At 39.2% G+C, this 256915-nt stretch overlaps 1 protein-coding gene and 2 long non-coding RNA genes across 9 annotated transcripts; all 3 read right to left on the bottom strand.

The window, feature by feature from the left end:
- Positions 1–50172: 50172 nt before the first annotated feature.
- On the bottom strand, positions 50173–169522 carry LOC146327035 (glutamate receptor 3). Of its 7 annotated transcripts, none has more exons than XM_084719417.1 (16): positions 169295–169522; positions 168668–168826; positions 132597–132836; positions 104533–104720; positions 88937–88990; positions 86659–86820; positions 85245–85412; positions 84739–84843; positions 81799–81903; positions 78954–79160; positions 75322–75695; positions 73376–73574; positions 61940–62187; positions 61052–61166; positions 54620–54867; positions 50173–51987 (listed from the first exon to the last, which is right to left on the bottom strand). In XM_084719417.1, the coding sequence occupies exons 1-15, from the start codon at positions 169371–169373 to the stop codon at positions 54622–54624; spliced, it is 2649 nt and encodes an 882-aa protein (XP_084575543.1). In that variant the 5' UTR covers positions 169374–169522; the 3' UTR covers positions 50173–51987; positions 54620–54621. The 7 variants fall into 7 exon arrangements, 6 of the variants coding, with proteins under 6 accessions (XP_084575543.1, XP_084575542.1, XP_084575545.1 ...); XM_084719416.1 differs by lacking the exon at positions 61052–61166 and adding an exon at positions 56301–56415; XR_014770623.1 differs by lacking the exon at positions 50173–51987 and adding an exon at positions 56301–56415 and having other exon boundaries at positions 54729–54867.
- Positions 169523–174886: 5364 nt separating this feature from the next.
- Positions 174887–179632, bottom strand: LOC146327034 (uncharacterized). The gene is made up of 3 exons (XR_014770580.1): positions 179396–179632; positions 178778–178874; positions 174887–175618 (listed from the first exon to the last, which is right to left on the bottom strand). It is a non-coding gene; the product is annotated as an uncharacterized LOC146327034 (long non-coding RNA).
- A 1802-nt stretch (positions 179633–181434) lies between these two features.
- LOC146327033 (uncharacterized) lies at positions 181435–222548 on the bottom strand. The gene is made up of 2 exons (XR_014770579.1): positions 222306–222548; positions 181435–181837 (listed from the first exon to the last, which is right to left on the bottom strand). It is a non-coding gene; the product is annotated as an uncharacterized LOC146327033 (long non-coding RNA).
- Positions 222549–256915: the final 34367 nt, after the last annotated feature.

Genomic DNA, 256915 nt, shown 5'->3' with positions numbered 1-256915 from the left:
ATGAAACGCTTGGAATGTAGAATATAGAACCTCTTGGATGACTTCTTGTTAGCATCCTTAGAAAGTGGGGAGGTTCTGAATACCACAGAGAGGGTTCTGGGTAGAACCATTACACCACAGAAGGTATCTCCGTAGAACCTTTTATAGTGGGTTCTGGGTAAAACCTTTCACAGATGTCTCTAGGTATAAGCCTTTAATGCTTGGTTCCACGTAGAGCCCTGTGTGAGGGATCCTTCATAAAAGGTTCCACTGGGAACCAAAAAGTGTTCTCCTATGCGGACAAGCCGAAGAACCCTATATGGTTCTAGGTGGCACCTTTATTTTTTAGAGTGACGCTGCTGGAAGACGATGTCGGCTTGGTCTGAACTACAGAGCTGCTGTCTGTAAATTTCTCCTCGTCGTTGATGAAACAGCACAAATTAAAATCGACTTTCAATATCACCATCATAAGGAATCACATATGAGCCACAGTGATTCATGGCTAATAGAATAATACCATTACATATTACAGTAAATTGTTTTAGACCTCTCCACCCCACACATTACCTTCTCTGGAGTCATTGTTTCTGCACATCGAATTGCAGAGGTGTAACCTTGGCTAATTGATATGCTGTGGCATTTGATTTCCTACCTATAAATCTCCTGTAAATTGGACCACGTCTCCCATTTCCCTGAACAATGATTAATTCACTCTCATTGTGGGTGTCTGTCTTAAGAGTCCTTATCAAGATGGGAGAGCTCTGTCTCTTTCTCTGTCTGCCTTTCTCTTTGCACGGTGCTGCTTTTGTGCCCTGTCCTCGCTGTCTCTCTGCCTCCATCTATTTGCTGAGTGTTGTTGTGTGGAACTCTTTGGGCAAACTTAATTGATTTTTCTTTATTCCACACAGAATTGGTGCAGTTAAGTGGCCTTTTTAGCATGCAAGGGGTTTTTTGTGTGTTTTCTCATGGCAACCACGTTCAGGGGAATCAGTAAACAATAACATTTTAGAGCTGCACTTTTTCATTTACTGTTTTTGTCCTTATATTATTTTGGGGACATTTGGTCTTTAATGAATAGGAACAGAGTGCTTATATGGTATGCATCTTAACCATGAGGCCACTTGATTACTGTCTAAATGAAAGTAATAATACTACATTTTAAAACAACACTCAATCATATGTGAATTGAAAGTTAAATTATTCATTATACAATGTTGAATAACAGTATCATCTATACAAAGGATATATAGCAGCTCAGGTGAATCAAATATTAACTTAAGCTTTAACAGTGCATCATATTTTATAAATGGAAAATATGCTTTCATATGTTAAGAAAAGTAGCTAAAGTTAAAGTTAAACAAATGTAGGGGATAAAAACTGCAGTATTTACCTCTAGCAGAGATGAAGTAAAAGTACAAAAGCAGCTGCTGCCATTGTGGTCCATGGGTGTGATGACAGGTGCACAATGTCCAACTATGTTCACCAGCTGGTCGCCAACTTTGTCTAGCTGCTGTTTGGTGGTGGGGTTTACTTTAAAGGTTAATGTACTGTGGGGTTTTAAAGCTTTTTCAATAAAAACAGTTGCCTACTCAAAACAATAAAGTGTGAGCCCTAAAATCAAAACAATGAGCTAAAAGATGTTAAAGTGCTCTGCAGCACTAGCTGCTGAATGGCTGAATACGCTCATAACTTTTGACCCACTCTTAAAATAAAATTAGTGCAACAATTAGTGCAAGGAACTGTGCTTTTGGAAATGCACTTAGTCTCATCGGTAGCAAAGAAAAGGCGCTTCCTCTCTAAATTGTTAAAGATTTCAGGATCTCAAGGTGGAAACTCAGATATTTATCACTAGATAGTCTACAGATAATCAATGGCGGTTTAAATTGACACTGCATACGTTTAACGTTTGAACTTTCCTTTAGTTCTTGAAGTTTGTGCTCACTTTCATAAAAGTTCCTGTCCCTAACAGCATTTTTTCCTTTGCCAAGGTTTCACAGTTTGAGGCAGTTTATTAAACAGTGATGTTTTGCTGTAAAAGCTGTAATTTTTTTTTGCCTTGCCTCGAGCTCAGCGGTACTCCTCTGTGAGTAACCTTGTCGGTTACACTGCAGCACCATCAGAGAGACATGATTCTGTAATTGTATTTATTAATGAAAAGCAGAGGACCTGAGAGACATTCAACACACTCACATGATACAGAGTGAAGAGATGAAGACACCCCAGGGGAATACAACCGTGCCATTGATCAAATACATAATGGATATCAAAGAATTCACAGTAACACATCACTGTTCACTTAAGACTGCTTAAGCGATGATTAAGCATTAACTGATTAGTATTAACGTGTTTTAAATGTTATTAAAATGCATTATTCATGCTCAGCTATTAATTATAGTGTATGTTTACAAGGGAACCACAGAATAAACAACATATTAATCAGCATTACACATATTTAAATATTATTATTATTATATTTAATTTAAAGTCATGAAAACAGATTCTACTAATAAACTTGCGTAATGTTAGTTAACACTGTTGTGAATGCATCATTAAAGCTGTGCTAATAAATATTTTTGTGTTGACAATAATTTGTCAGGGGTCTCTTTTACAGTGAGGAATTCACTGAAAATTGTCAGTCAGTTCTTGATTTCTTTGCACAAAAGCTCATTTTGGTGTCTTTCAGCTAATTTGTTTTACTGCCTGCAACTATACTGTTTTAATTCAGTCTCACTGCTCTAATTAACCTCATTTTCAGCCACTACAGAAATGTTTTCAGTGAAAAAGCTCTAAAATCCTGCTGGATGCTTCCTGCTCAGAAATGAACAGACAAAGTTAGTGACGAGGTGGTGAACATAATGAAGCATTTAGCAGTAAGACCCTGAAAAACACAATGTAGAAAACAGGACTGAAATACAACATTTTTGTTTGGTTCATGAATTAATGTGAGGAAAGTTACATCAGGTCTGCCTGGAGCAATCATGATTTTATCATAGCATCCATGGAAGCGATGAGGAGACTGGAGTTTCCATCTCCCAATTAGCACATTAACTCTTTTTCAGAAAAGACAAAAAAGAAAAACACTTCAAGCAGGCATTCAGTAAAATCTATTTTGCAAAATCAAGGAATTCCTTTTTGAATTTTACCATTTCTATCAACCTTTTCTAATGCAATAGAGTGTGTGCACAGTAACTGTGGAGAAAAATATGTCAACGGAAACATAGCTCATGAATGCTAATGATGTGTCATAGGCAACTGTGTGTTAACATGATCACCACTTTTACCGATTTTATTAGGTGATAATTTGTCAGTGTTGCATTGACAGCTTGTTGTACTGTCCCCAAGTGGCCTAAAATTAGTTATTGCTGCATTAAAGCATTTAAACCTGCAATAGATGAGTTAACACTCTGGGCAATGGAAACAAGCTCTTTTTTCTGCTGACATATTATCACCTTATAAAGTTATTATATTAAACATTATTATTTGTTTATACTTTATTTGAAAGGGACAAATACACAAACTGAAAACAGCCATCCAATGCACATATCACAGCGTTTATAGCAAATGCTGATTTGCAGTCCGCCTTGCTGAATTAAACTGTTAGCTATTTAAACATCCAGGAGATATGGAGCAACTTTAGCACTTACTTGGAGTCATGCAACATCAATATTCTTTTTTTAGTTCAATGTTTTTTCTCCACCGTTGCCCGAGGGAAAAAAAAAAAAAAACCTCTCTTTAGCAGCTAAATGCTCCACTCTGTTTACCAGCTAGTTGCTGACTTTGTCTATCTGCTGTTTGATGCTGGGGGCTGATGGAAAAAATGCAATGTTAGTTATGAAACCCCTTCACATCTGGACATATGATTCATGGTTGATACATAAATATTGATTATAGCCATTTTAAATGTTAATCAGCAGTGTGAAGTGTGAGTGAAGTATGCTGAATACTAATGCTTCAGGTTGGTTAACAAAAATGTAGAGAAATAAAATAAATCTCCAGATTCATTGAATCATTATATATAGAGGGAGTTTCTCTGGCTCTCTCTATTGTGTTTAAATTTAGAAAATGACAGTGTAAAGTATGTCACCGGAAAGAATTCAGAAGATATGAATCAGAATACTTTGAGCCATTATCCCACTCAGTCTTTTCATGCTTTGCTGCCAGCTCCATCATCTGAGGAATGTTTACACTGAGGGGTTTTTAGGCATCAAATTGCTCAGTAACCCAGAGCAGGTATGGTGATAGAGAGATAATTTAGACTATCTTCTTGTAGACACTTGTATATCTTGGATGTGCTATGAAGCTCAGGCCAATAAAGAAGTGAAATATGAGTGAGATGCATGTTTATATGAGCCTTTATATGTGCCAGGATGATGGTTTACGGCCTCGCTGTTCCCTTGGATGTTTTCCACGCTGCTTGTTCCTGAGGCTCATGTGAAGCTGCCACCTCAGAGAACCTCTGCCAGCTTCAATAAACAGTCACTCCCCATATCAAAACCCCTAAGCCAGACCAACAGTATGATCAAGAGGCACACCTGAGGTGAACTCAGAGGTAATCTACCCTTCAGTCTCTTTCTCTCTGTGCCACTTTCTTTGTTTATTTCTCTCCGTCTTTTGTGTTTTACGTGCTTATATTTTCTCCTGGTTTGGAATGGGAACAGTTTTATTTTGCAGTGTCACCTCCTTGATTCGACTTCACTGATATCATGTCTCGACAATCTAACACTCTCATATGCCAGGGTTTTCCATTTCCTACCCAGGACCCTGTGACCTCAGTCCATTTCATATATCGCCAACCATGCACTTTGTCACACACCTTTTTTTCCCTCCATCTCCTTCAATTTCACTTTTATTCTCAACTAAGAGAGCCCTGCTTCCCAGCACTGCCATTGCTGGGAAGAAAAATATCTGTTTGCTCGGGTCAGTGTTCATATTTTTCTTCCTTATGGGGTGAATTCACCTGTACTCCACAAGATGAATGGCTCGAGCAATCTCACTGGGAAATGGCTGTAGTTAAACAATACAGCTCCCCCCCCCCACACACGTCCTCTAAACAGCTGAATGGACAGGCTCAAAAAATGTGAATGGGAGGTGTGAAAAGGCCAACCACCGAAAGTAATTGCTGTTGTGTTCACCAGAGAGAAAGAAAACAACTTACAAAGAAGTTGTTTGCAGCACACACCATGAGAGCAACATATCACTTTTCCCAAGCAGAAGTGGCACAAGTTCAGTCACCTGAAATGAACTTACTCATTTAAAGCACGAATTCACTATTATTTTCAGTCTCTTTTCCGACAAACACTAAACACAGAGAGAGACCAGCATTAATGCTGCTGCACCGGCTGCCGTCACACATTGATGGCTTTAAAAGGCAGCAAGAGACAACAGTTTGAAAAATGTGTAGTCTGATACCCAGACATCATGTACTGTGGTGTCAGTGAACTACCCACAGCAGCAGGCTCAGCTCTGCAAACCTGGCTCACCTGTGATGGTTTATACCAAAGCCTAACAGAGGGAGGAGGCTGGGAAAACATCCAACATCAGTGAGTCCAACTTTTCCTGGTCATTCTTAAGCCGTGCGTCTTTCACAGGAACTTTACCCAGGGACTAGGAACCTTTAGAGGAACTTGGTGTGTTTCCACTGCAGGGACCAGGGTGTAAATTGAGTTCTGAGGATATTAGTCTATCCCCCAAAAAGTCCAGGGGTTGTACTTTCCAAAAACAGCACTGAACGTTTCTGATTGGTCCAGGCTTTATTGAGTGTTTATGTTGAGGGCAACATCAGGCGGGAACTGGAAACAACGTCATCACTGTTGTACAGTCGTGTGCAAAAAATGATGTGTTAAAACAGCTGTCGCCTTTTCATACGTGAGCGAAATAATTTGCTTAATTACCCTGGTCTTAAGACCGCAGTGGAAATGATAACAACAGGCAGAGGGAAACTCAGAGTAAACTAGAACCATAAAGGGCTCTTCAGCTTGTCCTAAAAGAACAAGGTTCCTCTTAAAACCTTTTATAAAAGTTCCACTTGGAACACTTTCAGAGAGTTCTACTTTGAAGGTTTCATCCAAAAACCCTTAAGTTCTACAGAGAATGCTTCTCTACTTTAATAGTTCCACACAGCACCTTCTCTGGGGGTTCTATCCAGAACATTTACACCTTCTAAGGGGTGCTGACAAGGAGTGCTATCGAAAACCATTTTGTATTCCATAGGTTCTATCAAGAACCCACCCAGGGGGTTCTACCGAGAAACTTTTTTTTACATCCCAAGGGTTTTATCTAGACTCTGGGGGTTCTACACAGAAATATTTTGTGTTCCAAGGGTTTTAACAAGAGCACACCAGGGGTTCTACTGAAAACCCTTATTTCTAAGAGTGTAGTGTTTTGGGTGGGGAAGATATCCTGTAAGTGCCTACACCCGTATAATAAATTCACAGGTTCTCAATGAGTGTTAAAATGATATTTTCAACGTAGAAATCTCTCTGTTTTCCACACTATTTTAAAATGCAGCACTGAATGATAAGTGACTGATTTATGTGAATGTGGTTATGAGCCACATTCACATAAAAGAACTTTTTCATTTTGTTTTACAACTTATTTTTATAGTTTTCAATGTTATTGCTCTCAGTTATCATAACAACTTGATAGAGAAATATGAGGAAGGGATGACTGTGCCAGACATAGCTTTACAAGTGAGCGTGCAGGGCAATCACATAAGGATGTGGCAGGTTTTAAACAGATTTACTGTTTAACCATGAACAGCTACTGCCTGGTTCAAATTTGACCTACTGCGCCTATTTGTGCACATGCAGTTTTACAATTTAGTGAACAGTTACAGGTGACATTTTGAGTGCATGCTAGTCTCGTCTATACAAGATAATATGCTTGTTTTTCCTACCCAATTCCACCTATACTGGTGACACCACAACCTTGTTTGAAAGCAACACTCTGGTTAAAACAAGACAGTTTGTTTGCTTTGTTCTGATTCAGGAATTAATTTTATACAATTGCCGCATTTGCCTCTTGGTTCATTTGTTTTAAAACCAGTATAAAAGTTGTACAAAAATACTAGAACTATCACATATTCACCTAAAAATGGTTCTTTCTTTTGTGATTATTGTGGAGAACCAGCAGTGTGCATTGCTAAATGTTTTCATGGCGTTTATGTGGTTAATATACCAATATTTAAATGAACAAAATATCCAGTTCTAGCAAGCATCTACACTGCAACTAGAAAACAATGTCCAGACACATCTTATTAGAAGTCGTGTCACCTCAAGAGTTTACTGTTGGAGATGGCTCATGATGGATGGTCACCACACACTTGATTAAATAGCTGCACCAATGTCAACGAGTGTCCCCTCTGGCAATGCATGAGCCAGTTCATTCAGATGCTAGGGTTGTTTGCATGCTTACTACAAACGAACTGCTCTGTTGTTCGAATGGAGGCAAAGTGAGACCATCCTGTCTATGTGATTTTAGCCTGCATCATATGTTTTGTATGATTGCACTGCAAAGCAAACCAACTATGAGAGGTAAAATGCTCTAAATATTGAAGCAACTGGTCCAAACAAGCTAGGTGTGAGTATTTGAGACAGTACTTTTTTGAACATATAACTTCACTTTATAACATCTGATATCTTTGGTGATCCTCTAACCTTTCATGACACTACAGGAAGAGTCAGAGGATCACTAAAGTTATGAGGATTCATCATGAAGGGGACATAAATCTCTGTATCAAGTTTCATAGAAATCCATCCAACAATTGTGATATTTCACACAGAACCACAAATGTCCACCTGCTGGTTGTGCAAGAAGAAGAATCATTGGATCATCAGTATCAGTTGGATTCATCTTCTGGGGACCATTAATGTTTGTACTACATCCATCAAACAGCTGTAGATATAGTTCAGTCTGGACCAGGGCGGTGGACCGACCACACCACACTGCTACAGTGACTAAAAACAGAAATTTCTTTTTATGGAAAAATACCTAGTTATTACATAAATATTGAGCTACAGTTTACAACCACTAAGCTCAAAACCAGATCTACAATATCCCTCTATGTCGTTTGTATGTTTGGGCATATAAACAACACTGGGAGAGATTGCAGAAGAAACTGAAAATTGCAGTGTCTGGGAAGGAAGAAAAGAGTCTGGGGCTCAACAGGCAGCCAGTGAATGGATGATTTACAGTCAGTAATAAGAAGCAAGGTGCATGCTATCATTATGACAACACAACATTGTGGCCAGAAGGAGGTTAAAGGCCCAGAAATAAAGCTGGTAATCAAGACATGGGAAAACAACCTTTATTAACAGGTTTTTAGTCATTATTGTGAAGTCATCCAATCAATAAAATACCTCGTCTAAAAGAGGAACATCTCTAAAGCAGAGGCTACTTCACTGCTTGTGTATAGCATGGCCCTAATGTCATGATTTATGTTGCCATGAAAGTACAAAATGGTTCGACAATAACCTTTGACTTTAGTATTATAGGGTCCTGTGTGGCATTTTGTTGAGAGAATAGAGAGACTGATCAACAAGCACCTCTGCAGATGGCTGTTTTTCTCTCCAGCCCTCACTTTGAACATGCTATAACATAAGAACTGGCCAGTTACAACTGCCTTTGACTTTTGTAGCTGAAGTTCAAAATTGTGAGCACAGAGCCACTTAGCGCTGTCGGGCGCTGTCTAACCCGAACCCTAACCCCCATCTACTGCATGGGAGAAAGTCCTGTATCTTTCCCATAGAAAGGCTTGTGCAACTGGCTGCACACTGCTCTTTATCACAGAGGGAGAGCCAGACATACATTTTTCCAAACCAGCCAGTTATTTTGCAACCTTGAGGTTTTTTTTCTATGAGCTCTTAGCCACTTTATAATAAATTAATGTTCGGAAAATTTATAGATAAAACAGAAATCTCACCTTTGTCTGTAAGTACACTTTTGAGTGCAGTGCCATAAGGATGATTTATAGAGCTAAAACTGTAGCCTATGCAGGTGTTCTGCACCGTAGTAAGCATTTATACGTTCACCGGTGTGTCTGCATCTCTTTGCTATTACACCAATAAAATGCTGGTTTCTTCATGCACTTCAAACAATGGCAACCGAAACTGAGTGGATCAAGGTGGGGCTGGTGCTAAAAAAAACAGTGAACAACAATTACTTTTACTGAAATCACTCTATGGCAGAAAACAGAGAAGATATCGGAAGAGATGACCATTGAAGCCATTAAGGCAGAAGGAGGGAGGGTCTTTCCTGGCCACTGACGGATGGATGAGGAAATGAACCAATGGCCACAACGTGTAGCTACATTTCTTGGGAAGTGCACGCCTGCTTATGATGTAGATTCAACACTAAAGTATAACTCCAGCCTTTTCACGTCATTCGAGTCCCCCATCAGACATAGGGGGCAGTAATAAGTGATTAACCGCAGGGGTGTGTGTGGATGTTTAATTTTTGCTTAGAACATAATGGTTGCAAAACAACCAGTAAATTATTTTTTATGTCTTTGATTCATCGGCTTTGTTGCTACCAGTGCAAGTCTCTATTTTGCAAGACCAATGATGCCTGCTCTTGCTCTCTCTCAAACAAATGCATACAAACCAAAGCAAGTTCCTTGGTGTCACTATTTTGCAGCATAAGATGCAAGCCAGACCAAGATGTTGAAGCCGGGTACGCAAAATAAACCAAGGGCTAGGACAAGGACAGCGTTTGATTGACAAATTCTGCCCGGTTTCTGTAATATTTTGGGCTGACTGTAGAGAGAGTCTGATGGCCGGCTTAAGTGATTGGCCACCACAGAGTGACATCGGGTTGCATTTCTCCAAAAGTCTGTTTCAAGTTTTCTGCATGATACAGTGTTTTTTTTCCAGCATCCCCAGGAGACCCTATCACCACAGCCTAAACACATTACCTCAATTCAAAATGAACTGAGGGGCATTTTTATTGTGCCTTAAAACAAACATGGACGAGCCTCACAAAGGTGAGATTATGCTTCAACTGAAGTATTTTCAGACACTATGTTTTGGTTTGACAAGAGAAAATGCTTCAGTGATTAGGATTTAGTTATATCTGGTTGATATCCCCGTCTCTGATAAAGAGCAGTGCAGATCAACTTCCACTAGCTTTTCAGTGGAAATCATGGGGTAAAGGGCCACCATGATTTTTAGACTACAGCTACACTACCACTCTGATGTGTCCTTATTCCAAATTTGTCTTCATGTTTGAGAAAGATTGGATCTGATTTTTTGAGGTTAGGCACACGCCTCAGTTGTATCTGGTTTAAAACTGAGATACAATTCTGATCACTGAAATTCAACAAGAATCTAACAACTACAATCTAAAACTCTGTGCGGTTGCTTCTACATTCCTCTTTACTGGCAATGACTGGTGCAAACAGGTATTCTATTAAATTTGACCTAGCAAAGACAGTGGTTATTTATAGATGACTGTATCACAGGATGTATTTCCAGCTAAATTAACAATCCAATAAAACTGAAAAAAGGAAACCTTTGATTCGGATTTATTACAGTTGCCATGGAACATAAAGCCTGAGGTTCTCAATGATGTAGTTTTCAAACTCTCAAGATTTAATGCTGCCAAGCCCTGAAAGCCTGTTAGTGAACCACAATGACCATAATTCATTGCACCTATATGACACAGTGCATCTGTGCATCAGAGCATCAGTGGCTCCTCTGATTTGCAGTGTGTCTGAGGCAGAAAGGAGAGTTGATTTGATATGTGGCCTCGATGTTCAGGTGGAAGTACAGCAGTCACACTGTGTTGCAATGTCATTAGTTCATATAAGTGGGCATCAGCAGAAATTATGTCATGCAGTCTTTGCACTTTCTCGGTTCCCTTTTGTTTGATCAAACCGTGTCTTACAGACCTCTTCTCTTGTTATATCGTCGGGCAAGTAAAAAATACTTTTAGCTGAATCATGAAACATTGCAGTCAAGTTATAGTAGAAGAAACAACAGGACAAGAAACAAATCCTGCAGAAAGCCTATGCCAGCTCATGTCATCCTCTTGATGCTGATCACCACCTACATGCAAAGTTCCAGACTCTTCCCCTTAGGTATGATGTTAAACCCTTAATTTAAAAGACTGTGCATAAGACTGTCATTGCACCATCATAACTATATGACACCTGTCTTTATGAGTGGTTATGAATGTAAATAAGTGTTATGTCATTTTAATTCAAAGTTGACACTGAAAACAATGTCAACTTAGCATTAAAACAACATTATTGACCAAATGACACCGAATGACAACAGTCATAAACATTTATAAAAACTCCATCATGTTTATGACATGGTTATGCAATGTAATGAAAGCCATATGCACACCCCTTCAAATTAAGTGTTACCAAACAAAAGCACTCCTTCATTCCAGCAGCTGTTACCTTGTTAAATAGATAAACATTCACACTTTACTTTATTCTTCACTGCAATGCACTTTACCCTGGATTACAACTCACTGTCATGTGTATTTGACTATGTCATTTTTTTGCCTTTGATATTGTCTTTTTGTGTTATCCATTGCTGTGTTGCTGTCAGTCAGTGCCAGACAGTTGCCTTCTGGAATAATACTACAATTTGAACTTGAACTTGGGCTTGGCGATATAGCTGAAAAAATTATTATAAGGAAAAACTTTAATTAGGAGACCTTGTAATGGTGATATTTATATGCAGGGGCAAAATCCAAGGAAGAAGATGATGAGGAGGAGAACATGGACGTGGTTGTGAGAAAAGAGACCAACTTGTGAAGCAAAATTCGCAAAGAGAGCTTAAGGCAATGTTACGTACTTCTAGTATGCTAACTATGTAAAATAGCATTCATTAACATACATTTGTGCATTTTTATTGGTTGGTTAGGACATGTAGGTTGTAGCAGCAATCAGATTGTGAGATGTTTATCTTAAATTTCCAACACTGTCAGAATTTTGTCCCAGGCTATCTTTGTAATTCAAACTTTTTATTTAGTCTTTCATTTTTTAAACAATTTAATACAGTCTATACATCACATTAACATAGACACAAAAGATCTCTATACAAGAGAAAAAGAGGGCATGAAACACTTAACCCTCTGTTTCTTTCTTTATGTACATTAAAGAATTTCACCAGACTCAATAGAATTTAGTTTAATTATTAGTCTTTGCTATCAATGAAAGAGGTCGTCATCAACTTTAACCATTCATCAAAAACAGGCTTTGTCTGACTCTTCTGATGGCGAAGAAAAATCCTTGAAGAACCAACAAATCCTGCCAAATTTTTGTTTGCTATCTTTGGACTATTAGAAGGGCTGTCTTTGAACCTCTCTCACAGAGCGACGCAGGACCACTGTTATGAAGTCACAGCCAAAGATATCGCCATGTTTCTCTCACGTTGGTCATCTTTTGTCTGGGACAGCCCAAATAGTACAGTATATACCCAGCTTTAAATGATTGGCTGCTTCCATGTCACTTGTAGCAGACTCCATTAAGGGATATGGCGGCTATGAGCCAAGGTGTGCTCATATGTGCTTTTTATGATGGTTATTACCTTTAATGAACCTTCTATCAAACAATTTTCTTATTGCTACTAATGAAGCCTCTTTTGCCTGTACATATCTGTATTGTTTGTGCGGGGCTATAATATAATCACATCATTTAAGGGTCAGGTTTGATGTAATTCTGTTCACATTAGATGGAGAAAGTATAGGATATATTCACAAAAAGTCACTATAAATCCCCAGCCAGTGCCTCCAAAAACCCTGTTAGAAAGTGAGATGGCTATTTTTTCATTCAAATTAAATGTTGGCACTGTGAGCTTGACTTTCATTTTCAAGTCAGTATATTTATTTGTTCAAATGCAGGAAAGTGTTTAAAAGAGTGGAAGTTTCTGCTCTGAATATCTGAGCTTGACCTTGAAAAGTGCCTCAAACCCCAGCTGTCAGTTTGTGTTAAGACTTTTCTGCTGATGATCTCAGCTCCTTCACGCCCTCTATCTCCTTCCCTCCATCTCATTATCTCTCCAAATATCATAACTTATTCAGAGGCCCTTAAAAGGCAGACTATACCCTGACACAGCAATATCCACCAGGAGTCCGCCGGTTCATTAAAAAACCTCATCAAATATGCACAACACAAACACACAGACACACGCACGCAGAAATACACACAGAAGCTAATTCAGCTTTCTGAGAAGCGTTGCCCTGTGGTGCTAACAAGTTTCTCTTAGTGCTTATATCTTATCAGGGTGCAAGATGACAACAGTGTCCCATCTGAAAGGCCTTTTGTCTGAACAAAATTTAATGTGGAATTGGAAAGAGTCCACAACCTGTGAGCAACCTGTGAAAATGTTTTCATTATGTCATCAGCTGTCACATACCCTGATAATTTCCCCTTCTGGCAACCAGCGTTTAAATTACCCGCACCTGGTTGCCATGTTGGTTGCATGTTTTTGATGAAAATCACTTGCCAAGAAGGAATGCTTTTCAATAGTCTCTCGGTAGAATGGCTCAGGGCTTTATTAGGGACCATACGCCTGTCTGACAACACACTCCTGATGTTGTGTTAAATCCCATATGCAGCTGTGTGTTATTCAGAGCGTCTTAAGGTATGTGTGTGTGCTGTTGGGTAAACGGCCCTCTTCAGCTTTATTACCTGGCCATGAATCATGAGCCTTCATTACAGCCTGCTCATTGTGCTCTGAAGGTTAAGCAAACCAATTAGAGTTCCCCACACGCCGTTGGGGTTCTCGGCAACAACCGCATCCCCACGTCTTGCATTTTAAACAGGCAGGCGAGGGCCGGGATTAAAGACAGAGAGGAAGTGAGAGCGAGGAGTGGCGATGTTTGGGAGGCTGGTGAAGGGTTCACGGTTGGCAGTACACTCTTAGAAATAAGGGTTCCAAAATGGTTCTTCCTGCCCAGAACGATTTGAATCTGAGGAACCTTTTCTGACCAAAGGGTTTTTTTTGTGAGATTATTTTATCATAAGAACCGTTTTTGGAAGAAAGAGTTCTTCAAATATTATTGAAAGTATCAGCATTAAAAGAGGTGTTCTTAACTGAAACAACTAAAATTATAGCTGACTGCTTTCGATCTGTTGATGATGATTCTTTGTCGAACCCTCAGACAAGACAAGAGGGTTATAGGTGAAACACTGTCCTGCCATTGGTCACTTGCTTCAAACGGCATTGCGGCGGCCTCTATCTATATTTTTTAAGTCCGTGGCTGCATCCTGCACACTCAAAACAGCAAATTAGTACCTGGAACGCTAATGGTACGAACATGCACAAGCTAACAGCTGTTACCTTTTCTTTTACAGTTATATTGTCATTTTAATGCCCAAGCTCACCTCCCGACTTACTTTAATTGTTCCACCAAAACAAGTTCCCCCTCGGCACTATTTTGCAGCAGCACTGTCACTGCATCCTGGGCTTAGCTCCGCCCAAGACGTTTGTAATTGGTTTAAAAAAAGGGCAAACAAGGCATGGCATGTTTTCCTTTATAGCAGAATGTGTATGTGTGGAGCCAGACCTTTCTCCACGGTTGAGTACTGTGGACAGACGTCTGGCTATGTGAGATTAGCCACCTTGGAAAGTGGAGAGGTTCTGGATAGAAACCACAGAAAGGCTTCTTTGTGGACCTGCTTGAAGGGTTCTCTGTAGAACCTTTCTCAGGGGGTTGTGGATGGAACCTTTCACAGATTATTTTAGGCATAACCCTTTAGGTTGGGCTATGAGTGCTGTGGGAACAAGTCAAAGAGCCCTATGTGGTTCTAGTTAGTTCCTTTATTTCTCAGAATGTGAGAGAGGGTTTAGAAACTATGCGGAGGAAAAGCAGAGGCAACAGACTATGAGAGAAAGCCAAAGAGAGAAGAGAAATAAAGAAGGCCTATTAAAAGAAATGACACCGTCATGGTTCACTGAGTGCCTGCACTGGGCGGCAGTACCCCTGTGCTTAATGCTCTCTGGCTGTCAACGCCACAGTCAGCAGCACTGGCTGGCTGCTCCCAGGGGGAAGCTGTGTTGGTCTATGCTCTCGATTAACTCTGCCGCTTATTAGAATAGATACTGGGGAAAGGACTCACCCAACCAAAGAGCAGATCCGATAGAGTGCAGACGTGGCACACTGTAATCATAATGTGAAGTGTAATTTTGAGAGTTCCTCCGCAAGACAGATCTGAGGTTTAGATGCAGCCGCAGCGCCATGAGATTCTTTGATTACGCCCACGTTTGAACTCCTCGTACATCGGTTCTGACTGATACACAGAGGCCTTTTTAATTGTCATCACATTCATTTTCCTTGGATGAATGAGCAGTTAGACTTGTCTGTCAGGAGGATGTAAAAGCCTGTGTGTGTGCTTCTGCATCCGAGAAGAATTTGGCACCATGTGTTGCGGCTGTGAAAGCTCGAGTCTCTCTCATACTCTGGCAAGCACCCAGGGGATTCAGGTACACTGAAAGAACTGTCAAAGGAAGTTTTGAGAAACAGCTGAAATTATAGCTTTCATCCACACGCAAAGCGGATATAAAGGTGCCTGAAATTGGTTCTTTTCAAACCGGTACAAAGAAAGGTCACTGCGTTGGCGAATTGTGATGAGGGGTAGTGTTTAATAGTATGTGGCTGTTTTTTTTCCCTCTCGTCTTCAAGGATGCAGAATTTACATGACCGCTGACCTTCTCCTAAGTTCGTAGGTATTTTAAATAAGCCGGAACTAAACTCTGCTTTTGTGTAAGTCCACAAGAGAAGACAGAGGGACAGAACAAGGCAAAGAGAGCGGAGTGATCTCATCCAGGAGATATAAACATGTGAGGCGAAGGCTGGGAAAGGCTGACGCTGGCGCAGTAAGTTGCCATATTAGCATTTCAGAGGGAATAGTAGAAGAATCAGCTAGGAAACAAAAAGGCTGGATCAGCACTGACTGACAGAACCAAGGACTAATGTTCAGTGGAAAAAAAAAACTCCTTCTTCTCCTCTTTCTCCTTCTGCTTTTCCTTCCAGCTGCACTCAGCCAGAACACCAGCTAAAGATGAATGACTGTCAGCCTTTCATTGTGTCTGCTCCTTTTTAGCTGGACTCATTGTGGGTACAAAGACTTCATATTTCCACACATTCACCGCTATCATTGTTGTTGTTGTAAGAAAATGATGTTTTCTCCTTTTTTTTTTTTTGGTCCATGGTGGTCAGGACTAATCATCATTTGAAAAGTACAGTTACTGCAGCGCTGTATTTATTTTATATTACTTAATATTTCTGCTCCACCACATTTCAAAAGAAAATATTGTACTTCTTGTTCCACTTAATTTATGTATCAGCTCCAGTTCTTAATTATTTTGGACATGAAGATTTTACACACAAACATGGTAATCTGTCAAAATATGGTGCATTTTTAAAAACTAAACTAACTAACTAAACTTATTTTATTTGCTCTACCATGCCCACCTACAACATTAAAATATTTCCTCCATGTTAAAGGGATCATTGGGATTATTTGAAGTAGGTTTGTATGATGTATTGGACGACCCTAGTTTGGAGAACCAGCACGAGTGTTCGACGAGGAATGTACAGCTGTGGACATGGTCAGCAGTAAAATGTATTTCACTATAAAAATGTCTACCTCATTAAATCTGTATCAGTTAAAGTGTTTGGTATATTTAGAACGTTTTCACCACTTTACTTTTCTGTAAGACAGTTTTTTTTTCTGATGGAAAAAGCCAAAAATCGCTCTCTCCAACCAACCAAACTCCAGAGAAATCAGTCATTTTACCTCACAGAACAATGGAGTCGCTGGTTTGGTTCAAGCGTTACATTGAATTCACAGATGTCACACAATAACACAAACTAACAGAAGATAACAGAACAGAGGGAAACCAGCAACTCCTGTGTTCGGCAACATAAAATTACTGTTTTTGCCGAGCTAGTCTGGTCGCTTTGCAAAGAGCTGTATTTGTCTTATATCATGGCAGTTTCCTGTTTGAAAAAGTTGTCTAATGGCAAACTAAAGCAGTGAAAATATTCTAAATATGGTGTATACTTAATGGACCAATGTGTAAAATTTAGTAGCATAGCAATGAGCTTGGAGATTGCAAACACCTTGTCTCACTTTCACCTTCTAAGCATGTGGGAGAACCAACAGTGGCTGCATAACCCGTGTTTCACCTCGTGTTTGGTTTTTCCAGTCTGGGCTACTATAGAAACATAGCTGTGCAACTCCATCCATACATATAAACACCTCATTCTACAGTAATGAAAAGATTCTTATTTTCAAGGTATTATACACAAATAAAAAAAACCAAACAAATCAGAAACAGCGCACCTGTCAGCTGATAGTGTTCTTTTCAGGTGAACCTTCTTTGTACTGTAAGTTACTAAAATAATAATCAAATAATCAAATAATCCAAAACTATTCCTTTAATGCATCAGTGATAATAATCTAATAATATAATTCATAATAATATAACACTAAGAGGGGTTGATCCTCATGTGTTCTTTTTCTTTTGGTGCTTTAAGTAAATTTTGCTATGAGGACTTCTGCACATGCAATTTTGAATTATACTTGAATTTTACTTGTTACAGCCTATTTTTACACTGTGATATTACAACTTTCACATATGTAAAAGATCAAAATATTTTTTTTTCCACCACTCCCAGCTCTAAAATGTAAATCTTTGCTCCAGAAAGGTCTGTGTTTAAAAATGCTGCTCTCATTTTTATGGTATAATGTTGCCATATAACTGTTTTGATGTATTTTTTATTTATGGCAGCCAGAATTATTCTTTGCACACCAAAAAGTCATTTGAGAGAAAGAATGTACAGCTGTATACTGTCAGTGTTTACAACTCCGTGCAGTTTATACTCAGTGTGCATATTTGCAGATGTATCACAGGCTGAACACGCTGTTCTGTTCCCTGGCATGTGTAATATGGCTCTAGGAGCTGCTGCCCTGGCGGTTAGACAGTCCAGTCGTCCCCTCCTTCTGTCAGATTTTCTCGAAGCAGAGCGGGGCACGGGGGTCCCGGCTGCTGCCCTGTCAGCTTGACCTGCTTTAAAATGCCACCATCATCAGAGGAAAAAGAGCCTTGAAACGCTGGTTAGTGCTGAGCTCCGGCTTCCCATTCACCAACCTCTGAAAAGCCCCACTCACGGCAACCTGATAACAGCTCCAGGTGTCTGGATGGCGTCCAAATAGCTGCCTATAGTCTTCACTCATAGAACGGCCCAGTCCTAGCATCCATGTTTTCGCCGTCTCCCTCCTCTCCTCTTTCATTTGCATACCGTCTTTCAGACGTTTTCCCTACACCTGTTCCCGAATTCTTTGTTAAAGCCTTCTTTAAAGGACGATTCTGCATTGATAAACTGAGTCACTTCAGTCCGTATAGTCTTCACTTCAGTGCCTTTCAGTAGCAGTTAAACTGTACGCCGAGATGGGATTCATATTTACTGCAGTCAGCAACTTTATTATGGCTTAGATTGCTTTGGTACCTGCTGTTTCCGTATGATTTTTTTTGTAATGTCACATCTCTCGGGATAGTTTGTAGAAGGCAAGGTACAACCATTAAAGTTCTTTTTTTTTTGCAATTTTATGGCCTTTGTACATTATTCATGTGCTACACCGTGGGTCATTCTGGGTAAATTACTTTGGGGCATCCCTGTTCTCATATTAAAACTGCAGGATGTGTAGATTTCTCTTATTTTTGCTCAATGTTTTGTTGCCACTGTGAGATTTTGGCTTTGATGACCGGTCCTTGAGGCAAAGGGTCTTGGGGCAGAAGTAATTCTTACAACTATTTTCCCCGCCTTCTATTCCCACACCGCGGTCGTGTAAGTGGTCAGACACTAACTCCTTCCACATCCCGCTGGAAAACAGCAGTCACCAAAGTTCACTCGCGGAATTAAAACTTGCTCTCGTCTCTCCAGCACCCCAGAGTACAATGCAAATGCTCAGAAGTTCTCCCTCCACTGAAGTTATGTGACTGGAATGTGAGAGCGAGTTTGACCCAGTTTCTCTATTATCACAAAATGTTGAACATGCAAAAATGGGAAGATGAGCCTTAAAATGAGAAGACCCAGTATATCCTTGAGGCATATGGCTGGAATGAAATCTACCCAGCCCAGGCAATCTGTTTGCCAGGGAAGGAGACATTCAAGCCTTTTTGATATATTCATGTTGCACTCGTCCACCCAGCACCTGCCTTCATCTCATCCCTGCCTTCACTTGCTTCTTGGCTTCCTGTGTGGAGGATGGCTCCTGTCCCACGGGCCCTCTGGCACTCCAGGTAATGGAATCATGAGGCAAGTATCAGTTAGACATAGAGGATGTGAGCGTCTCCTCTCAGTGTGACTAAAGAGTCTGATGAGACGTGTCCTCGGCTTCCTGTCAAATCATAACCCCCACAGTGTCATCATCCCTGACCAGAAGGACACCTTCAGCTGCAGGATGAGCTGATAAGGTAATGTCATTACCTATATGATAATGTCCGCACAGAAATAACACTTTTTTTCTTTTTACAAATTTAAAGCAGCTGCCAGCTTTTTAATGTGAGACTATCAGCTCTCGCTGCCTGCAATACAATTAGGACAGATTTAATAGTGCAATTAAAATACTGTCAAGGTTTATCTGTTGTGTTTGCATTTGAATTCTGTTATTGGCAGCCAAAAAGGCAGCCAGTGCTTATTTGGGGTAAAATCTGTTGCACAGCTGGGCAAAACTGGTCTTGATCAAATCAAATGTTGGTCAGAACTTAGTGATCCAGTGATTAAGCCAAGTCAGATCTGTCGGTCTTTGGATTTCTCCACGTATTGAAGCAGTGTACATGGGACCAACAGCACAAGAGCGAAAGTGTGAGAAATGGATTATGATGTGTTTGTCAAACATAAAGCTGTAAATGTTGGCATGTGTGCCTAACTAGCTTACTGCAGTAGCCTAACTGAGTGCTACTTTCAAGAACAAGAGAATTTCAATAGCTAACTACATTTTGTGTTTACAGGCAGTAGTGGAAAGAGGAGCCTACTGAAAATCTGTAATCATATACAAGTACTGTAACACTACCGGGAGAATACTTAAAGACAAGTAAAAGTACTGGTTTTAAAAATAAAAGTACAAAGTTTTCTCAAAAGCTTTTCAGAGAATTAGTTACTTTTTGCCTTACTTTTGATGTTCACAGGGACAGTCAAAATCAAAAATACATATTTTCCCTCTGGCGTGTAGTGCTATTAATTAATCTAGATTTTTTTTGTTTGAGTTGCACAGTTTTGAAAATATTGGCCGTATGATGTCTGCCTTCTCTCCAATATAACGGCACTAAATGTCACTTGGCTTGTAGCGTTCAAAGCTTCAAAAACATACATTTGAAAAATTCAAATCCAATGTCTTTTCAAAAAAATCATGATCTGGTTACTCAAGATAATCCACACACCTTATTTTGAGTACTTTCATGTCTGCAGCTGAATCTACTGGAACTACTTTTTCTACTAGGACACCCAAAAAATCTCGATGGATACAGGCCAGAGGAAAAATATGTTTTTGATTTTGGGGTGAACTGTCACTTTAATACATTGTCAATAGTAGGCATACAATCAAAAGGGGGTTCTGTTTCTCCAAATGAAAGTAAACATAGTGCATTGACTGTGTAGGCCAGTATTTCCTTTGTACCTGGAAGCTGGTCCTGGATGCTGCTGCTGAGTGTGATGTTAGCAGCCCTGTCCTGCCTCTTCATTGGATTTGGGAAAGTTTAATCTACAGCAAATCCAGCAAAAATTGATATTTAAGATAAAATAATGTTCACAATCACATAAAAGCCTTTTCTATTTCAGCATTAAAAGTAAAGCGAAAAAAAAAAAACACCTCTGATTTCTAAACACCCAAATAAATGTTTCTTGTCATTACATTACAAGAACAATCTGCACTGTAATCCAGGAACAATGCTGCCTTTGTTATGTCTGTCCTCTATATGGATCATCGAATGGTGAGGATTAGGGCTGGGTATTGGTACTCAATACTTTTAAAGTACTGACTGAAGTCACTTAACATGCACCATATGACCAGCCGCAATGCAGCGGGGGCAGTGTGTTTTCCACATTATCATCTGTATTTCAGCACAATATGAAGCCATCACCCTTAAGCCAAGTGGGGATAGTGTTTACCACAATTTACCACAGCTACCAGTGAGAAATGAGAAGCCTCCTTTTGTCTAACTCTGTCTTAACTAGAGGACCCATTGTTACAAACATTACTAAGAATTTCAAGTGGCAAATCTGTCTGTTATCACTGTGAACTGCATACATGTTGTGTGAGAAGCTTGACAAGTGAAACTTGACATGTGTGGCAGCAGTATCTGAGGGGGATGGTCCAGCGAATAGCTAGATAACTCATTCAATTCAATACAGAAAATATTATGTGCCAAACAATTATTCAAAGTGACAAAGATATGACAAGTTCTACCTGAGAAGTGAGATTTACTCTGGTGGAATTTCCAGTTATTAGCTGAAAATCCAACATTTATGCTGAAGTAATGGATGGAGCTTAAGTTGTCAGGAGGAGATGGAAAGTCAATGCAGGCTAATAAAGATGTGCAAAAAAAATCTAAAAATAACAAATCTCTGCCTTCAGTGCATGCACACACACACACACACACACACACACACACACACTCTAACATTTTGCTTCCTGTGACGCCAGCTGTAGGTTTCAGCATGTATTTCTGCTTCTGTTTATTCCGTCATCCCTCTCACTTATCTGATGCCTTTCACTGCAGATGGTGCAACAAACAAACTGCAACCATTTGAGTCATGTTTCATAAAGGAACGCCAATTATTGAAAACATATTCTTTCACCCATTTTCTATGAATGACTTAAATTAAAGCGTTTTAGAGCCTAATTCACTCGGCATCATAGAAATTTCTGTCTCAGGGTCCAATTTGTGACAGGGAGTGCCGATGGAAGCTTAAGGCTTCCTTGCCGCAGTAGGAGGGTGGTATCATGATTAATTTAGGCTTGTTTTGTCAGCGCAGGAAGCCACAAAAAAGCTCATTACAATCAGCTGGGTTTTGTCACAGTCCGGGCTCCCTCTAATCTCCCATAGAGAAGCAGAGCGATACAGCCTCTTTGAATATGCATTGATGATGATTGCATGATTTATGCATGAGCATCATGGCACCTTAAGACTATCCCGCCCAATAGAAGTCCTTGAAATCCAGAAATTAGAGCTTTTGTCGTTGTTCTGAAAATGTTTGTTTAGGCACTCGACTGCATCACTCACAGGGCTGCACTTGAATGTGTCGGAACGTGAATGAATAAGTGTTTAACGTGGAAGTATAAGATAACAGTGGCTTGTTTGTTTGGATATTTACCAAATGCTTGTACAAAGCCATTAGGAAACATGTTGTAAGCTGTCATGTTGGGTTCAGACGACATTCAGTATTCAGTTTGTTGCATGTCTCTGTTTGACTTTGGGCTTTCACCGACATTACCTGCAATTAGGACGTCGTAATTGCCTGACTTGCCAGCAATGGATTTGCATTAGGGCAGTGATTGATGGTTATATGAGAGTCACAGAAGTGATGTGTGCATTGACCTTCCAGTGAGCTCATCTCATGAGGGCGTTGACCCTTTGATAAACACAGACATGGCCTCCCAGACAGACTCAGTGTGTGTGTGGCTGCTGCAGCGTACCCCAGAGTTTTCCTGTTAGCACTGATAGATGATGATGCACTCATGTGTTTACTCCTCCCGCCAAGTTTTCTGCACTTTTGCTGCCTTCAAAAGGTGAATGAAGTGTTCTTTTATTTAAATTAGTATCTGGATTATTATTAATGATGCATAATCTTTACTATACACTTTTATATTATATTATCAATAAATATTTTCAATCTTTAACAGTGTAGCATATTTTTTAAACTGATGACTCTTGTATGTTTTGCATCAAAAACCTTCTGCACAGAGTTAGTAGCATAGCTGTCAGATAAATGTAGTGGAGTAGGCATGTAAAGTTGCATGAGATTAAAGTATCAAGTGTACTACAAGTACATGAAAACTGGTCTTAGGCACACTACTGGGTTTATGGGAGCCAGAGCTATTTTTAAATCTTCTGAGGAAAGATCAAGTGATGTCTCAGATCTTCATAGGGAAACTGCAAGTCATGATTTAAAAAGACAGTTCACCACCAAAATCAGTGGTGGACAAAATACTCAACCCCAGTACTTGAGTCAAAGTATAGACACTCCTGGTCAAATATTACTCAACTACAAGTGAAAAAGTAAAAGGACTGGTGTAACTGCTTTTAAAAATACTTAAGTATTCAAAGTACATGTTTTTAAAAATACTTAAGTACTCAAAAGTACAAATTACAAAGTACATTTTCTAATATCAATACATGCTGTATTGTTTTCATGATGCAATTACAGAAGCTTGTAACTTTCTGAAACCATCTAATGATGCCTACACAAAACCTATAAAACACCTATAAAAACTTCAGCATAGAAATACTATCAAAAACTAAAAGGACAGTAATTGTCATTTTCTGATGTAACTGTATTAAAATCACCACATAAAATTAGATTGAAGATAACTGTAAGGAGTTCTCCAAGTCTGTTAAATAACTGAGATTTCTTTCTGTCTTCAGAGGCAGTATGTACATGAATTATGTTGTATTTTTCACCCTGATAAAAACAATCTAACTTTAAAAGCTACCTGGAATTATTTCTCTTAACATCTAGCGATTTAATTTCGTCTTTGTCCTGCCATCGCCATTACTGAGTTTTGTTTGAATGAAAAAGGGGGAAAACTTGCTTGCTCTTGTTACAGAGCACGTCTGGATGACTTATTTCTGCTTTTACATCAGTCCCAGCTGAGAGCAGGTACTGTGATTGGTTTCCTTCTGTGAAGAACACAGCTTGTGGACAATTGCATTTTAGAAAAGAAAAAACATCAACAGGTGACGTCAAAGCTCTGCTTCGCCCAAAAGTAACAAGTAACAACAACCTTCCTAGAAATGTAGTGGAGTCAAAAGTACAATATTTGTCTTTGAAATGTAGTGGAGTGAAAGTTTAAAAAAAAAAACAAAAAAAAAAAACTTTACTTTACACAGCTCAGTTAATGTTGATGTTTGCATATCGCACTGTCATGATCATGAGCCTCTCATCCATGAGCAGATGCATACTTCCTTCTACACAGCGATATGGTTGTGCTGGTGTAGAAGAAAGAAAATAGTTCCTATATGAAACTGCTTACAACAAAGTCTGTGGATTATCTTGAATAATTGAATAATTGTGTGGCTACACAGCCCACTTTTCACTGTTGTATTAATTTTTAATCGGACGTAAATAAATTGTCTCAAGTCAAGAGCTGGTCAGGAACTCAAGATCTGCAACTTAAAGCTGCACTAATTAATATTTGTACATTAACCACAGATCAAATAATTATATGTTGTGTGAAAGGGTCACTTGTAGTGATGAACCAGCAGAGAATTATGACTGCAATTCCCCACGGCTTTTTTTTTTTTTTTTTTTTTATCAACGCATTCTTCAGGCTTTCCTGCAACCTTTTAGTTTTGGTTCACTCTTACTACTCATCAATCCACATCAGCCTAAAGTTGGTTTACTGTTTTTAAGATTTAACAACTTTACATTACTTTCCACCAATCCACAGATAATCAAAGCTAGCTGGTAAACAAAGTGGAGCATTTAGGTGCTGAAGAGTCAGATATTTCCCTCAGGAGTTGTTTGAGTCCAAAACAGATAGTGAATATTGGACTTACATTCATCAGATGACCAAAAACACGATTCCAAATGATATTGCTTTGTGTCTGCTGGATCTAGAATTGCTTGCTAACACATGCATATTGAAAGTCCAGTGTCATATTTCAAGTTTCAAGCTTCTCACTTGCTGGTGAGAGCGTTCACGTCTTTGTTTCTGTCCACTCTCTGTGGATGAATAAACAAGCAGACTCAGGTGGACAGATACATAAATCACTGACAGGTTACTGAAGTTTGACTATTGCGATTGACAGCTCACTCCCAACGCAGGATGAATGATGCAGGGAGGCTTTCCTAACACCCTCCAGAAAATTCTGCCTCTCAGGTAGTGTTCCCCTCCAGCCGAAGTGGCTGCATCGCTCCGTTAGCCGATTAGCAGCAACACTGAAAAGTACAAACCAAAATCGAGCCTTTGATGTCCGTTTGCATAGCAACTCTCCCTCTCGCCTCTCACCACAGACTGGTATTTCCCTTCCCGCCCATTTATCCCCTCCCACTCTCACTTTGCTCTCCAACTTTTCTTCTCTCCTCACTCTCTCATCTCCCTCTGCTGAGCCAGATCTCTTCCATATTCCTTTTGCTCGGGACCGCGGGCTGAGACAGACTTATTTAACAAGGCCTGGCAGGCTGGGCGGTGGATGTGGCAGCTGTGGAAGAGGGGTTGATGTGGCCCTCTCTACCACAGGAGAGTGAATCCCAGGGAGGGAGTCTCCAGATGGGCTCGGTTTGAAGCAGTTCACCCCTGGTTCCCCTAGATGAGCTCCATACGGGATAACACCGCATATCTGAATACTAAATGCAGATTGAGTGTAATTAATTACCTGACTGCATTTAGGTCTGTATTTACATACTGCACCTGATACTTTCTCCTCTGCAGACTGTGCAGCGCTTAAACTACCTTTCTTGTCTACAGTAAAGTGGATGGCATGGTATATTTTTTACATATATTTTTAAGGAATAGTTTGGATTATTTGATGTGGAGTTGTATGATGGTCAGTGTATTAACTACAGTAGATGCTGGTTGGCAGCAGGGGCAGTTCCAGACTTTTTTGGGGTGGGTACTGACTTATGCAGGAGTGGCTTGAATTGTGCATGCACATGAATGCATAAATGTTTTCATACGTTTCTGTCTTTTAAATTCGTATGTATTTTATTTCATTTCATACATTTACAATAGTATTGCACTTCCATACCTTATTCTTTAAGTTCTCTAAACTAAATTGCACCTCTATTGTACCTCTTTCTTCAGGCTATGAGCCTCCTAAATTCATCCTCAGCATTCCACCACAAATAATGTTTAATTTTTTGTATTTTCACCCATGGAGTTTGGTTGGTTTGGAGACATAAATATTTGGTTTATATTCCCATCAGAAAAGGCTGCCTGATGGCAAAGTAAAGTGATGAACATATTCAAATTTCTTTTGTTGCTGACACTGTCCACAGCAGTTCATTGCTTCACTTCCGTTCTGGTACTCCTCTTTGTTTCTCCAAACCAGGGGCGTAGCTAACACACTGACTATTGATTAGTGCCACATCAAGCAATCTAAACTATCCCTTCAAGGCACAGAAGAAACTGACCTCTGTCATCACGCACTCACAATGTGTGACAGATGCTTTGGTCTCTTCCTGCTTCAATGCTCCTCTCTTCTCTGACTTGTACTTGCTGCTGGTATTCTCCCTGCGTGCCTCTGTGCTGACACTGCTTTCTTCTGCATCCCATTGATTCAGGAGCCCTGAGTGATAGATGGGTTTAATAAAGCAAGGTGCAGTCCCCCCAAATAAATGAGCAAACGCAGGATTTATTACCAACATCTGCATTTTAAGGGGAGTAAACAGGGCCTAAGCTGGGAAACACAGTTTCATGATACTCCCACAATCCAAAGTCTGAGCCAGAAACACTCGAGTGCGTGCACACTGCTGTGCACATAGACACAAATACATGCCTATTACACACACACGGATGAACACACTTCCAATCACTGCCTTTTCCCGTTCCCTGTCCTTCATTCTCTCTGTCATTTAAATCTCACATCTTTTGCCATTCATCTTTCTCCTTCAATAAAGGGAGACCTTGGTTTGCCGAAGCTCTTTTTGGCACCTCCCGTCTTCTTACTCACATCCTTCAGTCTATTCTATTTTTTTCTTTTGTCTCTTATTCTGACAGACGTTCCCTCCGTTTGAAGCTACTGAGCGGTTTCTCTTTGAACCAAAGTGCTCATCACTAGTTTGTCATCATATATAATGGTCTTTTTGTCATAAACAGCAGCACATTTTATTTGCCCTCTCCTTTTTTTTACCATGGCAGTGCTACAGGCTGCTTAGTGGGGGTGATTTATCCATGCGCGGTGCCAGTGGAGCTAAATCTCTACTCCCCTTGGCACTGAAACAGTAGTGTGCATGGTTTAATTTCAGCTCTGAAAGACTGTCGTGCAGCAGTGATAACACGGGCCTGTTTGCCAGTGATTGGACTAATTAATAGGCTCATAGATGATTCGCTGCTGTCTTACCCAGTCACAGTGGAGGAGGGCGAAAAAAAGGAGAGAGAAGAAAGGAGAGGGCAAAAATAAAGCAGCTTGACCTGTGAACTTCAGAGCTGCATTAGAGACGGCAGGTTCGCTCATTAACTTTCATTTGCACGAAAAAGAGCTATAAAATGCCAGAAAATTGTGCTCACAGGTGACTGCAAATTTTCCAAGCATATTTGTTTATTAATGACAGCATTTTGACAACTCAGTGGATAATTACAAACACATTTAGCAGCTCCTCCACCACAGCACTCACACACTTCTTCATTTCCCTCTGTGTACTCCCTGCTGCCGCTTGCAAATGTGATACCCTGAAATGTTTATACACGACTTTGTCCCTCCCTCTGCCTCCTTTTCTGTCTCACTGCAGATGACCCACTAAAGCTTTACACAATGAGTGCTACTCTGATAGCCATCCCTCTGTGTAATTACACACTGAGCTGTGATTAAATGAAAAAAATGGTGTGTTTGCCACACATGCATTAGTCAACTATATGTTTCAAGATGGGGAGTGCTATTTTGTGCACAGACCCGACTCCTGACAATGATGAATGGCTCTGAATAGACCCATGAATGTGCACTGTCAGTGTGCACCCATGACTGCGACCCGCAACATGGATGGATGGATGACACCACAATCATTGACTGGATTTAAACCAATGAGCCAGACTTCATTTTGGGAGGAAATCAACAGTCATGCAGAGGGGTGCGCAGTGAAAGGCCTGCTGTTCAAAGTCGGCAAAGCCAGGGAGCTGATTGTCGATTTTAAGGAAAAAGAGGCAAAGACGCTCAGCCCTGTCTACATCAGTGCAGCTGAGGTGGAGCAGGTGAACAGTTTTTAGGTTCTTGGGAATCAACATCACAGAGAACCTGTCATGGACAACACACATCTCCACCCTGGTACAGAAAGCACAGAAGCAGCTTTATTTCTTAAGGAAACCTAAAAATGCCATGTTCTTGTTAACTTCTACAGGAGAGCAATAGAAAGCATCCTGACTGGAAACATCACAACCTTGCATGGGATGTGCACAGCCCAGGACAGGAAGACTCTGCACTGGGTAATAAAATGATCATGTGCAAAGGGGAACCCCAGGCCTGCAAAAGATCATTTTTAACCCAAAGCAAGACATTTCCTAAGCCCAATCAAGTGTACAAGGTGCACACTGAAGAACAAACACATACAAATCAGGAGTTTCATAAATCTAAGGTTTCCATCTAGAGAATAAACACCACCCAGAATATCATTGGTACCATCTGCTGAGCATCAGTGATACTGAGGAGGTAAGATACCTGCACAGAGCCCAAAAGATATTTCAAGACACTACCCACGCTAAGCTCAGCCTGCTCACCCTGCTGCCATCTGGAAAGAGATACAGAAGTATTCACTGTAGTAGCCGTACTGTATATAATTCTGATTTTATTTTTTGCGAGTGGCAAAAAGGAAACTAAAATTTAGTCTCAAGGTATCAAGATAATTAATTATCACAGGTTTGCACAATGAAATGGGACTTGCAGTTCCTCCATGGTACACAGGATAGAAAAATAAAACAAAATAAAATAAAATGAAGCAATATTACAGTTATTTAGGTATATGAATATAAACATATACACCCAGGAAATAATTCTGTAGTGCATTTTTTTAAATTTGCATCAGGTTGAATATAAACTGCAGCAACAAGATGGTGATGATAATATGGTTGATATAAAAAAGTTCAACATCATGAAGACACTGTCCATCAACTTTAACTGTTTTTGAGCACCAAGCATTATCAATGTAAACACAGAGTCCTCCTCCCCTCATCTGGCTGGAGTCTCGCATGTTGCATCCTGTCAGCTCAGAACTCGTCCGATCCAAGATGTTGTGATGGAGCAGGTCTCTGTAAGATGTGGGCACAACAGTCTCTGGTTTCCCATAGTTTGGGCAGCCTGAGTCCCATTTTGTCTGCTTCATTTTCTTAGCCGGACATTAGCCAGGAGCAGCATTAAGTCCAAGCTAGGTTAGCATGGCTCCTGTCCCTGCTCTCCTCCTTCCCTCCTGGGGTTTTCCATGGCGGTGCATGTGGCAGATCTATGTTGAAATATCCCATGTGCATTTGCTGATCATCTCAGGGTCCATCGCTCTTTCATCCAAACCTCATGCTTCCTTATTCAATGCCTACAAGTGTATTTCTGTTATAGCTGATATGTATTTAGACAATAAAGCTGAAAAAAATAAAGATTAAAAAGAGAAGTAGCAAAGTTTAAGGGAGCCATAATATAGCATCTCACTATACAACTCTGTGTCTCTGCTTTGAAGGACTACATCTTATAACAGTTGGACACAGAAAAATCTTAAATCTTGAATGTAAATGTCAGTATACATTGTATGCATGTGCACACACAACCTTTTACAAACTCAACAGACTTGCACTTGTTTGTCTGCTCTCATATGTGAAGCTTTGTTCATCAAGCGCATAATAAAAAAAAAACAAATGTTTTCACTTCAAAGGATTAGTGTTTAAACAAAGCCAGCAGTGGGTGACACTATTTTAACACATACAGCAGTGAGACATCTTCAAATGTGTGTGTGATTAACTCAGTTTATCCAGTGTAAAGGCACTGCACAGGGCCAATGTGCAGCAGTCCAAGTGCACATGTATTCAATTTAACCTCAATCAGATTATTTTGTGTTTTTTAACAGGATTGTGCTCACCTGACACACTGCACTAATTTAAGGAGGTCTTGGCCCATATCTCCACATGTAGAGCCACTGGACTGTTAATGAAGCTGGTCATAAATCATTACTCACTCTGCTGCCTCGCTCGTGTTTTACTGCTATCTGCTATTATGGAGAGCCATCAATGTTTTAAATGCAATCCTCTTCATTCCTGTCAGATCCAGAAACCTTCTCTTTGTTCACAACCTCCATAAATGTCTGTCTAAACTTGAATCATTTCGGTTTTTATGTGGGTGGATCATAATGTTTTTTTGAGAAGGCGAAAAAAAAAAAATCAAATATGGAGAATAGGAGGCTCTACACTTCAGAAACAGTACTTCATAGCCTCTATCAGATGTGCACCACAGTACAGAAATATGATTAGCATGTCATGTGTTTGAGTAAACCCCCACACACCACATACGTTTACATAAAAGCCTGGACAATAACCTTACAGTAGTAGTTTGTAGGTAGGTTTAGACTGTAAGTTAAATAGTGGATAGAGCTACTGGGTCTATAAAATGAAGCTAATGTGGAAATGCCTAAAACCTGCAATATTTCTAATGGCCAGTAGGGTTCAGCTCCAAGTCCAGTTTTAAGTTGTCCATCGATCCATTGTCTGTAACTGATTATTCCCGAGGGGTCACAGGGGGCTGGAGTCTATCCCAGCTGACACTGGGCGAGAGGCGGGGTTCACCCTGGACAAGTCGCCAGTTCATTGCAGGGCTGACACATAGAGAGAGACACTCACACTCACATTCACACTTACGGCCAATTTAGAGTCACCAATTAAAACTGCATGTCTTTGGACTGTGGGAGGAAGGAGAACATGGAGAGAACCCACGCAGACACGGGGAGAACATGCAAACTCCACACAGAAACTCCTGCTCCAGCCAGCTGGGGGATTCGAACTCAGGAGGTTCTTGCTGTGAGGTGGCAGAGCTAACCACTGCACCACCATACGGCCCAGTTTTAAGTTGTCTTATGGCAAAATGATCCAACTTCTCACTTCACGTATGACCTCAGGAAACAGATTCCTAATGAGTTTATGGTCTCAGTCGCTACTTCCACTTCTTCAAAGCAGCATGATGTCCATTTGCATGAGTAAAATAGACAATAAAGCAGGGTATACTTTAGGGCGGAGCTACTGTGTGACTGACAGATCATTCTCCGATCAGATCAAACTGTAAAATTAGACAGTGCTGACTAAATATAGATCAATTTTCCATTACTGCATTGCTTATTTCTCACCTCAGATGTTTTCAGAAACACATTTTAGTGGACTGTTCACCTGTAATATTAGAAAGATTGCTGACATTTTGTGTCTGGTTTCCATCAGAGGCTCACGAAACTGTCAACTATGCAGTATTGATCAAATATGGATTAATATTCTGTTAATATGTTGGCTATTTCTCTTGTAAAATATTTGTAGAAACATATTTATGTGTGTTGTTTAGCTGTGGTATCAGAAACTTGGCCTCTTTAGCTTCCAAATTTTTCTGGTTGCGCTCAACACAATACAAGTAGCCACTGTAGCTTTTAGCCACATATAGGGTTTGTATCGCCACATAGAGTCATTATATTCTCTTTTTCTCTGCAGTGGTTCATCCAGTTGTCGGCTAGTATCTCTCTGATGTCATAAACATACAAACATAGTAATTCTGGAAAATGTCTTGAATAGCAACAAAGCTATGGCAAATTCCTCCAAACAACTGAGCACACTGCTGCAGTAAACGAACACAGGCCTCCCACATATCACACAAGCACAGCTCTTATCCTATCATGTCTGAATAAAGCTATAAGGAACATTTACATAATTCTTACTTATATCTGAATAACTTGGAAAATGCCGTTCACAACTGCAAAGTTGTGGAATGTCACTTTGAAATTTGTTTTGAAATTTTCTATGGTACAAAGAATATAGCACAAGAGTCAAGTTCTGTTTCATCAGCATTACAGTTCCCCTCAAAGAGCTGGTTGTAAAACTATAAATGTATCGACTTGACGTCATATTACATAATTGTCTGAGCATTTGATTATTATTGATTTTTTTTGTAATAACCTGGTGTGCAACTATTATACAGTTTATTTAAAAATGAAGTATACAAATTAGTAGAGGACAAAGAAGACATTTTGGCTTGGCTTGTCTCCATTGAGCACTTACATGTATTAGCTTTCTCATCTCTCTTTTAATTACCTTCCCTCTTTGTCAACTTTTCTTTTCTTGGACATTCTGGTTTTCTGCTGCTGTTAATGTTACTAGCAACACCAGCTTGGCGAGAGTGTCACTGCTGGAAATGGGTATATAATATCAAAATGCTATTTTTCGTATAATGACATCTGGTGGCAAGAAGCCTTCAGTGAGCGATAACAAAATCAAGATGCCTTCTGAGACATTTAGTTGATGGATACTGTAACTCCACAATGGAGCACAGAAATGTATCGCACAAATTATGTTCATTGCATGCTCTCGTGGAGCAGATTTGGCCCACGGGTCTTGAGTTTGACACGTGTTTGTAGAAATATTGAGATTTTGTCTATCACATTATTAGGCTGTTCACATTTTATGTAAAAGCAGGTGTAGTTGAGTTTTATACGTCTTTATACGTCACAAGGTCTCAGTCCATTTCCTGGGATCACAAAGCACATGTGTAACGAGACCACTGAAGAACTTGCCGTGTGTCTGCACTAACCAGTTGAGCCTAAACTGGGTCCAAAGCACCACCATGAGAAGGAGAGTGCAGTCAGCCCCAACCGAACACTCAGCCCTTCCAGTGAGGTGAACGCTACCTTAACTACAAAATATTGCTTCTCTGCATGGACCTCTGGGGTCAAAATCATTATGTATTCCTGAGCTACTGGTTCAGGGCTGCTTGGGGGAGTCCGAGAGCACGGCAGCGTGTTAGCAAGCTGTTAGAGTGCGGCTGTAAATGATTCATATCATACAGGCAGGCACGTTCATGCTAGTGCTGATTTTAAAGCAGCAGCTGAATGATGTCCTCTAACTCAAGGTCTGGGGTCCCTGAGCGGATATTACGCCCCAGGTTAGTCCTATTAATGAGGAAGAGGTGATTTCCCCCCCTCTCTGTAATGTTGTTCACATATGTTTCAGGAGACTTTAGATGAAATGTGGCATTGGAGGGCCATTAGTCCAGGCGTAGCAGAGTCACTGCAAAGCTGATGGTAATCTGCTTGGGGACAATCTGTGCTGGAACCATTCCCCAAGTGGGAACGTGTCAATCTATGAGCAGTGAAATGAACACCTCTCATACTTTATACTCCTCTCCTTCTCTCTTCTCCAGGGGCTCATTCTCTCATCTTCCCCTAATCTCAATCTCTCCTTCTTTCTCCCACCTCCTTTCCCTCCCTGAGCTTGTATTTTACCTCAGTCAATCCGTAAGAAGATGAAGTGGCAGGATAAGGTCGTGGCATCTGTAAAGGCTCTCATTGGGGCTTAATGAATACCATTAATTCAATCGAGGGACTTGTTTGGATGGCCATGGCCTTTGTCCAGTCATGATTAAGCGATGCTATCAGTTATCAATCGTAATGAGCTTTTGTGGCCGTGGGAGACGGGCGCCGGCTGGTGAAATAATAACATCTTGGTCTGATGATAGCGGGTAAGGCCAGACACCTATCTCATCCCGACCTAATGATATGATGACGTGTGGGAGGTAGTATGGGCATACATATCTCATAGTTCAGTAGTGGTCAGATGGAAACATCAGCACACTGATGCCTTTTGTATTGAGCCACTGCAGGGGTTATGATACTTCATCTGACAGTCTGTCTTATTGATATATGTGACTTATTTCCTTAAGACGGCTGTAATCAATGATTTTATATCATGGATCAAACAACTATGTGCATGAAAAAGGAATTGCTTGTAATGACAAACCCACTCACCCAACTCTGTAGACCCTAAGCTCTACAGAGCATTAACATCTCTTAGCTCGATATTTTGGTTTTACGGCCCACAATTTGTTTGGTTCACTGTCACCGGTCTCATCATGGTTGCTTTTATATGCAGCAGGCTGCTTTCAGAAACCCCCCCCCCCAAAAAAAACTCTAAAATCCCATGAAAAGCTAAGTGCTCAGCAACTGGCTGACAACTAACTATTTTTTTTTGCAAACTTAGGAGCTAATGTTGTCTAAGTATGAATGGTCTATGGTCTTTGCCCACTTTTGGATTAGCCCTGAGTTAGCTGAGTCAGGCACTGCCAAGACGGTGACAACCAGAGCCACCACAGTGTGAGCTTTGCAACAAAATGTTGAGTGTTAAATGATTGTTGTTCCAACATTTACATGAATACTTAATTTTTTTTTTTATTCTGAGTTTGTTAATATTTACTATGCACACAAGAGTGATATAAATCTTCCTGTCTAACTCTCAGCAAGAAAGCAAATCAGTATATTTCCCAAAATGTCAAAATATTTATATATAACAATATATTGGTGTGAAGCATGTCCTAAATACATGTGTAAATATAATCTTAGCTTTTTAACAGCTGTTTTAATAGCAAGTTAGACTTGTAAAAAATATACTACCATGTATATGTAACATCTTTTGATCTGCAAATCACCACATCTTGCCTGGGTGTTTGCCGGCCATTTCTGTAAGTGTGGGTTTTTTGTCCTGTCAGCACTCATGTCCCTGTCCACACACACTCATTGAGGATGCAGCATCTGTATGGTCTTTGCCCTCCAGATTTAAATAATTCACACAAAGCACAGTCTCCATTCAGTTTTTATGAGCCCCCAGTGGCAGTTCAAGGCAGTTTCAGCCTGTTTATATCACAATCTCCCTTCTGTGCCCTCATCCCAGTTTTTCTTAATTTTGCATTTGGTTGCAGCCTGTGAAGCCTGTAACCTCTTTGTTCTCTCCTGGTTTTTAATAACAAGCCCTAGCACTATTATACGGATTCTGTAGCCTTTACAAAGAACTACTGTCTTTGTAAACACTCAACACCACTATGATTCATGGCACAGGTTATATAAGTGCACATATGACTTTTAAGATAAACCCAAGGGCAAATTCCCGAATGGCTTAGAAGCCTACCAACAAACAAAAACAAACAACCCATCATGCACAGGCACCAGCAATGGGAAGAGCCTATTGTACAGGACGGCTGAGCAGAGCTGCACCAGGCCCGGAGTGATGCACTATTCTCATCTCTCTCATAATGTTATTAAAAGTTTGAGCCTGGAGGCCATGAAGGTTTAGCAGAGGATTATTATTTCAAGCTCCCTGCAAAATAAATCAATCCTTTATCAAAGTCCGCAGTCCCCATGAACTGCGTAATCAAATTGAACAGTGTTCTAGGCTAGTATCCCGTTACTGTTCTATTAAATTGAGCTATTGCTGAGGGAGATGGCTCAAATATAGCCTTCCACATAAGACATGGGTGTTATGCGCAGACAATTGAAAAATTCCATATATTTGGCACTGTAAAACATTTTTCCTAAAGGATTCTTTCTTTGAAGTTTTTTTTCCTCTCTCTTTAGTACCTTCTGATTTCAGAAAATATCTTGTGTTAAGGAACAAGAAATAGATTGTAACTCTGAGTCCATAGCATGTGAGGACATGCTCTGACATTTTGGAGGGCAGGTGCTCAAATGAAAATAAGGCACTCATTATTACAGAATTTTCAATTCCAGTTTAGCACTGTTCAGAATCAACAAATCCTTAACACAAAATTGAAAGGGGCAGCTCTCTGAATAAATAAAATAAGAAACCAACCAATCTGCTCTCCAAACCACAACATAAAGGCCTATGTTCATTTGCAACAATCTCCACACAGTGGCCATTTTCCTCTGACATCACACTCAGGGTGGGAAGCTCAAAGGTTTCACTGCTGTGTTAAAGGTTGCAAGACATATAATTGTTAAGAATTGGACAAATCATTATCATTTCACCACTACCTGATTAATTAGCAACTGAAAAAGACAATGGACAGTGATGATCAGAAGGGATATTGGGCCATATATTAAACAAAAACAACATATTTGATAACCCATTAGCTACTGTTACACAACAGCTAACATTAGCATTCAACCCCTTCCTAGCTAACAGTACCAACTGATACTGTTACACTATATGAAAGGAAAGGTGTAAATTAATTCTGAAATATCAACACACATCTTGGACCCATTTATTTAAACCTGGAAGAAAAACATTCTGGATGTAATCAAGTTTGTAGCGCAATGCTAACTGTCTTGCCCACTTATGTCAGCATCTATACATTTACTTAGGCTAATGCTAAGTCAGGAAAACACACTGAACATAGTCAACCTTGTAGGCTAAAGTTAACTGTCTGGCTGTCTCTTTACCTGACCTCAAAAATGTTCTGATTAAATCAATAGCATCATGTGACATTAATCTCACTAGAACACAAATGTTTGTGTAGCGTTTATACAGATTATGTGAAAGTGTTTAAAGCATGATAAAGAAAAATGCAAACTCAGCCTGTTATTTTGTTCTAACCTACATACATACTGGTAACCCAATTTTGGCTGTTTAGTTTATATACTTGGACAAGACAGCAAGACAATTAGCATTACACTGCAAATTTCATTACATGCACTGTATTTACTTTTAGACTTAAATAAATGCATCCAAGATGTGTGTTGATATTTCAGATTTAATTTTTACGACTATAATATCATGTAACACTATCAAACAGTAGCATACTATTAGCTAAGATGCTAACATTATCTGTTGTGTGACTAATGGGTAATCAAATATGTTGTTTTAACTTGAAATATGACCTGACATTCCTCCAGATTTTGACTAGCCATTCTCCTTTTAGTTGCTGGTTAATCAGGAAGTGGTGAAATGATAATGATTTCTGATGAAACAATAAAAACGGTAACACAATTCAATTAAATAATGATGTTAGAGAAAAAAGAAAAAGATAGATCATAAGAAATATGATTCATTAAGAAAAATAAGATTAATATATTCAAAAAATGGCTACATACTTTTACTTGAGTAACATATTCAATGCAGAACTCATAACAGAAGTTTTACTGTGTGGTGTTAGTATTTTTACCTCAGTAAATACTTCTTCCACCACTGCTCAGAGCCACCCTGAACTCAGCTCTGCTCTCTTTCCTTCTATCTCTCATAAGGTTAGCTGTAGTGGTCGCTATGCATTTTCAATATGCAGACATTTTACTTTATGTAGCAGCTAAATCCTCATTTCTTCAAAACTCTTTACACTTTGCATTAGGTAACCAAGAATGCCTCTCTGACATTTAGAGTGAATATATTGGGCAGACCCGTTCCCATTGTTATATCACATATTCCTGTAATGCAATTTCTGAACAAGAATATCTCTCCCGCTGCTCCAGCTCTCTCTCTCAGGCTTGGTACGCCTGTCCGCGCCCTGTGATTGGACGAGGCCTTCCTGCAGGCTCGGCGCTTCTATTCAGCCCGTCCCTGTTGAATAGCGCCCGTCAAGCGGCGGAGCGGATGAAGTGTTTTTGCTGTTATGGTCAATGAAGGAAATGACAGTGAATTTGAAAATATGCTGATGACTCCACTTGAAACAGCAATTCCTCTGAATTTAGAGGAGGCCGCGTTTCCATCACAGCCACCAACCATCACCTCCCCGCCACCCCCATGGCTTCTTCACACAGCTTCACATGTTGGCGGGGATTTCACCTTGGAGATGATGTGAAATTATATTGTCCAGGGTGATGGATACAATGTGTGTGAGACCACACAACAACCATGTTTTTTTTTAGGATTTTTCCTTTGTTCCAGTCAGTCATCAGCACAATGTGGGAATACTTAAACATTTTGATGTAAACATTTTATAGAACAACAACATCTGTAATGTTCCTGTGTCAGCAACATAAACTAGACTGAACCAATTCTGAGACTGAGAGAAAATCAAGTCATGCACGTTTTGCGGCAGACACGCTGTTACCCTGACCTTACATGCCTCTCTGAGGTTTGAAACTGTGAAGCTTGTATTTAGGGTTAAGAGCCACTTAACACCTTTCACTTGCTAAAAAATGGGAGAATAAAACAGCACCTAATTAATTACCAATTCAAAACCAAAGGCATTTCAGCATTGAGCAATATCTGCATTCATGCAGAGGCTTGAATGTGCCAGTAAAAGCTCTAGTGGCATCCTTACAATGCTAGTATATTTGTATAATGTAAAACTTTTAAAACACACATATGTAGAAATTCTTTGTAGTACAGGCAGTACTGGATATGACTACAAACAAATTGCATGAGAAAATCTTTCGACTGTTCTAGTCTCATAAATATGTCATATCAAAAGTCTAAGAAATCTGAGTGGGAGAATGTTCAAAAATACTGAAATCTGTAATGCCACAATTTTATATAAAGAATCCATACAAATATCTGAATTTCCAGCCTTATATTTTATATATCTGCTGTATCACCTTGTGATATAAACATGTTCAACACGATTTTCCCACGAATTAAGAAACAAAATGTGAAGTAATTATAGGTTGTTTCAATACAGTAATCATTCATACTGAAATATCAGTAACAATATAACTGTTATTCTCACCGCAACTTTTTCAGATTTAGCAAAGATTTCCCTTTCAGAGATGTGCAGGTCACTATGCGGAGGCGGCCATGTCAGATTTTGCAATCACAGGCTGGCTGCTGCCTGCAGTGCACTGATAATCCATCAGGAGGCAGAAGACACATCTCTCATTAAATGCAACTAGTTTTTCAGGAAGATACCGATCATGTTGATGTTGAAAAGGTCTCAGAAACTCATGTATCAGGTATGATACATATGGCATTACAGATGCATAAGTGGGTCAAAATGACTTAGTGGTTTTATTTTCTTACAGTATCTTTGTAATTAAAAGTTTTTTATCATTTCATATTCCAGGAATTTTATTTCTATTCTAGGCATGCTGTTATAAGTGTTATGTAAATAATGATGTTTTATATATATCTGATGTTAATCAGTACCAACATTTATGTGGATTAGTGCTTAACTGTGTTGCCTTGTATACGAGTATACAGTATTAAAATAGTGATGTTGGTTTAAATTGTTGTTTTAGGAAGCAAAAAACAAAGAAAGAAAACTCGTAATTTCAAGGCAACTGGCTTTTTAAGTCAAGTCTCAAACTCTTATGTTTTGAAATGAATTAAAAACAAATTTTGCTGACCTATAATCTTTTAAGTTTCTTCTTAGATAAACTTGACTTTGAGTTTTAGAAACCAGCTTTTGAAATCACATTTTGGTGCTTGAAAATTAAATTAAGTTGCAATTAAAAATGTTTTCTTGTTTATTTTTTTTATTAGTATTAGAATTTGAGTTTGAATAGAAGCTAAAAAAAAATGTGAAAACAGTTGCCTTGAAGTAATTATTTTACAGTGAAGTGGTACCAGGATTAAGGAACACCTTTGAACCAACAATTGAAGCTCTTTAAACATTTTATATATTATAAACTTTTTACAAGTAATAAAAAAAATGTCAGGTCTTCTGTTGTGATTCGTGTGAAGGTCACCATTTTTTTTTCTCATTAAATGCCTGAAGTAAAAATGCATTTTTGGTAGGATCATATTTAGATGTTGAAAACTTTACCTTTTTGTGATTTCTTAACTTTTTTCTCTCTTTTAGAACATATTGAGGACACAAAATCTGTTGACTTCATGTTGCAGTCTGTGTGAGGTTGGCCCACACTTTTGCCAGGACTATTATAATATATCCTTTTTTCATGTGTGTGCTTGTATTGAGATTCATAAGCAGCTGCTTCACATGCAAAACACAGATGCCATTTGCACTTTACATCTCATCCACTGTAACCTAGTGTGTCATTAAAAGGGAGCATAGAAATGCAATTTAAATTGAAGCTTTGATTTCACTTTTTGATGATTGCTCGAAGGTGTTTTGAGGTACAGCCACGCTACATACCTGGACAACAAGAAAGAGACGCTCCGCTTTTAAAGCTCTAATTAGGTTCTCGAGGAGCGACTGTGACAGGAACATCACTTCCTGTTCAAAGACATGGACTCTGCTGTTCATCTACTATACACGTTTTTCTTTTTTTCTACAGTAATGAGCTGGTCACATCCCTTTCTCTTTGTCTCATGCAGGTTTTGTTTGTTACATTCTCACCTTCAGATGGTACAGCTTATTTATTTGCCCAAGGGCTTGTCAAATTTCAATAGCACTGCCATTATCTTGTAACTGCTGTCAATTATGAATAGAAATATCAAACAACCAGAATATTATACCACAACCTCTTCCTCTCACACTAACTCACTGGTTTTCTCATCTGATGCTTCAGTGACTGAATGAAATTACTTCTCTCACTCTGTTCATTTGTGTTATTTGAGTAATGTCTGGGCCTGTACCTGGCTCAACTTTGCTGCAGGAATTGTAGTTGAAGCCAGGTATTGTAAAACAATCATGGGACTTCATGCGCTGTCAGATGCTGACAGAACCTTTTTGATACACTGAGCCCCTAATGGACTGACAACTCCTCCAACACTGAGGAGGAGAGTTACGAAGAGTCCGTATTAACTACTTCTAAGTGTGTGAAAATGTGCTTTGATCTCCTGTCATGTTGATGTTTGTAGACTAAAATACTGTATCAATACTTTTTCCTGCAAGAGTCAAAATTAAGGGTTTGCGGAATACACTGAGGATGAAAGAAAATGCAATGATTTATGAAAATATAATTTAATTTTATGTAATCTAATTTAAAGATTAAAAAAAGGTAGGTCATCAATAGCCTTGGGGTGCTCAATATTCATTCATTCATTCAGCTCTCGTGTGTATGCTAAATATGAGGCTAGCTTAGCTTAGCATGAAGACAGGGGGAAAAAAGCTAACCAGATCTTTCCAAAATTCAAGATACTAGCATCCCTAAGAAGCCTCTAAACCAGCATATTAATCAGTGAACATGAGAGGTGTAATTAGTCAGTGTTATTTTTAACTTTTGAGATGGTCAAGCTAGTCATTTCCCCCTGGTTTCGGTCTTTGTGCTAGGCTAAATTATCTGCATCTCCATTTCCATTCAAATGGTGCATTCCATTTGATAAGATAAGTTGGAATTTTTGAGTTGCCATCAGAAACCCCCTCAAATCAGATTTCCATTTCGGGAAGTCGGAAGAACCCCTCAAAAAATTCAAGAGGGCTGCTCCACTCATCAACAGTAAATGAAAGCAGTTTATTAACACTTCTGTCTTTTGTGTCTCATTAAATCAGTCATACACACAGTACAGTCCAAATTCTATCTGTGGACATATTCCTATGGTGTTTGTCATTTCAAAATGCCATATAATGCATTGTTACCAACTGGTTTTGCTAGTAGAAAAGAAAGGTTTTCCTGGAAGGTAAAACAGAACATCCACAGTCAAGAGAATGGAATCAATCTTCTCATTTGAATCGTCTTTTATACAAATTATTATTCTCCTTTTTTAGTGTGTTTAGGAACTGCAATGTCAGTAATGATGTGATGGGCCTTGTAGCTATTACTATGTCTACACTTGTCACATCATTAGTGATATTATATACAGAATAACTGTGAAACGCTAAGAACAACAGTCAGCTCAGGATAGAAAACTGACAGGTGAATTGTGGAAATGTAAAATTAGAAAACTTTATTTCTCTTGTCAGTTTAAGCTGTATTGTGTTTAAAGATACGGTTCAACAAGGTGGTCTGACCCATCTGACGCTCCTCTTGTGCTTATTTTATGTACTATGTTGCTTTGCTAGTGTCTTTGATGAACCACCCAACAGCTACATCTCACTGGCGCTGTTACTAACTGCTAGCTTTGGGTAAAATCACGCTGTCATTTTCATTTTGTCTCAAACCTAACATTAGTGAAAGTGCTGTTATTAATGTAATATAAAGACATAAAACATGCACTTTAGATGAACGAGATGTATAATCTTTGAAATTTACATAATGACAAGAGCCATTAAATTGTATGTATGTCACGCAGGATTTTCTATGTGTAGGTTATTGTAAACAAACATTGCGATTGGTTCTGTTAAAGGGAAAAACAGGAGGTCTTGGAGAGAATAACATGAATGCTGCATTTCATCAAAGCAAAATTTTATTTGTGTGTGATTATTACATTCTTTGACATGTTTTTAAATATTATGAATTATTTGACCGACAAATCTCTTTAACTGCTCTAATCTGCTTTAACTCTCAGCGAGAAAGCGACTAAGCAAATCTTCCAAAATGTCAAACTATTCCTTCAAGGTGGAGATCATCTTAGTTTGATTGTAAGTCAATCTGCGACAAACATCCAAGCTTCGAGATGCTTTTGTGAAACATGGCCTGGATCAGTCTCAGATATTACTGTATATGACTCACACAGATGAGTCAACAAATTATGTACCGACCTTTCTATGGGCTGATCTGTGTATTTATAAAAAATGTGAGAACGTTATCATTCCCCACAGTTTAGTAAAAATCCATTACATAGTGCCCCCCTGCAGGACAAACAGTGTGATTTAGAAAACACTGCAGTTGAGAAACAACATGCAGCTGAACTTTCATCAAAAGCCAATCAGTGGTTTCTGGAGGGATGGACCACAGCTGACTCATATTCCCTTTTGTTATTGTGGGGAGCAATTACAACATCATAGAAAAACTGTTATGATGTTTGGACTACACATTAGACTGTAAAAACCCAGAGCTGAAGACCAGTGACCCAAACAAACAGTTACCAAAGCAATTTCCTTTTGTGAGAAATAAAACAACTTGCTGCATGGTGGCAGCTGATGACTGATGATCACTTCACTTCATAAATGCACACCGAGCTGTGCAATAGATTCGGGTCAACATGAATTCTGCTTCAAAAGGAGATAGTTTTGCAGTCAGCCGTATGCTGAATCTATTACTGTATAAAAACCTGCTTCCCTGAGCCATAATGGAGAAGTGCGATGTCCAGATGTGAAGTCACACTGAGCTACTTGTCAGTTCTAATGGGGCGTATTAATGAAGCTCCGCAGGACTTCAAACCCTGCTACTTTTTGTTCATTTCTTTCTGATCCAAGTCCTTTCAGTCACGTCCTCTGTCCTCCACATGTTTAGTGAAAGTACAAACCTACATACAAGAACAATCAAAGCTGCCATAAATCAGTTCGGTGCACTCAACAGCGCAGTTGCACTTTTGCTGGTACCCGGGACTTGATTTGACTTCCAGAGCAGCTGTATTCATCAAAGCACTGATTCAGCAAGATGCAGGGAATGCCCACAGGGATGTCGGTCCATGCTGACTTGTTATGCAGTACCTGCTGATTTTCCATCCAGGTTGTGAACATCTTCTTTCATCTCATCCCAAAGGTGCTCTATTTGTTTAAGATCTGGGAACCACTGGAGCAAATTTAATGAAGAATCCACCGTAAGTATGCTGTAACTCTTGTAATTTAAAGCAAAAGTTCAACATTTTGGGAAATGTGCTTATTTGCTCTCCGGCAGAGAGTTTGATGACAACATTGATACCAGTCTTATATCCATCGATTCAACATAAAGCTACAGCTGATTAACTGAGCTCACAAAGACTGGAAACAGAGAGCAACGCCAGTCTGGCCCTGTAGGTACAAAAACTGAGGTGTAAAATAATGACATTTGGTTGCTGGCAACTGCAGATTGCTAAGACATGGTCGTGTCTAGAAGAGAACCCTAGATTTGCTAAACTCTTGCATATGCGCACTTTATTCAGCACAGTTGCACTTAGTGTAACTTTTTTTTTCTGATTTGATTGACTTTTTTAAATTACGCATTCGATTTCAGTCGCAGTTTAGTTAGGTTTAGGCACAAAAACTACTTTGGTATACCGGTTTAGGAAATGATCATGATTTGTGGTTAAATATACACTTTCACAGCGTTAGAAAGATTTTCTGGCAATCACAAGGACTTGTTGTCACAGCAATAATGTGCAGTGAGAAGGTCATTTTTAGAAAATAACCCCCTTCAGCGTGATTCAAGTCCTGCCACACCACACTGTACACCGTCCTTTACTTCACAAATTTATACACCTATTCCAGATCCAGATGCATACAGATGCATCTACATGGAACTGCATTATTGTATGTATACTGTATATACTGCACCTATTGCTAAATGAGTTCACAGCACAGTTGTAATGGCCTTTACTCAGCCATGTTTAATCATCGGGTTTTACTGTCTGTCCCTAAGAATCTAAATGTTCTTCTTACACTCAGTGTTTTGTACCAGTACTACCAAGAGAAATCATCATTGTAGAGGAAGAGTTATCAATTTCTCCACAGAGCCTCAACAATCAATAATGTAATGCAGCCGCAAGATATTTTGGATTTTGAGCAAGAGGCTCAACATCTTCTATAAAGCCTCCCTGAGCACAGTTTTCACTTTTTTTGAATGGAAATGAGAGAAATGTAAGAAATCATGACCTGAGGTATGACGAGGCAGGTTGAAGAGAAATAATCCACTGAAACATTTGTGACATTTATTTATTTTATTTATTTAAGAAGGATCCCCATTATTGAGGAGACAATGTGCTTTGTGACGTGGGACCTTATTTTAGCTGAACTATCTGTCTGACAAACTGAAGCCAAGTCCAAATGCAAAACAATTTAATCACACGTTATGTTCAACAGAGGTTGAAGTTTCATCGGCATGTAGCAGCAGAAAGCAGTATTTGTTGGCCAAGGTGCCATTTTATGCTCTGAGCTGCACGTTTTCAGCTCGAGTGACCCTTGCCATTCTCATCTGACCTCTCTCTCTCTCTGAGGTGTCAGGGCTGTAGTTGGCTGTATGTGTTTTCTACATTGCTGTATTCATTCTCTATTAACTCTAGACCCTCGATCTGTGGCGCACCAAACCCCCGTGAGGACAGCTGTCTCTGCAGATGCCAGAACTGGCACGTCTATTGCGGGTGATCACACTGCGTTCAAAGTCGAATCATGAGTCTTGCCCATTCAGGTTTAGTCAAACAGTAACAGGATCTCCTTTCTGCTATCTGCATGCTGTCTGTGAGTCACACTTGCATTACTCACCGTCTGGAGAAGAGGGATTTTGCATAAATGGGAGACATGCCTACATAAAATGGCAAATGTGTGTTTTTTCCGTCACAGTTATGATGTTAAAGAATGAGTTCTGGGCCACGGTTTGTGTGCTTCTCTTATTCGGAGCAGCTGAGTGCTAATGGTGTTTCTGTGCTAATGTTTGTTTTCTTCATATCTCATTGTTTCAGACGTGCCCTTAAGGCTTCACATATGAACCCCATGTGTCATCTTTCTGCATCTCTGTTGTCTTAGCAGTCATTAAAATGTGCTTTAAAGAGCAGAATCAACAGAAAAACAGTTTTTAAAAATGTTCAGAAAAGCTGATGAGGAGAAATATGGCAGAATGTGAAGCACTGAGCAATCTAAAAATACTGTTAACACTTTATAATAAACATCATTAATAAATGGTAAATAAATTAGTTAATTAAAGATTTTTTTATATTGTTAACAAACAATATTAAGTATTTGTTAATGATTACCAAATGATTTGCTATTATACAGTTGCAACTGATTATTATAATACTTTACGCACTTACAAAGATAACTTAATAGTAGTTTTGCTTCCTAAACTACTTCATGTAGCACAGCAGCAGCACAGCTTGTGTTTTTGAGTAAGTTAAGTGTCTAAGTTATTTATTCATAACTAACATAATTTTCATAAGTCAGCCTTGTTTCTATTATAGATGGAGGACAATTTACTTACTTGTAACTGCCAAAAGCTCCTGTTTTCCCTCTAAATCTCATCCTTTTTGAGGACATCCAAGGTGCCACTTACCAACCTTTTCTAATTTGTCTCTTGTCTCCTCTGCTTTGATGAAGGGAAATAGAAACATCTTCAATATCAGTTGATTTTGACCAAAGAAAATAGTTTGGTGGCAATGCAAGTGCACCAAACTTTGCTCAAATAGAACCAGGGCGAGTGTTTTTATAAACAAGCAACATGTTGCTCTTCTTATTTGCTCACTGGCTTGTTTGCATCTCTTCCAGTTAGGAAGGGGTGTAGGAAGGTGGTTTAGGCAACAAAATCAGCCTAAACCAACCCAACCCTAGTAATTTTTGTGGCTGTATCTTGAAAGTCTATCTGAACTTTGCACATGCAAAATGGACACTTGTGGGATACTTGCGGCGTCATGGTTTGAAGCAAAGGGCCACTGACCAAGCCGCTGAATTTGACAAGCTGGGAGTGAAAACATGGTAACTACAAATTTTAATGCAATATGTATGACCCAGTATTCAAAAATGAGCACTGCAGTCCAGTACTGGGCGACTGAGGCTCGGTGGACAGAGTGGGTCGTCCATTAAGTGGAAGATGGGCAGTTCAATCCCCAGCTCCCTCGAGTCTGCATGTCGAAGTGTCCTTGGGTGAAGACATAGCCCTCGGCTTGAGAATGTTTGTGAATGAGATCAGGGCACAGGGCAGAGGCACCTTGCATGGCAGCGTCTACAATTAGTATAAATGAGCGTGCGAATGTAGTACATGTAGTGTTAAAGCGCTTTGAGTAGTTGGAAGACTAGAAAGGTGCTATACAAATGCAGATCCATTTATCAGGTCAAAATAGCGAGCTCCGACCATGGTCATTTTAGGATTTAGCACACTAAATATATGAAATATTTCTCCATTAATTAACTATCAGTTTATTAATGATGGTTACTAGAAGGTGTTACAGATACTCTATTTATGACGATGCCTTTGAACTATGTTTTGATATTACAGGGAACATGTTTGGGAAGCTGATCAATGTCAATTGAGCTTGAATGTCAAGTGCAGGTCCCTTCAGGTGCACTTGAAGATAGCTGAAGAGCTAAAGTGGAGAAAAGAGGAAAATGGAGCAACTGAGTTGGAATCTGATTTATTCATTGTGTCCTTGGAGAGAGAGATAGGGTGAAACACTGCAGTACGCTGCAAAGTGAGGGAGCTACTGAACCAGAAAGCTTTTTTTTTTTTTTCTGTGGCTGTAATCAAAGTATCCTCCCAGTGACACGTCCTCCTTCTGCCTTTTGAGTTTTCTCTCTTTCTTTCTCACGCACGCACTCTTTCTCTTCTTCTCCTCTCATGCACGCACACAAAGTCTTACCCCCTCAGTGACAAAGCCCATGTTAGATCAGATTAACTTTCACAGCCACAGGCCTGAAGAGACAGCGAGCACAAGAGGCCGGCCTGCAGTCGAACAGTTCGACACATGCAAGAAGTGTGCGAGGACACAGTGGGGGGATGATTAGTTGTCCTCTGGTGGAAGGAAATGTGCTCCCCTGCTCCTGCGACTAGATTAACAGCTCCTTCTCCCTGTGTCACTCTCTGAATGAAAGGCCTCATCCTAATTGCTTGTTTGCCTCTTGTTTTTCTCACATTCTTGCAGGACTAACACCGCCACCGTGTCGCCCCCTCTGATAGGTGAGCAAACTAATTCCAGGGAATAGTCTCATGAGCATCATGTACTGCAGTGCAGTGCCATCCTCGCACACCACTCCCCCACGTTGTCTTGTGTTCCTGTTTGAAAGCAGTCCAGGCATAACAAAGAAAAAAAAACACAAAAGGAGAAGCAGCGAAGCAAAGGAAGAACAAAAAAGCAATATCCTTTCATGCTTTGTCAGAAATGGGCTGTTTGGATTGTACAGTAGCATTTTATACAGCCCGAGTCTGCTCTACAGGACTGGTGCAGGGAATAAACCTGAATCATGGTGTTTGCATCCAAAAAATGAAAGGAAAAAAAAAAAAAAAAATCACTGGTCTTTTGCCATGTTTGTTGGATTTGTTATTTGAGCTGTGGCAGGCTGGATCTCTGGAAGCAGGAATTCATTTTACCACACAATGCAGACCCAGAGACCAGTAAAATGCCACAGACTGTCTGGGCAATCTATTGTGCTGATTTACTGTATACTGGAGAATTTACACTGTGGGAATAAGTGGGGTTTAAATGATTAACTGTCCCTTTGCTGTATTTACTCAAGTAAATCCTGATGAAAATGTCCTCCCCAAAATATAGTTTTAAAGCTTAAAACTTGGGCTGGAATTATATGTGGCACAGCATTCATGTGCAATGTGTTTTGTAAGCAGTTGGTGGTTGTAATAATACATTATTGATTGCGTCACAAAGCATCTTATGAAGAGAGAGAGAGAGGGAAAGATCACATGGCAGATGAAGCCATCAATGGAGCCCTCAATCAGACGATGCAAGGCAGGAGAGCGAGAGTGAGGCAGATGGTGCTCACTATTGATCCAAAACATGCACACACATTTCCACTGACTAACGGCTCAATATGGGACCGTTACAGGAAAAACTCCTCTCTTTGTATACTTGTCTGCAGGGGGGCTGCTCAGGCTACTGACACCTTACACACTGGAGATGTACATTATCTGTATCTGTTCAGCCAACAAAATGATCTGTGTCTGTATCTGTATTCGGATAAAAGACCAGACGTAGGCGCGGTTTATAGCCCACCAGAAGTCACGTTCTATCAGGCAAATGTCTTATACCTAATATTCATTGGCAATGCCATTGTTGTGCCTACAAAACATCAAAATTATGAAATATATTTCCACATCCTCATACTGTACTTTTCATCTCTCTTTTCTAGTTAGTTAGTCTTTTTAGCGATGTGTCTGAAGCCCACCACCACGTTCCCTTACGGAGGGAACTAACCGTTAGACAAAAGTTTGGCAGCTGACCTCTCCTAAGCTCCGGCCTTTTTTGATCTGTGCTCCAATAACAGTTGAGGAAACTCGGCTCCCAGCGGATTCTCAGTCAAATTTCAAATTTCTCTTTATCTGTTCACAAATATTTTTTTTTCATAGGGTGGTGAAGTCATGACCTACACTGACTCTGATTGCCTAGCACTCCTTCCTGTATTTAGATATGCTATGTGCTAGGCTAGTCTACGTTGAAAAGAAAAACAAATTTTGAAGATGTATTGAAGATACTGCTGGTGGACATATATATAAAGACATATCTTAAGTTAGCTAATATTAGCAAAATGCTGGCTAGGTTAGGTTAGGTAGCAAACAATTGATGTATGTCAGGTAGCTGAGTAGCTTGCATTTTGCTAACATTAGCTACAAGCTGAAAACTAATTAACTAATGATTGATTTAGATTTGCTAGCTACTTGGCTAACTTAGCTTAGCATTTTGCTATCATTAGCTAATTTAAGATGTGACTTAATGTCCCCAAGCAACATCTTCTAACCAACTTCAAAATCTGTTTATCTTTCCAACATAGACGAGCCTAACACATAGTGTATCCAGGTACAGGAAACAAAGGAGAAAATTGACCAAGGTACAAATCTTGTTTATTGGAGCACAAAGCAAAAAAACTTAAGATTGCCTTAGGCCACAAAGAAACAATGACCCCACAAAATGCCACGTAAACATAAGGTTAAAAAGATGCTTTGTTTTGTTTTAATATTTATTTTAATTTTTTTCTAAAAAAGAATATGCTAAAATGGCACCAGAATACTTCATACACGAGTGCTTCTGGGGGTCGGACCACTATCTCAGACTCTTCCATGATCTTAAACAAGTAAACAAACTGCATGGCATGGTGTCACAAATGGTAAAATATTAAATGAAGCTATCCCAGCCATGCTGAAAAAAAGGAGGATGCAGGAGGATACTTAAAGACAATAATCACTCCAGCCACAGCCTCTCACCCTGCTGCTGTCTGGTAAGAGATACATTAGCATCCACTGTCGTACTATCAGACAACGACTTCTTTCCTGAGGCTCATCATCAGCACATCACCATAAATAAACGTTTATCTTTACAAATTAATATTTATTCAAATTTGAAAAAGAGTTATAATGCTTATATTTGCCTTCAGCCCAAACATGACTAAATCTGCCTCTGTCCCCTGTAACCAGGAGATATTAGAAAATCAGATCTATTTATCAAGTCTTAAGATTATGCTTTGCATTATACATGAATTTCTACAAGTAATGATTTACAATTGTCTAAAATTATTCTTACATTGGAGGGAATAATCTTCTAGATGCAGCCTTTTTTAGCTGTGCCTGTTTCCATCACATTATTCGTACTTTCCTGAATAACATATTTGGGCACATCCCAACACACACTACCACACACTAGAATTTAAGTATGCAGCATGTTTAACCTGAGCCCAGATGTCTCCTATAATCCCTGCAGGCCACTAAATCATCCAAAGTGTTTTATTAAAAGTAGACAGGTTCAAACAGTTGTTGTGAAATGACAAGAACAAAGACACGGGACCCTTTCTGTACATTTTATTTACAAAATGTATTAAAATTCTCTGTACAGCGCCTCACTAATGAGGTTCAGCAAATTATGCATGCATCTCTTGCTCTTTTGTACCCACTACTATGCCTGGCAATTTTTGTTTTTTGCAGAAGGTGAGGCGTACAAAAAAGAAAAAGGTGAAACCGATTTACAAAGTAAGAACCAGGGCTGGATTTCTAACGATAACCTAAGGTCGGTTTGTGAGTAGCAGAGCTCGTCAAGCATCACTGATTTCACATGCAATTTCTTAGAAAAAAAAAACCCAAAAGGAAAAAACGGGAGGCCAATCTCATAGTGTAATATAAATAATTCTCATTTATCTAAATGTACACATCTTTCACAACTCGTTCTTTAATTTTCTTCACATTATTGGTTTCTTTTCTTTTTTTTAATATATATATATATATATAAAACTATCTGCCCATAGTTTCAGGTGATTAGATAATTATCTTCCTAAATCCTATGGAGTCACAGTCTTTTTGAAAGAAAATAAAATTATTACAGCAATATGGAAATGTGCTAAGCTTCAGGACTCTCCCTGGTATAACCTTGTATAAATCTATTTTCCGTTTGTATTCATATATTTTCATTTACTAAGTGAAGTCACCAAACACTGTAATGCTCATTAAAGGAAATCAAATTAAAAGCAAACCACAGCTTGTTGTAAAATGTGCAATTGTAAAAGAAAATGGTAAGGTAATCCAAAATACTACAGTTTAAAAGCCATTACTGTTATCCTTTAATTGGATTGCAGTTAATCTACAATTGAATTACCCTTTTTGTTTGGTTTTACTTTCATGTACAGAAGACTCTAGACTTCAGGGAAAGACTGTTTGGAGCGACGAAACCTTAGCGAGTCAGTGCTCCTTTGATATTTTACAAACTGTAAATCACAAACAGATTTTTTTTGTTTTTTACTCAAGCATGAATACTTTGCTTTACACACCCTTTTGTCATACAAAACACACTCTTGGCAGTATTGGAAGTGCGAATTATGACCTGGTTCTGTGGTGCGTAAGAGCCAAACCAGATCATTATCTCATCTTCGTGAGTCCCTTCAAAACGTTCAGAAGACAGTGGCAGCAGCACCAGAGTTTAGAGTACAAACAACACACTCGTAATTGTTTTTGGGCTGAATGGCATTTTGCTCCGATAGGATCAATCTGTCTTTTAAAACAAGTACATGGTCACTACAAGTGACTTACAGCAGTATAAAAGCTATTGTCTAATAACCAGTGTCTTACAGTGCACTGAATAGATCTAATAAAATTATTTGAACACATATAACCAGTGAAAATCTGGCAGCAGAAGGATGAAGAGTAATCTGATCATATTGATTACAAGAAACCAATTAGACACTTGTCATATAAGATAAGATTCGTCCTCTTTCTGGCACTTCAAAATGTGCTTAGGGTTGCAAATGATGGCTTTAGTTCTCTCATTCATCGTAGCATGTCAAATGTATTATATATGTCTATATATCTGTCTATATATAGAGATATATACATGCTTTAATCACTGCACCATTCTTCTGTTTTGTATGAGTTTCAAGCAAAAAGCAATATCATTGTGAATGAGTTGCATTGATTGGACTCAGAGTTCCTTAAGGCACTGAGAGGAGGGAACTGCATCGGCTCTTCCCATGACCAGTCCACTCGTGTCATCATTGCAGATTATCGTGCCGTGTCCGCCCGAGAGGATTTGGCTTGGAGCTCAATCCCCGTGATCCCATCCTTTCATAGATGTTTAGTCACAGTTGTAAGGGATAATGGAAATGTTTCCTAAACCTGTGTCAACATACAGAGTAGAGGCAAATACAAGCAAAGTTTAGGTTTATATGATTGTCAGAAAAAATTTACATGTGTATGACTGTACGTGTGTATAACTCGCACAGGGTGAAAATCTGTGACTGTGAATTATACGTTATCTTAAAACGCTGTTGCCTTTAGTCTTTTTTTAAAGCCCCTGAAACCTTGGTTTTGCATCCTGCATTTTTTTCTCATTAACACCAAATATTTGTGCATAAATTGAGCATTATTTGACTCTTCCTAAGTCCTGCCTCTTTTTGTTCTGTGCCAATAACAGTTGAGCAAGCGTAGTGGCCGCCAAAAACCTTGGTTAACTTTCTCCTTTCCCGTTTCCTGTAGTGCCTATGTGGTAGGCTCATCTGGATGCTGACAACAAAATCATATTTTGGAAATGGTTAATATATGTTGTTGAGGAACCTGTAAAAGCGCCATATCGTCATATCTTAAGTTAGCTAAAGTTAACATTATTTTTGCTAACTTTAGCTATCATACATAATTAGCTGGCTACCAAATGATGCACATTAGCTACCTATTTAGCTAGCATTTTGCTACAAAGGAAAACACTAGCTAAATAGCTACGTATAGCTATAAAGCTATAGCTAGGAAACAGCAAAGGAGAAAGTTGACCTTGGTTCCAAGGGGAGAAAAACGTATTATTATTATTATTATTATTATTATTATTATTATTATTATTATTATTATTATTATATTATAGTGTTACCAGTGAGATGGGCTCAGACAAAAAACAAATACACAAGTAATCAAAACTTATCTACTGTGGCAGAAAATACTGTATGGTTTGTTCATGTAGGCTTCATCACTCAACGTAAGATGTTGATTGAAAAAATATGTTTTCAGGGCCTTTAAATTACAACTGTATGTCGATCTGTTGTACAGCTGTACTTCTGTAAACAGACATTTCACACTTTGTGGTTAACGAGAAGCAACACACATGCAATCAATCCAATCAAATACAAAACTAACAATTCATTTAACAGCATATTTAACAGGGCACGCTCCCCTCGGGTTAGTTCACTGCTGTGGAACTGCTGCACAGAGTTATTTTGGGAATTCCCTCTTATCTTTAGTGGTGTTAAAAGTCAAGTGTGTGAGATTTAGGGGCATCTATAGGCAGAATATGGCAGAGATGGAATATAATTTTCATTCAAATTAATTCATATTTTAATTAGTGTAGAATCACCTGATAAGAACAGTGTTTTCGTTTCATATCTGCAAACCACAGAAAAACCAAACACTGGCTCTAGATACGACCATTCACATTTGTTTTGTGGCCACCGTAGATTCTCCTACACACTTGCGTGAGGCAGGGTATTTGCAATTTGCAAGTTCACCACTTTTGATGCCACTAAGTTCTACACTCAAACATGGCCGTTAAAGAAATCAGAAAATAATAATAAAACGGCCGAACAACAACATTAGATGATGCATGGTGAAATGTTACGTTGACAGCAGCAGTACAGCAATTACTTTTAACATGAGGCAAATAAAGAAACCTTTAGAAAATCAAATATAAGTGACAGAAACACATTCTACCTGTTGATAATCCTGATATATCAGGCAGAGGTGCTGACAGAAAGCAGGACAGTGCTGTTGCGCTGCTGCTGCTGCTGGTCTACTGTTTGACAGAGCGCTCCCGTGCTTTCAATTCAAGTGCTCATGCAGAACAATTGTACTGCTGTGATAAGACCTTTCCAGTTTGTGGATCATATAGATAAATATACTGTTGCTTGTCTGTCTAAAATATTCGTAGTATTGTGATTTGTCCGCATGTTATGCAAATCAACTTAATTCCATAATCAGTGATTGCCTCAGCCCGATTCTAACGTTATGAAAACACAACAATTCTTATTTTTTAGATAGACAATACATATTCTTGTCTGCCATATTCTGTTGATAAAACGCTGTTATCTCACATACTGTTAAATTCTATCATTTCTAATGCTACTGAAACGGCAGCTGAAATCTGAGGACTGTGTAACATAGCTGCAACAGTTACCGGATTATTAATTGAGTATTAAAATAATCGTCAGCTATTTTGATAAATGATTAATCATTTAACAGTCAACCGACCAATGAACTACTAACAGTTTAATCGCTAATGAAAATAATTCTTAGTTGCAGCTCTACTGTGTAAATATAACAATAAAATTCTACTGGCTAAATAACTTTAGAGGCAAGTGAAATATGTTTTCTCTTTGTAATTTGGGAGAACTCACCCTTTAAAGATGAGATTATAATCACAGAATTTTACACAAGTTAAATTCTTATACAGTTCAGTTGTAAGATATTACACAAACCGAGGCTGTGTGCGCTACGATGATGTGCGTGTAGATTTCATGCAGCCTGGGGCTCTATCCATGCAGCTATATGTTACAAAGCACAAACAACATCTCAGAGTTTTGTATTTGAGTGGGCTTGGTGTGTTCTGCTGCAGCCAACATGACAACCATAAGCAACCTCACAAGCAGCAGCTATGTACGGCAATACATACAAATGAATTATTTACTCTCACTGATATGACAGGAAGCTAAATGATTCATCTTCCACGGCGCTCGAGGGGCCGTGCGGACAGTAAGGCGAGGCGACGTACCTCTAGATCTTAACGCTCTCGGTTCCGTATACGTTGTAGCCTTCTCTGTATGTGGCAAAGTTCTGGGTGTTGGTCGGGGGAGCCGGCTTAAAATTCTGGGCATTCTTGGCCAATTTCAGCCGTTTGGTTTCTTGTCGTGATTTATAACAGAACTCTATCAGAGCCACCATCATGGCCAGCCCCAGCCCTCCAACCAGAATATAGAAGACACCAGCCACATTGCTTAGGCTGAGAGCACTTGTCTTGTCCTGGGGGAAAGTGAATAACATAGTTAAGAGTTTTGCAGTGGAGCAAGGGCAGCAGAACAAAAAAAAGCAGCCTGCATCCTTCAAACTGATCCTCACACATTGCCTCGACTTAAAAACTGCTTTAGTAAATCATCATACTCTATCTTACTGGCGCTACATGTGGCAGATTATGGACTAACTGCTACAAGCAACCAAAAATTGAAGATGTAATGAGGTGCTTAGGCTAGAATTTCGACTGAACTGATTCTCCTATGGCCGTCGCAAAGTTATAAGAAACTTCAGACTGCCATAGTCAAACCATTCTCCACTGAGGAGAAAGAAGCCAACTCTTTTTAATGCTCTATCTGCTGGTGAATGTAGAGCTTTCCCTTCCCTGCATTTACATCTATGTAAAATGGCTTCTGCTCTTGACCATGTTAGGAAGCTGGTCAGTATCGCATAGGTCGATTAGCTCTGAAAGTCCCTGTCTTAGCGACATGTACGTATAACTCTCATGGCAACATTGTCATACAGTACAGTCAAATTCATAGTAGATGAATGATAGCTCCATTAAAGTTTAAAAAAACACTAAGGATCAAACCATTTTGCTGCTGCTTACCTACCAAACATATTCATTAAAAATTTGTTCATTAGAGTTTTACTATTTGCAGTTTAACCCTATGAGCATAAAGCTAATCTAGCAACCCTAACCTGTAATCTGAGGCTTTGACTGTATCTCAGAGGGTTAAATAGTGGGTTTATTACATTCTTCGACTTCTTGTAATGTGTGCAAACAGAGCCTCTAACCTCAACTCCGAGCAGCCACAAGATTTAGAGGACACCCTACGGCGTTCTCGCTGCTTAGAGGAGTTGAATTCGAGTAACTCATCACAATAAGAGGCTTTGCTTGTTCATCACACCACAGGAGGCCCAAGAATCTAATAGACACATCTCAATGCAAACTAGTAACAACACAAATAAATCAAATTTTCATTAACAGTTTGGTAAATAGGAACAGCAGCATAATGGTCAAAAGTATCATGAATGTCAAGAGTGAAAATGAGCAAAAATAGCATTTATCAACAACTGTTAACTGCTGTGATTCAATTGAAAGTGTATCTGAAAGGCACTTTAAGCAATCTCCCCACCGTATTATCATTACAGTTTTCACAAAAAGAGAGAGAGTTTCTACATTTTAAATTGCATCAAAAAGTGTCTCATTTCTATTGCATAAAAAAAAAAGAAAAAAATGAATCTGGGGAAGCAGTGCCTTGTGTTAAAAGCCACATGTTTTAACACAGCTTGTGGCAGAAAAAGTGAAAGAAAAAAAGAAAAATTATGTGTAGCAAATAAACAAAATGTATACTATAGATGTTAGAGAAGTCTTGTCTTGCATATGAACAGTACGTCAAAATGCAATTTGGAATCAGTACAAAAGACCTGCAGCGACTGACCTTACTTCCAGAGTCCTTGGTTCCACATTCACCCTTATCGTACCACCATTTGTTTTTCAGCTTGTCTAAGATGCCTTGTTCACTGAGTTTCAATACTGCAAGGTTTACAGGAGTTCTTCACGTGGGAAATAACATAAATAACATTATATTATGTTATTTTATGTTATTCAACTTTTAAACTACTACATACTTTACAAAGCGATAAAGCAGGGCTCCTGGCTATGTCAACATCACAGAGAGCAGGCATTCTACCTATTACCTTTATAACCCCTAGTCTAAAGCCAGGACCTACCCATATCGCTTTGAGTAATCGGCATACGCTGTTAACAGGGTGACGAGCAGGTACCAAAGTACGATCTGCAAGTCTGTGAGGATTAAAAATGATCGGGGTACTTTGATTTTGGGGGTCACAGGGGCTGTCTGACCAGCGCTTCACAAGTTCAATCAAACAGGAGCTTCATCTTAACAGACAGAAAAATCTACCTTTCCATTTCCACAATATCAGCTTTAATCCTGCGATGGCTAAGACTACTAATACTACTGTCACCAGCATGACAACAATCAATTCTGGAGGTATTACATCCAATTTCATATCCAAGCAACTATGCCCAAAAGTGAGAGCTTAATTAATTCTTGCGTGGTCTATCCCGACATATCGCTAAGACAACCTTATCTCCCAATTACGCCAGATTAGTGTCAGATGAAGTGTGTCCCAACCAAACTGCACAGAGCTGCAGCACTAAGCTCAAAGGTATCAGTGGAATAATTCCTCTCATATTTGCCTGTAGCAGCAAAATCTAATGTCTGACACAGCTTTTTCCTGCCATCAGCAGAGGGATGTGACTAATTACATTTACTGAGGTACTGTACTGAAGTATAAATTCAAGGTACTTGTCCTTTACTTGAGTACATTTTATGCAACTTTATACTTTTACTCTACTACATCTCATGTCAAATAGTGTATTTTTTACTCTACTACATTTGTCTGATAGCATTAGTTACTAGTTACTTTTGCATACCCTTCCAGTCCAGTGAAAACCACGTGCGCCTATTTCCAAATTTTGTGATTGTTATTTTGAAACTGTCTTATAAACTGAAGTATTTAATGGTCTTTTATGGGGCTCCTACCTCTTAAGATAAATAAACTATTTAACTCCTCTCTTGAGTAGCTGGAAAATCCATTTAAACATAGACAGCGCACGCAGTGTGGTTGCACTGGAGCCCATGGGACCCACAGAAAGAGGGGCTCTCCAAAAATGTGTTGGGTGAGGAACGGGCCAATGCGAGTGATTACCACCTCAGAAGTGCATCTGTGTTCAAAGATGACTCACATGAAATAAATAATAAAAAGGCAAATCCATCTCCCTGTAGTTTTCATTTTTGGGTTCTGGTGGCTTTCTCTTCTTCTACTTTTCCCAATACAACAGCTTAAGGAACTAATCTAGTTGTAAAATCAATCAAAAATCAAACCCATTGCCGGTAAATACAGGCTTAATTGTGTGTGTGTGTTTGTGACCAGTAACTAGTGAAACCAGTGAAAGTGAAAAGTGAGTGAGTACTTCCATATTTAATAAATTACGTCAGTAACAACTCAAGTAAATACTGCTGCCAATAGTTGTACTTTTACTTAAGTAAGGTTATGAATTCAGGATTGATACTATTTCCACAGTGTGGTATTAGTGCTTAAGTAAATGATTTGTTTGCTGTTTGATATCTATTTACTGGCATATCTATATACTAGGAGTTAGATCATGATGTCAAAATACTGTCTGTAAATATAAATGATCATAATATTCTATTGCACTGAATGACTTCAGGAAAAAACAGCTGTAAAGCTGGATAAATATCACATTTTGTAGTCATAATATAACATTTGTGGTTCAGCTCAATTTCTCTGTGTAAAAGAGCAAAACAGTACATCAATAAATGAGCTGACCTGACTACTCCCTGGGAACAATGTCCCCAAAGGGGATCCATGCAATGCATAATGCACTGAGAGAAGATTACACCACTGTATATCCCTCATAGCCAATCTGGAGAAACGGACTGTGAAGACCAGACCATTGTCTTGGCTCGGAGAGACATTGATTAACAATGCAATTACCCTGTAACATGCTCTGTGTCTGAAACTCAATCAAGGCTGCACTGTGTTGTGCCTGAGGGCAGGAAAGAGCTGTGTTAACTGTGTGTGTCAGTGTGCAGCTGTGTGCATGACTATGTGCAGCTCCCGATGTCTGTTGGAACACGGAGCGGTGAGCAGGACGGGGCCAAGCGCTGCACTGTTTGGAGCAGAGCAGGAGCGGGCCGCTTTATTCCAGCTAATCGGACCTTTCCACTGAGTCACGGTGAGCCGACACAAGCCAGGAAACACACAGACAGGACTGTACATACCTGCGCGTGATAAAAGATCGATGACAGCACAAGAGACAGATGCAGTCAAATGGCTCTCAGTTGCACAGGCAGGCCTCCTGAGCTCAGTGATTATAAAACATAGCAATGTTAGCAATGCAAACACTGAAAAAAGGTGACTTTTGAATACAGAATCCGCTTCAGACAGTAACCACAGTGATTTTAGTAAGATATGTTTTGATCTATGCCTCATGCAGCCTCTTGTGCTGATGCTATCTTAAAAATGGCTGCAGCTTAAAGGAGAAACATGTAATACCCTGACGTTCGAAAATGAGTACAGCAATCCAAATCGCCAGTTGAAACCATAGATGGTATATTAAATAGATTATGGTTGGAGCGTGTTGTATGTTTATAACTCTGTTAATTGTCTGTCAATGTAAAGCTAAGCCTTATATCCCGAAAACAAAAGCCCACTGCTCTGAAAATACACACTCTGGACTCTGGAGCGACTTCCTGCCAGAGTTCATTAACATATTGCTCAATTTAATTTAGAAACATCTACCCCTTCTAAAAGTTTATTATTGAAGTCTAACAACTCATTAACTTACACTTACTTATTTCGTGAACATTCAGTATTAATTTGAAATATAATAAATGAGAAATAGGCGTTTCTGCTCTGAATGCCAATTTCAAAGGAGAATGTTATTGTCGGAGAAGCCAGTATACCAACTTAGCATGTTTCCTTAATCTCTTATGACACATGGTCATTTTATGATTTAATGCAGTAAATATATTACATATTTCTCCTTTAACTGTTCATTGTAGTCTTGGCCAATCCATGACAAATGGTATTAGGAGTGTTGTGACACAATCTGCAGTTCTTGGGACCTTGCCGCTTGTCTGTGATCTAGCCAATTACGTGACCCATATCATCACATGTGCGCTGACAGCGTCATTTGTCATAAAATTGACCTGCATTGTGCAGAATATAATGCTACTGCCTTATACGTAATCTAGAGAGAAGAGTACAATGCTTCATGGCACATAATCTACAAAACATTACTCTAAGATGTCATGGTTGAGTAGGGTTTCACACTTTGCACCATTAGCTTCCATAATGGAAAAATCATTCATCATTTAACCACAGAAAAAGAGGGAGAGATCTGATGGTCAAAGGGGTCACAGCTGGGTTATTAATGAGCTGGAGGGGGGTAGGAGCTGCATGTAGTGGAATCAAACCACAGGTAGTTTATCACATGACTCATTAAAAACTCTTTTGTTTAATTAGAATTCTCACGTTCGCCTGCAATGCTTAGTCCCCTCAAGACGCCGCTGTTCCCCTTGCTTTCCAGTCGGCCTCAGCTAAGCAGCCATTTTGAGGCTTTAAGTAGAATTTATCACATTGGCTTTAAAGCTCATGGGTCCTGGGCCAGTGTCACGGATGTGAAGCAGCTGTGCGGTGAAGGACTGCAAAGCCATGTACTTTACAGGATTAGCAAACTTCACCTTCAGGAGGGAAGGCTGGAGGTTTACGGCCTTTTCAATCTAAAATATTCTATCACTGGCAAACTTGAAGGCTTCCTCTTCAATTACATGTGCCTGACTTCATCAACTTCTTTACCTCAAACTATCAAAGATACCTAGACAAAAATCCTAAGATCTGATGCTAGGTGATCTGCCCTACACATGTGTAAGGGAGAATAAATAAAGCTCACCCTTTCACAACTGCAGAGCAGCCACATAGACCGAATAGACAAATCATCACTTCATACTTTGTCAAACAGAGAGAAAGCTTAAAACAAAAAAGTTTAGGAAAATCATACTTTCAAAGCAGCTACCTTCATTAGATTTTGGAGTTTTGAATCAAACTCTAAAATAAACTAAGTTTTTCTGACCTACAGTCTTTTGGTGAGATAATTAACTTTGCTTCTTTAGATAAACTTGAATCTTTGAGTTTTAGAAACCCCCAAAAATATTTCTAGTATTTCAAAAAATGTTCACAGGGGGTTTTAAAGTTCAGAGATTCAAGTTAATCTAACAAAGACAAGCAAATTATCTCATTTGAACATTAATAGTTGGTGAAAACTTTTGTTTCGAGTTGGGTTCAAAACTAAAAAATCTATTGAAGTAAGCTACCTTGAAATTTTGAGTTTTTTCAACTTTTTCATCTACAGCCTCAATAATGACAATTAGTATTTTTCTGTCAGATAAGCAAGGGCTCCTTAGTTGGATCTGAGCTGCGAAAGTGCCTGGTCAGACTGACAGTTAATCTGGTAATCTGCCGTGGGGCAGCAGCAGGTTGGTTAGGATGGACAGTTGGTTTGTTTACGGTTGGGTTGTCGTAACAGCCTTGCCGATTACTCTGCACTATGGTACCCGATTGTGGTGACATCGAGGCTGACCTTGGAGTCACCTCCCCCGCTGCCGCACTCTCCCTTGTCGTACCACCATTTGTTTTTCAATTTGTCCAAGAGGCCTTGCTCATTCAGTTTTAAAACTGCCAGGTTAACAGCATTTCTTGAAACGATAAAACATAACTTGTAAGAAAATGCACAGGTCCGTGAGAAATCTAATGCAAAGTAATAATTGTACTAAGCATCATAATGATAAATGGTAGTGAGACTACCACTGTCAAAGCAGGGGCTTATGCACAGAGTACTATCTGTTAATCAGAATGGTCTAGGAAAGGACAAATTGTTTAAGAATTTAAGGAATATGGAGAGATAAGAAAGGCTCATAATAAGGTAAAGACAGTGTTAAATCTTGGAAAAGGTGGCATGAAGGGTTACGTAGTTTAGAAACTGAAGTGTGCGGGATGGGGACACTTGTCATTGAGAAGAAAAGTAACAACAACAAACATCATGCAATTAACATTCGTCACAAGTGACAGCGCAGCTTTTAAAGGCTAAATTGAAAAACCATTGAACTGTTAAATTAAAAGTGACAACACAACAGTCAGGTAGGACAGCACACGGGACAGAAGGAGAGATCGAAGGAGAGAGAAAAGCAATAGTAAGAGAGACATAAATATGAAATGATTGTTAGCTTTAGCGTATTATCTGGATTTGATTCCTCTACTGGAAATTAGCAACTCTTATCACATATATAAAAATACTGTAAAGCATTGATTATCACTGTTGTATCCAAGTGCATTAAAAGGCATACCACCGTTACCTCTGTGTCCACAAAAAAAACAAGAAGAAGAAGAGAAGACAATGACAACAGGGGGACATCAGGGTAGGTGGAATACTATAACAACATGGAGAATATTGTTATATTATTCCACCCACCTTAATGCTGAGCCTTTGGGCGTCGCCACGCCATAGCCTTTCGAGTCGAGGTTCCCGCCCACTTTCATGGTGTCGCATGGCTTCCGCTGCTCGATGTACTCGTTCATGGTGGACTCGAGGAGAAAGGCGAACTTGCCCTTTGACTTTCGTACCCGGGCTACGCCATCGGGTGTGGTCTTAACAAACACTGAGGGCTCAGCGGATTTCATGTATGACCACATCTTCTCATACACTGCTATTTTGGATCGCTGTGCAGAGAAGAAGAGGAGAAAAAGAAGTTGTTCAGAATTCCCGAAAAAAATCACACGCATTTAATGGATTTTGTAGGATTTTTGTGCTTAATGATCGCTTCATTTAAACTGGCATCGCGAAGTATTCAAAGACATCTCGGAAAGTGGTGGTGTGATATCTTCAAATACTTCCAGAAAATATAGCTGGTGGACTTATACAAGATCATGAAGCACAAGAATTTACAAAATCCATTTCTCTTCATTAGTATAAACATACTTTTCAAATATTGTGTAGCAACTTGAGGCTTAAATCCACTGAGTGTGAATGACAGTCACACATCTCCTGTGCAGTGCATAAATGTCATGTAAATTGGGTTTTAGTAGAAATACTGGCATTTGTAGATTTGGTTATGAAAAAATATCCTCAATAATTAAACTTTTGTTAACAGTGCTTGCAAAAGTTTTCGACCAATTTCTGTTAGTGAATCTGAACCTTGGTTTATAGACTTAATTTTAACTTGTAGCAATATTACAGTCATTCATTTCAACAACACTGCCCTTAATGTAACATCTCCACTGTGACTCAGAGGTAATGTGCATGAGAAGCAAGAGAAGTGAACAAGAAAGCGGGTTACAGAGACACAAGGCAACCCATCACAAAGTGACACAGATGAGCATTTTCCCAGCGCCTGGGGTCAGGCTTAGTGAGCCTGTAAAATCTGTGGGAGTTGAGCGCTATCTATAATAAGCATCAATTAAATTATTCAATGCCGCTGGATTTATTTTGGCATAGGCATTTCACACTTTGAACAGATCCTGGTCCAAGCAGTGATGAGCCAGTTCCCGAGTGGCACTGTGTGCGCTGCAGACTGGATCCCACATAAAGAAAAAAAAGACTTCTTTTTGGTGAAGGCCAGAGAAAGACGAAGGGGTTGGATGGTGTTCAAGAGCCGTCTGAATCCAAAGATCTACTGTCAACCAGAGGGTTTGTGAATGGAATATGGACAAGCTGTTGATATACCAGCATCTGTTAGAGATACTTCCCTCTGGTGTTTTCTACCTCACAAAGCCACAATTCATCAGTTTAGCAATGTTGAAAAGTGAAATGCTTGGCCAATTAATTCATTAGATGACTGACAGAAAAATAATCAGCAACAATTTTCATAGTCATTTATCAAGAATCTACACCCACAGTAGCTTTGTGAGACAGAGCAGTGCTCGGAGCTAAATGCTAATATCAGCATGCTAACATGCTCACAAAGACAAAGCATGATGATGTTCAGCAGGTATAGCAGCCGACTCTTTCCAGACTGAGTACTGCCAGTGAACACAGGCAGTTTGTCAACAGTGAAAGTGCCACAGTACCAAGGTGGTCTTCTTTCTGGGTGTGGCTCCTGGTACCACAGGGCTGAGTCACGGCTTACTGAGCAAACAGCAGTTAGCTGGTAGCTAAGTTACTTTAGCAACAAGTAAAACTATTTTTCCATCAGGAAATTTAGAAGATGACCTTGGTACTGTATTCCCCCGTCAGTCTCAAAGGCTGTCTTTGTCCCAGTGCCCAGTTGTGTTCACTGGGAGGCTACAGCTATGGTTAGCTACCTCAGCATAAAGTAAGTTGCTACAGCCGCATGTCCATCAACTCTGTGATTAAATCACTGAGAGTTGAAGCTGAACAGGACAGAACAGAAAGGAGAAATAGTTTCTCGATAAAATATGATCCATTTAAGGTGTGTTTTTGTACAGTGAGGCCTGTGCCCCAGAATCATTCCAGTCCTTTCTGGTGAATGGATGTATACTCATCCATGCTCTGCTGCATCATAAGAAAGAAAGAGTTTCATGGATGCAAATATAGCGTATGCAACAGAGTGCATGATGAGTTATCAATATCTTAAAATAATTTTCCAGGAAAAGACAAATTCTGAAATACTGTTAAAAAAAATACCAGAGAATATCTACAAAACAATTGCTGGGCCAGATACTGGTGTATAAGTGACGCATGGGCAATGTGATAAACACTTAAAGTTCAATTTTGATTTCATGGGAATTTTAAAGTACACTTAGATAACTGCTCAAGGTTACTGAGCTCTGTGGCTTTGCATGTCCAAACATACTAATCAGCACATAGACTCATCACTGTCCTGAACTGGGTTGCTAAAAGCCCCCTTAACAGGAGCACATCCATCTCTAATGCACTTCTATTAATAAACAAAAACATTAACCTTGACCTAGTGACAGTACTTTATTGCCTTTATGTAATCATATACAATTTGTTTGTAGGCATCTGCCACAGAGCATCAGGCCAATGGAGAGGATGAGATGAGACAGCAACATAACACAAATTAAAAAGTCTGCATGATGAATGTTCTCAGATGAAACAGCCTTGAAGTTGGGGCGACGGCCACTCTTTTTTTAATGCAAACACAATGGATGAGGGGCGCGGGGAGTTCGAAGTGATGTTTTTGTTGACAGTCTTTTTAAATGTGTTCAATTTGCATGTGTCAGACATCATGGAAAGGACACTAGTTTGGAGGACAATTTCCCCAAAGACCCGGGGCTCATCTGCTCTGCAGTGGGAAAGCTCCAGACGCCTCCTCAAATGAAGAGAAAAGAATGGATCTGGGCATTGATTACTGACGACAGAGTGTGCTGCCTCAGTGCTTTATGAAGTCAATTCATCAATATCAGAGCGGAGACGGAGTGCGACCAAAACCTAAATAGGCCGATTCCACTGCAACTAAAGCCACCAGTGAGACGCTAAAGGCAGATTCTGATAGAGAGAGAAAAACAAGATACAGTGAGAGAGCCCAGCAGGGAAAGAAGATATTTGATTATTGACTGCTGGCACACAATATGCAAACTCAAAGCAACACACACACACAGTACACACACACGAACACACAAGAATGCATTGAAAGTCTACCCTCATCTCCTTTAAAATGTAATCATTCACATTCCGGTCTACGGTGGTCATTTAAAATTCAATTAGGCAATAATGACTGAAAAAGTCCATCATCGATGAACAGACAATTTGTTGAGCAATTATATACTGCCATAAATACAGCTTTATACACGTGGCTCTCCTTCACACCATATAATGGCCCTGTTAGAACATACTGCTGTATGCTAAATGAGCTTCCAGACAATTAACAAGGAGTAGCTACATTTGATAGCTATTGTATAAAGTACAAAGAAACACGAGTCTGTGTTGGGTAACTTGCAAACTGCACAGTCCTCCTCCTTTTTAATGTATTTAAATTATACTAAAGCAATCATAATGTTGCTGTATTCATAATGATGTACGTAAATAGTCAATCTCAGCCAACCCTCCTACCTAAGCGACACAGTTACATCATCTGTGTAGGTGTTCCTCCTGCAAATCTGTCTGAAGCAGTGAGTCTCCTGCTGTCTTGAAATAGTCATAAAGACAAACCGAGGTCTGTTCTTCCAGCCTGGGGACCTAACATGACGAATAAAGAGAACAGGACATGCCTTCAGCCAGACAAGGTCAGAGGGACGCCAGTGGAAAAACTGGTTCTTGCTAATTATTCTTCTGGGGAGAAGTCTTCGATTCACCACGTCCAAATCGCAGGCACATACGAACACACAGCCAGTCAGGCACACTAATACATGCACATACAAATGAAGGTTTCCTTAGAGCGAGAGGGGGTCTGCAATTAGGTACAAGCATCTGCCAGTTAATTCTAGATTTCTGAAAAGTGGACAAAATTAGGGTTGGGTAACGTCTTGGATGACGACATTAAAGAGCAGCTTTTGTCATTGCAAAGGAAAGTTTGAACAGAGAGACAGTCGACGGTTTAAAGTATACTTACACCAAAAAACAATAAATGAAGCTTTTAACCTGGCCTGCAGTGCTATTTATTTAGATATTTTTTGTATGAGTTGTAGAGATTTGGGGATATTGGCCAAAGAAATGTCTGTCTTCTCTGCAATGTAATGGCACTCAGCTTGTGGTGCTCCAAGCACCAAAAAACAAACAAAAAAAGAAATAAACATATAAACAAACAAAAAAAAATTTAAAAAACAAAAAACAATCATTACCCAGTTACTCAAGATAATCCACAGATTTTGTGGTGAGCAGTTTCATGTAGGAACTATTTTCTCTCTGCACTAAAATCTACCAGAACTACAGGGTGTCCACAAAGTCTCTTTACAATTTTAAAAAAATGATTACAAAAGCAATTGATGAGATATGTTAATCAGATTTGATCTATGTATTCTACTATGGTTATCAAAGTTTTTAATCACATTCATGCTTCACACATGAAGCAAAAGATCACTGATGCCATTGCCACCATTGATGAGGCGATGCTACAGCGAACACGGCTTGAAATCGAGTACCGTCTTGATGTGCTTCGTGCAACTAATGGTGCCCATATAGAGGTGTATTAAATAAGGCAAAAAAACTCAATATCTACTTTCATTTTGTAATAATTTCAACAGATTTGTCTATTCATTTGCTTTTGTAATAAATTTGTTGAATTGCAAAGAGACTTTATGGACACCCTGTACTTTCCTTTCTACTACAAAGAAAACAGTATCTACAAACACTACAGAGCAGGGAAAGATATGTAGTTTTGATTTTGGGACAAACTTAGCTTCAAACTTCAGCAATTCTTTTGCAGAAATACGATCATATTTGCTAACCTGAGGAAAGGCTGCTGTCATCATCATCAGTCGTCTCCACGTCACAGATATAAATGGTGATTAATTATGACACGTCACATCTAGTGTTTTATGGCTTTGCTCGCCATCACCAGGGTCAGGGACGTCCACAACCTGCCAGCTGATGTGTTTGGCATTGGGTCACACAAGCAGTCAAGCATCTTCCCCCGTGTTCAAGTGTGTCCCATGCACCGTCAGATGCTTCCTCCCTTTACACACAGTTGTTTTTAAACATCCGGCTTGGTGTTGGAATTCTTTCTAGTAAAATACAGCCACACTTTAAACTGTTTAGCTCAACATTTTAATCATCTTTAAGGTAGCTACTAGCTAATGGAAGGCTGCTGCCAGAGCCATGTAGCGCAAGCGTTCCTTGTAATATCAACTAGCAGTTGGTGATGTGTATGTAACGTCCGCACCACAGAGCAACTATTTTGGTTTTACTGGTTGTATAGGAACCAGTGCCACATTGGCTCTGTGTTTCAGTACCCAAACCTAGCCAACATAAAGTACTTTTTTATGGATGGTGGAGAAACAGGCATGCAATATTTTCTGGTATCCTTTTTTAAAACCTGCGCTTGGGGGCAGCAGAAACAAGCTATAGACAGAACACATATTATCAGCTTTTTTTTTTCTTGATGGAACTACAATTCAACTATCACACCTCAATATCACAATGTATTTCCAAGTGAAACAGGATAAGCGGGTGGGATATGACGTTGGGAGGAGTTTGATTTTAATGTTGAAAACTGGGTATGTCTTAACTTGACTTACCATGCTGTTGCTAGCAAGTTAACAGATGAATCTTAGCTCTGGATGTCATGACATTATTGGTTAAAATTGGTTGGTTCAAGCCTTCATAAGCACATCATATTTGTTTTACAGGAAAAAACATGACTGGAGTTTGATATAAGAATACAAAATAATTTATTTTTCTGTATTTTTGGCATAAATAGGTACACAATATGACTGGGACATGATCTAATTGGATTAAAAAGGCATTTTTCATCTTATCTTGACTTTAAATTTATCTGGCCAACTAAGTCCAATATTTACTCTTTCCAACTGTCATTTTCCCTAACAGAACTTAAACACTAATTCTTAAGTGCTAATAAATTACTCGTATGGTAACATCAGTTCTGTGCTGCACAATGAGAGTGGAGATTTACATGCTAAGTTATTCACACACAATAAAAAGGAGCCTGCTTCATTTATGGTTAAACAAAAGTACTGTTGTTGATGTTGCTGCTGCCTGAGAGAAAAAAAATGTCTTGTCCACCATTTTTCTAATACTGCCACCTATTTATGTTTGTGAGGTGCAAATCTGTCATGTCAAAAATGCTAAAATGAATTCACAAGGTCCTTCAGTCATGGTATTATTATTATTATTATTGTTATCATTAGTGTCTACAGTACAGTTAAAAAAGTCATGGAAAGGTTGAATGCAACTTGTTATTTTTCAGTTCAAATAATTTTGTTGGAAGGCCACAGTCGGCCCGCAGGCCCTATATTGCCTACCATCACCTTAGAAGATAACTCTCCACTCTTTTTGACTAAATGCCACCCCTAAAGCATCACTTCACAGTGCAGAGATAAAATGGTTGTTGGACAGAATAATTAAAGCCTTTAAAGTTGCTTGTGATGCACTGAAATGGGCAGGAAAAAAAGGTGCTTTTCTGTATTTTCAAAAATCATTAGTAAATCTAGAAATGGGAGATTTTGTTGTCCCAGAAGTCTAGGACAATGTCATTAAAATGTCTGAGAAGGGACAAGTGATTAAAGTCCAAAGTCAGAGAAATTGCCCTCTCCATTCTAAACAACCACTTAATCTGTATTGATTCTGAGTTATGCAGCATTTCCAGACCTCTGTCCACTGCCCTCCGAACTGCAGCCTGTTTTTTATTCTTCCTTTGGCGTCGCAGACTGCTTTCATTATGGCCTCTCCCACATACGCTTCACCGCTCGTGTATCTAAATGCCATCTCCAAACACCCACCACTACATTTCCTTCTACTTTACTTTCCTTCCATTTTGTTTGTGGACATCACCACTTTCCCCCAATATCCTGTGTGCCAGGACTACCTGTATCTCAAGTATGCAGAAATGAAAGTTGAGGCTCTGGGGGTGCACTTTGTCATTGAAGTGCCACACGCTACGCCCTGAATACCAATCGCTCGTCTTTGATGCTTGTTGCTGGACTCCAATAGCTCCTCTCGCGCCTGCTGTTGCCGCTCATCTAAAGTTCGACGAGGCCCTCTGAGGACAGCACGTTCCCTCAGAGGTTACGCCTATCTCACACTATTCTATCATCACTTTTGTCAGCTTTCCCTTTTATGCAAACAGGCTCTAATCTTTATAGGAGCCTCCGCTTCACTCAGCACTGTACTGAACCACAGAGTGACAAGAGCTCGGGGAATTGTGTTACAATGCATATGATTGCAGGGCAACCTTAGGATTTCTTGTACAAATCTGCTCTTCAGGCAGCTCCGGCCTAATGCAGGTCTGCTCTGCATAAAAAAAGACACTTATTAAACATTGTGTTGGACCATGAAGAAGCTATAGTGTCTGCTCCACAGTAGCTGAGACGTGAAATTGATTTTCATGCTTAGTAAAATGCATTGCTGACTGCACTCAAGCTGTTGTAGCCATCTCATGCACACCTTCAGATCAGTAAGATGCATGATGTTTGCTCTTGAGGCTTTGGGTAATGTATAATCTTTTGAGGGGGAACAGTACAACAATGCTGTGGTCTCATTTCTCTGTGCAATTATCATTCTTTCATTGTTACGCTGTTAAATGAGGTGCATGATGGGACAGCAGTGTGGTTGTCTTTGATGGTCTCACCCCGGTCTTTACACGTAATTAAACAGCCACATCAGCCCATTTTATCATCTCAGCCATTATTACCATCCAGCTTCTCCTTCAATGTACATCTCAAAATGTAACAGAGCCAAGCCTTTGCATGGAATAAAACCTCATCAAGAGGATAAACATGGCCTCGCTGGTGCAACTCATCATTTTCTAATCATCCAAAACACAAATATTCGACTGACTGCATGAAAAGATCCGTGACAGGAATTAAAATGATGAAACAAATCTCAGCGGTGCAGTGGCACATGACAGCTGCTATGCTGAGGACGAGCAGCACAAAGCTTGAAGCTATCCCGCATTGTCTCAAGGTAAAGCAACAGACAGGCTGGAGACAGAGGAGAGGAGAGGGTGCCCAAACAAGCAGGGGTAGTCTGGGGAAGAGGAGCCAAGCGCGGGTAGAGTTGCAATGCCAAGCGCCTGGAGCCATTCAGACTTCCACTGGGCACGTCAATGGGCTCCCAGGCCAGCTGTCCTAGTTGGTTGCGAGCGGCAGAATCGGGGGCTTTCAAGGGGGGGGATCTACTCTAGCACCTCTCGCTTTGAAAATTCCTCTGCAGCTTCCCCGCATTCCCACTGCCAAATGAAGACACGCGGTGATGTGAATACTGCCACTGTCAGGTAATGAGCTGTGTGTCCAAACTGTCAATTTTTCAGGAGCTGAGGAAGCAGTCTTGGAGGAAAATCTTAAACCACAGAAGACGAAGAGATAATTTCACTCATGAAACACATGAAGGTTCTGCAGCCGTGCATCTTATTCGTTGCTTTCTGCTTGGAAAGGGAGCAAAAGAGAGGATTTTACAAATGTACAACATTACTAAATTTGCTCTGCTTGTCAGGCAGCTTTGTGAAAATGAACCAGGTGAAATCATCAAAAATTAAAGGCCGGTGGTGGCAGAGATGATGACATATGTCTTGTTTGAAACATTGGACTTGATTTAAAATTTCCAGCTGGTTGATGCCGTATGGGTCTAATTAAGCCCGAATGTATTTCCTGAAAAACAGATCTGAAATAGAACTTTAACTCCTATTAATCAGTGTGTGTTTTTCCTTGTCAGCCCTCCACAGCTTTAATTAAAAGTCCCTTGGAATAGCGGTTCACACATGTCATTTCCTATTTGAAGACTCTGGGATGTAACTAGGACACTCATTATACAGAAAAGTTGAAAACTGCGACTCCCCGACCACCTCGCAGATTGTTCCACCACCAGACCTGCGGTGACTCCATTGTCGGTAATCTGTAATTGGCATCCATCACGTGTGTGACAACAACGTAAACTGCGTATACACTTACAGCAGCACCTCAGATGGAAGGAAAGGTGATGACAGGCTTTTTATTGAGGTGTTGAATGGAGAATAAAGCGCTGCTGTTGTGTGTGTTATGTGCCATGTTTCCAATGATAAATTATCTTGGTTGCACTTTATATTACAGTACACTAACAAGATGTGACAAGCTGTACTTGTTAATATGTTCTTTATTAGTCAGTAAATAAACACAGCTATAGCCTAATTAGACACCATACATCTAACATTATACTAATATAATGTAACAAGCCATACTTTGCATTAAACAAAAACTAGAAATGCTACGTTTGACTATAATTAGACGGTATCAGATCCTTGATTAGGCCTATATTACACTTAAGTGAAGGGTAATTAGGGACACATTACAACAGAACTGTACTGTAAACTAAAATCACCTATTTATCCTCAATGAAATAAATATTCCTCTACCTCTATAATTTCGGCCTTTACTTGGTAGATCTGGTTCACGTTGTTTTTAACTGGAGATGCAGCAGTAATGTGTCCCAAATCATCCTCTAATAAAGTCTGATAAAGGTGTAAGAGTGGGAAATAATAAACTTTAGTTTACAGTGTAGCTCAGTTGTAATGTGTCCCTAATTACCCTCTAATGAAGTCTAATAAGGATCTTACAGTGGAATATAAACACACTTTGGTTTACAGTACAGATCTGTTCTGTTAAAGTGCAACCTTTATCTACTCTGTACCAGAGTGTACAGTCTTAAAACTAAACTCTTTCAAATATTTAACTCTGCTATCTTGTCCTTCTTTGTGTGAAAAAACATGGATTTGATTTTGCATTTTGTTGTTCAGAGCAATTCAACCCAGGGGTAATACAAATGAATTGCTCTTTCTGCCAACAGGCTGCAGCTGTGAAACATATGAATTGTTTCTCTCCTGCTGATGAGTAATGAGGGAGCGTAAGATAAAAGACTGTCATATTGCCTTTTCGTCATCACAGCCAGAGTGCTGTTTCATTAATTCTTTTTCAACTTATTGCTCTGCAAATGCAAAGGATTGGGCTGCGGATGTAGCCCCGCCACAAGCTAAAGCATCTATGGATTTCACAGCAGAAGGTTGAAAAGATACGTATTAAGATCTGCAGCGCTGTTTAACTCCTGCTTGGTGAGCATGTGGCTGCCTTTCAGAGACTAATATACTTTCGCTTCAGATTTTAGTTAATTTATGTCTTAATTGCCTGGCTAGTCCCTCATGCCGACAGACATATTGCTTATTCCATCTGAACCGTCTTTCAGACTGCTCTGTTTGACCTACAGGGCTCTTCTTCATCAGGTCCAATTTGCCAGCCATGGCCGGCTAGCTAATTATATTTCATGAGCTGACCCTTCTGAGTTTGAGCCTGATGCGGGCACTTTGATTAGCCTCCTGTTTTTATCACCTCTGAGTCTTCCACGTTGTTATCACACTTTCTGCTGACAGCCCCAGTGCCTCAAGGTTGCACGCTGCAGTACTGCCGCATAAATTTCACGTTCATGTCATAAGAGTTCAAGAACTGCTTCTCTGTCAACATGCCTCATTTGGAGCAATCTCGCACAGGTCAGGAGTGCTGTATTAGAGGTACAATAGAAAAGCTGCAAGGAGGAGTTTATCAAGGACATTACACAGAGTAGTTTTTATGATACAATAAGCCTGAGAGTGTAAAAATATTTAGGCCTTTGTGTGTTTTTTCCCATTTTTAGCTGAAAGCAAACTGCACAGAAAAAAAGGGTTAGTCAAGTTTCTTTGTAAGACTGAGGGTTCCATGCTTCCTTCTTTTCCATGCTTTTGATGGGTTCTTGATAAAACCTTTGGGATATGAAAAAGGTTCTTTTAGAACCCCTTTGGTGAGTTCTCGATAAAACACTTGGAAAATAAAAATAAAACCCTCTGTTTGGGTTCTAGATAACCCCCCTGGAATATAAAAATGTTTTCAGTAGAACCCCTTGGTGGGTTCCAAGGTAAAACCCCTGGAATATTAAAAAGGTGCTCGGTTGAACCCTGTGAGTGGGTTCTTATAAGCATCCTCAGAAAGTGGAAAAGTTCCGAATAGAACCCCCAGAGAGGCTTCTGGGTTGAACCATTACACAATTCTCTGTAGAACCTCTTACAGCTAGTTCTGGGTGAAACCTCTCACAGATGGTTCTAAGTTCCAGACGGTTCCTAAAAGAGGAAGGACGAGTTCTTCAGGGATTGTTGAAATCCTTGAAGAACTCTTTCGACAAGGGTTCTTTAACACATAATATAAAAGGGTTTTCGGTTTTCTAATGGGGACAAGCCAGAGAACCCTTTATGGTTCTTGTTAGCACCTTTATTTCTAAAAGTGTTGTTAGCAAGAACAGTTTCCGGATCGTACTCACCCTAAAAAACTCCTTTGTGGAGCCTGAGTCCAGAGTGCCGTATGCTATCTCTGTCTGCTTGGCCAGATCTTCGGCACTCTCTATAGGAGAGACCATCCTCTCCACTGTCAAAAAGGCAGCCAGGTTGGCTGTGTAGGAGGAGATGATGATGAGGGTGAAGAACCACCACACACCCCCGACGATGCGGCCCGACAGAGACCTGTGAGGGGGGGAGGGGGGGTTGACGACAGGGAAACGCAGAATGTAATTACACAGTAGCATGAGGCTCCTATCAGCCTGCTAAGATCTACCAGTTGTGTTTAATGCGTTTAATTGCATTGTCATCAGAATTTCCTTGTACACAGCACATTTCTGAGGAAAGTGGTACAAGTTGTTTGAAATGTACTCTACTCTGCCTTTAATTGGCTGTGAAACACTCAGGGTCAAAGTTCAGTTCGTAGCCTGAAGAAAGTATTGATGAAACCATTTTGGTGATGGTAATTTCACCATACAAACTGACAAACTCGATTACACATATAATAGCACCAATAAATGTGAAATGAGTTTAGCTTCAAATTATGAGCACCTAAAGGTAGAGGACAGTAAGATGCTTGATGCTATTAAAGGGACAGATCAAATTATTTTAAGTGGGTCTGTATGAGGTACTTATCATTGCATTATAGGACTATGACTAATGATTATTTTCATTGTTGGTTAATCTGCTGATTTTTTTTGTTTTGATCAATCAGTTAGTTATTTAGTCTTAATGTGCAAAATGGTGAAAAATGTTTCCCAAAGCCTAAAGTGACATCCTCACAAGTCTTGTTTTGTCTGCAACCCAAAGATATTCAGTTTACTGTCACAGAGGAGTAAAGAAACTGAAGAAAATGTTCACATTTAAGAAGCTGAAATCAGAATTTGGACCTTTTTTCTTTTAAAAAAAATACTCAGACAAATTGATTTTCAAAATTGTTGGAATTAATATAATAGTTGATCAATTACTGCAGCTCTAGTGTATGACAATAGATGGTGGTCAACATGCCCCCAGTTTAGAGATGCAGCAGGCGTACCAGCGTAGGAAGCTAAGCAATGTACTGCTGTGGACAGTGTCCGCAGCAAAATGTATTTTAGCCACCAATTAAAAGGCCCACCTACAAAAATCAATATCAGTTTAAGTGGAAGCTATATTTACAATATTTTCACAACTTTACCTTGCAGGCAGACAACCTTGTCTGACAGGAAACCACTGTTAAATAAGCCAAATATTGCTCTCTCCAAACAAACCAAACTCCACAGGTGAAATCTGTAGTATCACCTTGTAGAACAGAACCTTGTGGGTCTAATGCTACTTCAGTCAGGTTTTTTTTGTGTGTGTGACCTTGTTGTTCTGATTCACAAAAATCACACAGTAATATTAACATACTAACCGGCAGACTAGCAACTCCCACATTCTGCATCTTAAAATGACTATATTTGTAAAAGGAGACTGGTGGCTTTAGAGAGAGACATATGTGGCTTGTATAACAGTGGCTTACCCTCGGAAATGTCTGTCCGACAGCAAGGTAAAGCAGTGAATTTATAATATAGCCCTCTCTTGTAGTCTCGAACAGACGAGGGGACAGGGACAGCTGCGGGCCCCCTGGACCCCAGTTCTGTTGATACTACATACGTACACCCTCTGATGGCACAATTTACAGCACACAGATCCCAGAGGACACCTGCACACTCACATAATACCAGGCTGGTACTGGTGTTTTTCCAAAACTTGGGGTGTGCTGACTGTCATCTATTGTAGATAATTCACTACAGATAAGTACCTCATACAACTCCACTTCAAATAATCCACACTGTCCCTATAAGAACGTGTCTTATCACTTGCAGTTAAAACTTCTTGCAGTAGTAGTCTATTTTTGGACTGTATCTATATCTCTGCTGTCCTCTCCTGGCGTCTACTGGAGCTGACCTACCTGGGAGAGATGTCACAGCCCTGCTGCATGAAGGCGCCCAGTGAGAACCAGAGGGAATTGAAGATGCCAAAGTCATTGGGGGGATCGGGGGGTGTCTGGGGGTCTTTGGTCTCATCCTGTTCCTCAAGGTTCCACTCATAAGGACTGAACCGACTGACCAGGAACAGGACCACGCTCACCCCAATATAGGCAAACACTATACACATCCAGATCTCATAGGCCAGCGGGTCCAGGAAGGAGAAAACGCCAGGCTTGGACTTTTGCGGCTTCTTTATCATAATGGAGATGCCCAAGCTCATAAAGGGCTTGGAAAAGTCTATCACCTCCTCTCGAACCAGAGTAATGGTGAGAGGTGCAACAGCTATATCTGCTCTCTGGAAACAGGGACATGCACAGCAAGCATTAGTCATGACCTGCATAAAGAAACAGGTCATTTTACATGTGTGTGTGTGTGTGTGTGAATGACTGGAGCTGCAGACAGAATAAAACAATGTTGTTATCACACATTTTAAACATGATTATAAGAAGTAAGTCATTGGCTGTGGCACATTGGCTGAAAAGACACACATAGACACACACACACACGCACACAGACACAGACACACACACACACACTGCATTTGGACAGTGTTATGACCTCGGATGTTAGCTTTAATATATCTGAGTTTCTGAACTGCAAGATTCATCAGATTTTTTACTGAAATGTTGCCACATCTGAAGGTAAGAGGGAGAAAAAGCTCACGAGGCAACTGCAAGACTTCCAGAGAAACAGCCTGGAAAACATCCACCGAGGCAGATGGGTGTTTGAGTCATCTTTGACCAAATGCCTCCTTAATCAGGACCAAAGGAGAGGGAAAAACTTTTCAATTGTTTTATTCCGTAAAGTGGAAATAGACAACTATGCTGCTTTAACTTAACTCATAATGAAGTAAATGTTGATTGTACAGTGTAATGGCTATAGAATAATGACACCGTCCAGATTTATATTGGCTCCCTGTAAGCTTTGCTCTCATCTGTCTGCCACTGGACACGATTTTTCATGGGTAGATTAATGCTCGATTTTACAGACTATGAGTGAACAAACAAACAAATGTCTTCTTCTAATGTTACTCCCCTCCACCCTGACATCTATCCCGGTGTTAGTTGCTTGTTTGTGTGAAGCAATAATGTTACACAAACTGTTATTACTATGTAATACACATCATTACCATAGGTTTTATTTTCAAATAGGGTCAGTCGATCAGCTAAATATATCATATACTGATGATACATGAGAAATTTTTGTCACTCTATTTTGCTACTTTGATGGTCTACATGAGTGACAGCCACTGCGCTGTGATGTAGGCTTATTGAGCAGCACAGTACAGAAGACAAGTGAGAGGAAAACAGCCTGTAGAGCCAGACTAGTTTCACACCTAGCATGGTGAATTATGGATTTATTTCAACCAAATCAGAGTTGGTCAAATCAGAGATTGTTATAACAATGGAAAGACTGACCAAAAGGCTTTTGGTGAGTTTTATTTTGTTTCTTTCTGTTCTGTTCTGAAACTTGAATTCAGAAGGGGATCGGTTGTATTTTGATGTTTAAAAAAGTTACATTTTGTGAGTTTGACTGACAGTAGCAGCTGGTATGCCATAAAATTTTGAGCCAATGAGCATTCTGCCACCCAGCAACACAAGCTGCCATTGTCACTTGGTTAAGTGGCCTACAACTCTGAGTTACCCATGTTTACCACCAGCTTTTCCTTTTTTTCGCCTCCATCTAACAGTGTGTTGTAATCATGACAACACTAAACACAACACAACACTAAAAGGGTCTATAACATCACTTGGATACACTGTGGGGATTGTTGAAAAGTTGTCTGTTTCCACTTAAAACCACTACTAAAAATGAATTTTTACTACATCTTGCTTTGGGGCTCCAGCTGATTCAATTGAATTGTTTACATTAAAACTGCTTATTAAACGAAAATAGTGAGTTGTCTGAAGTCTTCATAACGAATGTAAACTTTGTCAGTATATGCATATAATTTAAACTGAAGAACGTACAGTAAAGAGGTTGCTGTGCACAAAAAGATCAGCGAGCCAAATGCCATTCAGTAGGCTGGATTTCCCAAACACAGCTTATTCTGGCATTAGCTTTATTTTTTTAATTCTCCAAGCTGTTTCTCTTTATCTCCCTCCTTTGCTCTGCTGCTTCAATCACATTATGTTATCAAAACACATCCATGGAGGTGGTGCTGCCTTTTTAGAAATCACAATGGGTTTCTTTGTAAAAGCAGAAGAAAATAATTAATCACGTTAGACAGTGTTACTGCAGCTAGTGTGTGTGTGATTAATTAAACAACTGCTCCTCTTCAAAGGAGCCACTCCGTGAAGGACAATTCTTTGTATTGTGCTGTATTGTCTTTTTATGTCGAAACTGAGAAAACATTGGGATTGAAACAGCACGAGGCAGAAAATGTTTCTTACAAGGTCAAACTGGGAGCAACACAAACAGACCCAATAAACACGACTGTTTTCTTTACCCTGTCAACACAGCATCGTGAAGGGGCTATAACCATTTAATCCTCGTGCAGGCGTAAGCAGCACTCAATCAATGGCAAGGGAAACAAAGCAATAAAGAGCAGCCGCGGGCCTAACCTTTAAAAGACAACTAAAATCAAATTAATTTACTGGTCAAAAGGTCAAAATGTACAAAACTATTAGTACCGGCCCACCTGCTGTAAAATAACAGGCCTGGAAAGACGTGACAGCAACGTGATTAGGATTTTTTTTTCACCTTCCATCTGCGGGGAGTGGACTTTTCCCATTTGAAAGATAATTTGGTGGCGATAGCACATCAAACCAAGCAATCTCTCAGGCTGATAGTTGGGAAATTGAACAGATGAGGAAGCTCTAACCCTCATGCATTTTGTATTTGGCCCCTGTTCAACTATTGTGGCCTCGGAGAAAGGCGAGAAAGTGGGAGCGTGGGGGAGGGGAGGGGGGGCTAATTTTGGAATGCTTGAGGTGCTGCGAGAGTCAGATGTAAAACACGGCATGACCCTTCCCTAATGTGCGAGGTTCAACCTTTATGGAGCACAACACATATGGATCTTGTTGTTCGAAACCGCAAGCCACCATTTAGCTGTTGATACTAAAGCAGATTTTCTCAGCTGTGAATTTACAACGTGGCATATTCATCATACACATCAAACATCGAACATAATTACACAATCACTTCAAAGGCATACAATCTTTCACTCATCAAAGCGATTACAGTGTGTTTGCCATATGGACTCATTGTTTTCATGTACCTACCTCTGTTTCGACTGTAAGAAGAGAAAGACAGAGACACAGCTTTCTAGGCTAAGCAAGGAGGATTAATTGCAATGAACAGCACTGAGAAATGATTTCATTTTCTCCGTCTCAAGATGATCACCAACTCCCCCAATGCTTGAGGCTGCATTCAACAAATTCACTCACAGCTGAGCTTCCTGAGACAGCATCAGACTTTGAACTGGGCAAGAGCTGACGAGTTCACCACGGGTTGGTGATAACCTTAAGACAGAAAAATGAGATCTCCTCTCATGTTGAAGTTCCTTGCAAACTGTCATGTAATCAGCGAAATCGAGGCTCCCAGTACTCACCCCATAGACCAGTTCACCCACCATCCCGTTCCACGTCTTGGTCTCGGGGTCTCGGGCTCCGTACTTCCCATCCATTACTATAGACAGTTTGTACTTAATTCCAACATGTTTGGCAATCTCAGATGCTAAATCGACGCAGTAGCCTTCATATCTGTCATTCCCATCCAGTTGCATATAATTTTTCTTGTACATCACATAAGGAGCTTCCTGTTGATTCAAACACACGCTGGTTTATTCACTCCCATGCCCCGGCACACGTTCAGTTATACAGAAATATGCTTACATGCACTCCCCGTGCACACACACACACACACCTGCAGACACCACACGCACACACACAGAGATTCAAAATAGTATAAGCTGCTATAACCACATCCATGCAGTCATGCATACACAGATGATGCCCTGCAAATGCACACATAAACACTGATAACAGCAGCGTGATCATGTGGTCACGCTGCTTTCATCAAGCCGTGGCAGCCAGCAGACACCAAGCCCAATGCACCCAACCAAGGTTATTATAGTCAATGAAAAAACTAAACTACAAACTAAAAGTATGTGTGGAAAAAACATTTTAGATAACTAAAAGAAACTGAAACTTAAGAAAAAAAAAAGAAACCTAAAAAGAGATTGTGTAAAATTAACTAAAACTAAATTTGCATTAGTGCGTATGTTTATTAGAGCCTGACTGATTTATTGGTCGACTGATTTTATTGGCCTGATATTGGTCAATCACAGCTATATTATTCCATATCAATATCACCATATTTGTTTAAATAAAATACAAAAGCCGATAAAAGCTGATTATTTGTAACAGAACATAATTCAGATTGTTCTTTTCTAGCTTCATAGGCAACATTTTACGTGTATTTGATGCTTTATTTTAATTCAGGTTCTATATGGTCGGAGAATTCATCAAATATTAACATATATTTTGATACTCGATATACTCAACCTATATTATATTCTGCAGAAAGAATACTGGCAGATATATCAATATTGAATTTTTTTTACTACCTGATATTAGCATCAGCATTGGTCCCAAAGGCCTGGGATGTATAAATGACTGTGAGTCAATTTAATTTACAAAATGTTGTATTTATATTGTAATACACATAAATGCCCCCATACTATTTTTTAGAATTAAAACTAATGCTGAAACTAAACTGAAATGAGCAAACCCACTCTGGAGACTAACTGAAACTTAAACTTAATTGAAAAACAAAAAAAAAAGAAAAAAAAAAAAAGAAAAAGAAAAAACAACAACTAATGAAATATACAAAGCTATAATAACTCTACACCCAACCCATTTTGAGCCCTGGGATGCAATTTGGTGGCATAACAAAGGAGAGTTGAGGGGAAAGGAGAACAAAGTTTTTCAGTTCTGTAGGAGAAGACAGGAGGCCAGAACGAGTTTTGAATGGGGGCTGGGAGTCGTTGGTACAGTAGGCAAGGTGTGGGTCAGCTCAGAGATGGGTGGGGATGGGAATGGGGATGGGTTTCATAAGTAAATGCCAGTGACAGGAGAGGGATCAGAGAGTGCCCATAGTATCTCAACATATTCAAGCACATTGCACCAATGCGCAATTAAAGGCTGTTTCATTCCAAAAAAAAGAGCTGTTATTTGCTATTCAGAATAATGCAAAAAAGAAAAAAAAAAACTCCATAAATAAAATAATTATAAAATAATTACATCAGGAGAGCAGGAGCGTGCTAGTTTTCCTCTCCTTTTCAAAACGCTGGTGTAGCTCATCTTTTCTCTTACTGAGCACATCATCATTATCAAACAATAGGACCGCTCAGGAGAGCAGGCATTGTCATTACAGCCACATACAATTAGAGTGCAAGTAGGAGAGCAATGGTTTGTTTGTTCTGTGCTGAACGTATTCCCTCACCTTGGATCCTTTGAGTGTTTCCCTCCAGTTAACACATGTTTACCTCCTGACTGTATTTTCTCATCTCAAGATGTTAAATGTTTCTGCTCGCAATTGAGTGACGCCGGCTTATGCCTCGGAATACAAATCAAATCTGACTGTGCGTGAATAGCGGAGATCCTTATCGCATTTTCCTTATCATCATTTTAAAATGTTTGTTTGCAGAAAACAAGATATCGCATCAAGTAATTATAATGCCATTATACAGTCAGCAAATACATTTGTAATGGCAGCTATGAAACATTTAGTAGAGTAAATACAGCTGAAAATAAATAAATGTATAAATTTAAGGTATTTTGTTTGTTTATATTACTTTGGTCTGGGAAAAATGCCCAGAAAATCTTCCTTTTCCTTCCTCAAATCACTGCCTGGAAGTGATACTTCAACACAGAACACATGTAGGAGCAATACAAAATAGATTGGAGAGGCGATAACAAGGAAAAGTACCACACCTACTTATCCCTCCTCCAATACTGTTTATTTTGCTTTGCCCAGCTCGAGAAACCATTGCAGCATCGTCCTCTAGTCATTCTTCGGCCAGTCTATCCCGAGTGTCATTGAACATTTACTTGATGAGGACAGACAGGTCTACTTACGTATGCGTTTGTAAGTTTTTTTTTTGTAATTGATGGAGTCAACCATTATCATTTATACCATTATTGTGATGTCACTGCTACGACAGGCCACTGAAGTATGGAAAATCAAAATGCTTTGACACCCACACGGATACAGTTGAAACACTCCCCCGACTGTCGGACCGACTGTTTCAACATGTAGTGAGTGGATGGAAAGCAACACAAAAAAGATGTGGTTCTACCCGCCCAGGACAGAATGTATCACTCATTGGAATCAACACCATGACCTTGAGTGGCAGAATACGTGAAACATTTAAAACTGCATGGAAAGTGTACCATAATAGTAGTGACCACAATCGTTCGGTTTTCCACTGAGGAGTCGTTGGAGACCTGCGGGTCCATAATATTTACAAATCGCGCGTACTCGTTCCAGTACCCAATCTGCAAAGAGAAAACAGTAGTTAGTGATGCATTCCTGCCCGCTGATGATATCTAAGAGAGCATATAGCAGGGGTTCTTCTAAGTATTACTGGGAGCTGCCACGATGCAGGGCTCATTAAAACAACACTGCATTTCCCAGAGGCCTGCTCCCTCTGCCCTAAAGTTTGACTCAAAATAGCAGCGAGTGAGCAGAATACTAAAACGGCAGAAGTGGACCGAGCATGGGATAAACAAAGAATTGATATTTCCACATTCAACATGCAGTTGGTGCCATCAAGATCAAAGACTGGGGGAAAATATGGGTCAGACTTTATTTTACAGTACACTAATAAGACATAACAAGCTGTTCCTTGTATTAAATTAGACAAAAACTTGAAATAATATATTCCTTATTAGACAATATTAGACCCTTATTAGAGTAATCAGGGAAACATTACAACGGAACTGTACTGTAAACTAATGTGAACATACTACTTTTAGTTTTTGTCTAATGTGATAGTAGTTGGCTCGTTCTTTTTAGTGTACTGTGAAAGAAAGTGCGACCAAAATATGCTAATGGTTTTGTCTGTTTAAATAACCAAATGTGCATGAACTGAACCGCATGAGCATACGGCAGACGACTCCAATTCCTCCCACCTTCAGCTCCCCAGGTTTTATGGTAAATAATTGATATTCAGGCCTGTGAACTGCATACACGTTTAATAATTTAGCATAATATTCCAGTGGCTCCACAGTTTTCTTCTGCACAGTCCTGCCATTGCTGCATTCTGCTGTACAGATGCTTAAGTCAAACCAATGTCAAGTGTTTGTTTGCCCATCTGAAATAATGGCTGCTCTGGCTCACGATGAAACGTGTTGCATATGTTGCTGCCAATAGTCTAACTGTTGCTGGCTAGGGTTTCCCCCCGTCACATCTGGTCTGCATTTTTTCTTCTTTGTGCCTCAGATCTTTAAATGTCTGGGCCAGACAGGTGTACAACAGTGCAGAGTTTTTAAACTCCAAATGGAGGCGCTAGAAAGCAGCAAACTTCACAAACTTCAATCCGTGGTGCAGTTAGTGCACTTGCCAGACTGGAGAAAGCTCTGAATGTTTATTCTCATGTCCGACAGTGATATTTGCGAAGCGCCGCTCGGGGGAAACAGACTGTGGGGAGCTGTGTCGTGGAGTGCTGCTCCAGAGGCGAAGTCCTGATCTCACCCCGAGCAGCTGGGACAGATATCAGCCCATACATCACTTGTGACAGTCACAGCTAAGAACCTTCATCCTCTAACTGTCAGTGGGGTGACTGGGGCTCCAGGTCCTGACAAACTGCTGCCCGGCCTGTCTCATCTTCCCTCACTCCCTCACTCTCCGCCCCTCCCCCGACCTCCTTTCTCCCTCTCTCCCTCCATCCCTCTCGCTGCGCGGGGATGGCTGTGAGGGCCGTGTGATGCTAACTGAAGTGTGGGCTTTAGAGGCCTCGGAGGCAGGCGGCATAATCACACGTCATATCAGACTGAGCCCACACTTATCCAGCTAACGAGAAATTCACAGCTGTCTTTTAGAACTTGGTGAGGTTATGAAATAAAACCAGGGGTCATCATATGGTACCAGTTATAATGTGAATGTACCGCTGGGAATTACCATTTTGAAGAGGAGCCAGAGGAATTCGTAGATCCCCTTTATAGTAATTGGTTATTTGAATGGTAATTACTGTCAAACCATATCTGCACTATCCCACGGCACTGAAATAGTCTTATATCATTCTTCTGATGGGACACTTTTAGCCATCAGCTCGCAGGCTGTGTGTGATTTGTAGGGCTTGTGATGCTTGGCTCATCAGTGCTGCTACCTAACAGAGGTAGAGAAAGGCAATCAGCATTACTCTGCACTGTCCTGTCAGCTCTGCCGGTCCCGCATGACTGCAAAAAACCCTCAGTGTTTTATAGAGGCAGAGGCTTGTTTCAAAACCTAGTTTTACACTTACACTTTCTACTTCTTCTAAAAGATTATTGATGATTTTTGTACGACTCATAAACAGACAATTTATTTACTGAGCATTTTGCAATAATTTAAACTCTAATAAACATGAAACAGGTAAACAATACAGATGTTCTGGACTGGAATGAACATACTGGCTGTATCATAGTTGTTGGAGAAGCCAGTATTTCCACTTCACGTTTCCTTAATCTCTGATGACATATCATGCTCACTGTATTATTTAGTACAGGAAATATATTACAGATTTCTCCTTTAAATCTTTTAAGGTTTTTGAAGGAAAATTTGTATCAGCTACTGCCCAGTTCTGTTTTTCTACCGCCATATTTTTGCCCCTCCAGAAACTCAGAAATCACCAACCTCCTACAGGGGGCACACATGCACAAAAGCAATATATTTATTCCAACCACAACGAAACAAACACTTACTTTGTAATTATTTTTTTATTGAACAGATTATGAAAGGTTTATACCACCCCTCTCAGCCTGAGTGCTGGATCAGGCCAGTCTCTTCTGGTTGAAGCGTTAACATGAGGCATTTTTATTCTGATTGGGCTACTATTCTGATTATGTGTAGAATATTAGGGTCCATGTAAATGCAGCTATTCATGTGTTTCTCTCTGAACGGTTCAGGGCAACGTTCTGGCACGCCTGCACTGTGGCCTGAGTTTTCAGATGATCAATACATCATTTAAAATTACATGTTGGCCAGGCTCCACGCTTTCTGACAAGTAAAGAACCAAACCTTGACGTGTACCAGCTGCTAGCTGTGCTTTGATAAAGACCCGAATTTTCTGATCAGGTCTGGATGTGACAGTTGATGGATGAGAGCTGATAGAGGTCACCACTCTGTCTTACCTTCCTCGGCCCACCTGTTTTCATCTCATAAACATCGATGGTGTAGTTGGTCCTGCGGCCGTAGTTGTCAAACTGGATGTTCCCAGTCATCCCCTGCACTTGGACCTGCCACGAGGGACAGACAGACACACACACACACACAGACAGACACAGGGGAAAGTGTAATAGCCATCACTTTGCATATATAGCTGGTATTAAGGTGCTCATGTCCATGGAGCTACTGGAGTGCGCGCAGTCTGTTAATCAAATGATGAACTGGATACGCTTTAATAAAAGATGTAGTTTTATGGTAATGAGGGGCTGGATTTGAGTGAGCTCCGTGCAGAGATATCTGGGGGCAGAGGGAGGAGAACAGCTCTGCACTCTCTTCCCTTCTCTCTGTCACTTTCCATCTTTATCACACTCTCACTCGCTATCTCTGTTTCACTTCTTCTAGCCTTTTCTTTGGTTATCAGCTTGCCACTCTCTCTCGTGCTCGGTCTCTGTTTCTTCCTCACCCCCCCTACCGTTTTGAGAGCTCTCTCAATGTCGATGCCTTGGCTCCAAGGTACGGCGGGATTGGCTAGACAGTCTCCAGCACTGCCCCGGCGGGAGACGTCCACACGTTGGCGCCGCAGGTACCTGAAGGCTTCTGCTATCACCAGGATGGCATCATGGGTCAGAGCTGAAGTGTACTGTACAAAATCATAAGAAAAAAAAAGTGAGGCAGGAACACATGGTGACAGGCAGAAGACAAAAATTCAATTTAAAACTCTCTTTAAACCTCAGTTTTTGCAGTAAACTTGGATTAAATTTAACTCTGTTGAACCAAAACTTTAAAGTGCAGTTTAAAATGTGACCCAGTATTAACTTTAAACTCACACTTGGGAAGGTTAAACTTATAAAAATGGCTGCCTTTTTAGATGGATTGAGAAAAATAGTCAAATTCTTCAAAGAAAATTAAGGAACAGATTAAACCCAGTTGAGTTTAATGATGCATCTCTTCTTTCTTTCACTATAATTGGGCTAACTATCCAACAATGTAACATTTTCTTAATTTCTTAGCTATCTCGCACACAAAGTAGCAGTTTTTCTTTTACTTTGTAGCTGCTGTGCAAAGAATGAATTGTTTTAGCTAGCTAGAAAACAATGTAAGAGTTTTTCTACTTTATGGCTGGCTAACAAACAAACAATGTTACAGTGTTTTTTTCTTTTAGCTAGGTAGCAAACAATATAACAGTTAATATATACACGTACATATGACTGGTTTGTGGAAAAGACATTAAAGGTTGCTCAGGACAAAATAACTTCATACGGAGAATAAAAAAATCAGCTGTTTAAAACCACTAAAAATACATGTTTTAAGTGATTATTGCCTCTTTCAAATGATTTTATTTACCCCCAGGTCAGGTCAGTGTGGGCAGGGTAGGTGCAAGCTCTGCCACCTTACTTATAATAAAAATAGTTTGATTAGACAGATTTGATTAGAACAGCTAAGACTTGGCTGACGGTCTCTTTTAAAACTTTAAGTTCAGGGTTGAGGAAAAATAAATACAGCATTAATGAGTGATTTTATCTCCCACGCACTTCCCCTCCAACTTTGCTTGACCTTTTCACCACTGAATGTTGAGCCACTTGTTTGTTGACCACTGCACCATGACAAAATCTAATTAAATGCCATTCAAAATCCATTTCTTTCTTGATCATTGTTTAATTAGATGTAAATTAAAGCTGCGATATAACCTTGCCTTGCACCGCCTATCAATATATTGATTGCTGGGAGGCATGCAGAGCAAAGAGGAGGAAGCAAGGGGGTGGGAGGAAGAGGCAGTGACAAAGGCAAACAGAGGATGAGAGGAGGAGAGGAACCGATAGAAGCACTTCAGAAGGGATGGTCGCTGTATTCTGCATACGCTACAAAAGGCCTTGCAAGCAAAGTACCTTCAGAGGAGTGTTTCGGGCTTCTGGGAATTCTCTTTCATCTAGCCGCTCCCAGCGCTGCATAAACTGCTGCACAATCGGGTTCTCAGGGTTGACTATCTGAAACCCTGAAATGTTGGCTCCACCGGCGAAGACTTTGTCCAAGCTCACATTAGAAAATCCCTAAGATGAGACACAGAGAAATGAGGGAAGAGAAGACTCATGTCACTTGTTTTACTTTTTTAATATAACCCGGGGTGAAGAACCACAAAAATATTAGCATTTATTCCAGCCATGTGCAAGGTGCATGTTATTATGAACTCAAAACAACATGTGTTTGCCATTACACTGAGGCGAATGTTTCTCTTCACACTCTGTGGTGAAACCTGAATTCACTTACAGATAAACAACCTGCCAGTAGATACTTTAGAGCTTGTGTCAGATCATGTAGAAGACTAAATATTTTACTTGAACCAGCTGGCCTACTTTCATTCACATCACTTTGCCATGTAAAAGAAAAAAAAAAAATTCTAATGCATTTCAAAAACCTTTGCTGCTCCAGCTGCCTTTAAATTTCTGTCTTCACCCTAGAGCCATGACATGGAGTTATTTCTTTTTATGGTCAAATTGCTGTTTTTTAAGTGCAGCATTGTGTCATGGCGTGCAAGGACATGTGTCTGACTGCTGCATAATCACATCTTCTAAAGTCGGGGAAACAGCAGCAGGGGATCAGCAAGTGAGCGCGAGGCCGGCCTCCACTTTAAAACCCTCATGCTAATATCAAGGCTAAATGAATATTTCTCTCCCCAGACTGGGAGGAAAGGGATGGCTGCCCTCCAAAGATGTTTAAAAAGGTTAAATGCTGCTTATTTATTGCTTAGGACATTAACTTATTGCTAAATATGAATATATTCATATATTCATCTAAGTATGCCAAGTGTCTCACTGGCAGATTGTGATTGATAAGGCTTGAGCAACAAACATAACAAGCTCTATAAATTACAGTAGAGAGGAAAAAACAAAATATACTCAGCAAAATTATAAACACAACACTTAAATTTTGCTCCATTTTTTAAAAGCTGCTGCAAAAGATTTAAGACTTCTTCTGTGCACACAAAAGCTATGAAGAGACTGATTAAACAGTGTGATTATTGTGATTATTACACAGATGTGCCTTGGACTGGTCACAAATTTTTGCACCCGGGTGAGAATAGGTACACGGCAGCTATTCAGCTATTCACACACAACCTCCTTAATCTAGCAATGAAAAGCAACTAATTCATTGATATCAGGATGCTGCAGTGGGTGAATGTGTGAAGCACTGGACTGTGGGAAAGCAGGGTTTTAGACCTGTCTTTGGAGAGCAGGATCTTAGTCTAGTGTGAAATTACAGTAGAAGTCAATGTTAATCACATTTTAGACTTAGCTGACTTCTTTTTTACAGGTTTGTTTGTTTGTTTTTTTAATTTTCAGTTTTCAGTCAGTTTGGTTAGGTTTAGGAAACAAAACTACTAGGTTAAGTTCAGGAAAAGATCATGCATTGTTTCTGCTATGTGGGTGTAAACAGCCACTTACTTACTAACTTACTAACGTACTTTTGTAGGCCAACCCAGAAGTCAGCATCGGTCTGGTTCCCTCCACAGAAAATATGGAGAACAAATGTTTGACACTTAGCCTGAACATATTGTTCAGCAAGATAATCTTCACAAATGGACACAACTCGTATGATTTTTAAGTGTAACTGCCCTTAAATGAACTACACCAGTCACATAATTCAACATCACCTGCACTTAATACCCTACTGTGTTAACCACAGACCTTATTTCAGCCATCCAATCAAAAACCCATTCAAAGACCCTCTGAACAAGCAAACCAGTAGAGCTTATATGCCAACTCATTTCCGGGTTTAAGAATTCATTCCAGCAGCGCTCTTTATGCCCCACCTGTCAGGTGAATGGATTATGTTGGCAAGGCACAAATGCTCACTAACAGATTTTTAATAAAATTGTGAACACAGTTTGAGTGAAATTAGCCTTCTGTGTGCATTGATGAAGTATTAGATTTTTTTACTTCAACTCATAAAAAATGGGAGCAAAAATTAGAGTGTTGTGTTAATATATTTCTTGATTACATATACAGTAGAGAGAAAAAAACAAAATATACACAAGACAGTTTTTCTGATTTGATATGCAGGACTATAATCCACTCATTGTGCATGCACATGTGTGCTCAGTCCTATCACATGCAGCAAAAAGCAGGTCCCCCTTCCTCTCGGGGGAGCCCCACGGTTATTACTCACAAGATTGGCCAGAATGTAGTGGTAACCACGGCTGTTCTTCCCCAGGGTCACAACCTATGGGAGAAAAACACTGATACAGTAAACCACCCATGAGATGAGAGCTAAGAACCACGACTTCAGTAAGTGGCTACAACAATCCCTGTAAACACAGTAACGTCCTGCGAGCGAGCAAGCAGGAAGCCAGCGGAGTTGAAACAAAGCGGAGTCGACTCTGGAATAACAAGAGAGAAGGTGCTGTTAGAGGAAGTGTTCATTAAGGAGGAGCCGATAATGAGAGAGAGAGAAACAGGAACAACGTGGAGCATCCTTGAATATTCTGCTCACTTTGAAGTCATTCACGGTGCAGGGATACGAGTCCTCCACAAATGTCGGACACAAGGTAGAAACAGGAAAAAAAATATTTCAAAGGCATTTACAGTGAGACAGTAAGATGTAGATCTCATTCTGCTTTGAAAATATCACACCTTCGGAGCATAACAGCATGTTTCAACCCACGCAGCCTGTCTGAAAATAGTAAGTGGTGTTCTAAGCCATTCCATCACACTGAGGTACAAACCATATGCTACCTTTTATTCTAGATTTTCCTCTTCCTTTTGTTCCGGCCCTGTAGATAAATCCAATATTGAAACTCTAAATTGGCCTGCCTTCTTTTGTGCATTACATGCTGGACAGGGTTTTCAGCCGGGCCTGGTGAGGTCTGTTATTTATGAGCTTGCAGTCTGTTGTGGATGGACTTCTGAGCGGCTGCCATGCAGAAACCTGTCAACCATGTCTCAGTTTTCATCTGCGTTCTACAAACACAGCAACACAAGTTTACAGCAAAATCAGCATGTTTGCACATGTTCTGGCTCTGGCTCTGTCACAAAAACAAACCGTCAGTTTATCATCTGTTTGTGTGTGTGTGTGTGTGTGCGTGTTAGGCCGGGGACGTTGGATATTTGTTACTGTGGATCGTTTACGACATTCCTGCTGAGTAGGAGAGAGTGATGAAAAGCAAACTTGTACCTTCACATCTCAGGCTGAAAATAAGTCTTTGAAGGACGTTTTCAGTTTCACACATTTCAACTACAATTACAGCTTTTAATGTAACTATGGTGAACTTCAGCTGACCTGGGTGCACAAGTTTACAGCAGCACCAAACAATTTAACAATCATCCTCACCAGTGGCAGCGGGAAGGGGTGAAAAAAGATTAAAAGGGCACCGACTGTATGTGCAGGGCACCAGCCGTGATGCATTGATGGTGAAACAGTTCCAATCCCTGCTTATTATAAAAAAAATGTTTTATTATGACTGACTTAAATTACAACAACTTCACTTCAGGGTAGCCTATAAGGCACTGCATCACATTTTTTTCCACTGGGAGGGCACCCTACTGCAGGGGTTCCCATACTGTTCCATGCCAAGACCCAAATAGCATTAGCTTACGGCCGGAGCCCCACTTTTGCAAGATGTCTTTCAAAATTGACTGTTTTTTTCAGCCTCTGCTGGGAGCTTTTGGTTCAAGTGACATTAGACGGTTTTAAACAGACATTTGGGGGAGGACACATTTGGGGCTCTTGTGGCCATTCTTATGTGCAGCAGTAAATCCAAACTTTCTCTGTGCTGCATCATACTTGTGAGTTTTATTTGGCCTTCTTCGGATGTTTTGCAGCTAAGCCGTGGTCAGCTGGGCTCTTTGTTCTGCTCGTCAGAACGTGTCCAATTTTGTGAGGTAGCATGAAATTTCATGAGCAGAGCAGCTTTGTAGCAGGTGGCAGGTGGCAGTCCAGGTCAACACTGACACCTTATGACATGATGACTGATATGCATGGCAAATAAGATTTCAACATGTTATATACTGTTCTAAAATATATTTTATATATGATTATAATAGTATTTTTTTTTTAACATTTTGCTGAGCTCCACGGCACTCCATGGAGGCCCCCACTTTAAAAGTCACCAACCCACAGAGCAATTAACTATTTTTTTTTTTGCATTTGAAAGGCACCTTAAAGGGCAATCAATCATATTTTTTCCACTGGAAAGGTTCCCAAGAGACCCCTTTATCATGTTTGGATCACTCTAGAAGGTGCCTCGCAAAGTTTTCACTACTGGAACAGCACCATAGAGGGCACATTTTATCACGTTTTATCCACTCAAGGGGGCGCTTCACGACATTTTCTTCTTTTCACATCATATTTTCTTAAACATTGACCACCCTTGAGGGCACTTTATCATAGTTTTATCTACCAAAAGGGCATTTTTTTGTTTGTTTTTTTGAACACAGATGCAGCATATCCACCTGTAATCTTTGTTTGGACTAAGAAACCTCCCAAATTAAATAAGCCACTTCTCTCTCTCTTTAGTGGACATCTGAAGGTTGTCCACTAAAGGGAAGAGAGGTTGCTGGTGTTTCTCATAAAGAAACGGTGCACTAGGGAGTGCAAGCACAAAAAGCTTTTCACTCAAGCTATCAAGCTGCTTGGGTGGGTCAGTGTTCTCTGACAGCTTCCCCATCATTAAGGCTTTAAACTTCCAACACTGCAGGATGTCAGACAGAGGGGAACAAACCAAGAAAGTGAAAAAGAAACAAAAAGGAAATGAGCTGATTATAATGTAGAAATAGCGGGAGTTGGCTTTTAGAATCCATCAATCTAATGAGGAAGTGACAGAAAAGTCTATGAAAAGAAATGTCTGCAACACTGCAGTGATATCAGGGTGCGACGGGTCACACTGTAATTGTTCACAAGTCTGACTTTCAGACTTTTAGCCATGCTGTATTTTCTTGGACAAACCCCACAGCTCAGCACTCCTTCACCATGTGTGCTAACCTTGACTCTGGCCGTAAGCATCCTCACACCTGCCCTGGAGCTGGGCAGAGAAAGACCTCACCCCCCACCCGCAGCCCGCAACTCACAGCCAGCCTGGCAACGGCTACAAGCAGCAACCTTGGGATGAAACGCAGCAAGACGCTGATGACACAGAGATACACAGAACCTCCGGCCAGATCACACCAACCTCTCCCCTCAACCTCTTTTAATTAGGCAGACGGCGAGATCTGATTCCAGTTGAGATGGACAGATTTCATTGTTAGTGGTCATGATGTACCGCTGACTACCCTGTCCGCAAACCCTCAGATACTGCAGATGGTGATAATTATCTTTTCACAATGTTGTCTTGTGTATACTTTTACTATTTATATGAACAATAACACATTATCAAAAACTTTACTTGAAGTAGACACAGGAAAATAAACTCAACAGAAACAAAATTATTTGTGAACATGAGCATGACTCCTTTACAGACATGACACTGAAGAAATAGTTGTGGGAACTATATATTTACTTTTGCCTCCTGACATTGATGCCAATCTCATGCTTGCAACGCTGTTGCCTGGATGTGATCAGCTCAGCCTAGCATAAAGACTAGAAACAGCTGGTTCTTCCCATAGTTCAAAATACCAACACCTAAAACTAATTATATGTTGTCTCATTTGTTAAATCTGCACTCAAAACATGAAATAAATTAATATCAATGTGTTCCTCCAGTGAGGTGAAAAGATGGCCACCATATATTACAATCTTTTCACCAAATACCTTCATAAAAAATATTTATAAATACTGTGACAATATCATTTTATTTATTTGCTCAGCCGGAGATGGCTGCCCTCCAAAGATGTTTAAAAAGGGTTAAATATTATCAACCTATTGCATATGAATATGTTCATTTAAACAAATGTGCAATGTGACTGATGGATAGTTATTAGTAAGACATACGAACCAGTGATGCCAGTCTACATGTAGCTGAAGCTGAGCTTAGTTTCACATAGAGACCAAGTGGGAACCAACCATGATGTTCCCAACTGGTTTGCGGACTACTGCTTTCAAGCTTCAAGTTTGACATTTTTGGGGGCTGCCATCTTGGTTTTTGTGCTACCAAAACATGCACAATACTGTGGAGCTTGGCTAGTATTTGGCTTGAGTCATATTTGATCAATACTGTCTAGTTTTACAGTTTATCTGAATTTTGTGAGCCCTGTGTGTTGCATTGGACAGACCCCCTTAGAATGACTAATCAATCACACAGTAGCCACACAGCATACCTTTATCGTCTGTTTCATTTCTATCGTCTATAGGAAAAACAAAAACTAGGAATTGAGACCATGAACCCATTAAGAAACTGTTTACTGAGGTAATAAATCAAGTGAGAAATAGGGTCAGTTTGCCATAAGTTGTACATACAGTATAATCAGACTTCTTGTTGAAACCAGTGTAGTTGCCCCTGCTTGCCATTAGTAAGAATACACCTTTAAGGCACTTCCACATAAGCTCCATTCACTATTTAGTATACAGTCTATGACTGAGACTGAAAGCAGGAGAAACAGCTAGCCTCTCTCAAAAGTAAAGAAACATCCAACTACAAACACTGTTTGTGCATGGATTAAACTGTTGTAGTTACATTATGTTAATTAGTGAGCTTGTAGATGTTTTTTATTTAACTTTGGACAGCGCTAAGCTACAGCTAAGCTAACATGAGAGTGATACTAATCTTAGCATCTCAATCCTAAAAAAGAGTCTTTCCCACAATGTTAAACTATTCATTAACTTTGCTGCTATGGTTTTGCTAATCATCTTCAGCTTAAAATGGATATTTGTCAAATGCACAAACTCGGGTGATTTTGCATTATCTTTCAAATATTATTCAGGCTCATGGATTTTCATCCTCCACTATATTTTGCCTGCAGTTCTCCTTGAATTGATTTTTGCTGTTAATCATATTCAAAGCACCTATGTACAAACACAAACATACTAACCAATTATTCTTTTCCCAATGACACAGAAGAGGAACAATGCGTTTAGTGTGCTTCCCCTTCAATAATGCAGTTCCTCTTTTTCATACAGCGCACCCTCTTGCACATTGATCCACTTGCTGGCTTTTGTTCTGCTGCTGCTGCTGAAGGAGCATTTTGCAGGCTGGAGTTTTCCTCAAAGCCTGATGGGGACAGACAACCAGGATGACCTTGACTTCACCCTCACCCAGACGCGACGTGCCTCAGCCCCACCAGACAGAGAGCCCTAAATGTAAAACTACAGCTACACATTTTCAGTAAACGCCAGACCGTTTTCCTCCAAGTTTGACCTTTCCACTGCGGAGTTTGCCGCAGCACAGGCAGAGGCAGACTGAAAATGATAGGTTCCCCAGAGTTTGTAAATAACATACCATTCACTGAGGCATACATAAGACCAGGAAATAATGATGCATTTATTTTTACAATCTTCTCGAAATACAGAAAGTCAAAGAAAACGCAGACTCCAAACCAAAGTGGAAGGGCTTGTCACTGACGTTAAGGATGAAATATTTTCATATTCAATTAATTTGTTAATTATTAAATAGGGACCACTAGTCCAGTGGTATGTTTGTAGGGCCTCATCCATCCATCCATGGTAATAATAAACAATACTGTGAAAACTGAAGTTTTATTAAAATGTGCTAAAAATGTTCAAAAACCACTGATAGACACATTGAAACCATTCCACCAAGTTTTATATTGAAAACGCCTCAGTGATTTGAAATAGCTTCACATCGTTTGAGAAGTCAATGTTTTGACACAAAATAAACTGAACTAATGATAAATTGAATAAAGTGAAATGACCCACTGTGGATTTTTATCATGGTTTAAAATGAAACCGGTGATAATTTCATCCCTGCAGATGAGTGATACAAAATATGAAATCATTTGAGACATCAGATATTATTATTATTAGACATTTGAAATATGACTATTTTAAATTTTTGGGAAATTAAAAATCATGTGGATCAAAAATAGAGTGATCAGGAATCAGTATTTGCTTCAGGTTAACTTCAACTTGTACATTCATCTGTATGTAGAAAGCCAGGACACCTTAAATGACTTTTTCATTAATTATTACACTCAGAAGTGGAATTGTTAGTTATGTCTGCTATGTAGTTGTCCGCTCATGGTGATATTACAAAATCATGTCATGTCTGAGAAATAATCAGATATCAGATATAATCAGACCCTTTGGCTGCTGTTAGCTAACGTGATAAGTAATAAGAGTTGATTAAGATGCTGATGTGATTTACTTTAAAGTACAAATGAAGGATGATGATTATTACAGTAGTTGTTTCCCTCTCTTACAAACCATCTTTGGTCATTTGTTCAGACTGCAGTTTTATTTTGTGGTGTGGCTATAGAATACCTGAATTTTTCCTCTAGGGTGATAAATAAAGGATTATTTTATCTTAGAATAAATGTTGATACACAGCACAGATCCCACCCTGGACCGGAGGATAAAGAGTCCAGGCCGTAATGACAGGACATTTTGTGTTTTAAGGAGGTCTTTGTTAAAATGGTTCATTCCAGCTCAAGCACTGAACGATGTTATATATTATATTTGCAGTATTAATCACAGTGTTAATAACACACTGCACAAACTGTTAGATATAATTTAGAGGCTGCAGATAAACCAAAGTGCGCCACTTCACACAGGATGAGACAGACGGATGAATTTGAGCTCTATGCTTTGATACAAAAGGACTTCCCTCTTCTTCAGCCTCCATTTCTGCTCCAGTGCTCTTGGTAGAAGTGCTCTTGGTGGAGCGCTCCCTAATTAACAGCCAGCAGCGGCTGTGGCCGAGATGCTTTTCTTGGCAGTGGCGATATATGCCTCTGAAGATAGCAGGGCCATCTAGCGCTGGCCTCCCCCCAAACGCAGAACATTTTAGAAAACACCTGACTCATGTTCAGATGATTATGTCTATGATTGCTGTGAGAACCGAGAACAATGTGAGACTCGATACCCTGGGAGGAAGGAATCACTGACACTGCAGCTGAGACGCCCTCATGTTTGTGTGCCAAAACTTGGCTTTGAAACAGTAAGATGTCCTACTCTGCTTTCACTGAAAATGATCGGGTAATTTAGCTTGATTGATCATGAAAAAAAGTTTTTCTGGATTACAGGCTGTCTTACTATAAGACCAAGTTCTTGATGCAGTTATAACTACAAGCGCACATCATCAGCACACCGGTCTCATCCTCTCATTCAGACGTAGAGTCAGCAGGTCACTTTCTGTTTAATGATAACACTTTAATCCCATTTAATTCTATAATCGGAGTTAGTAAATGGCCCTCAACAGCCACGGTTGGTGCTGGGGATTTAAAAGGACGACATATCCCTGGCTTTACATCGAGCACGAATGGTTTGGCTCTATTTCTGCCCGCCCGTCCTCGTCTCAGTAGCCCAGGGACAATAAACTGGTGTTGAGATCAAGAGTGCCTTTCATATCAGTTAGCTCACTTTTGTGCCTCTCTCCTCCTCTATCTTTCAGAAAAAACCGAGAGACATGCGAGGTAGTGTTACTAGAAATCTGAGTCATAATCAAGGAGCTTTCAATGCGTGAGAGGGTTTTATTTGGCAAATTTTGTGCTATAACCTCAAATCAAAGAGTGCCAGAATACATTTATTCATATTTTATTTCAGCTTGTAACACCTCTGATTACACCTGCGTTTGCCAAATTGTTACTTGAGCATACAGATGTCATCCCCTGGCTTACAGAACTTTTTCTTTTTCACTGTGAGAGGACCTTTGATAACAATTTATAATAAACATCACTCACAAAAGGTGAATTGACATTTAAACTTTAGTTAATAATTATTTATTTACTGTTAACACAGAATGAAATGATAATCAATGTTTACTAGTTATTATTATTAGTAAAGCTATAATTTTATGATCTTGCTTTGGCTTTTTAACTTAAGTGTTACTTTATTTAACTTTTGATATGTTTTATATCCTTTTACCTTGTTTTATACTTTTATCTAAAGATATTATTTTTATTGTTTTTATGGCTTGTATTATTTTATTTTTCTATGATTTTTATTTTTTCCTGTAAAGCACTTTGAGTTTAATTTGTTTGTATGAAAGGCTCTGTATAAATACATTTTATTATCATTATTATTAGTAGTTATACATTGTTTAAGCTGGTTTTGTTTTGTGTGCAACAACAAAATAGTTTACTAATGTATTCAAAATGAAATAGTTATAATTTCCTATTAGTTATGATACAAAATATATTTTTTATATTATATTACTCAGAGTAATGATAAATATAAATGTTAGCATCGCTAATACTTAGAGCTGCAAAAAGTAATCGATTAATCCACTAGTTAAATATTAAATTAACTAACTATTTTGATTCAATTAATCATTCTGAGACATTTTTTAACAAAATATTCTCACTTCAGCTTCTAAAATGTCAATATTTTCTGGTTTCTTTAGTCTGTATGATAGTGAACCTAATATTTTTGGGTTGTGGACAAAATAAGACATTTGAAGACATCTTGGGTTTTGGGAAAGACTGATCAGCATTTTTCATCATTTTCTGATATTTTATAGCCCTAACAACTAACTGATTAATCAGGAAAATTGACAGATTAATTGATAATGAAAAACATCCAAGTTTCATTTTTTTTTTCTAATTTAATTGTTTATTAACGGTAAAACAACTTTTAACCAAGTTCAGTTGAATTTAAATTTACCATTTATATTATTGATGGTTATTAAAAAGTTTTAACAAACTTCTTCTTATCGCTGACACTCTTCTATCAATAGCTAGAAATCTTACATCCCTTCTCTCGTCCCCTCACAACTTCTCCCATGGTCAAATTTCCTTCCCTTTCTTGAATTTTGATATAACACTAAGATTTCACATCCAACTGTGGATTTTCTCCGAGTTCTTCATTCAAGAGCAGAAACGGGATATGGAGAAGCTCCAGTTCTCCATGGGGAGGCAATATGGCCACCCTTCATGCCTCCACAGGCGGCAGAATGTTGTTCTAACAAATCCCCAGATGTACCTCTCGGTTTTTTTTTTTTTCTCTTTCTGTGAATCCTTTTCACTTCTTATTGTTTTTTTCCCCTCCTGCATGAAAATGCAGCTTTATGGCTGGCAGAGCGCTCACTGCCTGCCTGTCTTTGAACAGCTTGCGTGCCCTGGGCCTGTCCCAGACGCCGTTCTTCTTCTATTTTTTTTTTTTTTGCCTGCCTGCCTGCTTGCCTCTCTTTACACTAGTGATGAGCAGGTTGTTGCCTCTGAGCAGACTCCAGCACAGAAATCCCGGGAGGGAAGAGGGCCAGGAAGGAGCACAAAGGCAGATATGATGCTATATGTGCAATCTCAGAGATGGATCAGATTAGGCATGAGCATATGTACAGTCCAACACACATACACACACAGTCAGAGACCAACATGCACATATTCACTCTGAAAAATCATCATTATGACTAGTGGTGGCAATACAAATATGATAGTCTTAAACTCAATCATAGTTCTTGTTTATACTGCCCTTCTTTAATGCCACAGACGTTTCTCTCAGCATATTATATCATAAACCTCAATGCTTCAATGAAACACATTCGTTGGATGTGATTCAGAGAGCAGAGCTGGCCACGGCTCTCCCGTTTTTGTCGTAAGGGAAGGATTGCCATTGGGTTAATTTATCTGCAGTGCAGCGTATTGATGGAAAAGTCCTACGGGCGATAAATCCTGAGCGGTTGTTACAGCGTAAAATGATAATAGCCCGGGTGAAGCATTCTCCTCAGCATCTCAAAACAAATTCAGTCACTCTGCTCTCATATAAGCAAACAAAGCTGCGCCTGATGCAGCAGTATGCAAATGCTTTTCTTAGTCTGTTTCTACATCATATCGAGTGATAAATGGAGCTAATAAAAGTGACAGTCAGCTGAGTGAGTGTACGACTGAGGAGGACCTACAGCCAGTGTGTATGGTGAGCCCCGGTCCATTTACAGGAAGTGCTGTCACTTAAGCACAGGTGAGAATTAGAGCTGGAACAATTAGTCAATTAATTGATTAGGTGACTGACAGGAAGTAAAATAACCATATTTTGCTGGTTGTAGCTTGAAAACTCAGTTAAAATGATTAAATATTTCTTTTTGACATTAAATAAGCAACAATCATTGTTACAGTAATTATTTATTAAGAGTCACAAACTATTTGTGTGTAAGCAAACAACACACAAATGCCATCAGATTTTGATTCAAATGTTGCTTAACTATGATCGGTGCACAGGACAGTGTGACATCATCATTTCTAAGCCAAGCCCCACCCATTTTAAGGCAGTGAGAAAAGGCACAGGCCACCAAAACAGTGCAGAGATCTCACATGTAAGGCAACCAAAACTGCTCTGTTATTGGCCATAAATATTGCGATTATGTACAACCCCATCGCTCATACTAAGGAACTGATAGGGAAAATACACTTTTAGGACCTTTACATCTGAGGATTTGCAGCTTTTCCACGTTTTATAACATTCAAAATGGCACATCTCTGGGTTTGACAAAACAAGACATCACCTGGGGCTCTGAAAACTTGTGACAAATATTTTCCCAATTTAACAAAAAACACCAACCAAAAATAATCAACAGAGAAATCACTAATGCAACTAACTGTTGAGTAGTTGAAATACATACAGTGGTGGAGGAGGTACTCAGACGCTTTACTTACATACAAGCACATCAGCATAGGGTTGGGCGATGGGACGAATATATCGGCTCTCGCAAGTAGGTTTTTTTTGGGTGACATTTTGGGGCAATTTCTATCTTTTAAATTTGCTAATTTTATTGTCTGCAGAGTGAGAGCCACTGCTCAGTGACAGACTCAGTGGCACAGTTCAGTGAGCCGGAGGATGACGGAAAGGAAAACAGCCTGCAGAGCCAAAATATTTTCAGATCTAACAATGTGAATTCAGGATTTATCTCAACCAAACCAGGGTTGCTGATTGTTGGAACAGTGGAAAAAGTGACCAAGTTGATTTTTATTTTGTTTCTGCCTGTCAAGTTTGAATTAAGTGTGTGAAGATTTGCAGTGACATAACAAGGCAGTTGAGCTTGTCTTAGTTCAGTAAAAGAGAGAAACTTAAATTCAGAGGTTGTAAGTTTTATTTTTCAGTTTATTGAGGAAAATAGGTACAAGAATGTTTCCTTTCTTTATTTTTTGGACGTAGGCTGACACTGGCTGGTTGGTAAATGTTAACATATTTATAATTATGTATATAATAATATGTAATACATAATACAGTATTTAATGCAGAAATAGGCAGAAATATACTTAAAAGTATCAGAAATACTTGCTTGCTGTGCCTTTTAGAGAGCATATAATTGAATTATTATTGCTATTCATGCATTCACATGTAAGCAGCATTTTAATGTTGTACATATACAAATACATATCATACATATTTTGAGAAGTAAATATAGTCACAGTTAGATAAATCTCGGTGTGTTAAAAACAGGGATGTGTTGATTTTATACTCGGTGTCAGTCCAATCCAGCCAAAAAAATAAAAAAGTGGTATTGAGCCATCCCTAGTAAAAAGTAAAGCCCCTCCCCTCTAAATTCAAGCAGTATGGAATTCAAATACTTCTAATGGATGTCCCTTAAACTGGTGGTCCTCACATAGGGGTCCAAGTATTCAGACCTATTCATTTAAATTATCATGTTATATATTACAGACTTATTTCCATTATTTTATTTTTTATATGTTTCATTGTATTTTATGTTATTTCTTGATGTGTATATCATACATATTTTGTGTTGACATTGTGCAGATATTGTCAATACATCACTAATACCTTTCTAATACATTTCTATTTTGTTGTTCTTTTACATAACTAAGTCAAAGTTTGAAAATTGGCAACATCAAATTATTCCAAAGGACATATACGAGGGGGTCCCCAGTATTTTCTCTCATGTGAAGGTCCTTGAAATCGAGAGCCTCTGCCTTAAACCATTTAGGAACATTATTCAAACACTGAAAACATTTGGCAGTGCAGTGAACTAGTGGAGCAACAAAGGCTCAGCAGGACTAGCAGCATTAGCAGTGACTGGATCAAAAGTGGCGCTAATGAAGAGCAGCACGGACGGTTCTCTTTGTGTGCCACAATTGTACCAAATTGTGGAAGCCAACACTTTGCCTATTGGAGATAACTCTACACTCCATGAACTTCATTGCCTGCTATAAAGACATTCAATCTGTGGTGGGATTACGTCGACTGAAATCATAAAACTAAGCCACTGAGCTGATTCCCATTTCCCCCAGCAATCAGTTAGCTGGATCTATCCTGCCTCATGATCCTCTTTCAACAGCAGTGACCTTGACGGTTTGAAGAGGCAACGTGTCGACACTGCGACACACTTCCGTTCAAACTCTCGCTCCCGTCCTCCAGAGATGAAACTGACGAATCTGTCTACAATCACTGGTTAATAGAACTACAACAGCAGGTAGAAGCAGCAGGTTTCCACAGAGCTGACAGTGGGTGCCATTTTTGTTGTGATCGCCCTCATGGGAGACAGTTCATCCCAGTTTCAATTTATAATGGTATGGGCCCAGCAGGGGGCAGCTGCAGAGTGAAGTCCAGCAGCTTCCCTGAATGCCTGTGACTCATTCATATTGGCAGAGCTAGTCAGATTATTTCAATTAGCTCCAGCACACACAAAAAAAATCCCATGCTGGGGTTGTCACTGAAACAAGGGGCAAAATTGAGGACACTGCTGCTTTGAAGGTTAGCTGCTGCAAGAGATGTTTCTCCCCCTTCTGCTCTAAAACAAAGTTTAGACAGAAAAATACATGATGGTGACAGTTGGAGGTGGAGAAAGGGAAAGAGCTCCCTCTAGAAGAAATAATTCATTAATGGGAACAAAGACAGAAACAGGAGAACATCAAACAGATTATTAGCCTGCATCCTTATTATTGTTTGCAAGAGGGGGGAAAAGCAATTAAAGACGCAGTCATTAATATGCCTCACATGTGATTTGTAATGAATATCCTAAGCTATTCTTAAAAGCTGATGCATATTCTTAACAGAAAAAGGAAATAGATTTCAGTATAGGCCCTGGATTGTAAAGGGAGGAAATTTGCTTCACAAGAATTAAATTAGACACAGCAAATTAATACTAAAAGCCATTCTGCTTTAAACTATGACTCTGGGATCAAATTAGATTCATAAAAAAACAAGTGAAACTAACAGTCGTTGAGGGGATATTGTGAAGCAGAGAGAAGCCAATATCTAAATGAATGTTAACGAGCAGAATCCAATTCGGCAGCTGATTGCCTTATAAGCAGGCAGCAGCCAGCAGAGGGGTGCAGGGTGGAGCGGGACAGGCGCACAGAGGAGATGCATGGCATAATAGCCACTCATCTATTCATGGTAATTGTGTTTCCCCTACTACAAGGACTGGTGGACCTTTCATTTCCTCCTCAGGCAGCGGACGTGATAGAGGAACGGAGGGGTTCGGGGTTGTTAGAAGAGGATTAAAAAGGATGCATCATCAGTGGTCTCTCCTAATGCCTGCTCTCGCTCAGACCTCTCAAACTCCAGGCTCTCAGGCAGCCTCAGCACACGCTGATTTTCAAACAGGCCTCAAAATTAGCAACCGAAAAACACCAAACTGAGCTGCTCAGACAGGTAGGTTTACTGGCTGTGCTTAGGCTTCAATCTAACACACTGTTAAAACTTGAGGAGGTTACACAAAGCTTGTGTAACCTCCTCAAGCTTGAATCAACAAAAAAGAAAATCTGACTGTTTCCACCATTAGATATCAGCTTCTTTGTAAATACACACAACCAGCAGTAACACAAAAGTTTACAAAACAGGATACAGGATATTTTATTGATAGCATCATCTATATTTTAACATGCTGAATTGATGAGTCCCTAATTTAAAAAAAACACTCCAGCATTTCAATATCGCACGTCCAGAAAGTTAGGGGACTCGCGTCACAAAAATTCAAACCTCACCTTGCAACACATCCAGGTGATATTATGGCCACGCAGGGGAAAACACTGACACATAATCACCTTAAAAAATTGATATGCAATAGTGATGTGTGGAGCACAGTTACAGCCGCAGGCACAACACTGAATTTGCATCTTTGGTGGGCCAAGTCAGCAAAATTAATAGTGGACTGTTTGCGGGTTGGACATGGTGTGTATCAATTGTGCAGCTTCTTTGACAAATCAATTGTTTCCTCAAGAGAGTTTATTCTGTCCTGTCAAATTTATAACTACAGTCTTTAGTTTTGCTGTTTAAACGTCCAACAATATTTTACTGCATGAATGGAAATGACATTGAAAGCTAAGCTTAAAGTTAATCATTGAAAAAAAAAAACCCTCCTACATCAATACAACATACAATAAAGAAATCACCTGGAAAGCTTGCATTGCTCGATATAATGTAAAAGGCAATGTAGCATACAAGGACTGGTAAAGGCACAGGTCTTTACATCTGAGAAAACAATATGTTTGGGTAGGTTGCGGGTGAATGATATAAAAGAACGGATTCATGTTTGAATGAACTCAGAGCCCATCTGCATATCGCTAATATGCTAACAGAGGTATTTTCACATAGCACATTAGCCATGGTGCAACATTAGCATTCATTTAGAGTCGACCTGAGTCTAATACTTAATCTGCTTTTAGCTCTGTTTGGTCTCCACCAACTCCTGAGGGCATAATCTGGCTCTTCACTTGCTAAACACTCTGCTTTGTTTACCAGCTAGATTGGTGCAAAGCCGGCAGAAAATAGTCATGTTTTAGACCCTCTGTCTTTTTCTGAAAACACCTGCCTGCTGTGGCAAAAAACAAATACTAATGAGCGTGGTGAGAGAAATCAAAACCACGATTTAAAAGACGGGCATACAGTCTGGTGTTAAGACGGTGGGTATTTAATATTATCTGTGGGTCAGTGACTGCAAGCAACACTTTTCACGCTGGAGTTAAATTCATTAGCGGATTAATAGATTAGCTGTCAACTATTAAATTAACCGCTAACTATTTTAATCAATTTAATCAATTAATTGTTTAGAGACATGTTTAAGAAAAAAATCAAAATTTTCTGATTTCTCAAATGTGAATATTTCTGGTTTCTTTGCTCCTCTATTACAGTAAACTGAATATCTTTGAGTTGTTGATTAAACAAGACATTTTAGGATGTTATCTTGGGCCTTTACACCATTTCCTGACATTTTATGGATCAAACAACCAATCGGTTATTTGAGAAAATGGTCCACAAATTAATCAGTAATAAAAATAATTGTCTGTTGGGGTCCTTTTTCACATTATATGCAGACATTTAATGCTTTGATGATACTAAACGTACTGATTAGAGCAGCTTTAAAAATACTGGTCAGAGCTGATTTGTAGTCTCTACTACATTACCCATAATGCAACTTAAGAGCATCTTTTGTTAGATCCCCCTTGTATGGTAAGTTTTTGTTTACATTTAATCTCCCAACCTAAACTCATTTGAACTGTGTCATTTGAATGATTATCTCAGACATGACAAAGCTTTTCCAGAGCCACAGGGGACATGATGCAACTGTTTTCACCGGCTGAGTGGCGTTCAACATGACCAACAAATTGACTTTGGTCCTTTCATACTTGTAATTTTGCAAATGTAATCTGCTTTGCAATTATATGACTAACTCAGGAAGCAACAACAGTGCTGCATGGACAGTGTAGGCGTTCTGTTATATAAGCTACAGGCATTACCACATGTGCAGCGAGTCTGAGGCTCACCTGTTCTAATATGGTGTTGATCCTGGCCACCTCGCAGTCAATCACGTAGCGCTTCTCCTGCCTCCTGTCCATCTCCTCAATGATGCGCTTGAACTCTGCTGCGTCTGTTGTGCTGCTAACAGAGCGAGCGGTCACCTGCCAGTTGTTGGCTACTGCTGCCTCCATGATGGCCTGCAGTATGGAAAAACCTGAAGAGACGGAGGAAGAGAGAGTGACCCAGAGGATTAGACACAAAGGAGACTGGCACACAGTAACTGTTATGCAAGGACTGAGTGGCTGCTAATTTATTCTAGAGAGGCTTTTGCTTGAATCCAAAGGTTAAAGGCCATCTCATTACAATCTAAAATAGCAATCCAAATTCTCCAGGCCCACTAAAATATTGTCTAGAGTCTAGACTTTGTGTGCCAGTGTGCGTGTGTGTGAATTTACATTTGCATATTGAGAAGGCAATATCATAATGAAGTGAAAGGACAGGAATCGTATCTCCATATTATTAAAAGATCAGTGGGTGATGTTATTGCGCTTGGCATCAATTAAATTATGGCATTTAGCTCAGCCACATGTTAATTTTGACAGTGCGGTGAAACACATCGCGGCCTGTGTCTCCTTGGAGGACTGTGCCAACTCATTTAAAGATAAAGACAATGAAAGATTCATCCAGGCCAGTGGTAAAAAGAGATCATTATGCTACCAGAAGAATGGAGAATGAGCCCTTCTAATGATTAATTCACACGTGAAATATTTTCATTTAACAGAGCGCTCAGAAACACTATGGTCAAATCACATACCACAGAATGAATAATGTAGTCCTATTTCTGGAGGGATAGATTGCACATAAAAATGGCTTAACTCTTTTCCGATGTACAACGGGGCGAGGAATGAACATGAAGGTTATTAATGAAAATCAAGCACACAGCTGGTATTTCATTAAGCCACGGACAATGCAATTGCAAACTGTGTGTACAATAGGCTTCGTTTCCCGTATCTATTCATTTTTTCATCGTACGTCATGTTTAACTGATACAAAAAGAAGAAAGGAAAAAAAACTTGCTGTAGCAGCAATTTCTGGCACACATTCAGACATGTACAGATTTTATATGACGATTAATATCGTTGCATGTGATTGGGTATTATGCAAATTGTCTGACACAGTCTGAGCAGCAGTGGGCAAAGAGAACATTTGTCATATATTTTTTTTTTTTTACTGTGAGACATTTCTCCCTACAACCTTATCTCTATGAACCGGCTGCAGACAGCCAACAAAGCCAGCACAGAGACCAAAGAAACAACAACAGCAGCTATAACAAGAAAAACCACTTTGCGACTCTCTTCATTTCTCCGCTTTTGCATTTCCCTTCTTTTCCATTCCATCTGAATGGTCAAGCAGCCTTTTTCTCGACTTGTAAATGCTCCTGAGACTGCCGCACCGCGCCTGTCTGCACTCCAGCAGATGATCTTTTGGTGAGCGGCACAGCGAGTAGCAGAGAGCGACGCACAGTGTGTCATCTGTCCAGAGAAGCAATGGCATACTGCCTGGAGACATCAGCCTGCCAGACCTCAAGGTTATCGGGCATCGCGGTTATCAGGTCACATCTCCGAGGATTTCAGCCTACAGATTATGAATGTAACTTGTAGCACAGCACTGAGTTCAGATGATCCACTGAGGGACAGTGGAGGCAAAAAAACACATATTCCTTGCTCAAGTAGAAGTGCAGATATACAACATGCAAGTTCTGAAATGTACTCAAAGTACGGAAGTAAAAAGCCATCCTCTGAAGAACATTTCTACCAGCAAAGGAGAACAAACCATCAGGCAAAAGTCTGCAATTGCCTTGGGCCCCAAGCTACCAAGGTTTCCATTAAAGGCCTCATAAACTTATGGTTAAGAAGGTTTTTTTTGCTAATTAATTATGTATTTCTAAAAAATCCACACACTAGCATGATATCAGAATGCTCATTTCATGACTGTCTCAAGACTATTCCTTGATCAGACTGCATATCTGTGGAAATGATTAATGTGTACAGACTGTAAAAAATCAAGTGAAGCTACTCCAGCAGCACTGAAAAAGAAAGAGGGAGAAGGATAGTAAAAGACAATACCCACCACAGACCTGTTCACCCTGCTGCTGTCTGACAAGAGATACACAAGTATCAGCTTCTTTCCTGAGGCTGTGAGAGTCTACCACACTCTACCACAAACAAATGTTTATTTTTATTCATATATATATATATATATATATATATTCATTTTCGCCTTCATCTGTCATTTGTGATTTACACTGATGTATAGACTAACTGTCTTTTCTATGTGTTACTGTTCCATCCATTTAGGTTGAAATTGGTCTCAATGTTGGGAAGGTGTTACACAATGATGAAAAAAAAAAGTAAAAATCAACAGTTCCCCTCAAATGCCTTAAAACTAAAAATAACAAGCCTGTTTCGAAAATGTAAGGAATACAAAAAAAACTGTTATTTGTGTTAAATTGTAGGATGTAAAAGTAAAAAGTTATCAGAAAAATAAATACTCAAATAAATACAATACAAATACCTGAAAACTCTACTCAAAAAATCTGTACTTCAGCCCCAATAGTGAGTTGCAGCCATAGACAGTATATTAAATAGAGCTGAAATTAGATTTAATATACTGTCTGTGGTTGATGCGAGTTGTTTATTGCTGCACCCTACACTTTGAGTTGATCAGCTGTTTTTAAATGTTTCTTGAATGTAAAAATAAAGCCTGTTATCCTGAAAATAAAAACCAACTGCTCCCAAAATACACAGTCTGGAGTCAGAGTTCAGTGGCTGCCAGACTTCATTAACATACTGCACAATTTAACCGGAACAAACATCTACTCTTTCTCAACGATTATTAATGATTTCTTAGGACTCATTAACAGACACTTACTCATTTGGCAAACATTCAGTGTTAATTTGAACTTAATTAATTAATGTGAAACAGGCAAACAATAGCACGAGTTACAGGCCAGAAGAGACATTTCAAAGGGGGACACCTCAGCTTGTAGCGTTGTTGTCAGATTGGCAAGTATTTGAATTTACAATTTTTCCTCAGTCAGGGTCATTTTATTATTTATACACTAAATGTATTACAGATGTCTAGTTTAAGGCTAAAGTAATGAGCCTGTCCTGAGTTTTGGAGACACAAGGAGCAAAAAGTACAGATAAAATGTATTAGTAAAAGTGAAAAATACTATAAAAATACTACATTATGCTATACAATAATAATACCCAAGTAAGTGTAGCTACCTAAAAACTCTACAGTACAGTACAGTAATAAAGTATTTGTACTTCAGTAATGAAATATTTGTACAGTACTTCATTGCTGCATGTAGAGAAACATATGCAGTGACTTTGTTGCTTCTGTGTTCGAGGAGCTTGTAAAAAGCAGCAAAACTAGCACATCTGAAGTAGAAAACCATGGAACAATAAGAACGTGTCTGAACGAATTTCTTTACCTGGACAAAAACCACAGTTTCCTCACAGTGAAAGTATCTGAAGCTTTTGTGAAGTATCATCATTTTTACATGAGCGCAGCAGCGGCGGTCTCTCATGTACTATACCTCCTCACATCTCCCTTACCTAAAGCAAAAGCTACAGAACGAAGGTTTGAATAACATGGATGCATTATTCATCGTCCTCAGGCATATGCTCAGAACCTCACCGACCACAAACCAGCTGGATAGCATGGCAGTCTTCCCAGCAATAAAAGCTTCTCACATTAAGAGATGTAATGCAGATTAACTGGGTCAAAGTGCTCTTTGTTGGTTTGGAAAATGTCGTGAATACGGCTGCTAAAGGTAAGAATGAAGATGAACCATTTAACGCGCGGTAATCACAGTGGGTGACATGCCACGCATACAGCGTTTCTCAGAAGATGTGTTAGAAGACTTCAAATGGCAAAAAAGAAAATACAAATGGGCACTGGGGGAAGCGCTGGGGATTTGGGGCTTCATATATGTGAGTACCTGTGCATTTCAAATTTCCATTTCTGAGGTCTGAGGTGCAAGACAAACATGAATAATGCCAATTCTTATGAGAAAGTGGGAAACAATGTCCTGTCAATCAGATTAGCATCACAGAGGGCTTTTATTTTGAAATTGCTGATTTGTGCGGCGCTCATCTCCTCCTGCCTCCGGCATACCCTGAACTGTGTTGGAACAATTGGATTCATTTAAGATTCACAGAAGATTCCATGCCTGCCTAGTTTTACATTTGTATGGAAATTAAGAGATGGAATCTAGTGCTGTAAATAGTTTGTCCAGAAATGGATTACTTTAGCTCCTGTTTTTTTTTCTACAGTCAGCAGAAAAGTTTATGTTTTGTGATTTAGACTTCAAATCAAAAATGAACAAAATCCTTTGAGCCAAACTTAATCTGACAGCAGCAACAAGACTGACGGCTCCTATTTCTTCTTTACCAGCAAGTAAGAATAAATACATAATTTTGTTATTCCATGCTTCTCTTGCATAGATTTACATCTGCCAGTCACCGTTGTTGGACCAGCGTCCACTTCACATTCAACTAATCAATGGATTCAACCTCCTAAACGCCACTAGAGACCCTGATTAAAGCTTTTGCTTGTTTTATTTATTTCCAACATGCAGAAAAGCTATAAATCTCATTCACCTCTTCGCCTTCAGGAGCCCCACAGCTGTGTTGCATCTAAAAATGTAATACAGTCAACTACATAAATTATGGAAGACAACAACAAGATTTCCTTATCGCCATCTATAAATCCCTGCTGCTGTAGAGACGCAGCAGCAGCATGCAGTGGTTTCAGCTGATCATGCTCCTCACAGAGAATCATGGAGACAGGGAGAGTTTTAACATGTTGTTATGCTCACTGCTGCCAACCACGTTATGGACCGTAAACACAGAAACATATAAACAGTGCAGCATAGTACAACACGTGTATTTGTGCACATTTTTACATGTTAACTCATGTTACACAGGACCTGGTATTCATGGTTTATACTGGGGATATCATAATATACTGAATATCATATTACAATACAAGAAATGTCTCAATACAAGGAGAGAATAATAAAGGAGAAAATAAAGGAAAACAGAAGCACTTTAAGTTAAAAGAAAGGACAAATCTTGTGCAAACTAAAAATACTGTATACATGACTTAAAAAAAAAAGAAAAATTTCAAGTGCTGTCATTTTTCTTGGTTTTAAATATTTTAATAAATACATAGTGTTTTTAATGATGGTTTTATCGTACCTTGAGTTTTTGGTATCTCTACATTCATAGCATGTTCTGTATTTGTGTTCATATTCATATACAGAAAAAAAGGACTAGTAATTCTACTGTCTGAATGGTCAGTTGTGACTTACTGTGACATATGTATGTGTATCTTCACTTTTATACACTGAAAAATTGCACATTTTTAATCTTCCATTTTTCAAATTTCTTTTTTAAATTAGTTCTTCTTTTATTGCAATCATTATTATTAATAGCTTCAATAGTTTCAAGAGTACCTCACCCTGCTTTCCATTACACTTATTTAAATCATTTAAGTTAGGTACTAGTACATGGCTAAAACCGACAGGCCATTAATCTGTGTATGCTATATGTTATAAGCAGTGATCGTACTGGACCTGTTGTTGCATAATTTCAGTTGGGATGAGTGTTTTCCACACAGGAGACAGCAGTGGGTTACATCATGTTTATAGAAAAGCTCAGTGAAGAAATATGACAATGAACGGTCAGATATTCACACTGACATAGAATAACAGGGTGCAGAAACTTACAGGATATAATTTACGATTTGTTTGTATTGCTTTGTCTTTATTTAAATAGTTTTTTGCTTGTTTTGTTTTTGTTTTGTTGTTGTTGTTTGATCTCACCTTGTTAAATATGATGTGTTAAAAGGGTAGGCGTTGTATAAGCTGTAGCTTCAGCCCACACCTTTTTTCGGATTACAGAAGCAGTTATGTTAAGTAACTTTATTGTGATGTTCTCGACTGAGGTTTTTCAGTATCTGTCACTTTTTGTAGGAGGCTATGTGTTTAAGTATATGGATCTGTAGATTTATACATTACGAACTAATTATAAATTAGAACCATCTGTGTTGCATGTTATTGGAGACGTGGCGACACATTCCCAGTTTTAAGCTACCATATATGAAGACAAGGACAAAGAGAAAAGTCACAGAAATCGGCGTTTTTGCAAGAGGTATTGTCTGAAAGGAGCAGGAGATCCTGGCTAAAATATGAAGCTCAAAACTTACCACCACGCTAACCCACTGACAGTGTTTTTTATTGAATAACGTTCATAATAAAAGTTGTAAAACCAATTCATGACTGTCTCTTTAAAGATTAACGTTTTGATGCTCAAAATGAGTTTACATACTAAAAATTTGAGGTGGTCTGCTAAAAAATATATTTGTCTAGTAAATGTTCTCAGTTTACCTGCTATTGGTAGATGAAGCAGAAAGTTCATTTTGGACCTTGGTTGTACCAGAGTACAAGGCAACATCACGGTCACAAACAGCCTCACAGAAAGTCAAAGGTGCAGAATAAAACTGTAGTTCATAGTCTGATGGTGTAATGTTGGATGTGAAATGTAAAGACTTTACATTTCCAAACACAGTGCGTATAATTGTATAAATTGTCCAAAGTTGCCAGAAGAAAGGTGAACTGAGATGTTTGCACCAATGTTTACATCCAGCTCCACCTGTATGTACATATTCCATATTTATTCCTAATTGCACTTCTTATATAGTGACAACAATTTAGTAAAAGTTCATTAAATGTGCAATATCCAGAAGAGCAATTTCAGCTACATTGCTGTTTTTATAGCTCTCTTACTGCTGTTATAGTGTTTACAGTACACCAAATAAGCTATCTTACTGTTTTTATAGGCTGCACCATATTCTTTAGTCTATAACATATAACGTTTATGAGTATTTTTGTTTCCTTTACAGCCTTGTGACCTGCAGTTACCCATAACACCCTTCTCTGCATTCGGTCTGAAAATTGTGCCTTTGGTTGTGGGCAACAGCAAGGGCAGGGCTGAGGGGGTGTACGTCCGCATCTGAATGCGTTTTTTGAATAGTGTGTAAAAGCTAAAACTGGGTGTGAAGCGTCTCTTTAATCTCAAACACACACACACACACACTTGAAACAACTCTGCAGTTTGTGGAGCAGTGTATAAACGGCCGCGATGGGTGAAAAACTCAATTATTTCTGCATTTTCCTTTAAATCTATATCAGAACATTGCAGAGTCTGCTATCAAATCCCGACGGAGCCTAATGACGCCCGTGTGCTTATAAATCAGAGCTGTTGCGAATGAGATGCTGTGGCAGCGTAGCAGCGGCTGAGTGAGAGCTGCAGTCCTCTTCTTCGTCTGTGAACCGGATCTTAACAGGATGAGTTTTGAAGCGTCACCCGTGGCGGCTCAGCAGTAATTGAATTGAGTTGCATCTAATCTCATTGCCCAGCTCCTTTGGTTCCCTGCCTCTCATTAGGGTACGGTGCAGAGTGTCACAGGCCTCTCTTTCACTCACAGCCCTCTCTCATATCGCACAGCTGATCCAGGCTAACTAGGCAAATCAGAGGAACCATATTACAAATTTCTCTCAGCATATACCTCGTCATTAGCCACAACTGGCTGTCGGCTTTCCAGCCACGACTGTACCACTTGCTTATATTACAAAGTATCATTACACTGTATCATTGTTGGTATTACACTAATCCACCTCAACGCCAAATCTAATCTACTAATCTAATTAAATAATGAAATGTAAGTAAATACGACATCATCAGTTATACTGCAGAACACAACAAATGCAGGGAACCACGAGCGGTGTTGGGAAAAGGTGAAAAAAGGGAAAAGGGTAATGTTGTTTGTAGTGGTATCCCCTACAAATGCCACTATACTGCAGCACTTGTGGTAAATGGACACTTCAATCATTCCTGTCTACCTCGCTGTCTGAAGCTCCATGCAGGCGACCTGAAGCATTTATTTCGACTTCAAGTCAGTTTTTTGACAATATGTATATAAACGTGAGGTTGACGCCCAATAAAAAGACAGTGAATAATAAACACTCAACAAAAATGTAAATGCACCTGACAGGTGTGGCCTACAGAGATGCTGATTAAACAGCATTTTATTATTAATTATTGCACAGGTGCGCTTGGGACTGCTCACAGTGAAAGACCAAAATATAAAATTTAAAGTTTCTTAAAGAAAGAACTTTATTAGACAGTGAACTATACCTGCTTCACATAAAAGCATCATATTTTTAGGGATGCACCAATGCCACTTTTTTTCAGACCGAGTAAGTACATGTACTTGCCGATACCAATTTCTTAATAATCCCATTAATGTTCTTACACTAACTTTAAAAACATGTTTATTTTCATTAGATACTCACTTTCTAAATGTAACAAATCACTGTTGGTGTTTCCTGCGACAAGTGAAATCATAGTTACAATACACATTACATTTTTGGGTTATTTGTAGTAAGTTTACTGTATACATGATATATTTCAGTATAATAATTTCATAACATGATTATGGACTTGCAGAATTAAGTTTACTGTTACAAATATATGATAATTATTTCATTATCATTTACAGCACTTGAACTAGTATTTTAATTACACATTTACCTGTGTAGTATTTTAAGTTTCTTCTTCATGTCCCTCTCGTCTGAGAGCTAATTAGTTCCTACCTGTTGTTGTTTAGGGGGGGCAGGTATGAGTGTGGTGCCATGTGCAACAGTTTTGTTTACCCTGCTGTGAACCTCAAAGAGTGAAGTTGGGTGCATTGTGTTATCAGGTTATTTTGGTGAAGATTAAGTACACAAAGAGAAGTTATTATGAAGAAAAGAGGGTTACAAACTGGTGTTTTTTACAGAGCGGTGTTTTTTCTTCATCTTCGGATTAATTATCTGATCATTCAACTATCTTATGCCTGCTGAGGACAGTGAATCCCTCACCAATGATGATGGCGCGACCAAAAAAAGAGGGTAAGCATCAGCAAAGGTCTTGAACTCTGCGTTGTGGTGGTTCTTTAGATTTTTGCTTCTGTTGAGCAGCTACTTTTCGTGATGTGGCATTGGGTGGGGGGTACTGAAGTAGTTTTGAGTACAAGTAGTATGAGTACGTAGGTATAAGTAGGTATTGGTATCTGTGTATCCCTAATTTTTTTTTCGAGGAGGACAAAGTCATAACTTGCTCTACTCTGTCTGTAACAGGCTAGTACTTGTTGCCTTGCTTGGGTTGGTTAGGTATAGTCATGAGGAGTGATTGGTTAGGGTTAGGGCAAGAATATCAAGGTAAGCCAATCAGAGGCAAAGTAGGACTTTTAGTATGTACTGCATCGGCATGTTCAGTATGCATAGAACTGGGAAATACTACTTCCTCATAACATAGCGCCTTGAACATTGACCCTCTTGCTCATACACCCATCACAAAGGATTGTAGGTCAGATTTGCCAAAAAAGCATGCTAGCCTCAATACTGCAAAATCCAACTGGATACAGTAGGAGATCCTGACATACTATATACTAGAACATACTTAATCTTTTTCTGGCATAGTAAATAGTATGGTAGTATGGCACAGTCTGTATCTGTTGTTAAATAGCCACAGTTTAGTGTCTAAGTGTCTTTTTTCAAAATAACTGCATATCTAGAATGACCTTTTATTGTGAGCAGTCCAAGGCACACCTGTGCAATAATCATGCTGTTTAATCAGTATCTCTATATGCCACACTTGTCAGGTGGATGGATTATCTCGGGAAAGGTGCTCATTAACACAGATTTTAACAACTTTGTGAATAAATTTGAGAGAAATAAACCTTTTGTGTGTGCACAGGAAGTCTGCACACACAAAACTCATGAAAAATGGTAGAAAAACAAGCAGCGCGTTTATACAGTATTTTTGTTGAGCGTATTTATCTACACTTTGCGACCTAGGCAGAGCAGTGTGTCTTGCCCTCTCTCCCTCTGCTCGGTTTGGAATGTATGCTGAAATATAGCAGCGACAGCCCACAATTTCCATCATGGATTTCATGGGGAATGCTTTAAGTAAAGTGAATGCAGTGCTAGACAGTGTAATGTATTAAAGGGAGACTCGTAAAAGCACCAGAAAGATGCCAGAATGTCAAATGCCAACATTTGGTTTGGTAAAGTGTCCCGAGTACAGCAAAATACTGAGAGAAAATAAGGAAACAGGCAGAGAGCAGGGTCTCTACACCACACACTTGATGATGATTGACCGCAAATGTTTCTTTTTGTTTGTGTTTGTAATGTGTCTGTTCAGACCATGGTGGTTTATAGGTTTAACCATTTGTGAGATGTTTTGGCACCCCTTCAGAAATGAATGTAGCACACATGCACTATATAATTTCTTTATCAGTAATAGTAAGGTCTTAATGTAACACCTTACTTTTGTTACCCCTAACACTGACCCCACGCAAAAGACTCTACCCGCTGCCTGCAAACACCAAGAAATGAACATCACAACAGACAAGACTTGAACTCATTTCTGAAGGATCAAAATCTAAACCACACATGAAAAAGAGGTGGTGGTCGTTCAGCCAACAGTAAATGTGGCTGCTATCCCCTCTAACTTGCCAATCCTCTGGTAAATGAGGGTCTCTGGAGGGCCGAAACGCCCTGCTGAGCACTGTCCAGGGTCTCAGAGGGCATCAGAAACAACTGAGTTGAAACCACAAAGATAATGGCTTTGACTCATAATTGTTGGGTTGGCTTGATACCGAGTTTAGGACTGAACATCTGCAGGAAAAAGTGAACTTTTTCCACAGTGATTTCCTCACTGTTTTATGTTAGCATTCCCTTAAAGGGGCAGGTCACCCAAACTGGCTTACATGGTACTGTGGTACTGAGTCATACAGAAAGGGATGTTGTCTGGCTTTTTGCCACCTCTGAAACATATCAAGAAATGCCATTCACCTTCACTGTACTGGGATGGAGGCAGAAATCTTACAGACAAATATCTCAGAACATCCACAAACTAGTGGAGTGCACTCCGTAAAGTGCAGATCTCCATCAAGCAATAGATGGTGAAGCACCTGCTGCAATGCTGCCATAATTGCCAGATGCAAATGGAGATGCTTTGAATAAAGTTTTTTTTATATTATACTATAGTGGAGTTTTGTATTGTATATAGTCTCAGTTTTCTTTGTGAGGCATAGAATTTATTATAACCGACTGTCCTGAGTTCACCTAACTGTAAATTTTACAAGGAAACAATAAACAGGATGGTAAGTTCAAACTTGTAAACATTATTATTTATTCAAAACATTTTGTGATTTATTTAGAACATTACAAGCAACCAGGCGACTCACAAAAGCTGAATTTCTAAATAATTTACACTTGGTGTTGCCATTTCACAGTTCAGAGCCTGCATGTCCCAGTGGAAGTTGTGGCTGTTCATAAGGTTAATGTTTTGGCGTAAAGCTGATTAGATCATCGCCAGTAAGTGAATTTAAGTAACCACCAACCAACCAACCAATCACATTAGATTTCTCACATTATTAACAAACCAAACCTAATGAAAACTGGTTCAGAATTGAGTTAATTGAGTTGAAGTCTATTTTGTAGCGAAGTCTGTATCTCTTGTTTGTTTACTAGTGGACCTTGAATGCTCAAATGAGGTGATGAGGATGATCACATATCTGGTTCCGGTTTAAGAAAAAATCAAACTTTTCTTTTGATATCAGTTTTTGAGCCGAAATGGTGCCTCCAACAGACTATGTCAGTCTTGTTTTTCGCCTAGCAGTCGTTGATGACTTCCATCCCTTACCGGCTGATTAAGAGGAGTGAAGAGTCAGCAGCAATTATAAAACAGATCATTCAGTAAAATAGATTTTTCAAAAATTGTGAAGACAATGAAATAAAGACTTTCTTTATCCCTGGATACCAATAGAGGAAGGTGTGAAAATATGAATATATGGTTGTTTGTTTTTATAATTGGGCACCATTTAACAGTACCAAACAGAGCAGAATTAAAGGTCAGTAACAAGCTTTTAAAGATTACATTCCTGATGTTTGTTTGTACTAACATTACAGTGTATCATAGGCAGTTAAAATGAGAAGTGTAAAAGCTAGTTAGGCACATATTTGTAGTGGTAAACTGATATCTCTGAAGTTCAAACAATAATTTTATGTATATTTGGATACTCTCGGTGGACTAGTATAAAGTTATGTATATATTTGTTATTATCATTATTTAAATGTGTGCCAGAATACAGTTACATATATTTTCATCAGTGATAGTTGGTCTTTAGATGTGTCATATTCTACACACTTAAATCCCTGCTTCCATTCACTAGTAAACTTTTGCTGCTGTTCCTTTTGTGTTTCTGGTTCTTCTGTAAGAATCATGTTAGCAGTTTGAGTCAGCTTAGTAAAGCCACACTTCAGTATCCCTGACATATCAGTAGCTAGCCAGCAATGAGAACTGTTTCCTGTTTTTGTAGAAAGTTGAACAAAAAGGCTCAAAGGAATTTGGCTATCTGTGTAACAGAGAGGTGTCCAAGCTTTGTCCAACAGGAGGCCCACAGTCTCAGACTCTGAAACCCCCTGGTGTATTGTGTAACATGAATTGGGCATCAGGTCAGTGAAACACTGGTCTGAGATGTAGCATTATCTCTGTCACTTGGACTTGTAAATTCACAAAAAAAAACTTGTATTTAACTAAATAAAACATGTATTATACTGTAAATCTTGGCCTTGGAACTGAATATGACAAACAGCCACTACAAGTAGCGAGGTCAGGCAATACAGCTGAGAGTTTCCTTCACTTTTCTGTACTATGAGCACACTAGAAATATCTACTTAAAATGCTCAAGCTGTCAAACTCTAACTCTTCATTAACTGCATCTCTATGTATGTTCTAATTTATAAATATTCCCACAGATGCTTTGTCTCGTTGTCTTTTGAGGGCGCCAAAATAAATACTTACAGTATTTAGGGCCTGGTGAGTGTTTGCCTCTGGGCTAAGTATGCTCCCAGGGCTCTGAGGATCCCTCCAGTGTTTGTGCAGTGGAGATCAAAGTCTTGGGCTGGGAGAGAGGGAAGCCTTTTCTTCTCATTAGTCATCTGGCATAGGCCCACAATTTATATAAAATAGGCTGCAGTTTGCTGGGATTATATGACCTGTGCTCTTGAATTTTCCAGCAAAGTATATACAGATGCAACAAACAGGCGAAGAGCAATCAATGTCAGATGGCGGATGAGGAATGAGATGAGAATCTCTAAGCAGCTGTAAAGACGTGGTAATTGAGGTGCCTTTGAGGAAAGTATTTTACTCCTGACAATGAAACTCAGAAGAAAATATAGACCCCAAACCAATCAACTTATGCAATTTGGAGGAGAAGCTAAAAATGTTATATAGTTCGGGCTTTCACAATAACCACATTATTGCAATGCTGCTCTCATGTGATGCCTATCGCAAGGCTAAGCTCCTTCCCATCATCACTGCAAACTTTATTTTGAAGGGTCAATCTCATGTTGAGGTCAGCTCATTGATCCTTTAATACACCTAAAGATCAGTGCAGTCAGGAACACAACCTCTGAGTGGTCGACAGACTCACCCCAAGGCATCATGTGATTGCCAGCAGGCGGCTAACAACATACTAAGAACAACTGTTTTCAACACAGGAAATGGATAAATAACGGCTGAAGACATTCAGTGGCTTTATCATTATTGATCTATGCTGCGGTTCAAGGCTGGATTACAAAGCTCCTGAAAGAGATTCAGTGGCACTGAGCTGATGTTCTGAAGGTGCAATGCTAGCGTTAGCATTAGCTTAAGTTAGTCCATCCTGCTCTTTTCCAGCAGTTGGTAATAATAGACGAGACTTTTCTTGGTCTTAGGACACTGCAGCTTTTATGAACTGACACACTGTAACCTGAACTGTACATTTACTGTCACAGTGACAGCTTACTGCTAGTTTTAAATTTCCGCTCTGCTATGAGCAGCACCGTGAGTCTGCCATTCACTGTCCTTTACTTGCACACCACACACACTTATGCACTGCCCTATTCCTCACAAGAGCTATCCTACACTTATGACAGTATGCTTCAATGAAATCAAATAAAATGTAATTATTAAGACAGCTGCAGTGAAGCGGCATCCCACAGAAATATGCTGCTTTGTCACCGCGGCAAGAAAAAATCCATACGGTCACAGCCTTATATATAGTTGTTGTGAAATCAGTTGGAGCTACATTACGAGCTCCTCCACTTCTCCCAGCCCACAGGAGAAGAAGCTTTAAACGTACCTCGTCGCTGGAAACGTAGCATTCGCCGTGAAGCGAATGCCAAACTGGCCTGACAGTGTGCAGCCAAGGCTTTGATGTGGTGTTTACAGTAGGCCTATAACCAAAACAGTCTCACTGCCAAGTGTTGACCTAATCAAAAAGACAGCACATGTCAAATCAAACAGAAGCAGCATGCTGTCTGTATCTTCAGAAGTGCATACATGCGGGAGGGAGGAGAGTAGCGCTTTTCCACTGTGAAAATCCACCCACAGACTTTTCAGAGCTTCTCCATCTCTCCCTGTCTGTCTTTGTTCCCAGGTCTCTTTCTCACTCACGCTGCATACTGTGACGTCTCAGCACATATACAACAAGCATGGGCACACACACAGAGCCAAGTGTATGTGTGTGAAAGGATTGATCAAGTGCTGCACAAAACTCTCCGGGCGGCTTTGGCTGATCGGCTGAAACTGAAGGAAAAATGACATAAAGAGAGGCTTGCCTTTCATGAAAAAAAAAAAGCCCAAATATTATTTTACTCTCATGTTTGCTCTTGAGAATGACATATATATTTTATTTGTTGTTTCTACAAACAAATTGGCCCTGTGACATGGTGTAACATCAAAGCAATCAACCTCTACTATGGCTGCTTGAAGCAAAGGCCAGGACATTTTGTTATAATGAAAAAAGAAAAAGCTCCCAGCAGTAATTTCATGGCTGCTGAAGCTAGCAGTGGGTAGGTGGTAAAATGGCTTTATTCCAGGTTCAGTTAAAAGAGGACACTGAGAGAGCATAGAGGTTTATTGTGTGCTTATTGTGACAGACGATGGCCCTCATATCACTTTTTTTTCCAAGGCACAGGTGCTTGACTCGTAGTTTTTCAAGAGGTTACTGAATTACAGAGGTTGCCACAGCAGGTTGGACTATCTGTATATTGGGATGTCACTTTAGCAGTGATACCGGTTTATGTGTGCAAAATAAAAAGAGAGAAAAAAGGCCGGTGATGCATAGCTTCATCCATATTTCTTTAACATTATTTTTCTTGTGCATTTTATGGCTTCTCTGATGTGCCCTTTCTTGTCAGCGTGTCCAAGCTGATTTATTCTCCTGATGCATGCATAATTTAGTTGTTATGAAGCTGGCGTGAAGGAGAGGGCCACTAAAGCACAAGAGGCATATGTGTGTGTGTATAAAGTCTCAGCTGGGTGCAACTGATGTGCCATTATATTGGCTGTGATGAGACCACAAAGCCAAGGAAACAAGCTGCGGTCTATGATATAGACATGGTTGCAGTGGAGAGCTGGCATTCACACTTATTATCTCACATTGCGAGCAGAGAGTATAAATCAACAATTGTGGGTGACAATATTGCACTTCACTAGACATTATTTGTGTGAAATGTGTCAGATTGGCATAAAAAAGTACTTGCATAACAAATTGAAAGGGCAAAAAGCAGCTGATGGATTTTAGCATCAAATAGAAAAATACTGCTTTGGTTCATCTGCAAAACAAACGGTGGTTAAAAGATAAAACTACAGACACACTGCACGTGACAACATGTCAGCACACCTTAACAAGAGATATGGAAAAAAAAAGAGATATAGAAGAAAAAAGTCTGTCATCACAATGGCAATAATGCCACCTAGGTCATAACAATTGACCCTTTGCTAAGCCCCTCCTCCAAACAGGAACTGTCCAATCATAGATAAGCAACTCAGCACTGCAGGCATGGCAAGTTTTGTATTTCTATTGAAACAGTGTGCACTGGGCTCTACAAAGAGCAATACTCAGTGTTTCATTAGTTTGAAGTGTGTCATCTTTTTTGTAGTTTGTAAAACACAAGAGTAAATGTGTGGGGAATGGATTAAACTTTGTCTTTATCTGCTCTAACGTGACCAGCAAACATTAGCATGTCCAGCTAACCAGTTTACTACCTGCCGGAACATCACCACTAGCCACACTCATGACTCATTCCCAGGGGTTAAATCAGTATTTGTTATGTGAGGGAGGATGTGGACTGGTGCATCAAAGTGGGCTGATGATGACACATCTTTCTCTGGCTCACTCTGTAACATCTAAGCCAAATTAGGCTAGTTTAGCTTTCTGAGGCAATCGCCGTCTGGCCGGATTGGGTGGGTGACCGTCTCAAGGTCCGCTGCATTCAGTCTAATCCCTGTGCTTCGTTTTCTGACATTAATGACTGACTGTTCCCGTCGTATTTCAACGTCCGACTAATATTTGCTGTGATGTAGCTTTAGCCTCAGTTTTTTAGCATTAACAAAACACCATGTACGCAGCCATTAATTAACTTAAGTAATTTAACATATTTCAGACCCTTTTACAGGGTTAAAAACGTGTCAGCTGGAGACATTTGAAAAGTCAGCTGGAGATGGACTCCTCAGCTGACTCAAGGAGTTTAAGCATCAGTTTACATTAGCTAGACACACTTATTTTTTTTAACATATTTTGGGGGGCTGAAGTGAGGAGAGGACAGGGCCAGAGGGTGGGGGAAAGACATGCAGCAAGGTCAAACCCACGGCCGAGGCCTTGGTAAATGGGGCGAACGCTCTACCAACTGAGCTACCAGGGCTCTTAATAGCTATACCTCTAAAATCTGGTAACAAAATCCACAGTTGTCAGCTAGAAATGAGAAGCTGCTTTTGTTTGCTCCCCTGTGGAACTGAAGGCCAAGCGTTTCAACAATTACCCCCAAATTGATGTTGAATCTGCCATCGCCATCACTATAAACTGCATATGTGCAGTGCAAGAATGGAAAGGTTGACAGGTGTAGCATCAGCAACTAAGGATCAGCTGATGCTTCCTAAGTCCACCACTTTTTGCTGCAGTTAACAGCTGAGCAAATTTGGTATCTCTGACAACTTTCTCCTTTTCCTGTACAAGCTTCACGTAGAGTCACATCTAAACGTTAGCAAAAAACTTGCTAACTAGCTAGCTAATGCCATAAAAATGCTAGCAAACCCAGCTAGCTTATTACTGTATATTAACAAGCTAGTTAGCTAGTGTTTTGATAACATTATCTAATTTTAGATGTGAATATTTTTTACAGGTCCCCCAACAACATCTTTTAACCATCATCAAATTGTGGTTTTCTTTTTAAAACTGACAAGCCTAGCACATAGCATAGCTTTTCTAAATACATGAAACTGGAACATTGAGCAAACAATCAGCTGTTATTGGAGTCTGGTGTAAAAAGAACTTAGGAAGGGCCAATTATGTGGTAAGAATTTAAAGTATCTATCATGTTGTTGAAGTTTTGAGTTGATGTAGGATAAAAGATGGGGATAAAGAGAAAGGGTATTTGAGTTATATATGACGCATGTGCATGTTTATTTATATTTAACATATTTTGTTTAAGTTGAGCAGATGTGAAGATGCAGATGTTAAGCTTGTGTGTTTATGTGGAGCAAATGTGTGTAGTTGCATGTCTTGTTTTTTTTTCTGTTTTGTTTTGTTCAGTCATTAAGATTGTCAGTCTTTGTTTTGTTTATGTGGAAAGGTTATACTGTGTATACTGAAAAAAACAAATTAAATCAGAAAAATGCTGGTGTAGTTCATCTGCAAGCTAATGGAAGTTAAAAGACAAAATGCAAACCACAAAGAGACTGCACATGCCACCACACCTTAACTGGATATGCGGAGGAAAAAAGCAATGGGCATTTCATGCTCGTCTTCATGTGTTTAATCAGTTGAGTTTGGACCATCCTTAGTGCGTTTGGTAGTGTATCACACCGCTTGATTTGTTATGTTGTTTACAGCAGTAAGAGCAATGTCAAACGACTACAATCAAACCAAAGGACAGGCTTGATTTGGTTTGCCATCAAAGGCATCCAGGAGAGCAGCGGGAGGCATTAATTATTTGACTCTTTTAGCGAACAAAGGCAACTGTCTCTGGATGGCCAATTAGAGGGATTGCCGAGGAATAGGGAGCAGGGTTCACTTTTGTTACAGTGTATCTGACTCTGCCTGATTGCCCCCCCCCACCCCCCCCTCAGCTCCACCCCCTCATATCTGTCCTTCTATCTTTCTGTCTACAGTAGCTTGGCAGGAACTAGGAGAAACGAGGCTAACTATGTGCGGTCATCCAATCCTCCCATTCACAAGCCTTTTGGCCCTGTTGGCACATCTCTCTGCCAATTGTGCCAGGCTGGAGTTATCTTGTCTGCCTGTTTAACAGCTGATCAACTCTGTCTGTGGTGAGTTATGAGCATTTAATACAGAGCCAAGTGGCCTTTGATTGATGTATTATCAATCTGATAGATGGGGCTTATTCATGTTTTAGTGCGCCTGCAAATAATTGTATTACCCACCCACTGATTTTAGCAACCATTATTAAGAAAATCACATAGTCAGTATATACATTTATTTTAAGAAATTTGCAAGAAACTCATATGTACAGTACCAAGTAAATGTCCAAAAAACACAGGGTCCACATCTTTGAGAGACGTTTATGTCTTTGCATAAAACATATAAACAAAAACACAGCATACAGATTACAAATGAACAGGGCTGGCATTAAAATGGTTTAACCAATGAACTGAAATTGAATGACAAGCTAAGGAAGGCAATTTGGCCCTTCAATATGGAAATGAAATAACATTAAACATTGAATATTAAGATGTGATATTTCTGGCACCTGATTAATAAGAAAGAGAAATTTCATGTACTTGAGAACGTGGGATAAGATTGTATTGAGTGATTCATATTAGCCGTTTAAAATGGTAATACTGTATCTATTACTCTGAGAGCTCAGATCAATTCTACACTGGCTACACTGTTATTATATGTGACTCAAATGCTACAGAAGCCACGTCACACAAGCAGCATGTCAGCAGTGTGTGTGTGTGTGTGTGTGTGTGTGTGTGTGTGTGTGTGTGCGTGTGTGTGTGTGTGTGTGTGTGTGTGTGTGTGGTCTGTCAGTGTCAGACTGGTTCCACTCAGTCATTTTTGTCACATGCAGTCAAGATCTTCTGACGGAGCCGACACATCCTCAACACTTAATAGGCACTTAAACATTTTTTTTTTGAGTGTGTTTTGAATCGGAGGCTGTAAACTATTTACAAAAATGTCTGACTGCAAAATTGCAAATGATTTGTTTCTCTAAAAATGAATGTGTATGGTAAAATGGTTAAAATATATAACAAGTTGTTTTTAAATGCAGCACTATTAGGACAGTAAACATAGTGTAAAAGTCAAATTCATTGTATCTAGTTCATCAACAATCTGTAGTTTTACTCCAGTTACTAAACTAATGTTTTATGGACACTCTGTAGATGCTTGGGCCGGGATCTTAATTAAATTGGTCTTTTCATTTTAGTACTTTATTACTTCATTGTGGGTTGAGTTGCTTTAGAGCACATTTCAAACTGAAAAAAAAAAAACTAACTTTAATGTCCAGTGTGTAAGATTTATGGGAATTTGGGGGTGGAAGTAGTGCAGTCTGTAAAGAATCTGAGGGTAGCTGGTTTAAGTCCAGCACAGACCACAATACGTTGTGCAGACTGGAAGCACAGAGAGGTGCCTACCCACTGCTGAGGTTTTCCCTTGAGCAAGGCTGACATCTCTCCATTGATGCATGCCTGTAGTTCCTGTTTGTGCATGTGTACTTTGGGCCGGAGCAAATATAAAAATAACAAGTGTGAAGAAAAACCTGTAGTTTCCCCAGCAGGGATTAATAAAGCGTGCATTCTTCTCCTTGATTTACTGGTTGACTATGGCAGAAATGAAATACAATATTCATGTATGTTTTCATTAGTGTATGATCACCTGAAAATAAGAATCACTGTGTTTTATTTTAACTTAGAAAGAGCTGTTTATATCTACGGAGGGCGAGGGTCCTCTTCTATGGAGGCTGCCATGCTGAACCACCATGTTAATATCTTAAGTTTTACATCAAATAAAATAGTTCATAGAAATGTGTCACCCACACATCACCCATTAATGGTGGAAACTGGCTCGCTCTGCATGGCTATTCTGTGTTGACATGGTGCAAAATTTTTTAAAATGTGTCTAATATATTTCTAATAAATTTGTTTTGTGTTGTTCTGTCAAATAACTAAGTGTAAGTCTAAAAACATGAGGCGGCCCCCGATATAATTTCTATCTTGTGAGAGTTTGAGCTGAGGTGTTTACTGTCTCACTTTTAGATGCCACTAAACTTTTAACCACTGCAAACATATATCTGACCTTAAGAGAAAGGAACGCCACATTTACATAATTAAATTTCTTAGCATGAAGGAGAAATTATTTTTATCAGTTTATTTGTGTTTTAAAAACAACAGAAGCGCATCATTGCTTCCACCGTGAAAAAGCCAAATTGGCATATTTGATTTAGGTTTATGTTCAGACTGTTGTCTGAGAGAGAGCTGCCTGCGTGATAATGAAGGAGCAACTAACTTTTTCTTTAGAAAGTAAATATATTTCTCTTGAGGTTCGGTGTAGTTTAACTTCTTCCTGTGTAAAGCAACATTAAAAACTTATTTTCTAGTTTTTTTCTGTTGTAAGTATTATAATATTGACATTTTAAGACCTTTAACAATAAATGCGACACACAATTGACTTAAATAAATACAGAATAAATGCCTGCATACACTTTAGAGACCATATAGTAGGTCAGAATTTGCACATATCTGCATATTTTCTAATAAGCTGTTCCCTTTGTGGTTACAAACACAGCAGCAACCTCTAATGATCAATACAGTACGTGTGCGTTATTGTTCCAGATAAGTTTGCTGAATTGACTCTGCTGCAGTTGAGGTCATTGCAAAATATTGACAGAGTGAATGAAAGAAATGCCCTGGAGTTATTTTTGGACCGAATACCAAAAAAACAGCTTCCACCTGGCAGATTTGTGTTCAAAGAACATTTGACTTCCCGGTGCTATAATGAGGCTACGACATCGAACACTATTTCAACCGTAGTTTCAACTGTCAGCAGTTAAATGATAAAAGTAAATGGCTCTGTGCTTTTTGTGCAGCAGCTACGTGTTGGATCGTTTTCCTCCCAACTATATCGCATTCAGAATATTGATTGGCAGAGGAAATGATGGAAAGAGACGACAGCAGGCCAGACAGGCTAAAATCCTGTGTCTCATAACACCATCATGGAAATAAAGAGGTAGCAGCTCCAGGTCTTACCACAAAATATCACAGGCATTGCTCTCTGCAGATTGGTATTCACAAAATGTCAATGGAAGATATAAGTGCTTTTACTCTGTCAGAGGACTCAATCAGTCATATTTATATCTTCATCCACATTGTTTTATTTTTTTGTCTTGCTGCTTAGTTCAAGGTGAAATGGATTTTCTCAAGACTGACAAAATAAAAATAATGCAGGCAGCGGAGCGATGAAGGAAGTATATACATACAATCAATCCTTTGCTAAAACCCTCCCCCAGAGAGCTAGTGTCCAGTCATAGGGTTGCAACTGTAACTAGGTACTAGGGTTTGGATATTTCTGTCTGTTTATAGCCTTTCCAAAACTAAAATCAAATGAGTAAGAAATGGATTATCTGTTCTAATGTAAGATGCAAATGTTAGCACATCTGGATAATTAGCTTAGAGCAACGGGGGTCATGTCTATCTAAACACAGTTATAGTTTGTGGTGTTGCACGTTACATTTAAAGAAAATGCCCATTCATAAACAGCACATCCACCACAGTACGTTGTATTAACCCATGAGTGGAAGCTGGACCTGGATGCTAATCGAGTTTAGGGTTGATTTTAACATTAGCCGCTCTGTTCTGCTCTTTATTGGATACGCTGAGGCTGACAATCCAGCAATCCCAGCAGTGTAACCTCAGACGGATGTTTACCAGACACATCCTACAAGGTAACTTTAAAAGTGAAAATACATTCCTTGAAACCACAAACAAATATGTAAGTTGAACAGCCAAACACAGTTATGTGAGAATCAAATAACATTGTCTGTTTAACTGAGATTTTCTGATACTGAGTTGAACTGAATTTTTTTCCTTCACCATAACGATTTTGATACTTTGTGTATTGGCTGCATTTAAAAGACATCTCAGAGTTCAATCCACTTTGGAAAGAGGGCATTTTGTTTTTGCCACAACCCCAAAACAGTTAAGTCCAGTCCAGTTCACAATCACAAAAGAATGAAAACTTAAAATGTCTGCTCTGGGTTTTACCACAGATCTCCACAAAACCAAATCAAATCAGACTGAAAACACAAAATCTGTATTCACAATTCAGTCACAAAGACTACGTAGTTATTGATCAGTCAGTCAGTTATTAACTTGGTCAGGTTTGTTGCAATCGGCCTTCTGCTTACCAATAGCCCTACTATTTTGTGCCTAACCAGCTCTGCACTGCAATACAACATGCTGTGTTCTTATTTCTATACCATTCACATGTATCATCTGCCGATTCTGACTTTTTCTTTGGGACATATTAGCTTTAGCCTCGTCTTTTAGCACAATAACATGTATGTAGCCACTGTACATATTTATGACCCCTTTTTACAGGGCTCTCATTTTAAGTCACCCAGAGACAGTTTTCAACCAGGGACATCTGTTGTTGTTTTGTCTCCTTGTGCATTTATTTTGGAGCTTGAGATAGATAGAAAAAAGGGGAGGAGTGAGGGGACCACATGCAGAAAGGGCCACAGGATGAATGGAACCTTCAATTTGTCCAAATTTTCAGTGATGAACCTGCTACTACTAATGTAAACTACATACTGTAAAAACCACCCGTGGTTGTTCAATAATTCATCTTTTCTTGACTACTTTGCACTCCAGGAAAAGTTGTGACAGCTGCACTACTACAGTCACAGCTAGCTCACACATCGATGCTTGAGAAGAAGGGACATAAGAGAAAGCTAAAAGCATATAAGGGAGCGGTATGGTATAGAAAGAGAGAGAGAGGGAAAGAGAGAGCGACTCATAAATCAAGTAGAGGTGAGATTGCTGAATCAGGGTTGATTGTGCCTGGGAGAGACAATAAAGCCTGTAATCATCTGTCTCTGCTGCACAGACCTGGCAATTATCTGCCCATACCTGACCGCCAGAACAGAAAGGGCAAGATCCATCTACCTTCAGCCTATACAGCTCGAGAGTTTTAGGGGGAAAATCGCCCGCTGATGCAAACTGAAAGGACAGAAAAAACAATATTCACTGTTGGGGAGAGCTAAGCAGTGGGAAAACAGAGGATTTGGTTGAAGGAGTGTTGCAGGGATTGTCAGTTTTTTTTTTTTTTTTCCTGGTCAGCCACATGTGATGTTTGGGGGTGATTCAGAAGAATGAGTGGTAAGATCTGCTTGGCTCTTTCATCTCTCTCTACCCACATGTTTTAACACACACACACACACATACCCTGTCAATATATTACATCAGATAAAAGAAGAGTAGCCACTCATTAAGCTGGTATAACACTGCCTACGGAGGCTCCATTCGCTTCCAGTGCAGTTCCTTCATCATAGCGTCGGCTTTCAAACAGCTGTCTGATATTGGCATTTAGGGTACAAATTTACTTCCATTTTCCTACAATACATCTGAGCGCGACGCATATGGACCATTACTCTCCGACTGAAAGCACCGCACTAAGGCCTAAAAGCATTTTTTTGCCAGCCCAATAACATAGCCAAATGAATAGTGTGGTTGTAATTAATCTTTTCTATTGACTGAATAAAACCTCTTGGTGGAACTCGGTTAGATGTATTTTCCCTCCTAATAGAAGAGTTTGGAGAATAATTATAAAGTTGCTTCCAGTGCTGCGGATGATCAATGCTTTTATCAAACCCGAATCAAAATGCAAAAAGGCACTGAAGAAAATAATTCATCTCAACAGGTGCTTCAAGACGCACATCTTGAGCAGAGGGTCGTTGTCATTTGGGTTTGGTTGCTCACTCGCTGTTTATTTACACAGCAAAATTGGAAACCTGTCAGAACCAGCTGCGTACAGGGATGTATTGTGTACAGATTATTTACATAAAAGGTCAGAGATCACTGAGTGGCTTTTCTTGTTTCAAACAATGCTAACACAAGAAAATCACAGTGGAGCAATGACACAATGGACTGCAACACAATGATCACTTATTGACTCTAAAGTAGGCGACCCAAAGCAGCATCACTGCAGCTGAACAAAGAGTTCAGTAGATCAGTGATTCCCATCCAGGCCATACTCGTACCCCGGGGTATATTTGTGCAGTTGTGAGAGACTACATGGAGAGATTGTGGAGTAGATATACATTATATTAAGGATATATATTGATGCATTTGTGTTTGAAAGGAAAATAAAAATCCAAAACGAACTGGTATGATGCTGATCTTTAAAAAAATGATTGCCACAGTAACCAGTAAGCTACTAGCTTCTACAGTAGCCCAGAATGGACAAACCAAACACTGGCTCTAGATATGGTCTTTTGCATTTTGCTAGTTTTGCTGCTGATGTTGGTCCCCCTCCATGCTTAGAAGGTGACAGTGAAATGAAGTCTTTGTAATCTGCACTGTGCCACTGAATCCTACACTCTGGTCCTTTAATGGGCAACAGAAAAATCAAAATAGCTGCGTTAGCTAAAAGTAATAGATGATTCAACTAGTTTGATAAAATAATTTAGAAACAGTATGAAACTGATGGATAACTAGTTGAATTAAACAGTTTGAAACATGAAGCTAAAAGTCGTGGATAAACAATCATTTTAAATTAAATAGTTATAACTAGTAGATGAATAGTTATTTAGCTTAACATATTAGAGAAAAAGTTAGCTAAAAGTAATGGATAAATGGTTGAGAGGTCTGCATCTGACACTCCAGTTGGTATTTATAAGTGATCTTGACAAAACCACTCTAAACATTAATAATTCAATTGCAAATATTGAAACAGTATTGAAAAACGCTACTGTAAACAATATTCATTTTAATGTTGCAATACTTATGGGTAGAATAAGCAGTATTTGTCAGCTGCTGTGAGTAAACGCACCAGAAAGATAGTTGACGGTTGAGTCTCATTCCCTGGACATCAAAATACTGATGCTTTGGGTTGGTAAAGTGACCCGACCACAGCAAAATAATGAGAAAATAAGAAGCTATAGGCGTAGGACGGGGTCTCTGTGGATGCAGGCAACACCGCACTTCTGGTGGGTCGTGGGTGATGATTGAGAGGGATTATTTTTGTATAAGTCTATGCATTGTTTCTTGGGAAAATCCTGTAGAGTTTGCCTTTAATAAACACATTCGGAACGTGACAAGAGGCTTCAATGAAGGGGTGCTCGAGCTCCTCTGACAGGGCTGTAATGGTATACTAGCCATAAAAGGTTGGAAACCCCTAAAATAAATAAATAACTCAAAATAATACAAATGAAAGCAGTTGTCTGTCACTTTTGCTTTTGCTTTTTGGCCAGAGGGTAAAAAAAAACATTCACCCTTGAAGACTATTTTCCCTTGTCACTCCTCCTGGTTTAGCCAGCAGTCAGTGTCCATATTGCCAGGGGAGCTGCACTACCTGATAAGCAGAGGTAGAGGCTCTCTGACACATCTGTCTGCTTGATGAGCCAAGTGTCAAAGCCCCCCAAAGTGCTGGATGGAGTGCATCAATAAACGACTTTAATCCCCTCCTGGGGCCAATGTCCTCCCGCTAATAAGGGATCGTCTTACACCACTGGCAGTAAGGAGAGAGGTAAAAGTGGCTTGGCATGGGCCTCAGCACGGGGATGTACAGTACACAGGGAATTGTCTGTACACAGGTAACAGGGTGTAAATCACACACGCCTGCTGTTGCCTTAATTGCTGGACTCAATTGGTGTTTTGTTTCCTCCTCCCTCTCGCTTCCCCTCCCTCTTTTGCCCTCTGTCAGCCTTTTCTCTCTTTAAAAGTATATGTCTGTTTGTCATCACTCAACACCTCTTCTGTGTTTATATTTCAGGCTCTCTTCCCCACCTCCGCTATGTATCCAACTGTGCCCCAGACAGTCTCACTTGCCAGACAGAAGAGGAAAAGCAGAGGGATGGGGGACCGGTGGCTGGGCAGTATTGGTTGTGCTGAAGGACGTGTGGGTTGCTCGCATCCTCAGGGAAGATCCAATGAGTGTTCTAGTCAGAGTGACCCTAATTAACCACATATTATCTGCAGGCTGTGTGGAGGATTAAGGCCCTCAGCTCTGGACCCTACAAGCCTGGAGACCCAGAGACACAGGACTCTGCACTAAAGCACACTTCATAGTCTGCCTCAAAGCAAGGCACAGAGAGGTGGGGGTGTGAGGATGGACCAGAAATAAAGAGCCACAGCACGCTGCAGAGAAGACCGGTGGCTTGAAGCATATCTGGAGGTCAGAGCCTTTCGATTATGAGCAAATAAACACAGAAAATTCAAACTTCTATGGACAGTTTAGGAGGACTGTGTAGCAATTACATTCTCAACATAAAATTACACGTGTGCTCATACTTTCAGGCATATAGTAGTTGTTAATAGCTTCTGACATCACATTGCTAGCCCCTATTACTACAGCAACCGGAAAGGGTCCAAACTCAAACTCAAAACACACAATTTCAAAGTAAAATTTTGTATGTGACGTTTGCGGGGGCTTAATTCATCTAACATCTAATAGCTTATTTTATTCAACCTTTTATTCACTATTTTCTTTTCTTCTCAAATTTATTTACTACTTTTATATGCAGTGTAGATATGATGCTGCTGAAATAGATGTCAGAAAAACTGACTGACTTCTGATATGCATTATTTTTGGAAATATGAAGTGTTAAGAAAACAAACAAAAATCTCAATAAATCATAATGTTGAATCACAGTAATTACAAATTGCAATAGATATCGAATTAGCACCCAAGAATCATGATAGTATCGAATCAGGAGATAAGTTTATTATGGATGGATGGATGAACAACTATCAGAACACTGTTGCACGTAAACTGCAAAGGAATATCGTCCTGAATAAGACCAGTAAAGCTTACTTTGTCACCTAAGCTGCATGCACCCTTTGAAGTAAACAACATGGCATCAGTCACGACCTGCATGATCAATAAATTAGCAATATCAAACAGTATGTAACTTCACCATCATGATATACTTTTCAGCCATATTGCAAACAAAGAGGAAGAAATATTGTCACTTTGTCTGTCACATCCTTCCCTCCTGCTCAGGTGCTGTTAGAACAAATTGAAGTTTCTGTGGGAGGAGGCGATCATTATTCTATTGAGAGATAATGAGCTCATTTTCTCATTTGACATTAGAACACCCAGAAATGAACACTTCGCTATGTTGTCAGGTCGTCATACACGCGGCACGCTGCTGCATTAAACCACTGTCTATTGTCAACAATGCAACGCAATCTGGGAACTACACAAAACACCTCATTGATGAACACAATAAGCAGCCCCCACAGGCAGGCAGAGACTCTGTTTTCTGTAGAAAACATTTTAGCAGCAGCTGTGACATACCTCATTTCAGATGAAAGACGAGCCAATATCAACAACATGATTAAACAGAAGATTAACTGACACCAAGCAGCCAACTGTTAGAGGAATCCAGAGGTTATAGCTCATAAGATACGCAGTTTCTTCAAGTGTAATGTGTTCTTATAAGTGTTATGAGCTGCTTGTGAATTTATTTCACATTTACATAACACCAAACTACTGTATAAAATAGTGCAGTGTTAACAGTTCAAGCATTTACAGGGCTTTCATAAAGTATTACAGGGTAAATCTATCCTCTGCTAACCCTGGTGTTCAGCTGCTATTCTGAGTCACTGTAACATTTCCTGTGGTCCCTCGCTGTAATTCAAGCTCTCAGCTCCGAGTCAAGGCCCGCGCTGTCACCTACCTCGCTCGGTGTCGTAGAGGTAGACGAACTTCTGCCACTTGTAGTGAGAGAGCAGGCTGAGGACGGCACCCCGGAGGGCGGGGCGCATCTGTATGACGAACTGCACCTCATTATCGGTGGGGTAACTGGGCGTGACAAAGGAGGTGTGCAGAGCGCCGCAGAACGAGGTCAAGGTGTTCATGGACTTCTTGTCGTAGAATCCGAAGATGGCGTACACTCCGCGGGAGAACTGGGAGCAAACTGCGGGGACAGCAGAGGGCAAGAGGACACGAATGTTAAGATGTTACTCAGCAAAAAAAAAAAAAAAGTGTATGCACATTCAGAAAATGTGTGACTCATCACTTCAAGCAGAAACACATCGATTGGGTTGTTTGACCCACATGACCCGACAAATAAGTGTCCATGTGATTCTAAATGACCCCAAAAGTAAGATGACGCATTTATAATACTGCATATCCTGTAAAAATAACAGCAAGCACATGAAATACGAATATGAATATGAATAATAGCATATCAACTGAAATATTCTGACTGGTCAGTTTCATAGCCTTGTTTCCTTTTTTTTGGGTGTTTTTGGTCTTTTAGTGCCTTTATTTTCACAGTAAATCTGCAGATAGACAGGAAATGGAGGAGAAACTGACAGCTCAGGCTCCACCAACTGCAACCAACTTCAAATTACTTCGTTTATCTGACCATCAGTCCAAAACCACAAAACATTCACTTTGCTGTCATTTATGACAAATTTTCATTTTGAAAAATGACTCAAATTAATAACTGACGATCAAAATGATAGGGCTGCCCCACTATAGCGTTGGTCAGTGAGAAGACCACATTTTCATTTGTCCGTTGGTTTGTTGTAATACGGACCCTTTCTCTTGTAACAATGAAGTCATCTGCACACTGCTGCTAACTGTGCTGTAACTGCCAATTAGCTCAGTTAGCTGTCTGATTAGACTGGGACAGACTCCAAGACTGACAGAGACCGATTTGACGGCCGGGAATACAGTAACGTTACTGGATTGAAGTACAAGACTTTGACTTCAGCGACGAAGAGGACAAGGTGGAATCAGGTGGGGACAGGAGCCATGAATCAGTTTAGGAGCTCTGTAACAAGTTTGTAACGTGTTACAACAAGTTAATTAGCAAGCATACATCATCCCTCGTGTTGGAAAGTCCATGAGTATTTGTTCTTCTGACGTTGGAAGATATGTGTTCCCGTGTTTTGAACAATGAGACTTGTGTGTTTAAATAAATTAACAAAATGTTCACTCTGCTGCTGGTTGTTCAGACACATTCAGAATCATTACAGTATTGTAACAGGCACCTTGTTTCATGCACTAAAAAGATATATATACTAAAATTATTAAATAAAACACAACTAGTTGACTATTGCCTTTAACTAACAACTACCGGTCAACCCAGAAAAATCGGAGCAGACCCATAGAATTTTCTGACTATCAACTCTCACCTTCCAGGCTTTCTAAGATATCAATCAAACTTGTTGAATCTTTTATTAAATGAAAAAAAAAGTGTTTTCTATAAAAATGTGTTTATATTTCTCAAGGTATGATATCCAGTAAAGTAATGTTTTGGTATTCTTACTGCAACTCAGGTTTTGTATTGGCCCAGTAAAGTGAATCTTTTTGCAGTTTGGGCAGAAAATGAGCAATATGATGATGTGTGGTGGACGTTTTTCACAAGCAAGGGGTACTACTCAGCCTGAATAATGCCTTCTTTTTTACAAAAACTGAAAAAATAACCCAAATAATGTCACCAGAGGTATCTCAGATTGGGACAACAAAATTAAAGGTCCTGTGTTACAAGTTTGGGATGTGGAGTTTGACAGATATTTATTTATAGGTCTTTACGAACCAGGAAGGGTCTAACAAAAGACAGCATCAAGCTGCATGAAGGGAAGTGCAGGATTTGACCTACACTAAGGATTAAAAGTCCAGATATCTCAGCTTCTGCTTCTTTGATTTTGATCATTCTTTTTATTGTCTATTTTGAGTCTTTGCTAAATCAGTGGCGTGCTCCTTTAATTGAGAAAATAATCAGCAGTCTAATTAATAATGAAGAAAAGATCACCACAAGCCCTAAACGATACTCTATGGTCCCTAGTGATCATAATATAAAATCCCATTTACACCTGCTATTAACATTCATTATCTGCATCTGGATAAGAGAAATGCATGTTAATACATAATGCACAAAAAGACAGCATCAGAAAGTGATCGGCTCTGCTAAATGCGGCCTGTATTATGATAGCATGTCAGCAAAAGTCCTGCAGGCGGAAATTCAAGCAGCGAGAACAGTGTGTGTTTTTTGTTGGTAGGAAAGTGGCAGCCAAAGGATAGAAACGTCACAGCATTCACCGAAGGTCTCCTGCTCCCACCAGGAGCTCCCACCAGTTATCACTCTGCTCCCTCAGTCAACGACTCACTGCGGCAGTCACAGCAGCTGTGAGCGCTGCCGCTGCTTTTCTCTCGCTGCTTCTGTTACCTCCTACGAAAAGAGCTGAAAAAGACAACTCTGTCTGCCTCGAGTGAAAAGTGAACGCAGGTTCACTTTCAATGAACTTAAACCCTCAAAGTCTGTTTTTGTGGATGCTACGATGTCAGTCGCAGATACATGCTTGGTGTATTTTTGTTGTCACAGAATGGGGGAGAGTGGGGCATCTTGTCACACAAAGATTTCCAGACTTTTTGACTGAGGTGGCACAAGTTGGGCACTGACTTATGCAGAGGTGGCATGAATTATGTGTGTATGCACACATATACATGCATCGCATTAGCATTAATTTACACTTCTCATATCTATTTCAATAACTAACATTAAAGTATCTTTAGGTTTCTAGTCCTAAAAAAGAAATTGTGTCTCCATTCTACCTCTATCCTTATCTTACCACCATGAAGCTGTTTTATTATTAAGATTAATTATTTACAACTAACATCTCATTATTACCTGTGTTCTAAAACGATCAATAAAGTAAATACACCTTAAAGTCGGCTACATACAAAAGAAAACAATGGCACATTTATAGCTGATCGCCAGTATAACAGTTGGTTCAAACTAAGGTCCCACATCTCTCTGGACAGATAGCCAATCATACATGAGAATAAAGGAGCAGCACACATCAGATTTCAGGGGTAACAATTGCCTCTCCAGCCGCCCACAGCCGAAAGGTGGTGGTTGCTAAGCATCATTTAAACAATAATGTGTATGTTGATATACTGCTTTACAAAGTATTATTAGTTATTAAATTGTTTGGAAAGATTTGGCAAAATAGTTGAAAGATGCAAAAGGGTTCATGGTAAGCCCTTAATTAAAAAAAAATAACAACAACAACTTTTCATTGAAAAAATAAGAAGTAAGGAAAATGATAAAATTGTTCAAAATTACAAACAAAAGACCAACAATGGCAGCACACCTCCTGACATACAGCTTGGGGCAGTCAAGCAGGTAACGCTGGAAAATATTAATAATACACGAAACATCTGTCTAAATAAATCAGTCTTTTAACTGTGTGTAAAGCCTCTACTTTTATACATGTTCATATTTGTTGAAAAATATTACGTGGCATTTTACCCAGCACAGTGTGACAACTTACCCAGACAAAAGTATGGCAAGATGCCGCACTCTGCCTTACACAGAGGTCACATTTCAACAAAAATTGTGGTCCACTTTTGAGGGGAAAAAACACCATTTCGACGAGCTGCACAAATACTAGTTGCTGTTCAGTGAAATTACTATCTGTGGCGACCAAAGGTAAAAGAAAATAAATACTTACACAATAATTTGAATGTCTTTCACTGTAACAAATCTATAACAACCACTTCAGGGAATGAACATCTCAGTAATACAAGGTTTTTTTTTATCAGTGTGTGCATCTGATGACATTTCTTCAGAGGAAAAAAAAACATTTCCATTTGTTTGTGTATTCAACATGCACTCTAGTGGGACAGCGTAAATTGTCAAGCAGGAGCGACTTCCATTCAGTCAGACGCCATTAATGTGTAAACCAACGTTTGCAGCTACAGATGTGTTTTGCCTTGCTACCCTATCATGAATGGCTGTTCACTTATTCTGATTGACTCTCAAGTGTTCCCGCTGGGTAATCAAGCATTCTTAACATCCGTAAATATTTTCCAGTATTCCGGTACAATGCTTGGATGACAGGAGGGAAGGCTCTATCTAATCTTGTGTAATGGCTGTGTTAAATATTTGCTCCTGATTGGCTGACGGATACTCACTCAATTCCAACAGGAGGATGCACCAGACGTAGCTTAGACCCTTGTTTAAATAAGGACATTTTCTCTGAGGTTACTGATGCCAAACAAGAAACAATTCATCGCCGACATGACAGTTTGCATTTTCGCCTTTGTCCTAATCAAGCAGAAGATGCAATCACACACAAGTATACACATGCAATAGCCCTGATTTTTTTCTTTCTTTTTCTGACTGCTGTCTTTGTCAAAAACGTAGCTACAGTATGTGCAAACACTTCAGACACTCAGAGGACAACATGACAGTGCTCACGTCCACGGCTCTTAAGTACAATTGCTGTGTGAATGAGAGATCTAGTCACTGGTGGGATTTGCCTCATCCTTTTTAATTCTATTCCCTCCCTATCTGTCCTGGTACAGACACCTCTCCCATGGTATAAGCATCCATTCTCTGCAGCACACACAGGCAAAGCCACGCGCATGCATGCAGACATATAAGCATGCACGCACACACCCACTACTCCTTCCTGATAAGTGAATCAACAGATGGACAGCAGTATTGTGGGTAAGTGCTGCAGGGTGAGTGGTGCAATCTCCCTGACTGAATGGGAGCCAGTAGGAGTTCCAGCCCCTCGTCGAGGCCCAGTTTTCTTTGCACTCCCTCTTAATTTGGGCCAGTACTGACACAGAACCTATCCGTGGGGACCAGATCTGGCAGCCTCTTTCTCTCTGCTCAGCTGTCCTCTGCTTATTAGGTTGAGCTTTGAGCAAGCCCAAGCTTCAATAACAGATATGTCCACACACACCCTCCTCGTCTCGCTCCCATCCCTCCCCCGTGCTGTCCCCTGTTGAGCTCTCATCTTGCCCCCGTTAGCGATACAGTGTCTTTGTGAAGCAACATTTTCAGGGTCGGCACCTTATTGCAGTGGAAAGGGAAGCATGTTGCAGGGATCCCATGAGCTACACCGTCCAAGAGCGTTCTGAGCTGCAGGTAGGTTATCCCATGGCAGTGAGGTTCAGAAGGATGTTCTAGACAAAGAATGACCCGTTCTGTTTCAGGGGCACGTACTGTCTCACTGCACCAGATCTGCCAGTAACTCTGCAACTCTGTCCCTCAAGTCACCTTGCCACAACAGCTGCACACTGCCTGACTGATTTAGATTTTTTTGGAGGGAAAATCCACTCTAAATATGAGGGAGAAAAACAATTATGATCAGCCAATATTCTTTATACACAATATAATAGAAAATATACAAAATATATACATGAACACATTTTTGCAATGATCCCTCAGATGTGGCAAACACTTGAGAAAAAGGTAATGGAGGGAGGATATTTTGGTATATTTACTGAAACAGTAAATTTTCACAGCTATTTTTTCAGTGTAACTGCGCTGCCAGGCCTGAGCCTAATCCACCCATTGCGCAATTTTAAAAAATGCTAAAAAAGAGGGTGAGTTGTTGAGGAGCAGGATGCGCTGGGGTGCACAGGACTACCACTGCAATGGGTGTGGCTTCGTCGCTACTTGTCCGGTAATGAGACACTGGACCAGAGAGACAGACTGAAGTCAGAAGACAGAACTAACCAACCACAGGCAGCTGCTATCAGACTCCCTGTGTCTGCGGAAACAGAAAGTCAGCTGGAGCTTTGACAGGGACAGTGTTGAACCTGTGTTGTAGCTAGTTGCACTAATGCTAGCTTCTCAGAGATGCTGCTCTTTCCAGCGTGTCTGTCTGCCAGGGGGTGTCAGTACAGTGCTGTTGCAATCTAATAGAACTTCTAAAGCTGTCAGAATGGCAAAAATGGAAAAATACTGAGCAGAAGGTTAGCAAAAAATAGTCTAGAATCCTGTGAACAAGAAGTCTCGATAAACCTATGCTTGAAAATGAGTGCTGTTTTACATACTCCTACTCAAGAGCAGGAACTGTGGGGGTAGGCCACCCACTCCAATTAGAAGTCAACAGTCAACCCCGTGATTTTAAAACAGCGGGTGAAGTTTTAGCCATTTTAAACCCATGAAATGTTGATTGAATAAATTTATAAAAAGTCAATATTAACATTAGCATTGTTGTTTTTCATCACAGTATAGTAATATAATTTAGTTTTCAGCTCAAAACCATGTTTTCACTTTTCATACCAGACAACATGACAGCATACTGTATACACTGAAGCTGATTTAGACCAATATAGCTATGAAAATATAGGTCGGCCAATATATCGGTCAGGCTCTACACTCTCCACCTTCTACAAAGTCTGCTCTCGAGGGCATTTGTGACAGGTTACAATGGTTTCCTCTATAGGGCTGGCAGCCTCATGTGTATTGACATAAATAGACCCAACCACAGTTAATGTAACACTACATACAATTAATGGAAGTAGTGTTATTGATTTTCAATGTGTGCCATAAGCCGTGCTGTGCAGAAACCTCTTCTTTTAGCACTTTCATTGTTTTCCAAACCCCAAGGGGATGTCCGCAATTGTCTTTTTTTGTCCATAACCCAAAGATATAAAAATTTTTCTTCATGGAGAGGTGAAGAAACCAGAAAATGTCCACATTAAGAATTGAGTTTTGACTTTTCTTTCTTAAAATATGACTAATGAACCAATTATTCGATTATAAAAATAGCTGGTGATTAACTTAACAGTTTACAACTAATCAATTAATTGTTTCAGCTCTGGCCACATGCATGCATTTCTATAAATAGACCCAACCACAGTTAATGTAACACAACATACAATTAATGAAAGCAGTGTTATTGATTTTCAATGTGTGCCATAAGCACTGCTGTGCAGAAACCTCTTATTTTCGCACTCTTAATCACTATTGGCCCATTTCCATGGTCAGAGGCCAACAAGCCAGCGCCACATGTGGAGGCTTCAAGGGTTCTGACGGTGTTTATACACTGAAGTCTGGGGGTGATAGTAAATCTGAGCGGCAGCAACCTTCAGGTGGAGTGAGCAGAGCTGTTGATCATGACGATTAGGCAAATGTGTCGTCTCATCAGTAAAACTGACCCTTCCTTTGGCAGGCTGAGCAGCTGCAACCATCATTTTTACAAAGTGCTGTGAGAAAATAGTGGAAAACAATTTGCTTTTTCACCCAGCGCTGGTGGAGAAAAACAAAGCAGTGTTGGCTCTTATCACCACCAGCCGGGATCACCTGTGAGGAATGAGCAAGTAGGGTTTCTCAAACCACTTCTTTAAATCACATATTTTTGTATAAGACTGCAACTTTCTAATTAATCTACATTTTTCTCTACAAGCTGCACCAATTTACTACCTCTCTAATTTGCACCGTATGTAAATTTCTTAACCATTTAAATTTTAATAAACTCTAATTCTTTCAGTCAAGGGTGAAAAACAAGACAGCAGAACAAATGAGCAGAGCATATACACTGGCAAGATTATTAGTAGGAAATAGCAAACAAAACAGCAATCAGTAGAAACATATTGACCAAGACGAGCTGAAGAATTTAAAGTTTCTTTGCAGTGAAAGGAAAGTCAATTCCACAAAGATTTCAGCTTAAAAACTTAAATAAAAAAAAAAAAAAAGATACTTAAAGCTAAACACAAAGGACTTATTGTGACTTCATTTCTTAACTTTATGTATCATGTTTCCTATTATTTGTGATTATTAGGAGTCAAAGTCAGAACTTAAAGGAATAGTTCAGATAATATGATGTAAGGCTGTATGAGGTACTTATCCTGTTTATTACCTACAGTAGATGGAGGTTGACACACACCCAGTTTGGAGAAGCAGAAAGGAGTACCAGCAGGGAAGCTTAGTAAAGTACTACTGACCTTAAAAAAGGTCCACCTTAAAATCACTACCAGTTTAAGTGTATACTATAGCTAGAATATTTTCACCGCTTTAATTTACTGCCGTTATATAACCCAAATATCGCTCTATCCAAACCAACCAAACTCCATGGATGAAACCAGTAATTTTAACTTGCAGAACACAAGAGATGTTCTATTGTTCCCTCGATCTGGTAGATCTGTTAGTTTGTTTGTATAATTGTGTGACTTTTGTGAATCCAAAATAATCCAAAGTGTTCTGCGAGGTAAAAATGACCGATTTTAACTATGGAGTTTGGTTGTTTTGGATTAGGGCTGAGCAATTAATCGAAATTTGGTCAAAATCACATAATGGCTTACTACAATTTTCAAATTGCAAACAGCAAAAGATTTAGTAAAGCAGATGTGTGTCAAAATACCATTTTAAATCAGATATTGTTGTGTGCAGATATCCTGGCCCACACATTAAATTCTACAGATTACAGGTGTAGTAAGTGATTCTGGAGTAAAGATAGTCTTTGGGTTGGTGACTCACAACAAAACCAGAGCTGTTTTTACCAGCTTGCACTGCAAAAATTACACCACAATTACTTTAATACGTTTTTCAATGAAAATTAGACTAATGATGTAAAAATAACGTTGCCAATCATATCACAGTGGCAGTCAGTCAAAAAAATTGCAATTAGATATTTTAGAGACAGCGATATTTGACTTACGTAACATTGATTTCTCACGACAAAAAGCTGTCTGACAGCAAGTAAAAGCAGCGAAAATATTTTAAATATAGCGTACACTTACACTGATATTGATTATTTTAAAGTGGGCCTTTTGTAAGTGGCTAAAATATGTTCTACTGCTGACCCTGTCTACTGCAGCGCCATCGACTATAAGCAATACACTGACTATCAAAAAGTACCTCATAAAACCCCACTTCAAAAAATCTGAAACATCCCTTTAAGCTATTTCTGAAATGTTCCACATACTTGATGGAAAGTTTTGGATTACCCTGCAGTCCAAAAGAACCATACTCTCTATATGTATGTATTCACTTCACTCTCTTTCTCCCAGAGATGTCTCTCCATGCAGTACTGATCCTCCGTCCCTTCCTTCAGCGCCTCACTCTCTCCACTCTCCTTTCCTCTCCACTATATTTGACCTCCTCTCTTTTTGCTGCCTGTCTTTTGCCTCAGCCATCTGGTCATCCCCCAAAGCATACATCCTCTTCAACCGTGGCAGTATCTCTCTCCACCTGAGTGCCCCCTCTCACATTGTTTCCCCCATAATATCGCCCCGCTCCATCAGTGGAGCAGAGATTGGTGTTGGACGATACGGTCAGGACTGGAGAGAGCTGCCTGCTTCAGAGAAGTGCCCCGGCCACGCTCGGCCTCATCCCTCTCAGTAATTAAATAAAACTGAAATAAATGTTGTGCTCTAGGTGGAAATAAGGCGGCCGAACCCGTCTCTGTCTCCGACAGAGAAGAAATAACACATCGGTTAATATAATTCAATGATTCTGTGAGTGTCACCTTGAATTTTCAATAATGCTAATTTACTCACAAGTCCTCAGACAACCAGGTGCATGTGAACAGAGTCATTAGAGTAGCTTGCATGAGGAGTGAGTGGTAAACAACACAGAGATAATTCTCCCTCATCTGCTCCTTCTCTTTCCCTTCTTCTCCAATGTCTTTTTTTTCTTCTATCTGCAGCTAACCGTGCTTCCTCCTCCTCCTCCTCCTCCTCCTCCTCCCCCATCCTGCTGCAGGGAACCATGCATCCCATCTCCAGTTCACTGGTCAAACACACACAGTGTGCCGCCCTCATTCCCTTCTGTAATCAGGACACTTGGCAGTGCTACGGGGATGTTACATTTCTGATGCATCACTTGAGATGGCTGGCCTGGAATGCTAGTTCAGAGGGATATGTGGTATCCTGCAGGCACGCTGGGCTAATTCATAAAAAGAAAAAAAAAAAACCTTTTCATGCACTCAAAGTATTAGGACTTCCATGTTCTTTCGCGGCCCATGAGCCAGAGCTTTGCACAGCCTTGGGAAGGGCGGCCGGGAACAGTAAATGTCAGCGATGATTGAATCTCTTTAGCTGTTTTCCTCGTCTTTCTTACAAAACCCCCACATTCTTTCTTCTTTTTGGCTCCGTTGTTTCTCCTCTCAGCCACATGTCCTCCATTCCCCGCTTGTGTCTCTGTCTCCGTCTCCCTCTGGTCCTCATACTGTAGCTCCTGTTTCTGGTACCCCCACCACCCACCAGCCTACATCAGGACCAGCCTGCTCTGAAGAAGGGATGCTGTCACTGAGAGATAGCTCGTAAGTGCCCCGGGGGATTGCATCAGCTCTTGTCATATAGAGATGTGAAGTGCTTCAAACTGTTAACTCAAATGGCAGACCCAGATTCAAGAAGGACTCAACTGCAACGGTGCTGCGAAACGTTAAAAGGAAGCTGTTACTAGTCCTGCTCCATCAACATCTAGCACCCATTTACACTTCAAATTATCTGCAGGGTTAAAATGACATCAGTGCACACACTGTGGGGAGACAGCAAAAAAACAAGCCACAGTACATACAGTAAATGTACCAAGAAGGTGGCATCAGAGCAGGGTGGATTTTAATAAAACAGACTATGCCAGCTATTCGGCTTTCACCCCTGGACCCCTAGTTAAGCTACAAAAGTGACAAATTCTCTGCAGAGAAGGGTGTGGTGGATGAATGAGTTGAAAACAGGCCTCTCTACTGGGACACAGTTTGAATTATGATTTGGGATACTTCAGTTGTCAGTTGCAACTTGGCAAAGTTTAGGAAACAAAATTACTTTGTTAGGTCTCAGAAAAGTTCACGGCTTATCTCTGCAATCCAGGTACTGATAGACACACTGGCTATTCCACCTCGGGTACAAATAGCATCGTTGGCTACAGACACCTGGCTGCTAATCTGTTATTTTAATATTTTAACTAATTGACATTCATTGTAATCATATCATGTAGGGCTTAACAATAAGGGCTGCCCACAGGCCTACGGCAAGCAAAAAGATGTTAGGCAAGTTAATCTAGCATCTCACTAGGTAGATCCAGCAAGTGGTTAAAAAAAAGAATCAAAAAAATGATTTCACACTTACTTACTTACTCTACTTCTGCACAGAAATCGTACAATTTTTGATATGCAAGAAGTTTTTTTTTTTTTTTTGCTTTACATTGTCAACACATTATGCCCTTGTTCTGATTAATTTACTTAAGTAACAATAAAACATGACAATTACTGTACAGGGAAAAGTTTGAAATTGACTTCAGGCAAGTAGATTTTTGACCCACTTGCGAGCGAGTGAAAAAAAACAAACATTAATGTTGAACCTGGTCAACCTTGAAGAAAATTATCGGTCTGATCTTTAATGGTTTGTTTTCGAGCAAAAAAATCTAAACTGTTTTACATGTACAGTATAAAATGAAATAAAATAATCTCATTAATATTTTATTATTATTTTTTATATGATTGTAATTCCATTTTCTAAAATTATTTTTTGCCTTCATTTGATAGTTTTACTAGAGAGATGATAGGAAATGAGGGAGACATTTGTGTAACATGGGTCCCAGGATGGACTTGAACTGGAGAAGTTTTAGAATATGTTCAGCATCTTCACTCCTAAGCCACAGAGACACGTCTTATTACTGTAATTTCAGACTTATTGCCAAGCTTTCATTACTCATTTACAGCACTAAATTTGCACATTTGCAAAAAGTCAATTTAAATATATTCTGTGGAGGTTTTGATAACTATTAGCACTAAGAGTTTTTTCTTTGATGCGCATAGGTGATGTGATACGCAGTCCTGCCAATCGTTTCGCAGTATTCCACTGATTACTGGTGCAGTAATAGACTGACGGGTCAGCAAAATGCAGGGAAGAACAAAACTGCTAGCAAATAAACAAAAATATAATTGACTGTGTTTGTTAGGCCTCAACACACAAATGACTTTTGGTGAGAAACATTGAATGTAAACAGAATTATTCTTTGCCTAATATCTTAATCATCTACTCCACTAATCTAAAGCGTAGTAGCTGTTACACAGGTTATAACATCTTCTTAAACAGCAGCTCTTTCTTAGTTTCTCTCCTGCTCACCTTGCCAGTTTGGGAGTCCATTCAGAGGCGCATCTGTGTATGTGTCTTTGCACATGTACTTGTGTGTTTGACTACAGTGTATGATGGATGATAAGGGATAAGGAGCCTGGCCTGGGGACACTCCGTCACTAAGGACTGTTAGCCTGGAGCTCACCCACCAAGCGATCAGCGTCACCTCGTACTGAGGGCAGGTTTCTAACTTCCTAGCTCCTGCAGTCAAATACTATCACATTCTGTATCCCTTATTTTAAAGTTTGATTTTGCTGGTGACTGAATAAACTCTGCACTATTTTATATACTTCATATAAAGAGTTATATCTTGCTGTAAAGCAGAACTAGAGCATACGTACAGAAAATGGATGTGTACGTTTTATTTTATCTATCTAGTATATACAACTGTAGATTGTAAAGACCCAATGCATTTCCTTCTCTGTGAGATACATTAGTAAAAGTCACATCAAAAAAGGTTACTGGCCAGTAACTTTAATGGCTCAAATTAGTGTGTCTCTATCACAGAAGGGGCTGAGTGGCTGCCCATAATGCTGGCTCTACACAAAGGAGGAGCCTATAAATGTCTCCACTGCCTGGACAGCTATTAGAAGAACATACTCTTATTCCAGCATGGCAATCGCATGTGTGAGATTTTTGCTCACAGTTGCAATTTTGATCCAAATGTAAGGTTTGAAATAACACGAGCTTATTTTTCCAAAAGTTTTCCATATCAAAACAAGTCAATTTTGACACCCCTGCTGCTCATATTTTTTTTTGTATAACACATAAAGCCCACTACACAGCCAGTAGAGAACTGAAAATATGACAGGAGTCATCTGTGAGAACAAGAAAACTGAAATGTAATCCAGAGTATAGCAAAACTTCAAACATTTCTCGACATGACAAAGTTATAAGTGGGAGTATTTACTTTAGTTTATGTATAGCTGTATAGTCACCAGTAACTACTCAAATATTCTCTGAGAAAGAATTAATTGATATTTGTGTTTTCTTTTTCTTTTTTCTCTGATGCAGAGTAGTGTATCCAATTGAGAAGGACATTATGGAAATCTGTGTGAAAGCATAAAATTCAGACTCCAGTTAGCATGATTTACATTCTCTTTGAAGCTCCAAGAATTGGCCCTGAAAGGCATCCATAGGAAAACCACTTATTCCATACCACGCTGCTTCAGAACCCTCTGATGAAAGGCTCATATACAACCTGAAATCCCCATCCGTCCGTTCTAATAAGATGTGACTAGACCTCTGCTCTGATAGCAAAAAAAGACAGAAATAAAAGCTAAGAAATCCCATCTGAACAACAAGATATGATTCTGTTTGTCAAGTCTTTGCACGTTTGCCAAAGTATGCAGAGGGAGAATTACTTATGCAAACTAGAACTGTCTGCTTCTTAAATTGACCCAATATTCCAATTAAACAGACTGTTTTTGAACAATATTGAGATGTGACTGAATTACAATGGCTGGCCAGCAATCATGGTTCATATAATCATTTTAAGTCTTTTTTAATAAGATGGCTAAAATTGCAATACTAATAAAACTGGGACTCTATGGGAGATGAAAGACTTTCGAGAAGTGACTCCTTGAAATTAAGGGTTAATGAAAATATCTATTATCTAGTGTCTATTCTATCTACTAATGTTTTAATACTTTAAAGGTACAGTTCCCCCCAAAACCAACAATACATATTTTTGTTCCTACCTGTAGTGCTATTTATCCATCTAGATTGTTTTGGTGTGAGTTGCCAAGTTTTGGAGATATCAGCTGTAGTCTTCTGTTGAATATAACAGAACTAGAAGGCACTCAGCTTGTGGTGCTCAAAGCAGCTTTTGAAAAACTCAACATCAGTGTCTCTTTTCAGAAATCATGACTCAAGATAATCCACAGACCTTGTGAGCCATTTCATGAAGGACCTATTTTCTTTTTACTAGGGCTAGAACATTTATGTCCCAGTCAATACTATGGCGGTACTTGGGTACCAATTCAATAAGTATCGCAATTCTTAAGTATTGCAATTCATTATTATGATTTAGTGCAGTTTTAGTTTGCTTTTTGTAACACTATACCATGTGAAAAAGCTGAATCACACATGTCTAGAGACTGTATATCACAAATCATATGTCCAAAAACAATCTGCATTACACATGCTATACAATTACCAAATAATTAAAGTAACCTGTGTCATTTAACTGTTCCTGCTCAGCAAAGCATAAGCCATAAAAATAATAAATAAGAAATTATGTCAGCCCAAAATGAATGTATGTATCATTAAGAATTGTGACTTTGATTTCTGAGTGCTGAAGCTTGAGCAGCAGACTGAATTAGCAATATGAAGTCAGCAGCTATTATTAGTTTCCACCGAGCAGAAGGACGTGTGCATCTCTCATGGCTGAGAAAAGGATGACACCATTAATGTTTACATCCCCCACTGTCATGAGCAGGAGCCTCACATCCATGAGTAGATGCACTCTTCTATATTCAATATCTCCGCTCTGCAACTCACACCAAAACAATCTAGATGGATAAATAGCACTAAACGTCATTTTGGGTTGAACTCTCCCTTTAATACTAGCAATCATGTAAGACTTGAATCAGAATTGCATCTTGTCAAAAATCAGTTTCCTTATAGACACAGCTTTTCCTTCTATAAACACAGTTAAAAATTTACAGGATTAAGTCCCATCTATGGTCTGCATTCAGAACCTTTGTTTCTTATCATTAATAATGCCTGACACATCAAAGGTTTGCCTGCTGCAAATTATTATGTATGTAGTGGCCTGAAGACGAGAATCTGATCCAGGGACCAGAGTTACTGAGGTCAGATGTGGCCCACGAGCACGTACTTCCTGATCACTGGAGCTCATTAACTATTCTCTTTCCTCTCTTGTTTTTCTCCGCAGCCCTTCAACTAGCAGCTCCTTCTCCTCTCCACCTGCTATCTTGATGATGTAGTCCTGTACTTGTGAGAGTGGCTGGTGAGCAGTCCCCAAGGGAGTCAATGACTCTCAACTCCATCTCCTTCTGACAGATATTTTCACCTTCAAGGTCTCACCATCATGCTTTTGTTTGAACACAGGGTTGAAAGCACTGCGCTGGTCAAACAGACCTGGACGCTGCAGAGGACCTGCACATGTGCTGATGTCTTCATTATCATGGCAATGCCGTCCTTTTGACCGAACATAAATCATTATGCAGGGCAAAAGAGCAGGAGCTTTGAACAAGAATGCTGTTCAAATGTTCAATACATTGGCCATTTCAGTCCAGATAACACTGGCAGCTACGAGATTGGGCAGTTTGCTGAATAACTCTGAGGAAAATCAGTTTGATAGGACTCAAGCGATACATGCAGAAATCCCACTCTGCACGCCCTCGTCCACTGCATGTCATTTCCTTGACACATGCAATTAAGGGCTATCTATGCAAGCAGATAACAAACCTAAACCCTTGGCCCTCGCTTCACCTCGAGAGCCGTGCTCCGAGATGCCGGCCCATCACGCTGAACAAATAACAATCCCTTCTCCGACAGGCTCATGCAGTCCACCATTTGCTGCAATGCAGAGGCGAGAGGAGTGCTACAGGACTTGTCTTATCCTTTCAAAGACGATCACTTCTCTCACCTTCAGGAAGATGTCACCACAGTAACACAGCGAGGACAGCCGCCAAACACTGACCCTTTGAGTGTGGCTGTGTGCATTTTTAAGGAGGATTCAGCCGAGTATGAAACATGTAAGGCTTATGATATTCTGTAATTGGATTTCCAAGAAAGCTGGTGACAAAGTCCCTCACACACCACTAATCCTTGCAATCAGCACTGCGGGCCTAAAGCGTGCTCTTCTTTGTAGATGAATATGGAGGGAGGGAAGAGAATGGAGCATGAAGCGAGGAAGAGTGCGGGATCGCTGATGAAGACGGGTGCGGGTCATGCTGTGACTGCATAAGGATGGACAGCCACTGAAGGCGTGTCGATGTGTCCTAACTAGGAATGCGCCCTGAAAGTCAAAGATCTGAATCATCAGTCGGAGACCCCCCAGTCAACTGAGACTTTTTCTGTCAAGCAGTCGTTCTTTTTGCTTTTCCAGCCGGTGTGCATTACAACAACAGGATAAAAGAGATAGAGACAGATAGAGGATAGAAGAAGAAATGCCCAAGGACATCATTTAAATGAGGAATTATAAATAAGGGGAACCATAAACATGGTGATTTATGGTGGTTAAAGTGATAGTTCACCTAAAAATGAAGAGCTTGTGTACCCGCTTCAGGCGTGATCAGGTCTGAGAGGCTACAGTTGACATTTAGGCTAAAAACATGGTGTACATGGCGTCATTTTGGGTCAAATTTTAATTCTGCGGCTTATGGACACTTGGATTACACCACATGAGCAGTATGGAGACATTTTGTGGGGTTTTTTTTTTGTTCTTTTTTTACATTTTAAAACTGGTCACCATTCACTTCAATTGTACTGGATTTGGCTGCTTTCTGCTGAAGCTCCGAGAGTGTTTTGTGAACTGGAGATCTTCAACCATCCTCACATCAGCACAGGGGTGAGTAGATATTGAGTGAAATTTCATTTTCGGGTGAACTATCACTTTAACTAATGAGAGTGTCGTGTTTTTTTAGCTGCAAGTTTGTACTGTAACAGCATGGCAGGCTGTAAACTTTACAAACTGACTCTCAAAGTCATCACAAATAACTGTGATGGAAGTGGAGAAAAGTGATAGAAACAAAGCGCAGGTGACACACCAACAGCTACTTCAACCCAGTGTAGCATTGAGCTTGTAGGGCAGGTGACATTTGCTTGTGTGCTTGTTTTTGACACTGACAGGCTGAGACTATTATTACCGCCTTTGCCTCCCAAGTCACACTCTAGCAAGGATTGCTACAGTGAGAGCTATTTTTTTTTTTTTAAAGAGTAACATATGCTTTGTTTAACAAGAAATAGGTGTTTTATTGCTCTGACCAAACTAACCAGACTCCATTTGCAAAATTGTACATTTAAGCTTCATTCAAACCTCAACAGAAACAAAATATAACTCACCAAATATGTCTTGGTTCGTCTTCCCACTCAAAAATCACCTACTCTGGTTTGGTTGAAATAAACCCTTAATTCATGGCGTGAAGGTCCGCGGAGCAGGTAGAGCAGCTGTCAGTGCTGTCAGCAGCCCAGCAGAAGAAAGCTCTGCAGTGTGCTGGGGTGTTATAACTGAACTAAAGCAGGACGCACGCTTTTACTTTCTCTGCCTGTGTGAAAATCTTACTTACATTAGATGACGAAGAAAGGTATTAAATTGTCCTACTAGTAAACATACACACATAGGCTGATACAGAGGTTTCGTGTGGCACACTGAACTGAATAAAAGAACAAATGGTCAAATATTTGTATTGAAAGCCCAAATTTGATTTGACTTAAAAGATTCAAAGTAGGTTAGGCTTACAGCCCAAGTCCTTACACACGCGGTCTAAGCATGATTTCTGTGCTGGGAGTAAGACGAGTTAGACGAGGCAGCGCGCCCAGGACAGCTGCGAAAAGCAACGAGGGAGACAGAGTTCAACATGTCAGCCCACAACAGCAAACATTCAAACTGTTGCTGTCAGAAGCGGTCTGGGCTTCTGCCTTCACAACAAACAGGCCAGATTAGCTTTGCTGAATCAGAGGAAACAGTTCACTTTAGGACTCGGTGACAGATGCCTTCAAGAAAAGGAGAAACAAGGAGAAAACTCTCAGCCATATCAAAGAGATTAAAATAATAGTTTAAGAAGATGCCTCCACATTATTCGACCTGACGAAAGGAGAGCTGGGCTCGCCAGGGTAAAGATTTGTGGTGATATTTCAGGTATAGAGTGCTGCACCAGACTGACTTGTTTTGAATCCAATTCAACACAGCAGGGGAAATACCTGGCAGCTGAAAACCTCTCTTGTTCCTGTTCTTATTTGGATGATTGGAAAAAAAACAAGCCGAGTAAACTTTGCTGATGTCTGGCAGGCACATATATTTTTCCATCAATGTCGAAACACTGGTTTGTTTGTCCTGCCCTCCTGTACACATCAATTCTATCTGTTCTTCCAAAACTAGCTTCTGTTTGTCATTTTCTGTTTTTCCTCGGCTCCGAGACAGGACACCAACGAGCCCTGAAATTTCCATATTCCAGTTAGAGTGTGAACCATCTGAGTTTAATGCTTCCTGACTAGTTGTTTCTGTCCTTTAGGGAGATTTCTGATCTGTCTCGTAGATGGCTTATACGCACTGCAAAGCCAAGAGTGTGGCACACAGGGCCACCAAGAGGGAATGACTATCTGCCACTCTCACTGGGTCCACTTCCTGTGCATGTAAAGTAAGCCTTCGCCCCTGGTGTCACTAATCAAATTACATGTCACAATTCATATCCTATGGCGTTGAAACAAACCGAGCCCAGCCATTGAGGGATTTGCATCGTAAAGCTTGATTACAGGGCTGAATTTTAAAACAGCACCTCTCCAGGACTGGCTCTTTGCCTTTCTCCCAAGAAATAATAGAATAAGTGAATGAGGACGGGAGATGGGACCAGTTGTTTAACCTTGAAGACATCACGTAAAGAATTCCCTCTCCTTCTCAGCCTCAATCCAGGCCCGGTTAAGTATGTAGAGTCCAGTGCCACTTTTCATCTTATTAGTGCCCTTGCTGAGACGGCGCTCCATCCCTGAATGATAATGCTGAAGGTAGTGGAGAGACAGAGAGAGAGATGGAAAACAGAGGCCGACAACAGTGAGCGAGCCGTAATCCTATATATGCCAGGTCCCCGGCATAGAGAACTCTTGAATATGCCTTACTCACCTTACTTTTCTAAAGTAAATTTCCCCGCAAAAACCAATAAAGATTTCTAGCAAGGGGCTTCACTTTAGAGCCATTTCATATAGAGGCGAGAGCAAGAAGTTTTCTCACATTAGATGAAAAGATGTGCTCCGTTTTATCCTCAGTGGACCTTTCATTGTCTGGATATGTGCTGGGCACTAATGCCACCAAGAAAAAGTCCAGTCTAATTTGGTGTCAGTCTGATATCCTGTCTGATATGGCCACTGTGCTGCGATGTCCCAGGTTTAGAGATATTTGTCTTATGATAACATGATGAAGACACACTAAAATGGATGGGATCTGCATGGTAGACTCATTAGTAAAAGCAAAATATTGCAACATAAATGGACTATTAAGATAAATTGATATATTTGCCATTAAATAGTGATTCTGCTTTTGACAGACTGTTCACCTTAATTACAAAAAGGTTACTAATCCATATTTTCTCACTGAAAAAAATTGTATGGCCTGAGATCCAAGCCATACAAACAGTTTAAGCATTATTTGTACAGACTACGTTTGCCTGAAGTTTCAGCTGCCGTCACATTGACAATGCAGGTGTGTGGAATTTTGCTTATAGTGCTCACAACACTAATATCACATATTTACACTGTGTTGATTACTTAGGCCGCATATTATTAGAAAGAAATGTGACCAGGACACCATTTTGGGTCTGGTTTCTCTTTGGCTGAAATATGAGAAAATTAAGAACCAGGCCACCATGTTGAAAACGGGTGTGGGGAGGACTGAGAGGAACACGGACTTGGATTACAGCACACGCAGAGGAAATGTAACTTCAGTCTCTGCTCAGGATGCCATTACCACAGTATGTTTACATAGCAAATAGCTGTTTGCTGGCATCTAATGAGGTCGAATGTTGTATATTGCACCAGTCTCAAAACTCTTTTCACCCAAAGAAATAGTCCCTGTAAAGTTAAAGGTTAAGAGGACAGTATGGTTTATTTCCTTCCTGGGCTGTTAGTTTTATGCATCATGATAACATTATATTCACTGAAGTAATTGGTAAGATGTGAGCGACACAGTGAAACTGTTAAAAATATGTCTAAAGGGGCAACAAGCACAACAATCTGTCGACCACTAAATGTAAGCAAGCCAATGGTTTTGCAGGAACAACTGCATTTGAAGGTAAACCTAAAAGTGAGTATAAGTGTAATGTTGGCAATAATCCTTTATTGTACAGGAAAACTGAGTGTGCAAAACTATAAAAACAGTAGGTCAACATAGATGCAGAAAGTTCATTCTCTGTTCCAAATACATTTGACTAATGCTAGTCAGTCTAGGTTGTAAGGCTGGGCAATATATCAATATTATATTGGTATCATGATAGGAGACTAGATATAGTCTTAAATTTTAGATACTGTTATACTGTGACATGGCATAAGTGTTGTCTTTTCCTGGTTTTAAAGGCTGCTTTACTGTAATGTAATGTCATTTACTGAACTTACAGACTGTTCTAGCTGTTCAATTATTTGCCTTTACCCACTTAGTTAGTATATCCACATTATTTAAGATTATTTATCAAAAGTCTCATTCTCTTAATATTTTGTTTGAGCATCAATAGTCATCCTTACAATATCGTTACAATATCAAGGTATTTGGTTAACATGATTGTATCCATATCACCCCAACCCTAAGATTGCATTAAAGACTTTATTTAAATTGTATCTATATTTTGTGCTAGTCGCATTCTTTAGTGGGTTGGTGGCTATACAACTTCTACAATAGGGAACTCAACAAGAGTCTTCATTACACCTAAATAATTCATTCAGTTACAGGGCATCCTAGGGCTAAAAAAAGCTTTACTCTGAGACAAACCCCTGAAATTGGGAGTGAAATGTTCACTGACTTTTCACAAACTTCGGCCACTTGAGAGCAAATTCCAAACTTAAGCTTCTTTATGCATAAAAGACCCAAAGTCTATCCCCTTACAGCTTAGGGACGGGCCTACAGTAGCAGCAGCGGCAGCAGCAGCTGCATTACAAAGGGCTGGAAGAAAATACATTGCACAAAGTGTTGAGAAAAAAAAGCAAGTGAACTGATGAGACTTCTCTGTGTCCTTGACATATTTAAGAATGGTATGTTATTCAGTCTCACTGCCCATTTGCACTAGAAAGAGTGAGGTGCTATTCACACATAATGTGCGTTCGTCTATGGTAAGTTAATTTCAAAGGCTAATTTTGGCCGCTGTCCACTTCACAGCCATTGTGGGTCTAATACTGAATATAGGTGGGAGAAAAACCAACTCTCTTAAGTTTCACAATACTGATACTGCTCCTCAGGATTTCTGCATCCATTTTTATAACTGCTGAACTGACTGTATCTATATATAATAATTAATGCTTAGCTCATTAGCTTGATGCTAACACATAAAGGAAATTATCTTTGTGATCATGATAATATTATCTCAACAAACAGATCCATTTTACTTCACATGCTTAACATGAAACAAAATGCATGCTTATACTTTCAGGCACATATTTCCTGCTCTGTGCAAACAAACTAATAGCAGCTGACTTCACAGTGCTAACTCAGTCTGCTACTCTGGTTTAAACACTCCAGACTGACCAGCTATAGCAACCTCAAAATTCTCAACGAGTTCAAAAATACAGCCAGGGTCTCTAATAATTTTGGCCTAACAACTTATTTTGCTTATTATTTTCTTATGGCACTAACTTGAAAAGCAGGAACAACTAAATGTAGCCATTTACCACAAAAAAGTATTTTATTTACCACTTTTATGTGCAGTATGGCAATGATGCTGCTGAAATGAAACCCAGAAAGGCTAACTTAAGTGTGATGTGCATTGTTTGACTAGAGATGGGACTGATCTGATTCAATATCGATATTTGGCCTCGTATTGGTATAAGGCATTTTAGGAGTATCAAACTTGTGTCACTAATCCACATTCCAATCTAAATTCAAAAATACTACGTATTTGCCACGTGTTTCTTATGTGTCACCACTACACAAGGCACAAAGCAATGTGAGATGAGAGCTGAATAACACTATTCACTTCAACTCTGCATTAGCAGGTACTAAAAGAGATAAATATGCATACTTTATGTGCTATGATACAGTTGGAGTTGAGAAATGTACGAGCCACCTTACTCATAGTATGACACTAAGCCAACACAAAACCCCATAATGGTTGAAGGACACATTACACAAGTTATATTATACAAACTATGCAAGCTTTCCAGACTAAAGTTCAGTTTCAGCCTCATGTAGTATTACAACAATAATAATAATAATTTTAATAATCACCATTATCATCATCATAAACATTGAGAAAAAAGAGCCCTGTATCAGTATAGTATTTGTGTAAGTAAATATTCAAATTCATATATTGGAATCAGCTCTGGACTGAAAAAAAAAAAAAGAAAAGTGGAACCGTACCTCTCTACTCAAGATATACAGTCTCTAGAAGTGTGTAATTAAATTTTTTCCCAACGTCTAGTGTTGAAAAAGCAAATAAAAATCACAATATTGAATTGCAGTACTTAAGAATTGGCATACATACTGAACTGACACCCAAGTATCATGATATCAAATCGCAGGATAACTCTGATACTGAATGGGTGCAGTTCATCTAAAGATATCTGCAGATATTGTAGACATTGATCTACAGTTCAGTATAGGAGACAGGTATGTGCAAAGATGAAGGAAGAGCCACTGTGCTGTGTGCTTACAATCCACTTCACATCACACACGCAGGTATTCACAAACACAGTGGTTGGTCACTTCATCTCTCCATCTTCAGCTCTGTGCCTCTCTGCTCCACTATTCCCTTCTCTCATAAACATAGCTAAGCCACTGAACTCTCCCAAGTTCTTTTTCATCATGTTCTAGCACTGTCAGGGCTGCAAAGGGCACCGGCATCTGAGAGAAGCTTCCCATTGAGGCCTTTGGAATGGATTCACTCCAAACGGCCTTTTCATTCTGCAGCTGCGATGGATTAGCTCTGTCATGGGTCCAGATGAGGTTTGCCTTCCTGATCTGCACGCCACGCCGGGCAAAATAAAGCCACGCCACCGAGATAAAAGAAAGAAGGAAAAATAAAATTAAGGGACAGGAATCGCGCCGGCGGCGACCCAATGGTCAATGATAGAACACTTCAATATTTCATCACAGAGTCATGCATGGACACACAAACACGCGGACAGCGGCCTGGGAGCAACCGCCCACAGGTTTTATGTAGCCATGTGTGAAATGGCAAGAGCCACACAACAGCACTCTGCGAATTAACCATTGAAGGGAGAAACAGAGGAGGGTCATGGTTGAGCGGGCACATCATGTTCATTTAATTCTCACTCATGGGAACAGTGAGCACTAAGGACAGGAGAACGGTGGTAAGACGCATGTAAAGCCAGACAACACCAGTGTGTCGCAAGGAGACGTTTCCCCGTTCACACCTATAAAAACATTCCCTTAAATTAAAGTTGGACAAAACTGAAGCGTGGCAGTGGCAACTGCTTCCTTGACGACCGCAGAGCAGATGAGTCAAAGCACCTTGGAGCTTTATAGTCGCCTACAACCAAATTATTCCAAGCATATTATTCATGGCCATTTGATTATCACTCTGCTCTTTATGGCATTCATGCAGATTCGATTACACTCAAATCGTTCAATGTGAATCAGTGAACAATCAGAAATATATTGGCGCTTGTTGCAGTGACAACACAGATAAAGTGATCTGAGTGGCCCGCCAGAAGATATTTCTGTTTCAGTGTCATTGGCAGTTTATTCCAGCACATCAACAGATCGTGCTCTGGCATTGCTGGGGTCTTCAATCTATGCCTGCAATCACAGTCGCTGTAATTGTCTATAAATCCACCCCGTCTCCAGAGGTGCTGGTCTGCATTATGTCTTTCATTACATAAGATGTGTTTAATATTAACCACAGAGGCTATTCGTGGCACCGCATGTCTTATTTGCATCTCTGTATCACTGCAAGGAATATGCTAATATAATTTTTTTTTCTTGCTCCTCTCCTTCAGCCTGTATGCTAGAGTGCCCGTACACTAGTTTCACAAGGTTATGATGCTTCAGTGGCCCGGCGACTGTGAACTGTCACAAGCAATCAGTTATGATGGAGCCCTTGTTTCTGCACAGACATGCAGCTTTGGCAGGGCTCTGCTAGCGACTGCCTCTTTTGAAACAGGCCAGGAACGTGCGGATCAATCTGCTCAGTCGGCAGACGGGAGAGCTGGAAGCTGGAAGCCCCGTCGCACTGTGATCCAATATTTACTAGTTGGGAGAGTACATCGTGACACTCCCTGTTGATGTTTTGTATTCATCACAACGCCGCCCTGATGTCCGCCTCATTTTTGACTGTCTTTAGCACAGAAAACATACGCCGCCACACACATACAGAGAGAAAGCAAAACAATAAACAGCAGATAACGCAGTCCAAGTGGACCGAGAAGATTATACGGCACATAGGTGCCAATTAATGCTTTTCTGCAGGCTCTTTAGAAATAATAAAAGGACTAAAAGTGTTTCCTTTCATAAGCTGTCTGACCTTGGTTAGGACAATGCAGTCAGCAGCTCCTTTTGAGGAAGACTACAGAGTTTCCTCTTTTTCTTTTTGGACCCAGTGAAGCCAGGCCAATGCAGCAACTTCCGATGAGGCACGATGCGGATGTGCTATTCCAGCTCAAGTAGGGGATTACTGATTCAGTGATTATGGGTATTGTAGGGGAGTCTAGTGAATGGCCAATAGCTAGCTGAGTGTGACTGCAACGGCTGCAGGAACATAGCTGTAATGGGCTTTGTGGGAGAGATTAAATATATATAAAGAGAGGGAGAGATAGAAATGAGAAAGACAGGGAGGGGGGAGGAAAAGTAAAAAATGCTGACTGCAATGTCAGAGATCTTTTCAAGTGACAAGTTTTGAAAACGCTCTTCCTTTCTTCTTATTCTTTACAGACTCTGTCCCTGCCTTTTCACAACTGGTGCATGAGGGTAAATGACATTTAGAAATGAAAAATAATCTCTGTCACAAACGACGTTTTCCACTCTCCTTGAGAGGTTTTGCTCATTGAGAAAACAAATTGGAAAGCAGCCATCACATGCAGCTGAGCTGCTGGCAGACATATCCCTGATGCACCTGAGATGAATAGTCCACAATAGCAGCCTGTCCCCCCTGTTCATTTTACTTAAAATGCACCACATGTTCAGGCTTTTTCTTATCATAAACAGTTTTTTTCTCGCATGGAGCACAGAAACGAATGCTTGCTATGAATGCACCACTAAGATTTTGTGTGGTCCCTCATCGAGTTTATCGCTGCTTTTTATATGGTCAGTCTGTTCCTCGTGTTCATCACAACGCAGCGCTGATATCATCTTCAATAACAGAACACAGACTTAGCCTGTCATTGTTGACTTATAGTTCAGAAACCGCCCCATTATTTGAACAGTGGTGAACAGATGTGCGCAGCATAGATGGGCTGTCATGTTGCATCATGTCTGCTGACGAAAACCCAGGGCTTGATCTACGCCTTGCATTCATGAGTTTGCCATAAAGCTCCCATATGGGTCAGTGTTGCACAGATTATTCTTAGAGCTAGTTTTTGTTGGTCGATAAATGGGTAACATTAGGTTTTTATTGCTCAGTTGTGGCATGAATTGTTTTTATACTTGAAGATTTTATTGTCAACAAAATCTATTTAAGTGTTAAAGCTTTATGAGTAATCCTATGTCCCAGTCTGGCTACTGCAGTATGTATTACATAAAAAAGAATCAGTTATCATCTTAATACAGCACTACAGGGCTGCAACTAAGTATTAATTCCAATATTGATCAATCTGCTGGTTATTTTCACAATTAATCAATGAATTGTTTAGTCTATAAAATATAAAGACATAAAAAATGAAAAATGATCATCAAATATTTCAAGAAACTAAAGTCACATCTTCAAATTGCTTCTTTTGTCCAACCAACAGTTTAAAACCCAAAGACTCTTAACAATCCAAAGACATTTAAATGGCAAACAAAACCAGCAAATCATTACATTTAAGAGGCTGGAACCAGCAAATGAAAATTATATTTTTGCTTGAAAATTGACTGAATAGTTTCAACAATTTTTTTTTCGATCAACCAAACAATTAATCGACTAATCACTGCAGCTCTATAGTACTATATACAGGAGCTGCATGCTGGCTGTGTTGTCTGAGTGAAATAAGTGCAGGCTGTAAGGTGATGATATCTTCAGGGCACCATGACAGCCTGTCCATAATCATTTCACCTTAATCCCTCTTCTCACTTGCAATTTATCACATCCCCAGAAAATTGAGCGGATAGATAAAAGAAATCAATAAGAAATTCAAAGACTCCAGCATCCCCACAGCTGGTCTCAACACACCACAAAAGATTGATAACTGTCAGGGCCGGAGAAATCTTTAAGAAGTACCAAAGTAAATCTATTATGTGATTTACTGACCCTCCAAATCAAAAATATGTCCAAACCCTATACGCTTTTTATTTTCCATTGCTGCTGAAATGGCCAAACGCCCGGTGTTTGTGAAAGATATATGGAGATTTGAAGTTAGCACAGCAGCAAGGGAGGAAAGCTGTTGTTTTATCAAACAACATCTGCCAGCGTCATTGATTCCAAGACAAATAACACTCCGACAGCAACACTTCTCCTCAGGTTGGGTTTAAGAGGATCTTTTGATATTCTGATTAAAAATTCATTGTGTTGAATCTGCCTTAGAGTGTGTTTTCTATGTTTTCTATTCTGAATCTCATTACAGCTTCAGCTGTGTGCCTGACTTTAGCATAGATAAATAAATAAAACTACAGCAGAGGGCATCTCATGGCCAGAAAAATAGGTCAAAATAATGTTCCCTTCGGAGGTTTGGCTTTTGGAATTTTCCCAGCCTTTTATGTGTTTGTTGTATGAAAAGGCTTTAAAATCATGTGACCAGGACAAAGAGCACTGGTGATTGTAATCACTCCAATTAGACTTCCAGAGAATTATAGAAAGTATTGGATAGATTATTTGTATTTCATCAGTACTAAATTTCAGCGGGACATGCAGCGTTTTGCTGTAATGTAGTAACAATAACTGTAGGACATACCAGTTTCACAATTTCTATATTCAATCAAAAATCAATTGAAATAAGGTGTTAATTGTAATAATCAAATTTTAAAAAGTATTTTTGCCGGTGTTTTTTCTTTCGCTTCACTCCCACCTACTTTGCGGCGTCCGGTGCATGTCAAAAGGAGAAAAACTCAAAAGTCTAACACTGGCATAGACATCACTGTTAAAAGAATATATAGAAAAAATGAAAAATCCTAAAACTAAAAAATCCATCCATCCATTTTCTGTGACCACTTATTCCCAAAGGGTTGCGGGGGCTGGATCCTATCCCAGCTGACATTGGGCGAGAGGCGGGGTTCACCCTGGACAAGTTGCCAGTTCATCACAGGGCTGACAAAAAAAAAAAAAAAACACAAAACAAAACAAAACAAAACAAAACAAAAAAAAAGGCAACAAATCAAATTGAATTGTAACCTTAAAATCGGAGAATCAGAGAATTATTCCACCCTTTAGACAGTCAAAAGTTTTACATTTTGTCATTTTTCATGTTGTTTTAGTGTTTATTTTGTAGGTTATCCTGTTGACTTTGGCAGGTTTAGCAGGTTGCCGGGGCGATAGGGGAATGTTGAGGGACAGTGTGTTAACGTTAAGCCTCATCTGTAGCCAAATGAATAATGAGAGAAGTAGATCGGAGGCCGGTTTGTTTATATGTTTATTTATGTTGCTTTTTGTGGAAGTTTATACTGCAGCATGAGCTGTGTAGCGTTAGCTTTGTCATTATATGGAAACCAGCCAGTTCTGCTTTGTAATCCTTGTTGCCAGTGTGTGAGCTCATGTTTTTGTGTTGCTGCTGTATGTAAATTCACTTGATAGACATTCCCTGAAGGTAACAATATAGCTTAAATTGCGTTCTGTAGTTGAATCAGGTGCCTCTCAGCTTGAGGACATCAAGCTTGAAGGAACACAAAAGGCTGGAGCACTATAAATTAATCAGTTGTGCTCCTTGTGTTCCTTTAAGTAACAATATTTTATGCATTATGTGAAAAAGAAATGGTCAGACTGGAGAAGATAATTTGTTCGGCAATGCTGTGTAATATTTGATTAGCACCCATTTAGCCAAGCAGGCAGATTGTGGTTGATTTAGTTAATTGAGAGACAATGTGCAATTTTTTCCCCCATTGACAATCTATTGATTATAGAGTAGCTATAATTTCAGTTGACTAAGGCTTTAGGCTATGTCTTGATATATGATACATATCTCTACAAACACATTTTCAAAAAACAGACCATGAATTCTCAAATATAATGAAAATGATGGTATAGAATACAATGCATTGCTGTGGATTAAACTACCCAACACTAGAGTTGAGTGATACAGACAAAATCATTTATCACAATATTTTTCATCAAATACCTTGATACTGCAGCAATATTGTAGGGATGCCTAAGGGTGCTTTCACAAAATATTAAAACAGTAAATTTTTTGACAGATAATCATTAGTAATGGGGATATGATGCCTATATGGGTAAAGACAAATAATGGAACAGTGCGATCAGTTCGGGATATGACAACACTTTACTGTAATGCAGCATTTAAAACCAGGACGAGACAACACCTACGCCACTTCACGATATCCAAAATGATATCCAGTCTCATATTACGATATTGACATAACATTGATACGTTGCCCAGCTCTACTAGAAATTGCTATTCAGTAGTACTGTCCCTGAAGAAATAATAATAACTCTGCCAGACATTTTGAAGCTTAAATCAGCCCATAATGTGTGACTGTATCTGACAAAAAAACACCCTTTCCGTCCCTCATTCTGACTCCCTCATCCCTCATCTGAACTCTGCTGTCAGTCAGTCCCTTCTGCTGACATCCCCGCTCCCCCCTCAGAGGTCTCTCAGTTCCCAGAGCATGTAACCTCATCCCGGGCCGTTACTGTACCACTCATCTGACTGAGGCCCACATTCAGCCGCCTCGACGGGGCCTCCGAGACCGCCTGGCCCGCTGGCCTCGAAATCGCACCATTACGTTACAGCATGGTGGCTCATGTTTCTCTCAAAGGCTTTTGCACAGTCATGGTGCTTATCAAATACGCTTGTTTATTCTTTGCATTTGACATAAATCCTCGCCTGCTTATATTTCAAAAGTGGTATTTTCTAAAATTGCGTTAGCTGGTTGCACGGGGTGACCCAGCAATATTTTCTACCATGACCTTTACTTTGGATGAAAGATGAAGTGTATCATGGGAGCTTTTGTACAAAACAGTGAGATTTATTTAGTGACAAATGTGAAGAGGGAGACAGGATGTTGTCTGTCTGTGCACGTGTGACTGCATACGCCTACAGTGTCTGTGTGTGGCTCTGTGCATATGTGCACACACATGCATGCATATGCACATGCCATAAACAAACCTCCATCTGTGCCTCCAACACAGCTGGACTGTGATGGCATGTCCCGATACAACCCCCATAGCCTGGAGAAGTCTCTGTCTCTCACTCACACACAAACTCCCCATACAAGCAAAACATTCTGTAAAATTCTGTAATCAAGTTTTTCCTCCTCTTGTTTTCTTTTACTGCAGTCTTTGTCTTTATTCTCCCTGCACTCAGTCCCCCCCCCCCTCCTTTTTTCCCAGCTTCCCCTGCCACGTTTCCCTGGTCACACCTTTCAAGCTGAGTTACAGCCTGCAAGGACAAGAAGCGTGGCACTACTACAATCACCTGAGGAGCTTCTGTCGACCATAGCCTGTCTGTCTGTGAAAACATGTCTGCCTGTCGCTTTGTTTAGCGTCTTTTCACACACCACCACCACCAACAACAACAACAACAACAACAACAGCCCAAAAGCTATACTCAACAATACACGCAAAGATTTGGTAAGGGCCCTTTCGTCTGTGCTTCACAACATATGCCATTTGCCACATGTGCTCAGTCAGAGTGTGGGCTGCCAGTGTAAAGAGACTCACTGTTGGTGTTTCTGGGCAACATGTGCAGAGCTAGCACTCTCTGGGTGGGCGTAAAGGTCACTGAAGAAGATGTTTCTAAGGATGTGTTGTGTCTAGACAAAAATTAAGCTTGTGCGCTATGTTACTGAGTGTTTATGATAATCCAGATCAATGATTTTGATATCCCTCATCCATGTAAATACAAGCATCTGCTGGAGTTTTCTTTCTGACCACTGAATGAAATGCCACACATCTTAATGGGCTCCACACACTGTCTGATCCTCTTACTGAGGACCACATTGCTCACACATTATCAACATAGATCATGCTGTGGCATGTGAACTAAACTATCCAATCAGAATGCAGCACACCAAATATGTGCAATAATTCATTTTTCTTCACACTAGTTCAGAGTGACGATACAGCGGCATGAATTTCTAGCATCAATGGCTATTCAGCTGAAGCAGTGTTAAAGCAACGAGAAACATTTTAGGGCTTTTAATCAGTTAGTTGTTTGGTCTTTAAAATATCAGAAAACGGTGAAAAATGTTGATCACCTGTCTTGTTTAGTCCACACCCCAAAGATATTCAGTTTCACCTTAACAGATTAATTGATTATCAAAATAGTTGATGATTAATTTAATCATTCAAAACTCATTGATTAATTGTTGCAGTTTTAGTTCATGCAAAGAGTTACAATAGATGATTGATACCCTTCTCGTGCCGTACAGGGAATACAGCTACAGCCAACAGCAGTTATATAATGGCAGGTTCTTGTAAGCAGTAAGCCTAACATAAGACAAAGACTGGAAACAAAGGGAAACAGTTAGCCTGTCTATGTCCAAAGGTAACAAAATCCACCTACTATGCTTGGGGCAGTATCCATTTTTTCATACCTTCATACCTTATTGAGATTTAACCCAGGTATACAGTATAACTGCAATATTTGTGTAAAACTTGTGTAAGATGGCTCAACTCTACTCCACTGCATAGGTGAAGCTGATCGCCATTGTAACACTATTCCTGCAGTTAGGAAACAACAAATACTGTGTAGCTCTGCTTCAGTCTTGAAAGGCCTGGATTCACTGATAAACTACTAAAACTGAACTGTACATTTACTGCCAGACTGCCAACTTCTGTCCACCAGCAGAGAGACTCACATTGAGCACTATAATACATCACCTCATTACAGCATTTGTGTATCAGTTTAATAGAAAGAAGAGTGTCAGTCTTTGACAGTATTTAAAATCATACTGTCAGGATTTTCTAATACCCTGGTATACCATGATACCTTTATTCCGCCCAAGCCTACCACCTACCGGCACCTCTAAAGCTCAATATTAATTGTATTTTGTTTAATCTCTACAAAAAATCAAAGAGTAAAAAGGGGGGGGGGGTTACTTTTTCTTGGCTGGGACCAGTAACTTACTGAACTCACGGCTGGCTGCCTGGTAAAGAAATAATCCCCATCACCTGTAAAACACCTTTTTTTTCCCCAAAAATTGTTATTTTTATATGGTCAGTTTTTGTATGGGTGAAAGAAATGAGAGATAACATTTTCATTCGTGGGCTTTAGAGGTGCGGTTTGGCAGATTTTGTTACCTTACTAGCTACCAGGCTAGCTGTTTCCCCCTGTTCCCAGTCTTTGTGCTAGGCTAGGCTAATGAGATCCTGGCTCCAGCTTCATATATACCATGCAGCCATGACAGTGGTATTTATTTTCACATCTAATGCTTGGCGAAAAAGCAAATACACACATTTCCCTAAATGTCAAACTATTCCTTTAACCTCATCTTCTCTCCATTTACAATAAGACACAGAGATGGCACCTTACAAACACTCTGCTTTTTTCTCTCGTCTCCCCTTTTTTCTTCCCCTTGGAAATGAAAAATGCAATCACAGTGACTTGTTTTATCCCGTCTTTTTTCTCTCTCCCACACTCTTGGAGCAAAACAGTTTCTTTTACAGTAGCTAACAGTGGTGGGAGACGGTGGCTGAACGGTGCAGCCAAAGAAGCATCTGCTTCTGCCAGGGTTTAAGGACCTGGAGGATTCAATAAAAGAGGGGTAGGCACATGTAAAAAGGCTGGCAGAGGGGACACAGACCATTAGCTTAATGACAGAATGAGGAATGAGAAATAGGGAGATGAGATTCAAAAGCCAAGCATTGCAAAATTTGCCTTTAACAGGAATCAAGGCGAGTAATCTAATAAATAGCGTGGCAAGGAGAGGCGGAGGGGGGCTTGATGTGTTTTTTTCGCCGCAGGTGAAAGAAGGAGAAGAAGAAGGGTAAACAGGAGAGAAAGAGATGGTGGTGTCATTAAGTTGGCTAGCCGTGACCATCAGGAACATTAATGCTGTCTGCTCTGCTTTCTTTAAACGGCTACCCTTTGCTTTGAACTACTCCTGTCTTCTCTGTGAGCATACCTGACTCCTAGCTTCCACAGCCATTATGGACCCTGCACTGGTAATTACACATTTCACAATTTCTGATGTCACTTCAAAGCAACAACAGGCTTGCCACCAAAGCACACACACCATGCCTCTGCAGTACAAAGCCCAGCCTTAAGGATTACTGAAGCCACACATTGTTTTGCTGCCGGTCACTAATTCAATTAATAGCATAAGGCTTTAAACTGACTTGAAAGAAATTGTTCTGACACAAGCCTGTGCCTTCATCACACCTACGGATTTCCATATATTTTTTATTTCTTTTTAAAGGCAAAATAAACTCCAAGCAAGTTTACTCTGAATTACTGTATGTAGATTCTCTTGTTCCTCTGCCTCTATTATATGACTTTTAAAGGGATGTACAGCAAATGAGGGGGAGTGATCTACATGATGAGTCAGAGCGGAGGGCTTTGGCAGTACTGTATGTGTCCCAGAGTAAAGGGAGAATGCACACTAAAGCAAAACTACATCAGTTTCAAGAAAAGAGGGGTCCGAACGAAACAAAACTGTCATTTCAACGTCTCAGCAAGGTCTGAAGCAGCCACATCACATCACGATTAAAGCAACTAAGCCTTCCTCAAAATAGATTTGCTCCCCAAACCCTTATAAACGCCACTTTTGTACAATCTTAACTTTGCCCGATCATAAAATAGACGTGTGCTGTTGCTGACAAAGGTCTGAGTCATCCACATGGGGCTATTGATGACAAGGGAAATTTGAATGACCACTAAATAATTGTGACAGCTTGCAGAACAAACAACAGCGCTGACAAATCCAAAATTCAGAACACAGGAGGTCCTCAGTCACCAGAGGCAAAGCCTCAAAGGCCTGGAAGTCAGCAGATAAGTGATATTTAATAACCGTCATCTCTATTTTGTTCACTACATTGCTAGAGACAATCTGAGGTGCTTGTGGACTGTTGTGAGCTCAGCATGAGCTGTCTGCGGTTTGCGAGCTCAGCTTGACAGGAGTCTCAGGGCACTACCTTGAAAAAAAAGTCTCAGATCATACATTACACAAACCAGATTCTCCTTCTCAGATTGTTGTATGAGCAGTCTTTGCTTGAGGTTTGTTGATTATTTTGCAATTAAATGGATGACTCCTAGTGTGTTAAAGGGATAGTTCAGATTATTTGACATGGAGCTATATGAGGCACTTGTCAATGGTCAGAATATTAGCTACAGTAGATGCCTGGCCGGCACACCCTCAGTTTGGAGAGACGAGTATCAGCATGGAAGCTGTGCACAGGGTCAGCAGCAAAACATATTTTAGCCACTCATAAAAGTATAATCAATATCAGTTTAAGTGTAGAATATTTTCCCTTTTTTACTTTGCTGTCAGACAGTCTTTTCTGATGAGAAACTGCTGTCATGTAAGCCAAGAATTGCTCTCTCTTAACCAAGCAAACTCCAGAGGCAAAATCAGTATTTTTACAGCAAAACACGAGAGTTTCTGATCTACTGCAGCCTCAATCTGTTCGTTTGTGTAACTGTGTGACTTTGGTGAATCCAAACTATCCTAACAGATCAAGGCAACAACTCCCATGTTCTGTAAGATAAAAGTACTAATAATGCCTATGGAGCCTGGTTGTTTTGGAGAGAGCGGTATTTGGCGTATATTACAGCAGTTTCCCATCAGAAAAGGCTTCCTAAAGGTAAAGCCTATTCTAAACATAGTGGATGTTTAGACTGATATTGATTTTTGGGGGCAGATCTTTTTTTTTAAGTGGCTGTAATACTTTTTGTTGCTGAACCTGTCCAGAGCAGTAAAGTAAATGCTTAACTTCCGTGTTGGGGCGTGGCGACCAGCATCTGCTGTAGCTAATACACTGACCATCAATACATACGTGGTGCAACTCCATTTCAAATAACCAGAACAATCCTTTTAATTGCAAAACTTCCTCCTGTAAAATGTAGCAGGCTCCACATTAGGCACAGAAGAGAAATTTCTTGCAGAGCGGATTATTAATATGCACGTCAAAGCATTAGCGATGCTCTCACCAAACATTACAACAACATTTGACAATCGCTCTTGTGTTTCTGCATCACTGAACAATCAATTTCTTTTAAGCACTGGTTGATTTGCATCATTAAAAGCTCTTAGTTTTTTCTTGTATGTGAAGTTCACGGCAGTCCCGAAACAGTACTCTTGATGGAGATACTAAGACGCGGCAGCAAGAAAGAAGAAACGGGGCCACTGCTCCCTTAGGAACCCCTTCCTCTCACTAAGGCTCTGTCTGCCCCTGAATTTAATTAGATTCTGATATCAAGCCTTTTTCTCCTATGCTTCCCTTCCTCTTCAACATGCGTGAAATTGCACGGCACTATCTATTATTTATTCACTCTCATTTGCTTATTGTTTCTTATGGATGCCTTCGTTAGGGCACTTGCGGCTCTGCTGCCTGTGATATGACGCTTTTCTTCATCTCCCTCACCGCTCAGACCCACCTCCTCTGCAGGTCTGAGCCCAACTCATTTGCTGGCATTGGTTGGGGAGCTATGGATTTTTTTTCCCCCCTTTCACCCAATGACAGCACGGTGAGGTGCTATGAGGGCTGGGTGCTAATGAGCTGACTCTGCAATGCTGGGGGAGATGCTCTGTAATACAGGGGGGAGTCAGAGGACGGAGCAGGCGGAGATGCTCTGGCACGAGCAGAGTCAGAGGGGCCATTATGACCGTGCCACACCGGGGTTAGAGAGACTCAACCACCCCGGTCAGACAGAATGGAGTGTCTCTAAAGTCGGCCATTCTGAACCAAACTGAACCCATCATTTAAAATGACATCACAAAATGGCATTCTCGACTCGATTTCTTTGCGCTTTTTGTCCACTCTGTTTGTGTAGATTTCAGAAAACTGCAACCAAAGGGAGGATGTTGAAAACAGAGGTTGTTTGTTGGTTCAGCCACTGCACCAGTTGCATCATGGGATGGACCATAACCACATAATGAGACCCACAGAGAGGCATATATATCCCTTCATCTTGAATACAGAATCATTTATGTAATGAAATATTTTGAGTTTTAAAATCCACTGCTTCCATCCGATTTTTCTCCATTATACAACATATAAACTCCCACAGCATTGAGTCCTTGACACAGGGTGTGTGTAACTGGCTGTATTTTCCTCTCAAGGCTGGCATGTAAACAGCATGAAGCCAAGGGATTTTTTTCCATTTCACAATAAAAAATTCATGTAATTGTCATATATCACCTCTGTAAATCTCAAGACAGATAGAGATGCTGTAAATCTGGCAACAGTGCTTTGATTTCTGACCATTACCCTGTTTATAAAATGTTATTTTCCGTAAAAAAAAAAAAAAAATGTATATTTCTTTTAAAAAGGGATACATGCATTAAGTGACACAATAAAAATGCAAAGAACACTGTGTACATTATAAATATCTGTATTTGTACATGTTCCTTTAGTTCCTATTAAGACTTTGTGAACCAGAGTGAAGTGAGATGAACTTGACTGCTTCCCCCCCCTTGGATTGAGATGTAGCCTCCTCCATAAGCCCCCCACGCTGAGTTTGACATAAATAATTCTGCTCATTCTGCTGTGGACACAAGTGGTGTGGAATGTGGACATGAACTGAAAATAGAAGCAGCACACTTACACGCATGGGTGACCGAAAAGCTGTTGGACGACTCGAGGTTGTCGACGTTGTAGTTGAGGTGGAAAGGCTTTTCAGTGGTGTTTTGGTTGGTGTTGTAGAGTTGGACAGCGAACCTGAACGCGCTGTGCTCCTGCACCGTGGAACGCATGAACAGTCCCCCTTGAAAAGAGATGGAAAGCAAAGATCAGACAAGGATCTCACAGTCGGGTCTCGTTTTTTTTTAGTCTAGTGGCAGGTTTAGACCTCATTTTATTCAGTGAGGAGGAACTCTATAGGTCCTGTTGTAATATAAAGGAGGCTGATTGCAATTTGAAAGAACTATCATGCATTTTGACCAGTGCGCCTGTGTGCAACTCTTCAGACCGTCTCCCGTCTTCCTTATCATACACTCCACTTATCTTCAAGCCAGTCATTTTATAGACACAGTAAACACTACATGTAGCTGTATTCCGCACTGTTTTCCAGCGGTTTTAAGCGTACAGCATCTGTAAAATCAAGTTAGTCTCTCATTGCGCAAAGCTCCGGCGCTCCGCACGGGTCTCTCCGGTTAAAAATTGCAACCTTGCGTTTGATTTTTAAGACACAAACCCCCGGTATGCAGCCGTTTAACACGGCAAAAGCACTTACCGATATTAATCTGGTTGGGAAATCCTGCGTACGATCTGTCAAAGAGCCACAGTAAGAACAAAACCACACGTTGTGCCATTTTCTCCGACCTATCTGTTCAACTCCTCAAAAGGGTCTGTCTAAGCAAATTCATATGTTCTGGATGGAAGCCGGGCGCGATGGAAATCCAGTGGAAAGATGATGGTCGCTCACAGTGCACCAATTAGGTTCATTGAGGTGCAGCCCAGCTGCAGAGCAACTAAGAGAGGGAGAGAGACAGAGAGAGGAAAGAGGGAGAGGAGGGAGGGGAGGGCTGGTGGTGAGGAGGGGGGGAGAAGGAGCTGATCTGAACTCCGATTGGACCCGTCGCGGCGGGCCAATGTTGGTCAAACTTGATCTGACGTTAAATTAAAAAGCCTCAGCCCGCTTGATTATGACAGCTTGGAATAAACGCAGCACTTGTCAATATTAGCCTTCTGCTGGCCCAATCAATAGAAACACTGCAATCTCAGGTGGCCAATGACTCTGTGAATGGCCCGGCCGCCTCCAGCTGCTGCCGCACACACATCCACGAACTGCAGCACACCGGGCCAACATGCGAGCAGAGCTGCGGCGATTTTCCACGTCTGAAAAGTTTGTGCAGCGGACTGCACATGTTTGTGTTACGTTGTTGTTATTGTTGTTTGTCAACCATTCTGTAAATTTACTCTGTCAGCGTTTCTCCAGCCTGGATGAGTAAACACTGACACTTTTAAGGTTAGAAACAGGTAAAAGTGATGATAAGATGGCAAGTTCAAAATATTCCTCAGACAGACACCACCCATACGAGGACATGTTTAACAAAAAAAATAAAATACATTTACTTTTAAGGTCTTTTTTCCCCATAATATCACTGCAAAGGTGCTTTTTGAACAGTTTTAAAGACAAGAGGGGAGGGGAGGCATCCTCAGATGTCTATGGGACTTCATACACTGCAGTGGATCTGTCAGCACCCCTTCTTTCACCAAGCAAGTGTTTGTTTACCACAACGACTTTCTTTCTTTTGAAAAATGGATCATTTGACTTTTTTAAATAATTATATGTGACACAAATATTCTGAAATCAACACTGACCACTTAAACTGAGAATAAATTGTTCTACCTGCATATCAGAGATTACTTGGCTGCATGCACGAATATCAAGAACAGCACTATTAGCATAAACATTCACTTTATCTAGGCTTCAATTATATAGATCTTATTCTTAAAGTCACACTTTAAAGAGTGATTACACATTTCCTCTTCATATTCTTTGTTGTTACACACAGTGGATGAGGGCAGAGGGACATACTGGGAGCAAACAGAACTGTCTATGGTCCTGAAACTGGTCATGAAAAGGCTGAAAGGGACTGAACAACACTCATTTTATCTTCTGTGTACCTCACCACAAATAACAAATATATATATATATATATATTTAAAAACAGACATAGCTTTCTTTGCAGGTTTGACCATAATCAACCAACTGATATCTGTGAGTAAAATCTGCATCTCCTTTTATTTATTTACTTTAAGTTTCACTCTGTCTCTAATGAAACATCTATCATTCCTGTGATTCTGACTAAGAGAGAACAATTAAGGGATTACTGGCCCATTTATCACCCTCAGCAAAGCGCTTTGAAAATTGAGTTTTTAATTGCATTGCAAATGGCTAGGGCCTCAGCTATTGATACTGCAATGCACTGAGTTCCCTTCAACATGGGACAGACTGCGCGTCCTATATTAAACTTGCATGCACTGTGTAACCTGATCTTAAAGGAAAATGAATGATGGGTAACTCTAAGTTATAAGGCGCTGCTACAACGATGCAGCAGATCAAGCATCACTGACAATTAAACAATACAATAACAGATGAATACAGGGATGTAATATCTGTGTCAAGAGAACGGAAAATGACTTCAATGGATAGTTTGGGTTTGGTGGGGTTGTATGAGCTACTTATTGATAGTCAGTGTATTGCCTACAGGAGACTGCGGTTTGTACGCCCCCAGTCTGGAGAAGCATAGAGGAGTAATGGTGGATGAAATAAAACAATGTACTGCAATGGAGAGTAAAACATACCTGACATACAACACACATTTATTATGGTTTTCAACTGGAAAACACCATTTTATAAGCCAAATATCACTCTCTCCAAAGCCACCAGACTCCTACCGCTGCCTTTATCAATTAGATTGTGTTGTTGTGTGACTTTGGTGTCTTAAAGGGTTAGTTTTTGGAATCACCAAAGTCACACAACACAAGGTAACAGATCGAGACACCGGTGGACCAGCAGCTCCTGTCTTCTGCAAGGTAGAATAACTATTTCTGTCAAAGGAGTCTGGTGGCTTTGGAAAGAGCAGTATGTGGTTGATATAACAGATGTATGCCATCAGAGGAGGTTGTCTGAGGGCAAGGTAGAGCAGTGAAAATATTCTAAATATAGCTACACTGAAGCTGTTGATTTTTTTTTTTTTAGGTGACCAAAATAAGTTTTGTTGCTGACTTTGTCTACAGCGGTACATTGCTTTGTTTCCTACACCAGGCCTCCTGCAGGTAATACAGACTTCCACACTGTCCCTTTGATGTTTACGATTTGTAGGACGAGTTTATCATTTTTGCCATTTATATTTCACAGCTGAATTACACTGTGATCATGTGTTTGACGCCGTGTCGTTAATCATTCATGTCGATCAAGCGCCGCTGTGGTGTGACCCAGTCATTGGAGGGGAAGATTTCCTTTCCAAACAGGGTCAAAGTGGACATCTATTCCCACAACTCAGCAGCTCTCTGGGGACGAATCAGGGATGACATCACATTGATTCTTTGGTCACTGCAGCCTCCATGTCAGCGTTGCAGGACGCCGGCTGACTGACCTCGAAGGCTGAAGTCATAATGACCAATGTCAAAACGTGACCCGCTGACTTGTCTGGTCGGCCATTTCCCCAAAACTGTCACCACATCACACCTGAATGTGAAGTGCTGACAGTTGTTTTAGTGAAAATAAGAAGCCACCTGTGATGTAGCTTCGCTAAAATGTAGAAACAATTAATTGAAAGAATACCAAAGGAGCCATTTAATTGGTCATTCACAGTGCGTGCTGTTTCTCACTGGGAACCGAGCTAATCATGCATCATTTCAAACAAAACCCATAAAGAAAAAGCATTATTCGCTACGAGGGGAGCCCGAGTAGTTTAGATAAGGCTTTGATATAATTGATATTAAATGATGATGATTCCACTGCATTATTTGTAATTAGGACATTTTGGCCACGCTGCGTTATCCTCTAGGCTCAACCTCTGCAGGAATTCAATTTTGTCAAGAGTGTAAAAAAGCACAGATAGGATCTATATGAAAACAAATAATTATATGATATGCCGTTCACAGGAGTGTTACTCGAGCAGGCGAAATGAAAAGACTGAAAAATAGATGAAAAGATGTTGCCTTTTATCTCATGATGATGATGATTCACAGGCTATAGCTCTGAGCAGTGAGAGCCTCACCAGCAAGAATTATTCATTTGCTCCCTGCTTTCTCCTCCTAACACAACAGGATGAAATCTTCATCTTCGCCTCTTTGAGGATATGTGAGCAAATAAGTTAGAAACTATAACATTTATTAAAACATGACAGTCTCCGTCTCTATGGGGGTCTAGGAGCCACTGGTGTAATTATTTTTATGTTTGATTTGCTCATGATTACTGGATAATTATTCTGTCATGCAGACATAACAAGTGTCAGTTTTCTCATGATCACAAAATAATGATTTAACACAAACTGTCCTCTTGTGATCAGACGATAAAAACATGTGGCAGTCATCTATGGTCAGCAGTTGGACAGCGGAAACTTGCCTGATAACATTGATTCTCAACCTTTAGAGAAGTTGTTTGCCAATATGGATATTAATAGTTGAGAGTGGAACTCATTCTATGATGGAACTAATGACATATTGACTTAAAAAAACATTTCTGAATTTTATATTTGGTTATTAAGAATTATGACCTCAGTATGTGCAGAGCCGGACATTTTACAGTTGAAAATTAAACTGGTGAAGTGTTTCTAGTGGAGAAATCAAGTAATAGTGTGACTCTTTAAAATGAAGCAATGCCTGACTGTGACCTAACATTAAAGATTATTGGCATTAACATCAATGTGAGTTCTACCGTGAACGTGAGCCTGAGGTTACAGCAGATACCACATAACTGCAACATCCTCACGCTCCTGTCTCTCTACACTGTGAAAATGCAATAAAAACAAATTAATAACAAAGAATAACTGATCGTTTACAGGTTTACTCAACTGCTGCAGCTCACACAGTCGTGACATTCTCTAAACTGTACGTGCATTTTCATGGGAGGTCACAACTCCATTGTATGTCTGCAAAAGGTAGCAACTCACCCAAAGCATTTCATTCATGCTTCACACAATACTTATTGTGTCAGTAGATTGGCCAGTGCCACCAAAATGAAAAGTAAAAAACTGTACTGCTCAAAACGTTTAGATGTTTTTACATCATGACATTCACTCCTGGAAATGTTTCTTATATACAAATCTCTGTTTTGTCTGACTTTTCTGTTGACACTGACTGCGTTCTCTACTCACGATCGCTTGCGTGTGTGCATGATCAGTGGACCTGAAGCTTGTTTGCTCAATCAGCCCAATATCCTTTGTGCACATTCATGACTGTGCTGAAAGACCTCTAGGATCCAATTAAAAAAATATATTTTATGGCTCCATGCCAGTGACAGTCTTGGACAGAGGCGTTATGTCTTCAGAACATCCCATTCTTGTGAAAGTGATATCTCAAGAACGCCTCAAGAGAATTTCTTTAAACTTGAAACAAATGTTAATAATGAACAAATTAGATTTTGGGGTTCAAAGGCTGAGGTGACTTCATTTTTGTCCCATTCTCATGAACACGACATCTCAGAAATGCATTTAGGAAATTTCTTCAAAATCAGTACAAATGTCCACTGGGAGTCAAGGCTGAACTGTTTAGATTATGCTGGTCAAAGGTTAAAAGTCGCTGTGACCTCACAAAACACACTGTTGGCCATAACTTCAGAATTCAATTACTATTATTACAAACTTTCTCACAAATGTCTAAAAGGATACCAGCGATTACATTTCAAAAAATGTAAAAGCAGTAGTAATCCATCATAGTTACTAATCAAAATGTCAGTGATTTCCAAAGGGGGTTACATACAAGTAATCTTTTCGGGTTGCCTGGCGAAGATCTGCACTCTGCCTAACGCGCTCTTCTGGTTAGATTCAGATTTCAAAAGTAGGTAAAACTTTACTGGCAAGAGTCAGTACTATAAAAGACTGCACACAGAAAAAGATTATGCACATTTGTATGTACAGTATACAGTAAAAATATTTGTGTAGCAATGTGTTACATATAATTACTGTAAAGAGAAACTTCCTGTGAATCTTAGTTAATTCGTGTCACCTGGCAGCTCATTTGCTAATTTAGCAGACATCACAGACATTCTGTGTCGTATATATTTATGGAATATTCATGTATGTGTGACAGATTTTGATATTTGAATGGATCGTGTTGCTTGAGATGGCTGAATGAAATAATGTTTAGACGTTGTGTAGAGTTTGATCAGAACTGATCAGTTGATCCTCAGTGTCAGTGAGCCATGTGTAAGTGGTTATTGTGCAAATTAATAACTAATGTAATGTGAAGGATTTTTAGTAGCCTATGTGGTTAGTATTTTGCAAGGGAAAAAATAAATGAAGAAATATTGTATGAAATAAACAGAATTGTGCGTAACTGTCACACAGTATTTGTTTCTTGTCCTCATTCCTTGAATCATCTTGTGACCCATCAGATTTATTTTGGCAGCCCATGTTATTTATCTTGTGTTGTCCAGGTGTTGAGTCTAACACTCTGGCTCAGTACAGGAGTATCAATCCAACAATATTGTGAGACCAAGGGACTCAATATTATTGCCTAAATGAAACATTTAACCGGGTGGCGCAGAGTGCAAATCCCCGCCTACCACTGCAGCGTTCAGCTTTAATCCGTGACTCCAGTGTTTCCAGCTCCATAAAACTCAGCTGGCAGCGTTCCCTGTAGCTGCGCTGGTGACTCCTACTGGTTGGTCGGGACGTCTGTGTGGCGTTACGGCTAAGATCGGCAGGAGATTATTTGAACCTCTGCGTGTGCAACACTCTCCTGGTGAAGCTCCTCGCTGTGAGGGGAAAAGAAGCAGCTGGTGACTCCATGTGTATCGGAGGGAGCTCATGGCTGTCTACACCCTCCCTCAGAGAACAGTGGGTGTTAGCACGGTGGGCTCTGCAGTACATGGGGATTTGCCCTTTAAAAATGGGGAAAGAGGGGGAAAATGCCAAAGAGAAAACCAATAGATAAAAAAAAATATCAGCAGATGACACTATTAGAGCCAACTGCAGCTTCAACTGACCATAAGGCTCCTGTCACATCCATTAAAAGCATAGTGCGGATTATTTGAAGTGGGGTTGTATGAGGTACTTATCGATAGTCAGTGTATTACCTACAGTAAACACAATAATAATAACTTCATTTATGCAGCACCTTTAAAAACAGAGTTTACAAAGTGCTTTGACAGACAAAGCAAGAGCAGGATACCCAGAGGGCAATGAACAACAGGAAGCCAAAACAGTGAGGCCAAACAAAAACAAGACAAATCTAAACTAAAATCGAGGAACAACTATAACCCACAGCAAAAGACACAAAAACATACTACAAATAAAACAGAATGATCAAAGAGATAAGAATAATAAGAACAAGAAAAGCATCATGTCAATAAAAAAAATAGAAAGGACTATTAGAAAAAAGCCGAGTTACATAATGTCACTATGTATAAATAAACGGAGATAAAAAGAATAAAAGATTAAAAAGTAGGTGTAGATATATTCGTAGATGCCAGCTGGGATGCCCCTGGATTAGAGAAGCTATATGCTATATTCAGGCTTGAGGAGTAACGGATTACATGTAACAGTGTTATGTAATTAGGATACAAAAAAAGGTAACTGTAATCCATTATAGTACAGAAAAAAAATGTAATCAGATTACCGGTATATTTGATGAAAACAGGGATTACTTAGCATTATACTTGATATTTTAAAATTAAACGGGATATACTACAATGCAGCAGACACACGCACAGTGCGCACACATTGCGGTGCTTTATGCCACAACGCTGCAACAAATCAACACGTGAAACGACCAGCCGTGTAGCCTCGATCCGTGTGTAAACATAATGTAAGCTCAGGTCGTTCATCATTATGGCCACTGCCGGGGAGAGAAATGCTTTTACTGGATGGAAACTCCGGCATCATTTTAAGTTTAAATCAGAAAAGTGGAACAACATCAAATTATGCCTCCCAGCTGTCAAAATACTGTCATCATCCAGGGACTCGATGTCCAACTTAAAGAAACATCTACAGGTACGGAGACAAACCGCTAACGTTTGCTGAAATACACAGAAATCCAGTAAGCTAAAGTTAAGGTTTGTCAGCTTGCTAACATGTCAATAACCTGTCAATAACCTGTCAATACTGCTACTCATGCTACTACTGTACTGCATAACTACTACTGGAAAACACTGTAGGTGCTGATGCTGACTTGTGTCGTGCCAAAAAGTGATAATGTTAGTCTGCCAAAAACCGAATCACCCAGTTTATATACGTCTAATATCATAACAGCTGCATTTATCTGGATCCAACAGTCATAACGTGTAATAAACATAACGTCATGTCTGTTGTATATGTGTTTGGTCTTATATTCTTTCTTATCCTCTGCATTATTTACCTGCTCTGTGCTGTAAATTATAACCATCCAATCTCTTTTTAACACTTTAAAAGCCGTTCTTGGGTTTAGAGGGGGAAAACAAATCATGTTTTTAGTGATAATAGCAAGATTTCTGCCAGAAAGGGCTATTGGCACAACGCCATTCAGGCCAACTGCTTCTGTGTGCAAAGGAAATCAGTTTCGGCAGATGATCATGTTTGGCACATCTGTAATTAAAGTCAGCACCTGTGCATTTCATGTCACAGACAATGCAGACATCAGGACAGGCAAATTACATGTAGGTCACTTTGGAGCATGTTAATACCTAACACACCTCTTTCAGGTGGTGACTTTTTTTTTTTACATCTAATAATAAACTATAACAAATAATTGTTACAATTATCATTATTATTATTATTATTATTATTATTATTATTATTTATGTGTCTTTGTATGTTTCTCAAAAAAAAATACACTGAGCAGATGACACATCTTTTATACCCTCGTCTTTATTTGCATGTTTGGTATTGAAATAATCCAAAAGTAACTAAAAGTAATCAGGTACATTACTTTAATATTGCAATACTTAGTGTAGGTTACTGATTACATTTTTTAACAGGTAACTTGTAATTGTACTGGATTACATTTTTAAAGTAGCCCTCTCAACCCTGGCTATATTTAAAACATAATATAATATAAATACATTTTCACTGTTTTACCACACCATCAGGCAGACTTTTCCAATTACAAACCACCAAACATCACCGTCTCCAAACCAACCGGACTCCACTGGCAAAAACATTCATTTTACCTTCCTGGTTTACTGCTGCCTTGATCGGCTACTTTGTTTGTATTATTGTGTGACTTCTGTATTTTCAGTTTGAATGCACCACAGTCACACACACAGACTAACGAGCAGATCAAAGCATCAGTCGATCAGCAACTCCTGTTTTTAGTGAGGTAAAGTTTTTTTTGCCAAAAAAGTCTGGTTGGTCTAGAAAGAGTGGTATTTGACTTACTGTCAGCAGTTTCCCATAGGAAAAGGCTTTCTGACAACAAGTGGTGAAAATGTTCTAAACATAGTGTTCACTTAAACAGGTGGCTAAAGTACATTTTGTTGCTGACTATCCCTATCCCAGCTCAAACTGGGCGAGAGTAATAGTGATAATCTCCATCTTTTTTATCTAAAGAATATATGAAAGCAGCTTTAGTCTACGTATTATTTCATGATCACATGAAAACAAAGCATGTCATGTAGAGAAGACAACATAATTCTGCTGTGATCAAAACATGATCGTAATCGATTGGCTCATCCTGTTCATGTCATACTGCTGTGAGACAAAAACAAAGCTGGCTCGCTGCGACACATCTGCTCACCCTCTCCTCGTGTATGATCAGAGGCTTGGCGCCCAGTGACTTGCAGATACAGAACCAGGTGTTTGGGTAAATTCTTAAATCTGCTGCAGATTACCTTGGAGCTTTAATCTAATGGGCTGCGATGCATCAAGGCTGTACGTTTAAATCTACAATGATGACTTCAATTTAGCAAGACTCATTTTCTGTAAAAAATGTGCGCACGTCAGAGAAAATTGCTTTCTGTGTCAAAGCTTTAAACAGTGAACAGCTGAAAAATTCAATATTTTTCAGACTTGCAACATCTGACCAGAACTGGTCACATCATGTTTCATTTCCGGACTTGACTCACCTTTCAGTCACTGTTTTTCCCACCATTTAGCGTACTGGCTCACATCAATCCTACCCCGCTGAGGAATGAAATTCAGTAATCATAGAAATGGGTTCCTCTGGTGAAAGACACATAATGAGAGGGAGTGAATTAGTATTGTAGGAAGGATGCAGTTAAACAAGCATTATGCAGCTCAAACTCAATGATTTGGAGAGCTATTCCAAGAGCCCATCAGTCTTGGCCAGATGTTGGAGGCTGATAAGAGAGTCTGCTCTCAAGGAGCTCTTCTTTATTCTGTCAGTGCCTCTTCCCATGAAAGAGACTCTGGGAAGGCAATGGCCTAAGGAGACAGAGAAGCACTTGCCATTGTGGTGGAGTGTCACACAAATGTAAAGAAACAACAAATCTAGTTGAATAAAACATTCTGTGCAAACACAGAGTACAATGTGAAAATCACATTTGGTTAACAAAGTGTAAAAAAGAGAATCTCCAGTGGGATAAAACTATGTCGAGTGGCAGAACACTGTGATGGAAAAGATGTTTCGCTGTGAACTCCCTGTGAGGAAAATGAAAACGCATCATGTGGCATAAGATAAATGACGTGACATAGTTCAAGGGATGAGGAAAAGAAGTGCCTACCCCAATTTCACTATTTGAATGCCGCTGCGTGCTGCGTCACAAACCCATCACGCGCTTTGGCTCCCTAGCAAACACTCTTTGGCCTGAGTGTGACAGAGGCGGTGTTATCAGCTGCACAGGCTGACACACTTCACTCTCTCGCCTCGGGCTTTGCAGAGTCAGAACCATGCGACCGCAGCAGTCAGCGCAGCGTGGCAGGAAGACATCTTCACCACATGAGGTTTGGGCTTCACGGAATAGGCCGTCTGCACGCAGAAGGGTACCCCACACTTAACACACAACACACAACACACACAAATGTGTACTGGACAAACATGTTCGTGCACACACAGCAGCACATATGCAGTGCACAAGGCAATCAAGGCATTCCTGGCTATCAGAGCATGTATGTGGGTGGGTGGTCAGAAGGTTATATGTGGCCTTGTGCATAAATGATTAGTTGAGTACACAATTAATGGGTCAAGAGAAAAATTATGCTAGTTGTGTCATCTAAAGGGCTTCTAAAAAATGCTAGTTTTACCTGAAACACCAGTATAATCTATAAGAAATGTTAGTTTTGACTTCTAAAAGTGCTAAATTTAGTTTCTTAAAATGCTAGCTTTAGCCTCTCAAACTGTGTTACTGTGCTTCAGTGATTAGCTTGTTACACAATTAGTGGGTCAACAGAAAATGTCCCAAAAAATTCTACAAAGTTTAGGATTTTCTTCTTAAAATCCTATTGCAACTTCTAAAAAAATGCTAGTTTAAGCTTCTAAAAATGTGGTCTAGTGCTTAAACAATTAGTTAATCACACAATTAGTGGGTCAACGTCAAAAAATATCTAACTAATGTGATGATTGATTAAACATTGGAGTCCTTTAAGAAGCACCTATGTCAAAAAATGCCACAAATATTAGTTTTTGCTTCTAAAATCACTAATAATGCTAATAATATAAGTTGAAGCAACAAAAACGCTAATTTTAGCTTCTTAAATTTGAGGGTTTATCAATTTCACTTCTTTACATCATTATGAATTAATATATTTTGGGTATGGATAATAATAAATATATAAGCTAATCAATAACAAATATTCTTTGATGCTATAATGTGGTCACTGTAATAGAGCAACCACTGCTTGATCACATGCAGTTATTAATGACCTGTCATGATGTAAATGACTGACCATTTTCCAAAAAACAAACAGAGCTGTGTGTAAGAACTATGGCTAAAGGAACATGTTAAATCCCACTTGTCCACTACTGGCTGAATTTCAGATGCCTTCATTGCATCTGAAATCGTAGACTTGTTTTTTTCTGCTTAGTATCCTCCGCACAGCAAAGAGGTATAAAAAAGAAAACTATGCACACCAACCATATCACGAGTTTGACTGAGGTTAGGTTCCAATGACCCAGTCATTTCAGACCTCCAGAAGGGAGTGACAAAGGTTTAATAGCAGAGGCAAGTTATGGTGGAGAGAAAAAAACGAAATGAAATGCAGCCAAGAAAATGCTAAAAACAATCCCTTAGCAGCAGCAGAAGCAGCAGCAGAAGCAGCAGCAGCAGCGGTAACAACAACGGCAGCCTGTTATTTTCCCTTCCCCCATGGCCTCTGTTGCCATATCGCAGTAATAGGAGATGGGTGTTGCTCACTGCCTGCGTGCCTAATTGAGAGGAAAACAAACTGGTTGCTACAGATAATGGGAAAGGTGAGGCAAAATACCATTAATAGTCAGTGATCCTTTTAAATAATTACCTGTGTCCACTGTGTCACGTCGCCGGCACTGTTCCCGTGATTGATTTTCCAGCTATTATGGGTGTTAAGATAAAACTTGCTAATGCAAAGAGAAATCAATCTTACATATTATAATGTATGATAGATACTCTCCATGAGCAAATACTACAGTTTAAGGTGATTTAACAACACCGCTACAAAAGATTTTATGTCGGCTGAACAGGAAACATGATGAGCAACACGTTTGTAAATTGTGGCGAATAATGACAACCACGGGCATATTACAAAAGCAAAGCAAATATATTTGTTTATAAAAACCATACAGACATACAGGTTTCCAGGCACGTTTAATGGTAGTCCGTTGCGCTTTGATTTCCAACATACATGAAATGCATGAAAGCATTCAAGGTCAAGCATTTCACAGGAACAGCACATGATAAATGATAAACATTCTGTAGATAGTCTGTACCATACTTCTTAATAATGCACTCCACATCTCTGCAGTTATAATGAAACATTCAGTAGTCAGAAATATGAATATTGCATGTCATTAATGGATCAAAGAAGCAAGAGGTCAGCAAGCAATATATGTTTTTCTAAAAGTGTGTGTCCGTGTCTGTCTGTATGTGTGTTCCAGCGCTGTTTGTCAAGGAGGGAAGCTCCTGCTGTTTGTTAGTCCCTCACAGGCTGTAATGCTTCAGTTGTCCCATTGTTAGCCGCTTCTACTGTACCTGCAATTAAATTTCCAAAGTCAGAGGAGCTTAACTAATTACTCCCAGCAAATGCCCCCTCTTTCCAATGCAAATAACACCGCAATACGCTCTAATAGTGCAGGAAGCCATAACATGGGCTTGGTGGATCTCGCCCTGTCAATCAATACGAAATTGGATTTGCAACATAATGTTATGTCAGCTATTTCTGCGCATTCATTTGACAGATAAAACTATAATCAAGCTAATGCAATGCTCTCAACAGAATAGTTTAGCTGCGTGAGCTGAAATGAAGCCACTTTCTCCTTTTTTGCCCGACTGAACAGAACCCAACAAGTCTCAACCGCAGCATTTCTCATGTATGATGCTGACAAGTGCTTGACGAGGCCGAGACCAGGCAGCTTGTCTGCACATGCATGAGAATGATGCTTTTTTTTTTTTTTGTCAAATACGAATCACCGCAGAATTCCATCACTCTGGATGGAATATAAAGTTTAATGGAAATGTTCTCAGTTTTGATGAATATTTGCATATTCTCATGTAGTGTGCTGTCAGTGGCAGCAGCGGGTGGCAGCGGAGCGCAGAGAGGCTTTAGTGTTTGTGCAGATCGGCAGACAACTATTGCTATAATTATATTAGGACATCTGCAAGGCCACCGACGGCCAATAAAAACCACCTGCGGTACACAAGGCCTTCAAAACCATCACTGCATGCTTGTGTGGCTCTGTAAAATACTGTAGCAGAGCCTGAGATGTCTCCGAAAGGTTTCCATCAGCGGTGACTCATACCAGATAAAATAATGTGAAAGAAAGAAAAAAAACATAGACAGCGACAACCAAAACAACAAATATAGCCTTTAAAACAACCACACTGTGCATTATTCTCTCTATCAGTGTTAGCAGATCTTGACAGTGCAAGTAATTTATTCTTTGTGTTAAGATGTTATGTAAAGATATCTCAGTAATGGCTAATATACAGTAGGTGAATGTTAGAGCGGGCAAAACATCTTCACCACATGAGGTTTGAGCTTCACTGAATAGGCTGTCTGCACACAGAAGTGTACCCCACACTTACCACACAAATGTGTGCTGACAAACATGTTCACGCACACACACACACACACACACACGTGTACAAAGTAAATTACAGGATTTCTGGCTATTAGTGCATGCATGTGTGTGGGCAGGCAGAAGGTTATACATGGCATAGTGCTTAAATGATTAGTTCATTACACAATTAGTTGGTCAACAGAAAAATTATTATTAACTATTGTGTTAACTGATTAAACATTTGAGTCATTTAAGAAGCACAAGTGATAAATGGTAGTTTTTGCTTCTAAAAATGCTGACAAAAATAAGCTTTTGGTTCTAAAAATGTGGGTTTCTGGAGAACAGTATGCCTCCGGCCCGGCACCATCGGCGGGCGGAGGCATACTGTTCTCCAGTTGTCCAGCCGTACGTGAGTCCGTGCGTCCGTCCATCCGTCCGTCCGTCAAAGATTTTTGTTTGCGCGATTACTTTTGAATGGGTGGACGGATTTGCACCAAATCTTGTGTGCTAATACTCTATAATAGGTATATGAACTGATTATTGACTTTGATATATTTTTGAATAACTATGTTGGATACTATTAGGTAATAAAGGTAATAGCTCTTTCCTTGCAATCTTTTCTCATTAACTGTATACTGTATCAATAGAGCCATAATTCTCAAACTCCTGGGACACTTGCAAATAGGATTTATAATGAATCAATGGTTTCAATCAGGTGTAAGGAACACAAAAAGTCACAGTTGTATGGAACTGTTGCAGGCGGAGGCATCAGAATTGACACTTTAGTGATGACTTCTACCCGTTTTCATTGCCTCCAAAATGCCTCTAGTGTTAAGTGCTTGTTTAAGCTACAAAAATCTCCAAAGAAATGCCCATTTTAGCTCCTAAAAATGGTTTAGCTAAAATGCCTGTTTAAGCGACAAAAAATGCTAGTTTCAGCTCCTCTAGTGATAGTTTGCTCAGAGCAATGCTCTCGTTTGCAGAACCACAGAACCGCCCTGATCACATTTTCTCTGTTACTGTTCACACATTCACACCTGTAAGCTGCCCAGTACAACCACAGACTGATCTGACGGCCACTGGGCATCTTCACTGGAGCCACTGGGAGCCTTTCTCGAGGGCTTAGCGGTGGAAGTGAGGAAGGGGCAAGTGCTGCTGTTCACTTTCTCCACCCAGATTTAGGACACCACTGCCCATGTCAACGTCTTCTCAACTGATGATAATGGTTATTTGACAAAACACGAAACAAATTTGCCACAAAGCTTTTAAAGCAACATATTGCAGTGGTTTTTCGTAGTGTTTCCATCTTTAATGTGTGTGTGACATAGGGGTTGCATCATTGTATACGTCGTGTAAATTATACATACAGTGAAGCTGCAGATGCACAGGAGTGCATTATTTACTGATGGCAGCAGAGGAAACGCAGATGCTTGACTGTAGAACATACACCTGACATCTGGAGGTTTTATTCTATAAGCACTTCAGTCAATTCAAGTCTTCAAAACGATTCCTGAATACCGTTCGCAGTTTAACTGATAACCACACAGCTGTCACGGCAGGTATACATGCTGTGGTTTTGTGGTTTTTAGAAAAAATGATCTACTGTCAACATTGTGCTAAAAATAACCGCAATGAAAACATATCCCAACACTGAACATACTAAAACAAGACTTTTTTTGGCCACAATTTGTGTTTTATTTTTAACATCGCGTTTTTGTGACATTTCTATGACATGCTACAGTTTATCACATTATTCATGCCACTTCTTCTGAACACCATATGCCTCTTTAGAGTCATTAAATTTTCATATATTTTCTCTTTTTCTTCTAAAGGTAAAGTGCACTAGATGTGTCATCCATGTGATCCAATTCACTCTGGCAGAAGCCTTTATTGCTCGGCCACATTTACTCTGCATGTACGATATGTCCTTGCAAAACAGCCCTTATTCATTTCCATTTACTTTGACCAGTGGTAGGGCTGCAGCAACACGGGCAATAAAACAGCTCATTTATTTGACATGAAAGCTGATGATTACTAAAGACAGCTCGAGTGGTGAAAACAAAGGCAGAGGAAATCCAGAGAAGATAGAGTTGGATTGATCTGCCTCAGAGCAAACAAATGACCCTGTCACCGAAGGGGATAGTTATACTTTATCCTCTGTTGCCCATCGAGTAAACACAGATTTTTGTTTAATGTTGGGTAGAAATAAAGCACCAAACCTAATATGACAAATTCCCTAAGTTCTTTTAAAAAAAAAAGTCTGGACAGGTGGTGGTTATACAAGCCTACAGACGGGTCAGTCCACTCAGTGGGAGTTCTGCTTTGAAAGGGGTTTCCAAGAACATATCTGGACTATAACAAATTGCTCTGAGCTGTAAGATTCATCACTGTCAGACCTCCTTTTTTGCCACACTTCTATAGGTCACCAAGAGCCCCCTAAAACAGGAATTTCCAGAGAATATGGCACACTTATTTTAAAACCTTTTCACCTGACATTTTAAAAGGTTAAGCTACCTGGAAAGGGCAAGCTAATTAAATAATTTCTTCTCCAAGAGGAAAAATATCAGCTAATCACTTTGGAGACGTATCTCACAAATATTATTTCATCATTAGAAACACTTTAGAGGAAGGTCAGCAGGTCTGACTGAGGATGCAGTAGCAGAGGGAGGAAATACTGTTTCTTTTTTCACAGTTTAAGCTGTTTCTTGTGTAAGTTAATCATGCTGTGTCACTCATAGCTTAGTAACCATAACCACTCACAGCAGGCCTGTAAAGCTTTGGATTTCTACACATGTTGAAGTGGTGTGCATGGAGCAGCAACAAGAGCGATACTCTGCTGCTGCTGTCTTTTGTTTTTTTCTACTTTGTCCAAAACCAAAAAAAAAAAATAAAAAATGCAAGAGCAAAAATGTAAGGCATGTATTTTTCTGCTCTTACATAAGCTGCAAACATTTGCATGTCCAGGTAATTAGTTGACTAACTACCAACGACCTCTGGGGATGAAAAGAGAAGCTGACACTGAAGTGCCAAACTCTCCAAAAATGAGTCAGTGCCCATATACCCCCACATTAAAATGTCCAACTTTACAGCAGAAATAAACACGTTTACAGCAAAAATAAATTGAATATAACTAAAAAAAAAAACTTGGGCTCTACACCTAATTTCCCTGTTCATGACAACTGTAAATGAGGGGATTTTTTAAAATAAAACTCACCTTATTTTTACATTAAAAGTTATGCATAATTAAAGGCATGGCCACACTGAGTGACAGGTGGGTACTATCACAGATGGTTAGCCTTCATTCAGCTGCCTCAACTCTTTATTACCCATCAGTGGAGCCAAGGCTCAATGTTAAATATTTAACATTTTTTTATATTCTTATATTTTCTACAATGTCTTATTTATGTTGTTCTTATTTATGTTATTTTTTACTTGTCCTAAGATTCATTAAACACGATTCTATTCAATAAATACTGTTTGGATATATCTTATTTGTTTATACCTGAGGCAAACTGTTTTAAAGATGGATTGTAGTGGGAACACTGGGGTGCACTTTGGCTTGGGGCCCAAGGAAGCTCAGGACCAGCTCTGTCTGGATGCTACTATATCAGATTGTAGGCTAATGTTAGCATTAGTTGTTGTCTGAGATCGCCAAACACACATACTAAAAAGCCTTTTCTCTTGTAAGGTAAGGAAAAGTAGGATACTAACTTTAACTTGGGACATGTAGCTTTGGTCATCATTTTCTTTAAAAGATTAAAAGGTTAACAGAGGCATTATTAACCAACTCATGAATCTAATGTTAGCTTAATTAGCTAGCTAGCTACAGCTGACACAATCTGCCAACGTCAGTAAATTCAGTCGACAAAATTGATGGTTACTGTTTGGAAATGAGAGACCTGTCTACCTATGTTTGAAATGAAGGACCCAGTAATTATTTGGAGTGGTAAATCTGTCACTATTATGTAGGAAACTGTACAAAACTGTGACATCTATCAGTGTGCACCTACAATCTGACCTTTATTTAAACTGGAGGGTCTTTTTAACACAGACTCACCAGTGGTTATTACATAATAATCACATCACTGATAAAATGCCCACACACTGCAGTGAAGTGACTATTTCAAGAGGGGTGGTCAGCCGATTGTTCAGATATTAGAGATCAGTTCTTGACAAAATGAAAACCTGGAGAAAATCTCATTACACATAACAATGTGTCCTTGTGCCCTCTAGACAGACATGCGTGCAAACAAACCCCACTAATCATGGTCTCTGAGTCCCAGGCCACAGTGGAACGTCCTCCAACACGCTGATGTCTTACTGTAAACTGCTATATTTTTTTTGTTGTTTTTCTTTTGGTCAATCATGAGGCGAGCAAGAACCTCTTGTGCAGTTTATGCTCAATAGGACTGCAGCTAAACTGGCAAATATATTAATTACCTGATGATTTTCACAATTAATTAACAATTAGTTGATTAGTCCATAAAATGTCATAAAATGGTGAGAAATGTTGATGTTGACTGTCCAAAGCCTAAGATGATGTCCTCAAAAGTCCTGTTTTGTCCATAACCCAAAAAATATTCAGTTTACTGTCAAAGAGGAGTAAAGAAACCAGAACATATTCACATTTGACAAGCTGAAATTCAAAATAATTAATCCATTAATAAAATAGTTGGGGATTAATTTAACTGTTGATTAAGAACTGAGTAATTGTTTTACTCATATAATTGATTTATGACAAATTGTGCTTATCCAGAAAAAGGACTCATGTTGCCATCTGGACACAAGAGCAACACAGACCAGCTGCAGACATTATTTACCAGGATCCTCATGTACGGCCATCATCATATTTTCACCAAGACATCGTGTCCTATAGCCTCTGCATAAAAGAATACATTAGCATGATTAAGATCAGAGCTGGGCCGATAAAGCTCGGTGCAGTCTATGCGATTTCAGATTTGACACAGCGGGCTAGGATAGAAGACTGTATCCTATCAAACAGCATGGAATGGACGGACGAGACGAGGCCGCTGGACTAATGCAGAGTGACACTCGCTCTCTCAGCGACTCCCCTAATGGCCCTCAGATAGACGTGCAAAACTGGGTGGCGTGAAGGGCACAGGGTTACAGGTTTATTCAACCACAGCTCTATCTGGTAAAATGTGCTCTATTATTGTCGAGCTCGCATTCAGATACCAGTGATACGAGACCCTGCTATTATTTAAAATAAACCCATTCTTCAGGCAGCTAAGGGCAACCCTTGTATTTTTATCCTCCTTGTTTGGTGTGTGAGAGTTTTGAACAAGGTTAGGCTTTTGTATGAGAAAGAAAAATCTCAGTGTGTTATTTTGAGCATTTCACACACAAAAAGGCACACACACAACAAAACAAAACAGAACTACAGTACATAACTGTAATAAAAGTGCAAGTAGGTGTTTAGCCAAGTGACAGTATTCATTTGTCACCTTGCAGACTGCTGGCGGTTGACTATTGGGAGTGCAGGACTGGAGGTTATGTGTGGTTGTGTGTGTGTGTGTGTGTGTGTGTGTGTGTGTGTGTTTTTGTACAAGTTTCTAGGGAGAAGTGCTGGTGGCAGAGATGCTACGAATAAAAACACTGGTCTGAAGGAACACACTGTGATTACCAGTGGCCCTGACCTGCAGTCTTCATAGTAAACCGGAGAATATGCTGGTTAGAGATGTTTTTGGCTCCCCAGTGCACAACACATATACTTGGATTGATTATTTCTTCGTAGACTCCAAACTGCCTCCTAATATACAAAATGAAAAATACCACACCATAACAATCTCAGACCATGCAGTGCTCTGTTTCTCTGTACAACTGGAAGACAATACTGCAAAACACGAGAGATGCTGACAAAATCCCACACTCCTCACAGACTCTATGTTTTGTTCTACCTTAAAAACCGATATAAAGGCTTTCTATGAGACCGATGATGGCCCTGATGTCTCATCATTACTGTTACAGGACACTCTAAGAGCTTTTCTGAGGGGAGACTAATAAAGAGAGACAAAAGAATTTGGAACAACAGATGAAAAACTGGATAAAGACAATGGTCAAAACCCTTCAGGAGAACTATACAGGACGATCCTGCTGCTAAAACATAAATAAAACAAAATCCTCACCTATAAGCTCACTAAATCCTTTTTGTGTCTGAAAAAAACATCTATACGGGGGAAAACCACACAGTGTGCTGTCAAGATAACTTTGGATAGTACAATCATTTTATATTTTCCTGAGTATTAAAAATAGCACAGGGAAACCAGATCAGCCATCGATATTTTGAATTCTATAGGGAACTGTACTGTTCTAGGTATGTAATCCAAAACTTTTTAAATGGCTGTTTCGCAGATTTCTTAACTAAAGCTATTACCCTAGAAGAAGTACAGCTTACAATTAAAGAACTGAAGAATGGCAAGTCCCCAGAGCCAGATCGCTATACCACAGAACTTAAAAAAAAAAAAAAAAAAGGCAGTAACTATCCTTCCACACCTGCATAAAGTGATTACCTATGCACTGGAGAGTAAAGAACTCCCACAAACAATATATAAGCGAGTGTGTCATTCCTAAGAAGGGCAAGACGTGAGCTCTTATCATCCTTTATCTTTGCTTAACTTAGATGGAAGCATATTTGCCAAGGTTTCGGCCCTGAGACTGAATAAAATTATTGGTAAAATCATCCATCCTGATCAGACCGGATTTATTACAAATCGGCATTCATTTTTTAACTTGAGACATCTCTTTAATGTACGATCTTCTACACAAAAACCTGACGAGGGCCTGGTCATTTCAGCACTTGATGCGGTAAAAGCATTTGACCAACTTGAGTGGAATTATCTTTTTGATGTACTTAAATGTAGTGAATTTTTTATCAAACCGCTTTATAAAAGTTCCAGGGCCACAGTCTTGACTGAATGTCCATTACACAGAGGGACACGACAAGGTTGTTTGCTCTCAAATCTTCCATTTGCATTAGCAATAAAGCTGCTTGCCAACAAAATACAAACCAAACCTCTTATTTCTGGTTATGACACACACACACACACACACACACACACACACACACACACACACACACACACACACACACACACACACACACACACAACACAAAATAAGATTTCTTTATATGAGAATACTATATTATTATACATAAAAAACCCAGAGGTGAGCATCCTGCAAATATCAGAGACAATTACTGTTTTTGGACCTCTTTGTAGACACCGTGTTAACTGGAACAAGAGTCAGCTAATGCCTGTCAGATTTCATGACCCAGATGTATTAAACACTTAACCTTTCAAGGTAAGTCCTAACATATTCACTTATCTAGAGATTCAGGTTACTAGAAAGTTCCAAGATTGATTTGATTTGTTATAGTTAAGAGTAAAACTTTGCCTCTTTCACTTGTAGGCAGACTGCATTCAATTAAAATGGTTTGCTGACCTCAACGGCTCTACCTATTCTAAAATCTCCCAATTTATTTAACAAAGGTCTTTAAAAAACTAAATTCCATCATTACCCAATTTCTTTGCGATAAGAAACGTCCCAGAATAAAAAAGATTCACTAATGCAAACCCAAGACAGAGGGAGGGTTAGACTTACCCAACTTCATTTGTTACTACTGGGCTGTAAATGTCTGTGTATTATTTCCAGTCTCCCACTGCCTCTCAAAAATAGCTACTATTAGAAAGAGGACAATGTTCCCCTTGTTAACACAAAGAGTCAAACACAACACAACGACACCAAGGACTAAAGAAACCAGGAAATATTTACATTTGAGAAGCTGACATCAGAGAATTTAAACATTTTTTTACAACTAAAATATGACTCAAAATGCTTATCAAATGGTTGGCGATTAATTTAATAATTGATTAATAAACGATAAGTCGCAGCTCTCCATATAACCCAGGGGCTCCTTCAAGACTTCCCAAATCAAAATACCAGGGTTATAAAATAATCCATGCATCAACTTGCATTTGGAAGTAGTTAAACAAACATGTCAGTCTCAGCTCTCCAGCTCTGCTGATGCCAATTTATTGAAAACCCTTCATCTGCAGAATGCACTCTGGATGATGCCTTCTAGAATTCAGACATTACTAGATTCGTATGTTGACAGGGACTTCTACTCATTTCAGCAACTGTTCGACAAATTTAATTTATCTTCAGATATCTTCAGATAAGAGATTATGTTCAGAAGTTTATACCATCTACTGAAACTGTAACTGACTCTACTCTTAGATCCACTGTCAAGATGTCATCATGTACTCCCTGTCTAGTATCTAAACTTCATACACTTTCGCGGGATGAAAAGATGAACTCTTCTTACATAAGAGAGAAATGGGGAAAAAAGAATTAAATATCCAGATTCCAGAGGAATAATGGAGCCACAGTTTAAAACAGATTAATCAGTGCTCTATAAATGTTAGACACTGTCTAATGCAATTTATAAAATAGTACATAGATTACACATTTCCAAAACTAAGATTAATAAATGGTCCCCCTCTGTTTCCTCTCTGTGCTGTAAGTGTCAATGTAATGAAGCCACTCTTGTACAGTTATTAAATGTGTCATAAGAATATGATGTACTGGAGGCACATTTTAATATAATTTTAGACATTCATGATTCAGGAATCGAGCCGGAACCACAAACTATTATTTTCAATACTTCAGAGACATTAAACAACCTCACGCTGGCTCATAGACGATTTATTAACTATTGCCTTATGTCAGCTAAGAAATGTTTGTTGATGTTATGGAAGGGTAAAGAATTAAAAAAGTTAAAATGTGGCTGAATGACCTTCGTCAACAGTCTTGAGGTGGAAAGGATCAGATGTATTAGTAATGATCATGTGATCTTATTCAGACGTCACCAAGCAGAACTTAACTCTACTTACAGGTCTAACTGGGTTTTGGTAGTTTGGGATCTTTTTACATTAATTTTTTTCTTTTCTTTCTTTTTTCTTTTGTATCATTTTCTATTAGTCTTGAAAGAGAATGGTGCCTAAATACATTTTGCGTATTTTTACTGATTATTTTTATGTTGCATTTCTATTTATACATCATAACATTGTTCATTCGCAACGTTAGCTCTCACACAGCACGCTATTACCATAAGCAGTCACTTCACCATTTTGGGGCCTAAGGCAAACACAGGAACGGGGACCTCCATATCCCACATTTTCCTTCTTTTTCAATCCTTTAATAAAAAAAATAAGTTATAAAAATAAGCTTTCATTCCTGGCGGAGTGTTGAGGATGAAATGAGTCTCACAGCTTCAGGGAAGAAGCTGTTCTGAAGACTGGTGGTACAGCAATAGATACTACTGTATCTCTTGGCAGGTAGCAGGAGTGTAAACATGCTGTGACTGGGGTGGGTGTAATCTTCTAGTTTTCTACAATTTCCTCCTTTTTTCTGCACTGCTGGGGTAGCTTTGGTTAATTTTTCAACAGTCTGTACACCACGCCCAGACATTTGTTTACACGAGTTTCCACAGTTAATGAGACACACTAGCATTCTCGGCTATTTTCGCTTATGGATTTTTAGAAAGACATAATTAACGAAGAGTTAAAAGCAATTGTAGAGGAGAGGGGGGCTGCCGTCTGCCAGGGCTGCACCACTCGACTAGTGGTAGGAGGCTGTGTATCATCTAAGAGGCTAAAGTTAAAGGCTAAACTACCACTGTACATCACTAAAATATAAATAAATTATACAATCAACTAGTATTTCTGGGGCAGACTATCAAGGCTGGTGATGTTTAATCATTAAGTCGACTAAGCACACATGTCCTACCAGCGGCCCTGACCTGCAGCCTTCTATAGTAAATATGAGAATATTATGTTGGTTCGTCATTTGATGATTCATTAAATTCAAAAATCACTGAATGGCAAGACTCACATATGTTAAACATAAAACCACTGTGTCCACTGCAGACATTGAGCTTCTTTTGAATGTTTTGCTGTTTCTGTTTGTCTAGCTTTATTAGTTATCATGTTGTATCCACGTCGAGGGGTAAACAGACACCATCACTGAGAGATTTCATCGGCATCGCTGTACAGTATTAAGACGTTATATAATCTGCCCATGCAGTGGCCCTGAGCACCATCGAGGCTGCTGCTGCCACTTCAGAGTGGGCACCTGCCTGCAGAAAATGTCCTGAAAGTGAAAGCAGACAGTTTTTGCTCTGCTTAGCCTTCTGATGTTGTTGGGAGACAGCGGGAAGGCTGCAGGCTGAGTCAATGGTAGCTGTACTCACTTAAGACATTCATGTTTACATGCTTTAGTAACTTCTTTGAAGAAATAAACAAGGATTTTCTCTAAGTGCGGACTTTTTTCTCTTCAGCATTTCAATAATCTTATTATGTATTTAAGTCTTCCACTTCATCAGTGGATGGGTTTTCTGTGTATTCCCTCTCACTCATCGCTGCTGCAATAAAAGAGTACAGACTCTACCGAGATACGACAGCACATCTTACCATCACAGACAGAAAGATGCAACACACAATATGATTACATAGCAAATGTCAAGGTAAATCAAATTAATTAAATGAATTGGGTAAACTCAATACAGCACCACTGCCTGCCTTTCATCCCACCATCAGTCTTTTTCAGTGAAGACCCTTTGACATCTCACAGCAGCAAAAGAATAGGTGTAAATAATATACCTACTTTAGTTTCAGGGTCCTGGTATTATGCATGCTGGCTCACTGTCACACTGTCAAGGTTTACAGGGACACTTGAAGAGAACCGAGCCGTGGTTAATCATATTAGTAACACCTGTGCTTTTCCTTCCAGTCAAAATGTGAGCTGCGCAAAAGGGACTTTTCTGTATCAATGCAACTTTGATAAATCAACAGACAAGTGTCACTATCTTGGGACAAAAAATGGCACAGCAATGTACAAATACATCTGCATCTTGCTAATTATGGAGATAATAATTGGATGTCATGAATTTTACACAAATTCATGTTGACTGTTCTGTAAAATATTTCATTCATGAATGTATCAAAAAACAGGAGCCCATAACCAAAGTGAACCTTTTGCTTTCATAATAGTTCTACACCAGAAAAAAAAAAAAAAAAAATGTAATATAAGATAAGATGAGATAATCCTTAATTGCTCTCCAGAGGGAAAATTCAGGTGTTGCAGCAGCTCGACAGAAATAGTGCAGTATTTATTGTAATTAGAAATATTAAAACTAAGAAAGGGAATAAAAAATAGAAACTATATGTGAGCAAAAGCAAACTTACAAAGTAAGCTGCATACATACAGCATCCATGAACAGTGTTGTACTAATAGTGTATTACTGTATGAAGTGAAGTGACATGGTGTTGTGACAAGTACAATGCATGTAATAATATTATGATGCACCAACTGTAACAGTATTTATTAGAACAATATATGAAATGATTAGGCTAAGTAATAACAAAAAAATATGATAGCGTAATTGGTGTAATAAAACAGTATAATAATCTGGGCAATATATCAATATTACATTGCATTTTGTATATAGTAGCATGATATGAGACTAGGTATTGTGATAGATTTTGCATATCATTATATTGTGATGTGGCTTAATTTTTGTCTTTTCACAGTTTTACAGGCTGCATTACAGTAAAGTGATGTCATTTTCTTAACTTTGTCTATTTGCCTTTACCCACTTAGTCATTACATACTGTGATATGACACATTATATACTGTGATATTTACTCAGTTTAACAGTCGTTTCCATCCATTGGGGTACAAAACATGCTGTCAGTCACCATCAAGAATTGTCAATATCAGCCATTATGGAACTTCATTATCATGATAGATTTTTCAGCTATATTGCTCAGGCCTAACTAAAATAATATAATATAGAACAGTATAATACAGTATGAGATAGAAAATATGATATAATCATAGAAAATATGATGTGAAAAATATCATAATACAGCATAATGTAATATATACTGTATAGCACAGCACTGTAGCATACAATATAATGAACAACATAGTTCAATATGTGTGTTTATACACACATAGTGCTATATATTATAGCCTTTGTATTTGGTATGCAATATTTGCAAAGCTGTCCGACAGAGACAATTAGAAAAGTAATGTCAGTGTTTTCTTACCTATATGGACTGTATATTTTACATGAAGTCTGTGATCTAGTTTTGTGGGCAAGAACTAATAATGGTAAAATATGTGGGTATTTTAGTCTAAGTTTCTGCTTTTGCTTTTCAATCTTGACTAAGCTTTTTTTTTCCCCCTTTTGCTATAAACACTCAAGTCACCTGTAAATCTAGATGAAATCTCAAACAGATGGAACAGAAAGTCTGACTGAAATGGGTGTGTATACATTATTTAAAGTAGGAAACGATATTAAACAAGCCAAAGACTAATCTGAAAGACATTAAAGCCTACAGCATGGTCACTAGACTCAACGTGTGCTCCCTATCCTCTGCTTAAAACATGTCCTCGGGCTGTGTAAGCAAATCAAACACACTTTACTCTGTGTCGGTTCAGTTGTAGCTCCGTCTAATAATATGAGATTCCACACTCATATTGTGACAATTTCCCACGATGTATTTTGATGCAGTTGAACTGCTTTTTGAAGGTTGTTTTAATTTAACAAGCTAAGACTAGGTGCAATAAGATTTAAAAACTTTTCATAATAAAACAGCTTGTAGTTTGGTAAAATTCAGTTCTAAAGAAGTTCCCCAAACACTGTTCAGCTGTCACTATACATCTTTTGAGTAGCATCTTGATGCAGCTGATGGAGGTGGAAGTCTATTTAACTATGGCTCAAAAGTTCTCCCGTTTGTCTCGGACACTGAAATCTTCCAGGATACATAGACCAGCACTAATTTTTTCTAAACGCTGACGCAAGTTTAGTTTTCAAATGTAAAATATCCCACTTGCTGAGTAGACAAGATACAAGACATACACAGTGTTAATCAATGGGCTGATGGTTGGTGAATTGTGTTACCTTTGGAAAAAGCCAGTATTTTCCTCTGTTTAAGCTAACTACCTGCTGGCCGTAGCTTTCCATTTAGCATATTTTCATTTAACAAACATGAGAGTGGTATTGATCTCCTTATATAACTCTCTTTAAGACACTGAATGAAGTGTAATTGCCAAAATGTTGAAATATTCTTTAAACAACACAATAAATTCTTACATTTAAGTGAAAACGCCGACAGCGAAGGAGGGAGTCGCCGTTATTGTAACTTTGGGCAACAAAATCCGTACGGAGAAGGCCGGGGTGGCTAGATGGCGAAAAACAACATGCAAGTTTTTTGACAAACAGTCATTGTTTTCTGTGTTTTAAAGCATGACTACAGTCAGTCCACAACCATGTTTATTACTGTTACCATGGCTATGAAAATCACCTAACCTTAATAAAGAATGTATCTTGAACCAAACCCTAACTTTTCCTTAAACCTAACCAAGTAAATTTTGTGCCTAAACCTAACCAAACCTTAGAAGACATGGACAAATTACATATTTTGTCATTTAAAGCTACTATAAGGAGTTTTAACTAGTTATGAAACAGTCACAATTTAATAATGACATCTCTATACGACCTTTATAAGCAAGTGAGACCATCCAAGAGAAAATCGCTATTCTTAATGGCTGCCACTGGGTTGAATTGTCCTTGAAATCAAAAAAATTCATGCACAGTCTATTTTTACATTTTCTCAGCCAAAATCACAGCGAGCACTATATTAGCCTGTTAAAAATAAGCAGGATCAGATTTTTAATTAGACACATTTATTTTTTACATTATATTTTGTGGTTTTGTGGAACTACCTCCAAAATTAACAAAATATTAAAGTTCCTTGTAGTAGCTATAATTTGGAGGAACTTCCACCATGTTACACTATTTCAATATCACACACATCAACATTTGTATCCCTGTGTCTTCATACTCCTTATTGTAGAGGGAAAAACAACACTATTAATTTTTTTTCTGGTATTGTTTGTGACACTTTTCTGTCAATGTGCGAACACAATGTGGATTTTTCTTGCTATACCACCCCCTGTGTGCATATTGTAGTATTCAGTTGGGATTACATTATATTTCTCAGCTTCAGGTGACAACATTTATCTCTTTGTAAATAAGCACAAAGCTCCATCATGATAGGTTATTTCAAACACATAAGGGGTTTATTTAAAAGGCAATATTTATCTTGTTTCTTCCCTTTACCAGACAAACTAACTTTGCCCCTACTGATTTAAGATGTAATGGCCTTAAATCTGGTAATTTACAATCATATACTTTTTTAGTGCACAGCTGTGGGTGGCTTCTGTCATACAGTTTGTGTTAAGTTAATTCAGTCGTATAACAAAGGTGTTGCATTTGGGGCCCGTGTAGAAATAAATCATTTTATAGTGCATTGGTGTTTTGACTCTGCCTTTAGAGTGCAGTGAAAATCCCATTACCAATTATTGTAGCTGCCTGACCTGACAAGTTACCACATGAGAGTAAAGCCTTTATTGTAATTCAGGTTCATTTTTCAGACAAAACACTCTGTAGAAACAACTAGAGGCAGAGCCAACTATTTATACAAATTACATTACTTAATAGCTTTGTGGAAGCAAGAAACAATAGCAACATTTGTACAGCAAATAAACATATTTGTGATTATACTGTGTTGGATGGATTTACTGGCAGTAGTGGTTATAGAGCTGGAAAACACAGACAGCTCTGAGGTAGCTTTTTGTGTGAAGGGACACATAAAACTATCATCATCTTTTCTTTCTTTCATTAAGAAAAGCGGTCATAGCAGGTTACAGTTTCCGAGAACAATAATAAGCTGTGTGCCTTTTAGCGGTAGAGCAAAGCTAAGTAAATTTACTCAGCTACAATTTTGAGGTACCTTTGAGTAAAGTTGTTCCAAAAATGATACCAGTATCGGAAAATGCCTCGAATGGATACTGCATAAAATACGGTATCAGTTAGTGTCAATGTTTCAGCGTTATTGCTGGTCCACGTGTCCTGGAAGATTTCAATATTCTGCACAAATGGAAGAAATTCTGGTCAAATATCATCTGTGTTTATTGAGCATAAAGCAATGTTATGCAAGAGTTAGGATTCCTTCTAGTTTCAGGGTGCAATTCACTTGCAAATATGGACAGTCGTACGCAACCATTTGTTCTGATTACATTATTCGTGACTATGGTTCTCAATATAGGTCTGGGGACTGCAAAGGGTCTGTGGCCCCCTAACAGAGGTCTGTGAAAAGTCTACAGATTAATTCATTTAAACTGTAATAATATTAAAAATCTACACATTTTTTAAATAAAATAAAAGGCTTCTTGTATATTTTTAATTCACAAACCTCTTGTCAACTACATTTGCTTTTGTCTGTCCTGAAACTCCTCCTCACAACGGTCCAAAGCTCCTGTGCTCGTGGTGTAAACACCAACACTCCCCCAATGCTCTGAGCTGAGCAAACCAGCTGAGGGCAGTTTGGGGCATTTGATGCTAGCGGTTAATTTACTTTAGCATTAGCAAAGCTACCTGTCCCTCAGCAAACTCTGTAAATCACAGAGAGCTGAGACAAAGCAGCTGGGGGACATCAGAGAGAAAACCACCAAACATTTTTCCCTTTAAAAACTTACAGTTTCACAACTATCAGTGACATAGTTGGTGGTATTCCATAAAGCATTTTGACCACAGAATTAAGCCTCCATAACTGGAGCACTGTCATCAGAGCAATGGTATCTTTTTCTACCGGACATTATGATCAGAGAGATTTAAATATGATAGCTATGTCATCAGATTTTCCTGGTAAAAAAAATGGTAATTACCCAGAACGTCTTAACCAGAAAAGCGTCCGTGTTGAATGTGCAAGCAGCTTATTTTCATATTTCCCTTTATTGTTAGGTGGCGACCTCTAGTGGATGTAGTATGACAGGAGAAGTATAAAAAAAAGTGCTGCGAGAAATCAAAAGTAAACTTTAGTTAGAAAGCACTAAAACAGTTCCATCATGTGAGTGACATCACTTTTGTCACGTGACATATGTAACATACTTATTTTAACCCCGACCACAACCTTTGTCTAAATCTAACCACATAGTTCTACTGCTCGTACCAATCCAGGTAATTTATGGATATACACAACTGAACTCTAATTATGACCTAAAGTATGTGTGATATCATGTGACTTATGTCATGTGATTTATGTAACTTAGTTAAGGTCCAGTGAACCTGTTACTGCCGGTATTCTCCACCAGTCATACGTGTTATTTTGGGACTAAGTGGCAATCAGACTATTCTGTTGTGTAGGTTTGAGGATGTAGAGCAGTTACGATAATGAAAACTCTGCTCAGTGTTCTCTGGTATACAAACTATTTAATGGCAAAGCCTATTTATTATGGCCATAAAACAAACACTTGTTTGAACAGTTGTTAATTATCCAACCTCAGCTGTTAGCTAATCATTTATTTTGCAAATAGGTGAAAACTTATTGCCTGGTCACATATAATTCAATCAGCACTGGACATGCATGTTTGTGCAATAAAAAGGCTAATCTAAGTTTGTGCTCCGTCTGTGAAATATCAGAGAAAAAAAGATCCCCGTCTATGAATTTTAGATAAACCTTTAAATGACGACCAGCAGTGCAGCACACTCACCACCGAGCCCAGCGTCCCCTCCAGGTCTCTCAAAGTTAAAACTGTGTCCAGTGGGGCCACGGCGTCTTTAAGATATCACAGTTCATTGACATGAGCGTGTCTGAAGCGAACAGCTTTCATTCCCTGGGCACTGATCTAGCTTCCTGCAACACTCCTCAGTGTGTTATGCTCTGTTTGGGTTTGTCACCCAAAGCTACTGTGAACAAGGTGAATGAGTAAAGACAAGGCAACAGCACAGAGCGATTCCAGCCTGGAATACAGATTACACACTGGGCTTTGAGTCAAGGAAATGTTGAAATTACATTTCACTTTTTGCAATAGAGACAATCCCATCACTAGTCTCCTATTATAATATGCTACATTACATAAACATAAAATGCGACTTAGTAAGAAAAGGTGCAGTTCTCTACAGCAGAGCTTTTGTTTTTTTTCCATTGATTTGTGGTGTTCAAAAAGACCTGAGAGCAAACTTTTACATTATCATTAGCTGAGAAATATGTGTTCAAATTGTCTTCTCTTTCTGTTCTGGCTGCTTTGTCCTTCTACGTCTGGATTTTTGCCATTTTTTATTTTTTTTTTCATGACGACTCCTTAAAGCTTCCTTCCTGATTAGGCAGCAGTAGTCATTTGGCACAGTGAGGGAAACTGGTGCCTGTTATTGTTCAACTTGACTATTGTGTCTGTTTATCTTGCAGAAACATTTGTTTCTGCAAAGGTTTCTGTAAAAGTTTCTGGTCATGCTGTAGAAAACGCTGCACTCTGTTGAATCAAGGCATTCTTAAAATAAATACATGGTGTTGCACTATTGTGCAGAATTATAGACCTCACAGACTTCAGCCTGCATGAGGTGAGATATGATAAACTACTGAATGATCAGAGGCTCCCCTGTGGTCTACAGGAGTGGTCCAAACTAACAACAAAAGAAGCATTTTCATGTTTGTTGTCGCTTGTTTTTTTTTTTTAATTTTGCACATTTATGCTGCAATTGTAATCTCAGAGTGCATATAACCAAACAAGTTCTTTAAAATCTATTTGTATGCTGCTTGTCTGTTTCAGAATGTCCCTCAGCAATTCATACATAGCAACCTAAACAATAGACTTCCTCTAAGACAGCTAAAAGTTCTGTTTATTTGTTGGACCCTGGGAGAATTGTAACACTGCTACCACAGCAGTCTTGATTAAAGTAGACGAGAAACTTTCTCTTCCAACAGCTCAGCATATGCCGGTGATGAGCAGGACATATGGGATCTTATGCATGTGTTGTGAATATTGGTTTACCTTAAGTGAATTAATGTTGTTATATGTAGAACTTAATTAAATGTGCTGTCATGATTTAGGAAAAACAATGCGATGACAGCTTTATTACAATTCCATGAAACAGTTTGAAAGTGTCACTGAATACAAATTAGTACTGTGATCATATGAAATTAGGAAGGTAAACTGCACCTCATGACTGATTGTCTGTAATATTCTGCCTACATTTGGAATTCATACTTGTAACCACAGCTCACAGATCTATATAGAAGAATCTGTGAAGTTTAGTAGGAATAAGAATAATGCATATTGTACCATATACAAGTATGGAGTATAATGTAATGTACTGCAACTACTTTTACTCAAATACTGTCCTTCGGTAAAATTTTGATGCCCTTTACTTGAGTATTTCTACTTTATGCTACTTCATGTTTCCTGTCCACTATTAAAGGGGTATATTGTACTTTTTACCAGTGGCTGCTTTAGTAACTGGTTACTTTACAGTTAAAGATTTTGAGAAAACTACAAAACAAGGATTTTCATCTGTTCCCTCCCACTTTTAAACCAGTTTGATCCATCTGTCGTTTTAGGAATTAGAAGTAGATCTGTACAGAAAAGAATAAAGTAAACAAACTATATTTATTAAATAGAATTATTTTCTACAGAATCTTAAGGTAAGTGAATATTAACATTAATATAAACAAGATATCGTGGAAAATATAAGATGTAGAGGCAGAAAGTCACAGAGTAACCCTGATGGTGGCTGGCAAGCAAAGAAGACACCACCAGACCAACAGATGCCCACCTCCACTGGGTTAACAATACAGACAGACCAGAGAGAGCTGCGCTGTAAGCTAACACAGCAACCTAACGTCACTGTTGTTTCCTGACTTGAACAGGAGAGAACGCGAGTTTACCCAGCTGGTGTTTCTACAAATCACTCTCATAGTGTTTTTGTCTTTTCTTGTGACCAGAGGAATAGTTCAGCTCCGGGTGTTTAACATGACAAGTGATGATGCTCCTATTTATAAAATTTAGTAGCTCTGGCTCCAAAAATGGCTGCAAAATGTGACTAAAGTCTGATGCCCTGATTTATATTATCTTGTAAAAATCTGTTGGTTGTATACTAACGGCAAATGTTGAGCTCCTTTACTGTGTGTTCCAGTTTTTGTGTTTGCTTGTTCTCACATTGCACATTCACACTGTGTTTGAATGTGGCAGAATAAAGCAGAAACTCTCCTCTGTACGTGAGGGTTTTTGACAGGAACACCATCTACAGTGTATTTTTTTGCTTCTGGTAATATATAGAAGGAAAAAATGGTTGTTGGCATATGCGTTCTTGACAATAAAGCGTGACATGAGCCTTGGATATTTCCTTTCAGAATTAATAACACAAAACTGAGCTTTGAATTTGCTAGAATATACAAACAACCTCTGCCATTACGACGATGTGCACAGTGAAAAGCATTTAGACAGCATTTTGATCAGTTATGAGAGCAGCGGTATAAAATGATGGCGCCTCCTTTGACAAAGCTGTCTTGAACACTTCTGTTTACAACAGAAGTAACAGCAGATTAGGGTGTTTCTATGTCAAAATCCACCCATTAAACAGACAGTCACTTTTTTATCCCTGTCCACAGCTTTTAAACCACTTACTGTACTGTGGGAATTTAGACTGCTCTGTTAAAAGGATTCTCGCTCTCTAATTCCCGTTTGAAATGGAAAACAGCAACTCTATCAACATAGGAACCAAAATGTGCGGAGCAAATTTACATTTCCTGGATGTGAAACATGCAAAAAAAATACAATCACGGTGCTCAGCAGCATACTGTACCTTCCTGCTGGTTACTGCAAGTGTTTTAGTGAGAATTTTGTGTTCTTTCTGCATTTCATATTTGAGGCTTCAAGCCACAAAAGCCCGAAGAAGAGAGCAGATATGTTGAACAGTGATTAAGACAAAGAGGGGCCATCTCTCATTCTGCCAATACTTGTTGTAGCACTAGTGTGACTAACAGCAGGGCTGAATGTCTTTTGTCAGTAAATGAGAGTTTAATACGTTGCACCATGGAGATGGGACGTAGAGTGTGTGGCCCCTGCTGCTTCCTTCATCAATGCCTTGGCTTGTCACAGACCGCACCGCATGAACCCAGCCTCATCTTCAGTGACAGGAGTCTGAAAGAGCACAAACCTGACACTCTTCTAACGGCCTCCTGAATTGCTTTCTGGTGTACATTCATCAAGACTGCTGGACTCAAAGTTACCTAAAGGTACAAATCTCCATTAATATTCTCACTCATGGGAAAGGTCATTTGTCTTTTTTCCATTAAAGGAAACTAACTGTTCTCAAAAAATTAATGACTTACAATGATTTCCAGCTGTTTTGGTGTGATGAAAGCGCCAGTGCACAGAGCTGCTTTGGCTGTACAATATCAGGTGAAAACGCAGTTTGGTTGTTCGCAGTTCAGGATGTAAGACAACAGGGTTACAGCCATGTTGTCCATATTTGTATTTCTTAATCTAAGATTTCAAGCCTGTAGGTTAGCCTGTGATGGTAGGTCATAGAGACTTAAACTCATAAAAGTATGATACTCATTTGTCACATGATGCTGTCCAAAATCTTACAAATGTCATGTTTATATTGTTTATACAAATGGAGTAACAGTTATTCCCTGGATGATGTTCTGTAATTTAGCCATCTGGATTATCCAAGTCTGTGACCTATTCTACTAAAATACAAAATAAAAAAAATAAATATATATTAGGGCTGGGCGGTATGACAAAATTTTCATATCATGTTTTTTTTAAAAATCGGTTTCACAGTATTTGAAGGTATTTTTTTTTCATGCAACAGTGTTCTTACCCACATTTTCTTCTAATGAGAAAAGAATTATGGCAGTTGATCGGCTTTAAATAGCCCATTTCACTGCCATAAGGACTGAATAATGTGTTTTTTTCATGTCCAGACACAGGTTTAAAGCATGACCCCTTCAAAGTATGGTTGCCATCACATGGCGGGGACGACTATACAATTAAACGTCCCAACCCACGCTAGTCGGTACCAGAAATACTAGTAGTTCAAAATATTTAAAAATAAAATATTTAAAATATTTATCAATATTTCATTCATGCATGATGGCAGTTATCTGTTGCCTCTAAGATTTTATGCAGCCGTCCACCATACTCGGCCACGCTGGCTGAGAGGGGCTGCCGTCTGACAGAGCTGCAGCCCCTCTCAGCCAGCGTGGCCGAGTATGGCAGTATATGAAAAATTAATATCATAACGAAAATAAAGACCAGTTTTCGGTACCAACCGGTATACTGCACAGGCCAAATATATATAGGCTTTGTTGTTTGTTGACACAATTGCACACAGTACATATCAAGAAGCGTCAGAGAAACACTTTGTAACTATAAGTATTCTCAGAATATGACACTGAATGGAAAAACTATGCCATGTGCACCATATTACGCAGAGGCTTCGTCATCTGAATGAGACTACAGCTGTGTATCACTTCACACAGAATCAATCTCAGCCCGTTACACAATCACTGCATCACCACTTTACCAACTGCTTCATATTCATTCAGACTGATGTGATTGGTTGCTCTGAAATCACAAACCAGGTTTCATTGTGTCCATGCTGGCCTGAGTGGCTAACAAGAACACATACAGAGACAATGAGTGCCTTTGCTAGCTGGCGGAGCTAGCAAAGCACATGAGGGCGCCCGAATGAGTGCCCTTGCTATCCGTGGAGGCTAACAACGAACATGGTACACAAACACAATTGACTTTGCTAGCTGTGAGAGTTAGCAAAGCACACGCCACACACAAAACACCATGAGCAGTCTAGCCTTTCACCGCAGGACCAGACTGCTGGCTTGCAGACCTCAGTCGGCCGAATGGCCCACTGGCCCCGTCCAGCTGCACTCTCCCAGCTTTTAACATCCTATGCCCTGATTGCAGAGTGACTGCGCCTGCTGCCAATCACTGCAACCTGTAAGGAGGGTGGGGCAGAACCTGGGCACAGTAGAGCTCAGCACACACACACACACACTCTGTGGCACATAACAACAGTAATTGAGCTTTACTTACATACTTGCAAATGTGTGATCATACCCTAACACTAAATTGTGGCTCAATAACATGTCTGACCAAAAAATCTTTGCATTATAACAAACTGGAGTCACCACTATGGCACAGTGAATGTCTATTATAGATATTATGTTATGTTATTTAAGTTACAAAACTCTTATGTTTGCTCAACTTGCACTTGACTTTGAAATACAACATTTAACCAAAGTTGGAAACTGAATGTGGCCTACCACATAAATTGCCAAACTTCTTGACCTTTTATTCAACTGTCACAGCAGTTATAGCAAAGAGAGGTCTGGTGCCTGACCTGAACCTGACATGTCCTGATCTGGTCTGGGTAGGTTTGTTGCTTCAGCTTGGGTCAGGTTATTTTCAAATACACAAATTACATCCTCTATGTCCTGGCTGAGACAATGGTGAGAAACTGTGTGTGTGTTATGTATGTATAGGAGATGTACTGCCCGTTAATTTTAGAGGTCATATTAATAAAGTCACTAGCTGGATGTAGGTACAGTGTAAAAAAGGTTTATTATACCGAATATGACTGAAATTTGTGACCTTCAGTGAGCAAAACACATGGTAGCATTATTGTTGGCAGTATACCTGGTCAAGAATCAGTAATTCTGACCATCAGTCATTTTACTAACAAAATATTCACCCATATTAATCAGAAAAATAAACACTTGTGTTCCCATTAAACCCCTGTTGTTGCCTCGAGCAGCTTAAAGCCTGTTTACACTTCACCGTCCTTGTAAAAAAGAATTGTTGCAGGGTATACAGACTGCGATAATGTTGGTTTTATTTGTTTAAAACGGGACAATAGTTTTGACACAGGACTGTGATGAGAACAGGGCCTTAAGAGAGAGGCAGCTTCATTATCACTCATGTGAGTTTTACATAGCTTTAAAGCCTCTTACAAATGGAGCCATCAGATAAAGTGAAGACATATCAAATGGGACTGACATGGTTTCTTTGAACTAAATGATGAAAGGTCTTAGAAGAGTCACATTTTCTTTGATGGATTATATAATGATAATTATAGACGTCAGAGTTGATCACGAACACGCATAGTTTATAATCACATCTCAAACACTTTGCGCATTACAATGTCCGTGAACACCAGGGGGTGTATATGGTACTTTGTATCTCATCATAACATAAGTCTTTGATCTTCAGTAAAACGAGGTCCATGCACCATGTTGCGTATGCGTATGGAGCAGGAGAAAAACCGAATAAATCTCGAGGAAAATCGGTCAACATAATTTTATTAGATCTGCATGGGGCTAGGTGATATGGCTTATAAATAATATATTGATATTTTTAGGGTATTCCACAATATACATTACAATATGCAATCCTGATTATATACAATACAATACAATATTATACAATATACAGTTTTCTTTTTCCAAAATAACATAGTAAATTCTCAAATAGTGCTGATGTATGATGATCTTATAGTAGGGCTGGCGGAACAGACAAAATCAAATATCACCATATTTTTGACCAAATACCTCTGTGATATTGCAACAATACTGTAGGGATGAATATTGGTGTGTTCACAAAATATCATAAATAATAATCAGTAATGTGGATATAATGACTAAGTGGGTAACGGTAAACAATAGCACAGCTAGAACAGCCTGGTAAGTTCAGAAAATGACATGCCTTTATTACAAGTCAGCCTTTGAAAGAGCAATATGTAACAACTGCATGTTTAAAAATGAGTACAAGAGTCTAAATAGAGAGCTTTAGCCATAGTCAGTATATTTAATAGGTTGAAATCATATTTAAAATAAGATATACTGTTGTAGCATAGTATCGTAATCTCTGATGACATATCATGGTCATTTTAGGATTTATTATAGTAAATATATTACAGATTTCTCCTTTAAACCCAGGAAAAGACAGCACTGAAGCCACATCATGATATAATGACATGCAAAATCTAAAGACGACATCTTGCATCATATCACAATATCAATATAATATTGATATATTGCTCAACCCTAGATCTGAGTTTGAGTAAAACACAAAGTGTAAAATTCAACCCTGCACACAGGCTAACATATGCGGCTCAGTAGGGATTTGGGCGTGTATTAATCTTAATATACTGTACAAATCATTCTGTAAGCACACAACATATGGTGATATACTTTATGATATTGCCAGGGCTATTTTTAAACTGGAGTGTTTAGCAACCCAATTAGGCAGTATGTTCATGTGTGTTTTCTTACACTGTGTCCTAACTGTCATCTTTTTTTAAATGAGATGTATTTTTATATTATGTCACTCCCATGTGTCACCATGTGTTCAACATGTACAGTAAAGTTAGCTACCTTTATGTTGGACCCAAAGCACCATGTAGGATCAGTGGAGCGAGGCTCACCTAAAATAAGGACATGCTTCACCATGCCCAGAGAGTGACATCACTTTTGAATTTGAACCAAGTTTGAGCTGGTCCAACTTTGGAAATGTATTCTTGCCATTCCCTTAGGGATGTGGAACACAAAAGGCCCCCATGAAGAAAATTAACATTTTTCACAGTTCGTTGAGCTCATTTAAATGAATCAAAAGATGCAACTGACTCATTTTCATATAGTATGGCAAAGCTGATGCCAAGCACTGCTCGGTATTAGGCCCTACTGTATTTACATTGTGATGAAAAATGCAGTTTCAAAGCAGTTGGGGGGGATTTTTTAGTGTTAAAAGTCAGGTTTGTAATTCAGGTCTGGTTTGCTGACTCTAAACAGGTCTTAAGCTGCAATGATACCCATAACGCATAAATTCCACATTGTGCTTGTATTGTATTATTCAGTTTGGTGTTGCTTTTGCGTTTACTGACCATTATCATACAATGTTTTGCACATGCATGCCAGGTTTTTCTGGACCACAACATTATATTACCTTATCAAGCATAAGACAAGTAATAGAAACAAACAAAAAATTAACAATCTTACACAAATGCTCCTCCTCTGTGCACTGCGTGAGTAATGGATGAAGTTTATTTTTATTATTTTCAGTGATTTTGAAAATTATCTAATCTGAAGTTCCCTGAATCCGGTCCAAAAGAAGCATCATGGTTAATTCTCTTCGAAGTTTATGTTGGCATTTGATTTACAGCATATTTAGGGTATTTTGCATAGTCTCGGAATTTTGCCACCAAACCAATCCCATGAAAAGTTATTTCCCTTGGAGGACCATTTATTTAGTCAAGGCCGGAGTAGTTTAGCGGGATGGCTTTCATTTCACGGTTCATACTCTCAATGTGATTAATAAGTAAAATGCTGTTGAAGAGAGAGAAAAGCCGTCATTCAATCCTATCTTCCTGGAATGGTAGGAGGACAGAATATCCGAGGGCATTAAGAGCTGTTGTCAATCACTGCTCGGAAAATCAGCATATTTGGATCTGGTCTGACAAGTCCTCATCTGGTCGGACTGTTTTCACAGCTAGTTAGAGTAAGATTAGAAACACTATACTGGAGACGTAACGTCAGTTTAGCAGCACTGTACAGCAGTGCTGCAAACACACTGACTGTACTGGATTATCTGCAGGCATTTTTCTTTTATTTGAACTTTGATGATGAATTAATTTGATGTGTGACATTTGTTAATTGATTTAATAATAAGCCACTATGTCCTCTGAGAACTAAATTAGTTAGGACATGGTTTCAGTTTCTCTTTAACCTTGTGAGCTGTGGGGTTAGGGAGTCTCCAAAATACTGGCTTTGCAATTTGCTGAAAATAAGCACAGGCACATTTTGTGTTTCTGTACATTGATTTGTTTTTACAGTGTATAGTTTCTGTACACTGTAAAAAAAAAAAAAAAACATTCTTTGTGCTTTATGCAATATTGTCTTGCTCATAAGCAAAACAGTATTCATCAATTCCTTTCTAATCTTCCAGTGTGACACACACTAATGAATTCCCATAGAATTTGTGAGAAAACAGTTTGAGTTTGAAAACATTAAGATTGGATCAGGATCATAATCACAATTTTAGCAGGATTTTTTTTTTTCACGTAGGTTTTAAGACCATTACTGAACAGTAACCAAACAAACTAATTTGCCTATTTAAAAATTTAGCACTTAAAGAAAGAAGAATAACAGACAATTTAGGCTAAAGTACCTTTTTGAACAGATTTTAATCTGTGTGCAATCTGTGAATCGAATATTTTTACAGTTAAGTATAATTAGAGCATCAATTGTAAATTGCTGCTTATAACAGCAAAGTCACTATATAAACTCAACATCTCACTGGAAAAAGTCACATGCACCACACTACTTTCCTGCATTTAATATGAATTTAATATTTAATATCCCTGCATATTCATGTAGGTCTCTGCAGAGGGAGAAGCAGGTCTTTGTCTCATCCAGAGGTTTATGACAACTAAACACATTTTAACATACATGGCAAACTAAGTTAAACAATTAGACAACACACAGATGGTTTATGTTTTGGCTTGTTTCAATTCACCATTAGCCGAGCCAGTATACTGCACTTAAAACAGCAGCAGTGGTTGAGATGATTGTTAGGGAGGCAGATTAAAACATTGCTCTCCATATGTTTATTGGTTAATGCTTGCTGATCAGGTATATTGATAAAGTACTGGCTTTTTACTCCTTAGGGTTTCAATGCACTTAATTACAATAATAGGCATACATGTTACTGAGTAATCTTTGAGTTACTTCATTCGCTGTTTCTCCATCTGTGGTGTGTGTGTAGAGGAGTTGCCCCAACACAGACATGGAGGTGGACAGGCTGCGCTGCTGCCACATGATAATAAGCTGCACCAAACCTTAAAAAGCACAGATAACGTCAGAGCTTATCATTACTACGGTCCAGTGTTTTTGTTTTCATCCTTGGCTTCCTGGTTGTTAAATAGAAGGGGAGTGGAAGAAATCCAAGGCACAGTGATTTTCTATGATAGGTTTATTTGCGTGTCTCTAGGAATGGCATGAAACAGACTAGCAGAAAGTGTGATTTGGCTGAAAAAAAAGCTTTGGATGCATTGCGTGTATGAGCACAGAACTGAAATGGTTAGAATGTGCACTGTAGCACAATACAGCGATTTCTCTGTAATGGCAGATCGTGGAAGCACTCTAATCCTTCACAATCTAATATCGGCACATCACACACCCCTAGGCTTCAGATGATCACACCATTCAGTTTTGCCCAACAGAGGTAACAATTACCAACAACAAGAACACAACTTAAATATTAGTTTGCCTCAGACGATCAAAGACAAAACATCACACACTACAACCATTATATTACCTTCTACCTGCATTTGCTTTACTCGTCAAAACACTTTGTAGACTCTGTTTTTAAAGATGCTATTGTGGTGTTTCCATGTCACAACATAATACAAATGTGGTATGTGGAAATAAGTAATAAAACAAAATGTTGGTATTGAAGTTTCATTTTCAGCACACTAGCAACAATTACACCCACTCTCACCTGGAAGCTGTACCAGTACAACCACAGCAAAAGACACAAAGACAAAAAATAATTATTGTATGTTAATATATTTGAATATATGACTGCTGCTTTGAAACCAGCCCGTTCTTTATAGCTGCCTCACTCAGCGCTTTCTCTCTGGCTCTTTAGAGGCCACTGTCACCGTAAACATTGTGCAACACTGAATATGAAGCTTCATTTATTAAACTACATGATGTGAATAGTCAACAAAATATGGGCATGTATACTGGAATAATTTAATCAAAAAAATCTGCATACACATAACCCTTCATGTTGACAGAATACACTGACCACATAATTGATTTGAATCTTGAGTGCTCCCCGCCAACTGGCCAACGTTGAACACTGCCAAAATACCGAAGATAAGCACGTCATCACTCATTGACTGGGAGCCTGGCAGGCTTTCTGATAATAAAAAAAATAAAATGGCAGCATTCGCGACAACAACAATACTCTTCAATGTATTATTATTGTTATTGTTGTTATGGATTTTTGCACTGCAGCCAAAAGTGTCTTAGATCATTTAGTTTAGATCATCATCACATTTAACCTTAACTTAGAAATCTGTAATACATTTACTGTAAAAAAATCATTAAATTATCATAATATATCATCAGAGTTTAAGTTGAAATACTCTGACAACAACAGCACAGCTGCAGTGTCCTCCTTTTGAAATTTCTATTCCGGGCTGTAACTTATTATTTGCCTGTTTCACATTTATTAGAATTTAAAATATTAGTGTTCACCAAATGAGTCAGTGACTATTTATGAGTTGTAAAGAATCATTAATAATTTTTTAGAAGGAGTAGATGTTTATAACAGTTAAATTGAGTAATATGTTAACTAAGTCAGGCAGGCAGTCACTGAACTCAAACTCCAGAGTGTGTATTTTCAGAGCGGTGGGCTTTTTTTTTTCAGGCTTAGTTTTACATTGACAGACAACTGACAGTTATAAACAGCTTTTACATTGTAGGACTCATCGCCGCTTGTTATTGTCGAATTACAATGTTGCAAATTACAAATTACAATGCGCTTGTCTTGCGCTCCTGCAGCATTCCTGCAGCCTACCTGAGCCTCCTCAAGTCTGGTAAGGAGGGGGCAGGAGGAAACTATTCATTTCAACCGCAGATCATACATTAAATCACCTTTCAACTTATTTAATATATTGTCTTTGGCTCCAGCTCGCTAGTTGCACTGAAGGACTCATATTTGGACATGCACTTGCTACATATCGCTCCTTTAAAACATCAGTTTTTAAATTATTTAAAGTTTTTTCATCCTCAAAAATCAGCTGTTTTCAGGTTCATCATTTCAATTATGTATTGGTACGGTATAGTAAGTATCTGCAAATGCATGTTTGATGATACTTGAACAACTGCACGGCTCATATGATTATTCTGAATCTTCTACACGTTGCACCTCTGGCAAAGCAAAGTGTTTATCAGCAGCAAGATACAGAGTTCAGCTGAAACCTCCACATACTCCCTATGGGAACATATGCATGATTAATACGGCTTGTGTGTACACAGCACACTCACCATATAACCAGTGTCTGCCATGACTCATGCAGCCCTTGGCAGCTGGGACAATATCCATCTAATTTCTGAGGAGTGTGTTGGTGCCATCCTGTGCTTTGTCGTTTTTAACGGTGTACGATCACCTGTCATTTTGATTAAGTAAGCTCTTGAATCTTCTCCGGTGTTATTAACTTCAATTTCCATTTTTCCCCATACATACTCAAACAGCAGGGCTAGATGGAGGAGAGGATAAAACGTGTGACTTCTTTTGAAGTCTGCTCTCTAATGACTTGTCTCTTTCTAGGTGCTCTGCAATGTTTTAAATATTGTATCAACATCACACACGTTTGAGGCTGAATGATGAATGAATGCTGATGCAATATTGGTGATACACTTAAAATGAGAGATGTACCGACCCACTTTTTTCAGCTCTGATCCAGTTCTAATATCTGAATTTTGATATTTGCCGTTACCCACACTACACTAATGCCAGTGCTCTTTTTTCTTTATGTTTACTTAATTATTATTATTATCATTATTATTATGGGTATTAGTAGTAGTAGTAGTAGTAGCAGTGGTAGTATCAGTGGTAGTAGTAAGTAATTTCACTTGAGGCATAGACTGAAATTTAGCCTGGAAAGCTTGTGTAGTTTGTGTGATATAATTTATCTAATGGTGTTCTTCAACCATTAGGGAGCTGTAGGTTTCTGGCTTGTGTCATTCAGATGAGCAGCTGAGAGACTGCGCTCATTTGCATTGCTTCCCATAATAGATTGCTGAGTTTAATTTTGCTATTTTATGTTCCAAAATGCAAATGTTACTGTTTGTTAGTGTCAATGTGTTTGTTCAGAATATAGTGATTTGTGTTTGTAATTGTCATTTTTGTGATGGTTTATTGTTGCACCATAAGTGAGGTGGTTACCTTTCTTCAGTCCAGCTGTATTGTAGCATAGTAGGTTTGATTGTGTTTCCTTTACATTGCTTGCAAATGCAGAACTGAAGTGAAAAACTGTATTCAGAAGTGAATTCACACTGCTTAGGGTCATATTTACAGACAGCAAACAAGTGGAAAACATCCGGCATCATGGATTTTACTGGTTATTAGATTGAATCAGGCGCATCTCTAGTCAGAATATAGTGTATCTTGCCTATACAATACTATATTTGTTTGTGTGTGTGTGTGTGTGTGTGTGTGTGTGAATGAGAGAGAGAGAGACTGTAGCCGAACATGAGTGTTGGATTCAGGGACTTTGTGCAAATGTCAGCAGGCCTCCCAGCACCTCCCTAGCAGTCTAACTGGAAATGGCACTGAGACACTGCTGACCATATGGCTCTTGTAATTAATCGTGCCGATTAATTTTTGGCTCGCCCTCAACGTCTGCACAGTCACTTATGTAATACCAGAACCCTATGAGCAAGCACTTCCCCAAGCCTTTCATAATGGATGTTAGAATATGAACAGAAGGTCATACGGAGGTAAGGTTAACGCCGCAGCAGAGTGCTCGATTTCATTCAGAAAACTCAAGAGGTAATTTAGATCAGACTAATTATTTTATACGTTTTATCTCATAGCATCAACAGAATGGAAGAACTAATAATGAGAAAATATTTTGTCATTAGAAAGGACTTTCCTTCTTTGGCATTCAGAACAAATTCAATTTTAAATTAATTACTGAATCATTTAACCTATTTTATGGAAAATAACAGTGAAACTAAAGGATAAAATTATCATTTTGAATTTTACCATGTTACACACTATATATATTTACATTATGTAGTGGCGTCTCACTGAAGGAATAATCTGACTACTTAAAGAGAAACCCTTTAAGGGAAACTGTATCGGTTTTACACATCAAGGTCTGTTCACAGATCTTGGGAAATATTACTGCATATATGAAAAAAAACATTATAGCTATAAAGCTGTTTGTGGCTCCAGGGGGAGCTGTGTGAAGTCTGATAAGTTTACTTAACTGATGTCACATGAGTCAGTGTCATTTGGGGCTGAAAACTACAAGTCTGAAAATGAAAAACATCTGGGGGTATGGAGTTAGAAATAAATTAGCTTACCACACCTCTGTAGCCCGTTTCTCATCTCTGCTTGAGGCTAGCAGCTTGAGGAGACATTGGCCCTCACTAGCACAACACACCAGAATGTCTTACCACACTCTAAGTGGTCGCGTTGCATTGTGGGTAATGTAAGTGCCAGCTTTTGACAAGAAAGAATAATTCATGGAATGAAAAAGATTATATCTCTGCAGCATCACTTGTTAAACTGGAGTACTCTTTAAATGCTGAAAGCATACTCGCCAAGCCTCACGATTTTCCCAGGAGACACCCATTTTTCATCGCCCTCTTCCCATTTCCTCCTGGTATCACAATACTCCTGCATTTCTCCCAATATATGACAAATTTTCACACATTTCTTTCCTTTCTATTATCGCAACCCATTTCTGGCACTGTACAGAATGTATAAGCTCTAAAAGTATGACTCTAAAAGTGTTCTTTCTCCAAACAGACAACAGTACGGCTACACCAAACCAGACTTCAATGCATCGTGATGCATCATGAATCGAATTGAATCGTTAACATGATAATTGTAATCAAACTGAATCTAAATATCTCAACAATTAAAATCTCTGGACAAGATCCATATGGAAGAGCAATCATTCGACATGTATTGTTCACATGTCAGCACAAACAGAACACTTTTTTTTCTTTGAACACATTTGATTATCCTACATCATGGTATATGTAATTTTAAATCGATATTGATATACTCTATACTGTGATGTAGCAGCTTTTCTGGAAAATAAATTAAGAAACTGTTTATGGATAAAATAAAAAGACAGGAATGTCTTTTCTGAAAATCTAGCAATTTAAGTCACAACCCAAGATCGCATTGATACAAGAATTATATAAAATCTAATATTGCTAAAAGCTGTCCTGTGTAATAGCACTGCAGCATTTTCCACAATGACATAATTGAATTGGCCCAAATTAAGGACATAGCTACCACTGTACTGTGTGCAAAAACTATAATTGTAGATACATTTATACAATCTCAGAATATATAATCACACTAATGGTTGCACTTGCTATTTTTCCCTTTCATTTGACATTTGATGGTGCAGAAAATCACCGTGAGTATTTTCTGATGCCTTGGTATACACTGTAGACTCTTAGCTGAAAATAAAGGAGGCATTCCAGCACAAAGCAGAAAAAACTGGCTCGCCTTGGTTCACTGTCATTTCACATAGCTTGTGACGTGCAACAAATGCAACTACACATGGCCTTGATATGGGCCAAAACACTTCAGAGTACAAGAGTTATCTATTATGTATTGTTTACCGCTCAGCTTAAGTAATGTATCCACGAGAAAGGTGAAGAATAGCCTGCAGGCATTTACCAGATATTCATTTATAAAACAAAATATATTCACTTTAAATGCCCTGCTCGTTTCAATGCACCTACACTGAATATTTCAACAACACATGGTGACTGTGAGCAATATGCACTGTTGTCTTGTATTTTTGGTGTAAGATAACCAAGGTGATGTTATCTTTGAGTCATACACTGAAGACACTGATGCTTGTCTGCACCACTGTCGGTGTGTATCTCTTTCTGTATCTTTCATAGTGTTCTTCCTTGTTTGTGTTGGGCATGTTTTGCTGTTTTTAATTACACAATTTATTTGCAGCCCAGAGATTTGAGGTGACCTATAATTGAGGTGTACAGTTTGTCTACCTTGTACAGCAAAAGCCCTAATTAGTATGCACTGAGCCGTCAAAGAATCTGCATCACCTTCTGTGTCGTAGGGCACAATACTAATCGTCCTTGGATGACTAAAGAGCTTGGATTATGACACTGTTTTCTCCCCCTTTTTTCTCCTTATAGGAATGCAAAGGTCGGCCCTTCAGAAAATTAGTCGCACTATCTGCATGCGGGGAGTCAGAGGGCGTCGCTGGGGGGAGCCTGAAGGGCTCATGCTAGTTGGCTTTCGAGTCTCATCCTCCCGCTGCTCTCTCACCTTAACTCTGGGATTGATAAGACTTCTGCTCCTGCAGCTGTGCTGCTCTGGAGCGTTGCACAGTGATAACAGACCAGCGAGACGTCAAGCTGTTATCTCCTTGATGCTGACATTCACCTCATATACTTGGTAACATGTGTCCAAAAGGTACGGTGCTCTCACCGAGACAGCTGCAGGGAAACAAGGAGGCAAAACTAAATGCAGGAAAATTGTTCATGTTTTGACAATTGAACAACAAATGTATTCACAAATAAACAAACTAGATCCACCTAATGTAGTGCAGATTTGTTTTTGGCTAATCCATTTTCATATTAGCACAGACGCTTCTTCTACTACTGCCACTACAGACCAGGCCTAAATCAGGTCATCAGGTCATGTTTGATTTGTTTTTTTATAGGGATGCCACAATTCTCAAAATGCACAATCCAATAGAGTTTTCAATCATGATTCAATTTGATTTTCGATTTAATTATTTTAACATTTTTAACCACATAACCCGGCGCAAAATCATTGTAGCCGAGGTGGATTTGCTATCTTACACCAGCGCAGTTGCCTTTTTTGCCACATCTGCAAGATAGCAAATGCTGTCATTTTATATCTTGTGCTTGGCGCACTGAGGTGAAAACCGCTTGCGCCTTAGACTCGCCTTGGTCGAAGCTCAAAGTCGGTGGCGTAATTGGTCTGCCTGCACAAGATAGCACCCAGAGCGTTTGGTAGAGGCACGCACACACAACTCCACACTCACAAAACAAACAAACAAATTTTCCACATACAGGAGTAATAGTAATAGTAATAGGGATGTTCCTGCCAACTAATTTCCCTGTTGATTAAACGCAAAATTTAATTTAGACTAGTTGACTAGTCTAATACTAAGAAAACCCTCAGAAAGCAGTTTAAATTTAGCAGAATTTATTAATTTCTAATGTTAAAAACAGTGTATTAAGAGTCATTTGAAGCTGTCAATCACAGTCTACAAACGCCAAATCGTATTTCAAATGCCGCTGAGATACGTGCTACTTTGCGCTGTGCAATACAAGCCTTACACATTAATGTACAAAACATGACAACAACTCACTAAATGCTTCACCTTTTCAGACCAAAGAGGATGACAGTGTCTGCGGGTAAAGGACCCAGAGCTGATGTTAGCCGCCAGCCTGACACACAGTGTGGTTAACATTAGCAGTGCTAGCAGTAGCAGTTATGTACGTATGCCACAATCACGTCCACACGTGTGTGTAAAATTATTCTCACTAATAAGGAATCAGGAATAACAAATACAAAATACATCAGAATTTCAAGGTGCTTCATTGTGAAACATGACCAGTTATATATCTGCATTACATTTACAGCTCATATTGTATATATTTTTTGCAAGCATTCATGCAAAATAAACTATTTGCACATGAACCTGCTTTGGAGACCATCCTGCCATCTTCATATTGTGCGGTCTCGCACTTTTCTCAAACCAGGAGATCTGTCTCATCGCTTTAGAGTTCTTTTCACTTTGTCTCCTCCTGGTAAATCAAGGACATGGCCGTCATGCTGCCACTGCTTGCACTCCTGGCATAACAGCTTCTTAAAGGTGACGAGACCTGACTTTCTGATGGGCTTATTGCATGCTCAGCCTAAACTCGCCTGTGAATTAATCAACATACTTGGGCACATATTGATAGGTATATCCTGCTGTGTGCTGCTGGCACAGGAGGTGGGACAGGACAGGATATCCCTGTGCCCCTGGTGCAAACCAGCAAAACTGGATTTGAACAATTTTGAATAAATGAAATGTGCTTGCACTTTCCACTTGTGCTTTAGATCAGCATAGCCCATAGAGTCTTGATTAGTAAAGATCAGCATTGGTTTACTCTGACAACTGTCATTTACATGTATAAATTCTTATTCCACAATATAAACAGAAAAGGCAACCAGTGGAAACATTGGTAGATAATTGTAACAAAGGTTTAGAGCAAAGTCAGTCAAAGAGTTGGATACATCTCTGGCTCCGTCAGTGAAAAGTGCAGCTCCTGGCTATCAGTAAGCCACGCTGTTCTATCTTTGAAGTGTTGTTTTTTCCCTTCAGACACTTATTGGATGAGCATGAGAAGATGGCATCAGAGAGAAAAGGATACTGGGAGAATTAGGGTTAGGGTTGGGTTAGTATCAGTTTAGTATCAGTTCTTGATGCCCATCACTATTAATATATTAGTCGTGAAGTATTAAATTAATCGCCAACTACTTTGATAATCGACATATCGGTTTGTGTAACTTGTAAGTAAGAAAAGCTAAATATTTTCTGGTTTCTTCACTGCTCTGATTTGAATATCTTCAAACTGTGGACAACACAACATTTAAGGACCATCTTGGGCTTTGGGAAACAATGATTGACATTTTATAAATCAAACAACTAATTTATTCATCAAGAAAATAATCGACAGATTAATTGACAGTGAAAATGAGCCCTATTTAAATTAAAGCCATTATATGTAACCTTTCCGCATTAAAATGTCTAAAAATGCTATACAAGATATATATTTTGTTATGCAATTTAATTATCCCAAACATTTCCAACAATGGTTAAACTCAGAGGCTAATTTATGTAAGGTAGCGATGCCTGTCCTCGCAAGCAACTGGTTGTAGTAACTTCCTTAATATTAGAGAGACCCCTAGCGGCAGAACTTACATACTGTACATTTAATCAGATTTTAGTTCATATTTTACATAAATCCTGCTGACAGATAAAGTCATCTTAAAGCTGCAGGTGGGCCTAATTCTACCGACACAGTTGCAAAGAAAATGTCCATGTTATTCATAAACTGTCTCCAGTCAAAGAATGAGAGACAACACAATAGACACTTTGAAGCCATCATTCCTTTTTGTTTCAAACATGACACAAGTCGGACAGAACCTGTTGTGAGACAATGTGTTTTGAGACACTTTGTTCTCCAGAATTAAATTAAGTTTTACATTAAAAAGAGGTTTGTACTTCATAAGTGCCAGCAATGAAAGGGAAGGATGTACCTTATCTCTGCCTGTACTCTCGCTCACTTTTATTACGGAGGTAATTTGCATTTTAATTTGGAGCTTGAACCTGTGCTTAATAGAATTAAACTGAGAGACACATTGACAAGGTTTTCTGACCCCTCCAAGGCCTGCTAATACAGAGGGGGCAGAATCACTCGAGTTGTAGCGAGGCATGGGGTTGACCCCAGCCGAGATAAGCCTTAAAGGTAAACATTGGCTTCTTAAATGCCAATTATTACCATCATTTTCAACAAACTCCCTGCAGAGGCAGTGCATTAACCTGCAAAATGGTGCGTTACTGAGAAAACACGAATCAACTAGATATTTTGATTCAGCTCTCCCCGTAAAATACTGCCTCTTTAGTGCACAATATCGGAAGACCTTGCACAGAAAGCAAAACAGCATTGTCTTTTTCTCTTTAATGCACAGCAAGATTGCAGTTTGTTTTGCCATAATAACTCCCAGGTCTGTATCTGTGAAATTGGAAGTGGGCTTGTCAGACATTTGAATGTTTACAGCAGCTTTGAATTTTCTATTCCAGTCAATATTAGGTTAGGCTATGGGGGAAATAGCTTGAGAGGGGGAAGTGCTATGAAGCATGAACAGCCTAGCTGTCGACCTACGAGAAAAGGAACCAGACAGAATGAAGTTTGGCATTTTATAATTAGAGATGAGGGGCTGGAGCAGCAAACAATGCATTTCAACTGGCACACGTCAATGTCTTGTACTGTAAGTACAATAGCAGGAGTGAGACGTAGCATGAGATGCCTGCCGCACATAATGACTGCACAACTCCACCAAAGTAGGTGATTGTTTATTTTATTATATGATCAGTTTCACGGCTTTCAGTGCTTCAGACTTAACAGAAAGAGGCTTTATTGTCTCCACTGCTGACGTTTTGCTGGCTTTCTAAAGACTCTGTTCCTCCGTCTGTATCAGTGTGAGTCATCGAGTCATAGACAGACAAGTCTAAACACCATGTTCTCCCAATAGTTGACAGGCTTGACCTTTAAGGTGGTTTTAATAAAGGTATAAATGACACTGAAAAGACCATTGAGGCAGAAATACAAAAAGACATGAAAGGTCTAAATGAAAGATAATTTGCCCCAAAGCCAAATTAGTGAGATCTGAATAGATAATTGCCATACTGATCACAGTCAGCTACTACTGCTGGGCAATATGAGCAAAATCAAATATCACAATATTTCTTGACCAAATACCTTGATATTGATATTTATTAGAAATGTCACAATTTCAATATTTTATTCAAATTAATCGAAATGAGCTCTCTCTTGCAATAATTGAAATAAATGGCAGAACTGGCAATTTCCCCAGTATTTTTTTTTTGTCTCTCCACCCCACACTTCTTGTGAAATCTGGTGCACGTCTGAAGAAAACAACACTTCAAACACAACACAGCCATTATATCACACTTGATATCAGAATTTGAAAATGTAAATGACAGTTATCAGGGCATAAAACAAATGAGCTGTTATCTCTTGATACACACCGCTGTAGTGCCCACAAAGCCCTGCCGCCTTTGACTATAGTATCTAATTCTGTGATTTAAATCAACAAAGGTGAAAAAAAAAAAACAAAGAAAGGTCAGTCCCGAAACACACAGCTGTACCAAATCCCAAAACCTGTCCTTTCTGTCCTGAAAATTAACCATTATGGAAACAGATGATTACAACATATGAATTTGTGTAAATATTCAGATCAAATCACTCATGTGGGCTATAATTCCTGCTTTTAGTTATTAAAGATGCTTACTTTGGGTTTATAAAATATGTAAAAGTATTATTGGTAGTATTTTAACTCATCTAATTTATTTGTTTGGCTATAATAAATAACAGATTGTTGATGTCACTCAACCTGGCAGAGAGTGCAGGAATTAGTGATTAGAAAAAAAATCATTAAAAATGTCTTTGTAAGTCCCTACAGCTGAATGACAATTGCTGCTGATAAGACATTTAAAATGACTCCAACACACCTGTGACTTTTACCAGGAACCTGTATCATCCTCAGAACCTGTAATTGATCTTAATACTATTAATAACAAATTATGTCACTCTAAATTATTCTATTTCAACCCAAGTCCCAAATTTCACCCATTCTCACCTGGTCACCCTAAAATCAACTTAGACGCTGTTGTCTTTAACAAGCATTACTATTAACTTTTTTACCCTTCTATTTAGATAGTTATACTTATTTTTATCTATTTAGATCATTTTAGCTATTTTTAATGCTTTAAATAAAAAATAAAGAACACTTCTAAAAAGTTTGATTTCTCATTATAGCCTTATTATATTTATCTTTAATAAAACACGAAAATTTCATGCCTTCAATGTTGGGTCAACTGTTCACTGTGAAAATAATACTGAATATCAATATTTTTCAAGGTATTGAATCAAAGTTAGAAATTCCAGTATTGTGACAAGACTAGTGGATATAATCACTACATGGGTAAAGGCAGTAATATATTACTTTAAATATTACTGTAATATTATTACTCTTCCCAATAATGAGTAGTGTAAGGGATTACAAATCCAAGACAGTAATGAAACTGATGTGTGCCAGCCAAAAAGCTAAACAAAGGATGGAGAGAAGGTGGAAGTATTGTCATTATTTTGAGTTTGTTTGGCTCCTTGACAGAGAATATGTGGTGATGGTATCTAATCTGAAGGCCACGCTCAGAGAGCAGAACACCACAGCCGGCATCTGGACAGCTGACAACAAAAGCTTTCTGCATGTTAACAGGTCACTTGGTCAGCAGTTCAACTCTGGAGTGCAACGAGATGGCCAACAAGGTGCAAAAGTAATATAGTAATATAACAAGTAATGTAAAAAATAATGATGATACTACATATAGGAGTAATAAGTAAAAAGTAACTTGCACTTGCCCAACACTGGTAAAGGCAAATAATAGAAGAAATACAATTTCATCACTTTACTGTAATGCAACCTTTAAAACCAGGAAAGGACAACACCTATCCCACGATATAACAATATGATGATATCCAATATCTAGGCCTATATCATTATTATTATAATATTGATAAATTGCCCGGCCCTATCAACTACTGCCCACACAAACATAAATAACTACAAGACAAATCTGTCTCACTCAACCACATATGTGAGAAGACCACATAAACCACAGCTTATCTAATGTATTTTAATTTATACATCTCAGCAATGTTGAATATAGGAGAATAGGCTGCCATCAATTAAGGCCTGTGGACAAACACTGCTACAATAAATGGAACAGGGCCGTAATTATTATGATTGGCGACATCTGTTTACAATTTCATATCAGCGTGGCTGCCATGTAAAACAGCTAACTTCTTAGCATTTAGAAAAAAGACACATTCAGCAAAACAGAATAACTGAGAAAGATGTCTTACCTTAAACCATGTGTTTGCCTTCGTGTGCAGAAGCATCCACCACCAGAGAGGACGCCATGAAGACTTTTCTATTAATAAATCCAAGGTGGAAAACGAGGCTCCCAGGTGCGCAGGAAGCTAGTTTGGTCGCACAGGTAAGTAGCAGTGCTAGCTAGCATCAGAGCCTGAACCATAAAATCTGTCATTTCACCACCCCTTTCAGTGGCATTGTTGTAGCCTAACTGTCTGTTTCTTTATTTTCTTCTTTTTAATTCTAGTGACACGTTTTCACAACTGAGGGTTTATACATTTCTAATTTGGTTAGCCGACCATCTGAAACCGTGTTTACCGTCCACGAGTGCGCAACAGCGCCATCATGTGGCAGCGACAGTGAAACAATGAGGATGATCCATACAGTTGCTACATACCTGTGGCGGAAAGTAACTAAGTACATTTACTCAAGCACTGTACTTAAGTAGAGTAAGGACTAAGAGGAAACATCAAGATAAGAAACTACAGCTTTCACGACCTCATCTTTATGTTTCTGCTATTAGTGGCAGGTTGATCTTTTTCATTTATTTATTTATTTAATTAAATACACGTTTATTTTATCTTTATCAGTTTTATTTATTGTAAATATTTTTCTTAATTTTGAAAATCGCTCCTTCCTTTTCAATTTGCTTATTTTTGATACTGTTCTGATCCCAAATACAGTTCTTATATCTGTGAATGGACATTAATATGATCATTATTATTATTAATATGATTATAGTTCTTTGAAATCATGGAAATGAGCATTGACTGAATTTCCTTTGGCTCAATGAAACCTATCTGAAAATTAGTAACGCATAATATTATCAACAACTAAAATATTATACATATTAATGTAGATTAAGGTACTCAGCAGTATATACAGTAATTAAAATTAGCCCCACCTTTACCAGTTTCAACGTTAAAATGATGCAAGTGTAGTTTTAATAGTGTAAATAAATCTATCAATAATTATGATCCATTAATATAATAGTCATTCTTCTGAAACTGAGACTGTTGTGCATAATGAGTACTTCTACTTTTGATACCTAAAGCACATTTTGATGCTGAAACTTCTACAGTAAGTCAGATTTTGAATGCCAGACATTTTCTTCTAACAAATTATTTTCACATTTGAGTACTGCTACTCTTCAGTAAACAATGTGAGTACTTCTTCCACCACTGCCATGTATGCTTCTAAGGAAAAGAATAGACCATTCATGTGTTTTGTCATTTGCCTTCTTTCTGTAAATTAAACATTGTCATTCAAACAACTCCAGCCTCTTAGCATTCATCCTCCACTGACTGGCACTTTCATTAAGATAGATGAAGGTTTCCAGGGTGGTCACAGTTATTATCGCCAGCTACCCCCTGCTGACGCCTGTTTCTGGACTATTGATAAATTTAGCAGTTATGAGCATTTTCCAGCACATTGTATTGAGGCTGTTTGTACACCACACTGTATGTAACCCTGCCTCTGCAAAATAATGAAAATGTGTTTGTTTCCCCTCACAATGGGGAGGCGTTGAGTCTCCCTCTGCAAATCAAGGGAAAAAGTGAATATTACTGTGAGAAACTGTATTGTATTTGTATTACTTTGCAGAATGCAGACAAAAGTCTTTGCCACAAGCACATTATATAATATGTTTGGTCTTATCTGGCCATTTTCCATAGTGTGGCCATGAATTGTCAATGATGCTTGAAGCCTTCAGGCTGTTGCCACTAGTAAAGAATGATTAGTCATAGCAGAGGTGTTTCAGAGGCACTGAGCTGCTGGCATCACCAGGGAGATCCACAATGTAATGCCCATTAATTCTGAGCGACACACTATACACTTCATTTGATCTTCTTTACCCCATGAAATAGAGTGCTGTATTTAGTAATATCGTTTGCCTGACACTTCATTAAATATTTTGCGGGTATCCTTGTGGCTTCTGGGCAACTTTGTTAAAGTACAGTAAACCTGTAAAGCTCGACTAATATTTAAATTGAATGCGGTAGGCCTGTTTGTTTTTTCCTTATTTTCCAATTGAATTTCTTGTGCACATATGCTGATTTATAATCCAATTAATTTGCTTCCCCATCACACGCTTAAAGGTTTAATCGGTGCAACACTCAGTTCTTAAGACCTTCATAAGTGATGCAAACAGAAATGTGCCCCTGGGGAAAGGTCACCCTGTTTAGTGATCACCTGTGACGTGACGTTACTGACATGTTATAATGAAAACGTTCACAGTGTAGTTTAATACAGGGGTCGCAAACTTTTTCATGTCAAGGAACCCACAATAGATTCACATTAGAATGTGGATCCTCAACTCAGGCTTTTTTTTAGAAAGTGTCACTAACTACTAATCTTTTGTTGAGATAATTTCCTTTTCATTGTAAGATAAACTTGAATCTTTGAGTTTTATACACCAATTTTTTATTTTTATTTAAAAAAGTATTGACAAAACTTGTGAAGTGAATAATGGTCAAATTATAAAAATTTCAATTAAAACCATTCGATTTTCAGGCACCCAAATAATGATAAATAAGCTCACAAAGTTTACATTAAGAAGAAAAGGAAATTATCTCAATTAAAGTTTATAGGTGGGAAAACTTTTTTTTTGTTTTAAGTTTATTTCAAAACATAAAAGTTTGACTTCGGCTCAAAACTCAAAAATTTATTGCAGTTGCCTTGAAAATGAGGGTTTTGTCTTAAGGAATCCTTTGTACCGAGTACTTTTTTATTTCTAGGTTTTAAGATAACAACATCTTCATAGTCAATCAATGATCAAACTAGAATTACTATAGATAACAATCAATCAAAACAGTCAACCCTTTTCCTTCACTTCTTGTTCCAACTTCCAAACAATCTGATGAAAGTTTAAATATTCTGTTCCTCCTTTTGCTTGGGACCCTTACAAGACACTCAAGTGCCTCTAATGGTCCCTGGACCCAAGTTTGAATACCACTGGTTTGGTAGATTTAACATCTATTGTACACAGTGTACCTAATGTTTTATTTTTAAATATCTTTGGCAATATTTAGCCAGTGTACAGTAGTTTTAGATGTATTATGTACAGTGCAGTGTAGGATTGTCTACCATATTCACTTTACTAACAAGTCCTGCTCTAACATTGTTATTTTTATACCAGTTTTCTACACAGAACTGGACCTCAAAGCAACATCTCATTAAGAATTTACTTTGAAAAATATATTTTTCTGTGTGTGCTGCTACAGTCTCATTTCTGCAGGCAAACCACAGTCACCCAAAATCACCCCATGTTGGTGCCCACCCAAAAGTAATTAGGCCGGAGGTAATGTGAAGGAAAAACACAAGAGAAATGTATTATAGAAAGATTAGACATGTATTAAAAATATTTGCACCATCTCAACACAGACTACCCATGAAAGTATGCAACTGACATCTATTCAGTAAGCTGCAAGTAACACTGTACTGTAATATCAAAGGTAAATCAAAAGAAAAGGGCCAATTTGAAGAGCATTTCAGAATAGACACACAAGAAAAAGTGTTTCACTTTTAGTGCATATATCAGCCAAACACAATACAACCAACAACATCATATAAGCAGCATGGAGGCATTTTAGATTTTTTCTCTGTTGTTTTTCTTTTATATTTGCAAGCTGGTCATGATTTCAAATGTGAAAAAAACAAGAGAGTATATTTGAACAGTTTTCAAAGAAAGAGAAAAAATATATATGAAATGCCTCTGTACTGCACATCTGGAGTAATCCAAGTCTCCTAAAGCCCCAACATGCCAAGCTGACTTGAAAGACGTCACTTGCACTGTGTTTTTAGCCTGAACCTTCCTTCCTTGGCCTGGAGCTATGTTCAAATGTGCATGCACACTGTCTGAACTGTGCATGTGTGGTGTGATGGTGTGTGTGTACAAGTGAGTGGCAGGTTGGGGCTTTAGGAGACTTAAATTAAACCAGGTTAGTTGTATAGAAGCATTTCATTGTTTTTTTTTCCAGTTTGAAAACTGGTCACCATTCACTTGAATTGTTTGTGAGATTCTGCAGTGCTGTTTTCCTGTGAAACTCCAACAGAGTTTTGTGGACTAAAAAAAATAAACCTGACCTTTAATTAGCATGAGGCCAATGACCGAATTTTCATTTTGGGGTGAACTATCCCTTTAATTAATGACGAGCAGCGAATGCACTGATGTAGCAGCCATGTTTAGGAAGCTAGCTAAGGTAAAAAAAAAAAAACAAACAAACAAACATTATTTTGACAATAAGTTTAAAGTTCTAGGTATGAAAAGTCAACAACTGTGAAGAGTCTGTACACTGCAGCTTCCGATGAAACAGTTGTTTGCAGGCGAAGAAGGAGCAACAAGTGAAGAAAATCCGTCTGTCTTTCAGAGACAGAGATGCTAACACCTTTAGCGGTTAGCGTTAGGTCAGGCGCAGCGGCAGCCCCCTTCCTCCTCCTCCTCCTCCTCCTCCTCCACACCCCCGGGCTGTTTCTCTCCCGGGACTGTTGAACTCCACAGGCCTCATCCAGACAGACAACCAGCAAACTCTATTCACAGACACTCCGTTTACATAAAGGTATAAGAGTGTGTAACATTGGGATAAAGACGGGCTGGACTGTAGCACCGAGGAAGGACATGTGGACATATTGACACTGGACATCGAGGAAACATGTTTGAAGGGAAACAGCAGTTTACAAGTGACAGGATGTTACCTCGAGACAGTTCAACACGACCCAACTTCTTTAATGGTGAGTAAACGTTTATCTTCAAACATCTGGCTAGCTGTCTGTCTCCATGGTGTTGATGTAATGTTACTGTAACAGAGGCCAGCGGTTCTTTGAGACGCAGGCCACATGAGGCCTGCTTTGTGTGGTGTGTTGGTGCCAGATGTGCATTGATGTGTATTCAGTGGTTATTTGTGTGTGACTTGGTCCCAATTCCCTTTGATTGTCTGGTGGTGTGGTTGCTACTCTTGGTTCAACAGACTCTGAGCTAATCTGTGAACCCTGGTGCTCTGCTGTTGTTGAATGAAAAAAGTCACTTAACCTAATGCAAATGTGTTAGCATGGTACAGTGATGCAAGCTTTGATTACTTATTAGTTAGCTGATTGACAGAAAATATATTACCAATAACTGTGATTAGGGGTACATGATATATGATAGTTACCTGCTTCTCCTTAATCGATGAGTTAACATTTTGTATTTTAAAAAGAAGTTAATTTAACCTGTAGTTTATGCACACCTGAGGGTAAGAAAGGCTAAGATGAAGTGAGCAAAAATGGATAATTTAATATTTCATAGCTCTGACTAACCCAAATCTAACTGACATAACTGTTACAATTAGAGCCAGACAGATAAATAGTTCCATCGATATTATCATCAGATTTTGGTTTATCACAGCTGCATCAATGTGAAACCTTTTTTTTTGACAGACATAATTCAGAGTAGTTTATGCCTATTTATAATTATTGAATATGCCAGTGAAGGTTTGTTGTTAAACGGCAAATATCCTTCCGTCATTTCATATCTTTGACACAAGTGTTTGATAAACACATTTTCAGGACCATTGCAATATCCACTGGTGACAATATAATTTTTTTTCTGCATAATATTATTGGTGTCAGCCCCTCAAATCCTGTATCATTTTAGTTGACTCTTCAAATGTTTATTCATTTTTTTTTTTTTTTTGTAGTACATCAAAAACAAGTATTTATGGAGCATTTTGTCATAGAATCAAATTAAATGCTTTGACATAATCTGCCAAACCGTATTATTATAGCTAGAGCTGCAACGATTAATGCTCTGATTCCAGCTTCTTAAATGTGAATATTTTCTGGTTTCTTCATTCCTTTTTGACAGTAAACTAAATATTTTTCGGTTGTGGACAAATTACATTTGAGGATCCCATCTTGGGCTTGGGCTAATAAACATTTTTCACTTTTTTTCCTGACATTTCATGGACCAAACAACTAATATATTAATCAATACAATAATCAACAGGTTATTAATGTTACAGGAGAGACTTGAAAAAATGTTTGGACCTATTTTTCAACTGACAGTATTGTGACAGGATCAACAGATTAATTGACAATGAAAATAATAATTAGTGGCAGCCCTAGTTGTAGTTGATATTTGTTGGCTACAATTTCCTTTTCAGAAAAATAAATAATTGTATAAATTTCCCATTATTCGCCAATAACTTACCTGCCCTGATATTTAATGTGCATATCTAATTGTGATATTCTGTCAATCATTTAAACTTTCAAAATTTTGTCTGAAATGTGATTAAACTGAATATCTCATCTCAGACAAAACAAGTAAGATCACTTGTTTAAAAAAATCACTTGATTAATCCATGTTGGAAATAATGATTAGTTGCTGCCTATGCTGCTACTTGACACATGGATGAATGTGTGTGTGTGTGTGTGTGTGTGTGTGTGTGTGTGTTCTTGGCAGTTAGGTAAACAGGCCCACAATTCAATGATATTTAGTGTTCAGTCATACCTGTGGGAGGCGACACAGATCTTAATTGAACAAACTGATGGTTCACTTAAAAAGGAGAGGAGAAGGTTGTTTCAGTGAGAACAAAACCAACTCATTCATTGCACCGGAGAGATCTCAACAGCATACACTATATGTCAAATTAAATAAGCTCCCGCTGCACCCATATAGCACTGCTGTGTAACAAAGATGGCCAGTGGATTTTGCACAGAAATAAACCAGATTATAATAAAAAAGTTGTTATTGCGTATTTTCTGATATTTCGCAGTGCGGCAGTGTCTGAGACCACATCATTCAGGCAAAATATCTATATGTACTCAGATTTCGAAAGCATTATAAGCATGTTATCGACTTCAAAGCCTACAACATCCTGCTCTTAAAATAAGCCTTTTTTTAAAGCGCAGAATTCATCTGAGCAAACAGATGGTAGTTTCACACAGTTATTCACTTTGAAGCTGCGTCTTCGCAGTGGGCCCCTCTCTCCTATGCCGGGGAGCTCTGGGTAAAACTATCTCCCAACTAGAACACACTGACATGATTTCAAATAGTCCTTCTCTCTTGCTCCGTCTGGCTGCAGCTGTCCTCACCGCGAGCAGTTTAGAATGTGAATGTGTTTTGTGTTTGTTTTGCTGAGGGAGAAAATGCATGCACTCCAGAGTATGATCTGAAGGAAAGTAGACAGAGACGGGCACAGCCCAGATCTATAATTGGGATCTGTTCTTGGATGTGGAGAGTTTCGAACGCCTATCCCCCAAAACCCTTTCTCTTCCTAATGGGAAAGGAGCGCGTGGACACATCTTTTTAGATTTCAGCTTCTACTCGGCACTAGACAGTACTGTTGTTCAAAAATATTAATGCCGCAATGCAGAATTTCTCACCACAAAAAAGCTCTGTGTGCTTAAGGGCCTGTTACATATTTACAGACATTGTCTGAGAGCCTTGGATGGACATTATTAATGCTTTCAATTCCTTGTTTTTGTGCTCTCCAGTCCTGCGTTCCTATTGATTGGCCCATTATTGGAGACACCAACATGGAGCAGCCTGTGGTGCTAATGGCACGCTCTCTCATTCATACAGGCACTGAGCAATGGTAAACCATTACACCATGCAGCTCCACAGCATAGCCTGTCATTGCAGCCACTGATTCTGCATCCATCCTCACCAGTAGACCCGTAATTGTAGTCGAGGGAAAATGATCAGGCTTGTTAACATTTTTTGGAGGAAAGCCCATGTCAGGTGTAATCCATTTTGAAAACCAATAGTTGTCGTGATAAATATCTCAAATAGAGTCACCTGTTACAAATGAGTCTCAGTGGATGAGCAGGTCTGATGGAATGCCCCTCTGTAATGTATATCATTGTCGCGGCTAAAACCAAGGATGACATTTATCACCTCAGAGAGGATAGAAAGTTGGGATCTCCAAGGTCCTTCTTACTCTCTAATCTGTTTGGATTTCCACAGATCCCCTGGCTTTGACTGACTTCACTCAACAAGGCTGCAGAAGTGAACAGGAAGCAAAAGCAAGAGGCACAGAGAGAACAAGAAAGGACGAGGCAAATAAGTGATATGATGGATGATAAGGCCAGATCATTGTTAGAGAAAGGCAGAGAGGGTTCGAGGGAAAGAGAAAAGATAAGGAAAGAGAGAACATGTGATTTGTATGCAGCTGTATTTATCAGAAATCCCCACTTCCCTCATCTGAAATCAAAAGTTAAATTTCACGGTCTGCAGATACATTGATGCACTCGAAACTTTCAAGTGTCATACCATCAGTTTGTCACTGACAGCTCAAAAGTCCCCTTCCCTCAAAAATGTGTTTTGCTGATTATAATTACTTGGATATTTGACCTTCACTGTGCACAATGATGTATGGGAATTTTGACAGTAGAAGGTTCATTTAAAATTCATCTGCTGAGGAGAGAATTTTTCTCTGTGCTCACCTTGTGTATGTATGACTTTGTTACATCAGAACAAAACTTCAGAGAGATGGATTTTTTCATGGAGGGACAAGGAGTGTATGTAATTATTTAGAATTTTTCATTTTAAAGTAGTGTAATTTATTGAGTTTTTGATGCAAAAAAAAAAACATTTCAGACTATGTTTAATATTCATTGCAGCGTATTTTTATTTGTCTTTAAACATTTCTGGACCTCCCACGAAATTACTGAGAGGTTGTTTTTCCTTTTCAATACTTAATATATTCTACCTTTTACATTATGAGTATTTCAAAATTCAAGAGAGCCTGACCAGTCATTGAAGCCAGTTCCTTTATTCAGCTTTGCTGTTCTTATTCTTAGCTGTATATCTATTTCTGTGTAAGGACATTGAGTACAGGGAAAATTTTCTTGTATTTAGTGATGTGCCGATGACAGTGTTGGGTATCAGTCCGATACTGTGCTTATGTACTTGTACTCTTACTCAGAAAACTAAACCGATACCACCACACCTGATACCACGTTATGGAAAGTTGCTCTTCAACACAAGCAATTTGATAAAACTAACAACACTAAGTTCAAGGAGTTGCTCATGCTAGCAGCAGCAAAAAGCAAAAACAATTTATTACCTTTAGAAAGTGAGGAACATCTGATGAAAAGAAAACGTGTTTTTAAAGTTGTAAGAACTGTAATGGCAGTGTACTTAAAAATAAATAATAAATATAAATAATAATACTTGTACGTAAAAATAAATAAATAAAAATATGTCAGCAAATATCTTTATGTCAACATAAAGAAAAAATATAAACAGTAATTTCTTTACAAGTTTTCCCTCCTTTTCCTGACAAACAGATCAACTATGGAGGATGTGAAAAAAAGAAATGTCTCAATGGTTTCTGCTGTACAAGCTGGTTTCTGAATTCCCTCAGTCATATCTTCAGCATTGCCGTACACTGCCATGTCTTTTTTCTTGCTGGCTAACATATGGTGCGTTGTCATATATCTTTCATTACCTACAATCAACAAACATCTGGCTGGAGTTGAGATGAAGCAAAATCCTTTTTTTTTTCTTGAAGAAAATTTTTGCTTTATTTCAAACAGGCAGCAATTAACAGTTTCAGTATATTTATGATAGATTTATCTGTAAATTTCTAGAAGAATCTGTGAAATATTTTCCCTATAAAATAGTTGTGAAATGTCCATTATGATTTTTACAAAAGTGAAGGGGACATTTTCAGATGGCTTATTTTTTTTAGCCAACTAACTAAAGCTGTAATGATTAGCAGTTGAATAGATTAGTTGATTGATAGAAATTTTCTTGCCACTTCAATCATGGTCTTTATATTTTATAGACTAAATAATTAATGAATTAACCTTGAAAATAATTGGCAGTAGAAACAGTGAAAGACCCGAAGATATTGATTATCAAAATAATTGATTATCAAAATAGTTGCAGATTCGTTTTGGGGTTGATTGTTTAATCAGTTAATTGCTACAACTCTAATCTGACTACACTGTATTTGTGTAAGAAGTATGCACAAAATAAGTTCAAGATACATTTTACTTTTGTTCATCTCATGTGTGGGAGGTGCAGTAATCTGGTAATGTATTGAGTAACAGTGACAGAACACAGATCCACCTGCCTCACAGATAAATAGTGTGAGAGAAGCACTTCCTTGTCTGCAAGCCCATTTACTATTGTACTGTATAAACTGAGAGTGGCCAATGACGGCGATGGAAAGGCTGTCAAAGGATAAAGGCACTGTGCTATTTATAGCTGAGTGCGTGCAAATGTCAATAATTTATGCTGACACGTGTAAACACTGCTGTCACATTAATAATTGTGTCGCTAAAATAGTCACGGAAAAAGCATACAGAGCAAAATGTGGGAGGCGGTGAACATGGAGCACTTTTCAGCGTAGTTCTCATGATGATCGATGTGAGGCTAGGATGCATGAAACGCAGTCAGTCACCTTAATAAAAAACAGATTAATAAACATCAAACCAGTGATTCTGGTGAATTATTTTAATTGCACCTAATGAATCTGGTATTAAACCAACAGGGTGCACGTGTATCAATGACAAATTCTTCTAAAGAAATTTAGATGCCATAGCAGATACCCAGCCTGTCTCCTCCTGATGCTGTGCGTCTCTTCTTTTTATAATGGACACACGAAGGAAAGCATAGCAATCAATATTTTCTGCTTTAATTGAAGTGCTTTTTATCTTGTTGGAGTCACAGTGTAGTGTGTGTGTGTGTGTGTGTGTGTGTGTGTGTGTGTGTGTGTGTGTGTGTGTTTGTGTTTGTGGGGCACTTGTATATTCATCCACATAGCTGTCCAGTTTTCTTTGTCTGGCCTGTCCTGCCTTTAAACTCTGTCAGCCTGTGGAAGCGCCTGCCTCTTTGATCAATATTTATGCCAGACTGCAATTTGGAGCCAGGTCACGAGGTTCTGCACTACTTACAGTCAACTGACTGTGCATTCAACTCATGGATCACATCACAGATGTACGCCTTAATCCTCCGTTAGTTTAATGTCCTCTTATTTGCTCCAAACCAAAATGGAGTTGGTGAATAATTTCTAATCATTCTTTTGCACCTCTCTTTGATTTCCCCTGAGAGAAATATAAGTATGGTGCAGAGATAACCATGTCAGAAGTTGGTAAATGTATCCCAGATGACTCTGAGACAGTTTGGTTTTCTCAGGCAGAGACACAATCTGTCGCAGTGTCTCAAAACAAAATTCAAAAATCAATACAGGGAGGCGCTGCAAATGGATATTGCTGTTTGACAGTCTAATTCCCTTTATCATGAGAAAGAGCAGGCCTGCGTCTCAACAATTAATTTAACGAACAAGGCCTCAAGAGATCTGACATCTCAAGGGTCTGAACAAATGTCTGTGGTGGGGAAAATGATGAGGACATAAATGAGGACAGTCTTATTTTCTTTTAATATCATTATCTGCTGATGTGTCCACTCCTAAATGACAAAACAAGTAAGGGCATTAAAACTTCATCAAGCCTGTCTCTCCCTGACTCTCAGTGAGGCATACAGCGCTGCTCTGAATGTCCACTCTGAATTCAAATAAGTCTACAGTATGTGAGTGGAGTTCCACACAAATGTCTCTGTAGATGTTCTGTCCAACAATCACAAGTTTCTCTGCTAAATCTTCAAAACCTTCAAGGCAATTGCATAGCAAATATCAAGTTTGCCAACCGGGAAATTTCGTCTGAGGCTATGCTTATGTGTGGTAATCTTCCAGACTTTCAAGTGCAATCACTCTCGGATGGAAAGCCCTGCTCTTCATTTGACACGGGGTGTTACACTGGACCAGTGGCTAATTATGTTGGCCCAGTGATTAACATTTAGAGGAGGCACTATCTTCTACAGTCAGGGCAATAGTTGCATCACAATAGAGCACGAGGAGCTGCCAAGATTTTTTCCTCTTTCCTCTGTTTGTGATGTATAACTGTGCGTGTTTGTGTTTGTGTCTGTGTGTGTCTCTGTCTTGAAACCCACTTAAATGCAAGTAATGTTAAGTTACCTGGAGCAAAGCTAGCCTTGGTCCATCTCCAAGAACAGAATTTATACTTTATCTATAAAGAATAGCTTATCTTTAAAGGCATAGCATTTTTATTTCTTATACTTTTAGCCCATGAAAACAGGTACATCAGTGATGTTGCAGCCATGTTATTTAGTGCCTTCTGAAGAAAGGTTGGTCTTTGTTGTTAAGGTGAGAGGTTTATCAGGAAAGGTTGAACTCATGGTTCCTTTGTAAACATTTATCACATTATCAATATGAATATTGGTAGAAAGCAGTTGATTATAATAATAATAATGATGTAAGTGTTGGAATATTTGTATTCAGAATGAAATAAACACAATGACCATGCACAATTTTATTTGTACAGTAGGGCTGCACAATTAATCGAATATTAATCTTGATCAAGATTTTGGCTTTAAATGAATATTGACTCTGTGGGCTCTGCTCATTGAAAACTCTGCAGCTTATGAAATCAAGTGCTTCCTAAACTAACAGCCAGTGACCCTGCAGCAGCAGCCTGTGCAAAGTTACCTGGATGTTGCAGCTGTAGTCCAGAGTGAAAGAGTAATATACAACAGAATAGACGAGCAATACGAAAATCACAGGTCTGAAGCTTAAGGCAAAGAGCTAATCCCTTGAAAATGATCATCATCAGTTGTTGGGAAGTATTTTGGGTTCACAGCAAGTGATGGTAAACAAAAGTAAATCATATGCAGAGTGCATGAGACTAGTCTGTGCCGCAAAACGACTAGAGATGTTTCAAAACCATTTTATTCCTTCTAATAATGATTCCAATTACTTGAACTTTATGTATTGGTCAATACAGAGTACTGATCCAATACCATTACATTAAAACATACAGTATATATATAATTTAACAGCTGTGTACTACTAACCCTGTATGGATGTGACATGATTGCGATCATTGTTGTATATCCAGGTTCAGGTTAAACCCTTTGTGAAAAATGAATGAATTCACACAGAGAATCAATGCCATAGAACATGACTTCACCATTTTTGGAACACCAAAGGCACACAGGATGCTGCTGAGAACTAGCAGGGTCTAATTTCAGAACTAATAAATTAATCCATGTAGTATCAGACTCACATACTCTCTGATTCCAGCATTTTTCTGAGGCATGAAGGTCAAGAAGAATAGCATCGCTAACATTACCTCACTGAATCCCGTCCTTGTCCAGCGTCAACTCATTGAACACATTCATAACAGTGACGCTCTACAGTGCATCACTGTATCCACCCAAGTCTGAATAACAGACCAATAACCAATGTCATTTGGCGTCAAGGAAATGCACTTTGAATAAGAGCCAGTCTTATTTTGATGTACATATTTGTAGAGGAGCAGGAATGTAACAGGAATGTAGCAAAACATGGAAGTCAAAGCAACTTAAATGTGAAAATGGTCCCTAATAACAAGTTTAGTATAGTTTAGTTCATTACTTTATTTGACAGGGATGGCGCATATCAATAATGTCTCTGAAAACATGCCAGAGTTAGCCAGAAAAGCTCATTTACATCTATAGTCCCCCAGGCAGGCAGTCGTGATCAAGGGTTCTTTTTATTGATAAATCATGTCAAATTGAGTCAACTTTAAATTAAGTAAAGCAAACGCAATAAAATTTTACTTAACTTACTAAATCAGATGACATAACACACAAAAATCCACAAATGTCCTTGCAAACTGGGCGGGTTAGCAAGACACATAATACAGAGAGAGAACGTTCGCTGTACCTGAGCACAGGAGAGCACAAAATCAACACACACACTGGGGCACGTAACAGATGTTATAATGTAAAGTAAATGTTTGATTTTGTGTAGTTGGAGTGAAACACGTGTAATGTGTATGCATGCGCAATTTTAGCTATATAATTACAGTCTCTAAAGTGTAGGAAACTGAATACTACATGATACAGTTTTTCACCATTTCTCCTCACAATATAGGCCTATATGATCTCATCCTGGGATTTCCAGTTTATTTTTGCCACTATTTTAAAGGATACAATGGTGGAATCTCCCTTTGTGGATCAGGATGGAATTAATGAGTATTGTCAAGATAAAGAACATTGTGACAATAACATAATGACTACAGTTCACAGAATAAATAACTGTGTATCTACAATTTGCAACACCAGTAATTATTCTGTGCAATAAAAATATCCCAGTGTTTTGGGAAAGGCAGAAGATCAGCATCATGTTTTCAGCAGGCTCGTATGGAGTAATCGGGACTGGACAAGACAGCATACAATTACAAGCACAAATTACAGGTCTCAACTTAGTTTTATGTGTAGCTACTGTACTGAAACCATTGTTCCCAGAGGTTCATTGTTTTCCAGAGTTATAATGACATCCACAGTTTAAAGAAAGGACATGTAAAATGCTAATTCACATTATTTTTGTTTCTACATGCAGCAAGAGCAAACTCAGTCTCCTGCGCTGTGCTTTTACTAGACATTCCTTTTTCTGAAACTAAATGAATAACAAGAATCTCCGTTGCAAGTTTGTGACGTTTGTGTTTATAATTCACCAACAGGTTCACACATGGATAAGGTACATTGAGGCTACACGGATTGAGCAACAGAGTATCAAAACATTCTATAGAAAGTCAGCTCTGCAGAAGCCCAAAAATCAAGAACTGGCTGCATTAGTTTCAAGGCAGCTCAGTGATGCATGAAATAATGTCCTGTGGCATGTTGCTAAGACCCATCCCCGACGGGAACAAGCACGGAAATAGCCACCGAGCTCCAGTATTCACTCCAAGAAATAAGGGTTCAAAAAAGGTTCTTCCTGATGGGCTGAGGTTCCACCCACAGCCATTTGCCTCTGAACAACCCTTTTTTTTTTAAAGAAAGGGGTTCTTTGTAAGACTAAAGGTTCGATGAACAACAATTTACATCCAGAAAACCCTTTTTGGAAGAATTCTTCAAGCGTTGTTGAAATTTCTTAACAACTGTTTTGTCATGTGTCTGCAAAATAAAAAGGGTTCTTGGTAGATCCTCTGCGTGGGTTCTAGATAAAAACCCTTGGAATGTTAAAGGGTTCTTAGTAGATACCCCTGTGTGGGTTCTTGATAAAACCCTTGGAATATTAAAGGGTTCTCGATAGATCCCAAGGGTGGATTTTAGACAAAACCCTTGCAAAATAAAAGGCTTCTTATGAGAACACCCTGGGTGGGTACGAGATAACACTCTTGGAATATAAAAGGATTGTCAGTAGATAGTCGGTGGAAAGGGTTCTCTGTAGAACTTCTCATGGGGGGTTTGTGTGAAGCTTTTCACAGATGGTTCTAGGTATAATACTTTATGTTTGGGTTCTATGCAAATGAAAATGGGTAGAAGTCGATGCTAAAGTGTCGATTCTGATGCCTCCGCCTGCAGCAGTTTCATACAACTGTGACTTTTTGTGTTCCCTACACCTGATTGAAACCATTGATTCATTATAAATCCTATTTGCGATTGTCCCAGGAGTTTGAGAATTATGGCTCTATTGATACAGTATACAGTTAATGAGAAAAGATTGCAAGGAAAGAGCTATTACCTTTATTACCTAATAGTATCCAACATAGTTATTCAAAAATATATCAAAGTCAAATATAAAAAAGCTTTAAAATTGACCAAGTTATTGGCATAAGTGTGTTTTTAGAGACAGGTGTGTCAGGCGGCCATTTTGCGGCCATCTCGAAAGCGTTGGTCTCCAAAATTTAATCAATTCATATACCTGTTATAGAGTGTTAGCACTCAAGATTTGGTGCAAATCCGTCCACCCTGTTCAAAAGTTATCGCGCAAACAAAAATCTGTGATGGACGGATGGAAGGACGGACGCACAGACTCACGTACGGCTGGACAACCGGAGAACAGTATGCCTCCGGCCTGGCACCTTTTGGCGGGCGGAGGCATAAAAATCTCTACCAGGCTCTACCAGTAAACAAAAGGGATTCTTCTGTGGGGACAAGCTAAAGACCCCTTTGTAGTTCTAGTTAGGACCTTTATTTCTGAGAGTGTTTAGGCCCCCATAAGCTCTGAGACTGGGCGAGTCGGTGGCAACTCACATCCCTGTGCTTGTTCAACTCATGCCATCATACAACGTCTCTGTCATGTCACCCTTTTATGTTTGTTATGTAAGGCTTCGGTACAATGCTTTTCATTTTACAGCAGCTCTTCTCTGTCTAACCTTCAGCCCCGCTCCATTTGCTAGTTATACTTGTGCTCTGAACCCACATGCTGTCTGTTTTTAATTGCTGATTTTTGAGCAGGTTGGAAGGTTATAGTGAGTAATAGATTCTGGGTTGTTAAGTAGACCAGACTGTCATGAGGTGACAGCGTTTGTTTGAAGCAGGTACAAACATTCATTTCATACATGGTCCGTACTGTAAATGCCCGGTCTCAGTTGTTACATTCGTCCCTTTGATGGACCGCTACTTATACACTCCTGGAAGTGGTCTGCAGTATAACAAATGCCCTTCCTGTGAAATTTGTGCCCACATGTTTAATATCAAACATGGCAAAAAGCTCCGACTCTCAGTGCGCTGTCTGTTCAGTGTTAGACAAAGAATGGATTATACATTACTGTGTGTGAACCTCCAGCACTGCTTTAGTCACTGGCATATTCTCAGGTTCTTCTTCTTCATCTCTGAGACAGTTTATGTCACTATAATTGAAAGGAACTTATTTAGGCAGTGACAAGGAAGCAGAGCCACACACTAAGCTCACATCTAGCATAGCCTTGCAATCATTTATGGCAGTTGTGTATGTCAAATAGACTTAACTGCAAATTAGCAAAGTGCCTTGTGGGAAAACTGTAAGGATCGTAGTTAAATTGAATTGTACTTTGAACATCTCACTGCCGCATATTTTCCAAGCTCAGAGACAAATCTATGAGTAATGAATCACACATGGTGGCATCTAATTTGGCTATTTACGATAACACAGGAACACATCCTTTTTCATTCTGTTTGCTGGAATTTAATGGTTAAAACCTAAGAAAGCCTGCAAAAATGTATTTTGGTAAAATAGAAATTAGTCTGCTTTGTGTGTGTGTGTGTGTGTGTGTGTGTGTGTGTGTGTGTGTGTGTGTGTGTGTGTGTTTGTGTTATATGAGTGGCTGCATTCAGTGAAAAAGGTTTAACAAGTTAGACCTAGTTTATTGAGAGCTGGTACTAAATGGGTACTGGTTCCTGATTGGTCTGTACTGAAATATTGACAAGCTCCTCAACAAGCTGTGTTGCTATTGTAACATCAGTTCACTCTAATGTAGCTGTTAGCGAGTGTGCAGTTGAGACAGAAGAAGAAAGAGCGTGTATGATGTTATAGCTGTGAAAGTAGCAGTTAAGTGCAGTGTGGGTGTTTGTGTTGTTATAGTGCCAAAATTTTAACATTGATACCAAGTTTATAATCACGATACTCAATACCAAAATAATACTTAAACAACACTGGTTTGATACTCGACACCTAATAGATCAGAAACAGAATATGTGGACCCAAAACAAGCACCTAATATTGGGAAATTCTATTAGCAAACCATTTAAACAAAAAAGTATTGAATAAATACAACAGTTTTGACATGCCTTGCAAACACTAGTGTGAGTATAGTTGAGGCTATTTGTCAGTGAATGTCACAGCAGTTCAAGATGCAAGCGAAATTCCTGTGTCTGGCATGCTGCTGAAGGAGGTTAGGTCCAAATAGGGTGGAATCAGTCTACCAGTTTAATCCAATTTACAAACCTTAATCAGTTTAATTATATGCTATCTGACTAGACATGACTAGTTTGTGAAATTTACTTGTTTTTCAGAATTAGAGAGCATAATGTGAAATGTGGACGGTCTCTGCAGCACTTGAGCAGAGTATGCATCATCGCTGAGTAGATGGTAGTGCTAGTTGCTAACTAGCTTGTGAAAGTTAATAAACAATGACATTATTGTCCCTTTTCTGTACAAGATGGATATAACAAGCGAGCAAAGTAGTTGGCCAGCTACAGTTTGTCAGTGCAGTCAGTAGCAGATGGAGAGGTGACTACAAATCCTTGTTTTGATCCGCTCCCATTTCCCCTGTTAAAATTGACGTTGTGAATCCTGACTCAACACTTCCTGTGTCCGTTTCAAATTAAAAGCCCTCATGTTTCAGTGAACAGTGAACTTCATTTCTTATCAAGGTGCTTTTTTGTGACACACTCACTGGAACGTAGTACCTTGTGGCAAAATTTCAGTATTATTGGTCAGGTCCAGTATTTGACTTCAACCAATTTTTCAAACTGGCTCCAAAGGTAGTGACGTCTTTGACATATAGTAACTTAAGGTGGTCTGTCCTTTAAGGTGGACCAGGCCAGCTATTCTCATTTTAGTGACAAGCTGCTTCTTCTTTGCTCTGGGGATGACCACAGTCCTGAACCTTACAACAGTTAAAAGACTGTTGAATCTTTTCACACTGTTGTCTTTTGCATCACATTATTAGGGGTGTAAATCACAGTTTTCATTATAATACAATATTATATTGATTATTTGGACTGCAATACGATATTTGCTGATATCACAAAGTCTGTTACAATGTGATCTGATTCAATTCAGGGACCTATAATTGATATCGGACAATACTGAACACTAAATCAATATATCTATCCAGACTGATTAATGGTTACACCCTTACAAATTATGGAAAGTAACTATAAGTATCAGTATTGGTAAGTAGTTTTGGTATCAGTATTGATATTGATAACTATCCCTAGTTAGACTATAGATTAGAATAAAGTGTTTTGATTTTGCTCTTGACTGCTTGGCTTCTACAAAAATGGGGTACAGCAGCACCTGCATTTTCTACAGTTTCTATGGAAACTAATTATGGGGGTAAAAAATTGGAGACCTGTCCTCTGAGATTGCTTTTGATATCTCCTAGCTCAACAAAATGAGCCCTAGGCTGCAATTAAGTGGTAAACTTAGCTTAGCCTGGGAGGAACAAGGCTGAGTACACGGTTTGAACTCTGCACCAACAATTGACATGTGAGAGATGAGTGTGTTTAAACAATTTTAAACCCTACTGACAGCATTTCAAAACATTTCTGTCTGCGCTTTACTTCATCACCTCGGGCGTATGCATGCTCGCTACTGGATGGGGGTCAGTGTTTGAATTCATCTCTTCAAGCTAGTGAGACGGTGAGGCACACCAATGCGGGGTCTGTCTGCTAAAAGAGAAAAGGGCTCCTATACATATTAAACACAGCCCTGAAGAACACTGTGTTAATGTCAGGTGTTCCCTACGGTGCAGCAATGTCAGGAGCATCTGGCTCATTTCAGGGAAGAGGGGCAACATTTTTCTTACCATGCAGTGTGGCACAATGGCACAAATTAAAGGGGAAACATCTGCATGTTTACCTCAGGTAGGAGAGGTAGAGGGAACAGCACCAGTTGTTTGGCATCAGTATGCAACGTGGATCCTGAGGAGAAGCAGAGAGTGTAAATCAGACATGCTGTTCATCTTGTCATGTTCGTGTATTTCACGGGAAATGTGATCAGGTTATTGCCATTGTTTCCTATTAAATTATCAGTCTGCTTATTTGAATTGAAGTGTATAGCTGTTAGAGCAGGCTGCATTTTTACATTGATTATTCAGGGCATTGAGACATCATGATGGAAATAATCTTCAGTGTGCTGAATTTCTGAAATGGATGCTGGCAGCAACTAACAGGTTAATTTCATGATTGACTAAAAGAGAAATATAGTTACTGTAATAAATCGTGAAATGACCATGATATGTCATCGGAGTTCAAGGAAATGTGTTACGTTGAAAAAATTGCTCCTCTGTCCACGACCCTCCAGTTGCGGTGTCCCAGGACGGATTAACTTTTTGTTTGCCTCTTTTATGTTGATTAGAGTCCAGATTAATACTGAATGTTCACCAAATGAGCAAGTGTCCGTTTATGAGTCGTAAGAAGTCATTAATAATCTTGTAGAAGGCTTAGATTAAAGCTGCAACAATTAATCGATTAATCAATAATTAATCGACTATTAAATTGATCGCCATCTATTTTGATAATCAATTCATCATTTTGAGTCACTTTTTAAATTAAAAAAGTCCAAATTCTCTGATTTCGTGAATATTTTCTGGTTTCTTTACTTTTCTATGACAGTAAACTGAATATATTTGGGTTGTGGACAAAGCAAGGTATTTAATGATGTCATCTTGGGCTTTGGGAATCACTGATCAACATTTTTCACCATTTTCTGACATTTTATGAACCAATCAACTCATCGATTAATCAAGAAAATAATCAACAGGTTGATTGAATTGATTGATTGGTTGATTAATAGTTTTTTTTTTTCACTTACCTGGCTTGGTAAGTGGGTCAGAAAACTACTTGCCTGGAGTCAATTTTTACTTGCCCCTATACAAATTGTTTTATTAGTTAGAAGTTAAGTGTCATGTTTAATCTTTATTTAAGCAAATGAATTTGAAGATGTGGAAGATGCAAGGCAGAAAAAAACATGGTGTTAAATTCCTGCAATCAGGCTAGTGAGTTGCTAGATTTACTAGTCTGACATGGCATTTTACTCTGCTCGGGCAAATGGGCAGTCTTTATTGTTGAGCCTTGGCGCTGTAGATAATAATGCGAAAGAGATGTAGAATGGTTACGAGAAATAATGGGGGTTCAAATTGCTTTTCTATATGTATGCAAATCAAAATATTTCGGCCTTTGTCAGCTGCCATTAATAAGTTAGTATGTGGCGTACTAATGACATCCCTGTGAAGGATGAGCACATCACAGAAAAATCCTTTGAAACCTCAAATGGTTGTCTTCAGCTGACAACTCTACCAGATTAATCAACTGATAAGGACCTGGCAAAACGACAGTGACATGATGAAATTGCTCAAGGTTTTATCAAAAAGGTTTTTGAAAGAATCTTTTTTTTTTTCTTGATTACAGCCACAGTCAGCAATCCCCAGCTTGGAGACAAAACAAAGCGATTCTTAATTTCCAGCAGTTACAAATGCCAGAACCCAAGGCGCATGGAGGAGGCAGATAAAGTTGTTATTGGCAAATGTCCTTGGTGCAAGCAGAGTGAGCGCTCAGTAATCCTACTGTGTTATTAGTCTCCCAGGACCCTGGGACTCGGCGTTACTATCACAGGCTGGTCCCATGTAGATAACACCAGCTCCATTCACCCTCACATCTACTCATAGCTAAATTGACTGCAATTATCAGGACTAGGGAGCTTATTATTGCCCTCTTTTATTTACACACAGACTCCCACACAAGCCCCAAAGTTTTTAATGGTGGGAGATGTTGGACATTTCCTAACATGTCTTAATTCTCCAATAAATCCTCTGGAAGAACAGCATTGATCTCATCTGCCCTCCCCCTAAGCCTTAATTGACCATGAAGTAATCAGGTATTGTATAGTTTGCATTTTCTATTCCTTGTTGACCAATCAAGAAAGTTTCTTGGACAAACTTGAGGTTAATTCACACATGTCGCAGTGTTAAACATCAGGACATTCTATAAAGATAAAGAATACATCATATGTTATTTTTAAATTTTATTTGTAAAAAGGCTAAATTTTCCTCATATGACGCCTGTTACTTTGACAACATTGACGCCTGTTTTCATGTGTTTTCATTGCCTTCTTAGAGGTGGCTCTGCTGTATGAAGCACAATGAAAACAAAGATGATTTATTGTCTTTGTTGATTCATTAAGGCCACAGATGTTTGTGTGGCATACATTAGGGCATGATTCTTGCTAAAATGTGAATTGATATCACGATTCTCGTATACAATTCCTGTTCCTTCAACAACATTATTCACTGCACTCTTAGACGCTCAAGTAAAAATGATTAATTATTTTGAAATTACCCGTTTGTTTCTGCTTCCTTATCTTTTCACCCATTCTCTGCTTTGTTTCTGCTTGTTGTTACAGTGCAGAAGTCATTGATGAGCTGTCAGGTTCATGTAGCACAGTAACTTGATTCTCTCCCTGTATGTCCTGATGTTGCACTGTCTTGCCGATGTTAAGTGTATTTATTGTACCGCTGTAAGGTTAGTTTCAATAATCCGAATTTGGCTTCACCGAGTGAAAAGCTAACTAGCTAACCTAGCTTGCCCTGTGTGACGGTGAACACACAGTTAATGTGGTCACTGTTCTCTGACCAGAGCCGTGTAGTGGTCAGTTTTCCAAATAATAACAGGGACTGACAGTGGAGCGCTGTGAATGAGGATGAGAAATAAGAGAACACTGATTGAGTTGTATGTATAAATGCTGAATTAATAGTCTAAGTGTGATTGATATTGCATCTAGGATTATTCTGAAGCAAATAAGTCAACATGTGAATGCAGCGTGATGTGAATTCATGGGGAAATAGGAGCAAGTGAATTGTAATTACATCACATAGATGTATGAACTGAGACTTTTTTTTTACTTGTTCATTCAGCCTTAGTGCATATGGAAAATACCTGTTATTTTATCAAAAATGTAAATGTATCAACAAGTTTCATTATATAGTAACATCTGCTGTTTTCTTTTTGTTGATATTTGCTGCTAATATCCAGAGCATCTGCATCTTCTTGTGTGTTTATTCAGCGGTTAGAGTTCACTTAACTCTGGCAACTGCTTTAAAAACAAACAAGTAGGGGCCAGTGGCCTCGGTGTCAGCAGTCATGCGCACACGACAGGAGAGAGAGAAAAAAAAACTGGAGTGTGCTCCTGAAAACGGCAAGCTGCCAAGTGGCGGTGGGGGAAACAGGTGAGACCATGACCCTCTCTATCAAAGGGATGTCACCGGTGGTCATCTGCTATAGGTGAGGCCTGTAACCTTGCTCTCGCTCAAAATCTGGAAATATGAAGCGGCCGGTCAGGAATCTGAAGTCTAGGAGGGCACCAGGAAACTGGAAGGGAAAAAATATTAAAACTTATCATTTCTGACACGGCATGTGTTGAAGCATTTTCAGTCTCATTTGTATTCTGAGTTCCCAGAGGCTTTTCTTTCCATTCATCCAAGCATGGCAGCTGAAAGGCTAAATAAAAATGAGGCTTATCCATATGGGTAAACTGACATACCATTGGACCTAAAGCAAGTTACACTGGAAAATATTATTTTAAAGAAATGGTAAACAATATGCTCGGGGGCATATTGCATAGTGCACTTTGAAAAGAAAGTCATACTTGATAACCAAAAAAATAAAAACAAACATCCATAAAGATTATAACCATCAAGTTGTGCTGACTTGCAGTAACTGCCATAAGAAGGTCATCTATTATATCAAAGAAAAACAGACATTTATTATGCATAAGTTTTATAATGAATTAGTGACTGTTCCAATCTTGTAATCAAGTACATGGCAAAGCAGAGAATAATCATCAGTAACACTGAAACAGAGCGGGAGCGCCATCCCGTTTTACTAGGAGCAGGCTGACTGTGGGTTGTAATCGGTCTCAAAGCCGCCCAGCTGAAAAATGGGCACTGAATCATTTCTCTCTGAATTCTGGCCAAAAACCAGTCAAAACAGTGACATTTTATTTGCATAAAAGGGTTATCTCAGTAATGGGATATTCATCAAAGACATCGCTGAATTGGGATATATTTTAATGAAACAGCAAGTATTCATACATTATTGAACACAGACCCTCCTGAAACGGTGTGCCTCAAGTTTGCCGTGGGCTGTGTTATTCCAGCTGACCTTTTGAAAATTTAATCTCTGATTACTTTGAATGGAAAAAATATTGAAAACAGTGTATGGGGCTAATCTGCAGCTCACATTTCAACTCACAGCTTTACATGTGGTGTGTGGAAATGTGAAATAGTGTGTTTCTCATTTCACATGTCCTCGTTGTTTTGGCCAAATAGGCAATTTGAGTAGACAGATCTTTTACTGACCTTTTGAGAGTGAATATATCTGTGTGGCCCACTCACTTTAACATATGCATGAGAGTGTGTCTTTGTGTGTGTGGGGGGTTCTGTTTAATACCTTACAAAGAGTAACAGAGAAAACAGATCAACTTTATTGATAAAATTTAGATAACTTGAGGTAATATAAGGAAAAGCCCACTGATCTGTGTTAGGAGCTTTCCAATATCCAAGCTCTGCATGAAACGGGATAGCACAAAATTGCGTGTAAAAATGAATTATTCAAGTGGGTATCTAAAAACTTGCGATCTTGCTGATACAACATGTGAAAGGACTTGCAGTAACTGTTGAAATATTCATGCAATTAAACACTACATGCAGAGTACAGGGTTGAGAGGAGGTTAAGCCTCATACGCATCAGTCACACTTGTCCACGGAAATCTTCCTATAGTAGGGATACATGTCTAAACATGACACACGTGCATTGTGTATTTTTAATAAAACTAAAAGCTCAGTCATTGCCGTGGGCATACAGGGGCTGTTAATTGCCCAGTATGAGCATAAATTGGCCCATTCTGATATCCAGGAGATTCTCCCCATAGGTGTAATTAGATGTGCAGCTGCCAAAGCATCCCCTATAGAGAACCTGCCACGGGTAACGTTTCTTCCCAGTGGAGGCCTGAAGAAAGATAATTGGTGTAATGTTCATGCCCAGTGTTGTGAGCTAATTAAAGCTGGGGGCATTGGCTATCAGATCTCACAAACTTCACAGCAGATGTCCACTGGTCTATAAAGTGTTCAAAAGTGACTCCTTTTTCTGTTTTTTAAATTTGCATTTTTGCTTTTATGGCATAATTTGTACTGGCCATCTCTTGGAGAGGTAACTCGTGGTCAAGATGATTTGACGATTGCAGCAAATTAAAATAGAATAGTGTAGTTGTTGAAGTTTTACAGTTAATTTAAGGTGAAATTAAACATTATATTATTTTATTGTTTTTAGTTTGTTTTTTCAACCTCAATCCTAAAATGTGATACCCTGCATGTGATTACAACTGTGGATGTTTGTCACAGGGTCACACTCTAAAAAATGCATGAGAGGTGCAGCAGGATATTCAACAAATTTGTGTACTTCTAAACAATGAGCGTATTTAAACCCAACCAGAACTGATAATACACAATACACAAAACAAGCACACATCACAAAAAGCTAAAAATTACACCACACAGTTATACAGTCTAACAGAGATCGTAGCCTAGCCTAGCATTAAAAGACTAATCAGCAAATGTGAATTAGTCTGAACTACTGTAGCAGTAATTTTTTTATTTCCGAGGGTTGTTATCAGTGCACAGAAACTTTGAACTCAACTGGATAGACCTACAAACAAGCAGGAAACGTCACATAAAACCAGCCAGAGAACAAAACATATGATGTAGTGGTGGTTGCTCCGTTTTCCAGCAGGACACAAAATAGTGGCCACTTGATCGCAGTCTTTCTCATATTGCACTAAAATATGTTTCTGTTAACATTTGAGGGGAGAAAATAGGTGATGTAGTAACAAAATCTGGGTTCATATTTGACCAAACACTGCCTACTTTTACAGTTTACCTGAGTTTCAAGAACCTTTGTTTGAAAGCAGGAGTCAAAATAGCAGCCATCTGGTCACAATTTTTCTCACATTACAGCCAAACCTTACACTGATTGAGCTTCTGAAAACATTTGAGGTGAGAAATAGGCAATGCAGTAACAGAATCTTGATTCATATTGGATCAGCACTGCCTTTTCAAGTCGAGGCTGGTGACACGCCTTAGTCAATCATTGTATAGACCCCGCCCACTATTAAATAGATACCTGTGATTGGTCTGAGCAGATCCTGGGCTGATGGAATTCTGTCTGAATTTAATGAGAGCCAGACAACTGCCAGAGCAAATAAAAACATGAGGTCAACAGATTTGTCTGGGTTCCAGGTTATCCATATTGGCCACACAACTAAAACACAACTCTACCAGCGGCAATTTCCATTTTTATTAGCTTGCTCAGTACATAACTGCATGGAAAAATGATCAGAAAGTGATCCACTTTTGCCATCACACAGAACATTTAAACCACAATTACACGCAGAACACACAATGTTTAAGCAGTTACTCATTCTCTTTTTTTGTTTTTTACATAATTTACAGCATTAAATCACCCCTTAAATACTCATTTTCTACTTAATTAGGGCACTGAATTTCATTGCAGTGGTTCCTGTATGTCACTTATCGGTGGCATCAGCCCTGTTTTGATTTAAGCCATCCACTTTGATCACATGCGCATGTTTTTCAGGCGTAGCACTTCAGTCAGATTTGCAGGAGAGGATTTATCTCCAGCACCTCTTCTTGTGAACTGATTTGTGTTGTATAGTGGGCTGTGTTTCTTTCTAGAGTTTGATTAAAGCCCTGTTAATGCTTTGGTCACCCCATTAAAAAATTATTCACATTCCTTTTCGTGGAAATGTCAAATAAAAACAATGAGCAGGTGAATGTCCAGTTTAACCTCTGCCGTAAATTTTGAAGACCATTCAGGAGAACGAGGTGCGAGGCTGTAATTGCGAGAGAGTGATTATAGCTTTTATTTTGAGGCTTTTCACAGAGAATGAAAACGAAACACCATTACCTCGCTATGATTGGACTCTTCTTGTCATCAGTGGGATAATTGTCCACAAGTTCATGATCTCTCTGCAGTGCTGCCTGAATTGATTCTGGAAATGAAAATTGTTGTACCTCCCACATAGCACTCCCCTACTAAACCTCCTCAGCATTAATTCTGGGTTTGAGCTTTGCCACCCAGGAAGACCTTTCCAGTCACATCTGTTCAACATTTTACGTGGAGTTTCTTCCAAATACATACAGTTGTGGTGTATCTTGGTATGATTACTCTGATCAAACACATATTCCTCTTGCTGCATGGATGTTAAGTCTTATCATAGGAGCAGTAGTGATGGTAAATTTAAAAACAGGGAAATATTATAAAATTATTATTATTTTACTACTGAATGTATCAGCCTAATGTTTTGTTGGGCACAATCATGATTGTATACTGAACAACCTGGAAAATCCATTTATATAGATAGATAGATAGATAGATAGATAGATATACACATATATACACACACACACATATATATATATGTGTATATCTATCTGTCTAATGGGAATTACCATTAACATGCTAACTGCTTTAGCATTGTGATCATGGTAAGATTTTCTAAACAAACTTCACTCATATTTGACTTCACATGATAAATATAAAAGGACATGTGTGCTCATACTGTCAGTCATATCAGTCAGTTACTAATCAAAATATTGTGATTACTAAGAGGTAACATCCAAATATTCTTTTTGAGTTGCCTGGCAAAGATCTGCACTCTACTAAGTGCACTCTCCTAGTTGCACTCAGTGAATCACTTTGCAATTTCATTGGTATAGTTGTACTTTTTTATCGATACCCTTCATAAATCTTTCTCTAAGGAAACAATGTGACATTAGTGTCAAAACCTAAAATACTTCATATATAGTTCTATTTTCCTTCCTCTCCTTATTATTGAGGTGATGGTAAAGGGTCAGGGGGACTGGGAAGGAGGTCTGGGGCTGATATCAGATGGGGGTCAGGTCTAGCCTGATAGCAGGACTGATGAGGACAGCAGGCTGAGCACTGCAGCAATCTGGCCTCCTCTAGACGGGCTCCATGGACATCAGCAATGAGATCTCCATTACTCTGTTAAACTGTGTCTGAGAACGCAACCTCACTATTATGTCAATGTCAGGGTCTTAATGCTGATTCATACAGCCGCACAAATCCCAGATTAACCTCCAAGCTGGAAGACCTCTTTCAGCAGCAAACTGCACGGGCAAGTTTATGTCTAGGAGGAGAGGCAATATGATTTTTGTTTTGATAGCAGAGACAGACAGATATGCGTGAATCCAGATACCTGTATTGATGTACACATAGACAAGCGCACAGACTGGTAGTTACAGAAATGTGAGCATATAGCAGCAAAAACCCAACTGGCCATAATACAAAATATGCGAAGATACAACCGAGAAAACATTTTTCATGTGAATTTCATTCAGATGTCAAATTATTATTTGATATGTCAAATGCTACAGAGTTCCATTTGCTAATCCAGTGTCAAAGAAAAAGCCAGAAACAAAACTTCCTCAAAGATAATGGAGGGAAATCTGAGTCACTATTGTTGAAGTGAGCCTTCTGTGCTGCAGTGCACCCCCACCCTGGCCTGGCTGGTTGGGCACTAAGAGCCGCAGTGTTCCTGTAAGAATGAGTATTAAGCCATAGTGGGGTGGAGGAGGAGGACTGGCAGTGGAGGGAGAGGGGGTGTTCAGCAGCAAGCCCGTGTGTGCCGCCCAGTGGTATCAGTCTCCTCTTACAAAAATAAACCAAACAAAAGTGGTCAAATTTAGTTTTTAGGAATTAGCAATTCATCAGCTCCTCTTGCAAAAGCTTTTCTGCCTTTCCTACTTTCAGAACTCAAAACAGAAAACACTGAACAAATCCAGATTCAATCTAAATCTGAAATCAGCCCCTGTGATGCACATGCATTGAAGGATTATTGATGCCATGGTTTGACATTTATGATTATTATCCAGTGTTATTAACATGCCAGGGCAGGCATGCATTTAGTGGTGGTGTGGATTTTGGCACAGATTGCCGAGCTGGTTAGACACGCTCTTTAGCTGCTCTATCTTAGAAACACGTCGAGGCATGGTGCAGGAAATTGCATCATATCTTGTGTGAATCAACAGGCTACAATCTTGCTGAAAAAGTGTGTGTGTGTGCGTGTGTGGAAATGGGTAGGTGATGAGAGAACTGCAACACAGTAATCAAAAACACAAAGGCAGCAGATGAAAGTTTCTCTCTGGACAATGGCTAGGAGGGTTTATTTGAAGAAATTACAGTTTGGTGAAGGAAGCGTTCTCCTTAAAAGACTTGGCGTCGTCCTCACAACAGCCACTTCCTTGACCCAGGCCACGGGATACGCACCAAACACTGAAATGTGATTTAGCTTTTGGGATTCATTATAAATCCATGATATGGACTCTGGGTGGCCCAGCTTCTCAGTCTGAAGGGCTCTGAAGGGTTAGGCTATATTATCACGTTCTGGTCTGGATTGGTCGTGTTAGATTTAGATGAAAAATGAATAAAAGAACCTGCTCACTGCAATCTCGTTGCTCTTTTTAGGTTTTACGTAGATGCCACAATATTTCAACCACAAACGGTCTTCCTCAGGTGTTTGACTGTAACAATGACTTATAGAATTGTTATTAAAGTGGTGCATGTAGAATAAAAGAACTAGGAATGAGATTCCCTTTGTCTTTTTGTGCAGATGATTGTTTCCCAGCACCTGCAGAAAATTTTGGATGTGTTTGTGCCTCCTGATGATTGCCTGATTTGATGGAGATCACATCCATTTTCTTTTTTTTTTTTTTTTAAAGAAATTATTTATTTGAGTCTAATGTGTTTTAAAAAGCCAAGGTTTACAAATTTCCATCTTCCAACATTTCCACGTTAGAGCTGAAATGATTAGTTTATTATTCACTTTAATTTATAAATAGGATTTGCTGCTTTTCTTTGTCAGATATGATATATATCTGAATATCTTTCTATTTTTGGCAGATCAAACAAAGAATTTGAAGACATCAACTGGAGATCTGGAAAATAATAACAGCCCTTTTTTCTTATTTTCAGAGATTTTATAGACAAAATGATTAATCGAATAATCATGACAAATAATCAGCAGATTATCTGATAATGAAGATAACAGGGGCTGCAGCTAAAGATTATTTTCAGTGTTGATTAATCTACAGATTATTTTCACAATTAATTGATTAATTTATAAAATGTCAAACAAAATCCAAAACGATGTCTTCAAATTGCTTCTTCTTTCACAAACTCAGCTGGACATAATTTAAATATGGAGAATATCACTGGTTTAATAAACATGGTAGCTTGGCAGTATTTCCAGGGACCATACTACATCCTACTATTATAGACAAAAAACAAACAAAAAAGACAAAATAACACATTTTGTCTTGTTGGGGGTGGAAATCATAAGCTTGTTTGGGTCAAATTGACTAACTAAATCAACCCATTTGCTGTAGACTATAAATGTCATGGCTGGTCTTAAAGGTTCACTTTTGAGTCTATTTGTACTGTAAAGCTGTTTGTCTATGAGTGGGCCCCTGTTTTTTGATTGTGTTGTGCACACAGTATACGTGGTCTGTCACGCTACTCCACTGATCTACAGGTGGCGATTTTATGACTATAATATACTGCAGTGCACCAGCAAAGATGGAGGAGAAGAAGAATGCATTTGAATAAACACGAATGTAAATGATGTTGGATTTAATACACTTTTAAAAATCTCCTTTGCAAATGTTTTATGGGGAAAGAAATGGACAAGACATGTTGCCAGACATGTGACCTCAAGAATTCATATGTGTTGACACTAAATGTAAAGATAACTTTTGTTTTATTAATAAGACAAACAAACTCCACAGGGACCCTTTAAAGGTTGATTCCAGTTATTTCAGATACCTCACTTTCATGGGCTTTGCCATCACAGTGATTGTGTTCTGAATTGCATCGACTTAATGCAGCTCTTGTTTTCCAGGTGCAATCCTCTCAAACACACTGAAAGCGGAGGCAATCTTCAAACACGGGCCGATTAAGTAATTAAAGCATGTTCTTTGAACACAGTGAAACACTCACTTTGGAGTTCCACCGCTTTGAATAGCTGTGACTGAACTGTTATCGCATTTAAGTTATAATGGTTTTAGTGTTGCTCACCCACTTCATTGTCTTCTTTGACTACCTGTTTTGTGACATGTTCACATCAAAGAAGAGTGAGATTTCATTGTTTCAGCTTAAAAGCATTCATTGCAACACTCACAGAAAAAAATCACTGTATTTGTACTGGCTATATTTGTGTGAATATAACTGATAACTTTGATTTTTAATGCCTTTCTCTGCCATCATCTCAAACTGGCTGTTAAAGGGAAAATTCTGCACTTCTCTTGTGGATGTCCAATCGGAGTTCATGATAAATGTAGTTAATTGAACCAATAAAGTGCTAGACTGAGCAAGAAAACTTGAGTTCTCCTGCTCGTGGAGTCACACTGGCCCTGGTTACATGTACTGGATGCACTGTGCGTTACCTTCTGATGCTTACGGCCATGTTGCCATGTATCACCACCCTAGCCTATAGCTAACCTAATACTTTGTTGGCAAAATCATAGCATTAGATGATAAAAATACTCATCCAGCATGCCTCATGACTACCCAGAGTGGAAACTAGAAATCAAAGCTGAAATAGCCTGTACTTCTGTGATAGCAACTGAGGCTTTTTCTGCTAATATAGCGCACTAAGGCTGTGACGATAACCACAAACATGCCTGCGAAGCGCAGGCTTAAGCTGCAAATTTTATTTTATAGGGCCAGTCTCATGTCATTGTATGACACACAACAAGTTCATAACACTGTCTCTGATTGGCTGACAGAAGGGCAATTATTTTCATAGTCAATTAATCCCTCAATTATTTTGTTGATCTAATAATTAAAGGTTGTTTGTTTTAAAATGTCAGAAAATGGTAGAAAATATTCAGTTGACTTTTTTCTTAAAAAAAAATCACTGAAACTGATTAAGCAATTATGATAACAATCAGCCACCTCCTCGCAGCTCAGCTGCTGCTGTAAAAACAGAATCACAGAGAAAAAAATCCAGAACACAACTTGTGTTTCATTCACAAAAATTCTGCGGATAAAGAAAGATAACAGAGCAGAGACAAACAGCACCAAGGGTGTAGGTGTGTTAGTAAGGAAAAGAGAAGGGAAAAGAGGAGAAGTGACTAAAAACTAAAATAAAGGGGAGAAGTAAAATAAAAATGGTGAAGCTCAGTTGCTTCATCTCCAACCTGTTTTCTTTTGTCAAAATCAGTACTGACATCTGTTTCTGGTTCCCTTCATCAAAGCAGTCAATAAGGCCAATGAGAGGCTTATAAAATTGCACTACTCTGTTCCTTAAAGGAGTGACACTACCTCTATGACAGTGTCCTCCAATAAGCCATAATTATTTGGACATGGTATCCTATTCTGCAGGAACACATCGCTTTTCACTGCGGTAGGAAAAAATCCATACAGTCACAAGCCTATAGCATGCACTGAGGAATCTATTGCTTCAGTTCTCTACATTTACCATCAACACTGCCTGGACGTCCACATGAAGAGCACCAGATTTTCCCTTCAACATCAGTGTTAACTTTTGGACATGAACAGGCTGACCTTTAGTATGTTAGAATATAATTGTTGCCATTGGGAGATTGTATTTTAAAGATTTTTTTTTCCCCCATCAGCAAAATATGATCAGACATGAACACATGGTTTACTTTCCAGTAAACAATCTGCAGATGTCTGATATAGGCTGGTCCCATTGTAGTGTAAGCTTCATGTTGGAACAATATGTGTTGATGGCTTCTTGGCTTCAGCTGTAGGAGATACAGTATATTGCTTTGGCACTTCGGTTTTCTGTTGCTTCATCTTGGGAGAGATGGCAACGCAGCAACACATTCTTCTTACTATCCCCAAATAGCTATAGCCCTTCACCTTAACCCTCAATATGAACCAAAAATAATCACAATGTCAATAACCTGTACTAAGCGCAGACTACTGCCATCAGTGTACTGTAGCTGTTCGTTGTTCGTGTTTCAGCCCACCCCCCCCTTTTTTAAACCTTAACTGAGTATGACAGTCCCTTAGAGTTTACTTCATTGATCTCACATCTATCACGGTGTGTCTGTCAGCTACTTTACTTCCTCTTACTATAAGCAGCCATGCAGTATCTGGGGCACAGAAGTCAGTTCAGACTTAATATTCATCCCTATAAATCCAGGATAAATTTAAACCAAGGTTGGATTCACTTTGGGAATACCAACCTTCACTTAGCGCGACTTAATTTCTTAACAGGTAATACTGAGGGATGTAATTTCTTTGAAATGAACTTCAGATTTATTATGACACACTCTTCCTCTGATAAGAGTTCAAGAGTGTGGTGTAAAATGATTGTGTGTTGGTCTATTACTGATGTCTATCTTCAAAGCTCAGATTGCAGAATCAAAGACAATGAAAGATGGCCTCCCTCGATAGCGCGGGACGTGAGTTGAACTAATCTGCTTTGACAAAAAAGACTGGTAATATTTTCTGACATGTATGTTGGCATGCACTTTTTAACTACTTTGCATTTCCAAGACAGATTAATGAGCGCTAAGCCACTGTCGTTTGATTTATTGGTTTGACTTTCAGTTTCTACTTGAAGGGTCAACCACGCAGCTTTTATGAACAGATGTGCAGCTGCAGAAACAGATCTTTCTCTGCATTGCATGCACTGCGCAGGGCCACTAATAATAGCAGCTATTCTCTTAACAGAGCTGGAAATGAACCCATAAGAAGCAGCTCAGCAAGCACAATTGGCACGAAGACACGGTATATCATAGGGCATGTGCTGCAAGGTCATGGGGGTCTTGGTCTTGGCAAAAGCAAACCAGAATGGAACAAAGAAACATCCACACACAAAAAAAAAGGAAATTGGCAGTGACTCCAATACAGTGTGGGAAACAGTAAGAGGTGCCAAAACAGCCTCCTAAGCTAAGCGGGGACAATGGATGAAGTGGGAAGGAGTGGAGACAAAGACGTTTAGTTGAAAATAGATGTGATTTTTTAGAAAAATGCAGGATTAAATTCATTGCAGTTCAAATAATAGCATGCTTAAACCCCAGACGTCCTTCATACTCACTCAATCTACCAATACATGCTCAAAGTTTCTCTAAAAGCAGCACGGTCTCATGAAATACCGTACAGTCCTCGTGATGCAACACTTGCTTACTTTTTTCTGTGTGACTTTCTATGCTGCAGAGCAGGTCACTTCATGCAAAATATTCCCCCAGCCTCAGTTAATTCTGTTTTTGAACTATTGAATGGCTGTTTTATTTCACGACGAGCCATCTGTTCCATTAATGTATGATTGGCAGTAAAATACTGTTTCTGAAGTTTTGAGTTCAAGCCAGGAGGACCCATTAAACTGTGATTGTGGGTTTACTACAATGGAGTTTCGGAACCGCTGAATGGAACCTTGAAAAGCAGCAGGATCGGCTGTTTTATTGGCTGTTTGGAGATGAGACTGACATTGTGTTTGAAAATTTGAATCATAGTTCTGTGGACTGAGTAGCTGTATGTAATTGTGGTGTGTGCTGTAGGTGCTATAAGTGTTAGTTTGATCGGTGTCAGACGCAGGTATAAAAGCTGTGGGTGTGAGATTTCACATGCTTCATGTTGAGGTTTCTTACACTTAATTAAAGGGACAGAAAATTCAATTTAATGGTAAATTTGAAGTGTGTTTTCTGCAATTTTAGTGTACTGCACCTCTTAAGATTTTATTCTCACCCATTCACTGAAGTGTTTCTTCTTGTTCGTTGTTCTTGAGGGACTCTGTGGTGTGGGCGGAGAAACACTGTGATTACTTATTGATGTGGGTACATTTGTTTTTACATTGGTTCTTTACCATAATGGGAGAGCGGATGGTGAAAAAAGTTAAATGAATTCAGTCTATACATAGAAATTCATGGGAATGTAAAGAGGACTAAACATGCAGAATCTACATGAGCTTATTGTGCCAACAGCAGCAAATAATAATGTAAATTTCTTCAGTTAAACATAATTTCCAGGACATGTTCTGTTGCTGCAGCACAACAT

This window comes from Lutjanus erythropterus, chromosome 5, assembly GCF_056507025.1.
Source record: "Lutjanus erythropterus isolate fLutEry1 chromosome 5, fLutEry1.hap2, whole genome shotgun sequence".
In the NCBI taxonomy this organism is placed as follows: domain Eukaryota; kingdom Metazoa; phylum Chordata; class Actinopteri; order Lutjaniformes; family Lutjanidae; genus Lutjanus; species Lutjanus erythropterus.
This window is presented reverse-complemented; position numbering and strand designations above follow the sequence as displayed.

Bases quoted from the DNA above. Each gene is read 5' to 3' on its own strand.
- LOC146327035 (XM_084719417.1), bottom strand. From the start codon at position 169,373: ATGGCACAACGTGTGGTTTTGTTCTTACTGTGGCTCTTTGACAGATCG. The intron at 81,904-84,738 runs GTAAGACAGAGT...TTCTCTTTGCAG, and splicing joins AAACAGGTGGGCCGAGGAAG to ATTGGGTACTGGAACGAGTA. The intron at 54,868-61,051 runs GTCAGCCTCGAT...ACTTTCCCCCAG, and splicing joins GCGGGGGAGGTGACTCCAAG to GACAAGACAAGTGCTCTCAG.